Source organism: Chiloscyllium plagiosum, unplaced genomic scaffold (genome assembly GCF_037043375.1).
Source record: "Chiloscyllium plagiosum isolate Xiang-an unplaced genomic scaffold, Cpla_swu_hap1 HiC_scaffold_9, whole genome shotgun sequence".
NCBI lineage: Eukaryota > Metazoa > Chordata > Chondrichthyes > Orectolobiformes > Hemiscylliidae > Chiloscyllium > Chiloscyllium plagiosum.
The window spans coordinates 59,206,598-59,484,735 of NW_028270147.1; the positions used below are offsets into that span (position 1 = coordinate 59,206,598).

The 278,138-nt window shown below is 44.3% G+C and overlaps 3 protein-coding genes across 6 annotated transcripts in view; 2 read left to right on the top strand and 1 right to left on the bottom strand.

The window, feature by feature from the left end:
• The window catches only part of LOC122554401 (DEP domain-containing protein 1A-like), a 53,321-nt gene extending 38,081 nt beyond the window's left edge, over positions 1–15,240 (top strand). For both annotated transcript variants that reach the window (XM_087990663.1, XM_043699365.2), the window contains exon 12: positions 5,157–15,240. In XM_087990663.1, coding sequence (XP_087846789.1) covers positions 5,157–5,315 — 159 coding nt within the window. In that variant the 3' untranslated portion in view covers positions 5,316–15,240. The remainder of the gene's footprint in view (positions 1–5,156) is intronic.
• A 2,750-nt stretch (positions 15,241–17,990) lies between these two features.
• LOC122554402 (retinoid isomerohydrolase-like) lies at positions 17,991–66,102 on the top strand. The gene is made up of 14 exons (XM_043699368.2): positions 17,991–19,032; positions 19,143–19,225; positions 26,174–26,324; positions 27,250–27,357; positions 35,302–35,443; positions 52,358–52,505; positions 58,716–58,797; positions 59,191–59,323; positions 59,663–59,802; positions 61,268–61,397; positions 64,396–64,510; positions 64,609–64,703; positions 64,792–64,903; positions 65,683–66,102. Exons 1-14 carry the CDS (start codon positions 19,022–19,024, stop codon positions 65,829–65,831), a joined length of 1,599 nt encoding a protein of 532 aa, XP_043555303.1. The 5' UTR covers positions 17,991–19,021; the 3' UTR covers positions 65,832–66,102.
• A 5,000-nt stretch (positions 66,103–71,102) lies between these two features.
• On the bottom strand, positions 71,103–156,573 carry LOC122554404 (uncharacterized). 3 transcript variants are annotated; one of them, XM_043699369.2, is made up of 13 exons: positions 156,352–156,570; positions 148,289–148,636; positions 143,584–143,780; positions 129,939–130,117; positions 125,758–125,838; positions 124,748–124,926; positions 117,183–117,375; positions 106,290–106,381; positions 89,093–89,249; positions 79,898–80,020; positions 78,319–78,461; positions 76,813–76,894; positions 71,103–71,368 (listed from the first exon to the last, which is right to left on the bottom strand). In XM_043699369.2, the coding sequence occupies exons 1-13, from the start codon at positions 156,369–156,371 to the stop codon at positions 71,285–71,287; spliced, it is 1,878 nt and encodes a 625-aa protein (XP_043555304.1). In that variant the 5' UTR covers positions 156,372–156,570; the 3' UTR covers positions 71,103–71,284. The 3 variants fall into 3 exon arrangements, 2 of the variants coding, with proteins under 2 accessions (XP_043555304.1, XP_043555305.1); XM_043699370.2 differs by lacking the exon at positions 71,103–71,368 and adding an exon at positions 73,662–74,307 and having other exon boundaries at positions 156,352–156,571; XR_006312986.2 differs by lacking the exons at positions 71,103–71,368; positions 76,813–76,894 and adding an exon at positions 79,142–79,449 and having other exon boundaries at positions 78,330–78,461; positions 156,352–156,573.
• Between the last annotated feature and the right edge of the window lie 121,565 nt (positions 156,574–278,138).

Here is a 278,138-nt window from a genome sequence, read left to right on the forward strand (position 1 = left end):
CACCAATTACAAACAATTGAGGAATTGTATTTCAGTACCTTGAGTCGTCCACGTTAGTACCTTGGAAAAGATGCAGCACACCACATAGATTATTCTTATTCATTGTTCAAATGTCAGTTTGCAAAGATTCTCTGTTTTGCTGTCTTTCAATAAATTTTAGTTGCTTGCCATATTGAAGTAAACTGACCATTTGGCCCATTGTGTCTGTAATGATTTTGTTCCCCTCAAACATCATCTCCTTGTTATTCTGACCCCATCGGTCTATTCTTGTATTTCTTTCCTCTTAGTGTGCTTTGCCTAGCTTTCCCTTTTAGGTGTCTTTCTGAATTTAGTACAACTGTTCCTTTCAGTGGCACACTTTGTCTTCCCATCATGTGTCTAGTACAGAAGGTTCTCCTAGTTATCAGTTGAATTTTAGTGGCTTCTATTTATAGCCTCCAGTTCTGGTCACTCCAAAAAGTGGAAGCATTTTCCATCTATTGTATCAAACCATTTCACAATAAAAACATAAATAGGAACAGGAGTAGACCATACAACCATTTGAGCCTGCTTTGTTATTCATTATAATTATAGCTGATCTTTTGCTTTCAGCTTCAATTCCTTCTCAATTCCCCATATCCTTTGTCCCTGTTTTGAACTAAGGCTGTAATGAAGTCCAGCGTTGAATACCTATGTGGCAGAACCTGGATAGAGGATCAGTGTTTTGTTTATTACTATGTAACTGCAGCTTGATAGCACTGTCAAAGACACTTTCCCAGAACTTTGGAGCCATCTCCATTCAACAATAATTGGCTAAATTGGATTTGTTCTGCATTTTGTGAATAGGGCATTCCTGGGCAATTTTCCATTTTTGTCAAATATATGCCAGTTTGCATGCTGAATTCTTAAGTAAACATGATTTGGAGCACAATTCTTTAGTGCTATTGCCAGGATGTCAGCGCACACAGCATTTGGGGTATCCAGTATATCAACTATTTATTGATACCATGTGGAATAAGTTTGAATGTCTGAATACTGCTATTTGTGATGTTGGGAACTTTGTTAAGAAGCAGTGATGGATCAACCATTCCATTTTTTTATACTGAAGATGCTGTAAGTGTTTCAGACTTGTCTTTTGCTGAGCTTCTCCATTACCTCAGGGTGGAGATAGTCTGTTGCCTCTGGTTAATTGAACACTATATTTGTGACTGGACATGGCAAGACTAGAACTTGGTTTGTATCTGTTTGTCATGGGATTCCTTTGCTCTTGTCTATCACTTGCTGCTTCTGCTGGTGAACATATCAGCAGTCCTGTGTTATATTTGACATTTCCATTTTTATGCATGCTGATGCTGCTCCGGGTATGTTCATCTGCACTTTTTTTGTACCAGGGTTGACTTCTTGGCTTGGTGGTAATGATAGAGTGATGGATGTGCCAAGACATGAGTTTAAATACAGTTCTACTCCTGAAGGCCTGCAGAGCCTCGTGGATACCCTGTGCTGAGCTGAAAGATCTATTCAACATCTACATTTAACATGATCTTAATGGCACACAATTGGATAAAGGGTATCAAAATAAACAACTGTGGATGTTAGAAAGCTGAATTAAAAGCAGAAAGTGCTGGAGAAACTCAACATATCTGGTAGTATCTGTGGGGAGAGAGGTTAATTTGACTCTTCAAACTGAAGTGTTTACTCCTTGTGAAAACCTGTGTGGTTATCACTCTTAAACTGTCATAGTCAAATACATCTTTCTCAGTAGATTAAGAGCAAGGTCTAGTAGGTTTCTGCTTTTGGATTACCACCTGCATGCCTGGCTGGTAAACATGTCCTTTAATGGCTGTTAGCTTGGTCAGTAGTGGTGCAACTGAGTCACTCTTGTGATGGATAATGGACATCTCCAAAAGTACATTCTGTCCTTCTGCCACCTTTGCTCCCTCCAAATAGTATTCAATGTGGAGGAGTACCAGTTAATTAGCTGAGGGAGGACAATAGTTGATCAGAAGGTATGCCTACTTTGCTGTACAGGCAATTTGCTTTAATTCCATTACTTCAGTAAGGATATTTGCAGTTTTCAATTCAGAATTCTTTGATTAGTGGCATATTCCATGCTTGATATGCAGCAGTATTTGGACTATATTCTGGCTTGAACTGAGGTGTGGCACAAATGTCACTTGCCATTTGAGTGCCAAACAATAGATATCTCTTTAAAAAGATAATTTTATTACCTCCCCTTGACATTCAAAGACATTATTAAAGCTTAATTCCCCCTCCTCAACGTCTTGAGTTGCCAAGTTGCCAGAAACTTAAATTAGTCCAGAAGGCATGTGATTCTGTATTACTCAACAGACTTGCAAGCAAGATTAGATCTCATGGAATAAAAGGGATGTGGCAATATGGATTCAAAATTGGCTGAGTGATAGACAAATAGTTGAATGTTTTTTGGGTTGGAGGAAGATCTTGTACTGGAGTTCCCTACTGTCTGTGTTGGGACCTTTACATTTCCTGGTGTACATTTAATGATCCAGAACTTGGAGTAAAAGGCACAATTTTAAAAATTGCTATGAAACTTGGAAGCATTGTAAACTAGAATGAGGATGGTGTCAATGTTCTTAAGTTCTACAAGTTGGAATGGGTAGAGAGATGACAAGTGAAATTGTGTGTAAGTGATGTTTTGGTTGGAAGAATATGATGCAGCCTCATTCTTGTTCAGTTGCTCTTTTCTGTGCTATTAACTGTGCCCTGAACTGGAAGCCGTCCTTTCCCCATTTGTTTTTCTGCCATCTTGACTCTCTCTTAATGTGTGTTTGTGACATTTAGCTTTAAACTTGTATTGTAATCACAGATTACCCACCATGAAGTGCTTTTTTTAAAAAAAAAGTTTCTAACTTGCCACTATTTCTTTAACAACAATTCCTTTGTCGTCCTTGTCCTTGGTCCTGACCTAGATCATGACAGCTGGAACTTCCTTATTCCAATCAAAAGTTCTCTTCCAGTTGTTCAGGTGTCCTTTACTTTTGGAGGGAGACAATAACATAGTTGTGCACTGCTGGGTACTACTGCAGTGAATGTTGTCACTTCCCCTAATTACTGAATCTCTATAATGACAATATTTCTAATCCTCCCTGTCCACGCTCTCCTGCTTTTTACACATCCCTGTCGTGCATGATGTGAGCATTCTTGCCATTCTTCCTGAGTCTTCATTTCAGTTGAGTATATTGTAACTATTGGGTCACACTAGTTGGAGGTGGAGGTGGAGGTGGAGGTGGAGGTGGAGGTGGAGGTGGAGGTGGAGGTGGAGGTGGAGGTTCCTGAATTTCTTGATCCCCTTTATACTGTTGATGGCATTCAAACTGGTCCTGTTCTTGAACTGTGCTTTCATCCACGACGTTACTACTTGGGAGAAACTGGGTTTTTTTCCTAGCTGGTACAATTCTAATAATCCACCCTCAGTGGGTGCAATGCGCCACCTGGGGCACACCACTGCTGTATGAAGACCACACACAACTGCCTGCCTTTCTGCTCTATACCTCTCTATATATTCATAAAACCAAAAATCTTGTGCCTTTTTAACAGCCTTCCAATGTCATCTCTTTCCCCCCCCACCGAAAAATAGAAATTTGAGTAAATACAAATTTTTGGTTTCGAACAGGTACTTTTCATTTATCAAGTACTTTCTTGGTATCTAATGCAAAGGCTATGTTGAGGCATTTAGTGTGCGAGCCTGAAAATGAATTTCCTTTTGTGCTGGGACAATGTTCTCTTAAACTTACCTGCCATAGATGATACATGCAGGGGCTTTGACTTGAAGTTGTCAGTTATCTTCACTGAATGGTTGGCTAACTTATAAATAATCCTTCCATATTTCTCTTCTGCCGACTAAAATAGAAAGGAAATTGGACAGGATGTAAGATGGGTAGTCAACCTGCTGTTTCCCATTTTCTGCCCAACAAGAATATTTAACATTTGAATCCCATGTGTCTAGTTTAGAATAGGAACTTGTGTATTGCTGAAATGGGGAGAGTCATCTGACAGTGAATTTTTTTTTATATCGTTTGAATACTGTTGCTTTTAAGGGTTCATCATCACCTTTTTGTATAGTCAGTCGATTGTGTAAGTAATTTTCTGATGGCTTATTTTTAAATATGATGCCTTCTTTAATTAGATAAAGTATTGCAACAATGACAATTGGAGGTGGTTCACTAAGTGTGGAATATTTTAGTTTCGTTAAAGTGGTTAGGGGCAGTGTTCCACTCTTTGGGAAAAGGTATTGGGGAACTCTCTCCATGGTCTTTTTCTCCTTCTGGCCCATCTTGCATCTGTCTGGTGAAGACTGGGCAGTCCCCCAAGCTCAATGATGACTGCTGCCTTCAAGGTCTGGAATGTGGTGAGGAGTTTTGGGCATAAGACCTTCCATCAATTCTCCTGCTCCTCGGATGCTGCCTGACCTGCTGTGCTTTTCCAGTACCACACTCTCGACTCTGATCTCCAGCATCTGCAGTCCTCCCTTTCTCCTGCCTGCAAGGTCTGCTGATGAAAAGTGCTCACTGAGGAACTCCCTTCTGCCCCAGGTCTGCTTTTTATTCTTGGTCATTGCATGGCTTTTCTCGTGCAAATTTGGTTTCTGTAACTTCCTCGGCCCTTGTGATCTTCCTCCTGTCCTGCGTACTCCTACCCCGAGCCTGGCACTCTTGTGAGCCATATATCTAGGGGCTTGTAGCTTGCACTGTCAAGCAATTATCTGAACCCTTTTGGTCAATTGCAATGGGATGGCCACTCCATGATGTTGGATGATCATTGTCCCCTTGTCTGACTTCCTCTGAAAATTATTTTTCTAAAGAAATACTAATTTTTGAAAATGATACACTGAAATAGGGTACATTTGGCACCAGCTAAATCATTGAATGAGCAGCAATGGCATTGTGACCTCTGTTTTCATAAGCTAGAATGTTGCGAAGTTAAGTGTTGTAATAGCTGTTAAACGAAATCTCATGCTACAGATTAAAACCAGGAAAGTTCGGTTTTTAAGGATCCCCAGTATTATGTGCTAATACAATAATATTATGATTGTGCTGATGTTAAATTTTCCTAGATTGGGGAAAATCTTATTTAAATGTTTCTTAACAAGAAATAACTTGGATTAATAGAAATATTTACCAATTCTCTTTCTCCTTCAGTTCCAAAGAGAATATCCAGAAATGTATCAAAACCGCTTCCCCACAACTGACAGCGAGGCCAAGCTTTTCCAGGATAAGCCCAAGATCAAGCAACCGATGTTAATTACAATGAAAAGACCACTTAAAAGTCTTCAGAAAATGCAGAGACTGAGATACTGAATAAAAGATCAGATTTTATAGATATTTGCTGAAATCTTTCATGATCTTGCTCTGTGAAGTAAAACTTTCAGGGAAGGTTTCCTATGAGTCATCTGTTTGTATGTTTAGCAACATGCTTTAATGGTGACAAAAAGTGAAGAAGGCATTTAGTAGAATGCATACCAAACCATACTGGTATTAATTGCAATCATGCAGCTCTTGAGTTCGCACCGCATAGCATGGAAATAGTTCCTTCAATCCAAACAGTCCATGTTGACCATAATCCCGAACTAAACTATCCCAACTGCCTGCTTCTGGCCCACATTCCTCCATACCTTTCCTATTCATGGACTTATCCAAATGTCTTTTAAATGTGATAACTATACCTGCATCCACCACTTCCTCAGGAAGTTTGTTCCACATCCAAACCGCCATCTGTTTTTAAACAAAAAATTTGCCTCTCTCATCGATTTTAAATTTCTCTCATTTCACGTTTAAAAATGCATCCGCTAGTCTTGAAATCTGCCAAGCTCAAAGTTAACAAGCCGTCCGTTTTTTAAAAAAAAATCCTGAGTCTGGATTGTTATCTTCATGAAAAAATAGTCTGTTCTTCCTTGGGTCGTAATCATAGTACCCCTACAGTGTGGAAGCAGGCTATTCAGCCTGTTGAGTCCACACCATCTCTCCAAAGATCATCCCTCCCAGATCCACCTGCTATGCTATACCTGTAACTCTCCATTTTCTGTGGTCAATACGCCTAACCTGCACACCTTTTGGTTTGTGGTAGGAAACCCACACAAACACTGGTAGAATGTGTAAACTCCACACAGACAAGTCGCCCAGGGTTGGGGGGTTGGTATCAAACCTGGGTCTCTGTTACTGAGGTAGCAATGCTAACCACTGAGCCACCGTGCAGCCTTAATCTAACAGTTTTATTGAAAGCCATTACTTTTTAAAATGCTAATCAAGTAATAGAGGTGAAAATATTTAACTCAGTCTAGTCATGTGCTCAATGGATCAAGCATAAATGATGTTAGGTCAATATTTGGTTAAATTTTTTTTTCTGACAACCTCCCTTCCCTTTACAGATACTTCTGAGTACTTGTATTTGTTTTGGGCTTCCAGCAATTGCAAACTTTTAGAGAGTAGTTTTCGTTTATGCTAGTAAACATTTACATCAATGCATTAGCCTATTCTAGCCCTCTCTTGAGGTGATAATGGTTATGGTTTAAGCCTGAGATCTGCCAGAAAAATGGGCTTGCCGGAATGTGAAGTTATCCATGCATAAGTGTTTATTAATACATAGAATTGTTACTGTATTCTGCATAAGGTTTTCTCACTTCATATGGCAAAGCCTAGATGTGCTATGGGCACTTAGAATTATTTATTCAACTTAAAGGTCTTTCTGGTTTAAATGTAAAATATTCTTTGATGCCGTTAACTTTATGATAAGCCAGTAGCATCAAATGTTAGTTTCTGATTAAAACAAATTTCCAAAAAAAAAATGCAGATAGATAAATTGCTTTGATCACCATCTTTAAGTTTCTAAATCTCTAATTCTTGTCTATTAGGCATTAAAGGATTGTTCAGATTTGTTGAGTTGGGGAAAACTTTAAAGGGAATTGAGAACTAGCAAAGTTTGCAAATTAAAAAATCATTTTTTTTATTTGTAAATGATGCAGATCTGAGTCTGCAACATAAGTGCCTGAGCAATCTATCAATAGCAGCAAAAGACAAGTTGAGTGCTAAGAGATATGGCACCTTCTGTGCTCCTCCACAGTACTGTATCTTGATCTCACATTGTATAGCAAACATTTTACTAACTGGCACCTATGGGCCCAGGAGTGTGCCAGTTGATCAAATATTTCAGATGATCAAGAAGTCCACAATCAATGTAAAAACATATACGAAGTAATAGAAACATGATGTAGGGGACTATATTATTATACTTCATTTACAACATGCATCACTTAAATACTGTATTGTCCAATTATTATAGTTTATTTACACTTTGGCCTTCAATAAAACTACTGAGAGAGCCTTCTCACTCTCACCCTCAACTGACTACTCCGACATCGTGGTAGATCACTGTATTCGAGAAGAAATTTACTCAGTTGAATCAACTTGATATTTCGTGTGGCCATTTGTTTGAACAAGTATATTACAATGAGGTAAATAAACTGTAATAAATGGACAATACAGTCAACTTTGATACTTGAGTTATAACTTTTGCCAGTTTATAGTGTTAGTTGATAAGGTGCTGGTTAAAGCAAAGTTTGCTGTGAAATGCTGTCAATCAAGTATTGGTTTTTGAACTAACTGTCCGGTTTAGTTTCTCTCACTCAGGATTCTACTCCTAACTCTGGAAGCTGAGAATTTTGAAAAGGCATCTGAATTCTTAGTTGAAATGGATTTCTACCACCTCTTAAGGTAGTGTTCCAATCTTAACAACTCTTTTTTGTGTGAAATGGAATTATTTCTCCTTAGTCTTCCAATTGTTTTAAATCTATTTACTGATCCACTTGCTAGGAACAGTATTTCCACAACTTGTTCTAATAGAACTTCAGGGACAAACAATTCCAACTTCTCCACTCTTTCCACACGACTGAACTACCACATTCCTGCTACCATTTTGGTACATCACTTCTATACTGTCTGAGACCTTTTTATCTTTCCTAATGTGGAATTAATTGTACATAGAGATCTAACCAGTGATTTATATAACTTCAGCCTCAGTTCCCTTGCTTTTGTATTTAATCCGTATCTACCCTATTTACAAAGCCAAGTTAAGAAAGTTTAAAGAAAACACTTTATCAACATCCTGACATCTTCAAAGGTTTGTAAATCTACAACTATTCTCTCAATTGTATTATTTAATTGGTACTTCTGCATGTTCCTTTTAAATTGGAACATTAACGTGCATTAAGTTACATTTACATGTTTTCCCACTTTGCCAGTCTGTAAACTCCTGTAAAGACTATCCTGTCTCTCTTTATTCATTATCTCCAAACTTAGAAATTGCATGCTACACAAGCTCGAGTTATTTGTATGTAATGAGAAAAGTTGCAGGGTACACTCCTCTCCAGTCAGAGCAATTTCTCTGCTTTTTCTCTAATAATTACATTAAAATCTTTCCTGATGAAGAGCTTATGCTCAACGTCTCCTGCACCTTGGATGCTGCCTGACCGGCTATGCTTTTCCAGCACCACGCGTTTTGACATTAAAACACTTACCGCCTAATAAAATATTCATTAACTTTCAGCTGAATCTTGATCTACATTTCCCAACTATTCTATTCTGAAATAAATACTTTAAGACCTACATTTGAGTGCAATGTGGGATTTCATCAAATTACACAGATCTCCCTCGTGTATAGTGAGAAAATCCAAAAATATTTTTTTGTTAAATCATGCAAACATTAAGGCATCTTACATGGGGTCGATTAGGAAGGCTGAAGCAGCTGATTTAGCATTGGTCATCTGTAAAGGAAGATCTTTACTGAAGAATGAAGTCAGAATTTGTAGTGCATGCCTTCCTACGCAGGACTGTAATCTGATTTGGGCATTTGAAGAAATCGAAGGCAAGGAAACCTCCCAAAACCCCTCAGTTTTGTTTCTTGAAACAATAGGTTAGCTGAGTTCGCTAGCTGGTATATTTTCTGTTTTCTACCAAATACCAGGCATGTGTACACACCAAGACATAACCTTCCACAATCTCTTTAATTTTTGTGACTGCAGCAAGTTTGAGAGATTCCTGAACAGCATTTTGCAGCTCCAAATGTTTGCATTCAGTTTAATGCATAAGAAAGTTGGTTATCAATTTAAGCAAACTTGAGCCTATCCTGGATGACCTCTAACATGGGTTTAAAAAAAAATCATCTGAAACATAGGATTGACATTTCCTTAGATAGTCTTCCGATAGCAAATATATCAGGATTGCACTTTCTTGTTGCTTTCATCCATCACTGCTTAATCTAGACAAACATGACAGTATTATGATTATGTATTGTGGTGATGCATGAAGTGGAATGTTAACTATATTGAGTGCTGGTGCATCTCTTTGTAGATGTTCCTAGATCTCCTTGATTCAAAAGGGCTCACTGTTTCATAGAACTATTCTCATCTGCCCAATATCCTAAAGAATGTAGGTCTTTGCCTTACAAAAACTCATTAAATTTATTGTCTAAGTACAATTTCTGCCCCTTGAAGTAATTTGGTATTTTGGCTTATGTAGTAACACATAAGCAAACCATTCTTAGAAGTGACATTCTTTTGAGTACTATGTACTTTTGTCAAACAAGTTTTTTTTTAAAAGAATAATCCTAGCCTTCTAATAACATATTAGTTTGTACAAATCCCACAAGTGCATTTAAAGGCCAGAATGTTGTTTATAAAATGCATCTCTTCAGTTGTCCCCTTGCCTACCTAATTTATAGCATGTGGAATTAAGTATAAAGGCTGTGTACCTGATTGTGTGAAGTCAACTTTGCTTTATAAGTAATTGCAGTTGACATTGGGCAGGAATTGCTCCTCTGTTAAATGTAGGCTAAAAAGAACATGTGTAAAGCTTACTATGAAATGTGTATGGCATGTGTTATGTGTTCGAATATGCCTTGTGCATGTCTTGTCTTGTATTTTAATCATGAAGTCTTAGAAAATGTATTTCCTGTTATTTATATATTTATATAATGTTCAAAAGTCTATTTACGACAAATGAAAACAGATTAAATTGGAGTCTTCATTTTATTTTGCAGTATTTTTCAAAATTGTGTATAATCTTTACTATATAAAAATTGTGAACTGAACTGTTGTAAAATTATATATCTTAGCCATGATTGCTTAGTAAATCATGGTAGTACGCTATATTTATCAGGGAGCATGCATACTTTTCACTTTCTCTGTCTAGTTGTCGAACAGAATATTCACTTGTACAGATATGGTTCAACAATGTGCCAAATAAATCAAGCCACCTAGAAATTGAATTTAATTCTGCTTGATTAAAATTTCATCATGTAATTGCCATGTCCCAATTGTACAATTTTTTTGTTTTGAAGATTTTAAAACCATTTTACTCAGCACTTGTCACTTTTATTCAAACTTAAAGCAAGATGATCAAGGCTACAATTTTGCAGGATGTGAAATTTTGTGGGATTCTATAGATCAGTCAATTCTGCTTATTTTAAGTTTATACGGATGGTTGACAATGTCTGGAAAAAATAAATTTACTCACGACATAATTCCTGCAGTTATGCCATTTCAAAGAATGAACTGAATCACTGGCCCTGGTGAAAATGGTCATTTTTGTCATCAATAGGAGCCTCTTGTTCAGGTGCTTTTTGTAGAATAAAAATTTACAATCTGAGAGAGAAGTTTGACTTTAGCAGTTGACAATCTTTAGGAAAGTAGATTTGAATTTTCTAAACTAATATATTTGAGTTAAATGAAGGGCTTGCCTGTGCCTTTTAATGCCTAGTAATAGAGACATTGACAGAGTGTATTGGGTGCTATTTCTTGGCACTGAGTGCGGTCTTTCTGCAAATGTAGTCATATCTTCGAAGGTACGGTAGTCTTTGATTTAATATGGTAGTTATGTTCCTGAAAATCACAACATCATTGAAGGCTTCTATGGAATGTGTCTTTATGTTGAGCTTGTGTTCAAATGTCAAACAATAATCCACCACCCTTAATTGCTTCCTGTGGCAACCTGGGAAATGCTTTTAAGGCTTCAGTATCAGTTTAGGCTGTTGTTCAATATACTTATCACCCACAAATGGTGTGAAAAGGTTTCACATTACAGTCATTTTAATTTTTTCTCGCACCTAGTTATGTTCTTACTTGAACATAATGACTTGAAAGGAATGTGGAGTAAACTACTTCACCTCCATTTGTTGTCTTGGCAACAAGTTCCAAACTTGCCAAACTCTCTCAAAGAGAGAAAACATTCTGTTCATCTCTTTCCTAAAAGGCCGATCACTAATTTCAAAGCAGTCACCCCTAGCTCTGGATTGACCCATGAGGAAATATCTTTTCCATGTCATAAGACTTAGGAGCAGAAATTAGACCATTCAGCCCATAGAGTCTGCTCTGCCATCCAGTCATGGCTGATAGGTTTCTCAATTCCATTCTCCCATTTTCTCCCTGTAATCCTTGATCCTCGTCATACTCGAGAACCTATCTAACGTAGTCATAAATATACTCAATGACCTCAGATGGTGACAAAACAGATTACTAACAGGAGGTGGAAGACCTGGAAAAATGGTGCACTGAGAAAAACCCAGCTCTCAATGCTGGCAAAACTAAGAACTTATTGCTGTGTATTGACTTTTGGCGGGAGTTTACTCATGCCCCACCCCCACACCACACCCACACACACAGTACAGAGGTGAAACAAGTGGAGAGTGTTAAGCTCCTGGGAGTGGTCATCCACAGTAAGCTTTCTTGGACTGTTCGTGTGGATGCACTGGTTACAAAGGCCCGATAGCATCTCTCCTTCCTCACGCAGCTGAGGAAATTTGGCATGATGGCAAATTCCCTCGCTAACTTTTATAAGTGTGCATTGAGAGTATGCTGTCTGGATGTATCACTACCTGGTATGGCAACTGTACCATTCAAGATCGGAGACAGTTACAGAGGGTGGTGAACTCAGCCTGGACAATCACAAAGGCCAACCTTCCATCTATAGAATTCATCTACCAGGCCCACTGTCAAGGAAAGGCCGCTAGCATTCTCAAAGATCCAAACCACCTTGGCAATGCTTGTCTACAACATCTACCATAAGGGAGAAGGTACAGGAAGCCTGAATGCACGTGCTAGCCAGTTTCCTAACAGTTTGTATGCTACTGTTGTTAGAATACTGAATGGACTCTCAAACTCTTAATATTCGCCTGTACCTGTGGTTTTGTTTTTGCCACTGCTTACCTATTATTTACTTATTTATGCTACTTAACGCTGAGATCTGCCTGCATTTCTCGTAAAACAAAGCTTTTCACCGTGCCTTGGTACAAGTGACAATAAATTCAATTCGATTCAAATTCCCTATACTCTAAGATTGTCCACTTGCGTCTGGGTGTCTCCTACCAATGGAAACATCTTCCCAACAGCCACTCTGCACAGGCCATTCAGTATTCTGTAAGTTTCGGTTAGGTTCCCCCCTCATCCTTCTAAACTTCATTGAGTATAGATCCAGAGTCCTTAAACGTTCCTTATGTTCAGCTTTTCGTTCCTGGCACCACTCTCGTAGATCTCCTCTGCACATGCACAAGGACCAGGACGTCCTTACTAAGATATGGGGCCCAAATCTGTGCACGATATTCCAAATGTGGTCTGACTAGAGCCTCAGAAGTACATCTCTGCTTTTATATTCAAGTCCTCTCAAAATAAATGCCAACATTGCATTTGCCTTCCTAACTACTAACTCAACCTGCAAGTTTCCCTTGAAAGAAGTCTGGACTAGAACTCCCAAGTGTCTCTGCAGTTCAGATTTCTGAATTTTCTCCCCATTTAGAAAATAACCCATGCCAAGTGGTATTCTACAAGGCTCAGTGTTCAGATCACAACTTTTCACTTTATACATTAACAATCTAGGTGAAGGAATGGAGGGCGTTCTGGCAAGGTTTTTAGATGATACAAAGATAGCTAGAGGAACAGGGAGCATTGAGGAGGTGGAGACACTGCAGAAGGATTTGGACGGTTAGGAGAATAGGCAAAGAAGGGGCAGATGGACTACATTGTGGGAAAGTGTGAGGATCTATTGTAAAGCATGTGATAATGGAGCATAATACAATCAAGTAGAGTAAGCATGGATTGATGAAGGGAAAACACTGGCCAAATTTGTTTGAGTTACTCAAAGTAGGAACAAGCAGGACAGATAAAGGGAAACAGTAGATGTATTTGAATTTCCAAAAGGTGTTTGATAACTACAATCCGTAAGGCTCCTAAATAGGATAAGAGCCCATTGTATTGGCAGTACTATATTAGCATGGTTAGAGGATTGTCGAGTTAGTAGAAGGCAATGCTGGAATAAAGGCAGCATGGTTTAGAATGGTGACCTGTGACTAGTAGTGTCCAAAAAGAATTGCTGCTTTGTTCACAGTTATTTAAAATATCTATTGTGATAGTATGTTCTATATTTTGTGAGCTATACTTTGTGATAGTATGTTCATTTCTGTCATCTAAGCTAGTATCTGAATTCACTGGGTAATAGGAAGACAAATGGAGCTTTTATTTCAAAGTGATTGGAGTACTAAAAAGGTAGGCCTTGCCAGACCATACCCCACCCCTTATGTCAGGAGTGATGTATTGCCGTTGGAGGCAATCCAGAGAAGGTTCATTAAATTGATTCTGGGTACGGAGGGCTCTTTCTTATTAGGAGGGATTGAGTAGGATTAGAGTTTGAAAGAATGAGAGGAAACCTTATTGAAACACACAAGATTTTTAGGGAGATTGGTAAAGTGTACTCAGAACTTTCTTTCCCCTTTATGGGGCAGTCTAGAACCAAAGGACACACATTTAGAGTAAGGTGCCACCCATTGAAAAATATCACATTTTCCCACACTATTCCATCTGACAGGTCTTTGCCTACTTGTTCAAGCTATGACTGCAACTTCCTTATGTTGGCTTCATGACATACCTTCTTACTTACCTTTGTGCCATCTGCAAAATTTGTACTGTTCCTATTATCCAAGTCATTGTGTACAGTTGACCCCCTGTCATCACATGCCATTTAGCCAATGATCCATTTATGCATTCACTATTTTCTGCCACCTAGTCTATCTTCTGTCCATGCTTTTATGAGCATTTATTTTTCCTTTGTGGCACCTTATCAAATGTATTCTGGAAATCCAAGTATAGTATGTCTAAAGACTCCCCTTCTCCATACGCTTCTGAAAGTTGAGCACTTTTTCCCTTTTATGAAACCATGCTGATAGTCCTGATCACCTTGAACTTTTCTACATGTACTAGATTGTACAACATCGATCAGCTCCTCCATTAAGATTTGATCTAGGGGCCAAGGAAAATGCTCCGCAATGAACACTAGAGAAGACATTACCTGGAGGGCAGTTTATCATTGGAAGTGATGTGACAGAGGTCAAAAACTGTGTAGTTGAAAGAAACTTGAATCACTTCTCAATCTTTCTAGTTTTGATTTTTTGCTGTGCAACAGGAATATCTAAAGGCAAAATTATAGTTCCCTTGAGATATCCCTACTGTAATTTCTAATCCATTGTTTGGAAAGGTACAATCTCAGGGATTGTGAAGGGAACAAGTAGATAAAATGCTGCTGCAGAATTTTGTTTTTCATGTATGATTTGAGATAAAAGAATATTTTATTACTTTCCATCAATTGTTTGCTTTCAGCTATTTAGTTTGGGATTAATTACACTGGATAGGAGACTTGGAATAGATGTTGATAGTTATTATGTTGTGAGTACTTTTTAGTAGTAGTTACTATGAGGCATGTGGTTAAGGTTTTGTTAGAAAACAGTCCATTACATAAAATTAATTTAAAATTCCAATGATTTGATCAATTACAATGCCTGTTATTATTAACTGGGCAATGGTAACAATTTATAAAATACCTATATATCGCCATTTGAAAGACTGAGTGATCTAATTTGAAGTTGACCATTTTTAATGCCAGATCAATTTACTGCTTAATACACTTAGGTATTTTGAAACTTTTCTGAGAAATTTCTCAGTGAACAAAAGTGAAATATTTGCAGTAGCTGCTGTAAATCTGAAATCAGAACAGAAAAGGCTGGAATATTCGGCATTACTGATGACATCTATGGAGAGAGAGAAATTCTGTTGCATTCTCTCTGTTTAACTCTGTTAAATGTGGTATTATAGATAAATGAAAACAGCCAATATTTTTTCAGAATGCTTCAATGTGCTTAAAAATCAATAAAGTGCTTTTGTATTTGTCACTGTTACATAATTAAATGCAATAACAAATGAGATGGATAAGCAGTTAATCTGTTTTTATGCTGGAGCTGGCGTGGGTGAACAGACAACAGGAAACTGGGATAATTTCCTACTCTTCAAATGGTGCATGCACTGAATATGAATGACTTATTGTCATGTGTACTTTAGAGTGAAATACAAAATGCAGTGAAAAGCTTTAACTTGCCATAATTTAGTGCCATTTTGATAATTTAAGAATAATAGAAAATGAAAACCTATAGTTTAAATAGAAGTCCATCTACATAGAAGTTCTCAGCCGGTTCAGAATCACTACCACCTCGTTACACTATTAATGTTAAAGTCATTGATATTCAGGTGCCATCATTTGCAGCTGGGCCGATTCACAATCGTAATTGCCCACCGGGCACACCCAATGTGAGATTATCGCCACGATCAACGTTCCCTTAGTGCCATCCTGTCACTGCTGTAATGCTGGAGCCAGTCAATGCTGAAGTCACCAATCCTCATGCCATCTTCTGATGCTGGGCATAATTTGCTAACATGACCACTAAACTCCCTCTCTCCCCCCTGCGCTGAGCTCCCTCTCTCCCCCCTGCGCTGAGCTCCCTCTCCTCCCCCTGCGTTGAGCTCCCTCTCCTCCCCTCTGCGCTGAGCTCCCTCTCCTCCCCTCTGCGCTGAGCTCCCTCTCTCCCCCCTGCGCTGAGCTCCCCCTCTCCTCCCCCTGCGCTGAGCTCCCTCTCTCCCCTCTGCGCTGAGCTCCCCCTCTCCTCCTCTCTGCGCTGAGCTCCCTCTCCTCCCCCTGCGTTGAGCTCCCTCTCCTCCCCCTGCGTTGAGCTCCCTCTCCTCCCCTCTGCGCTGAGCTCCCTCTCTCCGCTCTGCGCTGAGCTCCCCCTCTCCTCCCCCTGCGCTGAGCTCCCTCTCTCCCCTCTGCGCTGAGCTCCCCCTCTCCTCCCCCTGCGCTGAGCTCCCTCTCTCCCCTCTGCGCTGAGCTCCCCCTCTCCTCCCCCTGCGCTGAGCTCCCTCTCCTCCCCCTGCGCTGAGCTCCCTCTCCTCCCCTCTGCGCTGAGCTCCCCCTCTCCTCCCCCTGCGCTGAGCTCCCCCTCTCCTCCCCCTGCGCTGAGCTCCCCCTCTCCTCCCCCTGCGCTGAGCTCCCTCTCTCCCCTCAGCGCTGAGCTCCCCCTCTCCGCCCCCTGCGCTGAGCTCCCCCTCTCCGCCCCCTGCGCTGAGCTCCCCCTCTCCGCCCCCTGCGCTGAGCTCCCCCTCTCCTCCCCCTGCGCTGAGCTCCCTCCCTCCCCTCTGCGCTGAGCTCCCCCTCTCCTCCCCTCTGCGCTGAGCTCCCTCTCCTCCCCCTGCGTTGAGCTCCCTCTCCTCCCCTCTGCGCTGAGCTCCCTCTCTCCCCTCTGCGCTGAGCTCCCCCTCTCCTCCCCCTGTGCTGAGCTCCCTCTCTCCCCTCTGCGCTGAGCTCCCCCTCTCCTCCCCCTGCGCTGAGCTCCCCCTCTCCTCCCCCTGCGCTGAGCTCCCCCTCTCCTCCCCCTGCGCTGAGCTCCCCCTCTCCTCCCCCTGCGCTGAGCTCCCCCTCTCCCCTCTGCGCTGAGCTCCCCCTCTCCTCCCCCTGCGCTGAGCTCCCCCTCTCCTCCCCCTGCGCTGAGCTCCCTCTCTCCCCTCTGCGCTGAGCTCCCTCTCCCCCCCTCTGCGCTGAGCTCCCTCTCCCCCCCCTCTGCGCTGAGCTCCCTCTCCCCCCCTCTGCGCTGAGCTCCCTCTCCCCCCTCTGCGCTGAGCTCCCTCTCCTCCCCCTGCGCTGAGCTCCCTCTCCTCCCCCTGCGCTGAGCTCCCTCTCCTCCCCCTGCGCTGAGCTCCCTCTCCTCCCCCTGCGCTGAGCTCCCCCTCTCCTCCCCCTGCGCTGAGCTCCCCCTCTCCTCCCTCTGCGCTGAGCTCCCCCTCTCCTCCCTCTGCGCTGAGCTCCCCCTCTCCTCCTCTCTGCGCTGAGCTCCCTCTCCTCCCCCTGCACTGAGCTCCCTCTGCTCTCAGCTCCCTCTCCTCCCCCTGCACTGAGCTCCCTCTGCGCGAGCTCCCTCTCCTTTGCACTGAGCTCCCTCTCTCCCCTCTGCGCTGAGCTCCCTCTCCTCCCCCTGCGCTGAGCTCCCTCTCCTCCCCCTGCACTGAGCTCCCTCTGCTCTCAGCTCCCTCTCCTCCCCCTGCACTGAGCTCCCTCTGCGCGAGCTCCCTCTCCTTTGCACTGAGCTCCCTCTCCTCCCCCTGCGCTGAGCTCCCTCTCCTCCCCCTGCGCTGAGCTCCCTCTCCTCCCCCTGCGCTGAGCTCCCTCTCCTCCCCCTGCGCTGAGCTCCCTCTCCTCCCCCTGCACTGAGCTCCCTCTCCTCCCCCCTACGCTGAGCTCCCTCTCCTCCCCCTACGCTGAGCTCCCTCTCCTCCCCCTACGCTGAGCTCCCTCTCCTCCCCCTACGCTGAGCTCCCTCTCCTCCCCCTACGCTGAGCTCCCTCTCCTCCCCCTGCACTGAGCTCCCTCTCCTCCCCCTGCACTGAGGTCCCTCTGCGACGAGCTCCCTCTCTCCCCTCCCCCTGCTGAGCTCCCTCTCTGTCACCTCCCACAAGTCTCACTCCCGGCAAGAGGTGCTGACTGCCACCACAGCTGCACATGCTCAGGAAGCGGGGTCTATTCTTCCTCTGCGAAAGTGCCAAAATAGGCTTTCAAAAAGGAAAAAAATGCGAAAGGAAGAGCGCAAAATTGAGATGGAGTGGGGATTATAGAAAGCAGACGCAAGCGGATGTGCCCCGGACCAGCAGCTGAAATGGAGCGCTGCCACTCTGTTGTGATCTTGGCCAATGTCATACTGCCACCAAAAAGCTGCATCTTTGATAATGCAGTGCGATATCAATATTAAGCAGAAGTATTGGCCTGGATTACATGTTGAAATCCTAGTGTGGTTTTGCATCTATAATCTTGGAGGTTAGAAAGGGACCAACCAAGGCTGAAATTTCAATTTGCTCTACGTGCAGACCTTCCTTTATCTTGGCATGATGGATCAGTTCTAATCTGAATCTAGAATTATTTTGAGAATTGGTTTTACTCCTGTAAATTGAGATCATATTTGAGGAGACCCCGTTACAAAACCTGAAAAGGACACATTTAAAAATAATCTATTGCCTCTTTCATAAATGGAAAAAAACCTCCTCTGTGCCCTTGTTAATCAATTTAGTCACTTTGCATCATGCTGTTGTTTGCCTGAAGTCTCATTGTTGCCAGTTTGCTGACCTCGGTATTACGTGCCAGGCTCAGGGATCTTAATATTGGAAAATAGAATGCAGTCTTTTATAGGGGTCCAGCCAAGTGTCCTTTTCACATGAGTGTTTTCTCTTTTGTTCTTTTTAAATTTGTTTTCAAGTATGTTCTGCTTCACTGACTTTTTGTAGTACCTGCTGTCACACTGAGAGCCACTCTGAATTTCATCCCCAGATAACGATTCTTTTTCCATTTCAATACTTTCTCTGTCAGTAGGAGTGGCTATCACTGCTCCAACAAATATACTTTGTGTTGCCCTAATCTGATTGTGAAAGAGGAAGAGGTCTTTCAAGGAACTTCACAGAGCTACTTGTAAACAGCAAAATAAAACTTCTGGATTTGCAAGTTGAAAGCAGCTATTGTTTTCATCACACTCTGTAATTGGTCAAAATATTTGTTTAAACCTCTTAAATTTGCAATGCGACTAAGCATGGCTCTATATAATTCCTGTGAAAAGCAAAAGAAACAGACTTGCGCTGCTGAAAGTGGAATTGACATCAACTCCAATGGCAAATCAGTAAGTTTGACTTTTCAGTAACAATTGACATTAATTTGCATTTTTCTAAAACAACTTATAAAGAAGCTACAAAGTATAACTTGTTCATTGGTAAAACAAAAACCTTTCAGAATTGAACATCCAAGTGGTGGCTATAGGAAGTTGTTTGAAACAGTCAAGGAAACTGCTCAACCGCTGTCAGCCTGTGTTAGAGGTTTGTTATTTCTATTTAACTTTGTTTTAAGAGTCAAATTTGCAAATTAAGAGCTAGAAATGTCTGCTGTGCTACTTTTGCTTTAGCAATTGTATCAAAGAAAATTTGAACTGATAAATTAATGCTCAGCAATAATGCACAAATTAATTTATCAGTGATTTTTAGAAAAATGACTGCCTGCTTTCTCATAATATTGTGGATTACATCCAGCAGAAGAGCAATTTCATTTCCTAAACATTTTCTTCAAGTTTTTCATCCTGGTTAAGAGAGAGATAAACCCAGAAGCCACATGTGAGCCAGCCTGAAGGCAGAGTTGGGAAAACTCTTGAAACATTTATCCAGGGTAATATTAATTGACCCTTGGAAAATTATTGAATAATAGAAGAAAGTTAATATGATATTAGTAAAGGCAAATCATATTTTAGAGTCCAAGATGAAACAATGGAGAGAGTTGATGAGGGAAATGGAATTAATGCATGCATCACCTTTTAAAACATGTTTGATAAAGTCATGCATAATATATCTGTCAAAATTGAACTCTATGCAGTTAAAGAGCAATGGCTGCATGCATACAAAACTGAGTTTGGAACAGAAAGGAAACAGTAGTGACAAATATTTCTTTAGAGGCTTGAGGGAAGTATACAGAGGTATCTTCAGTGCGTTTTGTTAAGACACTACTTTTTGCTAAATTTATGAACCACATGTTGGTGCATATGGCATAATTACTTGGAAGCATAGAAAACAGTGAGAAGGATTGCACCAAATTTGCAGATGAGCAGATATGGCAGATTAAATCAGGAGTGTGGATTGTTTCATTTTGATGGGAAAAATGACAATATAAACCAAATGATATGATCTTTAAGGAAATACAAGATTCAAGAGACCAGTGTATCTGTGTAGTCAAAGTTTAGAAGGTGGCAGGAGCAATAGAAAAATCATGTGAAGTGTATGGCTCTATAAATAACAAGATAGAATAAACAATTAATAATAATCCTTGAAATTGGCTAGTGTCCAGCTGATGAACTGCGCCTGTTCTGGGGACCACATTTAGGCAGGAATCCAAGCCATTGTAGATGGTAGAGAAGAGACTTATTAAAATGGTACTGGAGATGAAATATTTCAGTTAAGAGACTGAAGAGTTGGAATTATTCCCTTTGAAGCAGAAAATTGCAACAAGTGTTCAAAATCATGAAAACTTTGATAGAGTAAATAAAAAGAAATATTTCTCATCTAAATTGCTCTCAAAATCTGCAGTAGATGCAGTGGTAGGGTTTTTACCCAGGGTATTTATATCTGTTGTGGCAATACTTACATTAGCTCCTAGAACAACCTGATGTGGGTAGCATAGTACTGAGAGATTTGATAGATGTTTGCTTCAGCTTCTGCATTTTAGTACAAAAAATAATAATGACAGATACTGTTGTCTAAGCTAATACTGAACATTTTGGTTACAAATTGTCGCGTGTTTCCCTCAGCTCCAGGTGCACTTTTAAGATGCAGGCTGAGATCTTAATGCCATTATGTCACATGGTGATATCATAGCATGTCTCTTAAAGGTATATGTGTACCAGTTGTGGATGTAACACAAAATTTCCCTTTATTCCAACCAAAATAGAAATCCAAATCAAATATTCATTGTTACACAAAGGCACATGTTGTTAATCCAATAATTACATAACAGGTAAAATGGAATTAACAACTTTAGCAAATCAAACTTCAAAATGGCATTTTGGGACTTTGCCAATCATCCTCATCTGATTATCATATCCCCTTCTGGAGAAGTACATCTTAATCTCAGTTGGTCTTTCCTATTCATGCACTTATCCAAATGCCTTTTAAATGTTGTAACTGTACCTGCATCCACCACTTCCTCTGGCAGTTCATCCCACACATGAACCACTGTCTGTGGAAAAAGGTTGTCCCTCATGCCCTTTTAAAACTTTCTCCTCTCATCTTAAAAATATTCCCCCCTGGTTTTGAACTCCCCTATCCTAGGTCAAAGACCCTTGTTATTCACCTTATCTATGCCCCTCATGATTTTATAAACCTATATAAGGTCACTGCTCAACCTCCTAAGCTCCAGTGAAATAAAGTCCCAGCCCTTTCCTGAAGAAGGGCTTATGCCCGAAACATAGATTCTCCTGTTCCTTGGATGCTGCCTGACCTGCTGCGCTTTTCCAGCAACACATTTTCAGCTCCCAGCCTATCTAGTCTACTTATACAAAGCCTAGGCAATAGATCAGCCATGTTCTAATTGGATGACTGAACAAGCTCAAAGACTAAATTATCTATTTCTATCCTATGAGTATTAGTCTTATTACAAAGACACTAGTGGATAAATATTGGAAAGCTTTGCTACAAATTTACTTGACATTGACGAGACTACACCTTGATTACTATGTACATTTTTGATTCTCTTATTTAAGAAGGAGAGACATTTATATTGGAGGCAGTTCAGATAAGGTTTGTGAGGTTGGTATCTATGTTGAAGGGATTGCCTTATGAAGAAAGGCTGAACAGGTTGGCCAATGCCCTAAAGTTGAGAAGAATGAGATGTAATCTTATTGAAATGTATAGAATTCTAAGGGGATATAACAGGGTGAATGCTGAGAGTAAAATTTCCCCCTGTGAGCGAGATTGGAACCAGGGGCCACAATTTGGGGTCTCGTTTAAGACTGAGATGGGAAAAAAAAATTCCCCACATTGGGTGATTAATCTTTGGAATTTTCTAAGCCAAAGGAGCAGTACACCCTCTGTCATTTGCTGGCAAGTGGGACTAGATTGGGTTGGGATATCTGGTTAGCATGGACGGGCTGTACATCTCTATGACCCTATTTGATATATTTAATGTTGTGTTAAGCAAATTGTTGATCAACAATGTGTCAAAGATTTTGGAGGCAGCCATGTTAGTGAAGTTAACACCAGAATCAGGTTAGTCAGATTTTATCGATTGGCAGAGCGAACTTAGGGGCTATGTAGTCTATTTTTGCTCATATTTCTTACATTACTCACAATACTCCATCTTAAGATTTTGCAATCACTGCATCCTCACATTTCCTCACATCTCACATATTGAATACCGACCATGTTAGGCACATTATCAACACATCTCTGAAGACCCTCACTAATATATGCTTCTTTCCTGTAGGTGAAGTCCCTGCAACTTTGTTAGTACCCTACCATCAGAGGAGGCTGCACCCATCTGTGTGGCTTCTCTTAATGCAAGAAAAAGTGCTGGCTGTCATGGACGAGAACTAAACAATCATCATCATGGCAAGTCATAATACCTGAGAAGATGTTAATGCTGAGTCTCTTCACACGTTATCCATATCTCTCTTCATTTCCATTTTACACTGTCAGAAGTCACACAACACCAGGTTATAGTCCATCAGGTTTATTTGAAATCACAAGCGTTTGGAGCGTAGCCCCTTTGTCAGGTGAAGTGAGAAAGAGGCATACAGACACAGAATTTATAGGCAGAGAGATCAAGGACAGAGAGATCAAAGTATCAAACAAATGGTGCGAGTGGAGTGTCAAATAATAGGTCTCTACAGGTGATCAAAAGTGTCAGGTGGTGTGAATAAAGTGACAACAGCTGAATAACAAGCGAAGGGATGACCTGTAATCTGATGAGACGAGTCAGAGAGATAATAACACAGAATTAAAAATACGATGGTGCTGGAGACAAACCAAATGACTGCAATAACATGCGAGGTATAAGAGTCGCATGCCGAGGGTCTAACTAAAGTAACAAGTAATCCACAACTGTACAAATTAATTAAGGTAAGGAGAGCATAATAATTAATGAAGGTGGTGGTGTCTAAACAGGACAGTAAGGCAGACTATAAAGATTCAGAAATGTGGTGGGGTCACATGTATTGCAACATGAACCCAAGTTCACCGTTGAGGTAGTTTCCATGAGTACGGAACTTGGCTATCTGTTTCTGCTCAGCAATTCTGCATTGTTGTGTATTTCAAAGGACACTTTGGAGGACGTTTGCCCAAAGATTGGAGGCTGAATGTCCTTGACCGCTGAAGTGTTCCCCGAAGGGGAGGAAACATTCCTGTTTGGTGCACGGTGTCCATTCATCTGTTGTTGTAATGTCTGCATGGTCTCACCAATGTAACTCCCTCAGGGCATCCTTGCCTGCACTGTATGAGGTAGATAACATTGGCTGAGTCACATAGGTATCTGCTGTGTACATGGGGAGTACGCACCACTTCACCTGACAAAGGGACTACGCTCCGAAAACTAATGATTTCAAATAAACCTGTTGGACTATAACCTGGTGTCATGTGATTTCTGGTTTTGTCCACCCCAGTCCAACACCAGCCTCTGCACACTATTTTACCTTATGCACTCCACATGCCCAATTCTGATTGCTTTTATGAACGATTTCTTTCATGAATATATCTACCCTTGTGTCTCCCTTTCAGTCCAGGTGTTGAACATGTAGAGATACCTGTGCCACTATAAGATAATAATGGCAGCCTTCCTGAAGATACAGCAACATGCAACCTGATTCTTGCAAGCACAATTTCAGATACTGGTAAAATGTATACTTTAGATGCTGTGGTTCTGTTCGCCGAGCTGGAAGTTTTTGTTGCAAACGTTTCGTCCCCTGTCTAGGTGACATCCTCAGTGCTTGGGATTTTGTTTTTTCCCATGCAAGGACTGCACAAAACTCTATATAGGACAAACAGGAAGACAGCTAATGATCCGCATCCATGAACATCAACTAGCCACGAAACGCCACGACCAGCTATCCTTAGTAGCCACACACTCAGACAACAAGCAACATGAATTCGACTGGGACTACACTACCATTATAGGGCAAGCCAAACAAAGAACAGCCAGGGAATTCCTAGAAGCATGGCACTCATCCACAAACTCCATCAACAAACACATCGACCTGGACCCAATATACCGGCCACTACAGCGGACAGCTGAAACTGACAACCGGAAGCGGCAGAGACAGGCCACTATAAATTCCGGAGGAAACACCACAGAAGCGCTTCACAGGAGGCTCCCAAGCACTGAGGATGTCACCTAGACAGGGGACGAAACGTTTGCAACACAAATTTCCAGCTCGGCGAACAGAACCACAGCAACGGGCACCCGAGCTACAAATCTTCTCACAAACTTTGTATACTTTAGATGTTACACTAGAGAATATGGCTTCCTGCAAAGAATCACCAGGAGAACATGTGCAGGGGTTAGGGCAGGTAGTAAGCATGCCAGGTCATTTGATGATGACAGCCAATACGAGGTGTGCTATAGAAGCTTTAGATGCAAATTATTAGGGCCCAAGCTACCAAGCTATGGACATAGGCTAGGAAATGTTTGCTGCACTAGGTAGCCTGCAGTCAGTTTGTACCCAATGGCTCAAACTTTTGAAGCATTCAATTTCAATCTGTGCCAAAGCTTCATATACAACTTGAGAACCATTCTGTCCAACACTGACTGAGCAGTCCAACAACTGCACTTCCTGTGATTTGCCTGCACTGACAGCTCCGATATTTTCCCATGCAAGTTCAGGTGACTGTCATCTTCCCTTTGAGATTCCAGGGTTCTGCTTTACTTCTGTTGTCTGTTTTAGCACAAGACAGAGGAAGTGCTATGATGTAGGTACAGCAACATATTCTCTGCTTAATGAGACAGGCAGCTGCTCTGCTCTCCTTTCCCCAGGTAAGATGTCCAGTATTCTTGGACCCATCTGCTATAACCTACTTAAGGTACATAGCAGCTTAAGGTCACCCATCGAGTGTTCTAACAGAAGCTCAACAAGCTTTCACCATCTAATATCTAGTTACTGGGAAAATCTACCAACAGTGGTTGTAAAGAGAGTGGTGATCAGGTTTACGTGGCTGTTTGTGTAGATAGTTCAGAGGAACTGCTGTTTGATGAGCTAACTAGTGCTGCCTTATTCTTCCTTCTCTATGTTTTTTATTCCCCTCCTGCACTTCTTGCTTCCTAGATGTTGGTAAAGGTCAGTAGCTTATGATAACTGTTTCTGGAAAGAATGCAACAAAGAACCATAAATCTAAAAAGCCAGTCAAGATTGTTAAGCAAGATTAAGCAAGACAAAGGCAAGAGGGGACTGAAACTATATTTGAAAAATCATGACTGCGAGCTGAAAACTGAACACAGACCTACCCAATGTGCCTTTTGTGTTATTGCAAACAAACTGGACATCTGGAATCCTTTTCAATGCAGAAGGTGCTAGACTGCTGATAGAAAGCCCACAAGAAAATGCAGGAGCTGGTTTTAGCGCCTTGTAAACTGGAGGAATATGCAATGCAGCTAAAACATTATTTAGAAACTGATTTCCTAATGCTGTTCAGATATGTTTATAATCATTATATCCACATAGAGAAATTTATACTGTTTCACAAGGCTTCATGATTTTGCACAGCTTGTATTCTATGGTTCTTCGATTTTTGTTTTGTTTTGATGGTTACTTTAGCCTTACGAATAATCCAGTCCAGATTTTGTTTCTAATTTGCATTAGCTGTATATATGTTTACTGTTGTAAAGACCATCTCAGGCAATTAGTTGTTATTGTTATACAGACAAAAATTACTGCAATGTAGTAAAGGTACGACAAATGCTGTTTTTGGTAAAGGAATATATGTTGACCAAGAAACTGGCAGAAGGTTTCCATGTAATTTTCCACATCCAGATACTTAGACAGAAATAGCTACTTCCTTTTCAAAAGACTATAAATTCCAGTTCTGGAGCACACCTCTGCACTGTTCCTCTTACATTATGTGCTAATAAAGGATTTAAAAACATGCCCTTCTTGTTCATAGGAGTACTACCACTGAGCCAAGTTAGCACTTCAACTGCAATGTTTGTGTATATGCTTCATAGTATCACAGCTAGTTGAACAAAACCATCTAGCATTATATGCTGATTAATTCATATCAGTACTTTTGACTGTCTAGGTGCAATTCCTTCCTGGTTAAAGGGTAGCCTTCTACGATGTGGTCCAGGGTTATTTGAGATAGGCTCAGAGCCATTTTATCATCTATTTGACGGACAAGCTCTTCTTCACAAATTTGATTTCAAGAATGGAGAAGTCACCTACTACAGGCGGTATTGTACAATTTACATATTTCATGTTTTGTGATGTTAAGCAGTTCCACAAATTTCTTTTAGAAAGTACAGTAGTAATTCTGCTAGACGAATGTGAGGTGAACAAGTATCACAAAAACGTGGGAACCAATTTTGAATAAGTTTAAGTGACTTGTTCTTTTGGAACAAAGTTACTTTATTTCATTCTGAATAGCATCATGCACAATATTAACTTCATAAAAATTGCCCAGGGCCCTACCATAATTAAGCAAATTATGATAAACTTCACCCTTAATACATTTTAATTATTAATTAATTAAATAATTAATAATTTGGATGACCTCAGCCAAAGATTTGGTAGGCATACCTCAGGGCATGGAGATGGCAAAAGATTAGAATTGATACTCCTGCTCCTAACTAGTCATCCAGCAAACCTGGACTGAAAAACAAATGTATAAAGAGAATGGGATTGGGATTGAATACAGCTCTGCACGATAAAGTCTTTGGAATATGTGAGCAACTACTTACCAATTATTTTCCACTCCTTAGAAATGCCCTCCCCCCAACTGCTTAATCTCTCCTTAAATTCCACCTTTAACCAAGTTTTTGGTCACACTTTCAAATATTATTGAATTATACTCCACTCCTTTTTTCCCTATGGCTCTGTGAAATTAAGTGCTTTGAAATGTTCTATATAAATGCAGTTCTTTTTATTGTTAGTGATTGTGTATAAACATTTGTTGTCTTCACAAAACACTCAGCTGTTCAGTGTTTTAATGCAGTTGTTAATCCACTTAAAACAAATGAGCATATATCTGCAGTAGCATAGTAGAGGACAAGATTATATTTAATGTTAAACATTTGTTAATCAACATCATTACCAATTACTTGATTTGATAAATTGCAGTTATTTAGACTTCATCAGAGAATTTTGTTTGCTTTGTAGGTTTGTTCAAACTGATGCTTATGTAAGGGCCATGACTGAGAAACGAATTGTAATCACTGAATTTGGTACTTTTGGTTATCCTGATCCATGCAAGAACATCTTCTCCAGGTTGTAGAAATAATTTTGTTACTATTTAATTCGAAGTCTTTGTTTTATAAAATGTGAATATCTGAAATATGAGAAAAATGCACAGCCATTTTGAAAAAAAAACAAACAAAAAAATCAAGCTGACAAAGTGTCATTAGACGTGGAGATATCAGAAGTAATAGATGGGGTGAAAATTGCTCAGCAGAATACACTAGAAAGACTGCACATCATTACATTGCATTGTCATCTGATCCAAATGGCTTGTACCCTGGGAAATGAGATGGAAATAGCAGAAGTATTGGCATAATCTTCCAATCTAGGGAGATATCAGAAGATTAAAGTAGACAAATATAACATCTCTATTCAAGAAAGGGTATAAGAACAATTCCTAATTACTACAAGCCAGTAGTTTAACATTAGAGTTAGGTCAGGAAAATAAATCAACAGGTACCTGAAAGGTTTGCGTTAATTCAGGAGAGCCAGTGGTTAGTTGACATCCTTCTGTTGTGTAGAGGTGATGAGAATGTATCTTACAAACATTGTTGATGTCAAGTAAGATCGATCATCTGCACCTATTTTAATGGCTGATCAAGCCAACTGTGGAAAGGCAATTTTGAACATAAGAACATAAGAACCAGGAGCAGGAGTAGGCCACCTGGCCCCTCAAGCCTGCTCCGACATTCAATAAGATCATGGCTGATCTTTTCGTAGCCTCAGCTCCACTTATCCACCCTCTCACCATAACCATTAATCCCTTTACTCTTTAAAAAAAATCTATCTTAGCTTTAAAAACATTCAATGAGGAAGCCTCAACTACTTCACTAGGCAGGGAATTCCACAGATTCACAACCATCTGGGTGAAGAATTTCCTTCTCAATTTCATCCTAAATTTGCTCCCCTTAATGTTGAGACTATGCCCCTTTGTTCTAGTTTCACCCAGCAGTGGATGCATCCTTCCTACTTCTATCTTATCTACTCCCTTCATAATTTTACATGCTTCTATAAGATTCCCCCCCCCCCCCCCCCATGCTTCTAAATTCCAATTAATATAATCTCTCCTCATAAATCAACCTAGCAAAGCTCCTCTGTACCCCCTCTAATGCCAGTACATCCTTTCTCAAGTAAAGAGACAAATCTGCATGCAAGTGTGGTTTCACCCACACCCTATACAGCTATAACATAACCTCACTGTTTTTAAACTCGATCTCTCTAGCAATGAAGAACAAAATTCCATTGGCCTTCTTAATTGTCTTATGCACCTGCAAACCAATCTTGTGTGATTCATGCAACATGCTGCATTATTTTTCCATTCAAATAACAGTTCTTTTTACTATTATGCCTACCAAAATGGATGACCTCACATTTATCAACATTGTACTCCATCTATCAGAACTTTGTAAACTCACTTAGTCCTCTGCATTCATCTTAATATCATCCACAAACTTTGACAGACTGCACGTGGTCCCCAACTCCAAATCATCTTTGAAAATTGTGAATAATTGCAATCCCAACACTGATCCCTGAGGCACACCACTACTCACTGCCAACCAGAAAAGCATTCATTTATCCCTACTCTTTGCTTCCTGTTAGTCAACTAATTCTCAATCCATGCTAATATATTGCCCGTAACACCGTGCACCTTTATTTTATGCAGCAGCCTTTTGTACGGCACCTTGTCGAATGCCTTTTGGAAATCCAGATACACACATCTACTGGGTCACCATTGTTCACTGTGCTCATATTGTCTTCATAGAATTAAACATGACTTGCCTTTCATGAATCCATGCTGCGTCTGCCCAATGGGACAATTTCTATCTAGATATCTTGCTATTTCTTCCTTGATGACAGATTAAAGCAATTTTCCCCACTACAGAAGTTAAGCTAACCCAACTATAATTCCCCACCTTTTGTCTACCTCCTTTTTTAAACAGTGATGTCACACATGCTGTTTTCCAATCTGCTGGAACTGCCCCAGAGATCAGCGAATTTTGAGAAATTACCACAAGCGCATTTGCTATTTCTCCCGCCACATCTTTTCGTATCCTAGGATGCATTCCATCAGGGCCAGGAGACTTGTCTATCTTTAGCTCCATTCGCTTACCCAACATTACCTTTTTTGTGATAATTCTCATTTCTAGGTCCTCACCTACCTTAGTTAATTACTGGCATGTTTCTCATATCCTCCACTGTGAAGACCAACACAAAATACCTGTTCGGTGCCTTGGCTATTTTCTTATTTCCCATTATTAAATCCTCCTTTTCATGTCTAAAGGTTTGTCACAAGTGCCATGTCGGAAGTTGTCCTTGCCATATGGGGAAAATTTCTGCTGATGGATTGTTTACAGGACTGACTTCTGCTTTGGAACTTCGGAAACCACGTGTTGCTGTGTGTGTGAATCCCTGTCTACAGTTGGTGTTGCCATTTACAGTGAGAGTTTCCCCACTTTGCATGATTAATGTTGAGGGATTTCACATCTGTTGTGGCAGCATCCTTGAATCACTATTTGCATACTCTTCTCATGCCTTATCACAGGCTGAATTGCGTAACCTCTTGGGATAAACAAGTGTGGATTTATTAAAGAGAAATTCTGCTAAGATGAATCAAATTGAAATACTTGAAGAAGCAACAGAAGAGGTTGAAGAAGAAAATGTAATAGATATTGTTATGTGACATTTAAGAAAGAGCTTGACATAGCCCATAAAATGTTGAACAAATAAGAACAAAACTGAGGTGCATGAAATAGGAGGACCATAGCAGTTTAGATAAAATATTATTTCAAGAACAGAAAAGAGTAAGTTGTGCTAAATGGTTGTTTTTTAGACTGGAGGATGTGAAACAGTGGTGTTCCTCAAACATCAATGCAAAGAACATTGCTTTATAAATGACTCCGATTTTGGAATACAGTGTAAAATTTTAACATTTTCTGACAAACTTTGAGATGCCCAAGCAATGAGGAGAATAGCAGTTGACTACAAGAGGATATAGAGTCAAAAAGTGTGACACTAGAAAAGCACATAGGGTCAAGCAGCATCAGGGGAGCAGAGTGCCGACGTTTCGGGCATAAGCCCATCATCAGGAATGTGGAGGGAGCTCATGGGGCCTGATAGATAAATAGGAGGGGGTTGGGGGAAAGTAGCTTGGAAGGCGATAGGTAGATGAAGGTGTGGATTGATTGTGATAGGTTGGAATGGAAGGTAGAGCAGATAGGTGGGAAGGAAGATGGTAAGACAGTTCAAGAGGGCAGTGCCAAATTGGAGGGTTGCACCTAGGATAAGGTGGGGAGAAGGGACATTAGGAAATTGGTGAAATCAACATTGATTCTGTGTGGTTGGGGGGTCCCAAGTTGGAAGATGAGGTGTCCTTCCTCCAGGTGTTGGGTAGCTTGAATTTGACAGTGGAGGAGACCCAGGACTTGCATGTTCTTGGTGGAGTGGGAGGGGGAGTTGAGGTAGTTGGCCACAGGGTGGTGGGTTGTTTGGTGCATGTGTCCCAGAGACATTCTCTGAAGAGTTCCACAAGTTAGCGTCCTGTCTCCCCAATGTAGAGGAGACCACATCGAGAGCAATGGTCACAATAGATGAGGTATTTGGATGTGCAAGAAAATCTCTGCCGGATGTGGAAGGATCCTTTGGGGCCTTGGATGGAAGTGAGGGGGGGATGTGTGGACGCAGGTTTACACCTCTTGCGGTGGCAAGGGAAGGTGCCGGGAGTGGAGGGTGTGTTGGTGGGGAGGCAGTGTGGACCTAATAAGAGAGTCGCAGAGGGAATGGTCTCTGCAGAATGCTGAAAGGGGGGGGAGGGAGGGAAATGTGTCTCTGGTGGTGGGATCTGACTGTAGGTGGCGGAAATGGCAGAGGATGATCCTTGTATCCGGATATTGGTGGGGTGAAAAGTGAGGACCAGGGCATTCTATCCTTGTTGCAGTTGGAGGGGTGGGGTTCAAGGGTCGAGGTGCAGGAAGTGGAGGGGATGCACTGGAGGGCATTGTTGACCACATGGGAGGAGAAATTGCGGTCCTTGAAGCAGGAGGCCATCTGGGATATTCTCGAGTGGAATTGCTCCTCCTGGGACCAGATGCGGTGAAGGCAGAGGATTTAGGAGTAAGGGATAAGGGTTTTACAGGAGGGGGAGTGGGAGGAGGTATAGTCCAGTTAGCTGTGGGAGTTGGTGGTATTGAAGTAGATGACTGTTGAGTCGGTCACCAGAAATGGATTTGTGTTCAGTCAGTCGCCGGAAATGGTCTCCTACTTCAAGGACCACAATTTTCCCTCCCATGTGATCAACAATGCCATCTAGCACATCTGTTCCACTTCCCACACCTCCACCCTTGAACCACACCCCTTCAACTGCAACAATGATAGAACTCCCCAAGTCCTCACCTTCCACTCCACCAATTTCCACATACAACGCATCATCCTCTGCCATTTCTACCACCTACAGTCAGATCTCACAACCAGAGATATATTTCCCTCCCTCCCTTTCAGCATTCCACAGAGACCATTCCCTCTGTAACTCCCTCTTTAGGTCCTTGCCCCCCAGCAACCCACCCTCCACTTCTGGCACCTTCCCTTGCCGCCGCAAGAGGTGTAAAACCTGAACCCACAACAACGCCCTCCCCCCAACCGCATCAACGCCTTCTCCCACTCCACCAAGGACATATAAGTCTTGGGCCTCCTCCACTGCCAAATCCAAGCCACCCGACGCCTGGAGGAAGAACACCTCTTCTTCCGCCTTGGGAACATCCAACCACACAGCATCAATGTCAATTTCACCCCTCCCGTATCCCAGATCCAACCCTCTAACTGGGCATCGCCCTCTTAAACTGTCCATCTTCTTTCCCACCTATCCACTCCACCCTTCCCTCCAACCTATCACCATCAGCCCCCACCTTCATCTATCTATCGCCTTCCAACCTACCTTTCCCCCAGCTCCACCCTCCTACTATTTATCTCTCAGCCCTCCTTGGGCTCCCCTCACATTCCTGACGAAGGGCCTTTGCCCAAAACGTCGTCTCTGTTGCTCCTCAGAGGCTGCCTGAACTGCTGGGCTTTTCCAGCACCACATCTTTTGACTCTGATCTCCAGCATCTGCAGTCCTCACTTTCTCCTACAAAAGGATATGGACTAGCAGAATGGCCAAATAACTGTTGAGTAGAATTTAATACAAAGAAGTGTGAACTGACATAATTTAGCTGAAGTGATAAGGACCTGGTGAATCATGTGAATGAATTATTGTATCTATGAATCTCACTCATTGAGAGAGTAAGTAACAATGCATGTGGGACTTTAGTTTTCATAAATACAGACATTGAGGACAGAAGCAGGGAAGAAGGAACAAAGAATTAAGATCAGTACAGTAAAGGAACAGGCTCTTTGGCCCACCAAGTTTGTGCCAACATATGATCTCTTTCTGAACTGAAAACCTTTTGCCTCTACACAGTCCATATATCTCTATTCCGTGCCGATTTGTAGATCTGTCAAGATGCCGCTAAAATATTGCTATTGTATCAGCCTCCACCATTTCCTCTGGCAGCACATTCCAGGCACTTACCACCCTCTCACATCTTGCCTCTCACATCTCTATTAAACTTTCTCCATTTTACCTTAAACCTGTCTCCCCTAGCGATTGACATTTCTAGTCTGGGAAAAAAGACTGACTATTCATTCTATCTATGCCTCTCATAATTTCGTAAACGTTTTTCAGGTCACCCCTCACCCTTTGATGTTGAAGTGAAAACAAACCAAGTTTCTCTAATCTCTCCTCATAGCTAATGCCCGCCAAATCTGGCAGCATCCTGGTAAACCCTTGCTGTACCTTCTTCAAAGCCTCCACATCCTTCTTAGTATGGCAACCAGAACCGTACACAAAACTCCAAATGTGGCCTAACTAAAGTTCTATACAGCTGCAAAATGACTTGCCAATTTTTATATCCGACCCAATGAGGGCAAGCCTTTGTGCCCACATTTATTCACTTGTGTTACCATTGTCAGGGAGCTGTTGACCAGTATGCCTAAATCCCACTGTATGTTGATACTGTTAAGGTTCTGTCATTTATTGTATACGTCGCTCCTGCATTTGATCTTCCAAAATGCATCACCTCATATTTGTCTGAATTAAATTCCACCTGCCATTTCTCTCCCCAAGTTTCCAGTCTATTTATAGCTTGCTGTATCCTCTGGCAATACTCTTGTGCAATCTTACTAATCAAGTCACCTACATTCTCCTCCAAATCACTCATATATATTACAAACAACAGGCGTCCCAGCACTGATCCATGCAGTACATTACTGGTTACTGATATCCAGTCAGAATAACATCCTTCCATTGCTGTCTTCTATGACTAAACCAGTTCTGTATCCACCTTACTAGTTCACTGCAAATCCCATGTTAATTCAACTTTATATCAGCTCACCATAAGGAACCATGTCAGATTTGATAAAGTCCAAACAGAAAACATTAACTGCGCCCCCCAATCAATTATCTTTGTCATTTCCTCAAAACACTTAATCAAGTTAGTGAGGCTCTTCTCCAATAATTTCCCTACAACTGACACAAAGCTCCGTGTAAATTCCAGAATTATTCCTGTTGCTGTTCATAAAAAAGGAACAATGTTGGTTATTCTCCAGTTCTCCAGAGTTTATTATAACATATAGGACTCCGAGGAAACTTGACAAGTTGTGTGCTGAAAGAATGTTTCCTCTTATGGGAGAAATTTGGACCAATATAAAGATAAGGGATATTCCATTTAACAGAGATAAGGACACTTCTTTTCTTAGAAGCACACAAGTCTGTGAAACTCTTTTCATGAGAGATCATTAGCAGACCAGGTTATTGAATATTTTTAATGCAAAGGTGGATAGATTTTTGACTCTCTGGGGAGTTAAAAGTTAGGAAAGAAATTGTATTGAGGCAGAACAGGCTTGAAAGGTCAAATCTGTTCCTAATTCACATGCTCACATGTAGGTCGACTGCAATTGATTTTTTCTCTCTCTCTACTTCTCACATGTAGTCTGCAGTTCATTTTCTTCCAGTCAGCCTCTGTTCCATCACATTCTTGAGCCTCCATGTTAAGCTTGACACTACTCTGGATTAATATGCTCTCTATGCTAGAAGAAGGCCAGGAAGTGGTTCCTCTTTTCTCCAGTTCGTCCCCACTTACTACTGGGCATTTTGGTGTCACTTCAGACCTTCCATGGGGTTAATTATCATGGACATTAGGATTCTCTTGCACTTTTACTGCAAATCCCAGTTGTTTTGATGATGTAGTCATCAGCCCACCAGGATTTTGGTCAGGAATATCAGTGCCTTTCTGCTTGTATTGCCTGTGAGTCTTTACAAACTCTGTTAGGTCATTAATACAAATATAGATTTTTTTGTTTTCAGCATCACTTGTCACTCTTACAAGCTAACCTTGTGAAGAGTGACGTGATTCTGTCAAACTTGCTGAGTTTTGCCAGGTATTTGTGTTTTATTTCAGATCGCTAGTATCAATTCTTTGTTAACAATTCTTTGTTAAGTCTCGTATTTCCTTTTTTTGTTCTGGTGAGCACCTTTCTTGCTTCATATCTAGATATTTAAGAAAGTAAATCTGAGGACCTTAACAATAAAGCTTCATGTTTGTACTTGACACTGTGATTTCACCTGGTCCATCATATGCTACCTCCTGGGCATTATTACATATTAACAATCATTCCTTGCACGATCATACAACCAGCCAGACATGTTATACATTCTCAAACTTAAATGGTGAGACAATAGAATTTTACTGTTTTACAAAACATTTCCAAGAAAATAAGCTTTGTCTTGAATTCAATCCCAATTGTTCTTCATGAGTAGGTCCTTATTGAGAATTCCGGTTGCCTTGCAACAGGACATTTCTGAGATAAATGTGTTTAATCCAGAATTTTCTAATCGTAATGTTTGCCTATGTCTTTTTTTACACGTTTTATTTCTGTTCTTTTCAGATTTTTTTCCTATTTCGAAGGTATTGAAATCACTGACAATGCTCTGGTAAATGTGTATCCCATTGGAGAAGATTATTATGCCTGCACTGAAACCAACTACATCACAAAGATCAATCCAGAAACACTGGAAACAATACAAAAGGTTACTGCTTATAATATGTTGCTGTGAATTAGGGCATTCATAATGAATGCAGTAAGCATGTCATTCTGGTGTTGTAAAATTTTTTTCATATATTGCACTCCAAATCAGTTGAATAATTATCACATAGTTGTAACATGAAATGGTTTTACTTCACTATCTTCCCATCAGAGGTACAATAAGTGCATCAATTACTTTTGCTTTAGTACTGCATAAATTGAATGTTATTTTACCTTTGAAATCTTCAATTGAGAAGGAGGGAATGAAAAATGTTTTTTCACCTATCTATGTGAGTCAGATGTGAAATTGCTTAACTTAAAGCATTCATTAATCTGCATTGATTTATTGTACAAAGAACAGCATGACTCACAATATTGCTATATTGTGGCACTGGCACTGCGTTGCTATCCTCTTAATAAAATCATTAGCTTTATGCATTCCAGATCCGGAAGCAATTATCATGGCACTGGTGTTAGAGAGTTAATCCTGTTCAAATGAAAAGGTTTTTGTAAAGGACAATCTCCGGTCATATTCTCACTCATAGAAAACACACAGGGATGTAAATTCAACTTCATTGCTTACTCAGAACAGATATAATAATATTCAACTTAGTACTGGATATGTCTCCATTTTTCGTGGGAATTTGAACCAATACTAAATTGGTTCCACTTTTATTTTTCAGCAGGCCGTTGCCTGAAAGAGGAAAAATTGAAATGAAGTTCCTGCAACTATTTTGACTTCAACTGGCATTTCTAAATGGTGACCAGCCATGATCTTATTGAAATGGGCTGAATGGCCTATTTCTCCTATGCATGGTGGTCATACAGAGCTGCCAATTCAAATGTTTTTAAATTGACCTCTGTGGGCTCCTCAGATAAAGATCCTAAGACTTCAGAAATAGTCATTTTGTAGAATTGGATTATAACAACGTGTGCTTATCTTTGCCATGACATTTTTCAGAGCCAACTAAACTGCAATTTTTCTGGAGTCACATGTAAATGATTAATGAATGATCCCTGTTGTGTGGGTTAAAGCTGACTGCTGATTAAGATGAGGGTGGTTCATCTTTATAGTCGTTATATTCTCTTTATTCACTCACTGAGTTATCTAGACCCTCAAATTCTTTTGATACGCTATAGAATTCAATTACTTGTTCTGTTCGTTTTAACATTCACTTGTCTTTGCTGCACATTAGCATTTTAGAAGATTTTGCTGTATGCATCATCAAACCATCTTAATAATCATTCTTGTGTAGAACAGTAGCACCACAGTTAACAAAACATGACATTATTGTTGTTTGGAAGATAGGAAAAGGAGCAGTCCATTCAGCCCCTCAAAACTGTTCTGCTATTCTATATTCTATGTTTGATCTTTACCTCAAATTCTTTGATCCATATATTAGCCTCATAAAAGTCAGTCAATCTCAGAATCTCCTTTTGCAAAGGGAGTTCTAGATTGCTCGTATATTTTATGTGGAAAATAAAAGAGCTTCCTAATTTCATCCCTGGATGTTTGAGCTCTGATAATCATTTAATCCTTTGTTCTGGATTCTCCTTTCCCAAAGAATTATTTCTCTGAAGCTACCTGATGTAATTTTTTTTTGTCATTTTAAATACCTTAATTAAATCATGATGTTATTTTCCAGTCTGCTTATATTTGTGATTAATTTGTTAACCTATTAGCTTTCTTACAAATGCAACAACCTTATGAAGTAGGATGTCAGCTTCTTTCACTATTTAAGCTTTGTTTATCTGCATTCATTTCCTAGACTTTAAACACTTTACTGGGAAATGGTTTGGTTTTAATATACTTCTGACCTCTCTGGAGTCACTTTACTTTGTCCCTTGCTATGCTAAGCATTGTACAGCTACCTCGGTATTTAGTTCATTTTGTCACCAGAGGCCACAACATTATGATTTCAGGGTGACTTCAAATTCTGTTGATTTCTAATAAACCACCAAAATTTAGCTGATCCATTGTGGGAAGCAACATCAACAGTTCTATTAGAAGTTCTTCTCCAGCACAGGAAAACCACCACTGAGCATCTCAACAGTTAATCACATGCCCAGCAAGGTTAGTTACAAGGGTTTAATTAAACTCAGTTGCAATTAAGCTTTTAAACATAATTGCTGCTACTGATTAAATATCAATTTCATAATCCCACGATGCAGCAACTTCTGGCCTAGAATTCTCAGTGAGGTCTAGCTTTTGTGCGGTTCCCTCAGATTTGAATGATAAGGGTTCATGAGGTTAGGGTAATAATTAGTGAGGGTACAGGATTGGTGAAAGTGGAGAAATCCAGAATAAGGATACGCAGGGTATTTTCAAATTGGTATAATGTAAGTTGTGGAGTGCTGCAAAGATCAATGCTGGTACCTAGCTACTAACAGCTATAATAATGACTTAGATGAAGGTTATTAAGAGTAATGTTTTGTGAGATCACATCGAGGATCTGGAGGATGATTTTTTTTTATTAGCTATTTATCCTATATGCATAATTGGTAGGAGAGAGCATTAATAGAACCATGTAGGCTCAATCTGAGTTCCATATGAATCAGCAGGCATCACGAGTGACATATACTATTCATTAGCATAATAGGACTTGCTTATTATCCTATATAATAGATCCAAGTTCTTTAACAATACTAAGTGAGGTAAAGCAGTAAATTATGTGGATGACACAAAAGCAGTTAGCGTGCCAAGAGAGTGAGGGTATTAATATGCCAGGTGAGTTGATGGGGTCTTAAGATATATCAAGGGGTCAGGTTGGGTAAGTGTCAGGTGTGGCACAGGTGAGGAGTAAAGAGAGAAGGGATGTGTGTGCAGCATGTCAGGTCAGGGAGGGGTATCGAGTTCAGAGGTATTAGGGGTCTGGGGGCATCAATGGTGAGTTGGAGGCTCAGTTTAAAGCTGCCCAGAAGTTTGAGCAGGTTTTAATCCTCATAATATTACCTAGATTACATTTAAGGTTTACATTTAAGGTTCAAACCCTCTGAACTCTCCAAATTTAAGGGAATTATTTTTGCCAGATGCACAGTAATTATCCATTTGATTGATCAGTTTGCTGGGCAATTTCCATGGAGTCAGGTGCATCAGGATTTCTGCATGCAACCAACAGGCAGCTCCAATCTGTGCTGCTGCAGTGACTCTCTGGCCATTGGAAAATTTGGGCCAATAGGTTTTGATGAGACATGACAGGATAGATGCTGAGAGGATATTTCGCCTAGATGGAGAGTCCAGATCAAGCAGCTATAGTTCCAGAATAATGGATTGATCATTTAGGACTTAGATAAATAAGAATTTCTTCATTCAAAGATTGTGAATTTTGGAATTCTTCACCCTAGAGGGTTGTGAATATGCAGTCACTGAGTTATTCAAGGCTGAGATTGATAAATTCAAGTAATCTTGGAGAAATCAAGCGAAATAGGATCAAGCCAAAATTGAGGTCAAATATGAGCCATGAGGTTTTTTTATTCATTCACAGGATCTAGCCTTCAGTGGCTGGGCCAACATTTATTGTCCATTCCTAACTGCTCTTGAGAAAGGAATGGTGAGTTGCTGCTTTGATATATTTCCAAGTCAAGGTGGTGACTGGCTTGGAGGGGAATTTGCAGATGGTGGTGTTCCCAGGTATCTGATGTGTTTGTCTTTCTAAACAGAAGTGGTCATAAGTTAGGAAGGTACTGTTCGAGGAACCTTGTTGAAGTTCTGCAATGCATCTGGTACACACTGCAGCTATTATGTGCATCGAGGGAGAGAGTGAATGTTTGAGAATGTGGTAACAATCAAGCAAGCTTCTTTGTCCTGATGGCATCAAGCTTCTTGAGTGTTGTTGGAACTTCACCCATCCAGGCAAGTGTAGCATATTCCATCACACTCCTGACTTGTGCATTATTGATAGTGGGCAGGCTTTGGGGAGTCAGGAGGTGAATTACTTGCTGCAGGATCCCTAGCCTCTGACCTGTTCTCACAGTCATGGTAATTATGTGATAATTCCATTTCAGCATTTGGTCATTGGTAACCACCAGAATGTTAATTTAGTGGGATTTAGCAAGATCATAGAATGTCAAGAGGCAATGGTTAAACTTGTTCTTATTGGAGATGGTCTTTGCCTGGCACTTGTATGTTGTGAATGTTACTTGCTACTTATCAGCCAAACCTGAGTGTCATTCAAGTCTTCCTGTGTATGGACCTCGATTGCTTCAGGAACTTAGGAATTGCAAATAGTAGAGCAGGCTGACAGCGCTATATGACTTAACTTGGTGCTCTCTGTTTGCTGTGATGTTTGCCTTTTTAACCCTTGTTTTTCTGACTGGTGGTTATACTGTATATAGCTGTTATGTAACTTCTTTTCTCTATTCTGTAACTAAGGATTCTACCTAGGCACTCTGTACTTTAGACAGTGCTATAAGTGGCGACTTATAAACTTTAAACTATATTCGTTTGAGTGCATGTGACAATAAAGCTAATTTATAGTGTTGTACAGCATGGAAACAGACCCTTCAGTCCAATTCATCCATGCCAACCAGATATCCTAAATTGATCTAGTCCCATTTGTCAACATTTGGCCCATATTCCTCAAAACCCTTCCTATTCATATACCCATCCAGATGCTTTTTAAATGTTGTAATTGTACCAGCCCCCACCACCTCCTCTTGCAGCTCATTCAATACACACACTACCCTCTGTGTGAAAAATTTGCCTCTTAGGTTTTTGTTAAATCTTTCTCCTCTCACCTTAAACCTATGCCTCTAGTTCTGGATTGTCCCAGCCCAGGAAAAAGACCTTTGCCATTCACCATATCCATGCCCCTCATGATTTTATAAATCTCTATAAGGTTATCCCATGCCTCGACACTCCAGGGAAACTGGCCCCAGTCTATTCAGCCTCTCCCTGTAGCTCAAACACTCCAACCCTGCCAACATCCTTGTAAATTTTTTCTGAATCGTTCCAGGTTTTACAACATCCTTTTTATAGCAGGGAGACCAGAATTAAACACAGTATTCCAAAAGTGGCTTAACCAATATCCTGTACAGCTGTACATGGCCTCCCAACTCCTATACTCAATACATTGACCAATTAATGCAAGTGTACCAAACACCTTCTTCACTATCCTGTCTACCTGTGACTCCACTTTCAAGGATCTCTAAACCTGCATTCCAAGTTCTCTTTATTCAACAGCATTCTCTTTATTCAACCATTAAAGTGTAGAAGTCCTGCCCTGATTTGCCTTTCCAAAATGTGGCACACATTTATCTAAATTAAATGCCATCTGCCATTCTTTGGCCCATCTGATCAAAGTCTTGTTGTATTCTGAGGTAACCTTCTTCACTGTTCACTACACCTCCACTTTTGGTATCATCTGCAAACTTGCCATGTTCAATTCAATATATCTTGTATATCAGATTAGTAGTTTGCAGTTATAACAGTTACCTGCGGAAGAGGTTAATATTTTGGAGAAATGCAAGTTGGGATTTTATGAGTTTGAAGAATGTTATAAAGCTCAGGTGAAACCTAAGTAAACTCTTTTTAATGCCTTTCAAAAGGCATTTCTGCAGTCCTCGCTTTTGCCTATGTACAAAACAGAGCCAAATCTTGAATCTTAAACAAGATACCTGCTCAATTAGTGCTGTGTTTTTCAGTGTTATGGTCCTATTCAATTTCTTTGTCAATTGTGTAATAGATGGTGTTGCATGGTCCTGTAACCCATTGTGCCAGTCATTTATGCAAAGGTTGTAGCACTCCTTTTCGCTGGTGTTTCTTTGCTGGCAATTGACACAATATCTTGAACATTAAGCTGGTAATTATGCTTTGCTTTTGAGATATTATTGTGTTACATGGTTAACATAATATATTTGTGGTAGTGATTCGAATATGTCAGCTGTTGAATCATTATATTTCTCTAGGAGATACTGGTCAATGCAAGCATCAACTTAGTTAAAATTATCTAGAATAATGCTGAGAAAGCCAAGGCCATTGCCATTTTTCTTTAGTGATAACAATATCCAATGGCAAAACAGTTTGTCTTCATTGTTCAGAAGTGTTTCTCCTGGCTCATATGCAAAATCCAACCATACGCTTGGAGGATTTGAGCTATAGGGAGAGGCTGAACAGACTGGGGCTGTTTTCTCTGGAGTGTCAGAGGCTGAGGGGTGACCTTATAGAGGTTTATAAAATCATGACGGGCATGGATAGGATAAATAGACAAAGTCTTTTTCCTGGGGTGGGGCAATCCAGAACTAGAGGGCATTGGTTTAGGGTGAGAGGGGAACTTTTTCACCTAGAGGGCGGTACATGTTTGGAATGAGCTGCCAGAGGAAGTGGTGGAGGCTAGTATGATTGCAACATTTAAAAGGCATCTGGATAGGTATATGAATAGGAAGGGTTTGGAAGGATATGGGCCAGGTGCTGGCAGGTGGGACTAGATTGGGTTGGGATATCTGGTTGGCATGGACAAGTTGGACTGAAAGCCCTTCACAAGAAGACCGGATAAAGTATTTGGTGATGAGTAAAAATAATTTATAACATTGGATTGCAAAACCAAGGTGAATAATTTGATGCATGCTGCTATGGTTGGTCCTTTCAACCATGCTGAAGCCAAATTTCCATCTTGCAACTGATCAGAAATGTACTTGATACTTGAGGTGGCAGCTAATGGAAGATATTGTCTGAAAGACAGATGTGAGAATGTGTTCAGGTACCCAAGGCTCAGTAATTCAGTCACCAAAGTACTTGTTGAATTATAAATCTTCACCACTGCTCCATCATGTTGTATGACCTAATTGGACTCTACATCACCATAGATTTGTTGCCACCATCAATCTTTTACATTTGGGATCTACAGAGTCTGCTTTGTCCAGTAGCAAAGGAAAACCACTACTTTGTCAAACAAGAAGAGACTCTTAGTTTAAACAAGATGGCAATTTATTGTATTTAGCAATAAGGTACAAGTTACAATGGTATGATAAACATTGTTACAGAGACAATGGCAAGATTTAAATGCTAGATCTTCTTCAAGATCCAGAGATTTTCTCCCCATTTATGGGATCATCCAGTTGAGTGCAGCCAAATGCACTTCTCAGTATTATCCCTTCAGATCGTAGCATGTTATACATCTCCCCTAATCCAGCAAACTCTAGCTTATTTACCCCAATCCGTCCCCTGCCAGTTTTCTGACTTCACAAGTTTAGGCAACAGGGTGGTTTCCCCATTCCTCCAGAAAATCTTTTCTTTAAAATTAGACTGATAATCTTTTGCTGGAGGACTGTTGACCTTGACTCTGTTCTTGACCACGTCAGATCTTTAAGTCCCTTTTAAAATAGAGGACCTTTTATCTCTTTGACGTCCTTTGTGGAGGACATTGTTTCTGTTGAATCAGTCAACTTGTCCATTATATTGTCTGGAGGACACTTAATCTCCTGAATTTGCTTTACCAAGGACCTCTTTCCTGCTGAAACAGCAATTTCCTGTCATAACATCATCGGGGAATGTTTAATCACTTGAATGCCTTTCATGAAAAGTATCTGCTGTGTTGGACCTGATAGTTTCTTCCTTGCAGTATCCTTGATTTCTGAAACAAGCAATTCCTTCTTGAATGTGTCCTGAATCTCTCAACATTGATTAATTGACTATGGAGTCATTTTCAGCCTATTTTCAATTTTTATGAGCAAATGTATAATGTCAGTCTCCAGGCCAGTTTGTGCTGAAGTAAGTAGACTCTGTACTTGAACATATTGATTAGATTAATGTCCTTTAGGGAAGGAAACCACCTTCTTTACCTGTCTCGTCCACATAGAGATGTACAGCATGGAAACAGACCCTTCAGCCCAACTCGTCCATGCTGACCAGATATCCTAAGCTAATTATTTCCATTTTCCAGTACTTGTCCCATATCCCTCTAAATCCTTCCTATCTATATACCCATCCAGATGCCTTTTAAATGCTGTAATTGTACTGGCCTCCGCCACTTTCTCTGGCAACTCATTCCATAAACGCTCCACCCTGTGCGAAAAAGTTGCCGCTTAGGTCCCTTTTATATTTTTCCATGCTCACCCAAAACCTATGCCTCAGGGAAAAGACCTTATACATGCCCCTCATGATTTTATAAATCTCTATAACATCACCCCTCAGCCTCCAGGGAAAACAGCTCCAGCTTAATCAGCCTTTCCCTATAGCTCAAACTCTCCAACCCTGGCACCGTCCTTGTAAATCTTGTCTGAATCCTTTCAAGTTTCACAACTTCCTTCCGTTAGGAAAGAGACCAGAATTGCACACAATATTCCAAAAGTGGCCTAACCAATGATTTGTACAGCCACAACATGACCTCCCATCTCCTATACCCAATGCTCTGACCAATAAAGGAAAGTATACCAAAAGCCTTCTTCACGATCCTATCTATCTGCAACTCAAGGAGCTATGAACCTGCACTCCAAGGTCTCTTTGTTCAGCAACATTCCTCAGGATCGATCCATTAAGTGTATACGTCCTGCTCTGATTTGCTTTTTCAAAATGCAGCATCTCACATTTATCTAAATTAAACTCCATCTGCCACTCGTCAGCCCATTGGCCCATTTGATTAAAATCCCGTTGTACTCTGAAGTAACCTCCTTCTTATCCACACACCTCCAATTTTGGTGTCATCTGCAAACTTACTAACTATACCTCCTATGTTCACATCCAAATTATTTATATAAATGTCAAAAAGCAGTAGATCCGGCACAAATCCTTGTGGCACACCACTGGTCACAGGCCAGCAGTGTGAAAAGCAACCTTCCACCACCACCCTCTGTCTTCTACCTTTGAGCCAGTTCTGTATCCAAATGGCTAGTTCTCCCTGTATTCCATGAGATCTAACCTTGCTAACTAGCCTGTCATGAGGAACTTTGTCGAACACCTTACTGAAGTCCATATAGCTCACGTCCACCACTCTGCCGACATCAATCCTCTTTGTTACTTCTTCAAAAAACTCAATCAATGAGACATGATTTCCCACGCACAAAGGCATGCTGATTATCCCTAATCATTCCTTGCCTTTCCAAATACATGAAAATCCCATCCCTCAGGTTTCCCTCCCACAACCTACCCACCACTGATGTCAGGCTCACCAGTCTAATAGTGGCAATTATGGATGGGCAATAAATGATAGCTTAGCTAGTGACACTTAAATCCTCTGAATGAATTTTTTAAAAAATCATTTGCATCATCTCACAAACTTTGCTGATTTTCTGAAAAATGTGTTGCTGGAAAAGCGCAGCAGGTCAGGCAGCATCCAAGGAGCAGGAGAATCGACATTTCAGGCATAAGCCCTTCTTCAGGAATGAGGAAGGTGTGCCAAGCAGGCTAAGATAAAAGGTAGGGAGGAGGGGCGTTGGGAATGCGATTGGTGGAAGAAGGTTAAGGTGAGGGTGATAGGCCGGAGAGGGGGTGGGGGCGGAGAGGTCAGGAAGAAGATTGCAGGTCAAGAAGGCGGTGCTGAGTCCGAGGGTTGGGACTGAGAAAAGGTGGGGGGAGGGGAAATGAGGAAGCTGGAGAAATCTGCATTCATCCCTTGTGGTTGGAGGGTTCCTAGGCGGAAGATGAGGCGCTCTTCCTCCAGGCGTCGTGTTGCCATGGTCTGGCGATGGAGGAGGCCAAAGACCTGCATGTCCTTGGTGGAGTGGGAGGGGGAATTAAAGTGTTCAGCCACGGGGCGGTTGGGTTGGTTGATGTGGGTGTCCCAGAGGTGTTCTCTGAAACGTTCCGCAAGTAGGTGGCCTGTCTCCCCAATGTAGAGGAGGCCACATCGGGTGCAGCGGATGCAGTAAATGATGTGTGTGAAGGTGCAGGTGAATTTGTGATGGATATGGAAGGATCCCTTGGGGCCTTGGAGGGAAGTGAGGGGGGAGGTGGGGGCGCAAGTTTTGCATTTCTTGCGGTTGCAGGGGAAGGTGCCGGGAGTGGAGGTTGGGTTGGTGGGGAGTGTGGACCTGACAAGGGAGTCGTGGAGGGAGTGGTCTTTCCAGAATGCTGATAGGGGAGGGGAGGGAAATATATCCTTGGTGGTGGGGTCTGTTTGGAGGTGGCGGAAATGACGAAGGATGATACAATGTATCTGGAGGTTGGTGGGGTGGTAGGTGAAGACCAGTGGGGTTCTGTCCTGGTGGTGATTGGAGGGGCGGGATTCAAGGGTGGAGGAGCGTGAAGTGGAGGAGATGTGGTGGAGAGCATCGTCAACCACGTCTGAGGGGAAATTGTGGTCTTTGAAGGAGGAGGCCATCTGGGTTGTTCGGTATTGGAATTGGTCCTCCTGGGAGCACTTGCGGCGGAGGCGAAGGAATTGAGAATATGGGATGGCATTTTTACAGGGGGCAGGGTGGGAGGAGGTGTAGTCTAGGTAGCTGTGGGAGTCGGTATAAATGTCCGTGTTGAGTCGGTCGCCCGAGATAGAAATGCAGAGATCTAGGAAGGGGAGGGAGGAGTCTGAAACGGTCCAGGTAAATTTCAGATCGGGGTGGAAGGTGTTAGTAAAGTGGATGAACTGTTCAACCTCCTCGTGGGAGCACGAGGTAGCGCCGATACAGTCATCGATGTAGCGGAGGAACAGGTGGGGTGTGGTGCCACAAGGGATGAATGCAGGTTTCTCCAACTTCCTCATTTCCCCTCCCCCCACCTTATCTCAGTCCCAACCCTCGGACTCAGCACCGCCTTCTTGACCTGCAATCTTCTTCCCGACCTCTCTGCCCCCACCCCCCTCTCCGGCCTATCACCCTCACGTTAACCTCCTTCCACCAATCGCATTCCCAACACCCCTCCCCCAAGTCCCTCCTCCCCACCTTTTATCCCTACTTGGCACACCTCCTCATGCCTGAAGGAGGGCTTATGCCCGAAACGTCGATTCTCCTGCTCCTTTGATGCTGCCTGATCTGCTGCACTTTTCCAGCAACACATTTTTCAGCTCTGATCTCCAGCATCTGCAGTCCTCATTTTCTCTTTTGCTGATTTTCTGCCAACTCTGTGTAGTTGAAGATTTCCATGCTGTTGACAACATTGTATCTGTATATAAAGAGCAACTAGGGAAAGGGTAGGTTCACTCAAGGATAAGGGAGGGAATTTATGCATGGAGCCAGAGGAAATGGGTGAGGTCCTTAATGAATACTTTGTACTGGTATTCACAAAGAAGAAGGATGTTTTGGATGGTGAGTTCAGGAGAGGCATGTTAATATTCTAGGGCACGTCAATATCAAAAAGGAGGAGGTGTTGGGCATTTTGAAAACCATTAAAGTAGACAAGTCCCTAGGATCAAATGGAATCTATCCTAAAATGCTGAAAAAGGCAGGTGAGGAAATTGCTGGGGACTTGTACAAAATCTTTGTTTCCCTTTAGTCATTTGTAGAGGTCCCAAAGGACTGGAAAATAGTCAATGTTGTCCTTTATTTAAGAAGGACAACAGGGATAATCTGGGAAATTATAAGCTGGTGAGCCTTCTATCTGTGGTAGGGAAATTATTGGAGAAGATTCTTGGGGATAGGATTTGCTCAATAGGCAGCATGGCTTTGTATGGGGAAGGTCATGTTTCAAACTTGATTGAGTTTTTTGAGGAATAATTTGATTTGTCTTCTTTGTAGTTGCTCTATTTCACTATATCTCTGCCTGAATAGCTATTTGACCTTCTGTTGCTCTGTAACTATCCTACTTCTATGTATCTTTTGGAAGCTTTTTTAAATTCAATCACTGGATGTGGAAATCATTGGCTAGGCCAACATTTATTGCCCTTCCCTAATTGGCCTTGAAGAGGCAGTGGTAAATTGTGTTCTTGAACTGCTGCATTGCATGTGGTGTAGGTACATCAACAGTACTGTTAGGGAGAGAATTCCAAGATTCTGACAGAACAACTGTTAAGGATCAGTGAAATAGTTCAAATCAGAATGGTCTGAGACTTGGAGTGGAAATTACACATGATGTTCCCATGTATCTTTTGCCCTTAACCATCGAGGTAGTAGAGGTTGTAGGTTTGGAAGGTACCTTTGTGGGCGGCACGGTGGCACAGTGGTTAGCACTGCTGCCTCACAGTGCCAGAGACCCGGGTTCAATTCCCGCCTCAGGCGACTGACTGTGTGGAGTTTGCACGTTCTCCCCGTGTCTGCGTGGGTTTCCTCCGGGTGCTCCGGTTTCCTCCCACAGTCCAAAGATGTGCAGGTCAAGTGAATTGGCCATGCTAAATTGCCCGTAGTATTAGGTAAGGGGTAAATGTAGGGGTATGGGTGGGTTGCGCTTCGGCGGGGCAGTGTGGACTTGTTGGGCCGAAGGGCCTGTTTCCACACTGTAAGTAATCTAATCTAATCTAATCTAATCTTGGTAGTTATTGTAGCATTTCTTGTGTATGTTGTATGCCACTGTGTGTTGATGGTGCAGGGAGTGAATGGTAAAAGTGTTAGATGGAATGCCAATCAAGCAGTTGCTTTGGTGTTGACCTTATTGAGTATTGTTAAAGCTGAGATTATTCTGGCAAATGGAGACTCCTGACTTGGGCCTTGTAGATGATGGCCCATGTTTTGAGGAAGTGAACTACTGGCAAATTCCTTCGCCTTTGACCTGCTCTTATAGCCATAATACTATATGGCTGGTCCACTTCAGTTTCTGGCAAATGGTAGGGCCCCTGGGAGTTGATAGTCAGGATATCAGCTATGGAAATGCCATTTAGAACATCAAGTGGTGTTGTTTGGATTCTTTCTTGTTGAAGATGGTCATTACATGGCACTTCTGTGGTTCGAATATCATTTGCCATTTATTAGCACAAGCATGAATATTGTCCAGGTCTTGCCTGGTGACTTATTTTTTATAGATGTAGCATTTGTTTCGAATAGATGGGCAGTGCTTACGCCTGTGAAATTTTCTTGCTTCACAGAGCTGACACTGACTTTTAGTATCTGCTAATTTTTTGTGTACTGTCTTCTTAAATTTGTCTTTACAGTTTTTATACCTTACAATTGAATGGATTATTTTGGTTTCCTTTGATAATTTCAAACCTGCTTTGGACAAGAATAAACTGACAAGCTATTAAGAATTTCAACACAAATTGTAATTCCAAAGCTCCGTAGTCATATTTCTCAACCAATACATCGAGGTAATTTTAAAACAAAAATCTATGCAATCACCTGGATAATGAATTCTTCAATTAAATTTTCCTCCATCAGAAATTGTTCTAAGACTAAAGTAATTATCAAAAGTTTGTAGCGCATCATCAAAAGTATTTATGCCTTCTTTAACATCTGCAAGAAACAGGAAAAGTTTGGAGTTAAGGCATCAAATAATACGAAGGATGAAATGAAACTGTGGACCAGGACAGCTTTGAGAGAGAGTAAGTCAGTGCTGCTGGACAGAGGTGTTGAGTGCTTTCATGTGGCAGCGCATGGCCCTGAGTGTGGCTTTTAGGATGCGGCGAGAACAGCAGTTGGAAAAATGTTGTATATCATACAAGTACCTATAATCCTGGAGGCTGCAGGCAGGGTAGAATTTGAGTTGAAATCCACATGGAGGAAGTTGGAAGCAAAGACAGTCACTGAGGAAGGAAATCTGGCTGTGGAAGCGAGTCTTAGTAAATACCTTGTCTAACACTGAGAGAGAAAAGGAAAGCAGTGAAGGTGGACGGGGGAGAGAGACAAACGAATATCCTGTTGGAGAGAAGAGCAGTACTTCTTCAGGGTAGGCATTCCTGGGAGAGAGGTGGCAGTGGGTTAAACACTGGATAAAAGCAAATCACTGCGGATGCTGGAATCTGAAACCAAAAGAGAAAATGTTGGAAAATCTCAGCTGGTCTGGCAGCATTTATAAGGAGAGAAAAGAGCTGACGTTTTGAGTCTAACTGACCCTTTGTGCTTTGAGCTTTGACAAACAGTCAGTTAGACTCAAAACGTTAGCTCTTTTCTCTCATTACAGATGCTGCCAGACTTGCTGAGATTTTCTAGCATTTTCTCTTTTGGTTTCAGATTCCAAAATCTGCAGTAATTTGCTTTTATGCCTTCTTTGTTGCTGTAGTGTGTAACATCATCAGCTATATTCCCAATTGAATTCAGAATGTATTTACTTGTTCAGTTTATGATTTAGTGCCTTATTGGAAGCAACCTGTATCTTAATTACTGTTGTCACCAAGATTTCAAATTCTATGCTCTATTTGGTTCATCTCTCAAATTAATTGTTCCATGTAATGTTATTTCTGCTGTAATTTCTTTCTAATATAGTTATTCATTCTCCATGTTTTACAGGATTTTAATTCTGCCACACAACAACATTGTTTTTCTACACTGCTGTATTGGAGGGTTTTTCTACCCTTTAATGGTCAAACGGGAGGATTTCTGCCTTCTGCAGCCGAAAACAATTCCCGTCCACTTTGCACCTTTTCCAAACAAATCTGACTGCTGCAACTTCAAAGCTAATTATATTCGCTTATTGGTTTTCCTAACACAATTCACATGCTGCTTTGCTGCCAATGATCCCTATTACCTTCCAGTTTTATAAAAGATTATTATTCTCTTTAATAGTTTCACTGAGTGAATCGTGCTCTCTGTAGTTTTAAAGCTGTATCCTGTTTTCATTAATGGTTTTACTCAATGAACCTGTCTGCAACTTTAATAAGTTCTTCCTCCTTTACTGTAGCTTTAATTATGAATTTACTGTGTTTACTGTGACTTCAATTGTTCTCTTACATTAGACTTTGTTTGCTTAGGCTTTTAAATTGTTGTTTATTGCTTTAGTTCTGGCTATGTGATGCACCTCATGGTGCCTACTCGCTGTGGCGATTATGCTCACTCTGAGGATTTTGCTTGTTTCTTGATTTCCCTGTTTGTAACTAGGCTGTGTTTTCCCCCATCCACAGAGATTTCAATTTTACTCACGCAACCTCCAATTCCTTGTTTATTCTTTGGCTGAACCTCATCTTGGGACTATACCTACAGTTCATCAGCCCTGAATGCAATCTGCAACTTCCAGCTGTAATTAGTGTTCCAACTCACGGTTCCCTCTACATTTCTTAACAGTACTGAAATGCTGTCAATATTGACTGCAGTTTCTGCTTTGTCAAACCTTGCCACAAATCACTGTCCTGCGGGTGTGTCAACTGTTCTGTTCGGTCAGTTACTGCATGATTGCCTGCATAAGTCATACTCTTAAAGTTGTGCCTGAAAAAAATTCTTCTGGATTCACTTCACTTCACTCTGATGTCTTACGTGGTGTTGCTACAATTAAATCACATTATAATCTGTATTGCTCATCAGCTGTTGTCAGATGAAACCTCACCACATTATCAGAGAAAATTGCTTGATCACCATGTGGCAGATTTAGTGCCACCACCTTCTCTTTAAACTTGGGATCTACAGATCCTGTTTCATCTAGTCTGGTAGAAGAAACCCATGAGGTTGTCTAATGAGAAGAGATTTTTGTCTTAAACACAGGATGTAATTTATTACATAACAACAATTGGTTGTAACTCCAAGACAGACATTGTTGCATGAGGGAGATCTAGGTGGTAGATCTCTCTCCTTTAAAATCTAGAGCTGTTCTCCCACCTAAATCCTATGACAATATCATATTTGATGGAATTTAACGCATTCCCCAGCAAATACTTTACAATGGTCACAATGTTTGTGCTAAATTATGCTAATCACTATTTCACTTTTGAGATTTCTTTGTACCTGCTATCAACTTCATGTGGAGTCAAATATATTCAATACTTTAATATTCTTACAATCATTACTACAGTTTTTAAATAGTAAAATTGATTCAAAGTTAAAATTGCTGCAAATATTCAGTACCTCTGTCAGCATTTGTGGAAAGATCATACATATGGATATTCAACTAAAGCCCTTCAAATGCAGTCTGATTTTTAAAAAAGTATATATGGAGTTTAATTCAGATAAATGTGAGGTGCTGCATTTTGGGAAAGCAAATCCTAGCAGGACTTATACACTTAATGGTAAGGTCCTAGGGTATGTTGCTGAACAAAGAGACCTTGGAGTACAGGTTCATAGCTCCTTGAAAGTGGAGTCGCAGGTAGATAGGATAGTGAAGAAGGCATTTGGTATGCTTTCCTTTATTGGTCAGAGTATTGAGTACAGGAGTTGGGAGGTCATGTTGCAGCTGTACAGGACATTGGTTAGGCCACTGTTAGAATATTGCGTGCAATTCTGGTCTCCTTCCTATCAGAAAGATGTTGTGAAACTTGAAAGGGTTCAGAAAAGATTTACAAGGATGTTGCCAGGGTTGGAGGATCTGTGCTACAGGAAGAGGCTGAACAGGCTGGGGCTGTTTTCCCTGGAGCGTCGGAGGCTGAGGGGTGACCTTATAGAGGTTTACAAAATTATGAGGGGCATAGATAGGATAAATAGACCAAGTCTTTTCCCTGGAGTCGGGGAGTCCAGAACTAGAGGGCATAGGTTGAGGGTGAGAGGGGAAAAATATAAAAGAGACCTAAGGGGCAACCTTTTCACGCAGAGGGTGGTATGTGTATGGAATGAACTGCCAGAGGATGTGGTGGAGACTGGTACAATTGCAACATTTAAGAGGCATTTGGATGGGTATATGAATAGGAAGGGTTTGGAGGGATATGGGCCGGGTGCTGGCAGGTGGGACTAGATTGAGTTGGGATATCTGGTCGGCATGGACGGGTTGGACTGAAGGGTCTGTTTCCATGCTGTACATCTCTATGACTCTATATATTGTAAGGTTAATTGTGGCCTTAATTTTCCACTATTCTCACACTAAGACAGTACTATAGTGCATTGGTAGGCCTCAGAACTAGAAGAAAATCTCTCCAAATTTATCAAGTTGAGGAGACTATGAAGGTGTACTAAAGATCTCATTATACATTAAGAAACTATGAATTTGTATAACTAATCAAGTAAAATTTTAGTTCATATTTGGCAATGTAATTTTATTTTGATGCAGGTGGATCTTTGCAACTACTGTGTAATCAATGGTGCAACTGCTCACCCTCATATTGAGCATGATGGAACTGTCTACAATATCGGCAATTGCTTTGGGAAAAGATTTTCTTTTGCTTACAATATTATCAGAATACCCCCACTGCAATCAGGTAAATCATAAACATTTAGTAAAATTATTCCAGCTACAAAAATTAATCAAAGTCTTCGTCTGGAGAGGATTGACGATGAAATAAATGTACACCAATATTTTTCATTGCTGCAGTCATCGCACTGTTACTTTACAGCACTGACTGAAAATGATGAATGTTTAAACAGATCAGATTTGTTATTTCATTATATTAATATTTATTTCTGGCCTTCAAAACAACACTAGAACTTTTAGACTGTTTATATAACTAGAACGACTCGTATATTAGTCCTTCAATAGACAGATGGTCACAAGTAATGTCCACATCCCATGAGCAAATAAAAAAAACTGCTGCAAATAAAACCAAATAATTCATCAAAAAATTTGAATACAGAATTGAAAGATTTCATTTTTTTAATCAACCTGTTCAGATGTGCTACGAAATACCACTGGAGTAATTGAGACTTGAACTCGGATCATTTGAAGTAGGAATACTACCACTGCACTACAAGGGCCCTCGGAACATTTCATGTGAAATAATTTTTAATCAACCTGTTCAGAGATGTTATTATACATCTCTGCAGTAGGTGGGTCGAGAACATGGGCCTAGGGTCTCAGAGGTAGGAACACTACCACTGCATCACAGAGCCCCTGAACCTTTTTAAAAATCAAATAAGCATTGCCCATTGACTGATGTCACAAACTGACAACATGGCCTATTTCTAGCAGACCCACACCTTCCGAGACCATGAAATCTTGGCCTGGGATTGAAATCTGGAGCTTCTGGTTCAGAGGTAGGGACACTATCACTGTTCCACACAAGTCATAGAGCTTTTTTTTCTCATATTTTCCTGAACGTTTTACTAATTCCCATTCCTAAAGCTAGGAACTTGCATTTGATGAGCGACCCAATGCTGCAACTGCTGCCTCCAGTTCCAGGTATGCAGTTGGTCAATGCAGGAAAGGACAGATGGTGCTTTTGAAAGTATTGACTCTTTTCCTCAATGACAACTGCACTGTGACTGAAAAGGTAATTGTTGACCTTCAGTGTGACAATGCTTGGTTTTCAGGTCCAGATGTCAAGAAATCTATCTCTTCAGACTTTTAGGTTCAGAAATATACTAGCTACTTCTCACCAATCACATCTGCACAGATCCAGTGAGACTTATCCATCATAAGAATCTATTTCAATTAGCTTATTTTATTCACAACTTGCAAAATGGTTTGAAGATTTAGAGACGAAGTGCGCTTAGTCCCCTAACACACTTAATTCCCTAACCATAGACGTCATACCCTCCCTGAGATGAGCCTATCTGCTCATAAACATGTTATATTTGACCCAGAAATAAACTTTTATATCTGCATCATTAAACCTGCTTATTTCCACTCACAAGACATTGTCCAACTCCACCTCGCCTCATCTCTTCTGCTGTTTACACCCTCCTGCATATCTTGTGTTATTATGCTAAAGATATTTTCCAAATAAAATATGTTGTGTTTTATTATTTTACAATGTTCTTGAAGTTAAAATAAATTTGCTTGAAATTATTCATTAACTCTGTCACTGAAGTTGCCTGTCCATTTGGTTATAAATGATATATCTCACAAATTAGACAAAGAATGAATCTAAAAAAAGAACTGACTAGTTTTAAGCGAAGATGCAGATCCTGATTGGGATCCAGATTCCAAAATTTTAAAGGATCCTTTGACATTTGGAAATAAGATGATTTGACTTTTTTTTTTGGATTATTTAAAATCTTGTGATTGTTTTATAATGTTGTGGATTGTCTCAGTTGTTGTGGGAGAATTTCTCAGTGTTCCAAATGGGAGCAGAGTTTTCAGAGCAGGCTTTTGGGCATGGATTATCCTCAACCTATCTCAGTGAGTTCTTATTAAAACTATTACGTTTTTCAAATTTAGAATAAAATGCATTGACCAGGCAAATGTAATTGCAACAATGTAGAGTTAAAGTAGGGTATTGGGTGTATGCACGCTGTTGAGTGACCTTTTCACTTGTTATGTGAATACATTTGTCTGTGGAATCAAACTGATAGACCACTGCAAGAAAACCAGTGTCTTAATATACAGTACTAATACTTCAATTGCAAAGCTGTTAGTGTTATTGCTTCACTAGAGCACTTCTTAATAATTATTTGTAGTAGCTAAGGAAAATATTTGTTGAGCTTGGCATATTACAAATTACTGGAGCAGAACTTTGTAATTCTGTATTTAATGGCAGAATTCAAATTTTTATAAGGTCAAGGATAGCAGTACAGAAGTTACAGCCAGCTGTAAATACACTTAAGATGATTGAAATTTCAATTTTGTTAGAAGAATTCTCTGCGAACCACTCTTACCACAGAATCCTAGAAGCTAGTTTCACAACAGGATTTCCTGAATTCTGTCAGCAGGTATGTAAATTTAAAAGGTAAAATTAGGGATAGATGTGTTGAGTTGATTGGCAGCTTTCATGCCTGGTAACTGTGCATATTGTTTTCTTTATTTTTTCATGGGAAGTTAGTATCTTTTGGGCTTTGTTGCCTAACCCGTATGGCTCTTGAATTGGGTGATGTGCTAGATTATTACTGGGGACAGAGAAGAGTCAGTCCAGCTGCTGTGGATCTAGAGTTGCATGTAAATCAGACAGGGTAAAGATGATGGATTTCCTTTCCTAAAGGGTATTAGTGAACCAATAATTGTTTCATGGGCACCATTCTTAAGATTTGCTTTAAATTCCAGATTTGCTTTAGATTCCAGATTTTATTAATTGAATTTAAATTATACTTGCTGGCCACGGTGGGATTTGAACTTATTTACCCAAAACCATAAACTAGTCTAATGATATAACCATTAGGCCATCAGCTGCTTATCTATATGAGTTCAATTCCTAACATTAAAATTTATTATCAAAGAGGAGAGTGATTCACAATGAACTTTGTGAATTGAATTGAATTGAGTTAAATTGCATTTTTGTTGTCAGATGTACCGAGGCACAGTGAAAAGCTTTCTTGAGAGCAATATAGACAGACAGAGTCATAGAGATATATAACATGGAAACAGACCCTTCGGTCCAACTCATCCATGCCGACCAGATATCCCAACCCAATCTAGTCCCACCTGCCAACACCTCGCCCATATCCCTCCAAACCCTTCCTATTCATATACCCATCCAAATGCCTCTTAAATGTTGCAATTGGACCAGCCTCCACCACATCCTCTGGCAGCTCATTCCATACACAAACCACCCTCTGCGTGAAAAGGTTGCCCCTTAGGTCTCTTTTATATCTTTCCCCTCTCACCCTAAACCTATGCCCTCTTGTTCTGGACTCCCCCACCCCAGGGAAAAGACTTTGCCTATTTATTCTATCCATACCCCTCATAATTTTGTAAACCTCTATAAGGTCACCCCTTAGCCTCCGACGCTCCAGGGAAAACAGCCCCAGCCTGTTCAGCCTCTCCCTATAGCTCAAATTCTCCAACCCTGACAACATTCTTGTAAATCTTTTCTGAACGCTTTCAAGTTTCACAACATCTTTCCGATAGGAAGGAGACCAGAATTGCATGCAATATTCCAACAGTGGCCTAACCAATGTCCTGTACAGCCGCAACATGACCTCCCAACTCCTGTACTCAATGCTCTGACCAATAAAGGAAAGCATACCAAAACCTTCTTCACTATCCTATCCACCTGCGACTCCACTTTCAAGGAGCTATGAACCTGCACTCCAAGGTCTCTTTGTTCAGCAACACTCTCTAGGACCTTACCATTAAGTGTATATGTCCTGCTAAGATTTGCTTTTCCAAAATGCAGCACCTCACATTTATCTGAATTAAACTCCATCTGCCACTTCTTAGCCCATTGGCCCATCTGGTCCAGATCCTATTGTAATCTGAGGTTGTAACCTCCTCCTTGTCCACACGCGTCCAATTTTGGTGTCATCTGCAAACTTACTAACTATACCTCTTATGCTCGCATCCAAATCATTTATGTAAATGACAAAAAGTAGAGGACCCAGCACCAATCCTTGTGGCACTCCACTGGTCACAGGCCTCCAGTCTGATCACAGAGTTAAATAGCATAGATTAATAAATAATAGATAAACAGCGGCAAAACAAAAACACAGGTACAGGCGAATGTTAAGAGTTTGTGAGTCCATTCAGTATTGTAACAACAATAGGGTAGAAACTGTTTCAAAACCGGCTGGTGCATGTGTTCAGGCTTCTGTACCTTCTCCCCGATGGTAGAGGTTGTAGAAAAGCATTGCCAGGGTGGGACGGATCTTTGAGAATGCTGGCGCCCTTTCCTTGACAGCGGGCCTGGTAAATGGATTCTATAGATGGGAGGTTGGCCTTTGTGATTGTCCAGGCCGAGTTCACCACTCTCTGTAACCGTCTCTGAACTTGAATAGTACAGTTGTCATACCAGGTAGTGATACATCCAGACAAAATGCTCTCGATGGCGCACCTAAAGAAGTTGGCAAGAGTATTCGCCATCATGCCAAATTTTCTCAGCTGCCTGAGGAAGAAGAGATGTTGTTGGGCCTTTGTAACCAGTGCATCCACATGAAGAGTCCAAGAAAGCTTGTTGTGGATGACCACTCCCAGGAGCTTGACACTATCCACTCGTTCCACCTCTGTGCTGTTAATATGTAAGGGGATATGAGCAACATCCCACTGAAATGTCAATAATGAGTTCCTTAGTTTTGCCCTCATTGAGAGTTAGGTTGTTCTCAGTGCACCATTTTCCCAGGTCTTTCACCTCCAATCTGTAGTCTGTTTCGTCGCCATCTGAATTCGACCAACTATTGTGGTGTCATCAGCAAACCTGTAAATGGCATTAGTCTGGTATTTGGCAATGCAGTCATGGGTATACAGTGAGTACAGTAGGGGGCTGAGTACGCACTGCTGGGTAGCTCCAGTGTTGAGTGTTAATGAGAATGAAATATTGTCCCCAATCTTCACTGATTTATGGCCTGTGGGTCAGGAAACTCAGGATCCAGTTGCAGAGAGCGGGGCTTAGTCCAAGATCACTAAGTTTAGTAATCAGTCTCAAGGGGATAATAGTGTTGAAGGCTGAACTGTAGTCAATGAGTAGGATTCTTACGTAGCTGTTCTTGGTGTCAAGATGTTCTATGGAAGAGTGAAGGGCAAGTGATATGGCATCTGACATGGATCTATTGGTCCAATAGGCAAATTGGGGTGCGTCAAGAGTACTGGGGAGGCTGATGTTGATTAATGCCATGACCAGCCTTCCAATACACTTCATGACCACTGAAGTTAGTGCCACTGGTGGTAGTCATTGAGACATGCTGCATTAGCCTTCTTAGGCATAGGGATGACGTTGGCCCTCTTGAAATAGGCAGAGAGAATGGCCTGCTGCAGGAAGAGGTTGACGATGTCTGAGAAGACCTCTGCCAGTTGATCTGCGCGTGCTCCGAGTGCACGGTCTGGTACTCCGTCTGGTCCCATTACTTTCCTTGTATTCACATGAAGGAAAACTGATCTGACCTCTGATGCAGTGACTGTTGGGATAGGTTTGTCAAGACTTGTCGGAATAGGTGTTACCTCTCTGCTGAAATTCTACTCAAAGCAAGTGTAGAAAGAGTTGAAACAATCTGGGAGGAATGTGCCATCGTCTGCTATCTTGCACTGTCTCTTTTTGGAATTTATAGAGTCATAGAGATGTACAGCATGGAAACTGACCCTTCGGTCCAACCTGTCCATGCCGATCAGATATCCCAACCCAATCTAGTCCCACCTGCCAGCAGCCGACCCATATCCCTCCAAACCCGTCCCATTATATACTTATCCAAATGCCTCTTAAATGTTGCAATTGTACCAGCCTCCACCACATCCTCTGGCAGCTCATTCCATACACGTACCACCCTTTATGATGTCATTCAGTCCTTGCCATAGTTGCCGGGTGTCTATCTGGGTCTGTAGTTTGGATAGGTATTGGTCTTTGGCTGTCTTAATGGCTCTGCAAAGGTCATACTTGGATTCCTTATATTTAAGTGGGTCTCCTGACTTGAAGGCCTCACGCCTGGTTTTTAGCAGGCTCTGTATGTCCTGATTCATCCAGGGTTTCCTGTTGGGGAACATACAGGTTGACTTCCTCGGTGAGTCTTGCATAATCAAATAAATATCCTGTAAGAATGCTCTGATTATGAAATTAAAGTTTTAATTGTTCATAATTCTTGCATAGCCCACATTTAACTACTTGTAATTACAGATAGGAAAGACCCATTGAAAAAAATGGAAGTGGTTGTCCAGTTTCCATGTAGTGACAGATTCAAACCATCCTATGTACACAGGTTTGTATTGACTTTTCTTGACAGAGGAGTAATTTTATTGAATAATCCTGATGCTTTTAGAGAACCAAATTGCGAGCAATTACAGTGAATTGAATAAAATCAAATTTTGAGTGTAGGTTTATCAATAGAGATTTTTGCAGTGATTTTATTCGATAAAAATAGTTCAGAAAAATCTGATACTTGAGGCAGAATTTTCCCAGTGAATGAGGTGCGAAATGATGAGTTAGTTGGGAAAATGTGGGGGAAATATTGTCCAATTTTCGACCCAAGGTTTTACTGGTGAGATGAGAATGAGACAGTGAAGTGACTTATAATATCCTTTTATGTTAAACGTATCAAGTTGTTTTTGAATTCATTATTAGTTGTGACTGGAAATCATCTTTCTCCAAACAGTTTTGGTTTGTGTGAAAACTACATTGTATTTGTGGAGCAACCGGTCAAAATTAACCTGTGGAAATTTCTCTCATCATGGACCGTTCGAAGTACTACCTATATGGATTGCTTTGAATCAAATGATTCCATGGGAGTAAGTAACTATTCATCATGTGGAAAAACAAACATTTGACTGCTGTAGGATTTTGAATTATGATTGATACTTTTCTGCGGAGACGGAAACAGAGTTAATGTTTCAAATTGTGACATTTTATCAGGACTGTTCTGAACTAGCTGCAATTCTTTAAGGAGTGTAATTTCTCCTAATCTCTCCTTTTTCTTTCTTAGTTTCATTTTAAGTCGATCCTATTCTCCACATCATTATGCCCACACAATGTTTATGACCTCCTGACCATATTGTCCTGACAATATAGTTATTTTTGAACAGAACCTAGAAGAATTACAGTTTGTCATAAGAGTTTATGTTTTACAGACATGGTTCCATGTTGCAAACAAGAAGACTGGTGAATACTATAATATAAATTACAGAACTTCAGCATTTAATATTTTCCATCATATTAACACTTATGAAGATAGTGGCTTTATTATTGTTGATGTATGCTCCTGGAAAGGGTAGGTATCTAAATTAATTATCTGGAGTTGTTGCAAAAAAAAGTCTATTTTGACTTTAATTTATGTTAAACTCCACCTTTCCAAATCTTTTTACCAATACTGTTGGTGTTGATTCATAACGGAGAGCACAATCATTGGATAGGCTTTGATTTCTCACTCCTGGCCATGTTTATGTGTGAGCCCAGAAAATGAGTATTTGCAAGCTATCCAATCATATCATAAATCACAGAATGATGCAAACCATCATTAAGATATTTAGTATATCCGATCCGTTGTAGTCTTATCCAATAAATCCCATTCCCATGCTCTTTCCCCATACTCATGTAACATTTTCGTATCAAATGTTTTCCACCTCTCTTCTGAATACTGCTGTTGAATCTGTGGTTAGCACCCTTTCAAGCAGTGCAAAACAGATCACGAATCAAGAAATATTTGTCTTGGTGCCTCTGGTCCTTTTGTCCATTACCTTAAATGTATTCCATCTGGACACCTTAACTTTTCTTGCATATCGTTTCAGAGAACGTCTCTGGGACACCCGTACCCACCAACCCCACTGCCCCGTGGCTGAACACTTCAACTCCACCTCCACTCCAAGGACATGCAGACCCAGGGCCTCCTCCACCACCAAATCGTTACCACCTGACATCTGGAGGAGGAATGCCTCATATTCCACTTTTGAACCCTGCAATCACACGGGATAAATGTGGATTTCAACAGTTTCCTCAATCCTGCTCCTCGGATGCTGCCTGACCTGCTGTGCTCTTCCAGCACCACACTTTCGACTTTAATCTCCAGCATCTGCAGTCCTCACTTTCTCCCACCTTAACTTTCTGCCACTGCAAACAGTTTCTCTGTATTTATTTTATCAAACAAAACCAGTCATGATTTTGAAAACTGGTATTGAATGTCTCGGCATCACAGCACAGGGACAGTCTTTTTTTTTCATTTTGCCTTCTCCAACGCACCGCAAACTGTAAATTTTCTCCTCTTTGCAATGAGCTAGATCATGGCTTCTCCAATGGTTCAGCCATTACAACTTCAGCTTTTTTTTCAGCCTGAACTATGAATTCAGTGAAGAGGCCCTTAATAGCATATGTCCCATGTTTTATGTCCAGGTCAATGGCAAAGTTTTGCCTACACCACCACTCCCTCACTCTACCCCTACCCCAAATCCAACCTCCATGTTAAAAGTCAACTTTTCACTCACCGTCTTCCCATTTTGTAACTGTGGAGAAATAAATTCTCACCATATATACCATTGATTTTAATTATTGCACCTTCTACTACCACTACATTTTCTAGTATTAGCATGTCTGTTACTAATCTTAAATGCCCAAATGATTTGCAAGTGTACCGTATACAATCTATTAGATAAGTTTTACAGTTACATTATCTTAGCAACTTGTTTTTACTTTCTATCTCTTTGTGCACTGCTGTAAAGAATAATGCATTATTTCTGATGCAGGTTTGAGTTCATATATAATTACCTGTGGCTTGCCAATTTACGTGAAAACTGGGAAGAACTTAAAGTGAATGCGAGGAAGGCTCCTCACCCAGAAGTTAGGAGATACGTTCTACCATTGGACATAAACAATGTGAGTTTTCATTATTGTAGAATATTAAGGAGAAAAAGCATTTATCTTCTCAGTCTGAATCTATCACAAATGGATGTATCATTAGACCGTAATATCCATAATTAAAATGAATTTTGACAGGCTTTTGTTGTCATTTTGGTCATCGAACCAAGGCATTAATACACTAAAAGAGCAAGAATTGGGCTAACTTGAGAAAAGGATGTGCTGAAAAGTTTAAATATGACAATAAAATTGAGATGTACATCAGGCTTTTTAACAGTTATGCAGAAGACAGTTAAGATGCTGGAAAAACTTTAACAACAAAACATTTGTCCATCTTCTATATTTTTAAGGTGCTGAGACTTGGTGTATATTTCCAGCATTTTCTGCTTTCCTTAAAGCTTTGGGGCGGCACTGTGGCTTAGTGGTTAGTCCTACTACCTCACAGCACCAGGGACCCATGTTGGATTCCAGTCTTGGGTGGCTGTCTGTGTGGAGTTTGCTCATTCTCTCAGTGTTTGTGTGGGTACCCTCTGAGTGCTCCAGTTTCCTCTGACAATTCAAAGATGTGCGGGTTGGGTGGATTGGACGTGCTAACTTGCCCATAGTGTCCACAGATATGCAGGCTAGGTGGGCTAGCCATACACATTACAGGGATAGGGTAGGATGTGGGTCAGGGTGGGATGCTCCTAGGAGGGTCAGGCTGAATGGCCTGCTACCACACTGTAGGGATTCTATGATTCTGACATAAAGCTATGAATGGAAGTCAACAGGCTAATACTTAATGTAAAAAAATTTGGACTGACTCCCATTAATATTCCTTTTTAAAAAATAAAACCAAATTGAAAGACATTTGGTCAAACTAGAATACTTCCAGATAATTATTCTTGAATTATAATGTGTGTAAATGGAAGTTTCTAGGTCACTCATTTAGCTGATATTGACCTATGTAAAGCAGGAAAGTTCAAAATCTAATTTCAGTTTAAATAATTTTGGTGACAATTTAAGTGCTAATAGTCAGCCTAAATATCAAAAAGCGGAAAATCAAAAATAGTTCCTTCTTTATGGACATTTAGGAAGTGAGCAACTGAAAGGTATGGATTGCAGAGCTTTATCCAATGTTGTATTTGCTTACATTAATACCTATCAAAGGTGGAGTTCATGGAACCTGTGTTTGGTGTCTTGTATATGTGTATATATATTATATATATTATGTGGGAATGGCATATTGTTTCTGGGGCCTTGGAATCTTTGAAATTTTCAGGGCCCTTCCACATCTCAAGCACAGACCAACACCATAGTAGGAATATGTACTTGGAATTGAAACAGCAAAGCAATGCACTGGAAGCCTGAAACCTGAAGGTGGAATAGTTGTAGGCAAACATAGTATTTAAACTTTTGAGAGTTCCCTACATTGCTGCTTACCTTCCTCAGATCGAAGATCTCAAGGGGGGGTGGGAAGAGAGGCAAGAAGAATGCAGGCCCTACTCCATCCCATGGCTGAAGTACTTTGCACTCAGTACATGTAGCCAATTGTTTACCATAAGAATACTGACTTCAGAGTATTTGGGTTTTGGCTGAGGCAAGAATGACTTATCATTGTGAAAACCTCCATGTTGAATAGGTCACTGACACACACACACCAAGACTAAATGTGAAGTAGTTACTTTCGGTGAAATAATCCTTAAAATCAATTACACCTTCAAAGGGATTAAAATAAACCTACATATGAAAAAATAGGCTAAGGTTAGAGCTCATAGAATCTTATAGCTAAATAGAGGACAGTAAAATGGTTTTGACGTATAATATATGCATTATATACATACCATATAAAGGCAGTGTTCTACCTTGCACACAACTGAGCAATGTAGTTTATGAATTTCAATGATGGTCTGATGCCAGGTATGTTAGCTAATGATTTCCTGACCTAAATCAAACAGCATGTTTCTAGAGTACAAATACATAGATAAGAGCGCAAACTGTAGTCACTCAGCTCACGTTAACTATGCCCAAAGAATCTACTGTTAAATATGACTCCCCATTTGGCCAGTAGTTACTGAACAATCCTTTATGATTTAACAGCTACATCAACAAACTAAAATTACGGTAATTAGTCGAGCTTGTAACATGGCTCATTTTCACTTGCCAGAAATTACAAATATTCAAGCTCAAGAACCTGTTTTCTGCAAACAAAAGCAACAGTTTAAATCTTATGCTTTTTTTTAATTAACCAGATGCTTGGGGAATCTCTTATTTCCCACTATTATCTAAAAGGCAATGTCTTAGACAATTAGAGGTGACTTGTCAACCAATTTGTACCTTTTTCTCCTATAGGATAACTTGCTTTGGTTGTTTGAAATTTGGCATTTTTATGTTTGGCCTGATAAGTACAAGATGATAAAAAGCTTCGACAACATTACCGTATTGTCACCAAAATCCAAATGTTTTTACCTGAATGAAGAGAGTGTCTTTTCATTTCCCTGATGATGTGTGTTTATTTATAGAATGGCCTTTGTGATCTGAAAAAATTGTGATCCAAATTCACATGATTTAGTTTCAAGGTAGCAGTCTATAGTCATGTATTAAGAAAGAATTAGGTCCCCACTTACAAACCATTATGGTTACATTACACTGTTTACTCCATTCTGATAGGAACGTAGTCACTGCCTGTCCTTGGAGAGGTGGAGACACCCACCTAACCCCTGACCCTATACTAGATCAGTTGGCTCCCATGCAAAGTTTTATTTTATTTTAAATTAGTACCTCTTTGGATTCCAAACTGTTCACTGGGTTTAGCTTCCATTTGTAAGGTCCCTGTACTTCCTTGAAAAGGCCAACATGCCACCACTCACTCAATGCATTTTCTCCAAGGATGTTACCTGTAGTTCAACCAAAATTGCTCTTACAGAACTTTAGACCTGTAAACATTATTAAGAAACCTTGAAATGAAGATTTCTCAGTTAATACTATATCAGATTGTGCATTTCTTACAATATCTTGTTTATTGTGTCTTATTTAGGTTGAACATGGCAAAAATTTGGTGTCTCTTGACACCACAACTGCCACTGCTACAGTTCGGCAAGATGGAACAATTTGGCTGGAACCAGAAGTGCTCTTTTCAGGGCCTCGGCAAGGTGACATGCACTTTTAATAAAAGGACGTGCAAATAATTCTGACAAGTCACTTTGAGAGACTTCTTAAAATTCGCATTAAAATATTTTCTACATTACAGCATTTGAATTTCCTCAAATTAACTATCAGAAATTCAGTGGAAAGGACTACACATATGCTTATGGACTGGGATTGAATCACTTTATTCCAGACAAGGTAAAAAAACTAATGAGTGTGGTTGAAATTTTAACCATTCGACTAAAATGAACTTGCTTCCACTGATGTCTATTTTTCTGTCATGCAGATATACAAGTTAAACGTGAAAACCAAAGAGCACTGGTTATGGCAGGAACCAGATACATATCCATCAGAACCAATCTTTGTTCCACATCCAGATGCAATGGATGAAGATGATGGTATAATATTAATATTAGATCAATCAACAGCATGGTGCTTGCTTTGCAGTTTATCATCAACATTTTGAATGATATTAGAAGATTCTAGTCTGCTCTCCCCATATCAAACAAGCAGGGACATCAGGTTGAATTTGTCATTGTAACCCAGGATTCTTCCTTTTTGGCTCCAAATAATCCTGCACACCAATAGCCGAGCAGACAGAGCAATTCTGATTGGGAAAAATATGGAAATCTTAAGAGGACTGGTGGGCTGTTCAGTTCTAATTAGTTAACTCCCCAGTAACACACTCCGTCAATCTGAACTTAAAGTCTCTGGATTTGAATAAGTGTAATGTTTTACAAACTGCTCTCTGTGTGGAATTTCAGTAATTCAGTTTAGAACCTCTCGAGCATGACAATAGATTTCCAATTATCAGAGTCTTAGCTGAAGTATGATAAGGCACACAGGTATAGGAACTTTTGCAGAAGTCTTCTCATCTATACTCCTGAATGAATCTTTGTAGAATCTCATACTTTCCAAATCTTTCCTTTTTTTTCCAAAGAGGGAATAAAAATTAGTCAAAAATCTTGATAGCTCATTTAGCATGTTAACTCTGTGCAGAGCTGTGTCTGAACAGTATGAATGTGATTTCCTGTATGGGGCCTTAGATTTCACATATGAATACGGGCAGGTGAGTAATTTGTGGAAGTAGTGTTAAATACTAGGCTGAGTCAATGAAAGATTGTTTGAATTAAGAAGAAAATATTATTATAAAATACTATTTAATTTTTGTTAACAGGTGTGTTACTGACTTCGGTTGTAAGCCCAGGTTCGGGTCAAAAACCTGCTTTCCTTTTGATTCTTGATGCCAAGGATCTCCATGAAATAGCCAGGGCAGAAGTGGAGACCAACATCCCTGTTACCTTCCATGGAATGTACAAACCATAATGATCTTGTACCTAGCATAACTGATATTATGGTCATACAAAAATACTGCAATGTAAAACAAAGTAATGTATGCAGAACAACAAGTTAATAGCATAGTCCTTACTTTATCTGTTATGTTAGTACATGTAAAAAATCACATTAGCTTAATTCCTAAGCTGTATTTTGCAATATACATCAAAATTAGGAAGTGATTATTGGCATTAACTATGTAGAGTTGATTATTGTGGCACTGGAAAAGTACAACATGTCAGGCAGCATCCGAGGAGCAGGAGAGTCGACATTTCAGGCGTAAGCCCTTCATCAGGAATCAGCACATTTCTGATGAAGGGGCTTACGCCCGAAACATCGACTCTCCTGCTCCTCAGATGTTGCCTGACCGGCTGCGCTTTGCAAATGCCCCACTTTTCAACTCTGATCTCCAGCATCTGCAGTCCTCACTTTCTCCTATTAACTTTGTAAAGCTGAGTATTTGTTATTAAATTAAAGTCAAAGTTGCTTTATTTTTAAGTTGTGATCAATAAAACATGCTGACACAAATTTTGCCCTCAAGATCTAAAGTGTACGTAGCTGTGATTATCAACCTGAGATAATGATAACAAAATCCTTCTAGCAATATGACACAATACAATAGATTAGAGTTATGTAAACATGGAACGTATCCCTTTCACTTCATGTCTATCACTAAGTACTCAGAACTTATGGACATTTCAGTCTCAAAAATCTGTTTCTTATACCTTCTCTATGACTGGTTTTCTCTTCACAAAAAAATCTCACCACAGCCCCATATCAGCACTTTCTTTCCTATTCATTTCCATTACCATCTTCAAACATTATTACATTGGGAAACCTCTGCATCTTTGAGCCTTTCTCCACTGCTTTCTGAAAAGCTCAGGTATCTTTCCTAGTCATTGTTCATTGTTATGTGGAACAATTCTCTGCTCATTTTCTCCTCCCTTTCCAAACTCACATTCTAACCCAAGTCCTCAAAATGCACCTTTTAAATTCCAAATTCTTTGCAGTACTATTTACCTCCAATATTCCTTGAACTCATCTTTAACAATTTCCAATTTGAGTTCCAAAATCTAGTTTTTGCTACATCCCTTTCTGGTCAAATTAAATTCGAAGTCTGCAGCCCTGATACACTGTTCTTTATTGCTCTGGTTCACTGCTCTGGAGCTTTAAGCAAAGTTGATTATATTCTCACACAAAAAACAGATATTGCTGGAAAAACTCAGTAGATATGGCAGCATCTGTGGGGAGAAAGCAGCGTTAACATTTTGAGTCTAGTGACCCTTCATCAATTTCTGTTTTGCTTACAGATCTACAGCAGCTGCAATTCTTTGTTTTATTGATTATATCCTCCTTTACATTGGGTCCTCTATATTTTACCTCTGCATTTTCAAACCTGTTTGATAGTAAAAAGCAAATAAGATTTTTTTTTGCAACATGGGCACTGGGAAGTGTGAAGTTTAAAATTAATACTTTGCACCTAACAAAATTTCACTGCCAATTCCATCCTCCACATCACTTAACCTTGATGTGCTGTTCATCTTAATAGATTCACCTCTGCATCTTATCTATTTTGATAATGAATGCCTGCTACACACTCAGCTCCATTTTCCATAAAATATTGTCCGTCGCTTAAACACAAAGCTACAACCCTATTTCCCCATTTAATATCCTCCTCTTCTTACATGTTCCTCCCTGTCCTCATTCAGCCCTAATTGATGACTTCCTCCATTACTTAATATCTCAAGTCCTTCGTTATCCATCTCCAGCCCCCTTTGCATCTATTTAATTTCAGGCCCCCACCTCATGTCTGCCTTCCCACCTAATGCCACAACATTAATACAGACCTTACCGTTGAGAAGGCTCTGATCTCTGGAAGTCTTTCCTTTCATTCTTCACTGATTCTGTTTACTTTCTCAAAATCCACGTATTCAATTGTACTATTGTGCAGGGTTCATTTCTTTCAAGGGAAGTTATTCTACACCAAAGTATAAAATGAATACAAGGCACTTATTGAAACATTTTTTTTGTGCAGTTAAGAGGATAAACTCAAAAAGTGAATTCACTGAGATATAGGCCAGGAGGATAAATGCATGAAAATACACAACAAGCATATGATTTTGGAAACTCAACTGTGCCAAGTCAACATTCCCACTAAATACAGCCTTGATTAAGAACTCAATGTCCTTTGACTATATAAGAGATTTAATTGGTGCACATCAAATCTTCTGATTTTGCTGTCTACTACTGACCTACATTTGTGTATGTGCGCAATCTTGATAAACAGAGCCTTTTTGTAATGTGGTGGACAATTATTCCTCACAAGGCCCAGTAATCTTAAGAGGTTTTATCAAGATGATACTTCTGGTCTCTTAAAAATAATTAATCATTTCAGTAATACTCTTAATTTTAAATGAAAATGATTGCAAATGAAGCTCACAATACAGAATTAGTTCCAGATCTTGTCTTGAAGAATGAACATCTTTATAAATTTTGATGCTAGTAATAAGCAGAGCATATTTGGTAAGAATGCACACAACATTAACATCTTTTATTATTCAATTGTACTCTTTCTATGAAAATAAACAACATTAGTGCCAGCCAGGACAGTAGAGGGCATCCACCTCTACTGGAGTTCTTACTTCTGATTGCTAGATGCAGAATGACAACCTGGATACATGGATGTCAATTGAACATATCATTCAATGGAGATGTGATACAGTCCAAGTTTGTTGTTTATTTTCTAATTCAGTTCTATGCAAGAATAGGCTCCTGGCAGTAGTTGTGTATTTGTTGCCCCTAGACAGCAATACTTCCAGGGAAGAGGCAAAGAGAGGGCAAAAGAGAATATATGATGTAATAATTGTATTTTATAATGCTCTAAATTACAGAATAACCAGTACAGAACAACCTTGGTTATCTGTGCATCAATTATCTGAATTTCGGATTATTCGAACAAGATCTGAAGGTCCCACAAAAACATTATCAGTTATCTGAACAATCTGTGATCCAAACAATCCGAACAAAATACTCCACGCCCATCTCGTTCAGATAATCAAGGTTGTTCTGTAAATTAAAGGGAGTAGAATTGTAGATTAAACTACACTGTCCAGAAAAAAAATCTGTATTCTAGATTTGACTAACAGATGACCCATATGTTGAGGGATCCTTTGTGATCCACCAAACATTGTTTGCAATATAGGGAAGTGTAACTGAAGATATTGCAAAGAGCTGCTCCTCCAATCAAAAGCTGTTCACTTGTGAAGCTGTGCATTATATGATAATGGAAGAAATAACTTAATTGTAAATACTCCAGGACAACTTTTCACCTTTTGCATTGGAAAAAGTTGGTTTAGTTCAAATCTATCCCCGAATAGGTGGAAAACACCTGACTGAAAAGGTGACATCAATTCTTTTTCATTTTAAAATCTGCCAAGTTTGCAACATCTTTATAAATCATCAAGTTAATAAACAAATGAGAAATCTTTGGCAAAACATTGAAGACATTCAGACTGATAACTTACGGACAGGGATTACTTCACTGACCCTTCATTGTTGGTACAAAGAAAAACAACTATACAGCACAGGAACAGGCCTTTTGGCCCTCCAAGCCTGTGCCAACACATTTTGCCCTTCCATATTAAAACGGTCTTCACTTACAGGATCCGTATCCCTCTATCCCCTTCCTATTCATGTATTCATCCAGGTGCTTCCTGAATGCTGCTATTGTCTGCTTCCACCACCTCCTCTTGCAGGATGTGAAAAACTTGCCTCGCACATCTCTTTTAAAAATCACCTCCCTCCTGCACTTTGAACATGTCCCCTAGTAACTGACCCTTCCACCCTGGGAAAAAGCCTCCACTCTATACATGTCATTCACAATCTTATATACTTCCATCAGGTCATCCCTCAACCTGCTATGTTTCAGTGAAAACAAATTCAGTCTATCAACCTTTCCTCATAGCTAAATTCCCCATACCAGGCAACATCCTAGTAAACCTTTTCTGTACTCTTTCCAAAGCATCGACATCCTTCTGGGAATGTGGTGACCAGAACTGTACGCAATATTCCAAATGTGGCCTAACTGAAGTTCTATAAAGCTTCAGCATAACTTGTGTATCCTTATACTCAATGCGTCTTCCAATGAAGGCAAGCATAGCATAAGCATTTGTTACAACCTTATCTACTTGTGCTTTGACCTTCAGTGATCCGTAGACATGCACACCAGATCCTTTTGCTGATCAATATTCCTAAGGGTTCTACCATTCACTGTGTAATTTCCACCTGTGCTTGACCTTCCAAATCATGTCACATTTGTCCAGATTAAAATCCCTCTGCCATTTTTCTGCCCATGCCTCCAACTAATCTATATCCTGTTGTATCCTTGGACAATCCTCCACACTATCCACAACTCCACCAATCCACCAATCCTTACATCATCTGCAAACTCACTAATAGACCAGCTAAATTTTCCTCCAAATCATTTACATAGATCACGAACAGCAGAAGTCCCAGCTGATCCCTGTGGAACACCAGTCACAATCCACCATTCCAAACAGTATCATTCCACCATTACTCTAAGTCTCCATCTTGCCAGCTCACCCCGATACAATATGACTTCACCCAGTCTGCCATGAGGGACCTTGTCAAAGGTTTTACTGAAGTCCATTTAGATATCAACTACTTTTCCCTCAACCATCGTCATCACTGTCGTAAAAAGCTTGATCAGGTTAATGAGGCATTATCTCCCCTGCACAAAACCATGTCTGTCGCTAATAAATCCATTTGCTTCTAAATGCGTATAGATCTTGCTTCTGAGGATCTTTTCCAATAATGTACCTACCACTGACGTGAGGCTCACAGGCTTGTAAAATTCCAGGATTATCTTGTTACTCTTCTTAAACAATGGGACAACATTAGCTATTCTCCAGTCCTCTGGGACCTCACCTGTGGCCAAAGAGGATACAAAGCTGTTTGTCAATGCTAGGGTTTTAACTCCTAACAGGCTGGTGAGCAATGGTCACTTCACTGAGACCACACTGTGCAGAAGCTGTTCTTTTGAGGTTAGAATTAGTACACATTGATATTGCACATGATTTGCAGCTGAAAGCAGTTGCGTTCTACCTGACATTATGATGTTTGTATTAATATGAAAATTACTCCATTCCCAACACTGAAACCTTGAATGGTTTGGGATACTAAGTACTTAGGTTGTTGCTGTAAGCCAGGCACACCTTTTGCAATAAACAAACAGGAACACTGTAGGATCAAGATAATGTTTATTTTTAATTAGCCTCTTTAAGAGCATATTAGCTAGATTGGTTCTTTGAGCATGCTCTGCAATACTTAATCACTATAAATAATATTTTAGCCTGTGCTGCTTTTCGTTACAGCAGCTGCTCATCTTTAATCATTGAGTTGGTGAAATGTGCCATTCTCCAAGTTTACATTCTCAGGACAGCATGTTTTTCTGGTTGTGAATGCAATCGAGGTTTCTGTTTGATGATATTTAGACACTGACCTATTACCTGTAATCAGAGACATTTCACAGTTAGATTCAATGTTCACAAGCACATTTCTACGTTTTGAAACCTTGCATTTGGTTAGTCAGTTAACAAATTATACTTTTCAAACCAGTGTCTGTAGTTGAAATCCAAACTTTGCAATAAGATTTTTTTTCAAAATATTCTGACTTGGAAATGTGTGCAGTTGTTCTATTTAGCTAGAGCTATAATGAAAAAAACTGGAAATGCACAACATGTCAAATACCTGTTTTTCAATCTACAGGCATTCAGAAAGTAAATCCTAAACTATAGAACTAGCACTGGCTAGCTCATAGAGTCATAGAATTGCACAGCATGGAAATAGACCCTTTGGTCCAACCTGTCCATGCCGACCAGATTCCCAACCCAATCTAGTCCTACCTGCCAGCACCCGGCCCATATCCCTCCAAACCCTTCCTATTCATATACCCATCCAAATGCCTCTTAAAATGTTGTAATTGTACCAGCCTCCACCACATCCTCTGGCAGCTCCTTCCATACACGTACCACCCTCTGTGTGAAAAGGTTGCCCCATAGGTCTCTTTTATATCTTTTTGCTCTCACCCTAAACCTATGACCTCTAGTTCTGGACTCCCCAACCCCAGTGAAAAGACTTTGTCTATTTACCCTATCCATGCTCCTCATAATTTTGTAAACCTCTATAAGGTCACCCCTCAGCATCCGATGCTCCAGGGAAAACAACCCCAGCCTGTTCAGCCTCTCCCTATAGCTCAAATCCACCAACCCTGGCAACATCCTTGTAAATCTTTTCTGAACCCTTTCAAGTTTCACAACATCTTTCCGATAGGAAGGAGACCAGAATTGCACGCAATATTCCAACAGTGGCCTAACCAATGTCCTGTACAGCCGCAACATGACCTCCCAACTCCTGTACTCAATACTCTGACCCCAATAAAGGAAAGCATACCAAATGCCTTCTTCACTATCCTATCTACCTGCGACTCCACTTTCAGGGAGCTATGAACCTGCACTCCAAGGTCTCTTTGTTCAGCAACACTCCCTAGGACCACACCATTAAGTGTATAAGTCCTGCTAAGATTTGCTTTCCCAAAATGCAGCACCTCGCATTTATCGGAATTAAACTCCATCTGCCACTTCTCAGCCCATTGGCCCATCTGGTCCAGATCCTGTTGTAATCTGAGGTAACCCTCTTCGCTGTCCAATACACCTCCAATTTTGGTGTCATCTGCAAACTTACTAACTGTACCTCTTATGCTCGCATCCAAATCATTTGTGTAAATGACAAGAAGTAGAGGGCCCAGCACCAATCCTTGTGGCACTCCACTGGTCACAGGCCTCCAGTCTGAAAAACAACCCTCCACCACCACCCTCTGAGCCAGTTCTATATCCAAATGGCTAGTTCTCCCTGTATTCCATGAGATCTAACCTTGCTAATCAGTGTCCCATGGGGAACCTTGTCGAACGCCTTATTGAAGTCCATATAGATCACATCTACTGCTCTGCCCTCATCAATCTTCTTTGTTACTTCATCAAAAAACTCAATCAAGTTTGTGAGACATAATATCCCAAGCACAAAGCCATGTTGACTATCCCGAATCAGTCCTTGCCTTTCCAAATACATGTATATCCTGTCCCTCAGGATTTCCTCCAACAACTTGCCCACCACTGAGGTCAGGCTCACCGGTCTAGAGTTCCCTGGCTTGTCTTTACCGCCGTTCTTAAACAGTGGCACCACATTTGCCAACCTCCAGTCTTCTGGCACCTCACCTGTGACTATCAATGATACAAATACCTTAGCAAGAGGCCCAGCAATCACTTCTCTAGCTTCCCACAGAGTTCTCGGGTACACCTGATCAGGTCCTGTGGATTTATCCACCTTTAACCGTTTCAAGACATCCAGCACGTCCTCCTCTGTAATCTGGACATTTTACAAGATGTCACCATCAATTTTCCTACAGTCTATATCTTCCATATCCTTTTCTACAGTAAATACTGATGCAAAATATTCATTTAGTATCTCCCCCATTTTCTGTGGCTCCACACAAAAGCCGCCTTGCTGATCTTTGAGCGGAGAAAGTGAGGACTGCAGATGCTGGAGATCAGAGCTGAAATTATGTTGCTGGAAAAGCGCAGCAGGTCAGGCAGTATCCAAGGAGCAGGAGAATCAATGTTTCGGGCATGAGCCCTTCTTCAGGAATTCCTGAAGAAGGACTCATGCCCGAAACGTTGATTCTCCTGCTCCTTGGATGCTCCCTGACCTGCTGCGCTTTTCCAGGAACACATTTTCAGCTCTGATCTTTGAGAGGCCCTATTCTCTCCCGAGTTACTCTTTTGTCCTTAATATATTTGTAAAAACCCTAAATGATGATTGAGAACCTTTGAAACATCACCAAAGCACTGACAAGTCTAACAGAAAGCAGCTTCCAGATCATTGCATCTCTTCTTGGAAGTAGGAAAAGGAGAACAGGTTTGACTAGAAATAGAGGACAACGGAAGACAATACTCAAAATATATGGCAGGCCAGAACTAATATAATGGTCAATTCAAAAAAGGTCTATTTTAGAAGCAAGAGTTGAAAGAGGTTCAGAAGAGTCAACTTTGCAAATGAATTTTATTTTAACAATAAAAAAAGTCACAGAGTTCTTTACATGTGGAGTTCCAGGTGAACACAGATTATGAACGAAGAAAGATGAAACAATTTATGATGGAGATAAGAAATTTGCTATTGTTTCTGCTCTCGATGATAGTACTGGAGTAATAAACAATTTGACCATGGAGAAAGAGAAGGTACACAGTTGCTAGATCAGTCAATCATCAACTGTTTTTAAACTTACAACTTTCAAAATTGAGACTAAGAGGGCAGCTATCATACCAGTGAAGGCAGAAGAACAATGAAGTAGGCTCTTATGCATATTTGGAATTCAAATGTGAAAGAAATATAGCTGTGGAAAGATAATAAGAGTTAGTCATAACAAGAGGAAAGAAAAATCAAAGTCAAGGAACACTTTTTGTGTATTTGTTCCCTGTTTTGAAAATCGTAATTTACCTTGCATTTTAGGAACGTGAATGAAGTAGGACCCTTAATCAAGGCTTAATAATGTGGCACATTCTGGGTAATACTAAGTCAGACAGCCCAGTAAGAATCAAGTTAATGTTTGTTCCAAGTGTAGATTGCTCAACTAAACCATGGGCTCAAAACTTTTTTTGATTAAAGGAACCCTTTCCAAATGAAACAGTAACACATGAAACTAAATTATAATACTATAAAAGACTTCTTTTTGCAACATTTTTGTAATATGAAGTTAACTATTAATAACTTAGAGATCTGTGGGTATCTGCTTCTCACTCGAGTTTATGTCTATCTTTAGCACAAATAGAGACAGCACAGAATGGAGAAAGCATTAGGAGAACAGAAATAAAGCAGGATCACAGAGACAGCACAGCACAGTCAAATAGACAAACCGAGCTGGAGAGTGACAGGATACATAGCTGGAGAGGATGGAATACATAGAGAGCACAGCATTGAGCAAGTTGAGCATGAGGCTAGGAAGGCAGGAACTCACAAAGGGCAGGAGCATGGACAGTTTAGTTGGAAGGAGGAAACAATTCTTAGTCAGGAGCCCAAGTGGAGCAAAGGAAACCTCCGAGTTCTGTTTGGTCACTTACTTTTAACAAAGGCTCTTTAGGTAGTTACCCACATCACACAGCCATAATGTCAGCCTTGTATGTTGGAACATCTGAATAGCCTGAAACTCTGTTTGAGAGGTGCTGACCAAAATGGAGGTATAGCAATACTACTGCAACTGATCTCACTGCTACTGAATCAGGGGGGGGAGAAAAATTAGTCAAGGTCCCACTTCTGAGGTGACTGCTAGTAACTACATGAAGATCAGACTTAGCTTTCATACTTCTCATAACTGAATAACTAGGGAGTCAGTTAGTTCAGTTAGCTGAACTGCTGGTTTATGATGCAGATTGACTCCAATAATGTGGGTCAAATTCCCACACTGCCTGACGGCACTATGAAAGTCCTGCCTTCCTGACCTCACCAGTCACCTTGAGATGTGGTGACCCTCAGGTTAAACTCAACACCAGTCATCTCTCTGTAATGAGAGATCAACCTTATCATCCTCTGAGACACTGGCAACTATTCCCACTACAGTCAAAGTCATACAGCACCGAAATAGTCCAACCTGTCCATGCTGACCAGAACCCCAAATTAAACTAGCCCCACCTGCCTGCATTTGGCCCATACTCGTCCAAACATTTCTTAATAATTTACTTATCAAAATGTTTTTTTACATGTTGTAACTGTACCCTCATCCACCACATCCTCTGAAAGTTCATTCCACACACAAACCATTCTGCGTTAAAAAAAAAGTTGTCCCATGTGTCTTTTTAAAATCTTTCTTCTCTCACCTTAAAAATATGCCCCCTAGTCTTGAAATGTTTCATCCTAGGGAAAGAACACCTGCCATTCATCTTATCTATGCCCCTCATGATCTTCTAAACCTCCATAAGGTCACCTCTCCACTTCCTACGCTCCAGTGAGAAAAAGTCTCACCCTATTCAGCCTCTCCTTAAAACTCAAACTCTCCATTCCTGATAACATTCTGGTAAATTTGTTAGGAATCCTCTCCAGCTGAATAATATCTTTCCTATAACAGGGCTACCAGAATTGGACACAGTACTCCAGAAGAGGCCTCACCAACATTCTGTATAACCTTAATTCAACGTCCCAACTCCTATACTCATAGGTATGAGCAATGAAGGCAAGTGCATTAAATGCCTTCTTAACCACCCTGTTTACATGTGACGCAAACGCCAAAGAATTATGTTCCTGAACCCCTATGTCTCTCTGTTCTACAACATTACTAGATGAATAACTTAGAAGCTGTTAGTACCCATGGACTCATACCCAATCCTTTAGTCAGTGCCTTCAGAATAGAGAAAGACAGGGAGAAACCAAGTCAGTAAATGTTCAAAAAAGTTTCATTGATTTCTTTTCAAAAAGCATGCAAAGTAAGAAATTTACCCCAGTTCACCAAGGCATATTTCTACATATGTGATATGGATCAAATTTTTCATTTTGATTTACAGTTTAGAAAACATGTTTCCAAATGAAAACATCTCTGCAGACATTATCTTAATAAAGCCTCATAGAAATAGATTTTGAGATAGCTTGTTAATAATTCATCATTTTGACTCTGGAAATTGCTACATACAAAGGACTATATACTCCTAATTGCCTTTTACTTTTACAAATTGAAAAATGTCACAAGTAATAAATGACCCCTAGAGTGAGATATGCAGACAATTCTTGCACTTGTGAAAATGTATCAGGAATAGAAGGGAAAAAACCCAGGAATGAGGAGGGGCTATTATGAAATAAGAACATAACCGGGCAAATGCAGCACAAACTATAACTAATTGAAATGTGAATTTACCATCCGAGTGTCTTTAGGCAGTATTATACCATCATCCCAAATTCTGGAAGAGGAGTGAAAAGCAGAACTCTCGTTCTCCAGCCTGAAGAGAAAAATGGTTTTGGTGTGAAACCATACAATCATTTAAATTAGACTTTCTACATTACTTTGAACCAAATGCAAAGTACATATATTAATCACATTTATAGAGGGTTGAACTATTTCTAAAATCTGTAAATACAGTAAAAGGTTATACCTCACTCCTTTTTATCAATTTACAATTAACAGATGTTTCATGTAGTTCAGACTTCAAGATTATTTGCATAAAACTAAGACTTGTTGATCAAATTAAAAATTATAAGACTAGCATGTTTACAACTAATTGTGGAATCTGTGATGCTGTTTTTGATGACAAAAGGTGCTGAAATTTTTAATTCATCAATACATTTTCGGGTTCCACCAAATCTGAGAGGCATTTTTTTTAATCTGACATTGATAAAGAGTTTATCAACAGCTAAACTGGTCAATTAACTCCTGATTTTAGCTTTAGATTATAAAATGAGGTTCCCTTGATGACTTAGTGAAGTTATCCAGTGAACAGCTATAATAGACAGGCCTCTTGATTAATGCCCAACTTGGATGGTGCTAAGTGATCACCAAAGGAGGCTTTAAGAGCACAGTAATCATAAAAAAAGTACACGATCCAGGAGGTCATTTAGCCCAAGAAATGATTGCTGTCCCTTTTCAATACATTCCTATTTCTGTAACCCCTCACCATATTGCTGCAATAATTTCTCCTTCAATAATGTGTCAAATTTCCTTTCGAATGCTGTTATTTAATCTGTCTATCAACCTAGTAAGCAGCACATACAAAATCCCAAATTCTCATTGTGTGAGAAGTTCTTCATGTTGCCTCTGCTTTCTTTATCAATCACCTTAAATCTGTGCTTTCTGGTTATTGTCAACTATTGGAAACATTCTCTAATTACTTTACCTAAACCAGTCATGATTTTAAATTATTGAGTAAAATATCCTCTTTATATTCTTTGGTCAAAAGAAAACCATCTCAATACTTTGATCTAAATGTTTCAACTTAGAATTTTCTGCACATTCATTGCACCAACCTGCCCATGTCATCTTAAACTCGTACAATCTTCTTCACAGTTTACTTACTGTACCTACAAGTTTCAAACCTTCTATAAATTTCAATATTATGCATGCAATTTGAAGGCCAAGTTATTAAAGCATATCAGAAAAAGCAGAGGTCACAATACTGATAATATATACCATATTATCAGACATAATATCTAATTTTGATTATATCAGGCCAGATGTGCTGGATGGACATACATTGATAATGACTGAAAACAGGATTAAAATTAACTATAAAAGGTCTAGTGTTGAAATTACTAGTGAACAGTTATTATTGAAACTAAGACCATAAGAAATAGGAACAGGAATAGGCTGTTTGGCCCAAGCCTGCTCCACCATTTATTGGGGGTTCATGGCTGATCTGACAATACTAACATTTCTTTCATGATCTTCAGTTGTGTCTCATCTTGGATTTCACCATCGGATTCCTGGATCTCTCGGAAGTAACTTGGGCCAACTAGTCCAATCCTGGCATTGGGCCATAGAAAAAGGAAGTTCGGATCAAATGATCTACCGCACTGAAACATATGCAAATTTCACTTTAACATTATCCACAGAGATCCAAGTGAACATAACGTGCAATAACCAATAATGTGCCCTCCTGTACTATTTTCTTAATTATAATCTTCCATTTGTTAACTTTCATTTACATGGCCACAAATAGAACAGAAGAATTTTCTTATCAAATGGAACCCTAAGACAAGTACAATAATATTTGTGAAATTTTCAGCATTAAAATAGTGGCCTAAAGATTTTACACACATTTATCCCAAATTTCAGCAGACTCCCAGAGAATTTGCACAAACTATTAACACCATTTCTCTTGGTTTGGTTGAGGTAACAGTGATATATAGAAAATAATCTTCATGGATATATATTTAACAATCAGAATTGGACAAGTCATCAGTAAGCCCTTTTAAATTACCCTATGTCTAAGGCTGCAACAGTACTGTTCATATTACAATATTAATATTGCCACTTCTATCCCACTTCCAGATTGAACTGCACACATGTAATTGATTTAGGGCAACATTACTCTAATTTGCTGCATCAACTCCTTTCTCCTCACTCAATTTATTGTTGGTAATTCAATTAATTGCACAATAGTTAAGTGATGCCCATAAAATGTGGGAGAAAATGAGGGAAAAGCATTTCTAAAAATGTCACAACTGAAACTTATGGTGTCAAGAACACTCACTGGATGCAGTGTGGCAGGTAAACAGCCTACTTGTACACTGTTTTGCAGGCTCAATGACACCAGGACCACAAGCAGAAAATCAGCAAAAGAAGAATAAGCATCTTGTTCTATTTTGGATGTAGGTTTGTATGAGGGTCAGTAAGCAAAGTTGAGTGTCAGTTGCACACTGTGAGCATCTTGTTCCCTCTTTGGAGCTTTGTTGCACTCTTTAAATGACTTCTTGACTCTCTGTGTGCAGAAGTGATAGTCCCATTAGCAGGATCATTAGCAGGATCCTGCTAAAGCTTTTTTGGCGTACCAGATGATTCCTGATCCAGAAAAAACAGGTCAGTTATAGTGAGGTAATAGCAGTAGACAGAAGTCTCATCTCACCATCACTTTTAACCCAGTTCTTGCCTTGATTAGAACTGAACCAACAAAACAAAAAGGAATCACAGGCAAGCCCAAATATTTTGTCTGACATATATGAGTACACCGTCCAGCAGTAGGCACTGAATAGAGATCAGGAACAATAGCTTTGGCTTGTCTTTACCCTCCTAACTTCAGGATACTAAATTATTCCTATCATCCCCAAAGAGGAGCCAACAGAGTGTAGACCAGGAATTGAATCTCAGAATAGAATTATTATTATTAAACTAACTAGACTATGTTCTGCCTGTGCTTTTCCATAAGATAGAACTCCTAGAAAACACTACTTTTAAACTACAATTATCTTCAATGGTATGAGGGCCATACAACAACATTTCTAGAATGTACCATAGGAAAACTTTCACCACCATAGCAGCCTCCAATTATAATGGTTATCTTGGGAACGGTGGAACATGCCACAGCTGATATCATCGTGCCCTGGGCCTTAAGTTGGTTGGTAACATCTTCAGCCTATAAAGAAAACCACAAGATGATTTGCTGAATTATATAATGCACATGAATCAGGAGAAGATTTAAAAGAGGAAACAGTATTTTCAATATTGATTATTCTTTATTGTGAACTTCCGAATGAACACCAAGAACATACATTTTAATTACCATTAAAAGGATTAGTGAGGTAATAGCAGTAGACAGAAGTCATTAGATAACCTCTCAACTCAAAGGAAAACAAGTCTTGAAAATGTGGGCACACAAAAGCACCTTCTGTGCTGATTTTATCAAATTAATTCTTGAAACATGGCCATTCACATTCCTTATATTAAACGCTAACACTGATGAACAATTAGCCCAGGTTTTAAAGGACCGTGGGCTCAGATTCAGAAAGTACTGGTCTCAAACATGTCCAAAAGAATTAGAAAAGATAACAGCCTTTCAGCTTTTACAGATCGGACACAACCTGTTCAGAACCAGGAGCAGGTGCAATTTGAACTTACATCTCTTGGCCCAGAAGTACCACTATACCAAAGGAACCCTAACCCAAACCTACTATCCCAAACAGATCTCCAGGACACTAAACATGTAAAATGCTTGAACTTGATGGGGTGATTGACTGTTTGATTTGCACCATATTTTCTGGATGTTCTGGTAAGCAGGTTCCCATTATATCCAGTGGCAGTATTCAAGCCATGCAATCCCAGTTCTTCTCATCTGCTTGTGTAATGAGATGAGAGAATTCACAGTCATGCGTATTCAATGCAATTTTTAGGTCTAAATCTTCATGGACTAAGGAGGCAAGTAGAGTCATCCAGTATATCCATTCCTGATTGAAACATAAAGGGGCAATTTTAATCCCAGCCACTTGCAGAAACAGGAAAAACAGTCACAATTGATCTCTCAGTTTTGATTAGATTCCCTACAGTATGGAATCAGGCCCTTCGGCCCAACAGGTCTACACTGACCCTCTGAAGAGTAATCCACCCAGACCCATTCCCCTACCCTAAACTTACCTCTGACTAATGCACCTAACACTATGGGACAATTTAGCATGGCCAATTCACCAGACCAGCACATCTTTGGAGCACCCAGAAGAAACCCAAGCAGACACAGGGAGTATGTGCAAACTCCACACAGACAGTTGCCCGAGGCGGGAATCGAACATGGGTCCCTAGCGCTATGAGGCAGCAGTACTAACCACTGAGCCACTGTGTCGCTTATTGACTGATGTTCTAGCCAAATCTGGAGTCTTGGGTTTTAATCTGCTTGCTCTTTAGAGAAAAGCACCTGTTGGGTCAGTTCAGAGTCCTTTTAACAAGCATATAAATTGCCAAAGACTTTAGGCTTTGACTAATTTTTAACTGGCCTAGTTAAGGAACCTCTGCAGGTTTCTTACCAGGTGAAGGCAGTGAGAAATGGCTCCAGAACTAAATGAGGCCATTTCATTGTGTGCCCAGGAACAGTTGAAAGGTTTTGGTTTCCTCAGCCTTGGTATTCTCCAGCCTGACCCACTGAAACCTACTCCCTGCATGTACTAACAAAGCTTCTTTTGGTGCCAGTTTGTGGATTTGACTCTCCAAAAATCTGATCCCAACCATCAGCCAAGTGCTGCTCATTTCACTGCTGACACTAGGTAATTTTGATACTTGTTCCTCCCCTATCTGCTGGAACCCCACTCCCAGTTAAAATTTTCTCCATAGTGATACCTGCTTAAGAGTGCATGTGTGAACAACACCAGTGATGCATTTCACTTACGAAGAGAATGCAATCTCACTGTCAGGAGGATATGGTTTAATGCTGAAGAAATGCTACTCCTACACCAAACCTAACAAGTGACTACAATTCTGTCTGGGCCAAGAAAGAATATGATAAATATTTGAAAGAGGATTGATCCTAGGTCCTCTCCTATTTCTCATCTACAGCTGTACCTCAATGACATCATCTAAGATCAAAGCTTTAGTTGTAACATTCACACTGATGATACCACACTCAATCTTTTAATCACCTCCCTTAACTGTCCTGTTAATGAAATTTCCTCTAATTAACTATGGAAAAACTAAAGCCATCCTTTCTGGTCTCTCTTCAAACACTATTCCCCAACTACCAATACCAGATCTCTGCCTACCAACAGTCTGAGATTAAGTCAGTCCATTTGGAACTATGATGCCACATGATTGGAGATTAGTTTCCAATATCACATTTGTGCCATAACTAAAACCATCTGTTTTCATCCTCAACACTGTCTCAGATCATAGGCTGTTGAAACTCTCATTCATGCCATTGTTACCTCCAGACTCAACTATCCTAACGTCCTCATGGCTGGTTTCCTCATTCAATCCTCCACAAACCCAAGATTATTTCAAAGTCTGATGCTCTTGCCTGAACTCTCAGCCTACCCCATTCTCCTACAATCTGGTGCTCCCTGACACACATTGGACCTGAGTCAAAACAACATCTTACCTTGAAAATTCTCATCTTCATTTCCAAATCCCTCCTTATCTCTGTAGACTTCTTTAGTGCCACAGCTCTCCAAGATATTTATACGCCTCTCATACCAACCTCTTGTGCATTTTTAACTATAATTGGTCCACCACTGGTGGCCATACAATTAGTTGTATAAGTTCCATGTTCTGAAAATCCCTTCCTACACTCCTCCACCTCTCTTCCCTCCTTTAGGACACTTCTTAAAAACAACCACTCTCAAAGTTTTTGAACAGCTGACCTACTATCTTCTTAAACCAAAAACTAGAAGAACTGTGGATGCTGGTAATCAGATTGAAAATTGGAAATTGCTGGAAAATCTCAACAGGCCTGGCAGCATCTGTGGAAAGAAAGCATAGTTAACATTTAGGGTCCAGTGACCCTTCTTCAGAACTGATCTTGCATGGCCTGCTGCGATTTCCCAGCAATTTTGTTTCTAATATCCTCTTTTGTGGTCTAACATCTGCTGTAGTCTTCTTGGACCTATATGACCGACGTAAGTTCCAACGGCTGAACGATGTGTATGTGTGTATGTATGTGTGTGTGTATGTATGTGTGTGTGTATGTATGTGTGTGTGTGTGTATGTGTGTATGTATGTATGTATGTATGTATGTATGTATGTATGTGTGTGATGCGTAATGCTTCCATACCTAAGGCATGGTGACCAGCAGGTTCAACTCACCACCAGAGAGAGAGTCATCTCTCCGATTAGAGAGAACAGCCTATGATCCTTTGAGACTTTAGCAACTTTCATCTTCCACATATTTCAGAAGGAAATATGTCTCATGTCTGTCATTTTCAAAGGAAAACTGTTACATTACTGGGTTACTTTAATCTGCATGTAGGTTGGGTAAACCAAATTAGTGACAATGGCACAGAAGACATATTTCAAGAGTGTATATGGGATGGATTTCAGCACTAATACATTAAAGAACCAACAGGAGAACAAGTCATCCTAGGCTGGCTATTGTGTAATCTAGTTGTGCAAGGCCCCTTGAGCCCATTATGAAGATTAGCAACCGTAGTACTCATCATCAACTGGACATGATGGAGTTGACTCTGAGACTATAGTCCTGAAACTAAATAGAGGAAATGGTGTTTCAATGATGTATGATGGTATGAGGCATGAGTCGCAATGATAGATTGGGGGATTCTAAATGGATGACCGCAAAACTCAATGCAATCGCTCAGAGAGTTCATGGGTGAACTATATCAGTTGTTCATTCCTGCCTCATGCAAAAGTAAAATGGGAACGGTGACCAAACCAAGGCTTACTACAGAAATTAGAGATGCTATTAGATCCAAGGAACAGGCATACATTACACCTGAGTAGTAGGAGCAATTTCGAATTCAGCAAGGAAGGGGAAATTCAGGGAAAATACAGTAAAAGCTTACAAGAAACAAAAAAACTGATGGTAAAAGTTTCTAGAGATATGCGAAGAGAAAAAGATTGGAAAAGACAAATGTAAGTACCGTACAGTTAGAAACAGAGGAATTTATATTGGGGAGTAAAGAAATGGTTGACCAAATAAATATGTACTTTGGTTCTGTACTCACAAAGGAAGACACAAATAACATACTAGAAACGTTGGAGGACCTGAAGGAAATCAGTATTAGGTATGAAAATGGTATTGAGGAAATTGTTGGGATTGATCATCTACATCCCAGAGTAGTTAAGGAAGTGTCACTAGAAATAGTGGACACATTAGTGGTCATCTTCTAAGATTCTATTGACTCTGGTACAGTTCCTACAGATTGGAGGGTAACTAACACCTCTATTTAAGAAGAGAGGCAGACAGAAAATCAGGATTAAGGTCCAGACAGCCTGACATCAGTAGTGGAGAAAAAGATTATAAAAGTTATAAAAGATTTAATAGCAAAGCACTTGGAAAAAGATAGCAGGATTGGACAGAGTCAGCAAAGATTTATGGAAGGGAAATCACGCTTGATAAGTCTACTGGAATTCTTTGAGGATGTGACTTGCAGAGTTGATGAGAGGGAGCTAGTGGATGTGGTTTATTTAGATTTTCAGAAAATTTTCCACGAAGTCCCACATTGCGAGATTAATGTGTAAAATTAAAGCACATGGTACTTGGGGGGGGGGTAGAGTGTTGAGAGGAATAGAAAAGGGTACGAACAAACGGGACTTTTTCCAAAAGGCAGGCAGTGACTAGTGAGGTATATTAGGAATCGGTGCTCGGGCCTGAGCTACTTACAATAGATATTAATGATTTGGATGAAGAAACTAAATCTAACATCTCCAAATTTGCAGATCACTCAAAGCTGGGTGGGAGGGTGAATTGTGAGAAGGATGCAGAGATACTTCAATGTCATTTGGTCAATCTGAGTGAGTGAGAAACTGCATGGCAGATGCAGTATAATGTGTATAATTGAGAGCTATCTACTTTGGGAGCAAAAACTGCAAGGTGGATTATTATCCAAATAGCTATAAATTGAGAAAAAGGAATGTGCAATGACATTTTGATGTCCCTGTAAACCAGTCAGTGACAGTAAGCATGCAGGTGTAGCAGACAGTTAAGGTGACAAATGGAATGATGCCTGCATAGCTAGAGAATTTGAGTACAGGAGCAGGGATGTCTATACAGAGCCTTGGTGAGACCATACCTGTAATATTGTGTACAGTTTTGGTCTCCTTATCTGAGAAACAATATTCTTGCTATAGAGGGAGTGCAACAAAGATTTACCAGATTGATTCCTAGGATGGCAGGACTAATGTATGCAAGGTTGAATTAGTTAGGATTACATTTGCTGAAGTTCAGAAGAATGACACAGGTGATTTCATAGAAATTTATAAAATTCTAACAGGATGAGACATGGTGGATGCAGGAACAATGTTCTTGATAAACTGGGAATGTCCGGAATCAAGGGTCATAATCTCAGGATACAGAGTAAATCATTTAGGACTGAGATGGGGAAAACTTTATTCACCCAGAAAGTGGTGACTCTGTGAAATTCACTACCACAGAAAGCAGTTGAGGCCAAACATTGCATGATTTTAAGAACTTGGATATAGCACTGGGCTAAAAGGGATCGAAGAATATGGGACAAAAGTGGGAACTGGCTATTGAGATGGATAATTAACTATGATTATAATGAATGGCAGAGCAAGCTCAAAAGGACCAAATGGCATATTCCTGCCCTTATTTTATATATTAACATATTTCCAAGTCAATTTAATAAGTAACTCAGAGGGTCACTTGCAGGTGTGTGTGCTGTACTTGTCTTTCTAGGTGATCGTGGTCATGTGTTTAGAATATGGAGCTTTGTTGAATTTCTGTCATGCTTCTTATAGATGGCAAATACTTCTGTATCGGTGAGTCAGTGATGGAGGGAGAGAATGTTTGAGAGTTTGAAGTAAATCAACCAGGATGCTCAGTCCTGCTGGTGTTATGTTTCTGGAGTGTTGTTGGAGCTGTATGCATCAGGCAAATGGTATTCCAACTTATCCCTGTCTTGAGTCTTGTTAATGGTAGACTGGTTTCCAGAAGTCTGGAGGTGAGTCAATTGTTGCAAGATTCCTAGACTCTGACCTCCTCTTGTAGCCACAGTGTTTATATAGCTAGTCCAGTTCAATGCCTGGTCAATAGTACTGCAAGACGTTGATAGTGGGGGACTCTAATGGTAGTGCCATTGAATGGCAAGGATGATCGTTACATTCTCTCTTGTTGGAAATGGTCTGGCCAACAGTTCTGTGGCATGATTGTTGATTGCCATTTTGTCAATCCAAACTTAGGTTTTGTTGCATTTCAACATGGACTGCTTAAGTACCTGAGGAGTTGGGATGGTGCTGAACATTGTGCAATCATTGATGAGTGTCCCCATGTCTGACTTTATGATGGAAAGTCATTGATGAAGCAACTGAAGATAGTTGGGCCTAGGACACTACCCTGAAGAACTCCTGCAGAGATTTCCTGCAACCGTGTTAACTGACCTCCAACAACCACAGCCATCTTCCTTTGTGCTAGATATAACTCCAACTTGTGCAGAGCTTTCTCCGATACCCATTGATTCTAATTTTGCAAGGGGTTCTTGATGCCACAGATGGTCAAATGCAGGCTTGATGTCAAAGGCAATTAGTCTCACCCTTTCTCTTCATTTTAGGTCTTTTATCCATTGTTTAGACCAAACCATGAGTAGCCCTGGCAGAACTCACCTGAACATTAGTGAGCAGGGTTTTGCTAAGCAAGTGCTGCTGAATAGTACTGTTCATGACCTTTCAATCATTTTACTGATGATTGAGAGCAGATAGATGTGTAGTAACCAGCCAATTACCACTATTTGGCCTTGGCATTAGAAAGCTAACAAGATGCCCCCAGCAAACTCCAGCCCCATTCCCCAACTCTGCTTCTGCTATGGCACAGCAAGCTTACTGTTGTTTGGCAGAAAATGGCAGCTATAACATGGAGGCTTCAATACCCTTAGAAGTGTGTGCCTTGGCTAATTGAGAAATTCAGACTTTTGTGACAGTGCCTTGCTACATTGAGTATTGTTGAGCTCATACATCACAACTTGGCAATTAGCGGGTGCATGATTGCATGTCTGAATTGGATTATTTCAAGAATGTCCACTTTCAGGTTAACTGTGAATTGAAGACAGATAGCACTGTTCAATCATTTGAATAATAATGAGAGCAAATGGTCCCTGAACAGGGTTCACGTACCGTCTTTGAAAAGCCAATTCCTCCCATTTTGCAAGAAGTTTGTCCCAGTTTCTGACCTTATAATGCAATTGACTCTTTTACTAATGTGGTGAGATTCCAACTTTGTGTGAATGACTTTCAGACTCTGATTCTTGACCCCATTTTCACTGCCATCCCTGTGGCACCAATGACACCCTCGTTACCACTTCAGATGAGCCACTTTATATTAAAATTCATGTACTCTTTTACCCTCAGAGCCCAATATCATGGAGGTCTCTAAACCGTTGCTGGGATTGCACCCTACCCACACGGAGGCCAGAGTAATCATCTCCCTTGAAGTTGTCTCCTCAAAGACACTAATAGGTTTCAGCCTACTATCTGAAATTGCCTCATATAACTGTGACAATTCCTTCACAAACCCAAGTTAATATCTAGATTTGAGCTGACCACAACTTTGGCAAACCCAAGGACCAACCTCTTGAAAGGCTCCTGGCTTGTTGCACCTTCCCCACCCACCTCAAGTCAGTGCTCCATCCTAATCGACCATGGTCTATCCTTTGGACGGATTTTGCAACAGCACCCCAATGGATCAGCAAGTAAGGTTGTTGAGTATAGCATAAAATAAACTGCTTCAACCAAACCTCCAGGGTCTGAGCATGGTCCAACCTAGACTGCAACAACAGGAATCCCCAGATTTGTGTCAAACCAATTTCCTAACCAATTGTGGCCAACCTCCCTGACAAACTGACGTTCACCTTATTCCACAAACACTCCTCTCTTTTGACTTGGGCTTGCTGTGTAGGCTGCTGGCAGAAGCTGCACCTCTGACAGTGGTGCAATATTATGTTGGATAGCAACAACACTAAACTTGTTAGGACTTTTACATGTACTTTTCACTGATTCCTACCTCCACAAGTTCTCTGCCCTTCCCTGTGCGATAAGTTGTATCTTCCTACCTGTCAATGTTTGCTAAAGGAATAAATAAAAGCCAGAAGATGCTTGGGACCCCATGTCTGCTAATGCCATGTCTAAGCTAACAAGTGCTGGCTGCCCAAATCTGTTAAAAGAAGTGATGCCTGTGTATTTAAACAAGGTGCAAACATATGTCATAAGGCTTGATGTCACCTGATGGTGAGAATTTGAAACAGTTGCCATCTAAATACAGAGAATTTAATCACAAGGGTTATCTTGATGACAAAAATCTGATTTCTGAACTCTTGACAGATTAAGGCATCATGCTTGCAATTCATTTTGCAGGAAAATTGCTCCTTTTAGGTTTTCAAGGGTGTACACACATGGTTCTCAACAACACATTCCACCAACCCAATTTTCTCCCCATATTGGTACTGATTCATGTTAGAGATTCATGATTTGACATGCACTTACACATTTTTAAACTTTGCCCTCGTGATTATTGTTCAACGCAAAGTTTAGACAGTCAAGATTGTCAGATCATACAAATCTGGAGGTAATCACAGACACCTACATTAATTCAATTTCCAGAAATTGTTCATGAACAGCAATTCAGTCATGAAAATCATACCCAGTCTAGAGGGCAATACTACCCTAGCTGAGATCAGCTAAGTCATATAAATTAATGAATAATCTGGGACCTTCTTGATTCTCGAGTTAAATTGTACACTGCAGCGTACTAGTCGGTTCTGATATAACTCAATAGTTCCGTTCTCGTGCAATCTCACTTTACAAGAAAATTGTGCAATAGTCACACCGCTAAAACTAATGGGGTCACAATCTCAAATGGGGCCATTATAGCCAATACAGATAAGGGATGTTCACATTCTATAAATAACGGTCTAAATTCTTCAATAGCGGTAAAGCCAATTCATGTTGAAGAAACTCACATTATAACAGAACTGATTGTATTTGAGAATCTATTCAGTGACAACATCAAACTATGATACTGCTGCATAAACCATCTCTGTATTACCTTAGATAATGTTCCAGCCATGGTAACATTTGGTCGTGTGTTTTGAAGAAATACGATAGGAATGTCTCTCTGGTCACAAAGTTGCACAAAATGACTGCCTTTTAGTGAAGCATTATGAGTGAGTTCTCCATTGTTGGCCACAATTCCAACAAGATGACTGAAAAATAAAAAAAAAGCTAAGTTTGGGTGAAGATTTGTAGCTCGAGTGCTCGTTGTTGTGGTTCTGTTCGCCGAGCTGGAAATTTTTGTTGCAAACGTTTCGTCCCCTGTCTAGGTGACATCCTCAGTGCTTGGGAGCCTCCTGTGAAGCGCTTCTGTGGTGTTTCCTCCGGCATTTATAGTGGCCTGTCCCTGCCGCTTCCGGTTGTCAGTTTCAGCTGTCCACTGTAGTGGCCGGTATATTGGGTCCAGGTCGATGTGTTTGTTGATGGAGTTTGTGGATGAGTGCCATGCTTCTAGGAATTCCCTGGCTGTTCTTTGTTTGGCTTGCCCTAGACACCTAGACAGGGGACGAAATGTTTGCAACAAAAATTTCCAGCTCGGCGAACAGAGCCACAACAATAAAAAAAAGCAATAATATTTACAGCCTATTAGCACAACATATGAGTACTCAGCCTGAGAAGTAACATTTATAACAGTAGTAAAATATTTAAATTAATTTTAGTGACATAGTTACATAAAATAGATATTCAATGATTATTTATAGATAGTTATTACTGATATTTACTTACATGCAATATTAGACTGATACCATGCCACCTATTCAATACTCTCTCATAGCATCTCCACTTACCATGAAGGGATCATACAGTCATACAGGAGGGAAACAAACCCCTCAGTCCACGCTGACCATGTTCCCAAAACAAACTATTCCCACTTGCCATAGTCCTCCAAATCTTTCCTGTTCATGTCATTTAAATGTTGTAACTGTATCCACATCCACCACTTCCTCTGGCAGTTCATTCCATGTACAAACCACTCTGTGTGTAAAAAAAGTTGCCACCCGTGTCCTTTTTAAAACTCTCTCCTCTTACCTTAAAAATATGTCCGCTAGATTTGAACTTCACCAGGAAAAAAACCCTTGCTATTCACCTAAACTTATGCTCATGATTTTATAAACCACTGTAAAGTCACCCGTCCACTTTCTACGCTCCAGTGAAAAACATCCCAGCCTATCCAGTCTCTCCTGATAACACAACTACTCCATTCCCAGCAACATCCTGTAAAATCTTCTCTGATTTAATAATATCCTTCCTATAGCAGGTCAACCAGAACTGCACACAGTACTCCAGAATAGGTCTCAGCAATATCCTGTACAACCTTAACAATGACATCCCAACTCCAATACTTAAAGGTCTGAGCAATGAAGGCAAGCATGCTAAACACTGTCTTAACCATCGTGTCTACCCGTGATGCAAATTTCAATGAATTATGTACCTGAAACCCTAGGTCTCTCTGTTCTACAAAACTACCTAGGCCTGACCATTAATTGTATAAGTCCTGCCCTTGTTTGTATTACCAAAATGCAGTGCCTCACATGTATCCAAATTAAACAGCATGTGGCACTCCTCAGCCCATTGACCTAATAGATCAAGATCTCTTTGTAATCTTCGGTAACCTTTTTCACTGTCCACTATACCATCAATTTTGGTGTCAACCACAAACTTTCTAGCCATGCCTTCAATCTTCTCATCCAAGTTATTTATATAAATAACAAGCAAAAGTGGGCCCAGTACCTTTTTTTCTTTCTTACCTATGATTTAATGTGTGGTAGCAACTCCCATGCAGCTATTGTTTTTACACGTTCCTAATCAGTGTACTTATCCAAATGTCTTTTAAATGCTATAACCGTGTCCTGCTTTATTGTATAATTCATCAGAAGTAAGGTAATACTTGTACAAATGTTTTCCAATTGGTATCACTGTATATCAATCTGGAGTAGAACCCAGGCAGATCCTCCAATAGGATTCTGATAATATTTTTGACTAAACTGTAGCAAAAGAAGCTACAAATGTTAGATTTATAAAGGGTACAAAAAGATATTAAAAGACATGTAGCAAACCATTGCATCAGACTTCAGAGCGAATTAGATGTTTTGTAATTCTCAAAGAAAATGCCACCACTGGCCTATTGGTAAAGCACTGTGTTGTGCAAACAGAAGAACTGTGAGATTCCATTATTAATTTCTAATGAATAAGCTACTCTGACTAGTTATTACAAGTGGCCTCAGGACTATTATGTTCATGAAAAGAACAGTCAGTCAGGATTTCTGTCAATGTTTCCTCAACGTTGTGCCATCACCTAGTAACCTGCAAGTCCCCACACAGTTCATGCAATTGTTGGAACCTTTAAATTACTGAGCACATAAATATTTAAAGAGAATGTGCACTTAAATAAGTCACTTATACACTTCCGAAAATATTAGAGCAATCATTGGTCCCAGTCCTGAACGTTCTCCAGTGGCTGCCGACTAGAATATGCATTTGGATGTCAAACAAGAACAGGTGAACAATGCACCCCATATAAGGTCATACATATAGCTGAATCATAGCCACTTGTACAAAGTGCTGTATAGTTGCTCCTAACCATAAATTGTACCCAACCAAGATTGAACAAGAGATGGGGGAAAGTGAAAGTTAAAGGAAGAACAATACAATATGAATGGGTGAATGAATGACTGTTAGCGTTGTGAGCACTACATTGAAGTGTCAACCTACAATGTGGATTCAAGAATGTAATTGGAATATACGACCTTCTGACTCAGTGGTGGGAGTGATATCACTGAGCCAAGGCTGATGCTTCAACAATGGTAAATAGTCTTTACTGAAATGATATAACTCTTCACTTTAATTATAGTATTCATAATAACCTTAATCTACTCAGTAAAACAGTTAAGCAAAAGCGCATTATTACTAAACAATGTAGGACCATTGTATTTAATGTCTAGTAATACAAAGAATTCCAAAGCGATTAAGCAAAGCTTCAGTCATAAAATGCAGACTTAACTGCAACGTGCCTGTTGCACACCAAACTTTTCACCTACAAAATAACTTGAGTGCTGTTTCATCTACACAAAATAAGGTTCTTGCATTTTTGCCTTTTTAGTTCATACACTCTCAAAGAGAGTGCTGTATCAACGTTTAAGGAGTGACGTAAACTGAGCCGAAATCCAGGACCATCATGGGTTATCTGATTATAGGAGAACCAGTTACAAGGTCTAATTTGCTTGCCTGATCCTTACATTATAGCATTATAGAATGTTACATACAGTAGGCTGTTGTTTGGCCCATTCTGCTGGAGCTGGCTCATCAAATAGCTGTCCAATTAGTACTACCTGCTGCCCTTTCACCACTGGCCTGCTAATCTTTTCCCATGCAAGTATTTATCCAATTTCCTTTTGAAAGTGCTATGATTATGCTTCTATCAGTCTTTCTGATGGAGAGATCCAGATCCCACCTTGAACAAAGAAAAATATCTGTTCTTATGACGATAATCCTAAATTTCTGCCTTGAGGTTACTGATCCTTGTGTCACTGGATATGATTTCCCCTTATTTACTCATTAAAATATTGTGAACAACACTATTTCATTTTTCTTCACGTGCTTTGAGGATAGCAACTGTATCTAACCATCTCCCCTTGTCATTCAATGGCATCACCATCACTGAACCCCACACTAACAACATCCTGGGGTTACCATTAGCCAAAAACTGAGCTGTCAGCCGGATAAGTACTGTAGACACAAGTGTAGGTCAGTGTCAAGTAACTCACCATCTGTTTCCTCAAAGCTTGTTTACTATTTTAAAGGCACAGTCTGGAGTGTGATGGAATATTCTTCACTTTTTGAGTGCTGGTCCAACAACAGTCAAGAAGCATAACAGCATTCAGGGTAAAGCAACCCCATCCACCAATTTCACCATTCATGCCCCGCACCACCAACACACAGAGGCAGCAGTGTTTAAGAGCTGCAAGACTGCACTAATTCACCAAAACTCTTTTAACGTATCTTTCAAACATGTGACCTCTACCAACCTAGAAGGACAGGAACAGGAGATGTATGGGAGTTTTACCAAATGCAAGTTCCCGTCTAGGTCTCTATTCCTTGCCATTCCTTCACGGTCTCTGAATTACACTTTTGTACCTTTCTTCCCAATAGCACCGTGGATGCATCTACACCACAAGACGTGCAGCAGTTCAAAAGGGCAGCGCACTACCTCCTGCTACAGGGTTATGAGCGATGAGCTGGCATAGCAAATTTGACTTTTAAATACCAGACAATATAATGTAGCTCTCTGGGAGCTTAATTTATTCTAGGTATGATGTATTTTCAAATTCATATTCAATTCCACAGCTTCCTTCCATAGACTTTACAATATCCCAAAATGAAACTGAAATATCTAGCCATTAAATGTTTGCATTTTTCCTCTTATGTAGTTTTGTAATCTTGCCAAATGCAATGTCTTATATTTGGAAATCGATAACTTGAATTTATGTAATGCCTTTCACATCTTGAAACTGTCTTTAGGAGGTAATTATCTCCTAATTTTTTGACAGTTTTATATTAATTAAAAGTTAGCATTTCCACAATTTTTTTGGAATAAATGTATATTGTGCTCCGTGTGCCTCCTGGTTTCTTGGTCAAAAGGATTACCATTCCCAAAACAACATCTGACATTATTGGCTTATTTTCAAGTATGAAACAAATGGATGAATTTTGGCAAGCTATCACGTTACTGAATGCTAAATCTCATCTTGCACTCAACTATTGTCTCATTTTCCAGGCATCACTGGATTTCAATTTTGCTACTGAGCATTGGTGGCGGAAGGAGCAAATGCTTGGGGATGTGGTGTCAATCAAATTGGCTGTTTTTCACTGGATTGTGTCAAGTTTCTTGTGTTATTGGAGTTGCACTCATCCAGTCAAGTGGGGAGTATTACACCACACTCTTGATTTGTGCCATGTAGACGGTGCCAGACTTTAGGGAGTCAGGGGGTGACATTATCACTAAGTAGCCACCTTATTGATATGGGGAGTCTAGTTGAGTTTCTGGTCAATGGTAACCCATAGGATATTGATAGTGGGGAATTCAGTGATTGTAACACTCTTGAATCTCAAGGGGTGGAAGTTCAATTGTCTCTTATTGGAGACTGTTATTGCCTGGTATTTATGTGGCGTGAGTCTTACTTGCCACTTGTCAGCTCAAGCCTGGATATATTGTTGAGTGTAATTATTTTTATACAAAAGTATTGTATAAAAAGAATATTGATTTGGCTCACCAATATGATATCAAAAATACATAATTAACATGCAGATTTAACTGCAATGACAACTACCTGATAAAAAAAAATATAAGATTACAGATCTCACATTTCCCTATTGGCAGGTCCATATAGGGAAGGAAAGTCTCATCTTTGACCCCCAGCCTTTTCAAATTGTCTCACTGTGCAATACTAAAGGTATGAATTAGGCAGCAAGTAACTAGCTGATGCTCCCATTTCTGATCAACATTTCTTGATTTGCTAAAGGTGGACATATGGAGTCAACGAATGAGTATAAAATTGGACTGAGCTGTGATATTACTATTCACAACTCTCCCCCTGACAGAAATGATATGCCTAGAGTCACATGAGTGCAATCATGAAATTAGCAGAAAGTCAACAGCTTAAGGGATGAGACAACATCACTGTGTGAAAATATTTGTAAAGTTTGCTCGCTGAGCTGATAGGTTTATTTTCAGATGTTTTGTCGAAACTTTATTGCTGGAACAGCACAGCAGGTCAGGCAGCATCCAGGGAACAGGAGATTCGACGTTTCGGGCACAGGCCCTTCTTCAGGAATGAGCAGAGAGTGTTCAGCAGGAGAAGATAAAAGGTAGGGAGGAGGGACTTGGAGGAGGGGCGTTGGAAATGTGATAGGTGGAAAGAGGTCAAGGTGAGGGTGATAGGTCGGAGTAGGATGGAGGCGGAGAGGTCAAGAAGAAGACTGCAGGTCAGGAAGGCGGTGCCGGGCTGGAGGGATTCGGCTGAGACAAGGTGGGGGGAGGGGGGATGAAGAAACTGGTGAAGTCCAAGTTCATCCCCTGTGGTTGGAGGGTTCCCAGTCGGAAGATAAGACGCTCCTCCTCCGACCGTCGCGTTGTTGTGGTTTGGCAGTGGATGAGTCCAATGACCTGCATATCCTCGGTGGAGTGGGAGGGGGAGTTGAAATGCTGTGCTACAGGGTGGTTGGGTTGGTTCGTCCGGGTGGCCCAGAGGTGCTCTCTGAATCGCTCCGCAAGTAGGCGGCCTGTCTCCCCAATATAGAGGAGGCCACACCGGCTGCAGCGGATGCAGTAGATGATGTGGGTGGAGGTGCAGGTGAATCTGTGGTGGATATGGAAGCTTCCTTTGGGGCCTTGGAGAGAAGTGAGGGGGGAGGTGTGGGCGCAAGTGTTGCACCTCCTGCGGTTGCAAGGGAAGGTGCCGGGAGTGGAGGTTGGGTCCGTGGATCTGACAAGGGAGTCGCGGAGGGAGTGGTCTCTACGGAAAGCTGATAGGGGAGGGGAGGGAAATATATCCTTGGTGCTGGGGTCTGTTTAGAGGTGGCGGAAGTGACGGCGGATGATGCGCTGTACATGGAGATTGGTGGGGTGGTAGGTGAGGGCCAGTGGGGTTCTGTCCTGGTGGCGGTTGGAGGGGCGGGGCTCAAGGGCGGAGGAGCGGGAAGTGGAGGAGATGCGGTGGAGGGCACTGTCGACCACGTCGGGGGGGAAATTGCGGTCCTTGAAGAAGGATGTTTTGTCACCAGGCTAGGTAACATCTTCAGTGCGCTTCCGTTGAAGTGCTGGTGTTCTGTCCCGCTTTCTGTGTGTGTGTCTTGGTCTGTTAAGGTGGGTGATATCATTTCTGGTTCTTTTTCTCAGAGGTTGGTAATTGAGTCCAAATCGATGTGCTTATTGATGGAGTTCTGATTTGAATGCCAGGCCTCTAGGAGTTCCCGTGCATGTCCCTGTTTAGACTGTGCTAGGTTGGATGTGTTGTCCCAGTCGAAGTGTTGTCCTTCTTTGTCTGTCTGTTTGTAAAGATACTAGTGATAGCTGGTCATGTCTTTTGGTGGCTAGTTGGTGCCCTGGTCCTTCTAGGGCTTTCCTTTCCTGTGTGTTGAGGGTGTTCCCTTCTTTCTTCCTGATTAGTGTTGATGCTACTGTCTGCCCGATTGTCTGCTGGGTTTCTTCTGTGAGTCCATTGTCTTTCAGGGTTGATTCCAATGCTGCTAGGAAGTTCTTTTTGTCTGCATCTCTGTAGTTCATCCCTCTTACTCGGGCGGCTTTTTCCGTGTCTGTTAGTAGTCAGCCTAACAAGCTCTTAATCCAAGCTTCTGAATTGTCTGTGTTGTTCCTTTATGTGAGCTTGTCCAGTTTTTCTTGTAGGGCTGGTTCTTATTTTGCTTTGGTCTGCTGTTGTTTGATGCTGATGGCTCATCTAACGTGTTTTGTCCATTCCTGGTCAGTCACGTTGGTGTACAAAGCTTTTGTGCCTAGTAGAAGACTCATTCCACTCCATCCCTGCACTACTAGACAAACTAAGGACACAAACCAGATAGCACCAAATCCAGCAGCAAGGGCAGCATCCTCAAGCTCACAGACCTTTGCCTTACTATCCACTTCACCTTCAACGACAAGACCTACAAACAAATCAATGGAACACTCAATGGACATACCCCAACAGTCCGGATTCCTCAACCGTTCCAGTATCTTCCATCAGCCCCCAGAACCACTCAGGCGCCATTACCCACGCAACCGCTGCAGCAACCATGATGTCACTTCCGCCCCCACCGACCATGCAGCCTGCGTGATCGCTGTCCAGACAACCGCCTCCACGATCGCCAGGAAGACCATCGCCAAAAGATTTGCGGCCGTCGCGGGGTCAACAGCCACCAGGAACAACACCGTTTCTGCCATCGCCGCAACCACTTCCGCCCCCAGAGTAGCCGTCGCCGCATCTACTTCCGCCCCCAGTGACGCCACTCACCTGCACAACGACCACGCTGCATGCATCTCCGCCTCCACGCTGATCTCCACCCCCACGCCCAACTCCACCCACACGCCTAACCCCGCCCCCACTCCCAGCTCCGGCCCCACACCAGGTCCTAGCTCCCAGCCCTGCCATGTTTTCACCATCTCTCCAGACCTCCCTCTCTCTGAGGATGAAAGATCAGTCCTCAGCAGAGGCCTCACCTTCATCCCCCTACGCTCCCGGATTAACGAGTTCAACATGCGGCGAGACATCGAACAATTCTTCCGCCGCCTTCGCCTCCGCGCCTACTTCTTCAACCAGGATTCTCGCCCACCTCTGACGACTCCTCTCCCGCCTCCAACACACCCCATCCACCTGGACACCCTATGCTGGCCTCTTACCCACCCTCAATCTCTTCATAGCCAACTGCCACTGCAACATTAACCGCCTCAACCTGTCCACCCCTCTCACCCTCGCAATGTGCAGCCCTCCACTCCCTCCGCTCCAATCCCAACCTCACTATCAAACCCGCAGACAAGGGAGGCGCGGTGGTAGTTTGGTGCACCGATCTTTACATTCCTGAGGCTAAACGCCAGCTCGCGGACACCTCCTCCTACTGCCCCCTTGATCATGACCCCACCTCCCACCACCAAACCATCATCTCCCAGACCTCATCACCTCAGGGAATCTCCCATCCACCGCCTCCAAGCTCATAGTCCCACAACCCTGCACCACCCATTTCTATCTCCTGCCCAAAATCCACAAACCTGACTGCCCCGGCCGACCCATTGTCTCCGCCTGCTCTTGCCCCACCGAACTCATCTCTGCATACCTCGACACAGTCCTGTCCCCCTTAGTCCAAGAACTCCCCACCTACGTTCGGGATACCACCCACGCCCTCCACCTCCTCCATGATTTTCGCTTCCCTGGCCCCCATCGCCTTATCTTCACCATGGACATCCAGTCCCTATACACCTCCATCCTCCATCACGAAGGCCTCAAAGCCCTCCGCTTCTTCCTTTCCCGCCGACCCAACCAGTACTCTTCCACTGACACCCTCCTTCGACTGACTGAACTGGTCCTCACTCTGAACAACTTCTCTTTCCAATCCTCCCACTTCCTCCAAACCAAAGAAGTAGCCATGGGCACCCGCATGGGCCCCAGCTATGCCTGCCTCTTCCTCGGATATGTGGAACAGTCCATCTTCTGCAGCTACACTGGCACCACCCCCCACCTTTTCCTCCACTACATCGATGACTGTATCGGCGCTATCTCATGCTCCCACAAGGAGGTTGAACAGTTCATCCACTTTACTAACACCTTCCACCCCGACCTCAAATTTACCTGGACCGTCTCAGACTCCTCCCTCCCCTTCCTAACCTCTCCATTTCTATCTCGGGCGACCGACTCAACACGGACATTTACTATAAACCCACTGACTCCCACAGCTTCCTAGATTACACCTCCTCCCACCCTGTCCCCTGTAAAAAGCCATCCCATATTCCCAATTCCTTCGCCTCCGCCGCATCTGTCCCAGGAGGACCAATTCCAATACCGAACAACCCAGGTGACCTCCTTCTTCAAAGACCGCAATTTCCCCTCAGACTTGGTTGACAATGCTCTCCATCGCATCTCCTCCATTTCCCACTCCTCCGCCCTTGAACCCCGCCCCTCCAATCGCCACCAGAACAGAACCCAATTGGTCCTCGCCTACCACCCCACCAACCTCCAGATACATCGTACCATCCTTCGTCATTTCCGCCACCTCCAAACAGACCCCACCACCAAGGGTGTATTTCCCTCCCCTCCCCTATCAGCATTCCGGAAAGACCACTCCCTCCGCGACTCCCTCATCAGGTCCACACCCCCCACCAACCCAACCTATACTCCCGGCACCTTCCTCCACAACCGCAAGAAATGCAAAACTTGTGCCCACACCTCCCCCCTCACTTCCCTCCAAGGCCCCAAGGGATCCTTCCATATCCGTCACAAATTCATCTGCACCTCCACACACATCATTTACTGCATCCACTGCACCCGATGTGGCCTCCTCTACATTGGGGAGACAGGCCACCTACTTGCGGAACGTTTCAGAGAACACCTCTGGGACACCCGCACCAACCAACCCAACCGCCCGTGGCTGAACACTTTAACTCCCCTCCCACTCCGCCAAGGACAAGCAGGTCCTTGGCCTCCTCCATTGCCAGACCATGGCAACACGACGCCTGGAGGAAGAGCGCCTCATCTTCCGCCTAGGAACCCTCCAACCACAAGGGATGAATGCAGATTTCTCCAGCTTCCTCATTTCCCCTCCCCCCACCATATCTCAGTCCCAACCCTCGGACTCAGCACCGCCTTCTTGACCTGCAATCTTCTTCCCGACCTCTCCGCCCCCACCCCCTCTCCGGCCTATCACCCTCACCTTAACCTCCTTCCACCTATCGCATTCCCAACGTCCCTCCCCCAAGTCCCTCCTCCCTACCTTTTATCTTAGCCTGCTTGGCACACCTTCCTCATTCCTGAAGAAGGGCTTATGCCCGAAACGTCGATTCCCCTGCTCCTTGGATGCTGCCTGACCTGCTGCGCTTTTCCAGCAACACATTTTTTTAAATCAATTGGACAACCATGTGATCACCAATACCAGGATTCTTAGCAGAAGCAGCGATGCAGAGACTAAAACGAACAGTCCTCCCCACGATTCAACCCAAACTTTAGGTCCACTATGTGGATGACATCTTTGTCATCACGAAACGGAACAAATTAGTGGAACCCTACAACATCCTTATGGCATAAATTTCACCAAAGAGGAAGAGAACAACAGGCACCCCTTCCTAGAATATGTAGTGGAAGGAAAGTCCCAGGAGAACTGCAGACCAGTGTCTACAGGAAAGCAACACAAACTGACCAGATACTCAACTACAGGAGCAATCATTCCAACACCCACAAATGGAGCTGCATCAGGATATTATTTAAACAGGCCACAGCACGCTACAGCACCAAGGAACTACGAGCAGCTGAAGAAAAATACTTATACAGCGAGTACCCGATAAACACAATCTGCTGATTCTTAAACAACAGACCCAAACAAGAAGACACAGCACGCCCAGAGACTCTAGCCACACTATCATACCTCACAGACATCTTGGAGAGGACTACCAGACTACTCCAATCTCTTGGCATCATGGTAGCCCACAAACCTACCAATACACTGAAACAGCTACTGATGAACTTAAAGGACCCTGTATCAACAACCAGCAAATCGAATGTCATATACAAAATACCCTGCAAGGACTGTAACAAACACTACAGCAAAATAGCCACCAGGATAGACGAGCACCAAGTAGCCACCAAAAGACATGATCAGCTATCACTGGTATCCTTAAAAACAGACGAAGGAGGATACCACTTCAACTGGAATAACACATCCATTCCAGGACAGGTGAAACAGAGACATGCATGGGAATTCCTGGCATTCAAACCAGAACTCCATCAATAAGCACATCAATTTGAACCCAATTTACCAACCTCTGAGAAAAATAACTGGAAATGATATTACCCACTTTAACAATCCAAGACTCATTCCACTCCATCCACTCCACCAAGATTTCCTAAACATCATCAAAGACACCAAGATAGAAGAGGACAACGTCATGGTCCCCTTCGACGTAACGGCCCTATTCACATCAATTAACAGAATTTACAGATTGGGACAGAACACCAGCACTTCATCGGAGGCTCACTGATGACATTATCTACCATGGTGACAAAACATCTGAGAACAAACTGACAAGCTCAGCGAGCACTTACAACCTGAACCTCAACCTGAGTGACAAATCGTCTCAAAAGTCGGATTTACAAAGACAAATATTTTAAAATTATGACAAATCACAGTTATTAGTTGCACCATCAAAATCTTTTAAAGAATACTTTCCATAAAGATGAGAAATCACTAGAAAGTAATTTCAACTAGGTAATGGCAGTGCTAAGAATTACATCAGCATTATCCAGTGCAATTTGTTTTCCCTAGCAAGCATTGTATATGCTTTATACTTTGCTGTTAAAAGCCACCACAATGAAAAAAATAATACAACATTAGAAGAAATATATTTGTTTCAGCCTAGTCCTAATAATCCATTTTGGATTTCTGTCAATCTAACTTTATACACAACCAGAAATTATAATCGGTTTAAACTAATCAACCACGGTTCATGAAGTCTGGCGTTTAATTCTGGAGATTAGATCCTCTACTAATTATCAAAGGTTCATTATCTTATGGTACATTTTGCTCTTATCAAACACAATCCTAAATTATTACACAAGCTTTCATTTGTTGAGAAATTAAGGTGAAGGGCCAGGGTCCACAGTGCTGGTCGAAAAACATTGTAAAAAGACAAGGTTTTTTAAAAAAAAAGTAATAACTAGGTACCAAATCAGAGTTTCAAAAGCCTGAGGCTTAAAAAAAAGTCAAAGTCAGGAATTCCAGTTTTGGGCAAAATAAAGTGGTAGTATGAGTCTTAAATTCAATACAGTAGGATATTAGGAAGTTCAAAAAGTATTGTGTATTTCATGGGCTTAAGAAGTTTTCAAGGACTATGTTGTGATTTTTTGTGCGTTACTTTTTAGTTTTCACTCTCACTAATTTACTAAGCCATGCAGATTCATAGTCACAAAACCTCCACGTCTATGTTGACATATGGGGTTTGTGAGCTCTCACAGAGGCAGTATTAGAACAATTCTTCAATAGCATCCAAAATCATCACCTGCTTTTAAACTTAAAGCCATATTAGACAAGAAATGTATTAATTTCTGAGACACTGCAATATTTAAATTGGTACAAGACAACACATCTTAATTAGCAATCAGTATTTTTTTAAAATAATCACCACACACCCAGAAACAAAATGCCATCACACTAAACACGCTTTGCAAAGACTAGCGAGGTCAGAGGAAATACATAACCATTATAAGTGCACAAAGTTAAAAAATTGTCACTGAGCAGTTACTATATATTGGATCCCCAATCTCAGATTTAAATTTAATAATTGATACTGTATATTTTCTCCCATGTATTAGCACCTGAACTTAAGCAGCCTTAAGACATTCCACGTGCCCAACCATACCCCACCTCACACAATTCTCACAGACTCCCTTTCTCTCCACCCAACTCACTGCTCTTCCCTTCCCCTCCCCTACCCTCCAGTATCCCAATTCCAGTCCAACACAACAACTCAAGTTTGTCTGGCTCACAGTACGACCTCTCACCTTCTTGCTGCCCCTTCAGTCACAGGCTGTTTCACTCCCACACAAGACAGAAAAGCCAGTGCTCGCGCGAGCAGCTCCTTGAATCTTACCATTATTTTGATGGCTCCCGTAACAAAGTCACCTGTCCTATTTATCTGAATGCTGATAAACACAGAGACTATGAGGGGTAGGCTATTCAGCCCTTCAAGCCTGCTCTGCCACTCAATATGATATGGCTGATCCTCTATCTCAATGGCATATTCCCTTGTTCTCTCCATAACCCTTGATGACTCTGAATTATATACATTTATCTCTTACTTGAATATATTCAGTGACTTGGCTTCCACAGCCTTCTGTGGTAGAGAATTCCACAGGTTCACTACACAGGCTACACTACACTACACTAGTGGTTAGCACTGCTGCCTCACAGCGCCAGAGACCCGGGTTCAGATCCCGCCTCGGGCAACTGTCTGTGTGGAGTTTGCACATTCTCCCCGTGTCTGCATGGGTTTCCTCCCACAGTCTAAAGATGTGCAGATTAGGTGAATTGGCCATGCTAAATTGCGCGTAGTGTTAGGTGAAGGGGTAAATGTAGGGGAATCGGTCTGGGTAGGTTGCTCTTCGGAGGGTCGGTGTGGACTTGTTAGGCCGAAGGGCCTGTTTCCACACTGTAATTAGTCTAATCTAATCTACTTTGTGGAATAAATGCTTCCTCGGCGTAGTTCTAAATGGCTGACCCTGTATATTGAGACTCAGTCCTCTGGTTCTAGACTTCCCAACAAGGGAAAACATCCTCCCTGCATCTAGTGTATTTCAAGTTTACAGAAAAAAGGATTCAATGTTCAAAGGAGCAGAGACTATAGTAATATTGTAAGAGAAGAGAAAGACATGAATAATTGCAACAAAAAGCAGGAGGTAGAATAGCATGATTTTTCCATAACATTATTTTCCTGCATCCTCACCTTGTCCAAAAGTGACAATAGACAATAGGTGCAGGAGTAGGACATTCTGCCCTTCAAGCCTGCACCACTATTCATTATGATCATGGCTGATCATCCTCAATCAGTATCTTGTTCCTGCCTTATTTCCATAACCCCTGATTCCATTATCCTTGAGAGCTCTATCCAACTCTTTCTTAAATGAATCCAGAGACTATGGCAGAGCATTCCACACACCCACCACTCTCTGGGTGAAGACGTTTCTCCTCATCTCTGTCCTAAATGTCCTATCCCTTATTTTTAAGCTGTGCCCTCTGGTTCGGGACTCACCCATCAGCGGAAACATGTTTCCTGCCTCCAGAGTGTCCAATTCTTTAATAATCTTATACGTCTCAATCAGATCCCCTCTCAGTCTTCTAGACTCCAGGGTATACAAGACCAGTCGCTCCAATCTTTCAACATAAGATAGTCCCGCCATTCCAGGAATTGACCTCGTGAACCTACGCTGCACTCCCTCAATAGCCAGAATGTCTTTCCTCAAATTTGGAGACCAGAACTGCACACAATATTCCAGGTGCGGTCTCACCAGGGCCATGTACAGCTGCAGAAGAACCTCTTTGCTTCTATACTCAATCCCTCTTGTTATGAAGGCCAGCATGCTATTAGCTTTCTTCACTACCTGCTGTACCTGCATGCTTGCTTTCATTGACTGGTTTACAAGAACACCCAGATCTTTTTGTATTGCCCCTTTATCTAACTTGACTCCATTTAGGTAGTAATCTGCCTTCCTGTTCTTGCCACCAAAGTGGATAACCATACAGTTATCCACATTAAACTGCATCTGCCATGCATCTGTCCACTCACCTAACCTGTCCTGGTCACCCTGTAATCTCCAAACATCCTCCTCACATTTCACCCTGCCACCCAGCTTTATATATTGTAAAAAGCTGCGGTCCGAGCACTGATCCCTGCGGTACCCCACTGGTCACTGCCTGCCATTCCGAAAGGGAGCTGTTTATCACTACCCTTTGTTTCCTGTCAGCCAACCAACTTTCAATCCAAGTCAGTACTTTGCCCCCAGTAACATGCGCCCTAAGTTTGCTCACTAACCTCCTATGTGGGACTTTATCAAAGGCTTTCTGAAAGTCCAGGTACACTACATCCACTGGTTCTCCCTTGCCCATCTTCAGAGTTACATCCTCAAATAATTCCAGAAGATTAGTCAAGCATGATTTCCCCTTCATAAATCCATGCTGACTCTGATCTATCCTGTTACTATTATCCAGATGTGTCGTAATTTCATCCTTTATAATTGACTCCAGCATCTTTCCCACCACTGAGGTCAGACTAACTGGTCTATTATTTCCTGCTTTCTCTCTTGCTCCTTTCTTAAAAAGTGGTACAACATTAGCCACCCTCCAATCTGCAGGAACTGATCCTGAATCTATTGAACTCTGGAAGATAATCACCAACGCATCCACGATTTCTCGAGCCATCTCCTTTAGTACCCTGGGATGTAGACCATCAGGCCCCGGGGACTTATCAGCCTTCAGACCTAACAGTCTCTCCAACACCAATTCCTGGCAAATATAAATTCCCTTCAGTTCAGGTCCTTCAGCCCACTGTACCTCTGGGAGATTGCTTGTGTCTTCCCCAGTGAACACAGATTTGAAGTACCAATTCAACTCTTCAACAAAGTGTGCCTCAAACGTGGCAGTAATTCTTAAGCTGTGGATGGAAACTAGACCTTTGCTACTAAAGAAAAAATTGTCTCATATTTGCTCTACTGTTAAAGGCTTCTTCCAGCTGAGTACAGAGAAGATACAGAGAAGATATTGGTTGTCAACAGGTGAGGAAGGACAATAGCTGTAGATCAGATAAGCAAAAGACATGAGAAAACCTTGACGTTGATTTTTACTCTAGTCAGTAGACAGAACACGCACCAGCTGTTGCCGAAAACAACCCTGGTCCTTTTAAACAGTCAGAGATTATTACTGTGCCACCAATGAACTGCAGACCCCAAACTGATGTCCCGATATTCCTTGCCAGATCTGAGCTGCTACGACAACAAATCACCCAGAGATTGAACCACACAGCAGAAAGTAAGTCAGGAGTGGTATAATTGATCATGGAGAGGAAAAATACTAAGCGGGTTATTCACCAACATCTTTCTTATGGCAGGCCAGCACCTTCTGGCCCCACAAAAAAGAATTTATTTAAATTTTCTGGAAATCATCTTTTTCCTCTTCCCACCTGGTTCACCTGAGCAGAGTATGCATGGCACATGTTCTGTCCAGCTGTTCCTCTAAGTGGCGCAGATAGAGATTCTGGTTTTCATATAGTAATGAGGCTCCTGTCTAATTCAGATTTAAGTTCCAGTAGAAGATGTTCAGCAGAGGTCCCCAGCAAATAAGCTAGTGGTGTGGAAATGGCATAGTGAGTTGTGCACAGTTGTCTTATTTTGGCTGCAACCCTGAATTGGTGGGACTGACACAGCTATATCCGTGTGAATTAAAATAGGCTCTACTGGACACCAGCTGAAACTACACTGGGAAGCTAATGCAATCCACGAGGAAACAAATTCCTCACTTATTTATTATCTGTAGTTATTATGCGAGAAGTGGTCATTTCCTGTTTAAGTTCAGGCAGTGACTGTGCCTCTTCGAATCCAGGATTTATACTCATTTCATACGTCACTGTTTGGGCAAACAATGTGCTGAATACAAGCCTGTGAATACTTTCAAGTGGAAATCACTGGCTGAATTTTTTTCCCTCCTCTTCTGTAGCCCAGTGATGCTGAGATTAACTGTACTAACTGTAAACATTAAATGAACAGAAATTATTTAATTAGATAGTCAGCTTGAATCATAGATATCTGGTCAATTCAAGATCCATCTCTTATTGTTAAGAAAATAACTAAAAATAAAAGCAAAGTCAGTGTCTATCAAGTTTCAATGTCGTATGCAAACTATTCTACTAAGCTTCTACACTTTCTTTTAAAAGTATAAAATCTATCATTTCTCACCCTTTAATCTGAGCGAAACCAGTTACCAGCGTGGTTCCATATAATGCTTTGAACTCCAGGAACTTACTTCCATCTGTCAAACGACTCAGAACCTATAAAATATTAAAATAACTTTAAAATAAATAGTTAATTCTTCAGAGACATGTTCGATGTATAAAAAATGAGGTTTCAACTAATCAAAATTAATAGTGGAAAATAAATTGTTTTATTATATTCATTATCTTTAGATGCAGGATGTAAAACAAAAATGGAGGCAAAATGGAGCACGTCCACAATGCTTAAGACTTAATATTCAGTTTATCCACTTATACCAAAATACCAGCATAGGAAAAGTTTATGCAAGATCTTGAAAAGCAGATTGTGTATCTTGACCAGAATACTACAATGCTTGCTTCTTGGACTATATTTAGTGAAATGGTTTAGTCCACTCTTGTGCTATTCATGCAACTCTTGTTTCAACTGTACAGTGAGCTAACCTTTACAGAGCAACTGTTAACTTCTAGTCCTGATCATAGGGCCAGTGACATGTACACAGGCTGTGATATTCTTCACGACCAAATAACTCTCTAACATTCATCATCTGGGCTCATGTATGAAACAAAGGCCATTGATAAAAGATACTTCAAAGTACTGGATGTTTATAAAACCATATCACAGCATGATTAATAGTCTTGAAAGGCACATAGAATTGGTAACGAAAACAACTGAGAAAGAGAAAATCAAATCCACAACCACTGAGTGCAAAATCTGATACAAAATGAACAAGAATCATTTGACACTACAGAGAAATACCTCACAAGGATAGCACACCAGAGAAAGGCTAAGAAAAGGATGCTAATTAAGTCAATCCAAAAATGGTTAAGTTTATGCTAATAAGTAGGGATAAATGATTTCATTTGCCATAGATTGACTTGCCAATGACTATTCCTAAGCATTCTGGAATGTCAGTAGTACAAAAATATAGGCGGGGGTGGGGGAGATAGTTTACAAATGAAAGAAATGCTTCATCAAGTGAAATAGTCGCCCAACCATTAACTATGCTATTTTTAATGATTAAACAAGCAATGATTTTCTAACACATCCTGGAGGACCAACATTTACTACTCAGTTGTATGGAATATAAACGTGACAACAAAACTCAATTCATAACACCTAGCTATCTATAAAGATTATTAAAGTGCCCAGTGTAGGGACCATTAGCCACTTGCCATCTCAGCTCGCATATGATGCGTAGGTGGCAACACTAAGTAAAACTAAAATTCACTGGAAAGTGAACATTTCAGATATATAAACAGAAATAAAATGGAGCTATAAAAGGTTTGTGATTGCAGCTGATTCCAAACATCCCATGTAGATTTTTACTCAAGGTAGAGTAATGATACAAAAAAATCCATAACTTATTAGAAAATTAATGATTTGTTCAAGAGAAAAGAAAGTGCAAGAACTAAAGTTCTGAAGTGTTAACTCTGTCCCTCTCTCCACAGATGCTGTCAGACCTGCTGAGTTTCTCCAGCATTTTCTGGTTTTATGCAGGAAATGAATACTGGATGCGATTTTAAGTTGATTCATTTAGTGAAAGCAGAACAGTACAGGAATCAAAATTGATGTTCAATACTCACTGCCCATTTACTCGCACATTCAACTGGTGAGCCGAGGTACCAGCCTAAATCATTACAGCTCCTACAATTTCTAGAGGATAACTGTATTAACACATTCATCTGGATGAATTTTCGACCAAGAGCTGGGAAAGGTGTGCGCTATGCATCTTTCATCCATTTAAAATTTAATGGAATATGAGGCTCCAAAATGAAAAGGAAAGAATTTTTTTTTAGATTAGCAGAAGCACATGCCCGCCTCTCACCTCAAAAAGAATACCTTTGGGATCACGACCTCTGTAAACTCTCTGCCTTTACAAATAGAATCCATCTTCCTGATTTTGCTGCCTGCCAGCCTTAACTGTCCACAGGCCTCTGCATGCTGTGCTGGAATGCCTGCAATTTCTGCATCCGGAATTAAAATCCACCCACTGTCACACAATAATGCTCCATACTATTTGATTTAGTGCCTTCACTAAAACATTTCTTTTATAAATACAATGTAAAAATTAATACAAAATGTACCTGAGAGTATATTTATATTTGTGATCGTGTAATTCTGGTTATTGCAGACAGTGAGCAGGAAACTTTCTGACAATAAACAGGAGATATACTCCCTGTTCTTAAAAAAAGAAAATACTGACCCCTGCTGAAGAAAATGTGAATTTTTGGATGTCATATACAGATGAGCTACGATAACTCTCTTGGTCTAAAAAACTGCTAACGCTCAATTGCTAGGCTCACACATTGACATGAGCACTTAGATAACAGACTACTCAATTATGAGCTTACTCAGCTTTGACAGTCAGATTGCAAATTGTACACCTAGCTCCGCATCTCCAATACCCCTTTTTTATCCGTACAAAAGACTTGGCTTTCTCCAATAGGCCTCTTGGGCATTAACTTATAGAATCATAGAATCTCCAGAGTGTGGAAAGAGGCTATTTAGCCCTTCGAGTCTGCACTGACCCTCTGAAGAGCATCCTACCCAGATCCAGACCCTCACCCTATCCTCGTAACCTCACATTTACCATATGTAGACTAATCCACCTGGACTATACACCTCTGGACACTGCGGGGCAATTTAGTATGGTCAATCCACCTTCTGGCAGGTAGATTTGCCACTGCGACACAGCTGTGCATAAACTAAATAGCAGGGGGGGGGGGGGGGGGGGGGGGGAGGACAAACTGGAAATTTAAGAAGGAAGTTAAAGGGAAATTTAGAACAAGCGAAGTCAAGAAAGACAATGGAATCAATGGAGCAGAAAACTCAAAAAAGGATTATGCCGTAAGGTCAAGTGAAATAGGGATTGATAGGAAGGGTGAGGGGAGTAACAAATTCAAAATATTATATATGAATGTACGAAGCATTAGAAATAAGGTGGATGAGCTTGAGGCTCATTTGGAAATTGGCAGTTACGATGTTGTGGGGATAACTGAGACGTGGCTTCAAGTGGACAGGGCCTGGGAAATGAACATTCAAGGCTATACGTGTTATCGTAAGGACAGACTGACTGGCAGTGGGGATGGGGTGGCCCTGTTGGTAAGGAATGATATTCAGTCCCTTGCAGGGGGGGACCTAGAATCAGGGGATGTAGAGTCGGTATGGATAGAGCTGAGAAATTCTAGGGGTAGAAAGACCCTAATGGGAGTTATCTACAGGCACCCAAACAGTAGCCAGGATGTAGTGTGTAGGTTGAATAAGGAGCTGAAATTGGCCTGTTGCAAAGATATTACTACAGTTGTTATGGGGATTTCAACATGCAGATAGACTGGGAGAATCAGGATGGTACTGGAACCCAAGAAAGGGAGTTTGTGGAGTGCCTCCGAGATTGATTCTTAGAACAGCTTGTGCTGGGCCTACCAGGGAGAAGGCAATTCTGGATCTGGTGTTGTGCAACAAACCGGATTTGATCAGGGACCTCGAAGTAAAGGAGCAATTAGGAGGTAGTGACCACAATACAATAAGCTTTAATCTGCAGTTTGAAAGGGAGATTGGTAGAATCGGAAGTGACAATATTTCAGCTGAATAAGGGGAACTATGGAGCTATGAGGGAAGAACTGGCCAAAGTTCAATGGTGCAATACCCTAGCAGGGATGGCAGTGGAACAACAATGGCAGGTATTTCTGGGTATAATGCAGAAGATGCAGGATCAGTTCATTCCAAAAAGGAAGGAAGATCCTAAGGGAAGGTAGGGGTGGCCATGGCTGACGAGGGAAGTTAAGGACCATATAAAAACCAAAGCGGAAAAAGTATAACATAGTAAAGATGAGTGGGAAATCGGAGGACTGGTAAGCTTTTAAAGAACAACAGAGGATAACTAAAAAGGAAATACGCAAAGAAAAAATCAGGTACGAAGGTAAACTGGCCAAAAATATAAAGGAGGATAGTAAAGGCTTTTTTAGGTATGTAAAAAGAAAAAAAATGGTTAAGATTAAAATTGGGCCCTTGAAGGCAGAAATGGGTAAATTTATTATGGGGAACAAAGAAATGGCTGAAGAGTTGAATTGGTACTTTAGATCTGTGTTCACTGGGGAAGACACAAGCAATCTCCCAGATGTAATAGTGGCTGAAGGACCTGAACTGAAGGGAATTTATATTTGCCAGGAATTGGTGTTGGAGAGACTGTTAGGTCTGAAGGCTGATAAGTCCCTGGGACCTGATAGTCTACATCCCAGAGTACTGAAGGAGGTGGCTCTAGAAATCGTGGATGTATTGGTGATTATTTTCCAAAGTTCTATAGATTCAGGATCAGTTCCTGCAGATTGGAGGGTGTCTAATGTTGTACCACTTTTTAAGAAAGGAGGGAGAAAAAAACAGAGAATTATAGACCAGTTAGTCTGACCTCAGTGGTGGGAAAAATGCTGGAGTCAATTATAAAGGACGAAATTACGACATCTGGATGGCAGCAACAGGATAGCTCAGAGTCAGCATGGATTAATGAAGGGGAAATCATGCTTGACTAATCTTCTGGAATTTTTTTGAGGATGTAACTCTGAAGATGGACAAGGGAGATCCAGTGGATGTAGTATACCTGGACTTTCAGAAAGCTTATGATAAAGTCCCACATAGGAGGTTAGTGAGCAAAATTAGGGAACATGGTATTAGGGGCAAAATACTGACATGGATTGAAAATTGGGTGGCTGACAAGAAACAAAGAGTAGTAATAAACGGTTCCCTTTCGGAATGGCAGGCGGTGACCAGTGGTGTGCCGCAGGGATCAGTGCTCAGACCGCAGCTTTTTACAATGTACATTAATGATATAGAAGAAGGTATTAAAAGTAATATTAGCAAATTTGCTGATGACACAAAGCTGGGTGGCAGGGTGAAATGTGAGGAGGATGTTAGGAGAATACAGGGTGACCTGGACAGCCAAGTGAGCTGGACGGATGCATGGCAGAAGCAGTTTAATGTGGATAAATGTATGGTTATCCATTTTGGTGGCAAGAACAGGAAGGCAGATTACTACCTAAGTGGAATCAAGTTAGGTAAACGGGCGGTAAAACCAGATCTAGGTGTTTTTGTATATCAGTCTATGAAAGCAAGCATGTAGGTACAGCAGGTAGTGAAGAAAGCTAATAGCATGTTGGCCTTTATAACAAGAGGAACTGAGTACAGAAGCAAAGAGGTCCTTCTGCAGCTGTACAGGGCCCTGGTGAGACCACACCTGGAATATTGTGCACAGTTGTGGTCTCCAAATTTGAGGAAAGACATTCTGGCTATTGAGGGAGTGCAGCGTAGGTTCACGAGGTCAATTCCCAGAATGGCGGGACTATCTTACACTGAAAGATTGGAGTAACTGGGCTTGTATATGCTTGAGTTTAGAAGGCTGAGAGGGAATCTGATTGAGACGTATAAGATTATTAAGGATTGGACACTCTGGAGGCAGGAAGCACGTTTCCGCTGATGGGTGAGTCCCAAACCAGATGGATAGGCCACTTAGAACAGAATTGAGGAGAAACTTCTTCACCCAGAGAGTGGTGGGTGTATGGAATGCTCTGCCCAGAAGGCTGTGGAGGCCAAGTCTCTGGATACTTTCAAGAAGAAGGAGTTGGATAGAACTCTTAAGGTTAGTGGAATCAAGGGTTATGGGGATAAGGCAGGAACAGGATGCTGACTGCGGATGATCAATGATGATCATAATGAATGGTGGTGCTGGCTCAAAGGGCAGAATGGCCTACTCCTGCACCTATTGTCTATAACATACACATTTTGGACTGTGGGAGGAAATTGGAGAACTTGGAGGAAACCTGCGCAGACATAGGAAGAATGTGCAAACTCCACATAGTCACCCAAGGCTGGAATCGAACCCAGGTCCTTGGAGCTGTAAGGCAGCAGTGCTAACTACTCAATTTTTGTACAAATGGCAAAAGGATTTGTCTGCTTGGAATCCAGACATGAGTAAGAGGCCTTCCGATTGAAATTTCTCAAGATTTTTGATTAGGAACCCACCTCCAGGAATATTGTGCATTTGGGCAAGTTGTACAGGATGACAAGTCAGAATCGTGATAAAGCATGAAGGATTTCATAACCCGCTGGTAGACTTCATAGTTAATTACTGCACAGAGAAATGGTGACTTTGAGGAGCTCCTTCTGAAGAAATTAGGAGATGGGAATTAGATCGATTTGGGAAGATATTCTGCAGGGCGAAAGTGAAGTTTGCAGATGCTAGACGTCAGAATCAAAAAGTATGGTGCTGGAAAAGCACAGCTGGTCAGACAGCATCTGAGGAGCAGGAAAGTCGACGTTCCGAGCATAAGCTCTTCATCAGGAATGTGGAGGAAGCCCAAGGGGAGAAGGTAGCTGGGAATACGATAGGTAGATGAAGATGGGAGGTGATAGGAGGTGTTAGGTCATAGCAGAGGGTGGAGCGGATAGGCGGGAAAGATGATGGACAGGTAGGACAGTTCAATAGAACGGTGCTGAGTTGGAGGGATGGATCTGGGATAAGGTGGGGGAGAGGGGAGACGAAACTGGTGAAATCAACATTGATCCCATGTGGTTGGAGGGTCCCAAGGCAATAGATGAGGTGTTCTTCCTCCACACGTCGGGTGGCTAGAATGTGGCGGTGGAGGAAGCCCAGGACTTATCTGCAGGAAATGCCAATTTTTTTACCAACACCTCTTTCATTAACATTTGTCTAAATGACCTGCTATTGTCATCACAACACTCAGTGGTTAGCACTGCTGCCTCGCAGCGCCAGAGACCCGGGTTCAATTCCCGACTCAGGCGACTGACTGTGTGGAGTTTGCACGTTCTCCCCGTGTCTGCGTGGGTTTCCTCCGGGTGCTCCGGTTTCCTCCCACAGTCCAAAGATGTGCAGGTCAGGTGAATTGGCCATGCTAAATTGTCCGTAGTGTTAGGTAAGGGGTAAATGTAGGGGTATGGGTGGGTTGCGCTTCGGCGGGGCGGTGTGGACTTGTTGGCCCGAAGGGCCTGTTTCCATACTGTAATGTAATCTAATCTCTGCCTATGGCTAGCCTCAAGTTAACTGTTTTCCTCTTCTACATTACAGAATGCATAGCACCGGCAGGTCTCAAAGACTTCCTGTTGTTCTCTCGTCACCTCTCAGCTGTATATGAGCTGTCCATGATGGTAGATAGCTAATAGCTCGTCCAAAACATCTCTCAATTGCTTCTTTAACTGTATGTCTGTCACTGCTGCACATCAAGACTATTCCTGGAAAAGACAGAAGAAGCTGAAAGATATCTTAACACCAGCTCAATTTTCGTCCAATTTTCATATTGTGCCCCTATCTCCTGTATCATTACTTATACATTTTTGATTTTACTTGCAGTCATTTAAATACCAAATATTCTATTTGCTCTTGTAAACATTTCCTTTCATTGTCTAAAATTTAACGTTATGCCTTTTCCGTTCTCTTGCATTAATTCAACCCATTCATAGAGTCAGAGATGTACAACTTGGAAACAGACTCTTCGGTCCAACTCGTCCATGCCGACCAGATATCCCAACCCAATCTAGTCCCACCTGCTAGCACCTGGCCCATATCCCTCCAAACCCTTCCTGTTCATATACCCAACCGGATGCCTCTTAAATGTTGCAATTGTACCAGCCTCCACCACATCCTCTGGCAGATCATTCCATACACGTACCACCCTCTGTGTGAAAAAGGTGCCCCTTAGGTCTCTTTTATATCTTTCCCCTCTTACCCTAAACCTATGCCCTCTAGTTCTGGACTCCCCCACCCCATGGAAAAGACTTTGCCTATTTACCTTATCCATGCCCCTCATAATTTTGTAAACCTCTATAAGATCACCCCTCAGCCTCCGACGCTCCAGGGAAAACAGCCCCAGCCTGTTCAGCCTCTCCCTATAGTTCAACTCCTCCAACCCCGGCATCATCCTTGTAAATCTTTTCTCAACCCTTTCAAGTTTCACAACGTCTTTCCAATAGGAAGGAGACCAGAATTGCATGCAATATTCCAACAGCGGCCTAACCAATGTCCTGTACAGCCGCAACATGACCTCCCAACTCCTGTATTCAATACTCTGACCAATAAAGGAAAGCATATCAAATGCCTTCTTCACTATCCTATCTACCTGTGACTCCACTTTCAAGGAGCTATGAACCTGCATTCCAAGGTCTTTTTATTCAACAAAGAGATTGGGTTGGGATACCTAGTCGGCATGGACAGGTTGGACCGAAGGGTCTGTTTCCAAGTTGTACATCTCTGACTCTATGAATGGGTTGAATTAATGCAGGAGAACGGAAAAGGCATAACGTTAAATCTTAGACAATGAAGGGAAATGTTTACAAGAGCAAATAGAATATTTGGTATTTAAATGACTGCAAGTAAAATCAAGTAAGTGTATAAGTCCTGCTAAGATTTGCTTTCCCAAAATGCAGCACCTCGCATTTATCGGAATTAAACTCCATCTGCCACTTCTCAGCCCATTGGCCCATCTGGTCAAGATCCTGTTGCAATCTGAGGTAACCCTCTTCGCTGTCCACTACACCTCCAATTTTGGTGTCATCTGCAAACTTACTAACTGTACCTCTTATGCACGCATCCAAATCATTCCTTCAACACTCCACGATCTGCCAGCCAATACATGATTAATTTTGTCAGCTCCACAGTTTTAAAAAGATTTTTAATGTGCCTCATTCTTGCACCCAAATTGCTGGGTTAAAATAAAACTTTCCATAGTCTTCTTTTTAACTTTCAATGTATTATGGCATTCAAGCTAAAATTTGACTTACTGAAATGCTGTTTAGTGAACGGTTGGACTAGCAATACAGTTAAAGCCCTAGGATTCTGCATATGCTTTTCTGCATAATGCAGACACAGCTACTCACATTGGGGACTGCTTTGTTTTTGGATTTCAAAAGTAAAACTTCATCACTGCTTTAATGTATAACATTTTGTATACCTATCAGAATATAAACCTATCAGAAATTTAAACAATCTAGATAAAAGAAAATCAGTACACTTGTCGTCGATAAGTAAAACAGTAAGCAATTTCTTTCCACAATGTATGTTAAGAATCTTCACTTAACTTGCTTAATATTAAAAAAAAGTCTAAAACACAAGTCTTGTACAGTAAATGGGTTAAATCCCGAGCACCAAGCAGCCTGCCTCATCCCAGCAAATCTGAATGCCAGAGGTCAAGTTCAATGATTGATTGATTTAAACTCACAATTGCTACATAAAATCCTGCTTCCTTGACTCCTTCAGGCAATGGTGAAGGGAAGGAAGCTTCTCTTGTTACATGTAGTCAGAAAAGGTTGTGGGGATGAAAGCTAATGCTGGAAGTGGCATAAAAGGCGAGAGTTAGGAACAGGAGTACCAGGGCAGAGTCAACGGGGTGGAGTGGTGGCAGAGTTGGGAACTTTGGGGATATGAGGAGATGACCATGGGGTGGATGAGGTCTGGGTGTTGGGAGCTGCCACTGACCAGGACGAGGGCCTTTAAATGGGTCGGTGTTTCGTTGAATTCAACTGGTCCATCTTCTGGGTCCAGGGTGAGGGCATCGGTCAAAGAATGGATGAGTGCAGGCCGGCAGGGGGACCTGTCACTAGAGGGCTTGGGGAGAGTTAATGAAGCTCCTCAGGATGCCGGCAAAGGAAGCCTGCAAGAGGTGTGGGAGTGTGGAAGGAAGTTGCAAAGTGGGAAGGACAGAAGGAGAGTACAACAAATCTGAAGGATGAGGAGGAGGATGCAAAATATACGTCAGGGAAGAAAGAAGCTGCAACATGTGTGAGAAGGGAGATGAAGGCTACAATGAGTTGGTGGAGAGGTAAGGTGAAAAGTTTGGAAATCCAAGGAAACTTCAAATCACAGAGATGATGTATTCCTTGTAAATGAATATGAAAAGTCTAGTTTAGCGCTGCACAACTTCAGAAGGTATCATACTTGGAAAAAATTGCAAGTAGATCCTAATGATCTGTAAAGAACCATGTCAATTGTTAAATTTAGATCTGAGATTGAGATGCAGTAATTAGAGTCATAATTACCTGGCTAAAATGTTCCAGCTTTCTGCTTGTGCAATCAAAATGCAAGAACTATGACCACAGCAGTACCCATTTGTATTGAATACTACTCAAAGTTCTTTTTTCAAGAAGAACTAATTAATTCATTCATCTCAACATGTATTTTGAATCAAGCCGGCAGAAGACCATTATCTCCTTCCCACCTAAAGTTGATGATTCTAGGCATGAAGATCCATGGGATTCTCCCTCCTGTCCTCCATTTTTCAGGGATTTCTATTGCTCTCTTCCTGAAATTACAGGTGGACAACCCCTATGGATATCCTCCATCATGTCAATGTTTGTCACAAGAGAAAGTATTGCTCATATGCCCAATTCTGTTCCCATGAATCAGCTACACATGCACTTTTCAGCAATGTGTCACTAATTACTAACAATCAGGAGCAAAAACTCAAGCTGATTTTTTTCCATTTCCAAGACAAAGCTAATTAAAATGATCCAACTCCTGATCTAACCATCTCAGTACATACCAGACATTGAATCTGGCATTCAAGTGCTTATGGCGAAAGTGAGGACTGCAGATGCTAGAGATCAGAGTCTAGATTAGAGTGGAGCTGGAAAAGCACAGCAAGCCTCATTCCTGATGAGGGGCTTTTGCCCAAAACGTCGATTTTCCTGCTCCTCGGATACTACCTGACCTGCTGAGCTTTTCCAGCACCACTCTAATCTAGATTCAAGTGCTTCTGTCTCAGCAGATATCATGCATGCTACGAAAGTAAGGGAAGACACTGCACTAATGCTTCGAGACTGACATGACTAAGTAATTGCAGGTATTTCAAAACTAACCAGTTTAACATTTAATGTATGTGCATAATCCCCTGGAGCAAGACCATTCAGTTCTTCAACTGCATAAAGAGGCTCTTCAAAGTCAGATATCTTGTTTGATGGAATATCAAGATTTAAAGTGGCGATAATATTTCTGACACATTCATATGCTTCTTCCTCTGTAGCTGCAAAATGATCAATGCATCCGCTGATCCTGAAAAACAGAAACATCACCAGTTTTACAATAGTCTAGGTGGAATGATAAGTATTGAGGCTGTTGAGCAACAAGAGAGAGAATTCCTGCATCCAAAGTACCTGCACCAAAAGCATGGTGTTGAGGTTTCCAGTTGTTGGTGGGAAAGGCAGAAATAGATTGTAAAACACATTTCTCTACCATGTCACAGAAATTTGTACATTGTAAGTTAAAGCACTGCTTCACCCTAACCTCTACAGTGGTGAGCTGAAAAGTTATGAAAGGAATGGTAAGCCAGTTACTGATCACCACTCCATGTATTCTCTAAAGTACACTTATTTAAAACATCACTATGCTTGGTCCTTCAAAGATTTAAAAAAGCAGAGATAACTGAGAAAACTCAGAAAGTATGGTTACAGTCTAGATGGGCTATAAATGAAGAGGATAGGAAGGTACAAAGTATAATCACATTATATACTACAGTAATGATATATCTAGCAATGAAATAAGGCAACGGCTTAGTGGTATTATTGCTGGACTGTTAATTCAGAGATCCAGGAAATGTTCTGGAGACCTGGGTTCAAATCCCACCACTGCAGATGATGGAATTTGAAGTCAACAAAAATATGGAATTAAAGTGTCTAATGATGACCATGAAGCCATTGTTGATTGTCGGAAAAATCCATTTGGTTCACTAATTAGGGAAGGAAACTGCCATCCTCACCTGGTCTAGCCTGACCCCAGAGTAATGTGGTTGACTCTTAACTGCATGTGGCAAATTAGGCTTGGGCAATAAATGCTGGCCTACGCAGTGATATAACCTTCATCCCATGAATGTATAACAGAAACAAAAAGGTCATTTGGTCCAACAGGTCCATGCTTGCCCTTAAATGTTTTTGCACTGGTTTCCTCAAATACTTCATGTAGTCGCATGTTGTTCATACTAGCCATTCTCTGGGTAAAGAAATTTCAATTCCCTATTGGATTTATTCATGACCGCAGCACAATATAAAATATACTAATATAAATATAGTGCAGTGTTATGAACCGGACTAAACCCCCTTCAAATACGTCAAGTTATCTTTTTCTAGTCTATCTTTTTCTTATTCAAAGGCAAATTAAGATGCTGTGTTCTTGATGTAATTCAGCTGGACACTATTTAACTTTAAGCAAAACACACATAATTCTTACTCTACAGTTAAAATACAAACAAAAGAAAGAATTGATATAACTTTACCTCTACTGGAAAACCTAACAGAAAAATAGATTAGTTAACTACTAAACAGCAACTGTTGTGAAATAGTAACATCCCATGAACACACCTTTGGCAAAGACACATTCACTAAAATAGATTGTCTCAGATTCAATGTTTCTCCAGCCCAGGAGGAAAGAACATCAACAGAAAATTCTAACGGGAAGAGAGAACTCAAGCACTTTGTTGTAGAAGGGAAACAAATATGGCAGCTTCAAAACCCAAACAACTACTGAAAGCTAAACTAAAACCCTGGTTCCATGCAAGCCTGACTCAACCATTCATGCTGCTTCTATTGTTCCAACTTTAAAACAAAACCCAAGACCTCACAAGCTGTTTACTTTACTGGCTTGCAACAGTCCGCTTGGTACTTCTGTCTCAGCCTCGTTTCATAAAAAAAAGGACAAAATACACATCTTAATTCCATAGTATTGTCACAATAGTAATATTGTATAAAATAGTAACTTGAGATTTTAATGGCTGGATTCAGTGTTTTTGGACTTACTTTTGAAAAACAAAGGCATTTTACTGACACAAAAGACACCAATTCACATTAAAATGGCTGCCAGTCACATCACTCTGGGCTACATTCTAGTTAATGGTGACACAGAGCCTAGGAAGATCGCCAGAAACAACAGACCTTGAAGCGATGCTGATAACAACTTCTTGCCTCAAAAGTAATGGAGATTCAGTGCGTAACTGGACAATTTACTGTGGCCATGAAACCATAGTTAAGAAGACATACAAAAATGAACTATCAAAAACTACTCTTTGGAATGTACAATGAAGTTTTGTAGCTCTGTTAAGGAGAAGTCACATGACGAATCAAGTTATATATGGAAGTCTGGAGTGGGAGAGAATATAACAGCAGTGAGGTAAAGCTGCTATCTCTCCCTCCAAACTAACAGCGAAGTATTTTATTTATTGAGTCTTTCCTGATGTCTACATCCCTACAAACAGGCAGAGATTCTTCTGGAAAAGCTTATGAGTAAAAGTTTGTACAACAACATTTGCAGAAGGAAAGGTGACAGTCTGGTTACATTTTGATAGACCATTTCAGTGAGGAACTAAAAGCCTGAGCAGTACAGCATTATTTTATTTCTCAGGGCATAATTTGGCCAAATTTACTTACGTTTACATTTAATCTGTAATTATGTTAAGTGCATGTGTTGCAATTTGGGACTTTCTTAACCTTTTGATGTTTTTATCCAGGTTGATTTCAGAGAAATAAATTTGAACTCATCCTTTGTTAAAAACTCAAAGAACCTGCCTGACTCATCCTTACAATTAGCATATAATGAGATAACTATTTACATTCATTGTAAAGACCATTGGTTCAAATTTTATACACACCTATTATAATCAAACAAGGAAGAAAAATAAGGAGGAAAGCTATCTGATTTGTTCTTACCTGGTCGCAAGACGATCTTATATATAGGCTCTTCTTTCTGATATCCCTACAAGTGAAAACATTTTCATTGTATCTACCATTTAGTCTAACTGGTTTGTAGCTGGCTTGTTAGTCATTTCTACCCTGACTTCAAATGTACTAATCTTAATTGTCACGAGTGCGCACTGTGTGGTACCTTACTGAAGACTTTTCGAAATAGAAATATATTAGATCTTTAATAGCAGTCTTACCTGCACCTTGTGCTACTTCTTTGAATTCAATCAGGTTAATTAAGTATGATCTTCCTTTTAAATTATATTAACTATTCTTTATTGTGTTTTCAATTTCTATTATATCTTTGAGTAAGGATTCCATTATCTTTCCAAACATCAACATTAACAAACTCACCAGATTTGTTCTATTTTCTTTTTAATAGAGGAATAACATTGACTGATAACTCAAGTACTATTGTCTTTTCCAATTAATCTTTTATATATGTAATACAGCCTCAAGTATTTCTTTCCTAACTTTTTTTTTAATAAAGTATGCTTGTAATCCATCTCTATCAGGGAATTTATTCTAAGTTTGAATCATTTATCAGTTATCTCCTAAAGAAATCAGCTAGTTCCTTCTCTTCTTCTTTACAATTAGATTTCACATAACAGAATTGGGTTCAAAATGAGCCTCCATTGATGTGTCTCACTTTCTTCTGACAAAAAAAACACCAACTCCAGATTCATCTTTGACAATAATGTAAGATTGTTTTTTCTCTTTTCTCCACTGTCAGCCATCCCTTTACACATCACTTCCTTGCTTTTCCACCTCCACTGTCGACATGTTCAAGACCTCACCAACATCTTTATCACACAATTAAAACCAAACTTTTTTTTTGTCATGGTACTTGTCCATTCCTGATGAAGGCTTTTGCCCAAAATGTCGATTTTCCTGCTCCTCAGATGCTGCCTGACCTACTGCGCTTTTCCAGCGACAACTCTTGAAACTAAACCTCCACAATGAGTTACCCCATCCCTCATTTTCCATGCCTTGTCCATTCTCCTCTTAGCAATAATACTCATCTCTATTCCTTTGATTATATTCACCTTCAACTCTCAATCATCCAACTTCCCAGACTGCCCTATTCTATCCAGAATTTCAGAAGCTTCCCTCTTCTCAGGTAGTAACTCATCTTTCTGAATTACCAAAATCACTGTCCTAACCAAACTATTCATCAAATAGTACATCTGTCTTCACAAAATATCATCTCAAACACTGAGTATTATTTCTTTTTTCTTTCCTGCAATTTCATGTCTGAACCTCTCCAATCAGATTTCTAACTCTGCTATAGCATCAAAAAGGCCCTAACCAAATCACAAAGGGGATTTGCTGTGGCATGGAAGATGGTGTTCAAAGTGCAGTACTAAAAGATTTTAAAAATTAACTTAATTATTAAAACCAATACCTGGGGATAATACTTTCTCCCAATTATTTGGTCATTTGAATAATATTTTCAATCTTTTTTTAGGAGGTACAGGTAAATACGTTATTGTTTACTACAAACTCCTCCCCTCTTCAGCCTCATTCACAGCTGTTTTTCATGAGTGAACATTAACAGTGAGTGTCAGACTAGGAACTGAAGCTGGGTGGATGTGGTTTATTACCATTGGCCCTCAGGATGCTGCAAACACATTAAAATTGAGACATTATTTTGTGAGGATGATTGAACTGAGAAATCTGCAGGTCCCCACAAAATAACCCTATTAATTTCTTTGGAAATTATGAGTCTGCATGTCAATTTGTTATATGCTCCTTCAGAATCTTTTACGTTAAGATCACTTCTCATTCTACTAAACTCGAAAAAGGAAATAACCAACCAACAAGGAAATAATCAATCTTTCCACATAAGACAAGCAATTCATCATAGGAATTAGTCGACTGAACCTGCTCTGAACTGCTTCGAATGCAAGAATGTCTTCCTTAAGTAAGGAGACCAAAACTGCACATGGGACTCCAGCATGAGGCTTTGCAAGGTCTTCTACAGCTACAGAAACATTCTCTACTTTCATATTTCATATCCCTTGCAATGAAGGCCAACATTATAATTGTAATCCTAATTACTTGCTATACCTACAAGTTAACTTTGTCATTCAAGTACAAGGACAAGATACCTTTGTACTGCAGTATTCCACAGTCTCTCTCTTCATTTAAATAAAAGTCCTCCTGCCAAAGGGTTCAACCTCCCTATTTTCTGATGCAGTATACTCCATTTGTGAAATTAAGTTGCAGAGGTGAGGCAATTTCTTCTCTCAGAGGGTGTCAGTCTTTGGCTGTCTCTTCCCTGGAGAGTAGTGGGCATTGCATCTAGACAACTAAAGGTTATAGGGGACAGACAGCTGTCCATGATCAATTATCAATGAAGCAGGTTTATCGAGCCTCTTCCTTCTCCCATTTCTTATAGAGTCACAGAGTCATAGAGATGTACAGTATGGAAACAGACCCTTCGGTCCAACAGGGTAAAAACAATGACTGCAGATGCTGGAAACCAGATTCTGGATTAGTGGTGCTGGAAGAGCACAGCAGTTCAGGCAGCATCCAAAGAGCAGCAAAATCGACATTTCGGGCAAAAGCCCTTCATCAGGAATAAAGGCAGAGAGCCTGGAGCATGGAGAGATAAGCTAGAGGAGGGTGGGGGTGGGGAGAAAGTAGCATAAAGTACAATGGGTGAGTGGGGGAGGGGATGAAGGTGATAGGTCAGGGAGGAGAGGGTGGAGTGGATTGGTGGAAAAGGTGATAGGCAGGTAGGACAAGTCATGGGGACAGTGCTGAGCTGGAAGTTTGGAACTAGGGTGAGGTGGGAGAAGGGGAAATGAGGAAGCTGTTGAAGTCCACATTGATGCCCTGGGGTTGAAGTGTTCCGAGGTGGAAGATGAGGCGTTCTTCCTCCAGGCGTCTGGTGGTGAGGGAGCGGCGGTGAAGGAGGCCCAGGACCTCCATGTCTTCGGCAGAGTGGGAGGGGGAATTGAAATGTTGGGCTACGGAGCGGTGTGGTTGATTGGTGCGGGTTTCCCGGAGATGTTCCCTAAAGCGCTGTGCTAGGAGGCGCCCAGTCTCCCCAATGTAGAGGAGACCGCATCGGGAGCAACGGATACAATAAATGATATTAGTGGATGTGCAAGTAAAACTTTGATGGATGTGGAAGGCTCCTTTAGGGCCTTGGATAGAGATCAGGGAGGAGGTGTGGGCACAGGTTTTACAGTTCCTGCGGTGGCAGGGGAAAGTGCCAGGATGGGAGGGTGGGTTGTAGGGGAGTGTGGACCTGACCAGGCAGTCACGGAGGGAACAGTCTTTGCGGAAGGCGGAAAGGGGTGGGGAGGGAAATATATCCCTTGTGGTGGGGTCTTTTTGGAGGTGGTGGAAATGTCGGTGGATGATTTGGTTTAGGCGAAGGTTGGTAGGGTGGAAGGTGAGCACCAGGGGTGTTCTGTCCTTGTTACGGTTGGAGGAGTGGGGTCTGAGGGCGGAGGTGCGGTATGTGGACGAGATGCGTTGGAGGGCATCTTTAACCACGTGGGAAGGGAAATTGCGGTCTCTAAAGAAGGAGGCCATCTGGTGTGTTCTATAGTGGAACTTGGTCCTCCTGGGAGCAGATACGGCGGAGGCGGAGGAATTGGGAATATGGGATGGCATTTTTGCAAGAAGTAGGGTGGGAAGAGGTGTAATCCAGGTAGCTGTGGGAGTCGGTGAGTTTCGGTCCAACCTGTCCATGCCGACCAGATATCCCAACCCAATCTAGTCCCACCTGCCAGCACCCGGCCCATATCCCTCTGAACCCTTCCTATTCATATACCCATAACTGTGCAGGTCCGTTTTCTCTCTCTCTCTCTCTTTCTCTCTCTACTACAATGACCTCCCCATGTACTTCCGTTGTCTGTTCTTCTCCCTTTTAAAACTGATGTTGTTTTGACTTTTTTTTCCAAAGTTCCAAAACAATGCAACAGCATATAAGACAGTAACTACTGCTCCTGAAATTCGAGGAAATCACGTCCAGCACCTAAAATACCTCAAAAAAAAAGGAGCAGCTGTTACAGTCAGAAATTTTTCCTGTCCTCCATCTTGGATTACACAGAATCCACAGTTCTAAAGCACACATCCTGCAAGTAGGAATCCACAACTTGCAAACCCCAATAACAAACCTGGTCAGTGTGGGAACTGAACCCATGACCTTAGTGTTAGTAACAGCACAGGCTAACCATCAGAGCTAAATCTACCGCTTTTAAAGGAATTAGTGAACCAGGTGGTTTTTCACGACAATTAAATCATGGTTATCATCAGATTTACTTTTAAACTGAATTCAAATTTCACTATCTGCTGTGACAGGATTTGAATCCTGGGTCCCTGGATTAATAGTCTAGTGATAATACCACTAGGCCATTGTGTCCGTGTAATTGTATCCTTCAATTCTTGCTGCGGAACTCAAATACCACCATCCGCTGTGGCAGGATTCAAACCCAGATCATTACCTGGGTTTCTGGATTAAAGGCCCACTAACAACACCTCTAGGCCATCCCTGCCCCTGATCTTATGATTTTGGCAATAGACTAATATAAAAATCTAGTGCATACTGAATACCTGACTCAGCAATTAAAGCAATTAGCTAAACTCTTCAAGAATGCCTGCACACACAAAATATTTATAAATTTTGTGCCACTTAGAATAATGATTCCCATCCCATTATGATCATTTCAAGTACTTACTTTGCATGCAGACTTGCACCCCCCAGTTCTTCAGGACTAACATCTTCCCCTGTTGCTGCCTTAACAAGTGGGGGTCCAGCAAGGAATATTGTCCCAATCCTGTCCACCATCACCGTTTCTTCTGCCATTGTTGGGATATATGCACCACCAGCAGTGCATGAGCCACACACAACTGCTACCTTTAAAACACAATGAAATGTGGATATTTCAGCACTGAGTTCAGTGCATTCAGTAACTAGCTAATACAGAAAATAAAGACTTCTTATTTTTTCAAAAATAATGGTTTATTTCATCCCAAATTATTTTCTGCTTTTCTGAATCCTTTCTTCCACAATTTCCAGAAGAAACAGGTGACATAGCAATTTGACAAAGTTACCATTAACGTTACAGGAAAGAAAATCAGCTGTAAAGTAGGCTGAAATTTGTCATTATCTGCTTTGTGCTACTGCCAAGGAGCAAATTCATGCCAATTTAAAGCCTCAGCTTTTAGCCCCAACCCATGCTTAGAAAAGATCAGACAATAGGATCAACCCCGAAAGTTAGGTTATTGGTCTGTTCCCCATCACTAACATTAATAGCAGAAATTTAGTCCGAAGTTCCTGTAAAGACAGGTGGGAGAACTTATTCAATAGACAAAAATAATAGTCTAACCATGTCATCGGTGCCATAATGTAATAGCGACATTGAGCTAAGAGGAAGATGTGGTGTTTACTGCTCGGCAACAGATCCACAATGGAAAAGGCCAACTGCCCAGCAGAGGTAAGTGTATGGAATTGCGTTTTTGGGTAATGAAGAGATGAAGTAATCCCTGTCTCCAGGTCCCTGAATGGCTGCTTAGATTTCTCTGGCTCTATCATACGCCTAATTTCAAGGGATCTCCAGGCCCCAATTTTGGAGTAAATACCTGATGTCAAAAGAATCACTACTGTGCATTATCCCACTAACGCATTTGAGATTCACAGGTCATTAACGTTCATAATAGAAGGACAGCAAGAAGAATTTTCTGTTACCTGAGGAATGCCCAGTGCTGACATTACTGCTTCATTGTAGAACATTCGTCCTCCATGGTTCTTATCAGGAAATATGTCTGCCTGAAAGAGGCACAGGTACAATTTGAGTCTCTACACTCCAATGCACAGTTGTAATCTTATTATCAAACTCACAATGGATTACAAAGACATTCCAGACTTTACCTGCACTAGCCAAGAGGCCACAACTGGTAGGGACCCCATCAGTGTAAGCAGCTCAACAGATCTGAAAGAATAACTGTTCATTGGTAGAAAGCTGACCAGGCACAATGTTCTAATTGCTACCCTCAGTAAAATTCATCTGAGGACAGCCAGCTTAAGGAAATTTGTGCAGGTTCTACATTCTTTTGGGTGGACTGTGAAAAGGAGAATGGCAACAAGAATGTGAAAAGGAAAGCTGGCATAGGCTGTCATGATCTTTCTTATCAGTGAACTGACGGTCTGCTGGTAATCAAACACCCCTGCATGGTAACTGACAGATAAGTCTCATCAATGTGTACACCCCTACAATGGCCAACCTCTTTAAAGTTAAGGATAAATTTATTGGAAGACCTCCACTCTTTGATTGTTACAACAGCAAAATTAAACAAGTTTAGCATTTTTGTAGATTTCAACATTGATTAGATCACCAAAATAAATACCTTAGGAGGGAACAAAAAAGCAATGGTCTTCTCTTGCTGAAGATGTGCACTAAGTATGGCTTCTTCATAGTAACACAATTTTCCATCTCCTTAATTGCAACAAAGTGTCTTGGATACACCTCCAACCCTATGCATGCATTGACATCCGATTGACAATGACATCAACAGGCACAAGGTCAGAAAGAATGTGTCTGCAATGAAAACCATGTACAGACCAACCATCACAATGATATTTCAAATCTAAGGTCCAAAAGCATCTCAGTGTCTCAAGGGTCAAGTAGGCGATCATGAAAGAATCTCTCTGAGAAACTTGAGAGTCATCCGTGTGCACTGAAATGGACACTCACTACATGACTGCTCTGATGAAAAGTCATCTGGACTTGAAACATTAGCTTGCACTCTCTTCATGGATGCTTTTTTTTGTTTTCATTACAGGTTCCAGCATCTGCAGTAATTTGCTCTTCCAAGATTAGACAATCTCAGGGAGATGGTGTACTCTACTATTATCCAATCCGCTCATAAACATTAACATTACTTTGCATCAAACATAGAACAGTACAGCCCAGGAACAGGCCTTTTGATCCACCATGTCTGTGCCAATGATGATGCTAATCCCATTTGCCTACACATGATCCATATTCCGCTATCCCCTGGCTGTTCATCAATCTGTCTAAATGCTTTTTAAACATTGCTATCGTATTAACTTCTACCATCAACCCCGGCAGAGCATTTCAGACACCTACCATCTTCCGTGTAAAAGGAACTGCAACTAAAATGAGATCATCCAGGAGTTACTGCTAGAGAAACTTCATTGCTTTAGAGTTTTGCTCAATGACAAGTCACCACTGTCCAAGCATGATGCCTCCCGAAACATTCCCAGGACTGCTCAATGTATGCTCAGAGAGACACAACACACTTGACTGAATCAGAAAGCAGGTGAATTTCACCCAAATGCCAATCACTAACACCAGAACAATTTTGAAGTGTACCTTGGGCTCCAGTTTACTAATTCACCACCAATTTTCACACTGTCAAGTCAACCGTATTCACATAAAAAGTCTAAATGTCAAGATGTTTATCAAAACACTTTGACCACATCCTCAACAGATCTTGATTCACCAATGATAAAGCAATCAAGAGGCTGATAAGGGTTTTCATTAACTAATGTCTTGATGATCATCTTACATTGTTAGAAACAATGTGTAATCATACACCTATCTGGCAGGAAAACTCTAGTAGGTGATGCTATCCCAGCTGATATCAAAAAGATCAAAGGTCAATACTTGTCGAGAAGATCACTCAACTATTTAAGTCTACAAATAAACAAGGGGTCATTCTGTAAGAATACAGAGATGTCTCAATTGTTGACCTGTACAAGCAGTAAGCAACTCTTCAATCTTGTGTATAGTCAGGGAATGTTACTCCTTTCCATATTGCCACAAACATTTTGAACTACCTAATGGAACATTTTGATCAGGATCTGTTGCCACATAGTCAGTGCAATTTCAAAAAAGTGCTGAGGAACCACTGATATGGTATCTGCAACTTGACAACTCCAGGAAAAATATCAAAAATAGAACATGCACCTCTGCACTACTTTTCTTCACTTTGTAAGGGCCCGTGACATAGTCAGCCATAAGCATCTTTGGAAGACCTTGGAAAATTCATCACTATGGTTTGACAATTCCATGATGACATACTCATGCGTGGCCTATATCATGCTAAGTGCTCTGACCCACTCCCAATCACTGAAGAAGTTAAACAAAGTTGCATCCAGCACCAATCCATTTCAACAATTCTTTTCTTCACCATATTCTCTAATGCCTTCCTTGATGGTGATCCTGTAATCAAAATCAAATATTATGTGGATGGAAAGTTACTTGATCTGAGACAACCCAAGGAAAAGATCAAAAGCCCCAAAGGACACATTTCACAATTTTGTATTTGCCAATGACTGTGAAATAGCTGCGAGATCAGAGCTGGAGATGCTGTGAAGCATGGGCTTGTTCTCCAATGTACTGGCTTTATCATCAATACAAAGAAAACTCAGGTAATGTACCAGCCTGCTCTGAGCACCCCTACCATGAACTCTAGACCAGAACCCGTTAGAAGCAGTTAGGTTCACTTATCTAAGCAGTACATTCTCTATGCAGATGACTAGATGCATGAATTGCCAAAGGAGGATTAGCCTTTAACAGAATTTGAACATCAATCTGGAAACAAAGAAGAGCAGGTCTGTCAACCAAACTGATATTCTACAGTGTAACAGGTCCTTGCTGTACAGATGCAAGACTTGAACTGTGGAATGTGTACCAGTGTGATGCCAAAAGGCTCAATGACATTCACTTCAACTGTCTTCCAGAAGATTCTGAAGACTGGATGGCAGGACAAAATACCAGACACTGGGGTGTTCACCTGAGTTGGCATGCCAAGCATCAAAACATATTGAGACAGTCACAACTGAATTGGGCTGGTCATGCAAACAAAAGAGGTTGAATCAAGGGTGCACTCTCATGATGGTCAAAGAAAGCTCTATAAGTACATTCTGACGGCTTTACTTAAGAGGTTAGCTATTGAGCCCAAGTTATAGGAGAAGCTCACCCAGGATCACAGCATTTGGTGTAATAAAATATCAAAGGGTGTCGACTCCTTCAAAAACAAACACATAAGAAGCAAAGAGAAAACACAAGAAGAAGAAATCCTCAGCCAACAGCTGTCTAAATCTTAATTGTCTGCATGATCCTCTCTATTTGTAGACTTAAAGGTACAATTTGGCCTTAGCATGTTTCCATTGAAGTGTTACTAAATGTTTGATGATGGGCATTGTCACCTTTTGAGCATAGTCATCTCAATAGACAAATAAAATTGTGAGAAGTCAGCATTGGTCCGTGTTCTTAAGCTGTCATCAAGGAAAAAGGATTATAACTTGAACTGAGCTACTTCCACTCTATTCATACTTCATGTTCTGCAGATTTAATCAGTTCTACAAGAATATCTTTCCAATGCACAATGCACTCATCATTTTGCTAACATTAGCACTATTTCCCCTAACTGTGGGGAACTGATTAATGAGGAGAAAGTGAGGTCTGCAGATGCTGGAGATCAGAGCTGGAAATGTGTTGCTGGAAAAGCGCAGCAGGTCAGGCAGCATCCAGGGAACAGGAGAATCGACGTTTCGGGCATAAGCCCTTCTTCAGGAAAGGGCTTATGCCCGAAACGTCGATTCTCCTGTTCCCTGGATGCTGCCTGACCTGCTGCGCTTTTCCAGCAACACATTTCCGGAACTGATTAATGCTCACCTGACAACTGCTCAAGATAGCACAGGACCTGTCTCATCCTGGTACTCTGTAGTGCAATGACCTCAAGCAAAATAGTAAGGCCCGTGATAAAGAAGTTAGTTCTTGAGAGTATATCACAAAGAAGTAACAAGACTTTAGCAAATTCAGTAAAGTTCATGAGGTATCATCATAATCTTTTGACTGGTTTGTAAAGGCTCCTATCTGTGAAGCATTCTATTGTTACCTGAAGTGGTAAAAATGCTCCCCCACTATCCACCAAGTAAATACAAGGCAGTCCATTTTGAATTGCAATGTCTTGGGCTCTCAGCTGCTTCTTCACTGTGATTGGGTAGGCTGTCCCTCCTTTGATTGTTGCATCATTAGCAATGAATACACACCAAACGTCCCTGACTTTTCCTACTCCTAAACAGATGATGTAAAGATAACAAATAATTAGAAGATGACATTCAACCACAATCATAATTGCAAATTTACTTTAGAATTAATGTGGTCGATAATTTAAACTATTGAGATCCTGGGCTAAACTAAGAGAAAATAAAATAAATCAAGCATGCTGTACTGTTTGTAATTCAGTGACCCAAATACAAATGGCAAGGGCATGAACAAGAATAAAAATTGTATCATAGTTTCTCCTCCAATCGTCTGCTGCTGCCTATTACCCCAGTTCACATGATGTTAAATAGTCCCTTAGACGAGCTACTAGTTCCATTTAATATGAATCAATTATTTCAGATCAGAAAATTGCAAACAAAGCAAGTTGCATAATTTTATGTTGAAGTTTGACCTCACTACTGCAGGGGTCAGAATTATGAAAGTTCAATTAAACATTCACATTGTTACAACCGGCATAGTCTACATGTGTAGCATGTGTTTTAGTAAGAGGGTAGCTCTTTTAGTTTGACATTCACAAGCTAAATAGCCAGAAATGTTTTATTTTAGAGACATAGACTTACTTATCATTTCGCACTGAGTACAATAGCTTCTCTCCTGGCAACTCTGATAGACATTGATTATTCATAACTTAGCAAGGACACTAAGGAGTTTGTTCTCTTTAAATTGTTAGACTTTGATTTTAGGATCAGCCTGATTTATTGTTCAGTTCAGCATATTTGGTTACTCGTTTCTTCTCTTCATTTGCTTTGGAGCAGTAGTTTAAAATATTGCTTATAAATCTAGATTATTGCTCATTTTAAACTATCTGGCACTTTGTCAAAGCATATACAAGGTATTGGATGTTTTGTAGTTCACTTGGCTACATCAGAAATTGCCAATTTGTTTAGTTGTTTATTGTTCTGGTTTGAATTTTATCTTGACATTTAGAGCTTTAAAATATTTCATTTTTAGCATGGTAAAATAAGTATTATTCTATCATCTATGAAATTACTATCTAATTAAGAAGTTTCATAAATATTAGAAAATATTATAGTCCTGTGTCCATACATAAATATTTGCTAAGGCATCATTGGATAGTAAATGGAAGCAGGATGGTTGATTATTTGTCCCCTTTTTACACTGAAAGTGCAAGGCCGACTGTAATAGTGATAGATTTTTGAGCATTAAGTGAGTTAAGCTTTAGGAAGAAAAGAATAGCTAATATAAGAACTTCAGCCATGATCTTATTAAATGGTAGAGCAGCCTCAAGGGACCATCTGACCGCTCCTACATTTTATATTCTTATCTTGATCACCACCTGCCCGAGATTAGTTAACTACCCTGGCCAACCCATCGTTGCTGCATGCTCCTACCCCACCGAACTCATTTCTTCCTATCTTGACCCTATCCTCACCCCGCTTGGTCCAGACACTTCCCACCTACATCCATGACACTAACCACACCCTCCAGTTCTTCAATAACTTCCAGTTCCCCAGCCCCCAGTGTTTTACTTCACTATGGACATGCAGTCCTTACACATGTCCATACCCCACAAGGATGGACTCCAGGCCCTCAGCTTCTTCGTCTCCACCAATACGCTCCACCTCCGCCTCATTAGTCCTCACCCTCAATAACTTTTCCTTCAAATCTTCCCATTTCCTCTGAATCTAGGGGTTGGCCACGGACACTTGGAATGGGCCCTAGCCACGCCTGCCTCTTTGTCAAATACGTTGAACAGTCCCTATTCAGTAACTACACAGGCACTCTGCCCCAACTCTTCCGTCAGTACATCGATGACTGCATCAGTGCTGCATCCTGCACCCAGGCTAAACTGGAGCAGTTCATAAACTTCACCCACAACTTCCACCCTGCCTTAAATTCACATGGTCTACCTCAGACACCTCCCTCACCTTTCTTGACCTCTGTTTCCAATTCTGACAACAGTATACAGATGGACATTTTTAAACCCACAGACTCCCATAATTACCTGGACTGAACCTCCTACCCTGTACCTTGCAAGAACTCCATCCTGCTTTCCCAAATTCTCCACCTCCATTGCATCCACTCAGACGAGGAAAAATTTCACTCCCAAGCATCCCATATGTCCATCTATTTTGAACAAAGTGCTTTTTCCCCCTCTGTCATCCAGACAGCCCTCCACCATACCTCCTCCACTGCTCTAAATCCACTCCCCAAACGCAATAAAGACAGGATCCCTCTTGTCCTCACCCTCTGTCACCCACCATCCAATACGTCATCCTGAAACTCTTTTGCCAACTCCAACTGGACCCTACCATCAAGAACATCTTCCCCTCCCACTCTTCTCTGCCTTTCGCAAGGATTGATCCCTTCGCCAATCCTTGGTTTGCACCACTCTCTCCAACAACCCGCCCAAAGCCCTGGGTATCTCCTCTACAACGGGAAAAGATGCAAAACCTGCTGGCACACCACCCCGCTCACCTCCATCCAGGGCCCCAAAATTTCCTTCCAGGTGAGTCAGAGAATCACCGTCTCTCCTCCAACCTAGTTTACAGTATCCGGTGCTCCAGATGTGGTCTTCTCTATGTCAGGTAGACCAAACGTAAACTAAGGGCACGTTTCGCCAAGCATCTCAGCCAGGCCCACAAGGGCCCATCTGACTCCCAGTCACCACCCATTTTAATTCCCCTTCCCATTCCCTCTCCGACATGACCATCCTCAGCCCATTCCATTGCCACAGTGAATCAGACCGCAAATTGGAAGAACAAGACCTCATCTTCTGCATGGGCAGCCTACAGCCTGGAGGACTCAATATTGAGTTCTCCAATTTCAAATAACCTTTTTTCCATCCCTCAACCCCCTTTCCAGTCCCGCCGCCTCCCTTGCATTCCTCTGACTGACTCTTCCTTCCAGCTACCAACCAGACCATACTTCTCTACTTGTTTTCAACTTTCCCCACCCAGCCACCCCTCCATCCTTCGATATCTGCAGCCTCCCTTATCCCCAGCCCCAGTCCTGAAGAGGGGTTATAACCGAAACATTGACTTCACCGCCTTCTGATCCTGCCTGGCTTGCTGTGTTTTCCCAGCCTCCTGCTTGTCTATCTGAGATTAGGTAACTCAGCACAGACCAGGAACTGAGGGTTCTTGTGGCACAGTAATTGTGTCCCTACCTCTGAGCCAAGTTATCTGGGTTCAAGTCCCACCTGGTCCAGGAGATGTATAATAACATCCCTAAACAGGTTGATTAGAAAATATTAGACCAGGAACTGAACAGGGGACCTGTTAGTCTGTTAAAAAGAATATAGTGAACAATGCCCAATAGGGCATTGGAGAAAATACTGAAAATTCCTGCTTTCTATTTATATGTTTGGGTTTCTTTGGGTTGGTGATGTTATTTCCTGTGGTGAAGTCACTTCCTGTTCCTTTTCTCAGGGGGTGGTAGATAGGATCTAATTCAACGTGTTTGTTGATAGAGTTCCGGTTGGAATGCCTAGAAGCATTTTCAGCAATGCTTTGCATGAGGTCCACTGAAGATGTTACCTAGTAGGGTAACAAAACATCTGAAAATGAACCTGTCAGCTCAGTGAGCAAACCTACATCCAAAACCTCAACCTGAGCTGCAAATCTTCTCAAAACTCGCTAATACATTATTATATCAAATATAAATAGTTGTAAAAAATCAGAAATATAACATCCTTTAACATGTCCTATCAAAACTAAATACCGAGGGTACTATCTTCTGGATATTTATTTTTCTATTTATTTTATTTAGCAATAGATTCTTTGTTATCTTTAGGATGTGAAGTTAAACTGAAGCTCCATCTGCCTTTTCAGGTGGATGCATATGATGCCACAGCTCTACCTCGAAAAACAAGGGACTTTTCCTTGATGTCTTGGCCAGTACTTATCTCTCAACTAACGTCACTAAAAACAGACCACCCAGTAACTTACAACAGTTTTTGGGAGCCTGTTGCTCACAAATTAACTGCCATATTTTGACATTACATTTTAGATTACAGATTACAAAAAAAAACAAGTTTGTTAATTTTACTGTTTGAAGGAGTTACTGAGATTATCTATTTTGCAACTGAGTTAACTCTTGTGGAACTATGATCATGAATCTAAAAATGATTCTGCATCAACTGCAAGGTAATGGTGTGTTGCCTCCCAGGTGCCAGGATCAAGGATGTCTCAGAGAAGGTGCAGAATATTCTCAAAGGGGAGCGAAGCCAGCAGGAGGTTGTTGCACACGTTGGAACCAACGACATAGGAAGAATATAGGACATTAAGCAGGAGGTTAAAAGGTAGGTCCTCGAAGGTAGTAATATCTGGATTACTCCTGGTGCCATGTGCTATTGAGAGTAGTAATAGAAGGATAGAACAGATGAATGTGTGGCTGAGGAGCTGGTGCAGGGGAGAAGGATACATATTTATGGATCATTGGAATCTTTTCTCAGGTAGAAGTGACCTGTATAAGGAGGACAGGTTGCACCTGAATTGGAAGGGGGCTAATGTAATGGTGGGGAGATTTGCAAGAGATAGTACTGATAAATTAAATTATTTATTTCAATGCAAGAGACCTGACAGGTAAGGTAGATGAATTCAGGGCATGGTAGAGAACATGGGACTGGGATATCATACTGCAAAAGAGATGTGGCTCAGAGATGGACAGGACTGGCAGCTTAATGCTCCAGGATACAAATATTATAGGAAGGATAGAAAGGGGGTCATGAGAAGAGGGGGAGTGGCATTTTTGATAAGCGATAACAATATGACTGTACTTAGGGAGGATATTCCAGGGAATACACCCAATGAAGTTATTGGGGGGAGCTTAGAAATAAAAAAGGGATGATCATCTTATTCGGATTGTACTATAGACCCCCTAATAGTCAGTGGGAAATTGAGAAGCAAATTTGTAAGATCTCAGTTATCTGTAAGAATAATAGGGTGGTCATGGTGGGGGATTTTAACTTTCCAAACATAGTCTGGGACTGCCATAGTGTTAAGGGATCAGATGGTGAGGAATGTGTTAAGTGTGTATAGGAAAATGTTCTTATTTAGTATATGGATGTAACTACAACAGAAGGAGCAAAACTTGACCCACTCTTGGGAAATAAATCAGGGCAAGTGACTGAGGTGTCAGTGGGTGAGCACTTCGGGGTAACCGATCATAATTCTACTACTTTTAAAATAGTTATGGAAAAGGATAGACCTAATCTAAAATTCAGTGCTCTACGTTTTGACAGTATTCGGCAAGAATTTTCAAAAGTTGATTGGCGGTGGATAATTGCAGGATGTCTGCCACGTAGGAAGCCTTCAAAAATGAAATAATGAGATACCAGGGAGATTATGTCACTAATAGGGTGAAGGGCAAGGCTGGTATTTACAGAGAATGTTGGATGACTAGAGAAATTGAGGTTGTGGTCAACAAAAAGGAAGCATATGTCAGTATAGACAGCAGGGGTTGAGTGAATCCCTAGAGGTGTAGAAGGATAGTAGGAGTATGCTTAAGAGGGAAATCAGGAGGGCAAAAAGGAGACAAGAGATAGCTTTGGCAAAAAGGGTTAAGAAGAATCCAAAGAGTTTTTACCAATATATTAAGGGCAAATGGGTACCTAGGGAGAGAATAGGCCCCTTAAAGATCAGCAAGGCCGCCTTGGAACCATGGGAGATGGGTGAGATACTGAGTATTTTGCAAACAAGTTTTGAGAAGATTTGAAGCTCAGGTTGAGGTTCTGGATGCAGATTTGCTAGCTGAGCCGGAAGGTTAATTTTCAGACGTTTCGTCACCATCTAGGTAACATCTTCAGTGAGCCTCTAGACGAAGTACTGCTGATGTTTCCTCTTTCTATTGAAATGTTTGGGTTTCTTTGGGTTGGTGATGTCATTTCCTGTGGTGATGTCATTACCTGTTCTTTTTCTCAGGGGGTGGTAAATGGGGTCCAAGTCAATGTGTTTGTTGATAGAGGTCCGGTTTTAAAGCAAAACTAATGTCATTTACAAAATACTGTGCAAGAACTGTAACAAACGCTGCATTGGACAAACAGACAGAAAACTAGCCACCAGGATACATGAACATCAACTTGCCACAAAATGACATGACCCTCTCTGACCAGTATCTTTACATCCAGATAAGGAAGGCCACCACTTCCATCCATCCTAGGACAAGCCAAGCAGAGACACGCACGAGAATTCCTAGAAGCATGGCATTCCAACCGGACCTCTATCAACAAACACATTGACTTGAACCCCATTTACCACCCTCTGAGAAAAAGAACAGGAAACGACATCACCATAGGAAATGACATCACTAACCCAAATAAACCCAAACATATAAACAGAAAGCAGGAAACATCAGGAGTGCTTTGGCCAGAGGCTCACTGAAGATGTTACCTAGTATGGTGAAAAAATGTCTGAAAATGAACCTTCCAGCTCAGCAGGCAAACCTATATCCTGAGTATTTCGCATCAGTGTTTACCGTGGAGAAGGATATGGAAGCTAGAGGATTTGGGGAACTAAATAGATATCTTGAAAAGTGTCCATATTACAGAGGAGGTGGTGATGGGCATATTAAAATGCATAAGGGTGGATGAATCACTGGGTCCAGATCAGGTGTACCCGAGAACTTTGTGGGAAGCTAGGCAAGTGATTGCTGGATGCCTTGCTGAGATATATGTATCATCCATAGCCATGAGTGGGATGCCGGAAGACTGGGGGTTGGCTAGCATGTGCCATTATTTAAGAAAGGTAGTAAGGAAAAGCCAGGGAACTATAGACCGGTGAGTCTGATGTCAGTGGCGGGTTGTTGTTGGAGGGGAAACTGAGGGTCAAGATTTACATGTATTTGCAAAGGCAAGGAATAGTCAACATGGCTTTGTGTGTAGGAAATTTGTCTGACTAGCTTGATTTGAGTTTTTTTGAAGAAGTGACAAAGAGGAATGATGAAGGCAGAGCGGTAGACGTTGTCCATACGGGCTTCAGTAAGACCTTTGACAAGGTTCTGCATGGTAGACTAGTTAACAAGATTAGATCACATGGAATGCAGGGAAAACTAGCCACTCGGATACAAAATTGGCTAGAAGGTAATTGATAGATGGCAGTGATGGAGGGTTGCTTTCTGGACTGGAGCCCTGACGAGTGGTGTGCCATAGGAATCAGTGCAGGGTCCATTTTCTTTGTCAGCTATATAGTTTAATGTGAATACAGTATGTATGTGGAGTCATGATGGGGAGGTGCCAGTGTTGGAGAGGAGGACTAGGTCAGATGTCACACAACAACAGGTTATAGCTCAACATATTTATTTGAAATCACAGGCGAATAACAAGTCTCTGCAGGTGATCAAAAGTGTCAGACTGGGTGAGGAAAGTGTCACCAGCTTAATAGCAAGTGAAGAAATGACCTATAATCCAATTAATTGAGGCAGAGAGATAATTGCTAAAAACAAAATAGTGCGGGGGACAAAACAAATGGCTTGGACAAACATGATAGGTATAGGAGTCTCATGTTGAGAGTCTAACCAAAGTATCAAGTAATCCAAAACTGTTCAAACTAATTAAGGTAGAGATCATAACAAGTTACCAAGGTAATGGTGTCAAAACAAGACAGTAAAGAAGATTTTATAAATACAGAGCATGTAGTATGACAAGAACCCAAGATATAGATAGATTAGATTAGATTACTTACAGTGTGGAAACAGGCCCTTTGGCCCAACCAGTCCACACTGACCCTCCGAAGAGCAACCCACCCAGACCCATTCCCCTACATTTACCCTTTCACTTAACAGTACGGGCAATTTAGCATGGCCAATTCACCTAACCTGCACATTTTTGGACTGTGGGAGGAAACCGGAGCACCCGGAGGAAACCCACGCAGACACGGGGAGAATGTGCAAACTCCACACAGACAGTTGCCTGAGGTGGGAATTGAACCCGGGTCACTGGCGCTGTGTGGCAGCAGTGCTAACCACCGTGCCACCATGCTGTGACATTTTTGACACATGCAGAGACTTGTTGATTGGCCTGTCGACACTCAGTCACACCATTTGTACCATCTCTTGATCTCTCTCTGTCTATAATTTATGTGCTTGTCTGTTTTTCTTCACTTCATCTGATGAAGGAGCAGCGCTCCGAAAGCTTGTGATTTCAAATAAACCTGTCGGACTATAATCTGGTGTTGTGTGACTTCAGACCATGTATGGTTAGTAAATTTGCAGATGAAACTAAAATTATGGTGTTGTGGACAGTGAAGAAGGTTATCTCAGAATATAATAGGACTTGATCAGATGGGCCAAGGTCTGGCAGATGGAGTTTAATCTAAATAAATGTGAGATGCAACATTTTAGTAGGGCAAATCAGAGCAGGATTATATACTTAATGGTAAAGTCCTGGGGAGTGCTGCAGAACGAAGAGACCTTGGAGTGCTGATTCATAGTTCCTTGAAAGTGGAATTGTAAGTAGACATGGTAGTGAAGAAGGCAGTTACTATGCTTGCCTTTAGTGGTCAGTGCATTGAGTATAGGAGTTGGGAAGTCATGTTGTGGCTATACAGGACATTGGTTCGGCCACTTTTGGAATACTGCATTCAATTCTGGCCTCATTGCTATAAGAAGCATGTTGTTAAACTTGAAAGGGCTCAGAAAAGATTTACAAGGATGTTGCCAGGGTTGGAGGGTTTGAGCTATAATGAGAGACTGAATAGGCTAGAGCTACTTTCCCTGGAGTATCTGAGGCTGAGGGGTGACTGTTTGGAGGTTTATAAAATCAAGACAGGCATAGATAGTGTGAAAAGGGAAGGTCTTTTCCCAGGGTGGGGGGAGTCCAAAACTAGAGGGCATAGGTTTAAGGTGAGAGGAGAAGAAATCAAAGGGACCTAGTAAGCAACTTTTCATGCAGAGGGTGGTGCATATGTGGAATGAAGTGCCCGAGGAAGTGGTAGAGACTGATACAATTACAACATTTAAAAGGCATCTGGGTGGGTATATGAGTAGGAAGGGTTTATAGGAATATGGACCAAATGCCGACAAATGGGTCTAGATTTATTTAGGATATCTGGTCAGTAACGACGAGATGGACCGAAGAGTCTGTTTCTGTGCTGTACATCTCGATGACTACACCATCAAGACTCAGTAACCTCTTCAAGCCAGAATTGCAAGAAAAAAAACACTATTACACAGTAATAAACAAGAACAGCAAAGTAGGTAGGACAAAATGACAGCGTTACTACTCATTGTTCTCAATAGCTGAATTACATGACTTAACAGGAACAAAATTTCATGAGGCCATCAACATGGTAAAGTTTAAGAAGGTGTAATCAGACAACAAAGAGCCTTAATATTAGGATGAATGACTAGAAATGTGACCAAAGAGTTGGGCCTTACAAAGTAAAACAGTGAGGCAGATCAAAGTGCACTCAGCAATAGTGAGGTCAGAGAAAGGAGGTTTTATACAATAGACCAGAGTTGGAAAAACTCAAGGGTTTACAAAGAATTTTGGATTGAAAAATTACTTTTGCGAGGTTTGAACGCATGAAATGAACTAAAACTTAGGATAAGAATTTTAACTTACAGGTATTGGAGACTGAAAATCAATTTCAATCAGCAAGGATGATGTGTAATGAATGAGCAGGATTTTGAATGAGTTGGATTTACTGATATGGGGAGGGGCTATTGGTGGTCTGGGAGTGCAAGTGGGAAGCCCCTGCCAAAGTAACATAACTGAACCTGGAACGAACAAGCGCAGAAATGATAGTTCCAGCAGCAATGCAGGGGCATCAACGAATGCTCTAACAGAGATGCAAGTGAGTGATCTTTGTGGTGGAGAAGATGGGGTATTTAAAGATCAGTTCAAGTTCAAACAAGCCAGAAAAAAAATCAGCTTTTCTTCAACCCTAGATGATAGCTGGTTAGATTGGAATTAGTGGCATGATTACAGAAATTGTGGTGACAGCCAGAGATTATGACATCCATCTTTCCAGTTGAACTGGGAAAATTATAGCTTACTCAGAGTTGGATGTTGGAAAAGTGATCTGATAACAATGTAACTTTGAAGTGAGAGAGAGATGAAGGGGGGGGACAAACTGGTTGTCAGCAGTGTACATGTAATATTTTAACTCGCATTCATGATGTCAAAGCTTGCACCAAGTCCATGAGGAAAATCCAGGAGTTAGGATAGGTCATCTTGGAAAAGGGATGCAGGGACAGGAAAAGAAGCCAATGTGGGAAGTGTGTGTTATGGTTTGATAGGCAGGAGTAAAATTAGGAAAGAAAAGCTCGATGACAATAGAGGAAAGGGACTAAAGAAGAATTGTATAGGTTGTAAGTTTGCTCGCTGAGTTGGAAGATTCTTTTCCTCAGACATTTTGTCACCATGCTAAGTAACATCATCGAGGAGAAAGTGAGGTCTGCAGATGCTGGAGATCAAAGTTGAAACTTTATTGCTGGAACAGCACAGCAGGTCAGGCAGCATCCAGGGAACAGGAGAAGGGCCTGTGCCCGAAACGTCGAATCTCCTGTTCCCTGGATGCTGCCTGACCTGCTGTGCTGTTCCAGCAATAAAGTTTCAACTAAGTAACATCATCAATGAACTTCCATTGAAACACTGGTATTCTGCCCTGCTTGCTATTTATATGTCTTGGGCTGTTGCGGTGGGTGATATCACTTCTGGTTCTTTTTCTCAGAGATTGGTAAATGGCGCCCAAATCGATGTATTTGATTTGATGGAGTTCTGGTTTGAATGCCAGGCCTCTAGGAATTTAATTCAATTCAATTCAATTCAATTCAATATTCATATATCCATCCAGATGCCTTTTAAATGTCGCAATTGTACTAGCCTCCACCACTTCCTCTGGCAGCTCATTCCATACACGCACCACCCTCTGCGGGAAAAAGTTGCCCCTTATGTCGCTTTTATATCTTTCCCATCTCACCCTGAACCTATGCCCTCTAGTTCTGGACTCCCCCACCCCAGGGAAAAGACCTTGTCTGTTTATCCTCTCCGTGCCCCTCATGAATTTATAAACCGCTCTAAGGTCACTCCACAGCCTCCAACGCTCCAGAGAAAGATTAGGGCCAATCAAGGAAGGCAGTGGGAAATTGTGCATGGAGGCCAAGGAGATAGGGGAAGCGCTAAATCAATATTTTTCATCAGTATTCACACTGGCAAAAGACAAAGTTGTCGAGGAGAATATTGAGGTACAGGCTACTAGACTAGATGGGATTGAGGTTCAAACGGAGGAGGTTTTAGCAATTCTGGAAAATGTGAAAATAGAGAAGTCCCCTGGGCCAGATGGGATTTATCCCAAGATTCTCTGGGAAGCCAGGGAGGAGATTGCAGAGCCTTTGGCTTTGATCTTTATGTTGTCATTGTCCACAGAAATAGTACCAAAAGACTGGAGGAAAGCAAATGTTGTCCACTTATTTAAGAAGGGGAGTAGAGACAACCCTGGTAATTGTAGACCAGTGAGCCTTACTTTGATAGTGGGTAAAGTGTTGGAAAAGGTTACAAGAGATAGGATTTATAATCATCTAAAGGAATAAGTTGATTAGGGATCGTCAACACGGTTTTGTGAAGGGTAGGTTGTGCCTCACAAACCTTATTTGAGATGGTGACCAAAAGGGTGGATGAGGGTAAAGCTGTTGATGTGGTGTATATGGATTTCAGTAAGGTGTTTGGTAAGTTTCCCCACAGTAGGCTATTGCACAAAATATGGAGGCATGGGATTGAGATTGATTTAGTGGTTTGGATCATAAATTGGCTAGCTGAAAGAAGACAGAGGATGGTGGTTGATGGGAAATGTTCATCCTGGAGTTCAGTCACCAGTGGTGTATCAGACCAGAAGGATCTGTTTTGGGTCCACTGCTGTTTTGTCATTTTTATAAAAGACATTGACGAGGGCTTAGAAGGATGGGTTAGTAAATTTGCGGATGACGCTAAGGTCGGTGGAGTTGTGGATAGTGCTGAAGGATATTGCAGGTTATAGAGGGACAGAGATAAGCTGCAGAGCTGGGCTGAGAGATGGCAAATGGAGTTTAATGTGGACAAGTGTGAGGTGATTCACTTTGGAAGGAGCAACAGGAATAAAAAGTACTCAGCTAATAGTAAGATTCTTAGGAGTGTAGATGAGCAGAGAAATCTTGGTGTTCATGTACACAGATCCCTGAAAGTCATCACACAGGTTGAAAGGGTTGTTTAGAAGGCATGCGGTGTGTTAGCTTTTATTGGTAGAAAGTTAAAAATCACACAACACCAGGTTATAGTCCAACAGGTTTAATTGAAAGCACTAGCTTTTGGAGCACTGCTCCTTCATCAGGTGGTTTATTAGTAGTGGGATTGATTTTTGGGATCACAAGGTCATGCTGCAGCTGTACAAAACTCTGGTGCGAGCGCACTTGGAGTATTGCGTACAGTTCTGGTCACCACATTATAGGAAGGATGTGGAAGTTTTAGAAAGGGTGCAGAGGTGATTTACTAGGATGTTGCCTGGTATGCAGGGAAGGTCTTATGAGGAAAGGCTGAGGGACTTGAGGCTGTTTTCATTAGAGAGAAGAAGGATGAGAGGTGACTTGATTGAGATATACAAGATAATCAGAGGGTTAGATAGGATGGACAGTGAGAGCCTTTTTCCTTGGATCATGATGGCTAGCACAAGGGGACATAGCTTTAAATTGAGGAGTAATAGATATAGGACAGACATCAGAGGTAGTTTCTTTACTCAGAGAGTAGTAGATGCATGGAACACACTGCCTGCAACTTTAGTACTCACCAACTTTAAGGGCATTTAAATAGTCATTGGATAAATATATGGATGAAAATGGATTAGTGTAGGAAGTATAGGCTTCAGATTGTTTCCACAGGTCAGCGTAACATCGAGGGCCGAAGGGCCTGTACTGCGCTGTAAGGTTCTATACCAGAAATGCCTAAGTATGTATTTCAGGAAAGGAGCGACAGATTGGGTCTTTCTGTTTAAAAAAACATAGGCAGAGGGTTGACCTAATAAGATATTGAAAATAATTAAACTTTTGATAGAATACACAAAGAAATAAGAGAATATTTCTCTTGTGGGGAAGAGCATAACTAGAGATCATCAATATATGACAGTCACCAAGACATTCAACAGAGAATTCAGAAGACATCTCTTTATGTTGAACGGTAAGAATATGGAAATCACTACAACAGGTTGCAATGAATAGCATAGGTGCACTTAAGGGAAGCTCAACAAGCACATGAAAGCAAAGAAAACAGATTATTACAAACATATAATTAAACTGGCCAGGATGGGAGGAGGCTCAAATGGAGCATAGGAACAGCAGATTACTCAAATGGCAAATTTCAGTACTGGATATCCTAAATAATGTCAGAAAAATATTTATGACCAAGCCAGAAGTCAGCAACTCCAAATGATTTTTGTGGAGAAAATAATGTTTTAAAATCCCAGAACAAAATTTCTTCCAGGAAAAGAGGATTTCAGACTGATAGTTACAATATTCTTTTGAAATAAAGTAGATCTGAATATTAATACCAGTTATGCAGCCTGCAGCAGGAATATCTCCATATGGCATTCCCAGGCCAGCAAAAGGAGACAGCTCCAGGATCTCCCCTTTGTCCAGAAGTAATTGTAAACGGTCTCGGACCAGGAGTTTTTTATTCCTCTGGGTGTGCCTCAAAATTGCTTTATCACCTCCACCCTTGGTTACCTGCTCCATCAGTTCCAAATACCTGTTTTTTTAGAAACATTAATAATACAGAAATTCAATCAAAAATCTCTTTACATCAGACTTGATGCTAAAAAAAAAGGGAGATGGGCAGCTGGGAATGCAGCAGCAAGCTGGAGACAGGAAAGAGAATGATCGCAGTGGATTTTGATCCATTTTCTAAATGCAATTACTGAATGTTGGGAACAAATAAAATTATACTGTTATACCACTACACTTAGACAGCTGTTTAAATTCTGGAATATATTTCAGGCAACCTTGGAACTGAACCTTCAGAAAAAGGAGAGAATAGAAGAGAAAAACTGATATGGATTTAAGGATATAAACTGTTTGTGAAAATAAATCAACAAACCATTTATTACTTGAGTCCCTTCATTTCCTACATTCCTGAAGAAGGGCTAATGCCCGAAACGTCGATTCTCCTGTTCCCTGGATGCTGCCTGACCTTCTGCGTTGTTCCAGCAACACATTTTCAGCTCTTCATTTCCTACAGCCTTGAGAATCTTCCACTGATGGCCCCAGATTTGATTCCATCATCTGCTCCAAATATGGTGATCCTATTACTGACTTTAAAGCCCTTGGACTACAGAAGTAAAAACTAGTCCATGTTCGCCATCCACTCCTAAGGGTACAACCAAGTTAGGTGACTCATGAATGTTTTGGCACTAGTGCATTGACTTGAAGCCAGACTTGTTTTGACACAGGGGACATGGATTGATCACACAGGAAGGATAAAGCCAATCCTGCCTTCTGCAAGCAGAAAAACATCACCTAAATCTTGTAGGTGCTCAAGTCACGCTTTTTGAGGAGAGGTAAATTTGAGCCATTTCAACCAATAGTCCATGAATAATTTTTTCAAAACTTGAAATTAAATTTAAAAACTTAACCAGTGAATGACAAAGACAAAAGAAGATTTCATCTTTTTCTTGAAGATGAAGATGAATATGAGAATAATAAAACATTTTTAGATTATGACATTTAAAAGCTTACCCAACTGTTTGGAAGGCAAAACAAGAAGGAAGGCCCATGTGGGTCCATATATACTGTACTGAAGTAGAAATAATCAAAAACAGCATTGTGAACATCATCACATCACAATTATTAGAGCAGTTTGTCTCTTATGTGTTGTACATTGTCCCTCCCTAACAAGAAAATGGTCGACACCAATGTGCAGAGAATATTACCTGAAAAGTTTGGAATAATTTCAGTACAAATGCTACTTGGCCTCAAATAGTCTCAATGGATAAATCAACTGAAAACAGATTATTCTTTGCATGATCACAGAAGTCTTCATTTCATAAACTAGATTTAATACAATACGAATATTATCACATTTAAAAATTAAATTTGGAAGGTTGTCATTTTCTATGATGATGTGGAGGTGCCAGTGTTGGACTGAGGTGGATAAAGTTAAAAATCACACAACACCAGGTTATAGTGCAACAGGTTTATTTGGAAGCACTAGCTTTCGGTGTGCTGCTCCTTCGTGAGAAAGCTAATGGAGTAGGATCAAAGGTTACAGATAAATTCTGTGTCCTATGATCCTACTCCACTAGCTCCCTGATGAAGGAGCAGCACACCAAAAGCTAGTGCTTCCAAATAAACCTGCTGGCCTGTAACCTGGTGTTGTGTGATTTTTAACATTTTCTATATCAGTGTCCCTGATAAGAGTAAATTTTAAGTCATCAAGAATATGGTCCTGATTTTATTAAGCCTTTGAGTGATTGAGTCAAAGTATATCTACTAGTTTAAAGAGGCTTGTATTTCAGTGGTGTTTTCCTTTCCTCTGGACCAGAAGATCTTGCTTCACACCCTACTTGCTTCAGAATTGTGTTATAACTTGTCTGAAATACCTATCTACTAGCTTTACATTAAATTCAAGATGCATTTATTACATGTTTATGCAATGGTAGTTAATTTTCTATCAATGATAGATAGCACTATAATCCAGAATATAAAATGTTTGAGATGTCATGTTGTGAGTCACAATCTTTGTTATTTTATGGTAGAGTATATGCTTGTGCAATCTATATTCATCTGCCATCAATTCAGGAATTGAAAAATTTAAGGGTTTAACATGAGGGTTTGAACAAAATGAAATCTTAAACTACAGGCTTTATTATATGGTTAGATTTAATTTATTGAATTATTCTAAATATCTTTTAATGCCTTCAATCCAGTTTTTACTGCCTCTCCCAAAGTCAAGGGTTTGGATTTGATATTTTTATCCTGAGCTCTGTTAGCTGAGTCAGAAAATGCATCTACAGTGTGAGATGTACCAAATTTCTACTTCTCAATGAATTCTACTATTGGTATACTATTGTTTAGCTTTGATATCCATACATCTAAAATTTGGAAGAAAGAAGATACTTGACAAGTTTTATTACTGTAATTTTTATTTGAAGAGAAGTTATGTTATTCTGAGGACGAAAAATATATCTGCCATGCTTTTGTGTTGTGTTCCATAAACTTTAAGAAGTTAGATAAAGGCTGGGTAAAGCAAAAGCTTTAAAAGGTAACTTAAAGGAAAACGTTGGGGTGGTGATGGCAACAAGATGTAGTAGAGGGACAAAATGTATCAAGAATGTCTGCTGGCATCCTGAAAACACTCTCACTATGGTGCAAAATATGTATGCGCAGTACCTCTGCCAGCACTGATAGTGAAATCATTCTGCCCTATTTGCTCATATTTATTGGACTTATTTGAGCATCGCCATTTTTTTTCACTGGTAGGGCATTTTACAAAGTGTGCAAGTGCACAATTTTCCACAGCGCAATGTGAACCTTTTGGAGGTATCATGAGACAGTCGAATATAATATGTTATTGGAAGAACAGGTTTTGGGAGCACTGATGTGAAGGTTGGGAGGAGCGTGAGTTATTTGAGAGGGGAGAAGAGGGGATTGAAAGAGACCCACTGAACATATCTTTCTTACAAATCCCAAATCCATATGGAGCCCTGTAGCCATCAAGGTCCCTTTCAGTGCCACATCATACAATTCTACTTAACTCCCATCTGAAAGAAGGAGGAACAAAAAGATGATTATAGCAAAGTGAAGAAGAAAAGCAAACAGGAGATTCAAAGACATCAGAGACTGCATCATCTGATCAACATTATAAAATTAACTGGTTAGTTTAAAAACTGAGAAAACGTTTTATCATTTCGAACAGTAATTTCCAAGCTGACAAACATGGAATATATTCACTGCACAAGTATCTATATATTTACATCAAATGGACTGATTTGTCCTTTGCTAATTTTCTTCATCCTGGGCAAATGGTAAGGAACACACAAAGATTCTGAAGAGACAGATGAAGCAAATAGGCAAAAAACTTGGCAGATAAAAGATAATGTAGATAAATGAGGCTATGCACTTGCCAGATAGAAGAGAGAAATTGAATATTATTGAAATGGAGAAAGATTGCAGAAAGCTATACAACAAAAGGATTTGGGGGTCCACATCCAAGGATCACAAAAAGATAACATCCAAGTTCAATGGGTAATAGGCAAAGCAAATGGAATGTAGGCCTTTGTTTTACAGGGGAATGGAGTATAAAGTAGGAAGGTTTTGTTAAAACTATTCAAGGCACTAGTCAGATCACAGCTGGAATACAATGAGCAATTTTGGGTGCCTTCTGGCTGGCATTGGAGGTAAACCAGAGAAGGTTCACTAGGTTGATACAGGATGTGAAGGGACTGTCACATGAGGAGAAGTTGCTGGGACTGTACTTATTGGAATATAGAAGAATGAGAGATGACCTTATTGAAACAATATATTTTTAGGGGACTTGACAAGGTAGATATGAAAAAGTTGTTTTCCTTTGGGGACCAGCATAACTTCACAGTAAAGGGTTGCATATTTAAGATAAAGATGATGCAATATGTCATTCTCAGATCTTACTGAATCTGTCAAACTCTATCACAGATGGCTGTTCCAGTTGGGTTATTAAGGATGTTCAAGGCTCAGATCTTTAATCAGTAAGGGAATCAAGGGTTATGGGAAAAAGAGAGGAAAGTAGAGTTGAGGGTTATCAGATCAACCATGATCTCAGTGAATTGCAGAGTAGACTCAATAGGCTAAATGGCCTACTTCTGCTCATCCACCTTATGGTCAAATGCTCTTCCTACACACAGTGACTTTGTTTAAATTGAGAAAGCTAGAAAGATGAAAGCCCAAATTTGAGGTAAAAATGCACAGGCACTGATAGATGTGATCATTTGTATAAATTCTAAGATGAAATATACGTGTCTACAAAATCAGCAATGCAAGGTTTCCTACTTTACAATAAATGTCTGGCAGCAATAAATATCTAAAAATTATAAGTGGCTTTCTAAAACTATAAAACAAAGCATAATCCAGCCATTGTTGCTTTACTTAAGATCAGCTAATTTGCCACTGTTCAAATAACCATGTAATCTTAAGGTCCTTATGGTTTCAGTGTTGTGGTGGATTCACCAAGTCTACTGTTTCATACTTTCAATAAAGCCCATCTGTAACAAAATAAAACCTTACCTTTCACCACAGGCCATACTGTTGCGCAAGTTGAATTCAAAAACATGTCGGTGAATTGGCTGAATACTTCCATTTAAAACAGGATATGATTTTGTAAGGTAAGTTCTTATAAAACTGCTGTATGTTAAACAGAGAGGTAAGCAAAGTACATTCTTCCGCGCAATTCCTTTCCTAAGAATTTGTCTCTTGAGACAGGTGTGATCTGTCCATAATGTTCTCTGAGCATGAATACAATTAGGATGTTTTCTTTTGTTGTAGGTGCACGTTTTCTGCTGTCTTGTCAGGTATTCTTGGAATATGAAGCTGATGTTTAGCCTTGAACACAGCCAACCAGCAACCCATTTGGGACTAGTAACAAGCAAAAACACTTTAATAAACAATATGTTTATTCTCAATTCATTAAATTTACAAACATACTCAATCTATTACAAGTTATGTTTCTAATGCAGTATACTATTTTAAGCAGGCTTTTCATTTTTATGGTTTCACTGCAGGTTATCCCCCAAATGGTCCTTTCCCCAGGGAAGCAGAGCACAAAACTAGATGGCATAGGTTTAAGGTGAGAGGGGAAAGAATTGAAAAGGACCTAAGGGGCAACTTTTTCAGACAGAGGGTGGTGCATGTATGGAATGAACTGACAAAGGAATTGGTGGAGGCTGGTACAATTACATCATTTAAAAGGCATCTTGATGGGTATATGATAGGAAGGATTTACAGGGAGATGAGCCAAATGGCACTAAATTAATTTAGAATATCCAGTCGGCAAGGACGAATTGGACCGAAGGGTCTGTTTCCATGCTGTACAGCTCTGACCTTTTGCAATCTGCTGTTGAAAGAATGATTTGTGTTTAATTACTCAGTGAGAAACTGTAAGATTTAAGGCAGGAAGCAATTAATACAGAATAAACATCACTAAAAATTATTTTTCACCCAATTAAAAAAAACTTTCCAAAATAACAAACTCACAAATAGTCATCTGGTCATACACAATTTGAGTATTCCTGAGAAAAATACATATTTAGTTGATGTTTTCATCTTGCACTCATCAGGACAATTTGAAAAACAGTAGCAATGCAAAGGAAAAAGAAACATGTACGAGAGGAATTGGCTGGCGAGTCAACTTTGGTAGACACCACATAGAGAATACAGAGTTAATGATGATGAGGATTAACTGCCAAGCTTTGTTTAAATTTGCAGTGAACAAATGGCTTAGATCTTATTTACCAAGATTGGCAAAAAGGCCAATTTTACAGTGCATGACAGTGTAGAAATCTCAAAGTGTACAATAACTCGTGAAGGTAAGTTTGGAGCAGATAACCAGTAGTAAGGAACCATCTAGCCGATTTTCTTAACTGGAATATCAAGGAAAGGGAGGTCAATTAACTGCTCCATTTAAAGATTAATTTGAGTGCAGAATGCCCATTAAGACATGTAAGGAAATTATCACATGTAGCTGCAAATTCAAATATATATGTACCATCTGCACAGCAGAAATATATGAAGGATAGGAAGCTGAAGTGTCATTCCATCAAGGTCATGGATATCATGCAGAAGATGATTGAGAGAGCTGGGCCCAGCAGGGATCCCATGGCAACACCATCCACTAGGCATACTTGCTTTCATTAACCCGGAGCCCAACTGCCTAAGCTGCTAAGCTTGTAAATTAATTGTGCAAGCCTGAAACGCCATCCTGTGGGATAATAGCTACCACAATCAGATCTTTTTTTTTGCCATATAAGCACATTCTCATGAATAAGGCGAAGACCATGACAATGAGTTCTGAAAATTGCTGTCAAACTCAGATTACCCTGTAGGATAAGGCATCTCAAAATGTTTGAGCAACAGATGAAATTAGATGTTTCACACTGGTACTATCCTATAGCAACACAAGCCAAGTTTGCCACTAACAGAAAGCTCCTATCAGGTCAAAAAGACGCTCTGCCTAACATACAACTGAGTCATGCAGTATATCTATTTCAGTGATAGTAAAATGCTAGGTACATAGGCGTCACATCCCAAAGACTGATGGATCATATCAAAAAGCATATCTCTTGTTCACAAGAAACAAGGTGCTAACTATACACAACCAACCCACACTTGCAAATTTCAACACAATGTTCAATATTAGATGTGATTCCACAATTGGAAAATATTTGCAAAATAATCCTGAGCATGTGAAGAGTCACACTGACAACCAAATTAGGATTGTCAAATGGGTTTAAAAAGCATTCTTTCATATACTGGAAACTACACACATTAATACACACAGCCCTGTTCTTTGTAGACATAAAGGGCATGTACAAATACTGCACCTTGTTCAGATCAACAAAATAGAGAACAGCCATTCTCTGATTCATTTCTCAGGGCAATGCCTTGACCAATCAGGCCAACCCAGCTGATTTTAAAATCAAACAAAGCTTGGTCATTAATTATCAGTCATTATTAAAAGGTGTATTTTTCCATGGCAATGCCTTTACTAATTGGTATCCACTTGCCAAGCAGTCAGCAATCTGCTCTCATACAGTATAAATACTGTCTTAGGTAAAAACAAGGACTGAAGATGCTGGAAACCAGATTCTAGATTAGAGTGGTGCTGGAAAAGCACAGCAGGTCAGGCAGCATCCGAGGAGCAGGAAAATCAACGTTTCGGGCAAAAGCCCTTCATCAGGAATAGATCATAAATACTGCCTTCCCCACATATTGGTATTTCTTCTGAACAGTCCTGATGAGGGCAAGATACAAAGCTTCAACAAAATGTGTATTTTATCAGCAATAACAAACATAAAATAGTAGCTTCTTTGTGAAAGGAATTAACTAGTTGCTGCCATTACTTGCCGGTATGAATTTCTTCTGACTTGCCTTCCACTATAATGATTATCACTGAAAATGCTGCAATTAATTGCTCACAAATCAGCTGCTAGTTTATAGAATATTTTAGACTTTGGTCCACAATAAGGATCTATGCAATTCATTGTAAATGATTAGCCACTGAATGTACAAATTAAGTGCTAAGGTTTTTTTGAAGACTACAAACATACTTTTTTTAAATTAAAAGTCTGCCTTTAAATCTAGCCTCAGTTCCTGTGAACTCTAACAGTCATATCTTAAATTAGTTTCACTTTTTTTTTAAAAAAACATAGCTCACTTTGGGGACAGCCTCTACAATGCAACATTAACAATGATTCGGAGATGCCAGTGTTGGACTGGGGTGTACAAAGTTAAAAATCACACAACACCAGGTTATAGTCCAACAGGTTTAATTGGAAGCACACTAGCTTTTGGAGCGACGCTCCTTCATCAGGTGATTGTGGAGGGCTCGATCGTAACACAGAATTTATAGCAAAAATTTGCAGTGTGATGTAACTGGAATTAATACATTGAAGAATTGATTGTCTGTTAAGCCTTTCATCTGTTAGAATACAGTGATAGTTTCACTTCTTTCATGTGTAAATCACAAACCCCTTTTTTTTAAAAGTTGCATTCTCGGGTTAGCAGTTAACAATGGTGACAGCTAGACAATGTGTTGAAGATTCATGTCGAACTCTGAGCTCAAAAACTGCATGAATTTATGTAAAACTCTGTTATTTCACTTTTTAGATTGGAATCAATCTAAACATCAGGTCATAGACAGAGAACACAGGGGGCTAACACCTTCAACACATTGTCTAGCTATCACCATTGTTAACAGCTAACCCGAGAATGCAACTTTAAAAAAAGGGTTTTGTGATTTACACATGAAAGAAGTGAAACTATCACTGTATTCTAACAGATGAAAGGCTTAACAGACAATCAATTCTTCAATGTATAATTTCAGTTACATCACACTGTAAATTTTTTGCTATAAATTCTGTGTTACGATCGAGCCCTACACAATCACCTGGTGAAGGAGCGTCGCTCCGAAAGCTAGTGTGCTTCCAATTAAACCAGTTGGACTATAACCTGGTGTTGTGTGATTTTTCACATTAACAATGGTTGCATTAAGTTGGCAATAGCAAGAGGAATATCATAAAGATAGTTAGCATAAAATCTATGCCCCACATGGAGTTGTTAAAGCCTAGATGGTTGGTGTTGTACTCATGGGCCGAAAGGGCCTGCTTCCACACTGTAGGGATTTGCCAAATTGTGGCAATTTTCAGATGCAACAGAAGTTTTCAATGGTATTTCACAAGGTTCAGTATTATGGCCACTTTTTAATATATACTAATCACCTGGACCTGACATTACAGGGTATAATTTCAAAATATGGAGATGATACAAGACTTTGAGTAGTATAAACAACAAGGAGGAATGAAACAAACTTTGGGAAGACACAAACAGATGAAATGAGCAGACAAAATACAGAAGAAATTTAATACAGAGAACTGGGAAATGATACATTTTGGTTAAAAGAATGAGAATAGAATATGAACTAAAGGGTACAATCCTAATGTATGTTTAGGCAGAGGCCTGGGTATAGAGGTACACAAATCCTTGAAGATGACAGGATAAACTAAGAAGCTTGCTAAAATATAGGATCCTTGGCTGAAGATCTGGACCCCCTGTGGTCCCCAATCCCTCTTTAATCTTTTCTGAATGCATTCTTATCAAAGCCGATCCTTCTCGAGCTGGACTCAACCATGACTTGAATGAGAGGAAACCAAATGGATAAAATACTCATGTCTGGCTAGCCGATTCCTCTAAACTCAACAGTGGAGGACTCAAGAGTTTTACACCCCTGCCCACAATCCATCCGTGCCGAACTGCAGTCACGGTACCAGATTGTTTTTTGGGCGGGGGGGGGGGGGTGAGGAGGTGTCTCTGTTCCATGATCAGTCAATAAGCACGTACAATCGGTCTGGTTCTAAGACTTTATACCTTATTTTCTTCATACGGCTTGCCACAGATCATCCAGAAACACAGAGGTTAAACACTTCCGTGTTCCTCAGGAGGAGCTGCACACAAGGCTTAAAACAAAGACATTTTATACTTTTCGTAAAGAAAGGTACAGGCCATAATCGTACATTCAGACAATTAACAATAAACTTACAAAATAAGCTTAACTGACAGCCACTCGGCCCAATGATGTTTCCTGGGAACCAACTTTGTTTTCCAACACTTAAGCCACCCTTATCTCACTAACCGAGTCTTTGCACCTGCATCTGACGGTCAGTTCGGATGGCCAGTAACGTCTTATCTAGTCTAGTTATTTCTATGCTGTAAAGGTAGCATTGTCTACTAATCTCTGTTGAGGTGGACTGTGATTAGTCTATTATGCAGCTCTAACAGGGTTAAATGCCATTTTATGCAGCTTTTAGCAGAATTGTCAATTTGCAGCGTAGAAGCCATTTTGTTATATTATTTGCATCCAGAAGCCATTTTGTTGCCACTTAAGTTAGTAAGAGCATGTGTTAAATGGTTATTCCTGACAACAATTAGTTATCTCAGACTGTATTCAGGGTTTCAGATCCTCATGGCTTTATTTGTTTAGGAAAAGAATATAAAAACAAGGAAGTTTGCCAACTTGTATTGTAAGGCCTTGGCTAGAATGCTGTGTTCAATTCAGGACATCATTCTTCAGAACAGATATCAAAGACTCAGAGAAGTCACAATAATTGTTCACCAGAATGGTACTTTAGTTATGTAATGAGATAAGGGGGAAACTGAGGTTCTCAGAGCAGATACGGTTAAACTGAGATATCAAAAGTACAGGAAAATCATGAATGGCTATTAAAGTCTAGATAAGTAGAAGCTGTTTCCAATGAAACAGGGATGAAAAAGAATGGAGACATGTTTAAGGAGACTGAAAGAAAAAGATGGATAGATCTTCATTTTGCATAGAGTTGTGACCGGAGATGCACTGCCTGAAAGAATAATTGAAACACTGAATGGTACCTCTGAAAAAGGAATTGGATAAATAAATGATGGGAAAAACAAAACAGGCCAAGGGGAAAGAAAGCAGGGCAATCTGATTAATTGGAAAACTCTAAACGAGCCAGCACAAGCACAAGTGGTTGAATGATGTCCTGTCCTACATCTCTGACACAGACAGGTGGGACTAATTTAGTTTCGGATTATAGTAATGAATGGACTGGTTGGGCCAAAAGTTCTGATTCCATGCTGTATGACTCTATAATCACAGATTATATAATGTATATTATATAATTGTAACAGTAGTCCAAAATATAACGGTCACAACTGGAATAAAAAAAATTTGAGTTTACATTTTACAAATAGACTTTGAAAGAAATGCCCGTGAGTGAGGGATGCACTCTGAGAAATACTTTGCATAAAATAAATTTTAAAATCCAGGTTGTATACTGTAAAAAAAGTACAACAGGAGTAAGTCATTCTGCCCCTCAAGCCTGCTTCACCATTTGGGGAACAATGGACTTGAGGTACTATCATTGAACTGTTAATCTAAAGACCAAGGTAATGACCCAGGGACCTGGGTTCAAATCCCACCATTGCAGCTGGTAGGATTTGAATTCACCAATAATCAAAGAAATCAGAGTCTAACAATGACCATGAAATCATTGCCAATTGTTGGGAAAAACCCATCTATGTCACTAATGTCCTTTAGGGAAGGAAATCTACCATCTTCATCTGGTCTGGTCTACATGTGACTGCAGACCCAAGGTGATGTGGTTGGCTCTTAACTGCCCTCTGGGCAATAAATGCTACTCTAGCCAGTGATGCTCACATCCTGTGAAAAGATTCACTAGAATCATGGCTGATCTGACATTCCTCACATCCATTTTCCTCCTAACCCTTAATTCCCCCACTGATCAAGAATCTGTCTCAGCCATTAATATATACACGGACTACCACCACAGTTCTCTGTGGCAAGGAGTCCCAAAGACTCAACCATGAGAGAGAGAAGATATTGCATATCTCACTCTTAAACTGGCACCCTTTAATTCAGAGAGAAAGTGAGGACTGTAGATGCCGGAGATCAGAGTCGAAAAGTGTGATGCTGGAAAAGCACAGCAAGTCAATCAGCATCTGAGGAGCAAGAGAGTCGACGTTTTGACTATTAGCCCTTCATCAGGAATGGGGCAAGGGGAAGGAGGCTGAGAGGTATCGCCTTCCCAGCTACCTTCCACCCCTCCTCCCCATTTATCTCTCAGTCCCTTTCCTCTTCCATTCCTGATGAAGGGCTAATTCCCAAAATGTTAGCTCTCCTGCTCCTCGGATGCTGCCTACCTTTTTGACTCTTTAATTCTGAGACTATTCCCTCTAGTTTGAGACTCTCCCGTGAGGTGGAAAATCCTCTCAGTCCCTTAAGAATTCTATATATTACCATCAGATCACCTCTCATCATTCTAAAAACCAGTGAATACAGCCCCAAACAGTTTAATCTTTGCTCATAAGACAATGCCTCCAAAACCAGAGATCATCCCAGCGAACCTTATATGACTGTCTCCAACAAAATTACATTTTCCTTAAATATGGGGACTAAAACTCCTCTCAGTACTCCAGATGTAGTCTACACAAGACCTTGTACAGTTATCGTCCTGATGAAGGGCTTTTGCCCGAAACATCGATTTTCCTGCTCCTCAGATGCTGCCTGACCTACTTTGTTTTCCAGCAACACTCTAATCTAGACTCCATTATCTGCAGTCCTCACTTTCACCTTGTACAGTTACAGTAAGAGTTCCCTACACTTTTACACCAAACCCTTTGAAATAACAGTCACCTTCCTGAGTACCAGGTACACCTTTGTGCTAGCTTTCTGTGCTCAAGTCACCCAAAGTCCCTTCAGTGTTATGGCTTCCAGTTTCTCTCCATTTAACTATATTCTATTCTTCTGCTCTCCTTTCCAAAGTGAACAACAGCTGTTGGGCCTGGGAGAGATTATAGTGAAAAAGTGGCACTAATATATTGATGTTTCAGAGTTAAATCCGATTAAAGCAGGTTACATTAGTGACTGTGTTGCTCGGATATTGTAAAATCCAAATCGGATGTTTTGATGAAATTTACAGTCCGCGTGACCGCTCCGGGGAGGGTGGGGGAACAGCATTACCGGGGCCCGAGGCCTGAGGCCCAACCGGACACAAACCGCTCAGTCAACGCCCGCCACTTACGCTGTTAATTGCCGGGACATTTCTCCAGCAGTTTTCCGCCGCTTCTCTCGCCGGAACTTGAGCCGGAAATGAGAGCCGAGGGCCCGGCTTGGCCTTCTCCGGCCCTCCCTCCGACCCTCCGCGGTCAGAGCCAGGCCCCGGTGAATGTCTGTCTTCGCTGCTTTTTTCGGACGTTAAGCGCCGATTTTCCGGTGTCAGAACAGTGACAGTCCTGACTTTTTCCGGAGAGACAATGGCCCGAGCACTGATCACCATCGGGGTCTCTATACCCCCACATCACAACAGGACTCATAACAGCCACCCCCTTCCCCCATCACCATCTGGACCCCTACATGCACCCAGCACTACCTGGATCGCTCAATCCCCAAACCCCATCACAAACTGGATGCCTCAAATCCCAGACCCCATCACCATCTAGACCTCATATAACCTACTCCATCACCAACTGGAACCCTATATGCCCCAATCACAAACTGGATGCCTCAACCCTCTTCCCCCATCACCAACTGGACCCCTATATATCCCATTATAAATAGGATCCCTCAAACCCCTTCCCCCTTCACCAACTGGACCCCTTTATTCCCCCATCACAAACTGGATCCCTCTAAACACCCCCCCCCCCCCCCCCCATCATCATATGGACTCCGACATCACCCCCGACATCAACTGGATCCCCATATGTCCCCATCACAAACTGGATCTCTCAAATCCCAGACCCCATCACCATCTGGACCCCATATAACCACTCCATCACCAACTGTAACCCTATATGCCCCCATCACAAACTGGATACCTCAGCCACCTTCCCCATCACCAACTGGAACCCTACCTGCTCCCATCACCAACTGGACCCCGATATGTCCCCATCATAAATGATCCATCAACACCCCCCACCCCCCCCCACAACCTGGCGATCACCATCTGGACCCCTATAACCTACTTCATCAACTGGACCCCAATAACTCTCGCATCACCAACTGCACTCCTATATGCCCCCATCACCAATTACATCCTTCAGCCCCACCCACCACCTCCACGTTACTAACTGCACCCCTATATCCTCTCATTACTAACTCAATCCGTCTAAACACACACACACACCATTACCACTGCACTCCTTTATCCCCCATCACCAATTGATCCCTCTAAACACCTCCCCCTCCATCACCATATAGACTCCTGTATCACCCATCACCAACTGGATTCCTCTAAACCCCACCCCAACATCACCAGCTGGATTCCTCTCACAGCACAGCACCAACTGGATACGTCTAAACTCCACCTGCCCATTATCAATTAAACCCCTAAAACCTTCCATCACCAACTGGGCCCCTATACGTCCCCATTATCAACTGGATCCTTATACTGTCCTCCATCCCCATCACCAGCCAGATCACAATCACCCACTCCCCCGACCACCAACTAGATCTCAATTACCCACTGGACTCCAATCATTCTTCTTATCAGATGCGAATCACCCCACACCGTGTCACCCCACACCATGCTTTCATTACCAACCAGTTCCCAATTACCTCCCCCATGCTTTCTAACATTCAAACCTTCTCCACCCCCCCACCAGCACTGATCCTGACATTCAACCCAACCTCCCCAACACCGGACAACCCCATCTCCCACCATCAGACTGGCCCATCACCATCTGGGTGCTGCACTATATCCCTACAGTCCCAATACTCCACCGTACAACTTAAATATTACCCAGTTCCTGAAATGACCAATTATTCACATTTTCTCTACTAGGTTTAGAATAAAAAGGTCCATCAATGAGGCTTACTTCATAAGCAATGAAATTATTGATTTACTAGATAAGATGTTGAATGTACAATGACTGTCAGTATGGTATTCTGATATGCTGGTCAGGTCACCAATTTAAAGGATGCCAATTTATGACTAAGATGAGGAGGAATTCCTTCTCTCAAAAGGTTGTGAGTCTTTGGAATTCTTTGTCACAAAGAGCTGTGAACGCAAAGTCCTTGTATATATTTAAGTCTGAAGTAGATAGATCCTTGATTTGTTGGGAGATCAAGAGTTATGGGTAAAGTGGACCTCTTTATAGATATGAAGTCTGTCATATCTATCATGATCCTGTTGAAGGGCAGAGCAGACAGAATGACCTCCTGTTCCTATTTCATATGATCACCAGACATATGTTTGTGGCTGGGATCCGTGCAGACTCAGTCATTCAGGAAATGTGGAAACAAGCTCAGTTAAAGATTTTGTTTTTCTCTGAAACAGTAGAGCTTAGCTGGGAAGCTTCTGTGCTTCACCAAGTTGCACACGACCTCAACTCCCTCTAAACCGCTGCTTAAACAAAAACTCGATCTCTGCTAGTCATAGAGCCCAGGCAGGTGACTTTGAGTGAACAAGGAGAAACAAACCTATGGTAGAAAGCACACACCTCACCAGATTCCCGCCCGCCCCAAAAAAAACAGAATGTATCATTTAGTTTTAGGGCAAAGAACTCCACTGGAGTATATGCTTTTGTTGTTCTTGGCAAAAGTTGTCCTTGTGCCAAGTAGGTTACCTGCACTTTTGCAAACTCACTTTAGGCAGGTTTATTACTGATCAGTTGGCTGTATGGAGTGCCAAAGTCCGACATTTCTTTAGCTCAGATTGTGAAAGAAACCTGCCAGTATCTCTTTAACAAATCTATTTTGGTAATAAATAGGGCACTGCCAAGCCTACCAAATTAGTCTTCAAAGTGAGAGTCTGCTTTTGTTATTGCATTGACCTTTCTATCGTCTGTGCTGAATCCAGATGAATCATCAGGCTTAGGCACTAACATGGCGTGAGGTCTCCAGCTGGGTTCATTAGGTCACTTTCCACCATGTATAGAATTTGTGTTTTCATTTAATCCTGTTTCACTGGACCTAAGTGATGAGGATACAATATCATATGAGAGGATTCTCCTATCTTCACATCATGTACAGCTAAGATTGTACATTCTGAAGCGTCCTACGAACTCTTTTAAATTTTGTGAGTGGCCTTATTGTCTGCCTCCAAATATGAAAGCAGATGTCTAGCACCTGTTCAGTGTTCACTAAGTGGATAGATGGAATTCAATTTGGGTATAATCTAGGCCTCGTTCTGCTTCATTCTCCCTATCTGTTTCATGCTGCACTGCACTTGCTTCCTGACATGCCTGTGCTTCTTTATCCTCCTCCAGTGATGGTATTTTTCAACATATTGATGTGACAAGCAATTCTTTTTCTGGAGGTCTAAGTGTCAATCAAATAATTTACTTTATCATTCTTTTGATAACCCCATATAGTCCAGTGACCCATGAACCAAAGAAGACTCATAGTGAACACAAAACATTAACTCTGTTTCCTTCTCCACAGATGCTGTAAGACCTGCTGAATTTCTTCAGCACCTCCTGTTCTTTATTTTTGTTTGAGCTCATTGTACTACTGTACTTAACTTTGGATCTGGCTTCAATCAGAGAAAACTTTATGAATGTTTCCTTTGGATTATCCAAATCCTTAATGATAGTTTCAGATATCAAATATCATTTTGTGGTGTGAATCCAATCTCTGAGAATGGAAACTGTTTAGCCATTTTTAGAATCACTACACATGAATGAAAAGTCCTTCAAACCTTTTTCCATGCTACTCTCTCTCACTGGCCTCACCATGATGACTGGAAAAGCCACTAGCTTCATTCTGTTTACTGGCAAGCAATGAACAACATCTAAGCCTACTGTCCCACATCTTAGGTCACACTTTAATTGCACACAATACAAAGTTACACGTATAAAGTCATCATTGTCTTCCCAGACTATAGGACTGCTGTCTCATTAGAGAGGGACAACTGACAGTGGTTTAACCTGAGAGTCACCACACCTCAGGTGAGGAGAGAAGGACAGTCTTTTATGGTAACCTCAGCCAGTGCTGGAATTGAACCCACACAGTTGGCATTATTTCTACATCACAAACCAGCCAACAGAGCCAACTGACCCCAGTACATGTAGATACTCTCTGCCAATACCATTTACTAAAACCTTGTCAGTCAAACGTGCATTCCAGTGGCAGGCTTATGCCTTTCCTCACCAGAAGAATTTGAGTGACTCCAGTATCCCTTCGTAAAACCACAGGTTTACCTGCTTCACTTGTGTAATAATCAGTTAACTTGCCTTTGGCCAAGAATTCCTCCCAGCTCTTAAATATGTTTCACCTCCCCAACACTCTTATCAATGTTTGTACTTGTCCTTCAGCTGCAGTAAGAGCTACATCTTGGTCTGTCAAAGACACAATCAGGGATTTAAATTTGATTAGATTCTCTACAGCATGAAAACAGACCCTTCAGCCCATCAAGTCCACACCAACCCTCTGAAGAGTAACCCACCCAGACCCATTCCCCTACCCTATATTTACTCCTGACTAATGCACCTAATGCTGTGGGCAAGTTAGCACGGCCAATGCATCTGACCTACACATCTTTGGATTGTGGGAGGAAACCAGAGCACCCGGAGGAAACCCATGTAGACTTGGGGAGAATGTGCAAACTCCACATAGACAGTTGCCCAAGGTGGGAACATCTAGCCAGCAACTTCTGGAAATCTACACAAAGGTGGCAATTGAAATACTTAGGCTCTTGGACATCACTGTCAGCCTCAGCATATTCTTTTACTGGACTGAGAAGGAGATCGCAGGTCATTCCCAGCTGTCTCCTCTCATCCCTTGCCACATGCCTTCCTTTTAAGCTTTCACCTTCCATCCTTGTTGGATTTTTGGGGCTGCCAGAGAAAGGGTTTGGACTCTGGACAAGATTGTAATCATTTGTCATTTTAGTTGCCCGTCTTGTTGCCACCTTTCTGTGTGAATAGAAAGAGGGAGTGAGATTTTAAATTCCTTCAGGAGAATTATTTCCATAAGGGTCTCATACTTAGTCTCCACCTTTAAAGTCAACATTCAACACTATTTTGTTTTACTGTCTCAAATTCTACATAGATCTGTTTAGGTTGTTTGTTTCCAGAGATTCCAAAATTTCTGCCTGTAAGCATCAGGGGCAACTCATACGCACTGAGAATAGATTTTTCCGCCACCTCATAATCTGTAGAAGTGTCCTCAGAAATAAGGTATAAAACTCATGAATGCTTCCCATTAGACTGTTTTGCACAAGCAATATTCAGTTTCCTTTTGAGCCGTTCATCTATTAAACTAACATTTTAAATAAATGAAAAATGCCTCTAGGGCCCTTTCATCGAATCTCCAAAGGGCTTGCTCAAATTTAAATATTTTTCTATCGGATCTTCGTTGAATTCATGTCCTTTCCATCAGAAGGTTCCTAGAAGTGCCCTACTTTTTCTCTTCCGGCTTTCTTAACCAGTATTCCTATTCTTTATTCATTGCTTTCTCCTGCCTTTATTCTTTTTCTTTTCTCAATTCTCTTTACTTTCCTTCTCCCCTATCTGCAATTCTAAGTCTAACTCTTTAAATTCACTTTTTTTTAATCTCTCTGGAAAGTTTTCTCTTTTTTTTATGTACTCAAGCTAAATCTGCAACTGAATTCCACCTAACTCAATTAATTCACGCTTTAGATGGCCCTGTTCTTCTCCAAAGTCAAATGCAAAGCTCTTATTGCAATTATATCTGTTTTCCTAGCTTGTACTTTTCATTCTAAATTTTCTGTCAATCCTGTTAGCCTAACCTTGGTTAAACTTTATAAATCATTCAGGATCTTCCTTCTCCAGAAAAGTCTAATTGTACATTTCCAGCTTTGAGTTAGCCCATTTTTATGTTTTCATTGAAATGGGAGGAGTGCAGTGTGTCCCTTTACTTCCACTTCTCCAAAGGTCAGAAAACAAATTTAAATGTTTTACCTAGTTATCTACATGGAAAATAATATGCACTATCTACATTAACTTTCAATTAAAACAGATCCATTAGCCAAGTTTGCTTAATAAATAAAATTATTAATTTATTGTGAAAATCAAACATATTGGGCAAAGATGCAAAGTTAAAAATTATTTCCAAATGAAAATAAAAATATCTACTCTTCTAAATGCCTAACACTAAACAAAGACACTCAAAGTAAAAGGGAAAGTGCCAAAAGTCTGGAGGTTGGCTCATGTGGTGCCACTGTTTAAGAAGGGTGGTAAGGACAAGCCAGGGAACTATAGGCTAATGGACCTGACGTTGGTGGTGAGCAAGTTGTTAGAGGAATCCTGAGGGACAGGGTGTACATGTATTTTGAAGGCAAGGATTGATTAGGGATACTCAACATAGCTTTGTGCATGGGAAGTCATGTCTCACAAACTTGATTGAGTTTTTTGAACAAGTACAAAGAGGATGAATGAGGGCATAGCGGTGGATGTGATCTATATAGACTTCAGTAAGGCATTTGACAATGTTCCCCATGAGAGACTGGTTAGCAAGATTAGATCTCATGGAATACAGGGAGAACTAGCCACTTGGATACAGAACTGGTTCAAATGTTGAAGACAGAGGGTGGTGGTGGAGGGTTGTTTTTCAGACTGGAAGCCTGTGACTAGTGGAGGGCCACAAGGATCAGTGATGGGTCCACTACATTTCATCATTTATATAAATAATTTGGTTTTGAGCATAAGAGGTACAGTTAGTAAGTTTGCAGATGACACCAAAATTGGAGGTGTAGTGGACAGCGAAGAAGGTTACCTCAGATTACAACAGGATCTTGATCAAATTGGCCAATGGGCCGAGAAGTGGCAGATGGAGTTTAATTCAGATAAATGTGAGGTGCTGCATTTTGGGAAAGCAAAATTTAGCAGGACTTCTACACTTAATGGTAAGGTCCTAGGAAGTGTTGCTGAACAAAGAGACCTTATAGTGCAGATTCATAGTTCCTTGGAAGTGGAGTGTCAGGCAGATAGGATAGTGAAGAAGGCATTCCTTTATTGGTCAGAGTATTGGGTACAGGAGTTGGGAGGTCATGTTGTGGCTGTACAGGATGTTGGTTAGGCCACTTTTGGAATATTGCGTGCAATTCTGGTCTCCTTCCTATTGGAAGGATGTTGTGAAACTTGAAAGAGTTCAGAAAAGATTTACAAGAATGTTGCCGGGGTTGGAACATTTGAGATTTAGGGAGAGGGCTGTTTTCCCAGGAGCGTCGCAGGCTGAGGGGTGACCTTATAGAGGTTTATAAAGTCATGAGGGGCATGGATAGGATAAGTAGACAAAGTCTCTTCCCTGGGGTGGGGGAGTCCAGAACTAGAGGACATAGGTTTAGGGTGAGAGAAAAAAGATATAAAAGAGACCTAATGGGCAACTTTTTCACGCAGAGAGTGGTACGTGTATGGAATGAGCTGCCAGAGAAAGTGGTGGATGCTAGTACGATTGCAACATTTAAAAGACATCTGGATGAGTATATGAATAGGAAGGGTTTGGAGGGATCTGGACTGAGTACTGGCAGGTGGGACTAGATTGGGTTGAGATATCTGGTTAGTATGGACGACTTGGACCGAAGGGTCTGTTTCTGTGCTGTACATCTCCATGACTCTATGACTTTAAAAGAAACAAGAAAATTGATTTATTTGCAGAGATTCTCTGTTCAAGAACTAAATCGGATGGTCAGGCCATAAATGCAGATTTGCTGGGCAAGATAGTCAATCTAGCTGATTGCCACTGCTCCAAGGATTTGGTCCATTAATTGATATACTAACAGTGCGTAAAGTCAGTTTAAAACACTCAGCATCTGTGCAGAGATCAGACAAATTGTCAGAACAGGAACAAACTGTAAGCCTGCTGGGTTTTGTTCCTCTCTATCAGTTTCTCTTCTGCCCTTGCCAAACGATCCTTAACATCCTACTCAAAAAGAACCAGATACAATCTTGTGTCTCTCAAACATCTTTATTTATGCTTCTGCAGCTCTGACACAAACAGTAATGAATGGTGATTGACAACTAAATAACAAGGGAGCACAAAAGGGGTTTTATTAACATCCCCATCCTTATTAATGATAGAACCCAGCACATAGAACTGTACAGCAAGTGCCGTAGACAAGGCTGCAACATTTGGAACTATCACAACCAGAAGTGAAAACTGGACAATTCACTTTAGCCTCTCCCTGAGTCACCACCATAGGATTGTTCAACAAATTCAATTCACTCCGCATAATAGAAGGAAACACCAAAGTGCAGCAAAGGCTATAGGCATTGACATCTCAGCTGCAGTTTGGAAAATTTGTCAGGCAGAACTCGCTGTCCCTCTGCCAAGCTGTTCCATTTCAGCTACACTGCCATCTATCAAACAAGATAGAAATTGTGCACATATGTCCTGTCCACAGAAAGCAGAATAAATCTAATCTGGTCAACTATTGCCCCATCAGTTTAACCTTGTTGATTAGCAAAGCAGTTGAAGATGTCACTGACAATGCTATCAAATGACACTTACATACTATGATTGGATCCAGGAGACAGCCTGGTAAATTTGCAGGAGTCATTTGAAGAAAGGTTGAAATATTATCTTTTCATTTTACTGTAGTAAATACTAATATAGACAGATCAAGACGTCATTTCTGCCATAAGGCTGCAAGAGAGATCCATCTCCTAGTAGCCATGTGATCATACATCTCTTCCCAATGATGATGTAACCTATTTTATTTACATATTGACATCAACCTTTTCCACTCCTCTCCCTTTAGTCTTTGATTCTATCCATTACATCACATCATAATATTTATATATCTTTACTTGAGAAAGGATGTACTGGCACTAGATGGGGTGCACACGAGGTTCATTAGGTTATTTCCAGAGTTGAGGGGGTTGGCTTATGAGGAGAGACCGAATAGACTGGGATTATATTCAATGGAATTTGGAAGAATGAGGGAGATTTTATAGAAACATATGAAATTATGAAGAGAGCAGGTAAGATAGAAGTAGAGAGGATGTTTCCACTGGCAGGTGAAAATAAGACAAGAGGGCACAGACTCAAAGTTAGAGGGAGCAGATTTAGGACTGAATTGAGAAGGAACTTCTTCACCCAGAGGGTTGTGAATCTGTGGAATTCCCTGCCCAGTGAAGTAGTTGAGGCTTCCTCATTGAATGGTTTAAAGCTAAGATAGTTTTTTTGAACAGTAAAGGAATTAAGGGTTACTGTGAGAGGGTATGTGGAGCTGAGGCTAAAAAAGATCAGCCATGATCTTATTGAATGGCAGAGTGGGCTCAAAGGGCCAGATGACCTACTCTTGCTCCTAGTTCTTATGTTTTTATGTTCTTAGTATACATGTCCCACCAAGTCTCTAAGTTGATCTCTAGTTCACAGAGATAAACACTGTGGCAGTTTCACCAATATAGCCAGCTGTATTCTCAGCTCTCAGAAAAGATTTAGAATTTGATTTTTCCATGCATTCTCTTGAATTCCGTTGGGCAGAATGAAAATCATTAGGTGATTAGGTGTCACCATTTAGCTTATCTTCTAGATGTGTTAATGAATTGGTCAATGCTATGGAAAGTTGCCTCATTGTAGAAACTAATGGACTCCTCTGATTCTTTCGACCATCAAACCATAAGATATAGGAACAGGAATAGGCCATTCAGCCTCTCAAGCCTACTTTGCCATTCAGTAGGATCATGGTTGATCCAACATGACTCACATCTGATTTCCTACCCTTTCCCCTCAACTTTGATTGCCCCACTGATCAAGAATCTACCTATCTCAGCCATAAATACATACAAGAACTTTGCATCCAAGGCGTTCCAAAGATTCTCAATCCTCAGAGAAGAAATTTTTCCTCACCTCAGTCTTCAATTGGCGCCTCTTTATTCTGAAATAATGCCCTCTGGCCATATACTCTCCAATGAGAGGAAACATTTGCTCAGCCTTTGTTCTGTCAAGTCCCTTAAGAATCCTGCATATTTCAAGCAAAATATCTCTCATTGTTTTACACTCCAGTGAGTAGAGTCTGAACCTGTTTAGCCTTGGCTCATCAGACAATCTCTCTACACTGGGGATCATCTGAGTGAACCTTATCTGAACTTCTTCGAATTAAATAATATCTTTCCTTACAAAAAGGGAACCAAAACTACTTACAGTACTCCAGACCTGGTCTCATCTGCAATTGTAGCAACAATTGCAGCAAAGCCTCCCTCCTCATATGCCAACCCTCTTGAAATAAAATCCAACATTCTATCAGCCTTCCTAATTGCCTGCTGGCACCCTGTGTGCTGACCTTCTGTGTTTCGTGCACAAGTAACCCCAAATCCCTTTGTGTTGTAGCAGTTTTTCTCCATTTAAATATTCTGTTCTTTTGTCCTCTGGTCCAAAATGAACAACTTTGCATATTTCCACATTATACTCCACTTGCCAACCATTTACCCATTTACTTAACCTATGACTATCTCTCTGTAAACTGTATCCTTCTCAAAATCAGACTTTTCACCTATTTTAGTGTCATCTGCAAATTTGGCTACAATACATTCATTTCCATTATCCAATTCATGAACCGTGGGGCGGCACAGTGGCTCAGTGGTTAGCATGGCTGCCTCACAGCACCAGGCACCTGGGTTCAATTTCTGCCTCCGGCAACTGTCTGTGTGGAGTTTGCACATTCTCCCTGTGTTTGCGTCGGTTTCCTCCGCGTGCTCCAGTTTCCACTCACAATCCAAAGATATGCAGGTTAGGTGAATTGACCATACTAAATTGCCCGTAGTGTTAGGTGTAGGGGAATGGGTCTGGGTGGGTTGCTCTTTGGAGGGTCGGTGTGGACTTGTGGTGTGGATCGACTGATCCAACATGGTGTGCGGCGGCTTATAGCCCACACGCGGCGACAGGGCTCACTGCTCGCAGTGTACCAAGAAATGGAGCCGACACGTTGCTCCAGACTCACAGCTCGCAGTGAACCAGGAAAAGTAGCCCACACGTTGTTCCAGGGCTCACTGCTCGCAGTATACCAGGAATTGGAGCCAACACGCTATTCCAGGGAACAATGCTCACAGTGCACCAGGAATTGTAGCCCACACGCTGCGCCAGGGCTCACTGTTTACAGTGCATCAGGAATTGCAGTCCACATGCTGTTCCAGGGCTCAATGCTCACAGTGCACCAGGAATTGTAGCCGATACACTGTGTCAGTGCTCACTGCTCACAGTGTACCAAGAATTGCAGTCCACACGCTGTTCCAGGGCTCAATGCTCACAGTGCATCAGGAATTGTACCAGGAATTGCTACCGAAATGCTGCTCCAGTGCTCACTGCTCGTAGTGCACCAGGGATTTTAGCCCACACGCTGAACCAGTATTCACAGCTCTCAGTGTACCTGGAATTGTAGCCCACACACTGTATCAGGGCTCACTGCTCGCAGTGTACCAGGAATTGTAGCCCACGCACTGTATCAGGGCTCACTCCTCGCAGTGTACCAGGAATTGTAGCCCACATACTGCTCCATGGCTCACTGCTCACAGTGTACCAGGAATTGTAGCCCAAGCACTGTATCAGGGCTCACTGCTCGCAGTGCACCAGGAATTGTAGCCCTAATGCTGTTCCGTGGCTCACTGCTCACAGTGTAACAGGAATTGTTGCCCAAGCACTGTATCAGGGCTCACTGCTCCCAGTGTACCAGGAATTGTAGCCCACACAATGTTCCAGTGCTCACTGCACTCAGTGTACCAGGAATTGTAGCCCAAGCACTGTCTCAGGGCTAACTGCTCGCAGTGCACCAGGAATTGTAGCCCTAATGCTGTTCCGTGGCTCACTGCTCGCAGTGTAACAGGAATTGTTGCCCAAGCACTGTATCAGAGCTCACTGCTCCCAGTGTACCAGGAATTGTTGCCCAAACGCTGTTCCAGGGCCCACTACTCACAGTGTACCAGGAATTGTAGCCCACACACTGATCCAGTGCTCACTGCTCTGAGTGTACCAGGAATTGTAGCCCACGTACGGTATCAGGGCTCACTGCTCGCAGTGTACCAGGAATTGTAGCCCACAAGCTGCTCCAGGGCTCACTGCTCGCAGTGTACCAGGAATTGTGGCCCATACACTGCTCCGAGGCTCACTGCTCCCAGTGTACCAGGAATTGGACACACTGCACCAGGGCTCACTGCTCACAGTGTACCATGAATTGTAGCCCACGCACGGTATCAGGGCTCACTGCTCGCAGTGTACCAGGAATTGTAGCACACACACTGCTCCAGGCTCACTGTTCTCAGTGTACCAGGAATTGTAGCCCACATGCTGCTCCAGAGCTCACTTCTCGCAGTGTACCAGGTATTGTAGCCCACAAGCTGCTCCAGGGCTCACTGCTCGCAGTGTACTAGGAATTGTGGTCCACACACTACTCTAGGGCTCACTGCTCACAGTGTACCAGGAATTGAAGCCCACGAACTGTATCAGGGCTCACTGCTCGCAGTGTACCAGGAATTGTAGCCCAAGCACTGTATTAGGGCTCACTGCTCCCAGTGTACCAGGAATTGTTGCCCAAACGCTGCTCCAGGGCTCACTACTCACTGTATACCAGGAATTGTAGCCCACACAATGATCCAGTGCTCACTGCTCTCAGTGTACCAGGAATTGTAGCCCACACACTGATCCAGTGCTCACTGCTCTGAGTGTACCAGGAATTGTAGCCCACGCACTGTATCAGGGCTCACTGCTCGCAGTGTACCAGGAATTGTAGCCCACACACTGCTCCAGGCTCACTGTTCTCAGTGTACCAGGAATTGTAGCCCACAAGCTGCTCCAGAGCTCACTGCTCCCAGTGTACCAGGAATTGTGGCCCATACACTGCTCCAAGGCTCACTGCTCCCAGTGTACCAGGAATTGGAGCCCACACACTACTCCAGGGCTCACAGCTCACAGTGTACCAGGAATTGTAGCCCACGCACGATATCAGGGTTCACTGTTCTCAGTGTACCAGGAATTGTAGCCCACAAGCGACTCTAGGGCTCACTGCTCGCAGTGTACCAGGAATTGGAGCCCAAGCACTATATCAGGGCTCACTGTTCGCCATGAACCAGGAATTGTAGCCCTAATGCTGTTCCGTGGCTCACTGCTCTCAGTGTACCAGGAATTGTAGCCCAAGCACTGTATCAGGGCTCACTGCTCCCAGTGTACCAGGAATTGTAGCCCACACAATGTTACAGAGCACACTTCTCGCAGTGAACCAGGAATTGTTGCCCAAACGCTGCTCCAGGGCTCAGTACGCACAGTGTACCAGGAATTGTAGCCCACACACTGCTCCAGGCTCACTGTTCTCAGTGTACCAGGAATTGTAGCCCACATGCTGCTCCAGAGCTTACTGCTCCCAGTGTACCAGGAATTGTGGCCCAAACACTGCTCCAGGGCTCACTGCTCACAGTGTACCAGGAATTGGAGCCCACACACTACTCCGGGGCTCACTGCTCACAGTGTACCAGGAATTGTAGCCCACGAACTGTATCAGGGCTCACTGCTCGCATGTACCAGGAATTGTAGCCCACACGCTGCTTCAGGGCTCAATGCTCGCAGTGTACCAGGAATTGTAGCGCACACAATGTTCCAGTGCTCACTGCACTCAGTGTACCAGGAAGTGTAGCCCATACGCTGACCCTGTGCTCACTGCTCTGAGTGTACCAGGAATTGTAGCCCACATACTGCTCCAGGGCTCACTGCTCGCAGTGTACCTGGAATTGTAGACCACACAATGTTCCAGTGCTGACTGCTCTCAGTGTAACAGGAATTGTAGCCCACACGCTGCACCAGGGCTCACTACTCACAGTGTACCAGGAATTGTAGCGCACAGGATTCTCCAGGGCTCACTGCTCTCAGTGTAACAGGAAGTGTAGCCCACACACTGATCTAGAGCTCACTGCTCTGAGTGTATCAGGAATTGTAGCCCACGCACAGTATCAGGGCTCACTGCTCGCAGTGTACCAGGAATTGTAGCCCACAAGCTGCTCCAGGGCTCACTGCTCGCAGTGTACCAGGAATTGTGGCCCATACACTGCTCCAAGGCTCACTGCTCCCAGTGTACCAGGAATTGGAGCCCACACACTGCACCAGGGCTCACTGCTCACAGTGTACCATGAATTGTAGCCCACGCACGGTATCAGGGCTCACTGCTCGCAGTGTACCAGGAATTGGAGCCCACACACTGCACCAGGGCTCACTGCTCGCAGTGTACCAGGAATTGTAGCCCACACACTGCTCCAGGCTCACTGTTCTCAGTGTACCAGGAATTGTAGCCCACAAGCTGCCACAGCGCTCACTGCTCGCAGTGTACCAGGAATTGTAGCCCACGAACTGTATCAGGGCTCAATGCTCGCAGTGTACCAGGAATTGTAGCCCAAGCACTGTTTCAGGGCTAACTGCTCGCAGTGCACCAGGAATTGTAGCCCTAATGCTGTTCCGTGGCTCACTGCTCGCAGTGTACCAGGAATTGTAGCCCAAGCACTGTATCAGGGCTCACTGCTCCCAGTGCACCAGGAATTGTTGCCCAAACGCTGCTCCAGGGCTCACTACTCACAGTATACCAGGAATTGTAGCTCACACAATAATCCAGTGCTCACTGCTCTCAGTGTACCAGGAATTGTAGCCCACACACTGATCCAGTGCACACTGCTCTGAGTGTACCAGGAATTGTAGCCCACGCACTGTATCAGGGCTCACTGCTCGCAGTGTACCAGGAATTGTAGCCCACACACTGCTCCAGGCTCACTGTTCTCAGTGTACCAGGAATTGTAGCCCACAAGCTGCTCCAGAGCTCACTGCTCCCAGTGTACCAGGAATTGTGGCCCATACACTGCTCCAAGGCTCACTGCTCCCAGTGTACCAGGAATTGGAGCCCACACACTACTCCAGGGCTCACAGCTCACAGTGTACCAGGAATTGTAGCCCACGCACGGTATCAGGGCTCACTGTTCGCCATGAACCAGGAATTGTAGCCCTAATGCTGTTCCGTGGCTCACTGCTCTCAGTGTACCAGGAATTGTTGCCCAAGCACTGTATCAGGGCTCACTGCTCCCAGTGTACCAGGAATTGTTGCCCAAACGCTGCTCCAGGGCTCACTTCTCACAGTGTACCAGGAATTGTAGCCCACACAATGTTCCAGAGCACACTTCTCGCAGTGTACCAGGAATTGTAGCCTACATACTGCTCCAGGGCTCACTGCTCGCAGTGTACCAGGAATTGTAGCCCACACACTGCTCCAGGCTCACTGTTCTCAGTGTACCAGGAATTGTAGCCCACAAGCTGCTCCAGAGCTCACTTCTCGCAGTGTACCAGGAATTGTGGCCCATACACTGCTCCAAGGCTCACTGCTCCCAGTGTACCAGGAATTGTAGCCCACGCACGGTATCAGGGTTCACTGCTCGCAGTGTACCCGGAATTGTAGCCCACACACTACTCCAGGCTCACTGTTCTCAGTGTACCAGGAATTGTAGCCCACAAGCGACTCTAGGGCTCACTGCTCGCACTGTATCAGGGCTCATTGTCCGCAGTGTACCAGGAATTGTAGCCCACGCACTGTATCAGGGCACATTGCTCTCAGTGTACCAGGAATTGTAGCCCACATACTCTCCAGGGCTCACTGCTCCCAGTGTACCACAAATTGTAGCCCACAAGCTGCTCCAGGGCTCACTGATCGCAGTGTACCTGGAATTGTGGCCCATACACTGCTCCAACGCTCACTGCTCCCAGTGTACCAGGAATTGGAGCCCACACTCTGCTCCAGAGCTCACTGCTCACAGTGTACCAGGAATTGTAGCCCACGAACTGTATCAGGGCTCACTGCGAGCAGTGAACAAGGAATTGTAGCCCACACACTGCCCCACGGCTCACTGCTTGCAGTGTACCAGGAATTGTAACTCACACACTGCTCCAGGGCTCACTGCTCGCAGTGTACCAGGAATTGTAGCCCACATGCTGTTCCATAACTCACTGCTCGTAGCGTAGCAGGAATTGTTGCCCAAACACTGTTTCAGGGCTCAATGCTCGCAGTGTACCTGGAATTGTTGCCCAAACGCTGCTCCAGGGCTCACTGCTCACAAAGTACCAGGAATTATAGCCCACACGCTGCTCCAGGGCTCACTGCTCACAGTATACTAGGAATTGTAGCCCACGCACTGTATCAGGGCTCACTGCTCGCAGTGTACCAAGAATTGTAGCCCACACGCTGTTCCAGGGCTCGCTGTTCTCAGTTGACCAGGAATTGTAGCCCACGAACTGTATTAGGGCTCACTGCTCTCAGTGTACCAGGAATTGTAGCCCAAGCACTGTATCAGGGCTCACTGCTCTCAGTGTACCAGGAATTGGAGACCAAGCACTGTATCAGGGCTCACTGCTCTCAGTCTACCAGGAATTGTAGCCCAAGCACTATTTCAGGGCTCACTGCTCTCAGGGTACCAGGAATTATAGTCAAGCGCTGTATCAGGGCTCACTGCTCCCAGTGTACCAGGAATTGTCGCCCACATGCTGTTCCAGGGCACACTGCTCGCAGTGTACCAGGAATTGTAGCCCAAGCACTGTATCAGGGCTCACTGCTTGCAGTGTACCAGGAATTATAGCCCACACGCTGCTCCAGGGCTCACTGCTCACAGTATACCATGAATTGTAGCCCACACAATGTTCCAGTGCTCACTGCTCTCAGTATACCAGGAATTGTCGCCCACATGCTGTTCCAGGGCTCAATGCTCGCAGTGTACCAGGAATTGTAGCCCAAGCACTGTTTCAGGGCTAACTGCTCGCAGTGCACCAGGAATTGTAGCCCTAATGCTGTTCCGTGGCTCACTGCTCGCAGTGTACCAGGAATTGTAGCCCAAGCACTGTATCAGGGCTCACTGCTCCCAGTGCACCAGGAATTGTTGCCCAAACGCTGCTCCAGGGCTCACTACTCACAGTATACCAGGAATTGTAGCTCACACAATAATCCAGTGCTCACTGCTCTCAGTGTACCAGGAATTGTAGCCCACACACTGATCCAGTGCACACTGCTCTGAGTGTACCAGGAATTGTAGCCCACGCACTGTATCAGGGCTCACTGCTCGCAGTGTACCAGGAATTGTAGCCCACACACTGCTCCAGGCTCACTGTTCTCAGTGTACCAGGAATTGTAGCCCACAAGCTGCTCCAGAGCTCACTGCTCCCAGTGTACCAGGAATTGTGGCCCATACACTGCTCCAAGGCTCACTGCTCCCAGTGTACCAGGAATTGGAGCCCACACACTACTCCAGGGCTCACAGCTCACAGTGTACCAGGAATTGTAGCCCACGCACGGTATCAGGGCTCACTGTTCGCCATGAACCAGGAATTGTAGCCCTAATGCTGTTCCGTGGCTCACTGCTCTCAGTGTACCAGGAATTGTTGCCCAAGCACTGTATCAGGGCTCACTGCTCCCAGTGTACCAGGAATTGTTGCCCAAACGCTGCTCCAGGGCTCACTTCTCACAGTGTACCAGGAATTGTAGCCCACACAATGTTCCAGAGCACACTTCTCGCAGTGAACCAGGAATTGTTGCCCAAACACTGCTCCAGGGCTCACTACGCACAGTGTACCAGGAATTGTAGCCCACACACTGCTCCAGGCTCACTGTTCTCAGTGTACCAGGAATTGTAGCCCACATGCTGCTCCAGAGCTTACTGTTCCCAGTGTACCAGGAATTGTGGCCCAAACACTGCACCAGGGCTCACTGCTCACAGTGTACCAGGAATTGGAGCCCACACACTACTCCGGGGCTCACTGCTCACAGTGTACCAGGAATTGTAGCCCACGAACTGTATCAGGGCTCACTGCTCACAGTGTACCAGGAATTGTAGCCCACACACTGCTTCAGGGCTCAATGCTCGCAGTGTACCAGGAATTGTAGCGCACACAATGTTCCAGTGCTCACTGCACTCAGTGTACCAGGAAGTGTAGCCCATACGCTGACCCTGTGCTCACTGCTCTGAGTGTACCAGGAATTGTAGCCCACATACTGCTCCAGGGCTCACTGCTCGCAGTGTACCTGGAATTGTAGACCACACAATGTTCCAGTGCTCACTGCTCTCAGTGTAACAGGAATTGTAGCCCACACGCTGCACCAGGGCTCACTGCTAGCAGAGTACCAGGAATTGTAGCGCACAGGATTCTCCAGGGCTCACTGCTCTCAGTGTAACAGGAAGTGTAGCCCACACGCTGTTCCAGGGCTCACTGCTCCCAGTGTACCAGGAATTGTTGCCCAAACACTGTTTCAGGGCTCACTGCTCGCAGTGTACCAGGAACTGTAGCCCAAGCACTGTATCAGGGCTCACTGCTCTCAGTGTACCAGGAATTGTAGCCTACATACTGCTCCAGGGCTCACTGCTCGCAGTGTACCAGGAATTGTAGCCCACACACTGCTCCAGGCTCACTGTTCTCAGTGTACCAGGAATTGTAGCCCACAAGCTGCTCCAGAGCTCACTTCTCGCAGTGTACCAGGAATTGTGGCCCATACACTGCTCCAAGGCTCACTGCTCCCAGTGTACCAGGAATTGTAGCCCACGCACGGTATCAGGGTTCACTGCTCGCAGTGTACCCGGAATTGTAGCCCACACACTACTCCAGGCTCACTGTTCTCAGTGTACCAGGAATTGTAGCCCACAAGCGACTCTAGGGCTCACTGCTCGCACTGTATCAGGGCTCATTGTCCGCAGTGTACCAGGAATTGTAGCCCACGCACTGTATCAGGGCACATTGCTCTCAGTGTACCAGGAATTGTAGCCCACATACTCTCCAGGGCTCACTGCTCCCAGTGTACCACAAATTGTAGCCCACAAGCTGCTCCAGGGCTCACTGATCGCAGTGTACCTGGAATTGTGGCCCATACACTGCTCCAACGCTCACTGCTCCCAGTGTACCAGGAATTGGAGCCCACACTCTGCTCCAGAGCTCACTGCTCACAGTGTACCAGGAATTGTAGCCCACGAACTGTATCAGGGCTCACTGCGAGCAGTGAACAAGGAATTGTAGCCCACACACTGCCCCACGGCTCACTGCTTGCAGTGTACCAGGAATTGTAACTCACACACTGCTCCAGGGCTCACTGCTCGCAGTGTACCAGGAATTGTAGCCCACATGCTGTTCCATAACTCACTGCTCGTAGCGTAGCAGGAATTGTTGCCCAAACACTGTTTCAGGGCTCAATGCTCGCAGTGTACCTGGAATTGTTGCCCAAACGCTGCTCCAGGGCTCACTGCTCACAAAGTACCAGGAATTATAGCCCACACGCTGCTCCAGGGCTCACTGCTCACAGTATACTAGGAATTGTAGCCCACGCACTGTATCAGGGCTCACTGCTCGCAGTGTACCAAGAATTGTAGCCCACACGCTGTTCCAGGGCTCGCTGTTCTCAGTTGACCAGGAATTGTAGCCCACGAACTGTATTAGGGCTCACTGCTCTCAGTGTACCAGGAATTGTAGCCCAAGCACTGTATCAGGGCTCACTGCTCTCAGTGTACCAGGAATTGGAGACCAAGCACTGTATCAGGGCTCACTGCTCTCAGTCTACCAGGAATTGTAGCCCAAGCACTATTTCAGGGCTCACTGCTCTCAGGGTACCAGGAATTATAGTCAAGCGCTGTATCAGGGCTCACTGCTCCCAGTGTACCAGGAATTGTCGCCCACATGCTGTTCCAGGGCACACTGCTCGCAGTGTACCAGGAATTGTAGCCCAAGCACTGTATCAGGGCTCACTGCTTGCAGTGTACCAGGAATTATAGCCCACACGCTGCTCCAGGGCTCACTGCTCACAGTATACCATGAATTGTAGCCCACACAATGTTCCAGTGCTCACTGCTCTCAGTATACCAGGAATTGTAGCCCACACGCTGATCCAGTGCTCACTGCTCTGAGTGTACCAGTAATTGTAGTCCACGCACTGTAACAGGGCTCACTGCTCGCATTGTACCAGGAATTGTAGCCCAAGCACTGTATCATGGCTCACTGCTCTCAGTGTACCAGGAATTGTAGCCCAAGCACTGTATCAGGGTTCACTGCTCTCAGTGTACCAGGAATTGTAGCCCAAGCACTATTTCAGGGCTCACTGCTCCCAGTATACCAGGAATTGTAGCCCACACGCTGCTCCAGGGCTCACTGCTCACAGTGTACCAGGAATTGGAGCCCACACACTACTCCGGGGCTCACTGCTCACAGTGTACCAGGAATTGTAGCCCATGAACTGTATCAGGGCTCACTGCTCGAATGTACCAGGAATTGTAGCCCACACACTGCTTCAGGGCTCAATGCTCGCAGTGTACCAGGAATTGTAGCGCACACAATGTTCCAGTGCTCACTGCACTCAGTGTACCAGGAAGTGTAGCCCATACGCTGACCCTGTGCTCACTGCTCTGAGTGTACCAGAAATTGTAGCCCACATACTGCTCCAGGGCTCACTGCTCGCAGTGTACCTGGAATTGTAGACCACACAATGTTCCAGTGCTCACTGCTCTCAGTGTAACAGGAATTGTAGCCCACACGCTGCACCAGGGCTCACTGCTAGCAGAGTACCAGGAATTGTAGCGCACAGGATTCTCCAGGGCTCACTGCTCTCAGTGTAACAGGAGGTGTAGCCCACACGCTGTTCCAGGGCTCACTGCTCCCAGTGTACCAGGAATTGTTGCCCAAACACTGTTTCAGGGCTCACTGCTCGCAGTGTACCAGGAACTGTAGCCCAAGCACTGTATCAGGGCTCACTGCTCTCAGTGTACCAGGAATTGTAGCCCACACACTGCTCCAGGCTCACTGTTCTCAGTGTACCAGGAACTGTAGCCCACAAGCTGCTCCAGAGCTCACTTCTCGCAGTGTACCAGGAATTGTGGCCCATACACTGCTCCAAGGCTCACTGCTCCCAGTGTACCAGGAATTGTAGCCCACGCACGGTATCAGGGTTCACTGCTCGCAGTGTACCCGGAATTGTAGCCCACACACTACTCCAGGTTCACTGTTCTCAGTGTACCAGGAATTGTAGCCCACAAGCGACTCTAGGGCTCACTGCTCGCACTGTATCAGGGCTCATTGTCCGCAGTGTACCAGGAATTGTAGCCCACGCACTGTATCAGGGCACATTGCTCTCAGTGTACCAGGAATTGTAGCCCACATACTCTCCAGGGCTCACTGCTCCCAGTGTACCACAAATTGTAGCCCACAAGCTGCTCCAGGGCTCACTGCTCGCAGTGTACCTGGAATTGTGGCCCATACACTGCTCCAACGCTCACTGCTCCCAGTGTACCAGGAATTGGAGCCCACACTCTGCTCCAGGGCTCACTGCTCACAGTGTACCAGGAATTGTAGCCCACGAACTGTATCAGGGCTCACTGCGAGCAGTGAACAAGGAATTGTAGCCCACACACTGCCCCACGGCTCACTGCTTGCAGTGTACCAGGAATTGTAACTCACACACTGCTCCAGGGCTCACTGCTCGCAGTGTACCAGGAATTGTAGCCCACATGCTGTTCCATAACTCACTGCTCGTAGCGTAGCAGGAATTGTTGCCCAAACACTGTTTCAGGGCTCAATGCTCGCAGTGTACCTGGAATTGTTGCCCAAACGCTGCTCCAGGGCTCACTGCTCACAAAGTACCAGGAATTATAGCCCACACGCTGCTCCAGGGCTCACTGCTCACAGTATACCATGAATTGTAGCCCACACAATGTTCCAGTGCTCACTGCTCTCAGTATACCAGGAATTGTAGCCCACACGCTGATCCAGTGCTCACTGCTCTGAGTGTACCAGGAATTGTAGCCCACGCACTGTAACAGGGCTCACTGCTCGCATTGTACCAGGAATTGTAGCCCAAGCACTGTATCATGGCTCACTGCTCTCAGTGTACCAGGAATTGTAGCCCAAGCACTGTATCAGGATTCACTGCTCTCAGTGTACCAGGAACTGTTGCCCAAACACTGTTTCAGGGCTCACTGCTCGCAGTGTACCAGGAACTGTAGCCTACATACTGCTCCAGGGCTCACTGTTCTCAGTGTACCAGGAATTGTAGCCCACAAGCTGCTCCAGAGCTCACTTCTCGCAGTGTACCCGGAATTGTGGCCCATACACTGCTCCAAGGCTCACTGCTCCCAGTGTACCAGGAATTGTAGCCCACGCACGGTATCAGGGTTCACTGCTCGCAGTGTACCCGGAATTGTAGCCCACACACTACTCCAGGCTCACTGCTCTCAGTGTACCAGGAATTGTAGCCCACCTACTGCACCAGGGCTCACTGCTCGCAATGTACCTGGAATTGTAGCCCACGCACTGTATCAGGGCTCATTGTCCGCAGTGTACCAGGAATTGTAGCCCCCGTACTGTTCTCAGGCACACTGCTCGCAGTGTAACAGGAATTGTAGCCCACGCACTGTATCAGGGCTCACTGCTCACAGTATACCATGAATTGTAGCCCACACAATGTTCCAGTGCTCACTGCACTCAGTGTACCAGGAATTGTAGCCCACACGTTGATCCAGTGCTCACTGCTCTCAGTGTACTAGAAGCTTGACAGCATCCAGGACAAAGCAGCCCACTTGATCGGCACTACATCCACAAGCATCCACTCCCTCTACCACCAACGCTCATTAGCGGCAGTATGTATTGTCCATAAGATGTGCAGCAGAAAGTCATCAAAGATCTTTAGACAGTACCTTCCAAACCCCTGGACTACTTCCATCTCGAAGGACAAGGGCAGCAGATACGTGGGAACACCATGTCCTGTGAGCTCACCTCCGAACCACTCACCATCCTGACTTAGAAATACTTCACTATTTCTTCACAGTCGCTGAGCCAAAATCTTGGAATTCCCTCCCTCAGGGCATTGTGGGTCAAATGATAGCATGTGGACTGCAGTGAATCCAGAAGGCAGCTCACTACCTGCCCAAGGGCAGTTAAGGTAGGCAATAAAGGCTGGTCAGCCAGTATCACTGATGAAAGAATAATAAAAGAATTCTAGTTTCCACTGTGAACTTTCATTGACATCTTTTAAAGAAACAACTCCAGGTGTGACAGAAAACTTGAAATTAATTTGCTTTTCCACAATCCTTCAAAAGTTCTCAAAGTATATAAATTATAGAGCATCTTCTGTAAATTACTGTTCCCAGCAGGTAACCAATCTAGCTGGATACAGGGTTTCATTTCAATAATGGTCTAATATTTGATGTGTGTCATACAAAATGTAAACCCTAAAGAGTTCATTGAGTTTTTGAAATTGATAGATTAGAGATACTACTGTGATTCAAATATAACATGAATCAGTCTTAACTTACTTGAAGCCAAGGACACCTTAAGTTAAAGCATGGCAAAATTAACTACATAAACCTGCTCTCATTATACATACTGGGAGGTATTGGAAGCTCTGTCAGGCTTAAAAACAGATGAATCCCCTGATCCGAATGAACTTCATCCCAGACTGCTGTAGGAGGCAATGCAGGGAATTGTCAGAGTTCTGACACTAGTTTTTAATTTCTCTATGACCATAGGGAAAGTGACAGAGGACTGGTGGATGGCTTATTGGGGCAGCACGGTGGCGCAGTGGTTATCGCTGCTGCCTCACAGTGCCAGGGACCCTGGTTCGATTCCAGCCACGGGCGATTGCCTGTGTGGAGTTTGCATATTCCTCCAAGCGCTCTGGTTTCCTCCCACAATCCAAAGATGTGTAGGTTAGCTGAATTGGTCATGCTAAATGTGATGTAATTGTGTTCAGGGACGTATAGGTGTGGTGCATTAGTTAGGGATAAATCTGGGATTTAGGGAATGGGTCTGGGTGGGTTACTCTTCGGAGGGTTGGTGTGTACTTGTTAGGCCAAAGGGTCTGTTTCCAAGCTGTAGGTATTCTATGATTCTATACTTTTACATATCCTTCCACTCTGTGACTTTTTCAAATTCTTTTCTTTCTTTGATGCATTTATAATGTAAATTCCAAGATATATTGAATAATGTAATATTATTTATGGACATGGACAATTTACAACTTAAGGCAACAAAAAAGCTTCATTTTGGACCACCAGTTACATCTGACTTTAACTGGTCAGGTGGGGTCAATCATAGGAACACCATGTAATACCGAAAGCTGAGCCTTAGAATATATGCTGAAAATGTGTTGCTGGAAAAGCGCAGCAGGTCAGGCAGCATCCAAGGAGCAGGTGAATCGACGTCCTGGGCATGAGCCCTTCCTCAGGAATTCCTAAGGAAGGGCTCATGCCCGAGGCGTCGATTCTCCTGGTCCTTGGATGCTGCCTGACCTGCTGCGCTTTTCCAGCAACACATTTTCAGCTCTGATCTCCAGCATCTGCAGTCCTCACTTTCTCCTTAGAATATATGCTAAGCTCCCAAGTGTCTCAATGGCTTGCGAACGCAAGTTCTAAAATTATACAAATCATTAAGGTTGCAGCTTTAGTCTCTGTTGTGTGTTGATTTAACAGATTTTAGGGCAGCATTTGGGTTGATTAAACTGGCATCAGTTCTTTTTGTTATTAGACAAAGCAGGTAGAGCTCACCCTCCTGACACCATCCAATAATTCCTGTTGGAAATGAAGGTGATACTGAGTTTGTGAGCTATCAGGCTGAACCACATTGCCCACTGTACGTGAATCAGTAGCAAATACTTACTGTCTAGGATTATGCATAAACTAATAGCCACAGGGAAAAGGTATGATCAGCAGGAAGGAAACTGCATCCTAGGGGAACTGTGGAGGAGCCGGTGTTGGACTGGAGTGGACAAAGTTTCCAACTTTGTCCTTGAGGGGAAGCACGGAAAATGGCTGAAAAAACACAGGGAGGGATTTGTCCTTCCTAAATACCTGTTCCCAATTATATAACATGAAAATGTCAACAGAATGTAATGACCTCATGCAAAAATATAAGGTAATGCTTTTAAGGGTTGTTACCTTTTAGTTTAGCTTCATTTGACTTAATTTACTTGATTTGTTTTGTATAAAGAGCCTACCTCTAGACCAGCTGGCCTGGAGACAGGCTCATAACATGTCCAAACAGGTTGATTAAAACAACCCTGTCAAAGTAATACATAGAGCTATGAGATGGGTCATCCAAGGTTCTCTTCTAAAGAAAGCAGACGATGTAAAGGGTGACATTTTTAAGGGAGTTAGTCATGGTTGGCTTCTAACATTGTTTTCAAAATAAATATGATTTTTAAAAGTTTTCAGGATCTGGATGTAGCCATGCATATGTTATTTAAGACGGCAGGATGGGTTGAGAGAGAGATTAATGAAGCATACAGTATTTACAGACTTTATTAATAGGGGAATGGTGTACAAGAACAAAGAGGCTGAAAAACTTACATAAGAGATTGGTTTGACCTCAACCTGGAGTTGCATCTAGTTTTGGGTATCCCACTCACATAAGACTGAGTTATTAAAACAAATGCAGAAAATATTTTTTCGAAAAATTCCAAGAATTTGGGCTCTGCAGATACATTGGAAAAGTGGGACTATTTTCTTTGCAGAAAATAAAGCTGAGCAATTATCTGATTGGGTCATTCAAGATTGTAGGGTTTAAATAGAGCAGACTGGAAGCATTCCCAGTGGTGAAAGGGTCTTGAACAACAAGGCACAGATTTGAAGTAATTGGCGAAACAAACAATGGAGATTACTATGGAGACGAGCAGAAACAGTTTCACATAGCGAGTGGTTCAGAGCTGACATGCACAAACTGAGAAATGGATTCTCACCTGAAAAGAAAAAATATGCAAGGTTATAAGCAGAAGGTGGGGGAGTGGCATGAGGTGCACTTCATTTTGGAGAGTTGTTGCAGACAACATGGGCCAATTGGCTACTTGCTATACTGTAGCGTACTGTGATTGTATGATTAGTGGAGACACTTCAAGTGATTAAAATTGACACTAATTAAATTGGAACTATTGCCATCACTTCTTGGTAGTAATGTGAGATTAGGAGAAAGTGAGGACTGCAGATGCTGGAGATCAGAGGCGAGGAGTGTGGTGCTGGAAAAGCACAGCCAGTCAGGCAGCATCCAAGGAACAGGAGAATCGACGTTTCAAGCATAAGGCCTTTATCAGGAAGAATGTGAGACTGATAGATTGACAATTGTGAGTAACCAGCAACAATTATACTGAACGTAACTATATTTACAAGATAGTTGTAGAGGACATCTCGTATTGGGACGTTGCTTTTCCAATTAAGGATCCAAATTATTAATATATATATGCGGGACAATTGCAAAATTCACAGATGGCAAAATTTCGAAGAATTGTAAACTGAGAACAGTGTAAACCTCCAAAAAAATACAGACAAGTTGGTGGATTAGATTAATAGATGGAGACGATACATAATGCAGAGAAGTATGAGGTGATGCATTCGGAAAAACTTTGAAAGACTGTATAAAATAGTAGTGCAATTGAAAGCAGGCTGCAGGAGCAGTCATGCCTGGATGCATATGTGCACAGACCACTGAAGGTGGCAGGACAGATGAAGATTGTAAAGCATACATCATCCTTCTCTATACTAATAAGGACATTGTGTACAGGAGCAAGCAGGTGATGTTGAGCTTGTGCAAAACACATGTTAGATTTCAGCAGGAGTGGTGGGTACAATTCTGGGCACCAAATTATAGGAAGGATGGGAGCGTACCAGAGAGAGTTCAGAAACAATTTACAAGAAAGGCTCTAAGAATAGGATAATTCAGTTATGAGGATAGGTTAAAGAAGTTGTGGGCGGCACGGTGGCACAGTGGTTAGCACTGCTGCCTCACAGCGCCAGAGACCCGGGTTCAATTCCCCCCTCAGGCGACTGACTGTGTGGAGTTTGCACGTTCTCCCCGTGTCTGCGTGGGTTTCCTCCGGGTGCTCCGGTTTCCTTCCACAGTCCAAAGATGTACAGGGTCAGGTGAATTGGCCATACTAAATTGCCCGTAGTGTTAGGTAAGGGGTAAATGTAGGGGTATGGGTGGGTTTCGCTTTGGCGGGTCGGTGTGGACTTGTTGGGCCGAAGGGCCTGTTTCCACACTGTAATCTAATCTAATCTAATCCAATTGTAGCCCACATACTGCTCCAGGGCTCACTGCTCGCAGTGTACCTGGAATTGTAGCCCACACGCTGCTCCAGGGCTCACTGTTCGCAGTGTACCAGGAATTGTAGCCCACACGCTGCTCCAGGGCTCACTGTTCGCAGTGTACCAGGAATTGTAGCCAAAATGCTGTTCCAGTGCTCACAATTTGCTGTGTACCAGGAATTGTTGCCCACACGCTGCTCCAGGGGTCACCGCTCGCAGTGTACCAGGAATTGTAGCCCAAGCACAAATCAGGGCTCTCGACTCGCAGTGTACCAGGAATTGTAGCCCACATGGTGTTCCAGAGCTCACTGCTCGCAGTGTACCAGGAATTGTAGCCCAAGCACTGTATCAGGGCTCACTGCTCGCAGTGTACCAGGAATTGTAGCCCACACATTGCTCCAGGGCTCACTGCTCGCAGTATACCAGGAATTGTAGCCCACACACTGCTCCAGGGCTCACTGCTCACAGTGTACCAGCAATTGTAGCCGACATGCTGCTCCAGGGCTCACTGCTCGCAGTATACCAGGAATTGTAGCCCACACACTGCTCCAGGGCTCACTGCTCACAGTGTACCAGCAATTGTAGCCGACATGCTGCTCCAGGGCTCACTGCTCGCAGTGTACCAGGAAGTGTAGCGCACAGGCTGCTCCAGGGCTCACTGCGAGCAGTGTACCAGGAATTGTAGCCCACACACTGCTCCAGGGCTCACTGCTCACAGTGTACCAGCAATTGTAGCTGACACGCTGCTCCAGGGCTCACTGCTCGCAGTATACCAGGAATTGTAGCCCACACACTGCTCCAGGGCTCACTGCTCACAGTGTACCAGCAATTGTAGCTGACACGCTGCTCCAGGGCTCACTGCTCGCAGTGTACCAGGAAGTGTAGCGCACAGGCTGCTCCAGGGCTCACTGCGAGCAGTGTACCAGGAATTGTAGCCCAAGCATGGTATCAGGGCTCACTGCTCTCAGTGTAACAGGAATTGTAGCCCACCCACTGTACCAGGGCTCACTGTTCTCAGGGCACCAGGAATTGTAGACCACAGACTGCTCCAGGGGTCACTGCTCGCAGCGTACCAGAAATTGTGGCCCACATGCTGTTCCATTGCTCACTGCTGGTAGTGTCCCAGGAATTGTTGCCCAAACACTGTTTCAGTGCTCACTGCTCACACTGTACCAGGAATTGTAGCCCAAGCACTGTATCAGGGCTCACTGCTCCCAGTGTACCATGAATTGTTGCCCAAACGCTGCTCCAGGACTCAATGCTCCCAGTGTACCAGGAATTGGAGCCCAAGCACTGTATCAGGGCTCACTGCTCCCAGTGTACCATGAATTGTTGCCCAAACGCTGCTCCAAGGCTCACTGCTCGCAGTGTACCAGGAATTGTAGCCCATATGCTTCTCCAGGGCTCACTGCTTGCAGTGTACCAGGAATTGTAGCCCACACACTGATCCAGTGCTCACTGCTCTGAGCGTATCAGGAATTGTAGCCAGCGCACTGTATCAGGGCTCACTGCCCGCAATGTACCAGGAATTGTTGCCCACCCACTGTATCAGGGTCAGTGCTCTCAATGTACCAGGAATTGTAGCCCACACGCTGCTCCAGAACTCAATGCTCCCAGTGTACCAGGAATTGGAGCCCAAGCACTGTATCAGGGCTCACTGCTCGCAGTATACCAGGAATTGTAGCCCACACGCTGCTCCAGAACTCAATGCTCCCAGTGTACCAGGAATTGTAGCCCAAGAACTGTATCAGGGCTCACTGCTCGCAGTGTACCAGGAATTGTTGCCCAAACGCTGCTCCAGGGCTCACTGCTCACAGTGTACCAGGAATTGTAGCCCATATGCTGCTCCACGGCTCACTGCTCGCAGTGTAACAGGAATTGTAGCCCACACGCTGCTCCAGGGCTCACTGCTCACAGTATACGAGGAATTGTAGCCCACACGCTGCTCCAGGGCTCACTGTTCTCAGTTGACCAGGAATTGTAGCCCACGTACTGTATCAGGGCTCACTGCATGCAGTGTACCAGGAATTGCAGCCCACATGCTGCTCCAAGGCTCACTGCTCCCAGTGTACCAGGAATTGGAGTGCACACACTACTCCAGGTCTCACTGCTCACAGTGTACCAGGAATTGTAGCCCGCACGCTGCTCCTGGGCTCACTGCTCGCTGTGTACCTGGAAATGTAGCCCAAGCACTGTATCAGGGCTCAATGCTCCCAATGTACCAGGAATTGTAGCCCAAGCACTGTGTCAGGGCTCACTGTTCTCAGGGCACCAGGAATTGTAGACCACAGACTGCTCCAGGGGTCACTGCTCGCAGCGTACCAGAAATTGTAGCCCACATGCTGTTCCATTGCTCACTGCTGGTAGTGTCCCAGGAATTGTTGCCCAAACACTGTTTCAGTGCTCACTGCTCACACTGTACCAGGAATTGTAGCCCAAGCACTGTATCAGGGCTCACTGCTCCCAGTGTACCATGAATTGTTGCCCAAACGCTGCTCCAGGACTCAATGCTCCCAGTGTACCAGGAATTGGAGCCCAAGCACTGTATCAGGGCTCACTGCTCCCAGTGTACCATGAATTGTTGCCCAAACGCTGCTCCAAGGCTCACTGCTCGCAGTGTACCAGGAATTGTAGCCCATATGCTTCTCCAGGGCTCACTGCTTGCAGTGTACCAGGAATTGTAGCCCACACACTGATCCAGTGCTCACTGCTCTGAGCGTATCAGGAATTGTAGCCAGCGCACTGTATCAGGGCTCACTGCCCGCAATGTACCAGGAATTGTTGCCCACCCACTGTATCAGGGTCAGTGCTCTCAATGTACCAGGAATTGTAGCCCACACGCTGCTCCAGAACTCAATGCTCCCAGTGTACCAGGAATTGGAGCCCAAGCACTGTATCAGGGCTCACTGCTCGCAGTATACCAGGAATTGTAGCCCACACGCTGCTCCAGAACTCAATGCTCCCAGTGTACCAGGAATTGTAGCCCAAGAACTGTATCAGGGCTCACTGCTCGCAGTGTACCAGGAATTGTTGCCCAAACGCTGCTCCAGGGCTCACTGCTCACAGTGTACCAGGAATTGTAGCCCATATGCTGCTCCACGGCTCACTGCTCGCAGTGTAACAGGAATTGTAGCCCACACGCTGCTCCAGGGCTCACTGCTCACAGTATACCAGGAATTGTAGCCCACACGCTGCTCCAGGGCTCACTGTTTTCAGTTGACCAGGAATTGTAGCCCACGTACTGTATCAGGGCTCACTGCATGCAGTGTACCAGGAATTGCAGCCCACATGCTGCTCCAAGGCTCACTGCTCCCAGTGTACCAGGAATTGGAGTGCACACACTACTCCAGGTCTCACTGCTCACAGTGTACCAGGAATTGTAGCCCGCACGCTGCTCCTGGGCTCACTGCTCGCTGTGTACCTGGAAATGTAGCCCAAGCACTGTATCAGGGCTCACTGCTCCCAATGTACCAGGAATTGTAGCCCAAGCACTGTATCAGGGCTCACTGCTCCCAGTGTACCAGGAATTGTTGCCCACACACGGCTCCAGGCTCACTGCTCACAGTGTACCATCAATTGTAGCCCACACACTGTTCCAGGGCTCACTGCTCACAGTATTCCATGAATTGTAGCCCACACAATGTTCCAGTGCTCACTGCTCTCAGTGTACCAGGAATTGGAGCCCACATGCTGATCCAGTGCTCATTGCTCTGAGTGTACCAGGAATTATAGACCACGCACTGTACCATGGCTCACTGCTCGCGGTGTACCAAGAATTGTAGCCCACACGCTGTTCCAAGGCTCACTGTTCTCAGTTGACCAGGAATTGTAGCCCACGAACTGTATCAGGGCTCTCTGCTCGCAGTGTACCAGGAATTGTAGTCCACACGCTGCTCCAGGGCTCAACGCTCGCAGTGTAACAGGAATTGTAGCCCACACGCTGCTCCAGGGCTCACCGCTCGCAGTGTACCAGGAATTGTAGCCCAAGCACTGTATCAGGGCTCACTGCTCACAGTGTACCAGGAATTGGAGCCCAAGCACTGTATCAGGGCTCACTGCTCCCAGTATACCAGGAATTGTTGCCCAAATGCTTCTCCAGTGCTCACTGCTCCCAGTGTACCAGGAATTGTAGGCCACACACTGCTCCAGGGCTCACTGCTCACAGTATACCAGGAATTGTAGCCCACATGCGGCTCCAGGGCTCACTGCTCACAGTATACCAGGAATTGTAGCCCACACGCTGTTCCAGGGCTCACTGCTCTCTGTGCAGCAGGAATTGTAGACCACACACTGCTCCAGTGCTCACTGTTCTCAGTGTACCAGGAATTGTAGCCTACATACTGCTCCAGGGCTCACTGCTCTCAGTATACCAGGAATTGTAGCTCACGCACTGTATCAGGGCTCACTGCTCCCAGTGTACCAGGAATTGTTGCCCAAATGCTGCTCCAGTGCTCACTGCTCCCAGTGTACCAGGAATTGTAGCCCACATCCTGCACCAGGGCTCACTGCTCGCAGTGTACCTGGAATTGTAGCCCACGCACTGTATCGGGGCTCATTGTCCGCAGTGCACCAGGAATTGTAGCCCACGCACTGTTCTAGGGCTCACTGCTCGCAGTGTAACAGGAATTGTAGCCCACACGCTGCTCCAGGGCTCACTGCTCACAGTATACCCTGAATTGTAGCCCACACAATGGTCCAGTGCTCACTGCACTCATTGTACCAGAAATTGTAGCCCACACGCTGATCCAGTGCTTACTGTTCTCAGTTGAATTGTAGCCCACGAACTGCATCAGGGCTCACTGCTCGCAGTGTACCAGGAATTGTAGCCCACACGCTGCGCCAGGGCTCAACGCTCGCAGTGTACCAGGGATTGGAGCCCAAGCACTATATCAGGGCTGTCTGCTCTGAGTGTACCAGGAATTGTAGCCCAAGCACTGTATCAGGACTCACTGCTCCCAGTGTACCAGGAATTGTCGCCCACATGCTGTTCCAGGGCACACTGCTCGCAGTGTACCAGGAATTGTAGCCCAAGCACTGTATCAGGACTCACTGCTCCCAGTGTACCAGGAATTGTCGCCCACATGCTGTTCCAGGGCACACTGCTCGCAGTGTACCAGGAATTGTAGCCCAAGCACTGTATCAGGGCTCACTGCTCGCAGTGTACCAGGAATTGTGCCCACACATTGCTCCAGGGCTCACTGCGAGCAGTGTACCAGGAATTGTAGCCCACACGCTGTTTCTGGGCTCACTGCTCACAGTGTACCAGTAATTGTAGCCCACACACTGCTCCAGGGCTCACTGCTCACAGTATACCAGGAATTGTAGCCCACACGCTGCACCCGGGCTCACTGCTCACAGTGTACCAGGAAGTGTAGCGCCCAGGCTGCTCCAGGGCTCACTGCTCTCAGTGTACCAGGAATTGTAGCCCACGCATGGTATATGGGCTCTCTGCTCTCAGTGTACTAGGAATTGGAGTGCACACACTACTCCAGGGCTCACTGCTCACAGTGTACCAGGATTTGTAGCCCACACGCTGCTCCTGGGCTCACTGCTCACTGCGTACCAGGAATTGTAGTCCAAGCACTGTATCAGGGCTCACTGCTCCCAATGTACCAGGAATTGTAGCCCAAGCACTATATCAGGGCTCACGGCTCCCAGTGTACCAGGAATTGTAGCCCAAGCACTGTATCAGGGCTCACTGCTCCCAATGTACCAGTAATTGTAGCCCACACACTGCTCCAGGGCTCACTGCTCACAGCGTACCATCAATTGTAGCCCACACAATGTTCCAGGGCTCACTGCTCGCAGTGTACCAGGAATTGTAGCCCACGAACTGTATCAGGTCTCACTGCTCGCAGCGTACCAGAAATTGTGGCCCACATGCTGTTCCATTGCTCACTGCTGGTAGTGTCCCAGGAATTGTTGCCCAAACACTGTTTCAGTGCTCACTGCTCACACTGTACCAGGAATTGTAGCCCAAGCACTGTATCAGGGCTCACTGCTCCCAGTGTACCATGAATTGTTGCCCAAACGCTGCTCCAGGACTCAATGCTCCCAGTGTACCAGGAATTGGAGCCCAAGCACTGTATCAGGGCTCACTGCTCCCAGTGTACCATGAATTGTTGCCCAAACGCTGCTCCAAGGCTCACTGCTCGCAGTGTACCAGGAATTGTAGCCCATATGCTTCTCCAGGGCTCACTGCTTGCAGTGTACCAGGAATTGTAGCCCACACACTGATCCAGTGCTCACTGCTCTGAGCGTATCAGGAATTGTAGCCAGCGCACTGTATCAGGGCTCACTGCCCGCAATGTACCAGGAATTGTTGCCCACCCACTGTATCAGGGTCAGTGCTCTCAATGTACCAGGAATTGTAGCCCACACGCTGCTCCAGAACTCAATGCTCCCAGTGTACCAGGAATTGGAGCCCAAGCACTGTATCAGGGCTCACTGCTCGCAGTATACCAGGAATTGTAGCCCACACGCTGCTCCAGAACTCAATGCTCCCAGTGTACCAGGAATTGTAGCCCAAGAACTGTATCAGGGCTCACTGCTCGCAGTGTACCAGGAATTGTTGCCCAAACGCTGCTCCAGGGCTCACTGCTCACAGTGTACCAGGAATTGTAGCCCATATGCTGCTCCACGGCTCACTGCTCGCAGTGTAACAGGAATTGTAGCCCACACGCTGCTCCAGGGCTCACTGCTCACAGTATACGAGGAATTGTAGCCCACACGCTGCTCCAGGGCTCACTGTTCTCAGTTGACCAGGAATTGTAGCCCACGTACTGTATCAGGGCTCACTGCATGCAGTGTACCAGGAATTGCAGCCCACATGCTGCTCCAAGGCTCACTGCTCCCAGTGTACCAGGAATTGGAGTGCACACACTACTCCAGGTCTCACTGCTCACAGTGTACCAGGAATTGTAGCCCGCACGCTGCTCCTGGGCTCACTGCTCGCTGTGTACCTGGAAATGTAGCCCAAGCACTGTATCAGGGCTCAATGCTCCCAATGTACCAGGAATTGTAGCCCAAGCACTGTATCAGGGCTCACTGTTCTCAGGGCACCAGGAATTGTAGACCACAGACTGCTCCAGGGGTCACTGCTCGCAGCGTACCAGAAATTGTAGCCCACATGCTGTTCCATTGCTCACTGCTGGTAGTGTCCCAGGAATTGTTGCCCAAACACTGTTTCAGTGCTCACTGCTCACACTGTACCAGGAATTGTAGCCCAAGCACTGTATCAGGGCTCACTGCTCCCAGTGTACCATGAATTGTTGCCCAAACGCTGCTCCAGGACTCAATGCTCCCAGTGTACCAGGAATTGGAGCCCAAGCACTGTATCAGGGCTCACTGCTCCCAGTGTACCATGAATTGTAGCCCAAACGCTGCTCCAAGGCTCACTGCTCGCAGTGTACCAGGAATTGTAGCCCATATGCTTCTCCAGGGCTCACTGCTTGCAGTGTACCAGGAATTGTAGCCCACACACTGATCCAGTGCTCACTGCTCTGAGCGTATCAGGAATTGTAGCCAGCGCACTGTATCAGGGCTCACTGCCCGCAATGTACCAGGAATTGTTGCCCACCCACTGTATCAGGGTCAGTGCTCTCAATGTACCAGGAATTGTAGCCCACACGCTGCTCCAGAACTCAATGCTCCCAGTGTACCAGGAATTGGAGCCCAAGCACTGTATCAGGGCTCACTGCTCGCAGTATACCAGGAATTGTAGCCCACACGCTGCTCCAGAACTCAATGCTCCCAGTGTACCAGGAATTGTAGCCCAAGAACTGTATCAGGGCTCACTGCTCGCAGTGTACCAGGAATTGTTGCCCAAACGCTGCTCCAGGGCTCACTGCTCACAGTGTACCAGGAATTGTAGCCCATATGCTGCTCCACGGCTCACTGCTCGCAGTGTAACAGGAATTGTAGCCCACACGCTGCTCCAGGGCTCACTGCTCACAGTATACCAGGAATTGTAGCCCACACGCTGCTCCAGGGCTCACTGTTTTCAGTTGACCAGGAATTGTAGCCCACGTACTGTATCAGGGCTCACTGCATGCAGTGTACCAGGAATTGCAGCCCACATGCTGCTCCAAGGCTCACTGCTCCCAGTGTACCAGGAATTGGAGTGCACACACTACTCCAGGTCTCACTGCTCACAGTGTACCAGGAATTGTAGCCCGCACGCTGCTCCTGGGCTCACTGCTCGCTGTGTACCTGGAAATGTAGCCCAAGCACTGTATCAGGGCTCACTGCTCCCAATGTACCAGGAATTGTAGCCCAAGCACTGTATCAGGGCTCACTGCTCCCAGTGTACCAGGAATTGTTGCCCACACACGGCTCCAGGCTCACTGCTCACAGTGTACCATCAATTGTAGCCCACACACTGTTCCAGGGCTCACTGCTCACAGTATTCCATGAATTGTAGCCCACACAATGTTCCAGTGCTCACTGCTCTCAGTGTACCAGGAATTGGAGCCCACATGCTGATCCAGTGCTCATTGCTCTGAGTGTACCAGGAATTATAGACCACGCACTGTACCATGGCTCACTGCTCGCGGTGTACCAAGAATTGTAGCCCACACGCTGTTCCAAGGCTCACTGTTCTCAGTTGACCAGGAATTGTAGCCCACGAACTGTATCAGGGCTCTCTGCTCGCAGTGTACCAGGAATTGTAGTCCACACGCTGCTCCAGGGCTCAACGCTCGCAGTGTAACAGGAATTGTAGCCCACACGCTGCTCCAGGGCTCACCGCTCGCAGTGTACCAGGAATTGTAGCCCAAGCACTGTATCAGGGCTCACTGCTCACAGTGTACCAGGAATTGGAGCACAAGCACTGTATCAGGGCTCACTGCTCCCAGTATACCAGGAATTGTTGCCCAAATGCTTCTCCAGTGCTCACTGCTCCCAGTGTACCAGGAATTGTAGGCCACACACTGCTCCAGGGCTCACTGCTCACAGTATACCAGGAATTGTAGCCCACATGCGGCTCCAGGGCTCACTGCTCACAGTATACCAGGAATTGTAGCCCACACGCTGTTCCAGGGCTCACTGCTCTCTGTGCAGCAGGAATTGTAGACCACACACTGCTCCAGTGCTCACTGTTCTCAGTGTACCAGGAATTGTAGCCTACATACTGCTCCAGGGCTCACTGCTTGCAGTGTACCAGGAATTGTAGCTCATGCACTGTATCAGGGCTCACTGCTCCTAGTGTACCAGGAATTGTTGCCCAAATGCTGCTCGCAGTGTACCTGGAATTGTAGCCCATGCACTGTATCGGGGCTCATTGTCCGCAGTGTACCAGGAATTGTAGCCCACGCACTGTTCTAGGGCTCACTGCTCGCAGTGTACCAGGAATTGGAGCCCAAGAACTGTATCAGGGCTCACTGCTCGCAGTGTACCAGGAATTGTTGCCCAAACGCTGCTCCAGGGCTCACTGCTCACAGTGTACCAGGAATTGTAGCCCATATGCTGCTCCACGGCTCACTGCTCGCAGTGTAACAGGAATTGTAGCCCACACGCTGCTCCAGGGCTCACTGCTCACAGTATACCAGGAATTGTAGCCCACACGCTGCTCCAGGGCTCACTGTTTTCAGTTGACCAGGAATTGTAGCCCACGTACTGTATCAGGGCTCACTGCATGCAGTGTACCAGGAATTGCAGCCCACATGCTGCTCCAAGGCTCACTGCTCCCAGTGTACCAGGAATTGGAGTGCACACACTACTCCAGGTCTCACTGCTCACAGTGTACCAGGAATTGTAGCCCGCACGCTGCTCCTGGGCTCACTGCTCGCTGTGTACCTGGAAATGTAGCCCAAGCACTGTATCAGGGCTCACTGCTCCCAATGTACCAGGAATTGTAGCCCAAGCACTGTATCAGGGCTCACTGCTCCCAGTGTACCAGGAATTGTTGCCCACACACGGCTCCAGGCTCACTGCTCACAGTGTACCATCAATTGTAGCCCACACACTGTTCCAGGGCTCACTGCTCACAGTATTCCATGAATTGTAGCCCACACAATGTTCCAGTGCTCACTGCTCTCAGTGTACCAGGAATTGGAGCCCACATGCTGATCCAGTGCTCATTGCTCTGAGTGTACCAGGAATTATAGACCACGCACTGTACCATGGCTCACTGCTCGCGGTGTACCAAGAATTGTAGCCCACACGCTGTTCCAAGGCTCACTGTTCTCAGTTGACCAGGAATTGTAGCCCACGAACTGTATCAGGGCTCTCTGCTCGCAGTGTACCAGGAATTGTAGTCCACACGCTGCTCCAGGGCTCAACGCTCGCAGTGTAACAGGAATTGTAGCCCACACGCTGCTCCAGGGCTCACCGCTCGCAGTGTACCAGGAATTGTAGCCCAAGCACTGTATCAGGGCTCACTGCTCACAGTGTACCAGGAATTGGAGCCCAAGCACTGTATCAGGGCTCACTGCTCCCAGTATACCAGGAATTGTTGCCCAAATGCTTCTCCAGTGCTCACTGCTCCCAGTGTACCAGGAATTGTAGGCCACACACTGCTCCAGGGCTCACTGCTCACAGTATACCAGGAATTGTAGCCCACATGCGGCTCCAGGGCTCACTGCTCACAGTATACCAGGAATTGTAGCCCACACGCTGTTCCAGGGCTCACTGCTCTCTGTGCAGCAGGAATTGTAGACCACACACTGCTCCAGTGCTCACTGTTCTCAGTGTACCAGGAATTGTAGCCTACATACTGCTCCAGGGCTCACTGCTTGCAGTGTACCAGGAATTGTAGCTCACGCACTGTATCAGGGCTCACTGCTCCCAGTGTACCAGGAATTGTTGCCCAAATGCTGCTCCAGTGCTCACTGCTCCCAGTGTACCAGGAATTGTAGCCCACATCCTGCACCAGGGCTCACTGCTCGCAGTGTACCTGGAATTGTAGCCCACGCACTGTATCGGGGCTCATTGTCCGCAGTGTACCAGGAATTGTAGCCCACGCACTGTTCTAGGGCTCACTGCTCGCAGTGTAACAGGAATTGTAGCCCACACGCTGCTCCAGGGCTCACTGCTCACAGTATACCCTGAATTGTAGCCCACACAATGGTCCAGTGCTCACTGCACTCATTGTACCAGAAATTGTAGCCCACACGCTGATCCAGTGCTTACTGTTCTCAGTTGAATTGTAGCCCACGAACTGCATCAGGGCTCACTGCTCGCAGTGTACCAGGAATTGTAGCCCACACGCTGCGCCAGGGCTCAACGCTCGCAGTGTACCAGGGATTGGAGCCCAAGCACTATATCAGGGCTGTCTGCTCTGAGTGTACCAGGAATTGTAGCCCAAGCACTGTATCAGGACTCACTGCTCCCAGTGTACCAGGAATTGTCGCCCACATGCTGTTCCAGGGCACACTGCTCGCAGTGTACCAGGAATTGTAGCCCAAGCACTGTATCAGGGCTCACTGCTCGCAGTGTACCAGGAATTGTGCCCACACATTGCTCCAGGGCTCACTGCGAGCAGTGTACCAGGAATTGTAGCCCACACGCTGTTTCTGGGCTCACTGCTCACAGTGTACCAGTAATTGTAGCCCACACACTGCTCCAGGGCTCACTGCTCACAGTATACCAGGAATTGTAGCCGACACGCTGCACCCGGGCTCACTGCTCACAGTGTACCAGGAAGTGTAGCGCCCAGGCTGCTCCAGGGCTCACTGCTCTCAGTGTACCAGGAATTGTAGCCCACGCATGGTATATGGGCTCTCTGCTCTCAGTGTACTAGGAATTGGAGTGCACACACTACTCCAGGGCTCACTGCTCACAGTGTACCAGGATTTGTAGCCCACACGCTGCTCCTGGGCTCACTGCTCACTGCGTACCAGGAATTGTAGTCCAAGCACTGTATCAGGGCTCACTGCTCCCAATGTACCAGGAATTGTAGCCCAAGCACTATATCAGGGCTCACGGCTCCCAGTGTACCAGGAATTGTAGCCCAAGCACTGTATCAGGGCTCACTGCTCCCAATGTACCAGTAATTGTAGCCCACACACTGCTCCAGGGCTCACTGCTCACAGCGTACCATCAATTGTAGCCCACACAATGTTCCAGGGCTCACTGCTCGCAGTGTACCAGGAATTGTAGCCCACGAACTGTATCAGGTCTCACTGCTCGCAGCGTACCAGAAATTGTGGCCCACATGCTGTTCCATTGCTCACTGCTGGTAGTGTCCCAGGAATTGTTGCCCAAACACTGTTTCAGTGCTCACTGCTCACACTGTACCAGGAATTGTAGCCCAAGCACTGTATCAGGGCTCACTGCTCCCAGTGTACCATGAATTGTTGCCCAAACGCTGCTCCAGGACTCAATGCTCCCAGTGTACCAGGAATTGGAGCCCAAGCACTGTATCAGGGCTCACTGCTCCCAGTGTACCATGAATTGTTGCCCAAACGCTGCTCCAAGGCTCACTGCTCGCAGTGTACCAGGAATTGTAGCCCATATGCTTCTCCAGGGCTCACTGCTTGCAGTGTACCAGGAATTGTAGCCCACACACTGATCCAGTGCTCACTGCTCTGAGCGTATCAGGAATTGTAGCCAGCGCACTGTATCAGGGCTCACTGCCCGCAATGTACCAGGAATTGTTGCCCACCCACTGTATCAGGGTCAGTGCTCTCAATGTACCAGGAATTGTAGCCCACACGCTGCTCCAGAACTCAATGCTCCCAGTGTACCAGGAATTGGAGCCCAAGCACTGTATCAGGGCTCACTGCTCGCAGTATACCAGGAATTGTAGCCCACACGCTGCTCCAGAACTCAATGCTCCCAGTGTACCAGGAATTGTAGCCCAAGAACTGTATCAGGGCTCACTGCTCGCAGTGTACCAGGAATTGTTGCCCAAACGCTGCTCCAGGGCTCACTGCTCACAGTGTACCAGGAATTGTAGCCCATATGCTGCTCCATGGCTCACTGCTCGCTGTGTAACAGGAATTGTAGCCCACACGCTGCTCCAGGGCTCACTGCTCACAGTATACCAGGAATTGTAGCCCACACGCTGCTCCAGGGCTCACTGTTCTCAGTTGACCAGGAATTGTAGCCCACGTACTGTATCAGGGCTCACTGCATGCAGTGTACCAGGAATTGCAGCCCACATGCTGCTCCAAGGCTCACTGCTCCCAGTGTACCAGGAATTGGAGTGCACACACTACTCCAGGTCTCACTGCTCACAGTGTACCAGGAATTGTAGCCCGCACGCTGCTCCTGGGCTCACTGCTCGCTGTGTACCTGGAAATGTAGCCCAAGCACTGTATCAGGGCTCAATGCTCCCAATGTACCAGGAATTGTAGCCCAAGCACTGTATCAGGGCTCACTGTTCTCAGGGCACCAGGAATTGTAGACCACAGACTGCTCCAGGGGTCACTGCTCGCAGCGTACCAGAAATTGTAGCCCACATGCTGTTCCATTGCTCACTGCTGGTAGTGTCCCAGGAATTGTTGCCCAAACACTGTTTCAGTGCTCACTGCTCACACTGTACCAGGAATTGTAGCCCAAGCACTGTATCAGGGCTCACTGCTCCCAGTGTACCATGAATTGTTGCCCAAACGCTGCTCCAGGACTCAATGCTCCCAGTGTACCAGGAATTGGAGCCCAAGCACTGTATCAGGGCTCACTGCTCCCAGTGTACCATGAATTGTTGCCCAAACGCTGCTCCAAGGCTCACTGCTCGCAGTGTACCAGGAATTGTAGCCCATATGCTTCTCCAGGGCTCACTGCTTGCAGTGTACCAGGAATTGTAGCCCACACACTGATCCAGTGCTCACTGCTCTGAGCGTATCAGGAATTGTAGCCAGCGCACTGTATCAGGGCTCACTGCCCGCAATGTACCAGGAATTGTTGCCCACCCACTGTATCAGGGTCAGTGCTCTCAATGTACCAGGAATTGTAGCCCACACGCTGCTCCAGAACTCAATGCTCCCAGTGTACCAGGAATTGGAGCCCAAGCACTGTATCAGGGCTCACTGCTCGCAGTATACCAGGAATTGTAGCCCACACGCTGCTCCAGAACTCAATGCTCCCAGTGTACCAGGAATTGTAGCCCAAGAACTGTATCAGGGCTCACTGCTCGCAGTGTACCAGGAATTGTTGCCCAAACGCTGCTCCAGGGCTCACTGCTCACAGTGTACCAGGAATTGTAGCCCATATGCTGCTCCACGGCTCACTGCTCGCAGTGTAACAGGAATTGTAGCCCACACGCTGCTCCAGGGCTCACTGCTCACAGTATACCAGGAATTGTAGCCCACACGCTGCTCCAGGGCTCACTGTTTTCAGTTGACCAGGAATTGTAGCCCACGTACTGTATCAGGGCTCACTGCATGCAGTGTACCAGGAATTGCAGCCCACATGCTGCTCCAAGGCTCACTGCTCCCAGTGTACCAGGAATTGGAGTGCACACACTACTCCAGGTCTCACTGCTCACAGTGTACCAGGAATTGTAGCCCGCACGCTGCTCCTGGGCTCACTGCTCGCTGTGTACCTGGAAATGTAGCCCAAGCACTGTATCAGGGCTCACTGCTCCCAATGTACCAGGAATTGTAGCCCAAGCACTGTATCAGGGCTCACTGCTCCCAGTGTACCAGGAATTGTTGCCCACACACGGCTCCAGGCTCACTGCTCACAGTGTACCATCAATTGTAGCCCACACACTGTTCCAGGGCTCACTGCTCACAGTATTCCATGAATTGTAGCCCACACAATGTTCCAGTGCTCACTGCTCTCAGTGTACCAGGAATTGGAGCCCACATGCTGATCCAGTGCTCATTGCTCTGAGTGTACCAGGAATTATAGACCACGCACTGTACCATGGCTCACTGCTCGCGGTGTACCAAGAATTGTAGCCCACACGCTGTTCCAAGGCTCACTGTTCTCAGTTGACCAGGAATTGTAGCCCACGAACTGTATCAGGGCTCTCTGCTCGCAGTGTACCAGGAATTGTAGTCCACACGCTGCTCCAGGGCTCAACGCTCGCAGTGTAACAGGAATTGTAGCCCACACGCTGCTCCAGGGCTCACCGCTCGCAGTGTACCAGGAATTGTAGCCCAAGCACTGTATCAGGGCTCACTGCTCACAGTGTACCAGGAATTGGAGCCCAAGCACTGTATCAGGGCTCACTGCTCCCAGTATACCAGGAATTGTTGCCCAAATGCTTCTCCAGTGCTCACTGCTCCCAGTGTACCAGGAATTGTAGGCCACACACTGCTCCAGGGCTCACTGCTCACAGTATACCAGGAATTGTAGCCCACATGCGGCTCCAGGGCTCACTGCTCACAGTATACCAGGAATTGTAGCCCACACGCTGTTCCAGGGCTCACTGTTCTCAGTGTACCAGGAATTGTAGCCTACATACTGCTCCAGGGCTCACTGCTTGCAGTGTACCAGGAATTGTAGCTCACGCACTGTATCAGGGCTCACTGCTCCCAGTGTACCAGGAATTGTTGCCCAAATGCTGCTCGCAGTGTACCTGGAATTGTAGCCCACGCACTGTATCGGGGCTCATTGTCCGCAGTGTACCAGGAATTGTAGCCCACGCACTGTTCTAGGGCTCACTGCTCGCAGTGTAACAGGAATTATAGCCCACACGCTGCTCCAGGGCTCACTGCTCACAGTATACCCTGAATTGTAGCCCACACAATGGTCCAGTGCTCACTGCACTCATTTTACCAGAAATTGTAGCCCACACGCTGATCCAGTGCTTACTGTTCTCAGTTGAATTGTAGCCCACGAACTGCATCAGGGCTCACTGCTCGCAGTGTACCAGGAATTGTAGCCCACACGCTGCGCCAGGGCTCAACGCTCGCAGTGTACCAGGGATTGGAGCCCAAGCACTATATCAGTGCTGTCTGCTCTGAGTGTACCAGGAATTGTAGCCCAAGCACTGTATCAGGACTCACTGCTCCCAGTGTACCAGGAATTGTCGCCCACATGCTGTTCCAGGGCACACTGCTCGCAGTGTACCAGGAATTGTAGCCCAAGCACTGTATCAGGGCTCACTGCTCGCAGTGTACCAGGAATTGTGCCCACACATTGCTCCAGGGCTCACTGCGAGCAGTGTACCAGGAATTGTAGCCCACACGCTGTTTCTGGGCTCACTGCTCACAGTGTACCAGTAATTGTAGCCCACACACTGCTCCAGGGCTCACTGCTCACAGTATACCAGGAATTGTAGCCGACACGCTGCACCCGGGCTCACTGCTCACAGTGTACCAGGAAGTGTAGCGCCCAGGCTGCTCCAGGGCTCACTGCTCTCAGTGTACCAGGAATTGTAGCCCACGCATGGTATATGGGCTCTCTGCTCTCAGTGTACTAGGAATTGGAGTGCACACACTACTCCAGGGCTCACTGCTCACAGTGTACCAGGATTTGTAGCCCACACGCTGCTCCTGGGCTCACTGCTCACTGCTTACCAGGAATTGTAGTCCAAGCACTGTATCAGGGCTCACTGCTCCCAATGTACCAGGAATTGTAGCCCAAGCACTATATCAGGGCTCACGGCTCCCAGTGTACCAGGAATTGTAGCCCAAGCACTGTATCAGGGCTCACTGCTCCCAATGTACCAGTAATTGTAGCCCACACACTGCTCCAGGGCTCACTGCTCACAGCGTACCATCAATTGTAGCCCACACAATGTTCCAGGGCTCACTGCTCGCAGTGTACCAGGAATTGTAGCCCACGAACTGTATCAGGTCTCACTGCTTGCAGTGTACCAGGAATTGTAGCCCATGCACTGTATCAGGGCTCACTGCGAGCAGTGTACCAGGACTTTGTGCCCACATGCAGCTCAAGGGCTCACTGCTCGCAGTGTAGCAGGAATTGTAGCCCACACACTGCTCCAGGGCTCACTGCTCACTGTGTACCATCAATTGTAGCCCACACGCTGTTCCGGGTCTCACTGCGAGCAGTGTACCAGGAATTGTAGCCCACACACTGCTCCAGGGCTCACTGCTGACAGTATACCAGGAATTGTAGCCGACACGCTGCACCAGGGCTCACTGCTCACAGTGTACCAGGAAGTGTAGCGCACAGGCGGCTCCAGGGCTCACTGCTCTCAGTGCATCAGGAATTGTAGCCCACACACTATTCCAGTGCTCACTGCTCTGAGTGTACCAGGAATTGTAGCCCACGCACTGTAACAGGGCTCACTGCTCGCAGTGTACCAAGAATTGTAGCCCACACGTTGCTCCAGGGCTCACTGTTCTCAGTTGACCAGGAATTGTAGCCCACGAACTGTATCAGGGCTCACTGCTTGCAGTGTACCTGGAATTGTAGCCCACATACTGCTCCAGGGCTCACTGCTCGCAGTGTACCTGAAATTGTAGCTCACACGCTGTATCAGGGCTCATTGTCCACAGTGTACCAGGAATTGTAGCCCACACAATGTTCCAGAGCTCACTGCACTCAGTGTACCAGGAATTGTAGCCCACACGCTGATCCAGTGCTCACTGCTCTGAGTGTAACAGCAATTGTAGCCCATGCACTGTATCAGGGCTCACTGCTCGCAGTGTACCAGGAATTGTAGCCCAAGCACTGTATCAGGGCTCTCGACTCGCAGTGTACCAGGAATTGTAGCCCACATGGTGTTCCAGAGCTCACTGATCGCAGTGTACCAGGAATTGTAGCCCAAGCACTGTATCAGGGCTCACTACTCGCAGTGTACCAGGAATTGTAGCCCACACATTGCTCCAGGGCTCACTGCTCGCAGTATACCAGGAATTGTAGCCCACACACTGCTCCAGGGCTCACTGCTCACAGTGTACCAGCAATTGTAGCTGACACGCTGCTCCAGGGCTCACTGCTCGCAGTATACCAGGAATTGTAGCCCACACACTGCTCCAGGGCTCACTGCTCACAGTGTACCAGCAATTGTAGCTGACACGCTGCTCCAGGGCTCACTGCTCGCAGTGTACCAGGAAGTGTAGCGCACAGGCTGCTCCAGGGCTCACTGCGAGCAGTGTACCAGGAATTGTAGCCCAAGCATGGTATCAGGGCTCACTGCTCTCAGTGTAACAGGAATTGTAGCCCACCCACTGTACCAGGGCTCACTGTTCTCAGGGCACCAGGAATTGTAGACCACAGACTGCTCCAGGGGTCACTGCTCGCAGCGTACCAGAAATTGTGGCCCACATGCTGTTCCATTGCTCACTGCTGGTAGTGTCCCAGGAATTGTTGCCCAAACACTGTTTCAGTGCTCACTGCTCACACTGTACCAGGAATTGTAGCCCAAGCACTGTATCAGGGCTCACTGCTCCCAGTGTACCATGAATTGTTGCCCAAACGCTGCTCCAGGACTCAATGCTCCCAGTGTACCAGGAATTGTAGCCCATATGCTTCTCCAGGGCTCACTGCTTGCAGTGTACCAGGAATTGTAGCCCACACACTGATCCAGTGCTCACTGCTCTGAGCGTATCAGGAATTGTAGCCAGCGCACTGTATCAGGGCTCACTGCCCGCAATGTACCAGGAATTGTTGCCCACCCACTGTATCAGGGTCAGTGCTCTCAATGTACCAGGAATTGTAGCCCACACGCTGCTCCAGAACTCAATGCTCCCAGTGTACCAGGAATTGGAGCCCAAGCACTGTATCAGGGCTCACTGCTCGCAGTATACCAGGAATTGTAGCCCACACGCTGCTCCAGAACTCAATGCTCCCAGTGTACCAGGAATTGTAGCCCAAGAACTGTATCAGGGCTCACTGCTCGCAGTGTACCAGGAATTGTTGCCCAAACGCTGCTCCAGGGCTCACTGCTCACAGTGTACCAGGAATTGTAGCCCATATGCTGCTCCACGGCTCACTGCTCGCAGTGTAACAGGAATTGTAGCCCACACGCTGCTCCAGGGCTCACTGCTCACAGTATACCAGGAATTGTAGCCCACACGCTGCTCCAGGGCTCACTGTTCTCAGTTGACCAGGAATTGTAGCCCACGTACTGTATCAGGGCTCACTGCATGCAGTGTACCAGGAATTGCAGCCCACATGCTGCTCCAAGGCTCACTGCTCCCAGTGTACCAGGAATTGGAGTGCACACACTACTCCAGGTCTCACTGCTCACAGTGTACCAGGAATTGTAGCCCGCACGCTGCTCCTGGGCTCACTGCTCGCTGTGTAACAGGAATTGTAGCCCACACGCTGCTCCAGGGCTCACCGCTCGCAGTGTACCAGGAATTGTAGCCCAAGCACTGTATCAGGGCTCACTGCTCACAGTGTACCAGGAATTGGAGCCCAAGCACTGTATCAGGGCTCACTGCTCCCAGTATACCAGGAATTGTTGCCCAAATGCTTCTCCAGTGCTCACTGCTCCCAGTGTACCAGGAATTGTAGGCCACACACTGCTCCAGGGCTCACTGCTCACAGTATACCAGGAATTGTAGCCCACATGCGGCTCCAGGGCTCACTGCTCACAGTATACCAGGAATTGTAGCCCACACGCTGTTCCAGGGCTCACTGCTCTCTGTGCAGCAGGAATTGTAGACCACACACTGCTCCAGTGCTCACTGTTCTCAGTGTACCAGGAATTGTAGCCTACATACTGCTCCAGGGCTCACTGCTTGCAGTGTACCAGGAATTGTAGCTCATGCACTGTATCAGGGCTCACTGCTCCCAGTGTACCAGGAATTGTTGCCCAAATGCTGCTCGCAGTGTACCTGGAATTGTAGCCCACGCACTGTATCGGGGCACATTGTCCGCAGTGTACCAGGAATTGTAGCCCACGCACTGTTCTAGGGCTCACTGCTCGCAGTGTACCAGGAATTGGAGCCCAAGAACTGTATCAGGGCTCACTGCTCGCAGTGTACCAGGAATTGTTGCCCAAACGCTGCTCCAGGGCTCACTGCTCACAGTGTACCAGGAATTGTAGCCCATATGCTGCTCCACGGCTCACTGCTCGCAGTGTAACAGGAATTGTAGCCCACACGCTGCTCCAGGGCTCACTGCTCACAGTATACCAGGAATTGTAGCCCACACGCTGCTCCAGGGCTCACTGTTTTCAGTTGACCAGGAATTGTAGCCCACGTACTGTATCAGGGCTCACTGCATGCAGTGTACCAGGAATTGCAGCCCACATGCTGCTCCAAGGCTCACTGCTCCCAGTGTACCAGGAATTGGAGTGCACACACTACTCCAGGTCTCACTGCTCACAGTGTACCAGGAATTGTAGCCCGCACGCTGCTCCTGGGCTCACTGCTCGCTGTGTACCTGGAAATGTAGCCCAAGCACTGTATCAGGGCTCACTGCTCCCAATGTACCAGGAATTGTAGCCCAAGCACTGTATCAGGGCTCACTGCTCCCAGTGTACCAGGAATTGTTGCCCACACACGGCTCCAGGCTCACTGCTCACAGTGTACCATCAATTGTAGCCCACACACTGTTCCAGGGCTCACTGCTCACAGTATTCCATGAATTGTAGCCCACACAATGTTCCAGTGCTCACTGCTCTCAGTGTACCAGGAATTGGAGCCCACATGCTGATCCAGTGCTCATTGCTCTGAGTGTACCAGGAATTATAGACCACGCACTGTACCATGGCTCACTGCTCGCGGTGTACCAAGAATTGTAGCCCACACGCTGTTCCAAGGCTCACTGTTCTCAGTTGACCAGGAATTGTAGCCCACGAACTGTATCAGGGCTCTCTGCTCGCAGTGTACCAGGAATTGTAGTCCACACGCTGCTCCAGGGCTCAACGCTCGCAGTGTAACAGGAATTGTAGCCCACACGCTGCTCCAGGGCTCACCGCTCGCAGTGTACCAGGAATTGTAGCCCAAGCACTGTATCAGGGCTCACTGCTCACAGTGTACCAGGAATTGGAGCCCAAGCACTGTATCAGGGCTCACTGCTCCCAGTATACCAGGAATTGTTGCCCAAATGCTTCTCCAGTGCTCACTGCTCCCAGTGTACCAGGAATTGTAGGCCACACACTGCTCCAGGGCTCACTGCTCACAGTATACCAGGAATTGTAGCCCACATGCGGCTCCAGGGCTCACTGCTCACAGTATACCAGGAATTGTAGCCCACACGCTGTTCCAGGGCTCACTGCTCTCTGTGCAGCAGGAATTGTAGACCACACACTGCTCCAGTGCTCACTGTTCTCAGTGTACCAGGAATTGTAGCCTACATACTGCTCCAGGGCTCACTGCTTGCAGTGTACCAGGAATTGTAGCTCATGCACTGTATCAGGGCTCACTGCTCCCAGTGTACCAGGAATTGTTGCCCAAATGCTGCTCGCAGTGTACCTGGAATTGTAGCCCACGCACTGTATCGGGGCTCATTGTCCGCAGTGTACCAGGAATTGTAGCCCACGCACTGTTCTAGGGCTCACTGCTCGCAGTGTAACAGGAATTATAGCCCACACGCTGCTCCAGGGCTCACTGCTCACAGTATACCCTGAATTGTAGCCCACACAATGGTCCAGTGCTCACTGCACTCATTTTACCAGAAATTGTAGCCCACACGCTGATCCAGTGCTTACTGTTCTCAGTTGAATTGTAGCCCACGAACTGCATCAGGGCTCACTGCTCGCAGTGTACCAGGAATTGTAGCCCACACGCTGCGCCAGGGCTCAACGCTCGCAGTGTACCAGGGATTGGAGCCCAAGCACTATATCAGGGCTGTCTGCTCTGAGTGTACCAGGAATTGTAGCCCAAGCACTGTATCAGGACTCACTGCTCCCAGTGTACCAGGAATTGTCGCCCACATGCTGTTCCAGGGCACACTGCTCGCAGTGTACCAGGAATTGTAGCCCAAGCACTGTATCAGGGCTCACTGCTCGCAGTGTACCAGGAATTGTGCCCACACATTGCTCCAGGGCTCACTGCGAGCAGTGTACCAGGAATTGTAGCCCACACGCTGTTTCTGGGCTCACTGCTCACAGTGTACCAGTAATTGTAGCCCACACACTGCTCCAGGGCTCACTGCTCACAGTATACCAGGAATTGTAGCCGACACGCTGCACCCGGGCTCACTGCTCACAGTGTACCAGGAAGTGTAGCGCCCAGGCTGCTCCAGGGCTCACTGCTCTCAGTGTACCAGGAATTGTAGCCCACGCATGGTATATGGGCTCTCTGCTCTCAGTGTACTAGGAATTGGAGTGCACACACTACTCCAGGGCTCACTGCTCACAGTGTACCAGGATTTGTAGCCCACACGCTGCTCCTGGGCTCACTGCTCACTGCTTACCAGGAATTGTAGTCCAAGCACTGTATCAGGGCTCACTGCTCCCAATGTACCAGGAATTGTAGCCCAAGCACTATATCAGGGCTCACGGCTCCCAGTGTACCAGGAATTGTAGCCCAAGCACTGTATCAGGGCTCACTGCTCCCAATGTACCAGTAATTGTAGCCCACACACTGCTCCAGGGCTCACTGCTCACAGCGTACCATCAATTGTAGCCCACACAATGTTCCAGGGCTCACTGCTCGCAGTGTACCAGGAATTGTAGCCCACGAACTGTATCAGGTCTCACTGCTTGCAGTGTACCAGGAATTGTAGCCCATGCACTGTATCAGGGCTCACTGCGAGCAGTGTACCAGGACTTTGTGCCCACATGCAGCTCAAGGGCTCACTGCTCGCAGTGTAGCAGGAATTGTAGCCCACACACTGCTCCAGGGCTCACTGCTCACTGTGTACCATCAATTGTAGCCCACACGCTGTTCCGGGTCTCACTGCGAGCAGTGTACCAGGAATTGTAGCCCACACACTGCTCCAGGGCTCACTGCTGACAGTATACCAGGAATTGTAGCCGACACGGTGCACCAGGGCTCACTGCTCACAGTGTACCAGGAAGTGTAGCGCACAGGCGGCTCCAGGGCTCACTGCTCTCAGTGCATCAGGAATTGTAGCCCACACACTATTCCAGTGCTCACTGCTCTGAGTGTACCAGGAATTGTAGCCCACGCACTGTAACAGGGCTCACTGCTCGCAGTGTACCAAGAATTGTAGCCCACACGTTGCTCCAGGGCTCACTGTTCTCAGTTGACCAGGAATTGTAGCCCACGAACTGTATCAGGGCTCACTGCTTGCAGTGTACCTGGAATTGTAGCCCACATACTGCTCCAGGGCTCACTGCTCGCAGTGTACCTGAAATTGTAGCTCACACGCTGTATCAGGGCTCATTGTCCACAGTGTACCAGGAATTGTAGCCCACACAATGTTCCAGAGCTCACTGCACTCAGTGTACCAGGAATTGTAGCCCACACGCTGATCCAGTGCTCACTGCTCTGAGTGTAACAGCAATTGTAGCCCATGCACTGTATCAGGGCTCACTGCTCGCAGTGTACCAGGAATTGTAGCCCAAGCACTGTATCAGGGCTCTCGACTCGCAGTGTACCAGGAATTGTAGCCCACATGGTGTTCCAGAGCTCACTGCTCGCAGTGTACCAGGAATTGTAGCCCAAGCACTGTATCAGGGCTCACTACTCGCAGTGTACCAGGAATTGTAGCCCACACATTGCTCCAGGGCTCACTGCTCGCAGTATACCAGGAATTGTAGCCCACACACTGCTCCAGGGCTCACTGCTCACAGTGTACCAGCAATTGTAGCTGACACGCTGCTCCAGGGCTCACTGCTCGCAGTATACCAGGAATTGTAGCCCACACACTGCTCCAGGGCTCACTGCTCACAGTGTACCAGCAATTGTAGCTGACACGCTGCTCCAGGGCTCACTGCTCGCAGTGTACCAGGAAGTGTAGCGCACAGGCTGCTCCAGGGCTCACTGCGAGCAGTGTACCAGGAATTGTAGCCCAAGCATGGTATCAGGGCTCACTGCTCTCAGTGTAACAGGAATTGTAGCCCACCCACTGTACCAGGGCTCACTGTTCTCAGGGCACCAGGAATTGTAGACCACAGACTGCTCCAGGGGTCACTGCTCGCAGCGTACCAGAAATTGTGGCCCACATGCTGTTCCATTGCTCACTGCTGGTAGTGTCCCAGGAATTGTTGCCCAAACACTGTTTCAGTGCTCACTGCTCACACTGTACCAGGAATTGTAGCCCAAGCACTGTATCAGGGCTCACTGCTCCCAGTGTACCATGAATTGTTGCCCAAACGCTGCTCCAGGACTCAATGCTCCCAGTGTACCAGGAATTGGAGCCCAAGCACTGTATCAGGGCTCACTGCTCCCAGTGTACCATGAATTGTTGCCCAAACGCTGCTCCAAGGCTCACTGCTCGCAGTGTACCAGGAATTGTAGCCCATATGCTTCTCCAGGGCTCACTGCTTGCAGTGTACCAGGAATTGTAGCCCACACACTGATCCAGTGCTCACTGCTCTGAGCGTATCAGGAATTGTAGCCAGCGCACTGTATCAGGGCTCACTGCCCGCAATGTACCAGGAATTGTTGCCCACCCACTGTATCAGGGTCAGTGCTCTCAATGTACCAGGAATTGTAGCCCACACGCTGCTCCAGAACTCAATGCTCCCAGTGTACCAGGAATTGGAGCCCAAGCACTGTATCAGGGCTCACTGCTCGCAGTATACCAGGAATTGTAGCCCACACGCTGCTCCAGAACTCAATGCTCCCAGTGTACCAGGAATTGTAGCCCAAGAACTGTATCAGGGCTCACTGCTCGCAGTGTACCAGGAATTGTTGCCCAAACGCTGCTCCAGGGCTCACTGCTCACAGTGTACCAGGAATTGTAGCCCATATGCTGCTCCAGGGCTCACTGCTCGCAGTGTAACAGGAATTGTAGCCCACACGCTGCTCCAGGGCTCACTGCTCACAGTATACCAGGAATTGTAGCCCACATGCTGCTCCAGGGCTCACTGTTCTCAGTTGACCAGGAATTGTAGCCCAAATGCTGCTCGCAGTGTACCTGGAATTGTAGCCCACGCACTGTATCGGGGCTCATTGTCCGCAGTGTACCAGGAATTGTAGCCCACGCACTGTTCTAGGGCTCACTGCTCGCAGTGTAACAGGAATTATAGCCCACACGCTGCTCCAGGGCTCACTGCTCACAGTATACCCTGAATTGTAGCCCACACAATGGTCCAGTGCTCACTGCACTCATTTTACCAGAAATTGTAGCCCACACGCTGATCCAGTGCTTACTCTTCTCAGTTGAATTGTAGCCCACGAACTGCATCAGGGCTCACTGCTCGCAGTGTACCAGGAATTGTAGCCCACACGCTGCGCCAGGGCTCAACGCTCGCAGTGTACCAGGGATTGGAGCCCAAGCACTATATCAGGGCTGTCTGCTCTGAGTGTACCAGGAATTGTAGCCCAAGCACTGTATCAGGACTCACTGCTCCCAGTGTACCAGGAATTGTCGCCCACATGCTGTTCCAGGGCACACTGCTCGCAGTGTACCAGGAATTGTAGCCCAAGCACTGTATCAGGGCTCACTGCTCGCAGTGTACCAGGAATTGTGCCCACACATTGCTCCAGGGCTCACTGCGAGCAGTGTACCAGGAATTGTAGCCCACACGCTGTTTCTGGGCTCACTGCTAACAGTGTACCAGTAATTGTAGCCCACACACTGCTCCAGGGCTCACTGCTCACAGTATACCAGGAATTGTAGCCGACACGCTGCACCCGGGCTCACTGCTCACAGTGTACCAGGAAGTGTAGCGCCCAGGCTGCTCCAGGGCTCACTGCTCTCAGTGTACCAGGAATTGTAGCCCACGCATGGTATATGGGCTCTCTGCTCTCAGTGTACTAGGAATTGGAGTGCACACACTACTCCAGGGCTCACTGCTCACAGTGTACCAGTAATTGTAGCCCACACACTGCTCCAGGGCTCACTGCTCACAGTATACCAGGAATTGTAGCCGACACGCTGCACCCGGGCTCACTGCTCACAGTGTACCAGGAAGTGTAGCGCCCAGGCTGCTCCAGGGCTCACTGCTCTCAGTGTACCAGGAATTGTAGCCCACGCATGGTATATGGGCTCTCTGCTCTCAGTGTACTAGGAATTGGAGTGCACACACTACTCCAGGGCTCACTGCTCACAGTGTACCAGGATTTGTAGCCCACACGCTGCTCCTGGGCTCACTGCTCACTGCTTACCAGGAATTGTAGTCCAAGCACTGTATCAGGGCTCACTGCTCCCAATGTACCAGGAATTGTAGCCCAAGCACTATATCAGGGCTCACGGCTCCCAGTGTACCAGGAATTGTAGCCCAAGCACTGTATCAGGGCTCACTGCTCCCAATGTACCAGTAATTGTAGCCCACACACTGCTCCAGGGCTCACTGCTCACAGCGTACCATCAATTGTAGCCCACACAATGTTCCAGGGCTCACTGCTCGCAGTGTACCAGGAATTGTAGCCCACGAACTGTATCAGGTCTCACTGCTTGCAGTGTACCAGGAATTGTAGCCCATGCACTGTATCAGGGCTCACTGCGAGCAGTGTACCAGGACTTTGTGCCCACATGCAGCTCAAGGGCTCACTGCTCGCAGTGTAGCAGGAATTGTAGCCCACACACTGCTCCAGGGCTCACTGCTCACTGTGTACCATCAATTGTAGCCCACACGCTGTTCCGGGTCTCACTGCGAGCAGTGTACCAGGAATTGTAGCCCACACACTGCTCCAGGGCTCACTGCTGACAGTATACCAGGAATTGTAGCCGACACGCTGCACCAGGGCTCACTGCTCACAGTGTACCAGGAAGTGTAGCGCACAGGCGGCTCCAGGGCTCACTGCTCTCAGTGCATCAGGAATTGTAGCCCACACACTATTCCAGTGCTCACTGCTCTGAGTGTACCAGGAATTGTAGCCCACGCACTGTAACAGGGCTCACTGCTCGCAGTGTACCAAGAATTGTAGCCCACACGTTGCTCCAGGGCTCACTGTTCTCAGTTGACCAGGAATTGTAGCCCACGAACTGTATCAGGGCTCACTGCTTGCAGTGTACCTGGAATTGTAGCCCACATACTGCTCCAGGGCTCACTGCTCGCAGTGTACCTGAAATTGTAGCTCACACGCTGTATCAGGGCTCATTGTCCACAGTGTACCAGGAATTGTAGCCCACACAATGTTCCAGAGCTCACTGCACTCAGTGTACCAGGAATTGTAGCCCACACGCTGATCCAGTGCTCACTGCTCTGAGTGTAACAGCAATTGTAGCCCATGCACTGTATCAGGGCTCACTGCTCGCAGTGTACCAGGAATTGTAGCCCAAGCACTGTATCAGGGCTCTCGACTCGCAGTGTACCAGGAATTGTAGCCCACATGGTGTTCCAGAGCTCACTGCTCGCAGTGTACCAGGAATTGTAGCCCAAGCACTGTATCAGGGCTCACTACTCGCAGTGTACCAGGAATTGTAGCCCACACATTGCTCCAGGGCTCACTGCTCGCAGTATACCAGGAATTGTAGCCCACACACTGCTCCAGGGCTCACTGCTCACAGTGTACCAGCAATTGTAGCTGACACGCTGCTCCAGGGCTCACTGCTCGCAGTATACCAGGAATTGTAGCCCACACACTGCTCCAGGGCTCACTGCTCACAGTGTACCAGCAATTGTAGCTGACACGCTGCTCCAGGGCTCACTGCTCGCAGTGTACCAGGAAGTGTAGCGCACAGGCTGCTCCAGGGCTCACTGCGAGCAGTGTACCAGGAATTGTAGCCCAAGCATGGTATCAGGGCTCACTGCTCTCAGTGTAACAGGAATTGTAGCCCACCCACTGTACCAGGGCTCACTGTTCTCAGGGCACCAGGAATTGTAGACCACAGACTGCTCCAGGGGTCACTGCTCGCAGCGTACCAGAAATTGTGGCCCACATGCTGTTCCATTGCTCACTGCTGGTAGTGTCCCAGGAATTGTTGCCCAAACACTGTTTCAGTGCTCACTGCTCACACTGTACCAGGAATTGTAGCCCAAGCACTGTATCAGGGCTCACTGCTCCCAGTGTACCATGAATTGTTGCCCAAACGCTGCTCCAGGACTCAATGCTCCCAGTGTACCAGGAATTGGAGCCCAAGCACTGTATCAGGGCTCACTGCTCCCAGTGTACCATGAATTGTTGCCCAAACGCTGCTCCAAGGCTCACTGCTCGCAGTGTACCAGGAATTGTAGCCCATATGCTTCTCCAGGGCTCACTGCTTGCAGTGTACCAGGAATTGTAGCCCACACACTGATCCAGTGCTCACTGCTCTGAGCGTATCAGGAATTGTAGCCAGCGCACTGTATCAGGGCTCACTGCCCGCAATGTACCAGGAATTGTTGCCCACCCACTGTATCAGGGTCAGTGCTCTCAATGTACCAGGAATTGTAGCCCACACGCTGCTCCAGAACTCAATGCTCCCAGTGTACCAGGAATTGGAGCCCAAGCACTGTATCAGGGCTCACTACTCGCAGTATACCAGGAATTGTAGCCCACACGCTGCTCCAGAACTCAATGCTCCCAGTGTACCAGGAATTGTAGCCCAAGAACTGTATCAGGGCTCACTGCTCGCAGTGTACCAGGAATTGTTGCCCAAACGCTGCTCCAGGGCTCACTGCTCAGAGTGTACCAGGAATTGTAGCCCATATGCTGCTCCACGGCTCACTGCTCGCAGTGTAACAGGAATTGTAGCCCACACGCTGCTCCAGGGCTCACTGCTCACAGTATACCAGGAATTGTAGCCCACATGCTGCTCCAGGGCTCACTGTTCTCAGTTGACCAGGAATTGTAGCCCACGTACTGTATCAGGGCTCACTGCATGCAGTGTACCAGGAATTGCAGCCCACATGCTGCTCCAAGGCTCACTGCTCCCAGTGTACCAGGAATTGGAGTGCACACACTACTCCAGGTCTCACTGCTCACAGTGTACCAGGAATTGTAGCCCAAGCACTGTATCAGGGCTCACTGCTCCCAGTGTACCAGGAATTGTTGCCCACACACGGCTCCAGGCTCACTGCTCACAGTGTACCATCAATTGTAGCCCACACACTGTTCCAGGGCTCACTGCTCACAGTATTCCATGAATTGTAGCCCACACAATGTTCCAGTGCTCACTGCTCTCAGTGTACCAGGAATTGGAGCCCACATGCTGATCCAGTGCTCATTGCTCTGAGTGTACCAGGAATTATAGACCACGCACTGTACCATGGCTCACTGCTCGCGGTTTTCCAAGAATTGTAGCCCACACGCTGTTCCAAGGCTCACTGTTCTCAGTTGACCAGGAATTGTAGCCCACGAACTGTATCAGGGCTCTCTGCTCGCAGTGTACCAGGAATTGTAGTCCACACGCTGCTCCAGGGTTCAACGCTCGCAGTGTAACAGGAATTGTAGCCCACACGCTGCTCCAGGGCTCACCGCTCGCAGTGTACCAGGAATTGTAGCCCAAGCACTGTATCAGGGCTCACTGCTCACAGTGTACCAGGAATTGGAGCCCAAGCACTGTATCAGGGCTCACTGCTCCCAGTATACCAGGAATTGTTGCCCAAATGCTTCTCCAGTGCTCACTGCTCCCAGTGTACCAGGAATTGTAGGCCACACACTGCTCCAGGGCTCACTGCTCACAGTATACCAGGAATTGTAGCCCACATGCGGCTCCAGGGCTCACTGCTCACAGTATACCAGGAATTGTAGCCCACACGCTGTTCCAGGGCTCACTGCTCTCTGTGCAGCAGGAATTGTAGACCACACACTGCTCCAGTGCTCACTGTTCTCAGTGTACCAGGAATTGTAGCCTACATACTGCTCCAGGGCTCACTGCTTGCAGTGTACCAGGAATTGTAGCTCACGCACTGTATCAGGGCTCACTGCTCCCAGTGTACCAGGAATTGTTGCGCAAATGCTGCTCCAGTGCTCACTGCTCGCAGTGTACCTGGAATTGTAGCCCACGCACTGTATCGGGGCTCATTGTCCGCAGTGTACCAGGAATTGTAGCCCACGCACTGTTCTAGGGCTCACTGCTCGCAGTGTACCAGGAATTGTAGCCCACACGCTGCGCCAGGGCTCAACGCTCGCAGTGTACCAGGGATTGGAGCCCAAGCACTATATCAGGGCTGTCTGCTCTGAGTGTACCAGGAATTGTAGCCCAAGCACTGTATCAGGACTCACTGCTCCCAGTGTACCAGGAATTGTCGCCCACATGCTGTTCCAGGGCACACTGCTCGCAGTGTACCAGGAATTGTAGCCCAAGCACTGTATCAGGGCTCACTGCTCGCAGTGTACCAGGAATTGTGCCCACACATTGCTCCAGGGCTCACTGCGAGCAGTGTACCAGGAATTGTAGCCCACACGCTGTTTCTGGGCTCACTGCTCACAGTGTACCAGGAATTGTAGCCCACACACTGCTCCAGGGCTCACTGCTGACAGTATACCAGGAATTGTAGCCGACACGCTGCACCCGGGCTCACTGCTCACAGTGTACCAGGAAGTGTAGCGCCCAGGCTGCTCCAGGGCTCACTGCTCTCAGTGTACCAGGAATTGTAGCCCACGCATGGTATATGGGCTCTCTGCTCTCAGTGTACTAGGAATTGGAGTGCACACACTACTCCAGGGCTCACTGCTCACAGTGTACCAGGATTTGTAGCCCACACGCTGCTCCTGGGCTCACTGCTCACTGTGTACCAGGAATTGTAGTCCAAGCACTGTATCAGGGCTCACTGCTCCCAATGTACCAGGAATTGTAGCCCAAGCACTATATCAGGGCTCACGGCTCCCAGTGTACCAGGAATTGTAGCCCAAGCACTGTATCAGGGCTCACTGCTCCCAATGTACCAGTAATTGTAGCCCACACACTGCTCCAGGGCTCACTGCTCACAGCGTACCATCAATTGTAGCCCACACAATGTTCCAGGGCTCACTGCTCGCAGTGTACCAGGAATTGTAGCCCACGAACTGTATCAGGTCTCACTGCTTGCAGTGTACCAGGAATTGTAGCCCATGCACTGTATCAGGGCTCACTGCGAGCAGTGTACCAGGACTTTGTGCCCACATGCAGCTCAAGGGCTCACTGCTCGCAGTGTAGCAGGAATTGTAGCCCACACACTGCTCCAGGGCTCACTGCTCACTGTGTACCATCAATTGTAGCCCACACGCTGTTCCGGGTCTCACTGCGAGCAGTGTACCAGGAATTGTAGCCCACACACTGCTCCAGGGCTCACTGCTGACAGTATACCAGGAATTGTAGCCGACACGCTGCACCAGGGCTCACTGCTCACAGTGTACCAGGAAGTGTAGCGCACAGGCTGCTCCAGGGCTCACTGCTCTCAGTGCATCAGGAATTGTAGCCCACACACTATTCCAGTGCTCACTGCTCTGAGTGTACCAGGAATTGTAGCCCACGCACTGTAACAGGGCTCACTGCTCGCAGTGTACCAAGAATTGTAGCCCACACGTTGCTCCATGGCTCACTGTTCTCAGTTGACCAGGAATTGTAGCCCACGAACTGTATCAGGGCTCACTGCTCGCAGTGTACCTGGAATTGTAGCCCACATGCTGCTCCAGTGCTCACTGCTCCCAGTGTAACAGGAAATGTAGCCCACATGCTGCTCCAGTGCTCACTGCTCCCAGTGTAACAGGAATTGTAGCCCACATACTGCTCCAGGGCTCACTGCTCGCAGTGTACCTGAAATTGTAGCTCACACGCTGTATCAGGCCTCATTGTCCACAGTGTACCAGGAATTGTAGCCCACACAATGTTCCAGAGCTCACTGCTCTGAGTGTAACAGCAATTGTAGCCCATGCACTGTATCAGGGCTCACTGCTCGCAGTGTACCAGGAATTGGAGCCCAAGCACTGTATCAGGTATCTCTGCTCGCAGTGTATCAGGAATTGTAGCCCAAGCACTGTATCAGGACTTACTGCTCCCAGTGTACCAGGAATTGTAGCCCACACATTGCTCCAGGGCTCACTGCTCACAGTGTACCAGGAATTGTCGCCCAAGCACTGTATCAGGGCTCACTGCTCGCAGTGTACCAGGAATTGTAGCCCAAGCACTGTATCAGGACTTACTTATCCCAGTGTACCAGGAATTGTAGCCCACATGCTGTTCCGGGGCTCACTGCTCACAGTGTACCAGGAATTGTAGCCCAAGCACTGTATCAGGGCTCACTGCTCGCAGTGTACCAGGAATTGTAGCCCACACATTGCTCCAGGGCTCACTGCTCACAGTATACCAGGAATTGTAGCCGACACGCTGCTCGCAGTGTACCAGGAAGTGTAGCGCACAGGCCGCTCCAGGGCTTACTGCTCTCAGTGTACCAGGAATTGTAGCCCACGCATGGTATCAGGGCTCACTGCTCTCAGTGTAACAGGAATTGTAGCCCACCCGCTGTACTAGGGCTCACTGTTCTCAGGGCACCAGGAATTGTAGACCACAGACTGCTCCAGGGGTCACAGCTCGCAGTGTACCAGGAATTGTCACCCACACGCTGCTCCAGGGCTCACTGCTCGCAGTGTACCAGGAATTGTAGCCCAAGCACTGTATCAGGGCTCACTGCTCTCAGTGTACCAGGAATTGTAGCCCAAGCATTGTATCAGGGCTCACTGCTCTCAGTGTACCAGGAAATGTAGACCACACACTGCACCAGTGCTCACTGCTCTCAGTGTACCAGGAATTGTAGCCCACGCACTGTATCAGGGCACACTGCTCTCAGTGTACCAGGAATTGTAGCCCAAGCACTGTATCAGGACTTACTGCTCCCAGTGTACCAGGAATTGTAGCCCACACATTGCTCCAGGGCTCACTGCTCACAGTGTACCAGGAATTGTCGCCCACGCACTGTATCAGGGCTCACTGCTCGCAGTGTACCAGGAATTGTAGCCCAAGCACTGTATCAGGACTTACTAATCCCAGTGTACCAGGAATTGTAGCCCACATGCTGTTCCGGGGCTCACTGCTCACAGTGTACCAGGAATTGTAGCCCAAGCACTGTATCAGGGCTCACTGCTCGCAGTGTACCAGGAATTGTAGCCCACACATTGCTCCAGGACTCACTGCTCACAGTCTACCAGGAATTGTAGCCGACACGCTGCTCGCAGTGTACCAGGAAGTGTAGCGCACAGGCTGCTCCAGGGCTTACTGCTCTCAGTGTACCAGGAATTGTAGCCCACGCATGGTATCAGGGCTCACTGCTCTCAGTGTAACAGGAATTGTAGCCCACCCGCTGTACTAGGGCTCACTGTTCTCAGGGCACCAGGAATTGTAGACCACAGACTGCTCCAGGGGTCACAGCTCGCAGTGTACCAGGAATTGTCACCCACACGCTGCTCCAGGGCTCACTGCTCGCAGTGTACCAGGAATTGTAGCCCAAGCACTGTATCAGGGCTCACTGCTCTCAGTGTAGCAGGAATTATAGCCCACGCACTGTATCAGGGCTCACTGCTCACAGTGTACCAGGAATTGTAGCCCAAGCATTGTATCAGGGCTCACTGCTCTCAGTGTACCAGGAAATGTAGACCACACACTGCACCAGTGCTCACTGCTCTCAGTGTACCAGGAATTGTAGCCCACGCACTGTATCAGGACACACTGCTCTCAGTGTACCAGGAATTGTAGCCCACATACTGCTCCAGGGCTCACTGCTCTCCGTGTACCAGGAGTTGTAGCCCAAATGCTGTTCCAGTGCTCCCAATTTGCACTGTACCAGGAATTGTAGCCCACATCCTGCACCAGGGCTCACTGCTCGCAGTGTACCTGGAATTGTAGCCCACGCACTGTATCGGGGCTCATTGTCTGCAGTGTACCAGGAATTGTTGCCCACACGCTGCTCCAGGGCTCACCGCTCGCAGTGTACCCTGAATTGTGGCCCACACAATGGTCCAGTGCTCACTGCGAGCAGTGTACCAGGAATTGTAGCCACACGCTGATCCAGGGCTTACTGTTCTTAGTTGACCATGAATTGTAGCCCACACGCTGTTCCGGGTCTCACTGCGAGCATTGTACCAGGAATTGTAGCCCACACACTGCTCCAGGGCTCACTGCTGACAGTATACCAGGAATTGTAGCCGACACGCTGCACCAGGGCTCACTGCTCACAGTGTACCAGGAAGTGTAGCGCACAGGCTGCTCCAGGGCTCACTGCTCTCAGTGCATCAGGAATTGTAGCCCACACACTATTCCAGTGCTCACTGCTCTGAGTGTACCAGGAATTGTAGCCCACACACTGTAACAGGGCTCACTGCTCGCAGTGTACCAAGAATTGTAGCCCACACGTTGTTCCAGGGCTCACTGTTCTCAGTTGACCAGGAATTGTAGCCCACGAACTGTATCAGGGCTCACTGCTCGCAGTGTACCTGGAATTGTAGCCCACATGCTGCTCCAGTGCTCACTGCTCCCAGTGTAACAGGAAATGTAGCCCACATGCTGCTCCAGTGCTCACTGCTCCCAGTGTAACAGGAATTGTAGCCCACATACTGCTCCAGGGCTCACTGCTCGCAGTGTACCTGAAATTGTAGCTCACACGCTGTATCAGGGCTCATTGTCCACAGTGTACCAGGAATTGTAGCCCACACAATGTTCCAGAGCTCACTGCACTCAGTGTACCAGGAATTGTAGCCCACACGCTGATCCAGTGCTCACTGCTCTGAGTGTAACAGCAATTGTAGCCCATGCACTGTATCAGGGCTCACTGCTCGCAGTGTACCAGGAATTGGAGCCCAAGCACTGTATCAGGTCTCGCTGCTCGCAGTGTACCAGGAATTGTAGCCCAAGCACTGTATCAGGACTTACTGCTCCCAGTGTACCAGGAATTGTAGCACACATGCTGTTCCAGGGCTCACTGCTCGCAGTGTACCAGGAATTGTAGCCCACACACTGCTCCAGGGCTCACTGTTCCCAGTGTACCAGGAATTGTAACCCAAATGCTGTTCCAGTGCTCAAAATTAGCAGTGTATCAGGAATTGTAGCCCACACGCTGCTCCAGGGCTCACTGCTCGCAGTGTTCCAGGAATTGTAGCCCAAGCACTGTATCAGGGCTCACTGCTCACAGTGTACCAGGAATTGTAGCCCAAGCACTGTTTCAGGGCTCAATGCTCACAGTGTACCAGGAATTGTCGCACAAATGATATTCCAGTGCTCACATTTTGCAGTGCGCCAGGAATTGTAGACCACACACTGCTCCAAGGGTCACTACTCGCAGTGTACCAGGAATTGTAGACCACACGCTGCTCCAGGGCTCACTGCTCCCAGTGTACCAGGAATTGTAGCCCACGCACTGTATCAGGGCTCACTGCGAGCAGTGTACCAGGAATCGTAGCCCACACACTGCTCCAGGGCTCACTGCTCGCAGTGTACCAGGAATTGTAGCCCACGTGCTGTTCCAGGGCTCACAGCTCACAGAGTACCCGGAATTGTAGCCCACATGCTGTTCCATGGCTCACTGCTCGTAGTGTACCAGGAATTCTTGCCCAAACGCTGCTCCAGGGCTCACTGGTCACAGTGTACCAGGAATTGTAGACCACACAATGTTCCAGTGCTCACTGCCCTCAGTGTACCAGGAACTGTAGCCCACACGCTCATCCAGTGCTCACTGCTCTGAGTGTACCACGAATTGTAGCCCACTCACTGTACCAGGGCTCACTGCTCGCAGTGTACCAAGAATTGTAGCCCATACGCTGCTCCAGGGCTCACTGTTCTCATTGACCAGGAGTTTTAGCCCACAAACTGTATCAGGGCTCTCTGCTCGCAGTGTACCAGGAATTGTAGCCAACACGCTGCTCCAGGGCTCACTGCTCGCAGTGTACCAGGAATTGTAGCCCAAGCACTGTATCAAGGCTCACTGCTCGCAGTGTACCAGGAATTGTAGCCCAAGCACTGTATCAGGGCTCAATGCTCGCAGTGTACCAGGAATTGTAGCCCAAGCACTGTATCAGGGCTGAATGCTCCCAGTGTACCAGGAATTGTAGCCCACACGCTGCTCCAGGGCTCACTGCTCCCAGTGTACCAGGAATTATTGGCCACACACTGCTCCAGGCTTAACGCTGATAGTGTATCTGGAATTGTAGCCCACACGCTGCTCCAGGGCTAACTGCTCACAGTGTACCAGGAATTGTAGCCCACACGCTGTTCCAGGGCTCACAGCTCACAGAGTACCCGGAATTGTAGCCCACATGCTGTTCCATGGCTCACTGCTCGTAGTGTACCAGGAATTCTTGCCCAAACGCTGCTCCAGGGCTCACTGCTCGCAGTGTACCAAGAATTGTAGCCCATACGCTGCTCCAGGGCTCACTGTTCTCATTGACCAGGAGTTTTAGCCCACAAACTGTATCAGGGCTCTCTGCTCGCAGTGTACCAGGAATTGTAGCCAACACGCTGCTCCAGGGCTCACTGCTCGCAGTGTACCAGGAATTGTAGCCAAGCACTGTATCAGGGCTCACTGCACGCAGTGTACCAGGAAATGTAGCCCAAGCACTGTATCAGGGCTCAATGCTCGCAGTGTACCAGGAATTGTAGCCCAAGCACTGTATCAGGGCTGAATGCTCCCAGTGTACCAGGAATTGTAGCCCACACGCTGCTCCAGGGCTCACTGCTCCCAGTGTACCAGGAATTATTGGCCACACACTGCTCCAGGCTTAACGCTGATAGTGTATCTGGAATTGTAGCCCACACGCTGTCCAGGGCTAACTGCTCACAGAGTACCAGGAATTGTAGCCCACACGCTGTTCCAGGGCTCACTGCTCACAGTATACCATGAATTGTAGCCCACCCGCTGTACCAGGGCTCACTGCTCTCAGTGCAGCAGGAATTGTAGGTCACGCACTGTATCAGGGCACCCTGCTCTCAGTGTACCAGGAGTTGTATCCCACATACTGCTCCAGTGCTCACTGCTCCCAGTGTACCAGGAATTGTAGCACAAATGCTGTTCCAGTGCTCACAATTTGCAGCGTACCAGGAAGTGTAGCGCATAGGTTGCTCCAGGGCTCACTGCTCTCAGTTGACCAGGAATTGTAGCCCACACACTGCTCCAGGGGTCACTGCTCGCAGTGTACCAGGGATTGTAGCCCATGCACTGTATCAGGGCTCACTGCTCCCAGTGTACCAGGAATTGTTGCACAAATGCTGCTCCAGTGCTCACTACGCCCAGTGTACAAGGAATTGTTGCCCACACGCTGCTCCAGGCTCACTGCTGATACTGTACCAGGAATTGTAGCCCACACACTGCTCCAGGGGTCACTGTTCTCAATGTACCATGATTTGTCGCCCATCCGCTGTACCAGTGCTCACTGCTCTCAGTGCACCAGGAATTGTAGCCCAAGCACTGTATCAGGGCTCACCGCTCCCAGTGTACCAGGAATTGTTGCCCACACGCTGCTCCAGGGCTCACTGCTCCCAGTGTACCAGGAATCGTAGCCCAAATGCTGTTCCCGTGCCCACAGCTGGCAGCGTATCAGGAATTGTAGCCCACACGCTGCTGCATGGACTCACTGCTCTCAGTGTACCAGGAATTGTAGCCCACAAGCTGCTCCAGGGCTCACTGCTCTCAGTGTACCAGGAATTGTAGCCCACAAGCTGCTCCAGGGCTCACTGCTCACAGTGTACCAGGAATTGTAGCCCACACGCTGCTCGAGAGCTCACTGCTCGCAGTGTACCAGGAATTGTTGCCCACACGCTGCTCCAGGGCTCACTGCTCCCAGTGTACCAGGAATCGTAGCCCAAATGCTGTTCCCGTGCCCAGAGCTGGCAGCGTATCAGGAATTGTAGCCCACACGCTGCTGCATGGACTCACTGCTCTCAGTGTACCAGGAATTGTAGCCCACAAGCTGCTCCAGGGCTCACTGCTCACAGTGTACCAGGAATTGTAGCCCACACGCTGCTCGAGAGCTCACTGCTCGCAGTGTACCAGGAATTGTAGCCCACACACTGTTCCAGGGCTCACTGCTCACAGTGTACCAGGAATTGTAGCCCACACGCTGTTCCAGGGCTCACTGCAAGCAGTGTACCAGGAATTGTAGCCCACGAACTGTATCAGGGCTCACTGCTCACAATGTACCAGGAATTGTAGCCCACACACTGCTCCAGGGCTCACTGCTCGCAGTGTACCAGGAATTGTAGCCCACACGCTGCTCTAGGGCTCAATGCTTGTAGTGTACCTGGAATTGGAGCCCACGCACTTTATCAGGGCTCACTGCTCGCATTGTACCAGGAATTGTAGCTCACAAACTGCTCCAAGGCTCACTGCTCACAGTGTGCCAGGAATTGTAGCTCACGCACTGTATCAGGGCTCACTGCTCACAATGTACCAGGAATTGTAGCCCACGAACTGTATCAGGGCTCACTGCTCACAATGTACCAGGAATTGTATCCCACAAGCTGCTCCAGGGCTCACTGCTCACAGTGTACCAGGAATTGTAGCCCACACGCTGCTCTAGGGCTCAATGCTTGTAGTGTACCTGGAATTGGAGCCCACGCACTTTATCAGGGCTCACTGCTCGCATTGTACCAGGAATTGTAGCTCACAAACTGCTCCATGGCTCTCTGCTCACAGTGTGTCAGGAATTGTAGCTCACGCACTGTATCAGGGCTCACTGCTCCCAGTGTACCAGGAATTGTTGCCCAAATGCTGCTCCAGTGCTCACTGCTCCCAGTGTACCAGGAATTGTAGCCCACATCCTGCACCAGGGCTCACTGCTCGCAGTGTACCTGGAATTGTAGCCCACGCACTGTATCGGGGCTCATTGTCCGCAGTGTACCAGGAATTGTAGCCCATGCACTGTTCTAGGGCTCACTGCTCGCAGTGTAACAGGAATTGTAGCCCACACGCTGCTCCAGGGCTCACTGCTCACAGTATACCCTGAATTGTAGCCCACACAATGGTCCAGTGCTCACTGTACTCATTGTACCAGAAATTGTAGCCCACACGCTGATCCAGTGCTCACTGTTCTCAGTTGAATTGTAGCCCACGAACTGCATCAGGGCTCACTGCTCGCAGTGTACCAGGAATTGTAGCCCACACGCTGCGCCAGGGCTCAACGCTCGCAGTGTACCAGGGATTGGAGCCCAAGCACTATATCAGGGCTGTCTGCTCTGAGTGTACCAGGAATTGTAGCCCAAGCACTGTATCAGGACTCACTGCTCCCAGTGTACCAGGAATTGTCGCCCACATGCTGTTCCAGGGCACACTGCTCGCAGTGTACCAGGAATTGTAGCCCAAGCACTGTATCAGGGCTCACTGTTCGCAGTGTACCAGGAATTGTGCCCACACATTGCTCCAGGGCTCACTGTGAGCAGTGTACCAGGAATTGTAGCCCACACGCTGTTTCTGGGCTCACTGCTCACAGTGTACCAGGAATTGTAGCCCACACACTGCTCCAGGGCTCACTGCTCACAGTATACCAGGAAGTGTAGCCGACACGCTGCACCCGGGCTCACTGCTCACAGTGTACCAGGAAGTGTAGCGCCCAGGCTGCTCCAGGGCTCACTGCTCTCAGTGTACCAGGAATTGTAGCCCACGCATGGTATCTAGGCTCTCTGCTCTCAGTGTAACAGGAATTGGAGTGCACACACTACTCCAGGGCTCACTGCTCACAGTGTACCAGGATTTGTAGCCCACACGCTGCTCCTGGGCTCACTGCTCGCTGTGTACCAGGAATTGTAGTCCAAGCACTGTATCAGGGCTCACTGCTCCCAGTGTACCAGGAATTGTAGCCCAAGCACTGTATCAGGGCTCACTGCTCCCAATGTACCAGTAATTGTAGCCCACACACTGCTCCAGGGCTCACTGCTCACAGCGTACCATCAATTGTAGCCCACACAATGTTCCAGGGCTCACTGCTCGCAGTGTACCAGGAACTGTAGCCCACGAACTGTATCAGGTCTCACTGCTTGCAGTGTACCAGGAATTGTAGCCCATGCACTGTATCAGGGCTCACTGCGAGCAGTGTACCAGGAATTTGTGCCCACATGCAGCTCAAGGGCTCACTGCTCGCAGTGTAGCAGGAATTGTAGCCCACACACTGCTCCAGGGCTCACTGCTCACTGTGTACCATCAATTGTAGCCCACACGCTGTTCCGGGTCTCACTGCTCTCAGTGTAACAGGAATTGTAGCCCACCCGCTGTTCCAGGGCTCACTGCAAGCAGTGTACCAGGAATTGTAGCCCACGAACTGTATCAGGGCTCACTGCTCACAATGTACCAGGAATTGTAGCCCACACACTGCTCCAGGGCTCACTGCTCGCAGTGTACCAGGAATTGTAGCCCACACGCTGCTCTAGGGCTCAATGCTTGTAGTGTACCTGGAATTGGAGCCCACGCACTTTATCAGGGCTCACTGCTCGCATTGTACCAGGAATTGTAGCTCACAAACTGCTCCAAGGCTCACTGCTCACAGTGTACCAGGAATTGTAGCCCAAGCATTGTATCAGGGCTCACTGCTCTCAATGTACCAGGAATTGTAGCCCACACACTGCTCCAGGGCTCACTGCTCGCAGTGCACCAGGAATTGTAGCCCACAAGCTGCTCCAGGGCTCACTGCTCACAGTGTACCAGGAATTGTAGCCCACACGCTGCTCTATGGCTCAATGCTTGTAGTGTACCTGGAATTGGAGCCCACGCACTTTATCAGGGCTCACTGCTTGCATTGTACCAGGAATTGTAGCTCACAAACTGCTCCATGGCTCACTGCTCACAGCGTGTCAGGAATTGTAGCTCACGCACTTTATCAGGGCTCACTGCTCCCAGTGTACCAGGAATTGTTGCCCAAATGCTGCTCCAGTGCTCACTGCTCCCAGTGTACCAGGAATTGTAGCCCACATCCTGCACCAGGGCTCACTGCTCGCAGTGTACCTGGAATTGTAGCCCACGCACTGTATCGGGGCTCATTGTCCGCAGTGTACCAGGAATTGTAGCCCACGCACTGTTCTAGGGCTCACTGCTCGCAGTGTAACAGGAATTGTAGCCCACACGCTGCTCCAGGGCTCACTGCTCACAGTATACCCTGAATTGTAGCCCACACAATGGTCCAGTGCTCACTGCACTCATTGTACCAGAAATTGTAGCCCACACGCTGATCCAGTGCTCACTGTTCTCAGTTGAATTGTAGCCCACGAACTGCATCAGGGCTCACTGCTCGCAGTGTACCAGGAATTGTAGCCCACACGCTGCGCCAGGGCTCAACGCTCGCAGTGTACCAGGGATTGGAGCCCAAGCACTATATCAGGGCTGTCTGCTCTGAGTGTACCAGGAATTGTAGCTCAAGCACTGTATCAGGACTCACTGCTCCCAGTGTACCAGGAATTGTCGCCCACATGCTGTTCCAGGGCACACTGCTCGCAGTGTACCAGGAATTGTAGCCCAAGCACTGTATCAGGGCTCACTGTTCGCAGTGTACCAGGAATTGTGCCCACACATTGCTCCAGGGCTCACTGTGAGCAGTGTACCAGGAATTGTAGCCCACACGCTGTTTCTGGGCTCACTGCTCACAGTGTACCAGGAATTGTAGCCCACACACTGCTCCAGGGCTCACTGCTCACAGTATACCAGGAAGTGTAGCCGACACGCTGCACCCGGGCTCACTGCTCACAGTGTACCAGGAAGTGTAGCGCCCAGGCTGCTCCAGGGCTCACTGCTCTCAGTGTACCAGGAATTGTAGCCCACGCATGGTATCTAGGCTCTCTGCTCTCAGTGTAACAGGAATTGGAGTGCACACACTACTCCAGGGCTCACTGCTCACAGTGTACCAGGATTTGTAGCCCACACGCTGCTCCTGGGCTCACTGCTCGCTGTGTACCAGGAATTGTAGTCCAAGCACTGTATCAGGGCTCACTGCTCCCAGTGTACCAGGAATTGTAGCCCAAGCACTGTATCAGGGCTCACTGCTCCCAATGTACCAGTAATTGTAGCCCACACACTGCTCCAGGGCTCACTGCTCACAGCGTACCATCAATTGTAGCCCACACAATGTTCCAGGGCTCACTGCTCGCAGTGTACCAGGAACTGTAGCCCACGAACTGTATCAGGTCTCACTGCTTGCAGTGTACCAGGAATTGTAGCCCATGCACTGTATCAGGGCTCACTGCGAGCAGTGTACCAGGAATTTGTGCCCACATGCAGCTCAAGGGCTCACTGCTCGCAGTGTAGCAGGAATTGTAGCCCACACACTGCTCCAGGGCTCACTGCTCACTGTGTACCATCAATTGTAGCCCACACGCTGTTCCGGGTCTCACTGCTCTCAGTGTAACAGGAATTGTAGCCCACCCGCTGTACTAGGGCTCACTGTTCTCAGGGCACCAGGAATTGTAGACCACAGACTGCTCCAGGGGTCACAGCTCGCAGTGTACCAGGAATTGTCACCCACACGCTGCTCCAGGGCTCACTGCTCGCAGTGTACCAGGAATTGTAGCCCAAGCACTGTATCAGGGCTCACTGCTCTCAGTGTAGCAGGAATTATAGCCCACGCACTGTATCAGGGCTCACTGCTCACAGTGTACCAGGAATTGTAGCCCAAGCATTGTATCAGGGCTCACTGCTCTCAATGTACCAGGAATTGTAGCCCACACACTGCTCCAGGGCTCACTGCTCGCAGTGCACCAGGAATTGTAGCCCACAAGCTCCTCCAGGGCTCACTGCTCACAGTGTACCAGGAATTGTAGCCCACACGCTGCTCTATGGCTCAATGCTTGTAGTGTACCTGGAATTGGAGCCCACGCACTTTATCAGGGCTCACTGCTCGCATTGTACCAGGAATTGTAGCTCACAAACTGCTCCATGGCTCACTGCTCACAGTGTGTCAGGAATTGTAGCTCACGCACTGTATCAGGGCTCACTGCTCCCAGTGTACCAGGAATTGTTGCCCAAATGCTGCTCCAGTGCTCACTGCTCCCAGTGTACCAGGAATTGTAGCCCACATCCTGCACCAGGGCTCACTGCTCGCAGTGTACCTGGAATTGTAGCCCACGCACTGTATCGGGGCTCATTGTCCGCAGTGTACCAGGAATTGTAGCCCACGCACTGTTCTAGGGCTCACTGCTCGCAGTGTAACAGGAATTGTAGCCCACACGCTGCTCCAGGGCTCACTGCTCACAGTATACCCTGAATTGTAGCCCACACAATGGTCCAGTGCTCACTGCACTCATTGTACCAGAAATTGTAGCCCACACGCTGATCCAGTGCTCACTGTTCTCAGTTGAATTGTAGCCCACGAACTGCATCAGGGCTCACTGCTCGCAGTGTACCAGGAATTGTAGCCCACACGCTGCGCCAGGGCTCAACGCTCGCAGTGTACCAGGGATTGGAGCCCAAGCACTATATCAGGGCTGTCTGCTCTGAGTGTACCAGGAATTGTAGCCCAAGCACTGTATCAGGACTCACTGCTCCCAGTGTACCAGGAATTGTCGCCCACATGCTGTTCCAGGGCACACTGCTCGCAGTGTACCAGGAATTGTAGCCCAAGCACTGTATCAGGGCTCACTGTTCGCAGTGTACCAGGAATTGTGCCCACACATTGCTCCAGGGCTCACTGTGAGCAGTGTACCAGGAATTGTAGCCCACACGCTGTTTCTGGGCTCACTGCTCACAGTGTACCAGGAATTGTAGCCCACACACTGCTCCAGGGCTCACTGCTCACAGTATACCAGGAAGTGTAGCCGACACGCTGCACCCGGGCTCACTGCTCACAGTGTACCAGGAAGTGTAGCGCCCAGGCTGCTCCAGGGCTCACTGCTCTCAGTGTACCAGGAATTGTAGCCCACGCATGGTATCTAGGCTCTCTGCTCTCAGTGTAACAGGAATTGGAGTGCACACACTACTCCAGGGCTCACTGCTCACAGTGTACCAGGATTTGTAGCCCACACGCTGCTCCTGGGCTCACTGCTCGCTGTGTACCAGGAATTGTAGTCCAAGCACTGTATCAGGGCTCACTGCTCCCAGTGTACCAGGAATTGTAGCCCAAGCACTGTATCAGGGCTCACTGCTCCCAATGTACCAGTAATTGTAGCCCACACACTGCTCCAGGGCTCACTGCTCACAGCGTACCATCAATTGTAGCCCACACAATGTTCCAGGGCTCACTGCTCGCAGTGTACCAGGAACTGTAGCCCACGAACTGTATCAGGTCTCACTGCTTGCAGTGTACCAGGAATTGTAGCCCATGCACTGTATCAGGGCTCACTGCGAGCAGTGTACCAGGAATTTGTGCCCACATGCAGCTCAAGGGCTCACTGCTCGCAGTGTAGCAGGAATTGTAGCCCACACACTGCTCCAGGGCTCACTGCTCACTGTGTACCATCAATTGTAGCCCACACGCTGTTCCGGGTCTCACTGCTCTCAGTGTAACAGGAATTGTAGCCCACCCGCTGTACTAGGGCTCACTGTTCTCAGGCCACCAGGAATTGTAGACCACAGACTGCTCCAGGGGTCACAGCTCGCAGTGTACCAGGAATTGTCACCCACACGCTGCTCCAGGGCTCACTGCTCGCAGTGTACCAGGAATTGTAGCCCAAGCACTGTATCAGGGCTCACTGCTCTCAGTGTAGCAGGAATTATAGCCCACGCACTGTATCAGGGCTCACTGCTCACAGTGTACCAGGAATTGTAGCCCAAGCATTGTATCAGGGCTCACTGCTCTCAATGTACCAGGAATTGTAGACCACACACTGCTCCAGTGCTCACTGCTCTCAGTGTACCAGGAATTGTAGCCCACGCACTGTATCAGGGCACACTGCTCTCAGTGTACCAGGAATTGTAGCCCACATACTGCTCCAGGGCTCACTGCTCTCAGTGTACCAGGAGTTGTAGCCCAAATGCTGTTCCAGTGCTCCCAATTTGCACTGTACCAGGAATTGTAGCCCACATCCTGCACCAGGGCTCACTGCTCGCAGTGTACCCTGAATTGTAGCCCACACAATGGTCCAGTGCTCACTGCGAGCAGTGTACCAGGAATTGTAGCCCACACGCTGATCCAGGGCTTACTGTTCTCAGTTAACCATGAATTGTAGCCCACACGCTGTTCCGGGTCTCACTGCGAGCAGTGTACCAGTAATTGTAGCCCACCCGCTGCTCCAGGGCTCACTGCTGATAGTATACCAGGAATTGTAGCCGACACGCTGCACCAGGGCTCACTGCTCACAGTGTACCAGGAAGTGTAGCGCACAGGCTGCTCCAGGGCTCACTGCTCTCAGTGCATCAGGAATTGTAGCCCACACACTATTCCAGTGCTCACTGCTCTGAGTGTACCAGGAATTGTAGCCCACGCACTTTAATTGGGCTCACTGCTCGCAGTGTACCAAGAATTGTAGCCCACACGTTGTTCCAGGGCTCACTGTTCTCAGTTGACCAGGAATTGTAGCCCACGAACTGTATCAGGGCTCACTGCTCGCAGTGTACCTGGAATTGTAGCCCATGCACTGTATCAGGGCTCACTGCTCCCAGTGTACCAGGAATTGTTGCACAAATGCTGCTCCAGTGCTCACTACCCCCAGTGTACAAGGAATTGTTGCCCACACGCTGCTCCAGGCTCACTGCTGATACTGTACCAGGAATTGTAGCCCACACACTGCTCCAGGGGTCACTGTTCTCAATGTACCATGATTTGTCGCCCATCCGCTGTACCAGTGCTCACTGCTCTCAGTGCACCAGGAATTGTAGCCCAAGCACTGTATCAGGGCTCACCGCTCCCAGTGTACCAGGAATTGTTGCCCACACGCTGCTCCAGGGCTCACTGCTCCCAGTGTACCAGGAATCGTAGCCCAAATGCTGTTCCCGTGCCCACAGCTGGCAGCGTATCAGGAATTGTAGCCCACACGCTGCTGCATGGACTCACTGCTCTCAGTGTACCAGGAATTGTAGCCCACAAGCTGCTCCAGGGCTCACTGCTCTCAGTGTACCAGGAATTGTAGCCCACAAGCTGCTCCAGGGCTCACTGCTCACAGTGTACCAGGAATTGTAGCCCACACGCTGCTCGAGAGCTCACTGCTCGCAGTGTACCAGGAATTGTTGCCCACACGCTGCTCCAGGGCTCACTGCTCCCAGTGTACCAGGAATCGTAGCCCAAATGCTGTTCCCGTGCCCACAGCTGGCAGCGTATCAGGAATTGTAGCCCACACGCTGCTGCATGGACTCACTGCTCTCAGTGTACCAGGAATTGTAGCCCACAAGCTGCTCCAGGGCTCACTGCTCTCAGTGTACCAGGAATTGTAGCCCACAAGCTGCTCCAGGGCTCACTGCTCTCAGTGTACCAGGAATTGTAGCCCACACGCTGCTCCAGGGCTCACTGCTCCCAGTGTACCAGGAATCGTAGCCCAAATGCTGTTCCCGTGCCCACAGCTGGCAGTGTACCAAGAATTGTAGCCCACACGTTGTTCCAGGGCTCACTGCTCTCAGTGTACCAGGAATTGTAGCCCACAAGCTGCTCCAGGGCTCACTGCTCTCAGTGTACCAGGAATTGTAGCCCACAAGCTGCTCCAGGGCTCACTGCTCACAGTGTACCAGGAATTGTAGCCCACACGCTGCTCGAGAGCTCACTGCTCGCAGTGTACCAGGAATTGTAGCCCACACACTGCTCCAGGGCTCACTGCTCACAGTGTACCAGGAATTGTAGCCCACACGCTGTTCCAGGGCTCACTGCAAGCAGTGTACCAGGAATTGTAGCCCACGAACTGTATCAGGGCTCACTGCTCACAATGTACCAGGAATTGTATCCCACAAGCTGCTCCAGGGCTCACTGCTCACAGTGTACCAGGAATTGTAGCCCACACGCTGCTCTAGGGCTCAATGCTTGTAGTGTACCAGGGATTGGAGCCCAAGCACTATATCAGGGCTGTCTGCTCTGAGTGTACCAGGAATTGTAGCCCAAGCACTGTATCAGGACTCACTGCTCCCAGTGTACCAGGAATTGTCGCCCACATGCTGTTCCAGGGCACACTGCTCGCAGTGTACCAGGAATTGTAGCCCAAGCACTGTATCAGGGCTCACTGCTCGCAGTGTACCAGGAATTGTGCCCACACATTGCTCCAGGGCTCACTGTGAGCAGTGTACCAGGAATTGTAGCCCACACGCTGTTTCTGGGCTCACTGCTCACAGTGTACCAGGAATTGTAGCCCACACGCTGTTCCTGGGCTCACTGCTCTCAGTGTACCAGGAAGTGTAGCCGACACGCTGCACCCGGGCTCACTGCTCACAGTGTACCAGGAAGTGTAGCGCCCAGGCTGCTCCAGGGCTCACTGCTCTCAGTGTACCAGGAATTGTAGCCCACACATGGTATCTAGGCTCTCTGCTCTCAGTGTACTAGGAATTGGAGTGCACACACTACTCCAGGGCTCACAGCTCACAGTGTACCAGGATTTGTAGCCCACACGCTGCTCCTGGGCTCACTGCTCGCTGTGTACCAGGAATTGTAGTCCAAGCACTGTATCAGGGCTCACTGCTCCCAATGTACCAGGAATTGTAGCCCAAGCACTATATCAGGGCTCACGGCTCCCAGTGTACCAGGAATTGTAGCCCAAGCACTGTATCAGGGCTCACTGCTCCCAATGTACCAGTAATTGTAGCCCACACACTGCTCCAGGGCATACTGCTCACAGCGTACCATCAATTGTAGCCCACACAATGTTCCAGGGCTCACTGCTCGCAGTGTACCAGGAACTGTAGCCCACGAACTGTATCAGGTCTCACTGCTTGCAGTGTACCAGGAATTGTAGCCCATGCACTGTATCAGGGCTCACTGCGAGCAGTGTACCAGGAATTTGTGCCCACATGCAGCTCAAGGGCTCACTGCTCGCAGTGTAGCAGGAATTGTAGCCCACACACTGCTCCAGGGCTCACTGCTCACTGTGTACCATCAATTGTAGCCCACACGCTGTTCCGGGTCTCACTGCTCTCAGTGTAACAGGAATTGTAGCGCACCCGCTGTACTAGGGCTCACTGTTCTCAGGCCACCAGGAATTGTAGACCACAGACTGCTCCAGGGGTCACAGCTCGCAGTGTACCAGGAATTGTCACCCACACGCTGCTCCAGGGCTCACTGCTCGCAGTGTACCAGGAATTGTAGCCCAAGCACTGTATCAGGGCTCACTGCTCTCAGTGTAGCAGGAATTGTCGCCCACATGCTGTTCCAGGGCACACTGCTCGCAGTGTACCAGGAATTGTAGCCCAAGCACTGTATCAGGGCTCACTGCTCGCAGTGTACCAGGAATTGTGCCCACACATTGCTCCAGGGCTCACTGTGAGCAGTGTACCAGGAATTGTAGCCCACACGCTGTTTCTGGGCTCACTGCTCACAGTGTACCAGGAATTGTAGCCCACACGCTGTTCCTGGGCTCACTGCTCTCAGTGTACCAGGAAGTGTAGCCGACACGCTGCACCCGGGCTCACTGCTCACAGTGTACCAGGAAGTGTAGCGCCCAGGCTGCTCCAGGGCTCACTGCTCTCAGTGTACCAGGAATTGTAGCCCACACATGGTATCTAGGCTCTCTGCTCTCAGTGTACTAGGAATTGGAGTGCACACACTACTCCAGGGCTCACAGCTCACAGTGTACCAGGATTTGTAGCCCACACGCTGCTCCTGGGCTCACTGCTCGCTGTGTACCAGGAATTGTAGTCCAAGCACTGTATCAGGGCTCACTGCTCCCAATGTACCAGGAATTGTAGCCCAAGCACTATATCAGGGCTCACGGCTCCCAGTGTACCAGGAATTGTAGCCCAAGCACTGTATCAGGGCTCACTGCTCCCAATGTACCAGTAATTGTAGCCCACACACTGCTCCAGGGCTCACTGCTCACAGCGTACCATCAATTGTAGCCCACACAATGTTCCAGGGCTCACTGCTCGCAGTGTACCAGGAACTGTAGCCCACGAACTGTATCAGGTCTCACTGCTTGCAGTGTACCAGGAATTGTAGCCCATGCACTGTATCAGGGCTCACTGCGAGCAGTGTACCAGGAATTTGTGCCCACATGCAGCTCAAGGGCTCACTGCTCGCAGTGTAGCAGGAATTGTAGCCCACACACTGCTCCAGGGCTCACTGCTCACTGTGTACCATCAATTGTAGCCCACACGCTGTTCCGGGTCTCACTGCTCTCAGTGTAACAGGAATTGTAGCGCACCCGCTGTACTAGGGCTCACTGTTCTCAGGCCACCAGGAATTGTAGACCACAGACTGCTCCAGGGGTCACAGCTCGCAGTGTACCAGGAATTGTCACCCACACGCTGCTCCAGGGCTCACTGCTCGCAGTGTACCAGGAATTGTAGCCCAAGCACTGTATCAGGGCTCACTGCTCTCAGTGTAGCAGGAATTATAGCCCACGCACTGTATCAGGGCTCACTGCTCACAGTGTACCAGGAATTGTAGCCCAAGCATTGTATCAGGGCTCACTGCTCTCAATGTACCAGGAATTGTAGACCACACACTGCTCCAGTGCTCACTGCTCTCAGTGTACCAGGAATTGTAGCCCACGCACTGTATCAGGGCACACTGCTCTCAGTGTACCAGGAATTGTAGCCCACACAACGGTCCAGTGCTCACTGCTCTCAGTGTACCAGGAATTGTAGCCCACACGCTGATCCAGGGCTTACTGTTCTCAGTTGACCATGAATTGTAGCCCACACGCTGTTCCGCGTCTCACTGCTCACAGTGTACCAGGAATTGTTGCCCACACGCTGCACCAGGGCTCACTGCTCACAGTGTACCAGGAATTGTAGCCCACACACTATACCAGTGCTCACTGCTCTGAGTGTACCAGGAATTGTAGCCCACAAACTGTATCAGGGCTCACTGCTCACAGTGTACCAGGAATTGTAGCCCACGCACTGTATCAGGGCTCACTGCACTGAGTGTACCAGGAATTGTAGACTACACACTGCTCCAGTGCTCACTGCTCTCAGTATACCAGGAATTGTTGCCCAAACGCTGCTCCAGGGCTCACCGCTCGCAGTGTACCAGGAATTGGAGCCCAAGCACTGTATCAGGGCTCACTGCTTGCAGTTTATCAGGAATTGTAGCCCACACACTGTTCCAGTGCTCACTGCTCGTAGTGTACCAGGAATTGTAGCCCAAGCACTGTATCAGGGCTCACTGCGAGCAGTGTACCAGGAATTGTAGCCCACGCACTGTATCAGGGCTCACTGCTCCCAGTGGACCTGGAATTGTAGCCCACACGCTGCTCCAGGGCTCAATGCTCGCAGTGTACCAGGAATTGGAACCCAAGCACTGTTTCAGGGCTCACTGTTCGCAGTGTACCAGGAATTGTAGCCCACGCACTGTATCAGTGCTCACTGCTCCCAGTGACCAGGAATTGTAGCCCACGCACTGTTCCAGTGCTCACTGTGTCAGTGTACCAGGAATTGTGGCTCACGCACTGTATCAGGGCTCACTGCTCGCAGTGCACCAGGAATTGTAGCCCACGAACTGCTCCAGGGCTCACTGCTCACAGTGTACCAGGACTTGTAGCCCACACGCTGTTCCAGGGCTCACTGTCCTCAGTTGACCAGGAATTGTAGCCCACGATCTGTATCAGGGCTCACTGCTCATAGTGTACCAGGAATTAGATTAGATTACATTACAGTGTGGAAACAGGCCCTTCGGCCCAACAAGTCCACACCGACCCGCCGAAGCGAAACCCACCCATACCCCTACATTTACCCCTTACCTAACACTACGGGCAATTTAGCATGGCCAATTCACCTGACCCTGCACATCTTTTGGACTGTGGGAGGAAACCGGAGCACCCAGAGGAAACCCACGCAGACACGGGAAGAACGTGCAAACTCCACACAGTCAGTCGCCTGAGGCGGGAATTGAACCCGGGTCTCAGGCGCTGTGAGGCAGCAGTGCTAACCACTGTGCCACCGTGCCGCCCACTGCCACCGTGCCGCCCACTGCCACCGTGCCGCCCACTGCCACCGTGCCGCCCACGAATTGTAGCCCACACGCTGCTCCAGGGCTCACTGCTTCCAGTGTACCAGGAATTGTAGCCCAAATGCTGTTCCAGTGCTCACAATTTGCAGTGTACCAGGAATTGTAGCCCAAATGCTGTTCCAGTGCTCACAATTTGCAGTGTACCAGGAATTGTAGCCAACACGCTGCTCCAGGGCTCACTGCTCGCAGTGTACCAGGAATTGTAGCGCTCAGGATTCTCCAGGGCTCATCGCTCTCAGTGCAGCAGGAATTGTAGACCACACACTGCTCCAGTGCTCACTGCGCTCTGTGAACCAGTAATTGTAGCCCAAATACTGCTCCAGGGCTCACTGCTCCCAGTGTAGCACAAATGCTGTTCAAGTGCTCACAATTTGCAGTGTACCAGGCATTGTAGCCCACGGACGGTATCAGTGCTCACTTCTCACAGTATACCATGAATTGTAGCCCACCCGCTGTACCAGGGCTCACTGCTCTCAGTGCACCAGGAATTGTAGACCACACACACACAACTCCAGGGGTCACTGCTCGCAGTGTACCCGGAACTGTATCAGGGCTCACTGCGAGCAGTGTACCAGGAATTGTAGCCCACGCGCTGCTCCAGGGCTCACTGCTCGCTGTGTACCAGGAATTGTAGCCCACACGTTGCTCCAGGGCTCACTGCTCACAGTATACCAAGAATTGTAGCCCACACGCTGCTTCAATGCTCACTGCTCACAGTATACCAAGAATTGTAGCCCATACACTGCTCCAAGGCTCACTGCTCCCAGTGTACCAGGAATTGGAGCCCACACACTACTCCAGGGCTCACTGCTCACAGTGTACCAGGATTTGTAGCCCACACGCTGCTCCAGGGCTCACTGCTCACAGTGTACCAGGAATTGTAGCCCAAGCACTGTATCAGGGCTCACTGCTCGCAGTGTACCAGGAATTGTAGCCCAAGCACTGTATCAGGGCTCACTGCTCGCAGTGTACCAGGAATTTTTGCCCACACACTGCTCCAGGCTCACTGTTCTCAGTGTACCAGGAATTGTAGCCCACACGCTGCTCCAGTGCTCACTGCTCACAGTATACCAGGAATTGTAGCCCACATTCTGTTCCAGGGCTCACTGCTCACAGTGTACCAGGAATTGTAGCCCACCCGCTGCTCCAGGGCTCACTGCTTGCAGTGTAACAGGAATTGTAGCCCACATGCTGTTCCAGTGCTCACTGCTCACCGTATCCCATGAATTGTAGCCCACCCACTGTACCAGGGTTCACTGCTCTCAGTGTACCAGGAATTGTAGTCCACAAGCTGCTCCAGGGCTCACTGCTCGCAGTGTACCAGGAATTGTAGCCCACACGCTGCTCCAGGGCTCACTGCTTGCAGTGTACCTTGAATTGTAGCCCACACACTTTATCAGGGCTCACTGCTCACAGTGTACCAGGAATTGTAGCCCACATACTGATCCAGTGCTCACTCCTCTCTGTGTACCAGGAATTGTAGCCCACGCACTGTACCAGGGCTCACTGCTCCCAGTGTACCAGAAATTGTAGCCCAAAGGCTGTTCCAGTGCCCACAGCTTGCAGTGTACCAGGAATTGTAGCTCACACACTGCTCCAGGGCTCACTGCTCGCAGTGTACCAGGAATTGTAGCCCACGCACTGTATCAGGGCTCACTGCTCGCAGTGTACCAGGAATTGTAGCTCACACACTGCTCCAGGGCTCACTGCTCGCAGTGTACCAGGAATTGTAGCCCACACGCAGCTCTAGGGCTCAATGCTTGTAGTGTACCTGGAATTGGAGCCCACGCACTTTATCAGGGCTCACTGCTCGCAGTGTACCAGGAATTGTAGCCCACACGCTGCTCCAGGGCTCACTGCTCGCAGTGCACTAGGAAATGTAGCCCACATGCTGCTCCATGGCTCACATCTCGCAATGAACCTGGAATTGTAGCCCACACCCTGCTCCAAGACTCACTGCTCCAAGTGTACCAGGAATTGTAGCTCACATGGTGCTCCAGGGCTCACTGCTCGCCTAGCTCTGGGCCTTGTAGCCCATGCGCTGCTCCAGGGGTCACTGCTTGCAGTGTTCCAGGAATTGTAGCCCACACGCTGGTCCGGGACTCACTGATCACACTGTTCCGGGGCTCGCTGCTAGCAGTAGTCTCGCAGCTCGGAGTGTTCCAGGGCTTGTAGCCCACATGCTGCTCCAGGGCTGACTGCTTGCAATGTTCCAGCACTCATAACCAACGCGCTGCTTCAGGCCTTTCTGTTTGCAGTGTTTTGGAATTCGCTGCTCCAGGGAATTGCTGCAGGCGCTTGCCACTACATCCACATTCACCTCAGGTGAAGGGAGAGAAGAAGGAAAAAGAGAGAAACAAAGGAAAAAGAAAGAAAAATATTAGGCGGAGCAGGGGAGGTCCAGCAGGAGCATCGTATTCTGCTGCCTCCTTGAAGAATCTCCTCAAGACAACCTTGTTGAATACCATCTGGAGGTCCAAATGCAACACATCTAATGGTTCCCCTCTGTCCACACTGGTCGAGACTTCCTCAAATATAAATTCCCTTTATGAAGCCATGCTGACTCTGCTGGATTAGAATATCTTTGCAGTATTCCATTTTTTGTCTTCAAAAGCTCGGATTGCAGATGTGTTTTCTCCAGGACTTGGTATTGATGATTTTAATTATGAATCCATTTTGACTGCTCACCTTGAAGATTTATGTACTCTCTGGCATTTATTGTAATTTTACATTCAACAGCAACAGTACTCATCCTCCCTCTTCCTCACTTTATCTAATGATGCTGCTATGTGATGTGGTCGAAGTGAATGCAAAAGAGTTGAGAATTAAGCCTGCAGGCAGCTTCCAATCAAAAACTTGAACAGAGTCCGGAGTGGGGTGGAATAATTATTTTGAAGTGCCAGGTTAATGTTATTTTCCTTTTTTAAATAAAGCCTTTATTGTCTGCATACTCCTTTCAGCCTCACTGTCAGCTCATGAGTATCCCAGTGAGTTAATCGAATGGACAACCCAAGAAGATTCAGTGAAATCTTGAAGTATTCATTAGCAATGTGTGGGCTATTGTTCAAAATGATGAGATCTGGAATCCCATTTGCAGTGAAAATGTATTATTCATTTTCCCTCTAAGCTCAAAAAGATTCATTCTGAGATGTTCTCGGGTCTGGACAGAAATGAGAATGCTATCAGTGTTTCATTTTACTGTTATTGGTGTATAGGAGACATGATGCAATTGAATATTATGTCTTCTAATTATTTGAAGAGCTCTGACCACCGAATACAATTCCACAATCTGGCATGTTACTTTGTGACATTCAAGTGAGCCTGGTCTTGCCTCTGAAGTATATCAAGTGGTGAGGACTTTAGTCCAACTAAATCTGTGAGTTTGAGATGTCTTTGCTCAAAATATTGCCTCAGAACAGAATTATCTGGAATATATTCCAGCCAAGATAGGGGGTGAATGTTTATTAGATGGCCAATCAATAAAACTGCTTTGACTTGGATAGTTTTGAGCTTTTTGAGTGTTAAATGGAGAATATTCCATCAAACTCCTGTCTTGTCCCTTTCAGAAGGTGGAAGGGCTTTAAGGAGTCATGTATTGTATTATTTGCCATAAGAGTACCATTGAATGTTCAGGTAATGCTGTTGAATCTCAAAGGATAGTGATGGTCACAACCCGCTGTGGATAACAGGACAAGAGTCTGGTGTTGCAAACTGTGTGGCAACATTGATATCCATGGAAAGTAGACTGGTTCAACAGCCAAAAGGACTTTATAGATGTTCATTTTATTTCCTGTTGATGAGTATTTCTTAATTGCCTATTCTCAGGCTGATTTGCTGCTGCCCCACTCTGTACGAAGATATCTTTTTAACAATCAATTTCCACTCTATCTTACCATGCACTGTTCCGGGAAAAACTCACTACTCATCAGATATCCCGAAATTGTCTGGCAACCCTGGTGCAGACACTATTTTTAAAAACCATTGTGCACCTGAACAAGCACTGTCAGACAACAGATGCCCTCCATAGTTCCTGACATTTGCTCCAGACATAATGGACAGGGGGAAGCCCTACTTCATGGTCAGGGACCAGGAAGTCCCACTGAATGTGATGGTGCACAGGTGGGACTCCCTCCTCTTTCCTGCACTTGAGGCTGTGATGGCAGACCATGCCAAACTGGTTCTAGGTTACCATTAGGGTTAAAGCTGCCTGGGTCATCTGGAGGAATCTCAAGCACTGAAGGGACAGCTTTGCCAGTATAAGTGCCATTATCTTCTATCGGATACCTCACACACTCACTCTATCTCTGCCACTGTACCCAGTTCCTATTAAGGCTTGTGCTCTACCAGTTTCACTCATTTCCCAAATCGCCCCACCGCCCCGGCTTGATATGTGCGAGTTTAATTCTATTTGATGCTGAGTTAGCTTAAGGATGAATTTACATCTGTGCAATGCCTTTGATGATCTTAACGATATAACAAAGAAGCCAAAGAAATGCTATTTTTTGGAGTGTAATCAATTTTGCGTAGAAATTGTAACATATGAGCAATATACATTGGCACATTGAAAATAAGAACAGGAGTAGGTCATTCAACTTTTTGAGACGACACTTTCATTCAAAATGATCATGAATGATTCACCAATCACCAATTCAGTGTGCTGTTCCAGCTTTCACCGCGTAGACTTTAGCCCCAAGAATTATATCTAACTCCTTCACTGAGTCATAGATAGAGTCATAGGGCTGTATAGCATGGAAACAGACCCTTCAATTCAACTTGTCCATGCCAACCCAATATCCAAAATTAATCTTTTCCAATTTGCCACCATTTGGCCTATATCTCTCTAAACCATTCCTATTCATGTGCCCATCCAGATGCCTTTTAAATGTTGTAAATGTACCAGCCTCCACCACTTCGTCTGGCAGCTCATTCCACACATGCATCACCCTCTTCATGAAAACCTTGACCCATAAATCCCTTTTAAATCTTTCCCCTCTCACCTTAAAACTATGTCTTCTAGTTTTGGACTTACCCACCTCAGGGAAGAGACCTTGGCTATTTAACCTACACGTGCCCCTCGTGATTTTATAAATTTCGATAAGGTCACCCCTCAGCCTCTGACACTCCAGGGAAAACAGCCCCAGCGTATTCAGCCTCTCCCTATAGCTCAAACCCTCCAGTCCTGGCAACATCCTTGTAAATCTTTTCTGAATGCTTTCAAGTTTCACAACATCCCTCCTATAGCAGTGAGTCCAGAACTGAATACAGTGTGCCAAAAGAGGCCTTATCAATGTCCTGTAGAGCCGCAACATGATGAGGTGAAAAAATTTCTCCTCATCTCAATCCTAGATGGCATTTCATATCCTGTATCCTTAGACTGTGACCCTTGGTCTGGACTCTCAAGTCATCAGCAACAGTTCCTATATTAACCCTATTTGGTCCTGTTAGAATTTTATAGGTTTCTAGGAGATTTTCCCTTCATTCTTCTAAACTCCTGTGATGATATTCCTAACTGATTCGTGTCCGCCAAAAAAAAGGCATGTACATTTATCGGATATGGATGCAAATTTTGTTTATTTCTTGTATCATTTACTGTAGACTGAAAAAAGGCTTATACTATATCTTAAAATATGAGGGGGCAAAACATACCCAAGTGTTTCCAGTATTCCAGAAGCAAGCAGCCAGGAATAAGGCTCTGAACTTTTAATCCTAGCTGCAGGACTACAAAATCAGCCAGATTAATAAAGTGACAAGCTTATCAAACAAGCACATTAAAAACATCAAATATAACAAGTCTTTTTACGGCTATATGTGATAACTCCTTTGGGCCCTTCTCTGTCCTAAATAATTGTATTGTTCCTGTTTCTGCCATAAAATTGGTCAACCTGTAGTCTGGAAATGAGAGGTGTCACAGACGTTGATATTTACAAATCCAAATGACAAAATGTCCAAGTTCAAAACAGAAAGGAAGTTTGAAGGAGGCTTGTAAATAATGGCTAATTTGATACTGCTTATTGTACACAGAAGTAGAAAATTACAACCCTGTGATGTAGCTGTTCATTTTTGGATGGAGCATGTGCTGCCCCCTATTCAGGGTCAGAGACCAGCCCAATATTGGGGGAGATAGTGACAACATTGCTGGACTAGTAGTGCAGATTCTAAACTGGAAATCCAAGCATTGCATCTGCTGGAATCTAAATTCAATTAATAAATCTAATTGAAGGTTAGCCCTAATAACGCTGACTATAAAACTGTTGTTCCTTGTAAAAATCCATTTGGTTCACTAATGTCTTCAGCAGGAAAATCTGCCATGTAGCTGCAGATCACAGGAATGTGGTTCACCCTCAACCTCCCTCTGAAATAGCCTAGCCAGTCATTCAGTTAAAGGCAATTCAATGGACAAGAAATGCTTATCTTACCAGTAACATTCATATCTCACAAAATAATAGATGATATTGGGTGGCTCAGAAGCCCCTGATTAGATAGCAAGGTAAGTATGGGAGGGGAGGAGTTTAGGATTACAAAGAAAGAAGGTCAGGGCTGAAGTTGTCCATATTATTTTTGTAGAGCCTGAGCAGCTCTGTATTAGCTTCCAAATCTACGCTTGAACTGGTTTATAGGAACAGCTACCTCTCTCTCCAATTAGTCCAGTACTAAAATGGAAATTAAATATATAAGATCCTGATTTACAATTTAAATGCAGAGTGATAGTTCCATGTACAACTGGCAGTGAACTCACAATCACCATTGATGGGACCATGATCTTATGGTCTTCGTCTATCTATCCCACCTTGAGGCTAGTACTACCCCTTGGAGGAGAAAGTGAGGACTGCAGATGCTCATGCCCGAAATGTCGATTCTCCTGTTCCTTGGATGCTGCCTGACCTGCTGCATTTTTCCAGCAACACATTTTTAGTACTACCCCTTCACAGTCAAATTTGGCAAATTAAAATTGCTTCTTTTGTGTTGCTTAAATAGAAGTCTGTATGACCTTTAGGGGGTGCTGTTTGTATATTTTTTTAAAAAAACGAGGCATTCTTTCATTCATCAATATTAGCAAAGTTTCAAACTGAATATGTTCTTACTAATCTTTTATTATTTCTTCCTTCCAGTGTTCTCCCGGTACGTCTGTGTTTTTTCTGAACAGCTCATGGTTGATGCCAAACCTCTAATATGATTACTCCATACTTTAAGTAGATGTACATCGTTAAACATTGCATTATCAGTGTCCTCAATGCTATATAAAAAGTGACATCAAAACACACACAAACTTTCAATAGGAGTCATGATTTGGAGATGCCGGTGTTGGACTGGGGTGTACAAAGTTAAAAATCACACAACACCAGGTTATAGTCCAACAGGTTTTTTTGGAAGCACTAGCTTTCGGAGAGCTGCTCCTTCATCCAGTCATTGTGGAGAATAAGATTGTAAGACACAGAATTTATAACAAAGTTTACAGTGGGATGTAACTGAAATTATAATTTGCCAAATTTGACTTTGAAGGGGCAGTACTGGCCTCATGGTAGGATAGGTAGACGAGGACCATAAGATCATGGTCTCATCAATGGTGGTTGCTAGTGCACTGCCAGTTGTACATGAAACAATCACTGTGCATTTAAATTGTAAATCAGGATCTTATATATTTAATTTCCATTTTAGTACTCGACTAATTGGAAGGGGGGTAGCTGTTCCTAGCAGTTCAAGCATAGGTTTGGAAGCTAATACAGAGCTGCTCAGGCCCTACAAAATAATATGGACAACTTCAGACCTGACCTTCTCTCTTTGTTATCCTGAACTTTCAGTTACATCACACTGTAAACTTTTGCTATAAATTCTGTGTCTTACAATCTTATTCTCCACAATCACCTGATGAAGAAGCAGTACTCTGAAAGCTAGTGCTTCCAAATAAACCTGTTGGACTATAACCTGGCATTGTGTGATTTTTAACCTTCAATAGCATCACCACTTAGCAAGAGACACTGAAATCAGTTCATAAAGTCATAGAATCATAGAGATGTACAACACGGAAACAGACCCTTTGGTCAAACTCATTCATGCCGACCAGATAGCTCAAATTAATCTAGTCCCACTTGCAAGCACCCTGCCCATTTCCCTCCAAACCCTTCCTATTCATATACCCATCCAAATGCCTTTTAAATGTTGCAATTGTACCAGCCTCCACCACTTCCTCTCGTAGCTCATTCCACACATGTACCACCCTCTGCATGAAAAAGTTGCCCCTTAGGTCCTTTTTATATCTTTCCTCTCTTACCCTAAACCTATGCCATCTAGTTCTGGACTCCCCCACCCCAGGGAAAAGACTGTGTCTATTTATCCTATCCATGCCCCTCATGATTTTATAAACCTCTATAAGGTCACCACTCAGCCTCTGAAGCTCCAGGGAAAACAGCCCCAGCCTGTTTAACCTCTCCCTATAGCTCAAATCCTCCAAGCCTGGCAACATCTGTGTAAATCTTTTCTGAACCCATTCAAATTTCACAACATCTTTCTGATAGGAAGGAGACCAGAATTGCATGCATTATTCCAACAGTAGCCTAGCCAATGTTCTGTACAGCTGCAACATGACCTTCCAACCCCTGTACTCAATACTCTGATCAACAAAGGAAAGCATAGCCAATGCCTTCTTCACTATCCTATCCACTGCGACTCTACTGTCAAGGAGCTATAAACCTGCACTTCAAGGTTTTTTTGTTCACTCAACAAAGTCCAAACTGGCTTTGTACTACGTTGCAATGCCAATAAGATATCTGAAACATATCTGTTTTGTTTTATACAATAACTTGACATTATCACAAATGAGTTCACATAATGTCTGAATTGACCTTCCAAGCCTGATTCAACCACCTAGAAAGACAAGGACAGGAGGTGAACAGGAACAACACCATGTGCAGGTTTCCCTCAGAACCATATATCAGCAAAAATCCTGGAATTCCTCATCAAGTATAAATCTGGGTGACTTAAGCCCAAACAGTGTGCAACCCATCACCTCCACTTTAGAGATAGGTAATAAATGTTGGCCTCATTAGTTGACATTCATAACTCATGAATGAATAAAGTAAAAATCGTTAAGTGACTTCATATAAACCTGGAACCAGTAATTAGATTAGATTAGATTACAGTGTGGAAACAGGCCCTTCGGCCCAACAAGTCCACACTGACCCGCCGAAGCGAAACCCACCCATACCCCTACATTTACCCCTTATCTAACACTACGGGCAATTTAGTATGGCCAATTCACCTGACCCTGCACATCTTTGGACTGTGGGAGGAAACCGGAGCACCCGGAGGAAAGCCACGCAGACACGGGGAGAATGTGCAAACTCCACACAGTCAGTCGCCTGAGGCGGGAATTGAACCCGGGTCTCTGGCGCTGTGAGGCAGCAGTGCTAACCACTGTGCCACCGTGCCACCCACTAATGTTGTAGGTTTGATTTTCAGAAGTGTTGAGTTCTGAAATTTCTGATTGGTTTGAGCACTAACAATTGCTGCATTACATCTGAAAATGAGTAAAATTTATAATTACTATCCAGTGACTCCTGCTGGAAAGTTTGACTATCAAGTGAATAGGTTCAATAATGCTTGTAGTCACAACTGAATTATTCACCGTATTGGATTTCATATGAGTGATGGGAAATAATGTGGAAAATTGAAGGGGACATAAGAATAAGCTGTTTGTTTCCTATAATAAATATACTGTACATTCAGGGTCAATGATTAAAAACATTTGTATGGTAGCATAGTGAAGATCAAAATATGTTGAAATGATGGGGACATTTCTGTCTGTGTGGTACACCAGTAACTATAACCTGCAATGACCACATATCAGTTTTCAGATCTGGAGCACCATGTGTCTTGACAACAAGTGTGAGGCACCAAATGATACAATGACCCAGAACAGCAATGAGGAATCAAACCAAATTAAATATTTTGGTCCAAAAATTCCATTCAGAAAGTATAATCACTTCTTTCTAAAGTAGTGTTTCGTGTGGGGCAGTCATAATGTCCTTGTGTGTGAACCAGAGGTCTGGGTTCAAGTCTCACCTGCTCCAGTAATGTGTAATAACATCTCTGAACAGGTTGCTTTGGAAAATAAACCAATATTGTTCTTTAGAAATTGCTAACAATTTTCTGCAAAATTGCACTAATTTTGTAGAAACATTTCTCATGCATTCATTACTTGGAGTGTTTTTCACTGATCATTTTCAGTGTCTGAATACATTGGAATGAGAGGTACTGAGTTTTGGCTTAGGGCCTGATTGTCATTGAGCTGAAGGCACAATTCTTAGCTTCACAATCATTGCATGGCAATTACTGAAAGTAAGGCTTAATGTTAAAATGGCAAATGATGAGAAATAGTGTTCAAAAAGGATTAACACCGTGTTCACTATTGTTCACAATTTACATAAATTATTTGGATTTGGAGAACATGAAGTCAAATTTCAAAATTCTGGGTGACATCAACTTGGGGCTGTAGTTAATACTGTGTTGAATTCCAATTAAATACAGGACTTTTTATAGGGCACCAGTTAGCCCAGAATTGAAATATTGTGAATAGTTCTGCTGTACGTGTTATAAAAAGAACATGGAGGCATTGGAAAAATCAAAAAATACTACTGGAATGATGTGAGAATTGAGATGTTATACCTTTTGTATAAGATAATGGATAAGAAAGGGTTAATCCATAAGAAGCACTGCATATGCTGATATGCAAAATAGCCACTGGGTGGAGCATGGGGAGTCTTGGGCATTTATGACTTCTCCTCCCCATACTACTATCAGTAAAATGAAAACCATCTATAGATACTAAGATGCAATAAACCTAATTTTACTATCAAGGACAAGAGCCTCTTCTGCCAAACTTTATTTGAGGTTCATCTTTCTCCAGTGCTTGAAAAGCCCCTGGACTAACACTGGATGAAGGATTGGTGGCACCATTCTACCGAGTGTACTCAGAACTTACCATCATGATTACAATACGGTAGCTGCAGTGAGCACTGACACTCTGACACTCAGCACCAAGAGACCAACAGTGAAAAGAATCCAGGTAGAAAGGAAAAGAGAACATTCTGCAAAAAAAAATATTTCTATTTTCAGGGCATTCATTTTTAAGGAAGGAACAGCTTGTCAGTAAACAGCTGAAAAGTGTCAGCACAGGTTTGTGGAAATTGGAAATTGGGTTGCTGCACTCTGAGATGGAAAAGCGGTTAGACTTGGGGAAAAGAGTGCTAAAAGAAAAGCCAGTTTGTGTTACAGATAGTCATGCTTGAGCAGTAAAGGAGTAGATCTGAGCTGTAATCTGGGAGAGAAGCAAATGACATCAGGCTCCACCTGTAAGTTAAGTTCCTCAGGGAATAAGCCAGACTTTATAAAAGATCTTAAAATAAGGGAACACTTCAGATGCAATGATCATAATATGGTAGAGTTCAGTCTGCAGTCTGAAAGAGAGAAGGCAAAATCGGATGTACAGGGGTATGAGAGAGGAACTGACGAACATCGACTGGAAGCAGAGCCTAATGAGGAAGACGGTAGAGCAATAATGGCAGGAGTTTCTGGGTGTAATTGAGGACACAGTACAGCGGTTCATCCCAAATAAAAGAAAGATTATCTGGAGGGGGACTAGACAGCCATGGCTGACAAAGAAAGTCAGGAAATGTATCAAAGAAAAAGAGAGAGCCTATAAAATGGCCAAGAGCACTAGGAAATCAGTAGATTGGGAAGGCTACAAAAACAAAGAGAGGATAACAGAGAGAGAAATAAGGAAGGAGAGGATCAAATATGAAGCTAAGCTCGCCAGTAATATTAGAAATGATAGTAAAAGCTTCTTTCAATACATAAGAAACAAACAAGAGGCAAAAGTAGAAATTGGGCCACACCAAACTGATGCAGGAAGGCAAGTGATGGGAGATAAGGAAATAGCTGAAGAACTTAATAAATACTTTGTGTCAGTCTTCACAGTGGAAGACATGAGTAATATCCCAACAATTAAGGACAGTCAGGTGGCAGAGTTGAGTATGGCTGCCATTACAAAACAGAAAGCACTAGAAAAGCTAAAAGGTCTAAAAATTGATATATCTCCTGGCCCCGATGGGCTACATCCTAGAGTTCTGAGGGATGTGGCTGAAGAAATAGCACAGGCATTCGTTGTGATCTTTCAACAATCACTGGAGTCAGGGAAAGTCCCAGATGATTGGAAATTCGTTGTTGTAACCCTCTTGGTCAAGAAAGGATCAAGAAAGAAGATGGAAAATTACAGGCTGGTTAGCCTAACCTCGGTTGTACGTAAACTTCCAGAATCCATTGTAAAGGATAAGATTCCTAAATGCTTGGAAGTGCAGTATCAGATTAGAACAAGTCAGCATGGATTTAGTAAGGGGAGGTCATGCCTGACAAACCTGTTAGATTTCTTTGAAGAGGTAACAAGTAGGTTAAACCAGGGAAACCCAGTGGATGTTATCTACCTAGACTTCCAAAAGGCCTTTGATAAGGTGCCTCACGGGAGGCTGCTGAGTAAGGTGAGGGCCCATGGTGTTCGAGGTGAGCTACTGGCATGGACTGAGGATTAGCTGTCTGACAGAAGGCAGAGAGTTTTGATAAAAGGTTCTTTTTCAGAATGGCTACTAGCGACAAGTGTCTTGCAGGGTTCAGTGTTGGGGCCGCAGCTGTCTACTTTATATATTAATGATCTGGATGAAGGGACTGGGGGCATCATGGCGAAGTTTGCCGATGGTATGAAGTTAGGCAGACAGGCAGGTAGTTCTGAGGAGGTGGGGAGGCTGCAGAAAGACTTAGACAGTTTAGGAGAGTGGTCCAGGAAATGGATGATAAAATTCAACGTGAGCAGTTGCGAGGTCTTGCAATTTGGAAAAAAGAATACAGGCATGGATTATTTTCTAAACAGTGAGAAAATTCATAAAGCCAACGTACAGAGGGATCTGGGAGTGCTAGTCAAGGATTCTCTAAATGTTGACTTGCAGGTTGAGTTCGTGGTTAAGAAAGCAAATGTAATGTTGTCGTTTATCTCAAGAGGGTTGGAATATAAAAGCAGCATTGTGCTACTGAGACTTTATAAAGCTCTAGTTAGGCCCCATCTAGAATACTGTGTCCAATTTTGGGCCCCACACCTCAGGAATACTAGCACTGGAGTGTGTCCAGTGGAGATTCACACGGATGATCCCTGGAATGGTAGGCCTAATATACGATGAACGGCTGAGGATCCTGGCATTGTATTCATTAGAGTTTAGAAGGTTGAGGGGAGATGTAATAGGAACTTATAAGGTAATGCAAGGCTTGGAAGAGTTGACGCTGGGAATTTGTTTCTGTGAGTCGGGGAGACTAGGACCCATGGGCACAGCCTCAGAGTTAGAAGGGGTCGATTTAGAACGGAAATGAGGAGACATTTCTTCAGCCAAAATGTGGTGAGCCTGTGGAATTCATTGCCACAGAGTGCAGTGGAGGCTAGGACATTAAATGTCTTCCAGGCAGAAATTGATAAATTCTTGATATCCCAAGGAATTAAGGGCTACGGGGAGAGTGCGGGTAAGTGGGTTGAAATGCCCATCAGCCATGATTGAATGGCGGAGTGGAGTGTATGGGCCAAATGGCTTTCTTCCACTCTTATGTCTTATGGTCTTATGGAAAGGGTGAAAACACTGAACTGCAGGGTGCAATGTTGGTCTGGGAAGCTGAAGGAAAAGAGTGATAAGTAGTATTTATCATTCAAATGAGCAATACTATTATTTCAAAGGTAATATAACAAGGTGCACAGAAAATGTTAAATATGAGGCCAAGTTTTAATTCAAACTATCAACATTGGGAGCAAAGTTAAAAGCAGTCAAAGACAAATTTAGTCACATAAGCAAATTACAGGCAAGAAATTATATAATGTGTGATAATGGGTGGTATGTTGACTCAGTGGTTAGCACTGCTATTTCATAGCACCAGGGTCCCAGGTTCACTTCCAACCTTGGGCTACTGTCTGTGTGGAGTTCGCACATTCTCCCTGTCTGTGTGGGTTTCCTCCCACAGTCCGAATATGTGCAGGTCAGGTGGATTAGCCATACTAAATTTCCCATAGTGATAGGTGCATTAGTCAGAGGGAAGTGGGTCTGGCTGAGTTACTCTTCGGGAAGTTGGTGTGGACTGGTTGGGCAGAAGGGCCTGATTCCACATTGTAGGGAATCTAATCTAATAGTCAGTCTAGTTGTTAATTCTTGATAATGTCAATAATTGTTTTTCTAAATTAAATTATTTCAAAATATCATATTGTTCATCTTTTATCAGGAAAGTAGTGGGTGAAATGCAAAAGTCATCTCAACAAGACAGGCAAAGAGTGTAAATCATTTTGATCAAATTTACCTGGAAAGAACAAAAGAGGTAGAATTCTCCATTTTGATTCCTAAAACCAGGAAGGTCATACTAACCATCAGACCAAAATATTTAACAGAATTTACAAGCTTTGAAACATTTAAGAGAATCTGACAAGATTTTGAGAATATTGCTATAAATTTTTAAAATTCTAAATTGTACTTCTGAATACAAAAAAGACAAGCTTATAGAACATCAAATTTAAAAGAAAATTGAAATCCTATAGTATAAAATATTTTCACAGTAATAAAATACATTGAGAAGAAATGAAAAGAGAATGAGTATTTCCAAGCAAATTCAACACTAGAGATGGTCTAACATTGGAATTTGTGGAAAAACCAGTTCCCAAGATACAGAACTGTTTTTTGTAGGGGATCTGTTCGGGGACTCTCTAGTCCAAGGCACAGACAGACGTTTCTGTGGCAAGCAGCGTAAAACCAGAATGATGTGTTGCCTCCCTGGTGCCGGGATCAAAGATGTCTCAGAGAGGGTGCAGAATGTTCTCAAGGCGGAGAGGGGTCAGCAGGAGGTCATTGTCCACATTGGAACCAATGACATAGGAAGGGAAAAGGATGAGATTCTGAAGGGAGAATATAGAGTTAGGCAGGAATTTAAAAAGGAGATCCTCGAGAGTAATAATATCTGGATGACTTCCGGTGCTGCGAGCTAGTGAGGGTAGGAATAGGAAGATAGAGCAGATGAATGCACAGCTGGTGTATGGGAGAAGGGTTCACATTTTTGGATCATTGGATTCTCTTCTGGGGTAGAAGTGACCTGTACAAGAAGAACTGATTGCACCTGAATTGGAAGCTGACTAAACAACTGGGAGGGAGATTTGCTAGAGCTGCTCAAGAGGATTTAAACTTTATTAAGATGAGCAGGGGGAGGTGGGACCTAGGGAGATAATGAGGAAAGAGATCAAGCTGAGACTGGTACAGTTGACAAAAGGAGCGAGTCAAACAGTCATGGCAGGCAGGGACAAAGCAGAGAACAAAGTAGGATTGATGAATTAAACTTCATTTGTTTCAATGCAAGGGGCCTAACAGGGAAGGCAGATGAACTCAGGGTATGGTTAGGAACATGGGACTGGGATATCATTGCAATTACAGAAACATGGCTCAGGGATGGACAGGACTGGCAGCATAGTGTTCCAGGATACAAATGCTACAGGAAGGATAGAAAGGGAGGGAAAGGAGGAGGGATAGTGGCGTTTTTTGATAAGGGATAGCATTACAGCTGTACTGAGGGAGGATATTCATGGGAATACATCCAGGGAAGTTATTTGGGTGGAACTGAGAATAAGAAAGAGATGATCACCTTATTGGGATTGTATTATAGACCCCCTAATAGTCAGACGGGAATTAAGAAACAAATTTGTAAGGAGATCTCAGTTATCTGTAAGAATAATAGGGTAGTTATGGTAGGGGATTTTAACTTTCCAAACATAGACTGGGACAACTGTAGTGTTAAGGGTTTAGATGGAGAGGAATTTGTGAAGTGTATACAAGAACATTTTCTGATTCAGTATGTGGATGTACCTACTAGAGAAGATGCAAGACTTGACCTACTCTTGGGAAATAAGGCAGGGCAGGTGACTGAGGTGTCAGTGGAGGAGCACATTGAGGCCAGGGACCATAATTCTATTAGTTTTAAAATAGTGATGGAAAAAGATAGACCAGATCTAAAAGTTGAAGTGCTAAATTGGAGGAAGGCCAATTTTGATGCTATGAAGCAACAACTTTCAAAAGCTGATTGGGCGCAGAGATTCGCAGATAAAGTGACAGCTGTAAATGGGAAGCCTTCAGAAATGAGATAACGAGAGTCCAGAGACAGTATATTCCTGTTAGGGTGAAAGGAAAGGCTGATACATGTAGGGAATGCTGGATGACTAAAGAAATTGAGGGTTTGGTTAAGAAAAAGAAGGAAGCTTATGTCAGGTATAGACAAGATAGATCGAGTGAATCCTTAGAAGAGTATAAAGGCAGTAGGAGTATACTTAAGAGAGAAATCAGGAGGGCAGAAAAGGGACATGAGATAGCTTTGGCAAATAAAGTTAAGGAGAATCCAAAGGGTTTTTACAAATACATTAAGGGCAAAAGGGTTACGAGGGAGAGAATAAGGGTCCTCAATGATCAGCAAGGCAGCCTTTGTGTGGAGACGCAGGAGATGGGGGAGATACTAAACAAATATTTTGCATCAATATTTACTGTGGAAAAGGGCATGGAAGATATAGAATGTAGGGAAATAGATGGTGACATCTTGAAAAATGTCCATATTACATAGGAGGAAGTGCTGGATGTCTTGAAACACATAAAAGTGGATAAATCCTCAGGACCTGATCAGGTGTACCCTAGAATTCTGTGGGAGGCTTGGGAAGTGATTGCTGGGCCAATTGCTGAGAAATTTGTATCATCGATAGTCACAGGTGAGATGCCGGCAGACTGGAGGTTGGCTAACGTGGTGCCACTGTTTAAGAAGATGGTAAGGACAAGTCAGTGAACTATAAACTGGTGAGCCTGACGTCGGTGATGGGCAAGTTGTTGGAGGGAATCCTGAGGGACAGGATGTACATGTATTTGGAATGGAAAGGACTGATTTGGGATAGTCCACATGGCTTTGTGCGTGGGAAATCAAGTCTCACAAACTTAATTGAGTTTTTTGAAGAAGTAGCAAATGGGATTGATGAGGGCAGAGTGGTAGATGTGATCTACATGGACTTCAGTAAGGCGTTCAACAAGGTTCCCCATGGAAGACTGGTTAGCAAGGTTAGATCTCATGGAATATAGGGACAACCAGCCATTAGGATATAAAACTGGCTCAAAGGTAGAAGACAGAAGGTGGTGGTGGAAGGTTGTTTTTAGACTGGAGTCTGTGACCAGTGGAGTGCCATAAGGATCAGTGATGGGTCCACTACTTTTTGTCATTTATATAAATGATTTGGATGTTACTAGACAAGTTGATGAGGGTCAAGCGGTAGATGTGGTGTATATGGAATTCAGCAAGGCATTTGATAAGGTTCCCCATGGTAGGCTCGTTCAGAAGATCAGGAGGAATGGGATACAGGGAAATTTAGCTGTCTGGATACATAATTGGCTGGTCAACAGAAGACAGCGAGTTGTAGTGTAAGGAAAGTATTCTGCCTGGAAGTCAGTGGTAAGTGGTATTCCACAGGGCTCTGTCCTTGGGCCTCTACTGTTTGTAATTTTTATTAATGACTTGGATGAGGAGATTGAAGGATGGGTTAGCAAGTTTGCAGATGACACAAAGGTTGGAGGTGTCGTTGACAGTATAGAGGGCTGTTGCAGGCTGCAGCGCGACATTGACAGGATGCACAGATGGGCTGAGAGGTGGCAGATGGAGTTCAACATGGATAAATGCGAAGTGATGCATTTTGGAAGATCGAACTTGAAAGTTGAGTACAGGATTAAAGACAGGATTCTTGGCAGTGTGGAGGAACAGTGGGATCTTGGTGTGCAAGTACATAGATTCCTTAAAATGGCCACCCAAGTGGTCAGGGTTGTTAAGAAAGCATATGGTGTTTTGGCTTTCATTAACAGGGGGATTGAGTTTAAAAGCCATGAGATCTTGTTGCAGCTCTATAAAACTTTGGTTAGACCACACTTGGAATACTGTGTCCAGTTCTGGTCACCTTATTATAGGAAAGATGTGGATACTTTGGAGAGGGTTCAGAGGAGGTTTACCAGGATGCTGCCTGGAATGGAGGGCTTATCTTAAGAAGAGAGGTTGACTGAGCTCGGACTTTTTTCATTGGAAAAAAGAAGGACGAGAGGGGACCTAATTGAGGTGTACAAGATAATGAGAGGCATAGATAGAGTTGATAGCCGGAGACTTTTTCCCAAGGGCAGAAATTGTTAACACGAGGGGTCATAGTTTTAAGCTGTTTGGCGGAAAGTATAGAGGGATGTCAGAGGCAGGTTCTTTACGCAGAGAGTTGTGAGAACATGGAATGCATTGCCAGCAGCAGTTGTGGAAGCTAGGTCATTGGCGATATTTTAGAGACTGCTGGACATGCATATGGTCACAGAAATTTGAGGGTTCGTATATTAGGTTTACCTTACATGAGGATCAATGGTCGGCACAACATCATGGGCTGAAGGGCCTGTTCTGTGCTGTACTGTTCTATGTTCTATGTTCTATGTGAGCTTAAGAGGTATAGTTCGTAAGTTTGCAGAAGAGACCAAAATTGGAGGTGTAGTGGACAGTGCAGGCTACCTCAAATATACAATGGGATCTTGATCAGATGGGCCAATGGGCTGAGAAGTGGCAGATGGAGTTTAATTTAGATAAATGTGAGGTGCTGCATTTGGGAAAACAAATCTTAGCAGAACTCATACACTTAATGGTAAGGGTCTAGATTAGAGTGGTGCTGGAAAAGCACAGCGGGTCAGGCAGCATCTGAGGAGCAGAAAAATCGACGTTTCAGGCAAAAGCCCTTCATCAGGAATGTGGGGATTGTAGCTGTACCAGCCTCATGACTAATGGTGGCTGAGCAGTTCCGGAGACCGGGGGAAGCTTCTGGAATGTTTGTGGAGTGCTGGTTATGGAGGTGGGTATATAAAGGTTTGTTGTACTTACAGTTTTTGATGTTTGAAATGGTTTAGAAATACTGTTTTTTGAGAGTATGAAGTCTTCTTATGATATAGTACAGAAGGGGTCCTTTGCAGTTCTGAGAGAGTGCGGCTGTCAGTTGAGGCATAGCTGACTGTAGAGAGATTACATGGCGTCATATGGCTGTGAGTGTGGAGCGGAGGATCTTGAAGGAGAACCGTTGCTGGTGGTTTTGAATTTGTAGTGTGTGCTGGTTGTCCTGTTTGGATCCAAACTATGCTGGTTTGAATGTTGTCCGGAGTCCCTGTGGGATCAGTTGGTTGCAGAAGCAGGCACTGAGGAAGCAGATGTGGCTGTAGTAGCAAGCTTGTTTTTGGACATGGTTGAAGAGCTTCAGGGCAGAGGAGATGACCTGGGTTTACAATGATAGAGAAACTCACTGAAATCTTTGCAGGGAGCGGAGGAGAACATCTTCGAGGTAGGCAAGAGTACTCGCAGTAAGGTTAAAATCAACTCGGCAAAAATGAGGACTGCAGATGCTGGAGATCAGAGTCTAGATTAAAGTCCACCACTGCTCCTTGGATGCTGCCTGAACTGCTGTGCTCTTCCAGCACCACTAATCCAGAATCTTATTTTCTAAACTCCAGGATCTACAAGCCTAGTCTGTCCAACTTTTCCTCATAACATAACCCACCCATTCTAGGTATCAGTCTGAGAAAACTAATACTGCAGGTGATACTCCATATGTAATTTTACCAGGACTCTGTGTAACAGAAACTATAAACAATAGCATTCCATTAGCTTTCATAATTACTTTAGATTAGATTAGATTAGATTACTTAGATTAGATTAGATTACTTACTTACAGTGTGGAAACAGGCCCTTCGGCCCAACAAGTCCACACCGACCCGCCGAAGCGCAACCCACCCATACCCCTACATTTACCCCTTTAACCTAACACTACGGGCAATTTAGCATGGCCAATTCACCTGACCCACACATCTTTGTGACTGTGGGAGGAAACCGGAGCACCCGGAGGAAACCCACGCAGACACGGGGAGAATGTGCAAACTCCACACAGTCAGTCGCCTGAGTCGGGAATTGAACCCGGGTCTCTGGCGCTGTGAGGCAGCAGTGCTAACCACTGTGCCACCGTGCCGCCCACAACAATGCTGTGCCAGCATACAAAATTCTTGAGAATCATGGACGAGGATCCCCAGATCCCTCTACATCTGACAGCTCTACAATCTTTCACTGTTTAGATTAAATTCATCTTTTTTATTCTGCCTGCTAAAATTGATAATTTCACATTTTCTACATTATATTTCATGCCCAGATCTTTACTCACTCATGTAAGCCTATCTGTACTTCTTTGTAGCTTCCTTGTCATCCTCTTCACAACATAATTTTCCATCTACATCATCAGCATTATTTAGCAACCATACCTTCAGTCCCTTCATCCAAGCTAATTAGGTAAATTGTAAAAAAGTGAGACCCCGTCACCGATACTTGTGATATGCCATTCATTGCATCTTGACAAAAAGAAAAGAAGTCTATTCTGTTTGCTATTAGCTAAACAATTTTGCATTCATGACAATATGTTATACCCTAAACCATGAGAGATTGAAGAGAATTTTAAGATGGATATGAGGATTTCTTTTCTTTCAGTGTTTGTGCAGCTTTGGAATGATATCTTAGAAAGTGGGGTCAATGAATCCTTCAAGGGAGTTGAAGATAGATTAGAGTCATAGAGTTGTACAGCGTGGGAACAGACTCTTCAGTCCAACTCGTCCATGTTAACCAGATATCATAAATTAATCCAGTCCCATTTACCAGCATTTGGCCGATAAAAATTCCTCAAAATCCTTCCTAATCATATACCCATCCAGATACCTTTTAAATGTTGTAATTGTCCAGCCTCCATCACTTCCTCTGGCACCTCATTCCATACAGCACCACCCTCTGCCTGAAAAACCTTCCCCTTAGGTCTCTTTTATATTTTTCCTCTCTCACCTTAAGCCTATGTTCTTTAATTTTGGACTCCCCACCCTGGGAGAAAGACTTTGTTCTATTCATCCTATCCATAGCCCTCATGACCTTATAAACCTTTAAAAGGTCACTCCTCAACCTCCGATGCTTCGTGTTAGGCAAAAGAAACAAAAGTTATCAGGTGCAGATGAGTATGTGGGATTTTAAAAACTTTCAGCCATGATCTAATTAAATGATGGTACAGGTTCAAGGGGCCAAATCACCCATTTCTAATTGGTATGTTTGTATGTTCATGTTGTCATAAATGACCCTGCTCATTCTTTGACCTGGCTTCCACATACATTTCCCAAGGAAAAGAATATCAAAACAGATATTAAGAAAATGCAAACACAAAATGAAACTGCATATCACAGTACATGTATTGCAATAGGATTGATTTGACCATTAGTATTATAGTATATTGATGTCAAACCTGAAGAGAATTTTTCTGCATTTTTGATGTTTTTCAACAAATTAAACTGACTTTTAAAATACTTTCTGTGCAGACGTGGTTCGGCAGAATTCGTCAGACATTGATAACTTTTTAGCACAAAAAACATGATGAAATATTGATGAATCTTGACTTCAAGCTTGGCGTGCTGCATACAGTTGTCAGAAACTACACATCAATTTTTTGGTGGATAATGGATCAAGGAATTAAACTGACATCATCACTTCACTAACAGGCGTGTGGGACTGACTTCTTCAGATGAGAGCTGACAGCTTATTTCTCTGAGTGAATAGCAGCTCTGTTCATTACCTGACTGCTGATTTAGCTGCATTGGTTTCATTTTTATCCAGCAGACTTTGAAATCTCGAGAACTTGTTTATCCCAGCAAGATTTTGTCTTCTCCTCTTCTGAAGTCACTGTATCATAGTGGATACAGTTCTAAGGATGTCAATTGTCTTTCTGGTAATTATTCAAAACTCCACTCTATATGTATGAGTCTGGTATTGTCATCCTTGGGAAGCGAGTCACCATCCTGTGAGCAAAAGGTCCTTAGTCTTTGCCCTGGTAGTTACGAAACAAACTTTATGTCATGATGGTCAGCATGTTGTTGGATCTCTCAATTTCTCTTCCCACCTTTTTTTTGCTAAAGCAAGGAGTAATTAAGGAAAGGTCAACTGGAAACAGCAACTTGTAATTAAATCAATGTTTGGACAATAGGATGAATTCAAAGAGGGTTCAAAGGGTCAGAGTAAACATGTTCACAGGAAGAGAAAGGGTGGGACAGCCAAATCTAAAGCATCCCTGGATGTCAAGTGGCTTAAAGTATAAGAGAAGGCAGAAAAGGAATGCTTATGTCAACACAAAGAACTCAATACTTGCAAAAGCTTGAAGGAGTGTAGAAGGTGCAGGGATAAAATCAAAAGGTTAAATAGAGGGCGAGGCAGGAAAGAATATTGGCAATTGAAAGCAAGCAGAACCCAAAAATCAATTTTTAATTCATTAAGAATAAGTTGATAAGCAAAGGAAAGAGAAAGGCTCATAAAAGATTTTAAATAAAGGTATCCCATGTGTAGAGGCAGAAGGTGTGGGCATGGTCTTTAATGAATACATTGCATTCACAATGAAGGAGACAATGAATGCATTCGAGTTAAAGAATGTGATATATTGATTTGATAAACAAAGGGAGAGAGGAAATATTCAGGGTTAGTAGCCTTGAATAAACCATTGGGGTTGGTTGAAACATATTGTAGACTGTGAAAAGGAGGCAGGGAGGAAATAGCAGATGTTGTGATCATCATTTTCCAGACCTCATTGGATACAGATGGGTTGCTAGAGGGTTGGATGACTGCTAACATTATATGTTTGTTCAAAAATGGAGTGAGGGATAGAGCTAATAATCACAGTTCAGTCAGTAATGTCAGGAGTGGACAATTATTGAAATCAGTTCCAGGAGACAGGATAAACAGTCACTTATAAACAGCTATTTAAATTGAATCTCTGCAATTTCTGTTGAAATCTGGCAGTTTCTGGAAGATTGGCCAAACACCTTTTGAAATAATTGGCATAATTTTTTGCATTTACCTGGGCATGCAGTGGGCAAGTGTGACAACAAATTACACTCTTTTTCTTATCTGACTTGCACAAGCTTTCCAGTCGGGAGTCACTAGATAGCAGTGGGGAACTGATATTTTAAACATCTCTAGTTAAAGCTGAAATGTATTAAATGGAGCTAACTTTAAGGTTAGAAGCTAGGGCCTGTGTGGTCTGCATGACTGAGGAAAATACCAGATGGTCCATTTACCCTGTAAAAGCTCATTTGCAAAACATTTCCTTGACCACTAGTATCACTGATTTCACTGATGGAAGGAAATCAAACAGACATGTAAAACAGGCATGCATCAGAAGGAATGTCTGAATTGCAACATTTGGATTAAATCTGGTTATCTAAAACAGGCATTGCAGGTTTTTCAATATTAAGATCTGTCAGTTAATTGTCTCATTGGAACCAAACTGAAATGATGTTTGTTTATTAAAACTCCTTATATGCATATGCGAATTTTGAAAGCTGTCAGCCTGGTTGTGAATATTATCTATCATTATTTAATTTTACTGTTGCTCTCTTGATACATCACATGAAAACAAGAAATAGGTGCAGGAGGAGACTGTATGACCCGTTGAGACTGAGCTACCATTCAATAAAATCATGGCTGATCTTTGGCTTCAACTCCATTTTTGTATCTGCTCCCCATAACTCTTGATTTCCTGAGAGCCAAAAAAAAATCTGTCCATCCTACCCTGAATTGGATGACTGTTAATGTTGTCCCATTATTTAAAAAGGGAGGAAGGGATAGACCAGGAAATTACAGGCCAGTTAGTCTTACTCCGGTGGTGGAAAAGTTAATAACATTCTGAGGGATGAAAGATATCTGCATTTGGAGAGACACAGATGAATCATGAACAGTCAGCATAGATTGTAAAGGAAAAGACGTATTTGACAAATTTGAACAAATTTGTGAGGACACAGGCATATTGATGAGGATAATGCATTTGTCATTTTCGACATGGCTTTTGATAAGGTCCCTCAGAGCAGAATGGTCAAGAAACCGAGATTCCATTGAATCCAAGACAAACTGGAACGTTAGATCCAAACTTAGTTGAGTGGCAGGAAGCAAAAGTTGATATTTCCATTATTGGAAGGCTGTTTCCAATGGTGTGCCACAGTGCTCAGTACTGGGGCTGTTGCTATTGTAGTATACGTCAATAATTTGGACTTAAATGTAAGGGGTCTGATCAGGAAGTTTGAAGATGTCATAAAAACTAGTGATAAATAATGAGGACGATAACTGTAAACTGCAGAACAGTTTCAATGGGCAGAGCAATGCCAGATGAAATTCAACCCAGAATGATATGAGTTAATGCACTTGAGGAGGGCATTTGAGATGTACGATTACAATGTGAATGATAGAACCCTGGAAAGTACTGAAGATGTAAGGGATTTCAATGTGCATATCACTGATCCCTGAAGGTAGCACAGCAAGTAAATATGTTGGTTAAGAAGGCATGTGGAATAGAAAGGTAGAAAGTAGTAGCAGGAGTAGGCCATTCAATCCTATGAGCCTGCTCCAACATTTAACATGATTATGGCTGGTCATTCAATTCGGTACCATGTTCCTACTTTCTCCCTATAATCTTTGATCCCTTTAGCCCTAAGAAGTATACCTAACTCCTTCTTGACAACATTTAATATTTTAGACAACATTATTTTCTGTGGTTGTGAATTCCACCTACCCAGCATTATCGAGGCAAAGACCTTTCTCCTCATTTCGGTCAAAAGTGACTTATCCCATACATTTAGACTGTGACCCCAAGTTCTTGGTTCCCCAGTTATCAGTATCCAAGTGTGGTCTTGTCAAGGACCTGTAAAATACTTGACTTTATTAGTGAAAGCATAGAATAAAAGAACAAGGAGGTTATGCTGGAATTATCTAAAATGCTGGTTAAGTCACAAAAAGGTGATGGGAGTCTGGAACTCACTGCCTGAAAAAGTGATTGAATCAGAAATCTTGTAACATTTTAGTAGCCTTTATATATTCACGTGTTGCCATAGCCTTCGGGGTTATGGATCAAGAGCTGGAAAATTGGAATAGTGTAGTCAGCTCTTTCTTGACCAGAGTGGAACCCATTCTATTCCCCGTGCCAGCCTGATTCCATTCCATCCCAGATATGGGACCTCCCTGTCACAAGCCTGACCACTCCCCAGTAACCCTCTTCCCCTGCTGGCCTGATAGCTCCTTGTACCCAAACTACTCCTCTCTCCCCACTGCCAGCCTGACCACACTGACCCAACCATATCCATCTCGGACTTGACTCCCCAAAACTCAATGCATTCCCCCATCCACACTCCTCTCCTCCCTTCCCCTACCCACTCACAGTCCTAAGACACTTCTGAAATCCTTGGCTCTTCCCAGCATTGTCAAGTGTGAGGCAGTATATGTGTGCAGATCGTTGGGTAAATATCTTTGTAGCTTTCGGACAGAGGAGAACGCTGGTGGAATATGATGACCAAACAGGTACAGTGTGTGATTGTAATGCCTCTGGGTCTGGAACATGCCAGTCTTTAGACAATTCAGTTTACTTCACATGATATCAACAAATGGCTGATAATAATGGTTACAAGGACTATGGGCTCTGACAGCATCCTGGCTGTAGTAGGGAAGACGTGTGCTCCAAGAATAACAGTGTCCATAGTTAGTTTGTACAGTTGCAATGCAGACATTAACATTACAGTGTGCAAACATTTCACAAAAAATCAGAATAAATCCAATTCAGTTAATTACTATTCAATCAGTTTACTCTCAATTGTCAGTAAATTGATGGAGATGTTATCAGTAGCACTTAATCAGTAATAACCTGCTTCTGGATTAGTGGTGCTGGAAGAGCACAGCAGTTCAGGCAGCATCCAAGGAGCTTCGAAATCGACGTTTCGGGCAAAAGTCCTTCATCAGGAATAAAGGCAGTGAGCCTGGAGCGTAGAGAGATAAGCTAGAGGAGGGTGGGGGTGGGGAGAAAGTAGCATAGAGTACAATGGGTGAGTGGGGGAGGGGATGAAGGTGATAGGTCAGGGAGGAGAGGGTGGAGTGGATAGGTGGAAAAGGAGATAGGCAAGTAGGACAAGTCCGGACAAGTCATGGGGACAGTGCTGAGCTGCAAGTTTAGAACTAGGGTGAGGTGGGGGAAGGGGAAATGAGGAAACTGTTGAAGTCCACATTGATGCCCTGGGGTTGAAGTGTTCCGAGGCATCTGGTGGTGAGGGAGCGGCGGTGAAGGAGGCCCAGGTGAAGGAGGACCTCCATGTCCTCGGCAGAGTGGGAGGGGGAGTTGAAATGTTGGGCCACGGGGCGGTGTGGTTGATTAGTGCGGGTGTCTCGGAGATGTTCCCTAAAGCGCTGTGCTAGGAGGCGCCCAGTCTCCCCAATGTAGAGGAGACCGCATCGGGAGCAACGGATACAATAAATGATATTAGTGGATGTGCAAGTAAAACTTTGATGGATGTGTAAGGCTTCTTTAGGGCCTTGAATAGAGGTGAGGGAGGAGGTGTGGGCGCAGGTTTTACAGTTCCTGCGGTGGCAGGGGAGAGTGCCAGGATGGGAGGGTGGGTTGTAGGGGGGCGTGGACCTGACCAGGTAGTCACGGAGGGAATGGTCTTTGCGGAAGGCGGAAAGGGGTAGGGAGGGAAATATATCCCTGGTGGTGGGGTCTGTTTGGAGGTGGCGGAAATGTCGGCGGATGATTTGGTTTATGCGAAGGTTGGTAGGGTGGAAGGTGAGCACCAGGGACGTTCTGTCCTTGTTACGGTTGGAGGGGTGGGGTCTGAGGGCGGAGGTGCGGGATGTAGATGAGATGCGTTGGAGGGCATCTTTAACCACGTGGGAAGGAGGCCATCTGGTGCATTCTGTGGTGGAACTGGTCCTCCTGAGAGCAGATCCGGCGGAGTCGGAGGAATTGGGAATACAGGATGGCATTTTTGCAAGAGGTAGGGTGGGAAGAGGTGTAATCCATGGAGCTGCGGGAGTCGGTGGGTTTGTAAAAATTGTCAGTGTCAAGTCGGTCATCATTAATGGAGATGGAGAGGTCCAGGAAGGGGAGGGAGGTGTCAGAGATGGTCCAGGTAAATTTAAGGTCAGGGTGGAATGTGTTGGTGAAGTTGATGAATTGCTCAACCTCCTCGTGGGAGCACGAGGTGGCGCCAATGTAGTCACCAATGTAGCGGAGGAAGAGGTGGGGAGTGGTGCCGGTGTAATTGCGGAAGATCAACTGCTCTACGTATCCAACAAAGAGACAGGCATGGCTGGGGCCCATACATGTTCCCATGGCTACCCCTTTGGTCTGGAGGAAGTGGGAGGATTCAAAGGAGAAATTGTTAAGGGTGAGGACCAGTTTGGCCAAACAAATGAGAGTGTCGGTGGAAGGGTACTGTTGGGGACGTCTGGAGAGGAAAAAACGGAGGGCTTGGAGACCCTGGTCATGGCGGATGGAGGTGTAGAGGGATTGGATATCCATGGTGAAGATGAGGCGTTGGGGGCCGGGAAACGGAAGTCTTGGAGGAGGTGGAGGGCGTGGGTGGTGTCTCGAATGTATGTGGAGAGTTCCTGGACTAGGGGGGATAGGACAGTGTCGAGGTAGGTAGAGATGAGTTCAGTGGGGCAGGAGCATGATGAGACAATGGGTCGGCCAGGGTTGTCAGGCTTGTGGATCTTGGGAAGGAGGTAGAACCAGGCAGTGCGGGGTTCCCGGACTATGAGGTTAGAAGCTGTGGGTGGGAGCTCTCCTGAGGTGATGAGGTCTGTACGGTCTGGGAGGTGATGGTTTGGGGATGGTGGGTGGGGTCATGGTCGAGGGGCGGTAGGAAGAGGAGTCCTCAAGTTGATGTTTGGCTTCAGCGGTTTAGAGGTCAGTGCGCCAGACTACCGCTGCTCCCCCTTTATCCGCTGGCTTGATGGTGAGGTTGGGATTGGAGCAGAGGGATTGGAGGGCTGCTCGTTGTGAGGGTGAGAGGTTGGAGTGGGGGAGGGCGGTAGACAGGTTGAGGCAGTTAATGTCCCGGCGGCAGTTGGAAATGAAGAGATCGAGGGCAGGTAATAGGCCAGCACGGGGTGTCCAGGTGGATGCAGTGTGTTGGAGGTGGGCAAAGGGGTCCTCTGAAGGTGGGCGGGAATCCTGATTGTGAAAGTAAGCTCGGAGGTGGAGGCGACGGTAGAATTGTTCGACATCACGGCGTGTATTAAATTCATTGATGCGTGGATGGCGGGGGATGAAGGTGAGTCCTTTGCTGAGGACTGATCGTTCGTCCTCAGTGAGGGGAAGGTCTGGAGGGATGGTGAAAACTCGGCAGGGCTGGGAGCTCGGATCTGGAGTGGGTGTAGAGCTGGGAGTGGGGGCGGAACCTGTAACTGGAGTGGGTGTGATGGTGGGGTGAATGGGGGTGAAGTCATGAGCAGGGGTAGTGTTCCCCTCGGGGTTCTGGGGGATGGGGATAGTGACAGTGGGGTCTATGGGAGGCATGTCAGCAGAATGCAGGTGAGTGCCGCTGGTGGGGGCGGAAGTGGTGGTGACAACGGCAGTAGGGGTGGAGGAAGTCACTGAGCATGTGGCATCAGCGATGATGTGAGGGGCGGAAGTGATGTCACATGCGATGCATGAGGAATTGTGAGGGGTGGAAGTGTTGTGGGAGTGGCCATGATGGGGAATCTTCTGGATTGTTTGAGGAGCGCTGGTTATGGAGGTGGGTAGATAAAAGTTTGTTGTACTTACAGTTTTTAATGTTTGAGATGGTGTTGAAATACTGTTTATTGAATGTATGAATTCTCCTGAGGATGTAGTACAGAGTGGGTCCTTTGCAATTCTGAGAGAGTGTGGCCCTCAGCTGAGGCAGGGCTGACTGTAGAGAGGTTAGGTGCCGGCGCATTGCTGCAAGTGTGGAGCGGAGGATCTTGAAGGAGAACTGTTGCTGGTGTTTTTGAATCTGTAATCTGTACTGTTTGTCCTGTTCGGGTCCGAACTCTGCTGGTTTAAAGGTGGTCCGGAGTCCGTGTGGGATGAGTTGGTTACAGAGGCAGGCACTGAGGAAGCAAATGTGGCTGTGGTAGCGAATTTGTTTCAGGACATGGTTGAAGAGCTTCAGGGCAGAGGAAATGACCTGGGAGTTGCAGTGGGAGAGGGACTCCCTGAGATTCTTGTAGAGAGAGGAGGAAATCTTCTTCAAGGCAGGCTTCCTTGCAAGAGAATTCGCAGTAGGGTTAAAATCAACGAGGTAAAACAATGACTGCAGATGCTGGAAACCAGATTTCCAGTAATAACCTGCTGACTAATGCTCAGTTTGGGTTCTGTCATTTTTCAAATATGGACTGCCTTCCATTTTGTTTGACCAATAACACCAATTCATCAATACATTGTAATAGATCATAAAGATGTACAGCACAGAAACAGACCCTTCGGTCCAACTCGTCCATCCTAAATTAAGCTAGTCTCATTTGCCTGGCACTTGATCCATACCCTTCTAAACCCTTCCTATTCATATACTCATCCAAATGCCTTTTAAATGTTATAATTGTACCAGCCTCCACCACTTCCTCCGGGATCACATTCCTACACGTACCACCCTCTGTGTGAAAAAGTTGTCCCTCAGGTTCTTTTTAAATCCTTCCCTTCTCACCCTAAACTTATGCCCTTTAGTTCTGACTTCCCCAACCCAGGGAAAAGACATTGTCTATTTATCCCATCCATGTCCCTCATGATTTAATAAACCTCTATAAGGCTACCCCTCAGCCTCTCACTCTCCAAGGAAAACAGCCCCAGCCTATTCAGCCTCTCCCAATATCTCAAACCCTCCAACCCTGGCAACATTCTTGTAAATCTTTTCTGAACCCTTTCAAGTTTCACAACATCTTTGACATAAGTAGGCAAGATCTGTTGGGTAAGCTAGAGGTTATTAAGATGGACAAATTGCTAGGACCAGATGGGATCTATCTAGGTTGCTGAGGGAGGTGAGAGAGGAAAAAGATATCTTTGTGGCATCCTTAAACACAAGTGAGGTGCCAGAGGACTGGAGGATTGTTCATGTTGTCCCCCTGTACAAGAAGGCTAGTAGGGATATTCCGGGTAACTACAAACCAGAGCCTGAAGTCAGTGGTGGGAAAGTTGCTGGAGAAGGTACTGAGTGATAGGATCTATTTATATTTAGAAAAGAATGAACGTATCAGTGATAGGCAACATAGTTTTGTACGAGGGGGATCGTGCCTTACCAAATTAATAGAGTTCTTTGAGGAAGTGACCAAGTTGATAGATGAAGAAAGGGCTGTTGATGTCATTTCCGTGGACTTTAGTAAGGCATTTGATAAAGTTCCCCATGGTAAACCAGTAGGGAAAGTGAAGTCACATGGTGTGTAGGGTGTTCTAGCTAGGTGGATAAAGAACTGGTTGAGCAACAGGAGACAGAGAGTAGTAGTTGAATGGAGTTTCTCGAAATGGAGAAAGGTGACCAGTGGTGTTCCATAGGGATCAGTATTGGGGCCACTGTTGTTTGTGATATACATAAATGATCTGGAAAAGGGCACTGTTGGTATGATCAGCAAGTTTACAGATGACATGAAGATTGGTGGAATAGCAGAAAGCATAAGGGACTGTCAAAGAATGCAGGAGAATATAGATAGACTGGAGAGTTGGGTGAGAAGTAGCAGATGGAGTTCAATCCAGGCAAATGTGAGGTGGTGCATTTTGGGAAGTCTAATTCTAGAGCAAATTATACAGTGAACGGAAGAACCTTGGGAAAAGTTGATGAGCAGAGAGATCTGGGAGTGCAGGTCCATTGTACTTTGAAGCTTGCTGCACAGGTGGATAGAGTGGTCAGGAAGGCATATGGTATGCTTGCCTTCATCGGATGGGGTATCGAGTATAAGAGCTGGCAGGTCATATTAAAATTGTACATGATGTTGCTTGGCCGCATTTAGAATACTGTGTACAATTCTGATCGCCACGTTACCAAAAGGACCTGCAGAGAGTGCAAAGAAGGTTGACGAGGATGTTGCCTGGTATGGAAAGTGCTAGCTATGAAGAGAGGTTGGGTAGGTTAGATTTGTTTTCATTAGAAAAAAGGAGTTTGAGGTGGGACCTGATTGAGGTCTACAAAATCATGAAGGGTATAGACAGATTAGTTAGAGATAAGCTTTTTCCCAGGTTGAAGGATTCAATAACGAGAGGTCATGTTTTCAAGGTGAGAGGTGAAAAGTTTAAGGGGGATACACACAGCAAGTACTTTACACAGAGGGTGGTGGCTGTCTGGAATGTGTTTCCAGCAGAGGTAGTAGAGGCAGGCACAGTAGATTCATTTAAGTTATGTCTGGACAGATGCATGAGTAGGTGGGGAGCAGAGGGATGCAGATGCTTATGAATTGGGCGACAGGTTTAGACAGTAGATTAAGATCAGCTCAGGCTTGGAGGGCCTAAGGGTCTGTTACTGGGCTGTAAATTTTCTTTGTTCTTTGTTCTTCCAATACAAGGGAGACCAGAATTGCACACAACATTCCAAAAGTGGCCGGACCAATGTCCTGTATAGCCGCAACATGACCTCACAACTCCAATAGTTAATGCTCTCTGAGAAGTTTGTCAGTTGTAAAAAGTCTCATCTTCTTAATCTTGGTGCAATGGAGGAGGGGGGGGGGGGGGTGGGCAAGAACACTGTACATCATGGTCAAATCAAAAGATGGCTGCTGGTATTCCACAACAGTGACTGCATTTTTAAAAAATTCATGGTTAATGAAATGGTTTTGATACCTCATGGGAATGCGGTAGACACCATATAAAGACAAATTTATTTTATCTTCAGTGTTTTGTAAGTTTTAACTGGTGAGATGAGTGGGAGAATAGACAAGTGGGCCACCATAGGCGCATGGTGTATGAATAATGAGATAAGAATGGGACAGTAGTGTAAAAAACACATTAGGTTGGGTGTGGAGAAACCCTTCTTAAAAGTCACTAAAAATGACATTCAGCCAATTTCCAGGAAGGTTTAGCTCAAAATGATTACACCTGTGTGTTGCATTGTTTTCTATTTGAGAGATGGAGAAATGAGCAAATGGGATTTGATGCAAAACAGAAAAGGGAGAGTAGACCTTAACGAAGCTGAGATTTGTAGAACCAACAGCGCCTTTAGACACTTCAATTCACTGCACATGATATCAACAACTGGCTGATGGTAGTGAATACAACAAGGACTATGGGCTCTGATAGTATCATGACTGTAATATGGAAGACTTGTGCTCCAAAAGTGGCTATGCCTAAAACTAGCTATAGCAAAACATCTCAATGTGCTTCACAGGAGAATTAACAAATAAAATTTGCCACCAAGTGACATGATACCAGGACAGGTGACTAAAGTCTTGGAAAAAGAAAAATGTTTTAAGTCGTGTCTTACACAGATATTAAGACTAGGAGGCTGATAAGGAGTGCATTGGAGCAACTGCGTGTTTCATTTCAGCCTTTTCAGATCAGTGTTTGTCCTTTTTAAAACCATTTCAATCCATGAAAAGTTCTTGCGTATTGAATCAGATGATTAGAGTTGAATACTGATTGTCCATTTTTACAATGATCGTATCACAAACACAGAGAACTATGATGTAACCAGAGATGATAATGAAGACATTTGGAATGTTGCAGGTAAAATATGACTATGTGAAACTATTGCTTAACTAAACCATCAGACTCTTTGCCCAACCTGAATATGGGTTCATAGATGTTAATGAGGACAACATTGTAGATTGACGAAGTTGACTTTTCCTATGTTTGATGTGACACCTGAGTAATTGCTTGTAGATATGCTCCATTTTTGAGCTGTGAAGTAATTGTTTACAGCTTATTAATCCACATCTGAGGACATTAATAATCAACCTTATAGCATAGACACATGCCAGCTAGATCAGGTGGAGGTGGCTTTCTCTGAAGAAATGAGTGAACTGTATGTTTAACCACTACCATCTCACAAATTCTTGGTATTATTAGTTTCAATTTCACTACTTGATGGAATTTAAAATTGAGCCCAGTAATGAATAGATACCTGTCTATCTCATATACAGTTCACACTGTACCAGCAGTATTCAGTTGTTCAACTGATCGGTGATTGATTCATATCTGTTAACATTTTGGAATCTGGTGTGTCAGCTCTGCAGATCTCTGAAACTTAAAACACAATAACCTTTTTACAAATGGAAGGCAATAATGTGGCAAAATAAATAAATCCCTTTAAATAAATGCTAAATATTAAAATTGTGATGGTCTCATTTATTATTTTAACTTGAATGACCAAACATGAGTCAGGAATTATGCTTTTTAAGACAATGTCTAACAACTGGGTGACTAATATGATATGACTATAGCTGTCCTGATGACCTGGTGTTAACTTCAATGTGCTACTCTTTCACACAGACATAAAAAGATTCAATATTTACTTCCTTGTAGCATTTAGGTTAAATGGTCTGAATTGGTTGCTTGTATGAGTGTTGCAATCAAAACTGATTCAGGCCTAGGAAAGGGTAAGGTAACGAGATACAGGTTCCTGCTTTAAAGTCAATGATTGTGAACCATGGTCAAATAGTCTGTCAAAGTTCATATGAAGAATATGGGAAACACAAAATGCAATATGAGGCAGTACCTTAGTAGCGGTGTGAGTGGTTGAACAAGATAATATTATCTGGCAGTAATAGTAATAAAATTCTGGCTATTACTATTTAAGGGCATAATCTATTTGTTACTTGAGCACATTTTTCCTGCTATCCATTCTTGGTATATAGGAGTGGCATGTCATATAATGCACAATGCATCATTCTGTTATTAATGTGAAGACACTTCCTCTTATTGTCTAATTGCTGCTAAATAAATACTGGATGAAGTCAAAAGTTCAATTCCCCATCAAGTTATGGCTCAAACTTCTTGACTCCCTCTTTTTCAAGGAATATTTGCTCGTAGTTGCAGACTTTTGGCTTCTATGTCAATTAGGATCTTTTGAATTGCTGGAGACAGAATATACTCCAAATGATTGCTTTTGCCTTTCAATACTTTATTTCAGTTCAAAATTTGCAGTGATACTTGAAGACAGTAAACATGTGCTAAGCGTAATGATTTTAATACAGCCTGGTGTAAAATAACATTTATAGGAATGAAGCATATCAACTTATGTCTTCTGTCAATATTTTTTCTTAGCTAGCTGTCATGAATAGGTAATGTTGGCAGATTGTGACATCAGTCGATGTGCAATGTTTATTTGAATTAAAAAACACATTCAGAGGCTCCGTGTGCAGTGGTAATGTCCCTACCTCTGGACCAAGAAGATTTAGGTTCAAATCCAACCTGCTCCAGAGGTGTGTAATCTCTGAACAGGTTGATAAGAAAATATCTAGGAGAAAGTGAGGACTGGAGATCAGAGTTGAGAGGGTGTTGCTAGAAAAGTGCAGCAGGTCAAGCAGCATCCGAGGAACAGGAGAATCGACGTTTCGGGCATAAGCCCTTCATTAGGCCTATGCCCGAAACATCGATTCCCCTGCTGCTCGGATGCTGCCTGACCTGCTGTGCTTTTCCTTCATCACACTCTCGACTCTGGTAAGAAAAGATGCATAGTTACAATCTTCCTTCTTTTTAATGACTGGCAGTGAGTTACAATGGAATAATTCAGTTTTTAAATAACTTATTTAAGCTATTTTCCTAAACTCTAGTGAATACAATCCTAATCAACTCAATCTTTCCTCATATATCAATTATGCTATCGCAGCGATGTTATTACACACCCCTGGAGTAGGTGGGACTTGAACCTAGGCAGTCTTGGTCCACAGGTAGGGACACTGCTACTGCACCACAAGAGGGACCTAGTTGCTAATATCTTAGCTGTCTGTGGGGAAAAGCAACTAGCTCATACTGAACTTGGAGGGAAGCTGCTCAGCATCATTTTGAGGAGGTACTGTTGAGATGCTGGAATAAGCTCAAGAAAGATATAGTCAAAGGAGCAACATAATTAATGGGATTTGCCTTCCCTTGTTTCCAATGTTCCACACTGCTCTGCTGAAGTAACTGTTATTGAGATATTATTTCTATAATGCTTTGATCTCTTGCCCAAATAGTCATCTTTTAACGACTAGCCTAAATAATGAGTATTGGTCTCCTTATCTGCAGAAAGGTGTTCTTGCTATAGAAAAGGCACAGCAAAGCAACATGGTGGCTCAGTGGTTAGCACTGCTACCTCACAGTGGTTAGCACTGATTCCAGCCTCGGGTGTCTGTCTCTGTGGAGTTTGTACATTTTCCATGTGACTGCGTGGGTTTCCTCCCACAATCCAAAGATGTGCAGGTTAGATGAATTGGCCATGCTAAATTGCCCATAGTGTTCAGGGGTGCCTAGGTTAGGTGCATTTGTCAGGGGATAAATTTAGAATAGGGGAATGGGTACGGGTGGGTCACTCTTCGGAGGGTCGGTGTGGACTTGTTGGGCCGAAGGGCCTGTTTCCACAATGTAGGGATTCTGTAAAAGAAAAGGTTTATCAAATTGGTACCTGAGATAGCATAACTGATACATGAGGAAAGATTGAGTCAGTTAGGAATGTATTCACTGGAATGAGTGGGGATCTCACAGAAACCCATAAAATTCTAACAGGACTAGACAGGTTAGATGCAGGAAGTTTGTTCCCAATGGTGGGGTCCAGAACCAGAGGTCATAGTTTAAATATACATGTTAGATCTGAGTTGTGAAGAAATGACTTCACCCAGAGAGTAGAGAACATGTAGGATTAATTACCACAGAAAGTGATTGAGGCCAGAACATTATGTGCTTTCAAGCAGGTGGCCGATTTAGCTCTTGTGGCTAAAGGGGTCAAGTAATATGGGGAAGGACAGGATTAGGGTATTGAATTTGATGATCAACCATGATCAAAATGAATGGCAAAGCAGGTTTGAGGGGTCGAATGGCTTACTCTTGCTCCTATCTTCTATGCTTCTACATTTACTGTCTTATTTTTACTGCATTGAAACATCCCAACCCAATCCTAGTCAAGAGTGTAGTGCTGGAAAAGCGCAGCAGGTTAGGCAGCATCTGAGGAGCAGGAGAATCGACGTTTCGGGCATAAGCCCTTCATCAGGAACCTAATCCTAACCTGATTATGCTCTCTGCTGATGATCACAAGCACACAAACCTTTAACAGTAGTGACTGGATCATAGTCAGCAGCAAGAAACTTGCCAGAATGTTTTTTTTCTCTGGGCTAGGGAGTTGACTTCCACTTGCCTACATTCTAAAATCAGCTGCTTCAACCAAGAGCAGGTAACACAAAGCTTCTCACTCTGTGCAGCTCAGCTTCAAAAGACTTCAACTTCTAAAGTAGTAAAAATTTCAAGTGATATAGTAGTTAACATTTTTAAGCGTTCTCAGAATGCTCAGTTATGATTTTGATAGTGCATATGATGCACTAATGTCATTTCCAACCATTTATAATGGAACTAGAAAGAACTAAACTCTAAACACCGCTAATAATCTATCATTGGAAGAAAGAAGATTCCTTAAATAATGAATAATTGGTTTTAAGAAACTGATCTTTTTCTGGCTTTTAAAGGCCAAAGCTAAAAACTGTATGTTGTCAAGTGGCTGTTAAATGTTCTATGTACCATGTGCTCTAAAGGACTTGTGGAAATCTGTAAATTCACGCTCAGCAAATCTGCGACTACCAAAATGCAATTAGCTTACACACAGCAGGGAAACTGGCATAATCAAGTGGATGTTTTACAAGAGGTTTTCTTTCTCTCTCAGCACTCCCCTGCATGATTACTATCCCCACCCCCACCATCCCTCATAGCCGGTGCCAAGAGATATTGCCACATGAAAGCATCGCTGTCAGCATCAATCACTATTAGTTGCATGACTACATTCCAGATGCTCAACGGCCTCATTTAGTTACTTTGCTGCTGGAAGCAACTTCTCTGTTTAGTTATAATTCTGGATGGCTCTTCTGGGGTTAAACCCAAACGAACACAATAATTATTTTAAAAGTTGTATCCCAAAATCATGGCATAAAAATAGAAACATAACCATGAATGGATTGTTGCCTTTATATGAAAATAACAGCCACTGCCACTTAGGTAGATCACAACTGCTATTCTCTTCTTGCAGTGATTAGCAATATTTACAGAGTAAATGGACCTTTAGTCATATACAAATAGTTTAATAAAGTTCCAAATTAAAGAAGCAAATAAAAACTGGCAACTAACATAAAAGGAAATCCAAAAGACTTCCATAGGCACATAAATAGAAAAACAGTCTTTCACCTACCTAGCCTCCTTGCCACCTTACACCCAGCATCCCATTTACTTGGCACTCTATATATCTCGCACCTTACTTCCAACCCACTTGGCACTCTGTTACCCACCTGGCACCGTACACTTACTTCGCTCTAAACTCACATTTAGCTTCTGTACTTAACTTTTGTCAGCAGGCATCAAATGTTTCTGGACCTTAAATATTCAGAAGATGGCAGCTGACAGGTATGAAAAGACCTTCCCCTGACAGTCCCATATGATGATGCAAACATCAGGTGGAAGTATGGCTCCATACTTCTGAAGAAGCCCCAAGCAGAATATCCTGTCAGAAATACAGAGCTATTTCATGGCATTAAGGAAAAAAGTGAGTGGCAAGCTGCATGAGATTGTCACTCCTCAGAAAATGCAGGTCAATTATTCAAGACAAAATTAGCAGTCACTTGGCGAAATATGGATTTATTAAGGAACATCATTTGTTAAGGGAAGGGAAAGTTGTGTTCAACTAATTTGTTTCAGTTTAGTGTTTGATAACACAGAATGTTGATGAGGACAATGTGATTGATGTGGTGTACATGGACTTCCAAAATGCTTTTGATGAAATGACATACACCAGCCACATCAGCAAATGTATAGCCCATGGATTAAAAGGAATGATTTTGGAATGGATCCAAAATGTATTGTATGAAAGGAAGTTGATTAGTGATGAGAAGTTGTCTTTTGAAAAGTTGACTTTTGAACCTGAGGAAGATTCTCCAGTATTCGGACTCCTGCTTTTCTTCAATATATATGACTTAGACCTCAGTGTACAGAGCATGATATCAGAATTTTCCAATGACGCAAAACTTTAAAGTACTGAGACTGTAAGCAGAATAATGATAAACTTCAGGAGGAAGTACATCATTGGATAGAATGGATGGACAAGTGGCAGATGAAATTTAATGTAAGAAATTGATTTATTTGAGTAGGGAAAGGGAGGAGAGACAGTAAAAATCAAGGGGACAATTCTAAAGGGGTTGTGGGAGCAGAGCACCATGGCATATATATGTATAAATCATTGAAAGTAGGTCAGCTTGAAAAAGCATCTAATAAAGTATAAAGCATCTTGGGTAACATAATAGGGGTATAGAGTACAAGAGCAACAAAGTTAACATAAAATGCTGGTTTGCCCACAACTGCAGTATTATGTATCGTCTCGGCACAAAACTTTAGGAAGCATGTGAAAGTTTTACAAAGGGTAAAATAAAGTGGTTCAAGAGATAAGTAGCTTCAGTTATGTGGATAGAGTGTAGCAGCAGAGGCTGTTCTCCCTGCAGAAGAATTGATTAAGTGGATATTTGATCGAGATGTTCAAAACCATGAGTAGGTAAGAAGGAATTGTTTCATTGGTGGAGAAATCAAGATCCAAAGCGGACTGTTTTAAGACGTTTGGCAAAAACAGCAATGTGGATGGGGAACAGACCTTTTCAGATGGGCAGCAATGACAGAGAGCCCCTTCAATCTGTTCCTTTCAAACACAGCTGAAGTGTAAAATCCCAAGAAAACAGGTAGGTGATGAGTGGGTGTTTCTTCAAATCAGGAGCTGTACAAACAGCTGAATAGTGCAGACAAGAAGTTCACTTTTAAAATAGCTAAAATATAATTTAATCAATTAAATTAAATGGATATGTTGCACTTTTAGCATATGGGAGCTGGTGCAATCCGTGTATCTCTCCGGCGTGAATCACTCCCTTCCCCTGCTACAAAGGTAATTGGGTCTGTTGGAAATAGGGATATCACATATCCTCTGCTTCCAATTTGCCAATTTCAAAGATCTTGGTATCCTTCTAATCCTGCAAAGATTTAGCTCAGTGTTCACACCCTGAATATTTCCTGTGGCAACCAGGTTGGGAATGTGTGAAAATGAAAGCCTGCCCTAAGGAAGAAGGCATGCTATAGTAACAGCCCCCTTGAATCAATGTATCTCCGGGCATTTGAACTGCTGAGTTTTCTTAATTGCTTTATTCCCTTGTTCTGTGTGTAAAGTTTATAATGCTCATAGCCCAGATATTAAATTAGAGAACCAGCTGCCTGATCATGGGGAACAGCAATGCTATCTGCCATCCTATGCAGTAGGGTCACTTGATTTGCATGATCTAAATACACTCCTTACACATTTCCCACATGTAATGAAAGGCATCTGGTTGGGCTTATGAATAAGAGGGCCAAGTGGGATTAGATTTATATAGGCTATCTGGTCGGCACGAATGAGTTTGACTGAAGAGTCTGTTTCTGTGCTGTATCTCTCTGTGACTCTATGATTCTATGTTGAAGAGATGCTCCATCAATTAGTGGGCACATAATGAAAAATGTAGCAGCTCTTTATGGAGAAAATGCAACAATTTTACTGGAACCTAACTGGCTATTCAGCAAACAAAGCTTTCCTTGGAGGGTAGCACCAAATTGGAATTTCCGCTTTAAAATATAAAGCTGGAAAGTTCTATTGCTACTGAAGGTCAACAATCTTCTGCCAGCCATGATGCTACCACTGAGTCAACATCACTTGGGAGTTGTAGAACATAAAGTCCATTGAAGACGAGCACTAAGATACTGTAAAATGATGAAACAAAGAACTATGGATGTTTTGAAAGAAAAACAGGAATTGCTGGAGAAACTCAGCAGGTCCAGCAGCATCTGTGGAGAAGCTCACCTTTTGTTTTAGTGATGCTTTATTACTATTGCTGAATGGAGTGTGGGACAGAAGGAAATTCTCTTCCTGTGGCTTGGCATCAGGAGGCCCTCCTATCAAACACATCAGGCCTGAGCTAAGATAAATAGCATAGGTTGGTGCCGATGTCCCAATGCATCAGTACTGCAAGAAAATGAATGATGTCTTGCACTCCACATGGGTAAGTGGCACCATCTTCTCACTGCAAGCTCATGCCCATTGGAGCATCACTCAGTCTAGCTCTGCCACTGCACAGGCATCTTACATAGCCTGCAAGCCTCAGCATCCCATGCATGATTTGCTCAAATTCAGCTCATGTTCTCAAAATATTAACCCTGCTTGATTCCTACTCACTTATGGAGGATGCCTGAACACATTTCCAGGTTATACGTACTGACAAAGTGCTCATCTATTCATAGTCATCATAAACAATCCGTCACTTTGTCTCATTTCAGGAAACGCTAGCCCACAACCATGCAGAGAGGGCTAAGACTGGTGGAGAGATATCTTACACAAAGGTCCTTATTCCCTGTGAGGAAAGAGTAATTTAAGGGAAAACTAGGTTCATTTCTGTAGTGACAAGGAGACAGGAATGGCCCAAGAATCCAGTAAGTAATATTGTGGTCTTCTCAGATATGCCACAAAGGCAAATATATTGGTCTGCACAAACTATTGTGCAACTTCAGCATTTCATTCTTTCTCCTCCCTTCTACAGTTACTAGCAGCATAGCCAGGAATGAAGCCACAGCCTGAGCCCCTTGAAGCTAGTACCACCTCTGAGAATGAAGCCTGTAAACTCACAGAGGATATATCGGCAAGGCAGTGACCTACACCCTCCACCAGCTCGGAGTCAACTAACTCGTTGGCTACTTTAAGCTACATTAAACTTGAGCAAACAACGTAGTGAGCATCACTGTCATCTTTCTGCAGCAATGCCGATGGATCAGATATTCAGAGGACCACTGAAGACCAGGGACCTGCTCCGCCCCCATACAGGAGACCTACCTCTGTATCCCACCATAACTGACATGTTCAATGTGTAGAGAGAGGCAAGGAAACATCAGTCAGCTGTACTAGCAGCCCCCGATAGCCTGGTACAAAAGATGGAGGAGTCCATCCATGTCACAGAACTCTTCTTGTCTGTTCCCCAGGACACACACCGAGACAAACATCAACTGCGCCTAGAGGACCATCAACTAGATGAAAGATGTTCCCTGGTCTGCCCAAAACTTGTTGGTCTTCCAGAACAAGGAGTTGACTTTGACTGAGTGTTGCAGTCTGTCACATACCAAGATATGTGCTGAGGGATGCGCGAAGGCTTGGGGCAACTGCTGCAAGGCACATTTGGGAAAGACCACTGTCTGCGGTCTTTCTGCCAAAGTTAAATGGGATCCATTCAGTTATTGGACACTCCTAGTGCTTCAAATGCATGTAAATATTGTCTTGAAAATGTGGTGCTGGAAAAACACAGCAGGCCAGGCAGCATCCAAGGAGCAGGAGAATCGACATTTCAGGCATAAACCCTTCTTCAGGAATGAGGCTGGTGTGCCAAGCGGGCTGAGATAAAAGGTAGGGAGGAGGGAATTTGGGGGAGGAGCACTGGGAATACAATAGGTGGAAGGAGGTGAGGGTGAGGGTGATAGACCGGAGAGGGGGTGGGGGTGGAGAGGTCAGGAAGAAGATTGCAGGTCAAGAGGACGGTGCTGAATCCGGGGGTTGGGACTGAGATAAGGTAGGGGGAGGGGAAATGAGGAAGCTGGAGAAATCTACATTCATCCCGTGTGGTTGGAGGGTTCCTAGGCAGAAGATGAGACGCTCTTCCTCCAGGTGTCGTGTGGTTAGGGTCTGGTGATGGAGGAGGCCAAGGACCTGCATGTCCTTGGTGGAGTGGGAGGGGGAGTTAAAGTGTTCAGCCACGGGGCAGTTGGGTTGGTTGGTGCGGGTGTCCCAGAGGTCTTCCCTGAAACGTTCCGCAAGTAGGCGGCCTGTCTCCCCAATGTAGAGGAGACCACATCGGGTGCAGCGGATACAGTAAATGATGTGTGTGGAGGTGCAGGTGAAATTGCAACGGGTATGGAAGGATCCCTTGGGGCCTCGGAGGGAGGTGAGGGGGGAGGTGTGAGCGCAAGTTTTGCATTTCTTGTAGTTGCAGGGGAAGGTGCCGGGAGTGGAGGTTGGGTTGGTGGGGGGTGTAGACCTGACGAGGGAGTTGCGGAGGGAGTGGTCTCTCCGGAACGTGCGGAGGGAGTGGTCTCTCATTCCTGAAGAAGGGCTTATGCCCGATACGTCGATTCTCCTGCTCCTCGGTTGCTGCCTGGCCTGCTGTGTTTTTCCAGCACCACATTTTTCAACTCTGGTCTCCAGCATCTGCAGTCCTCACTTTCTCCTAAATATTGTCTTGTTCAAGTAAGAGATGCCTTTGGTTTGTCTGGACAGAGTCAAACTCCAATGTTTGTTTGTTTCCTTGATATGCTACTATACAGAACTGAACTGCATTTGTGAGTATGTACACATGTAGAGATATTTTTTATGAATAAAGTACATTTTTAAAATAAAAAATGCTCTCATTACCGTGGTGGCTCTGACTGGCAAATTCTTCACAGAAAAGGTAACTGGAGAACGTGAGGACTGCAGACGCTGGAGATCAGAGTCGAAACGTGTGGCGCTGGTAAAGAACAGCCAGTCAGGCAGTATCCGAGGAGCAGCAGAGTTGATGTTTCTGGCATAAGTCCTTTATCAGGAATGACATATGAAGGACTTGTGCCTGAAATGTAGACTGTCTTGCTGCCTGATGTGCTGTGCTTTTCCAATGGCACACTTTTCAACAGAAAAGGCAGCAGCCAAATTGGAAACCCAGATTAAGCAGAACGCTCAGTTGTTGCTTGGGCTGCGCTTGGGCCTACATATGATCAGTCTATCTATGCAGTATGAATGGCAAGGCAAGAGGAGGATTGAGTCACCTCGACCACTTCAGGTGCCACTGCTCAAGGAAACAACATGGTCACCCACAAAGGAGACAGGTCCCGGTGGCTTCTTCTCAGGACACTGCAGAGATCCCCTGCTGCTCCACCACCCTCCTTCCAGTGGCCCTATTGTCTCCAGCAGTTGACATTGAGAAGCATGTGCCTGCATCAATTTAGGACATTCTCAACAGCTCTGGGTCCACAGCTCCAAAGGATGCCCATCAAAGTCTTCAGGTTCAGTATGCTCCTTCCACCTCATCAGTGAATGTTGGACCTGCACCTAACTGTGGTGGGAGGGAGAAAATAAAACACCTTTAAGGCACAGCAGTGGAATCAGTTTCCTATCAATTCATATCATCTCCACTTAAGTAAATATATATTCACTTGCACCGTTCTAATACTTGCTGCAGTCTTATTACATCAAAGAAAGCCAAGAATGTTCTCAAAAGTAAAATATGTAGAGCATTCTTCATCATCAAACTAACACGTTGCTTTTCAACCTCCACACCTTGCTACCTCTCTCATCATCAGCAAAGTGAGAGGTTGCTGTAAAAGATTCAGCTACATAGGACTGTTGCCACAGGCTGGCTGAACATTCCAGTCACACAGCTTAGCCACATGCATGTTGAACACAAGTTTCAGATAGCCTGGACCTCTTAAAAGCAGTCTTTAAACCCTTTAAAAGGGAATTGCACACACTGGAAAGAAGCTGACACTGAAAAGGGGAGAGAAAAAGAGAGAGAGAAACAAGGCTTCAGATTTTTGAATGGAACATTGGAGGCCTTAAGTGATGAAGGGAAACTGGAGAATCGAGACCATGCTTCTGCAGAGGGGCAGGAGATCCTCCAGAGACTGAACAAGTGAGAAGAGGATTAGCTCCTGGAGCATGGTCCCAAGGACTTGGCAGCAGTTCCACAAGAAGATCAATAACTCCAAGTGGGTGATTGAGGAGAGTGATTGCATCTTCCCATGACATTGCACTAACCATTGCACCACAAACATCCTACTCTTCTCAAATCACCACAGGTCGATCATTCACCCATCATGAGTCCCGAGTAGCCTGAAACAGACCTAGCATTTAAATCTGCCTAACCCTCACAAACCTTCTAATAATGCAAGCCTCAGGCCCACTACATGTAGTTTCACAAATCTCCAACTATTCAGCTATGGCAGCACGTTACCTAGGTACATTATAACAGAATCGCTGCCA

What these genes read in the sequence shown, in the direction of transcription:
- LOC122554404 (XM_043699369.2), bottom strand. Translation starts at nt 156,371, where the DNA reads ATGTCCCGGCAATTAACAGC. An exon ending in GAGCATTTTTACCACTTCAG is followed by an intron (nt 125,839 to 129,938) that starts GTAACAATAGAA and finishes TGCCTCTTTCAG; the next exon opens with GCAGACATATTTCCTGATAA. An exon ending in CTGAAGATCATGAAAGAAAT is followed by an intron (nt 76,895 to 78,318) that starts GTTAGTATTGTC and finishes TTTTCTCTTCAG; the next exon opens with GCTGGAGAACGAGAGTTCTG.
- LOC122554402 (XM_043699368.2), top strand. An exon ending in AAACCATCCTATGTACACAG is followed by an intron (nt 58,798 to 59,190) that starts GTTTGTATTGAC and finishes TTCTCCAAACAG; the next exon opens with TTTTGGTTTGTGTGAAAACT. An exon ending in TGCAATGGATGAAGATGATG is followed by an intron (nt 64,904 to 65,682) that starts GTATAATATTAA and finishes TTTTGTTAACAG; the next exon opens with GTGTGTTACTGACTTCGGTT.